The sequence below is a fragment of the Coregonus clupeaformis genome, chromosome 29 (genome assembly GCF_020615455.1).
Source record: "Coregonus clupeaformis isolate EN_2021a chromosome 29, ASM2061545v1, whole genome shotgun sequence".
NCBI classification, from domain to species: domain Eukaryota; kingdom Metazoa; phylum Chordata; class Actinopteri; order Salmoniformes; family Salmonidae; genus Coregonus; species Coregonus clupeaformis.
Window position 1 is genome coordinate 31,159,491 of NC_059220.1, and position 288,358 is coordinate 31,447,848.

At 43.5% G+C, this 288,358-nt stretch overlaps 3 protein-coding genes and 1 non-coding gene across 9 annotated transcripts in view; 1 reads left to right on the forward strand and 3 right to left on the reverse strand.

The window, feature by feature from the left end:
* LOC121545032 (rho guanine nucleotide exchange factor 10) overlaps positions 1-4,534 on the reverse strand; it is a 75,739-nt gene extending 71,205 nt beyond the window's left edge. For all 4 annotated transcript variants that reach the window (XM_041855379.1, XM_041855380.1, XM_041855377.1 and 1 more), the window contains exon 1: positions 4,406-4,534. The gene's annotated coding sequence lies outside the window, so the exon portion shown is untranslated. The remainder of the gene's footprint in view (positions 1-4,405) is intronic.
* Positions 4,535-7,677: 3,143 nt separating this feature from the next.
* On the reverse strand, positions 7,678-15,813 carry LOC121545034 (protein CLN8). Of its 3 annotated transcripts, none has more exons than XM_041855384.2 (4): positions 13,269-15,813; positions 12,296-12,465; positions 10,322-10,994; positions 7,678-9,874 (listed from the first exon to the last, which is right to left on the reverse strand). In XM_041855384.2, exons 3-4 carry the CDS (start codon positions 10,874-10,876, stop codon positions 9,560-9,562), a joined length of 870 nt encoding a protein of 289 aa, XP_041711318.1. In that variant the 5' UTR covers positions 10,877-10,994; positions 12,296-12,465; positions 13,269-15,813; the 3' UTR covers positions 7,678-9,559. The 3 variants fall into 3 exon arrangements, with proteins under 3 accessions (XP_041711318.1, XP_041711317.1, XP_041711315.1); XM_041855383.2 differs by having other exon boundaries at positions 12,296-12,504; XM_041855381.2 differs by having other exon boundaries at positions 12,296-15,813.
* Positions 15,814-19,592: 3,779 nt separating this feature from the next.
* Positions 19,593-219,926, reverse strand: LOC121545035 (disks large-associated protein 2-like). Its single transcript, XM_041855385.2, has 14 exons — positions 219,703-219,926; positions 139,116-139,148; positions 75,763-76,904; positions 55,089-55,300; positions 41,133-41,201; positions 39,354-39,534; positions 38,053-38,272; positions 29,845-29,904; positions 26,966-27,345; positions 23,626-23,711; positions 22,983-23,425; positions 22,784-22,875; positions 20,439-20,609; positions 19,593-20,066 (listed from the first exon to the last, which is right to left on the reverse strand). Exons 3-14 carry the CDS (start codon positions 76,831-76,833, stop codon positions 19,860-19,862), a joined length of 3,192 nt encoding a protein of 1,063 aa, XP_041711319.2. The 5' UTR covers positions 76,834-76,904; positions 139,116-139,148; positions 219,703-219,926; the 3' UTR covers positions 19,593-19,859.
* LOC121545224 lies at positions 53,722-53,774 on the forward strand. The gene has a single exon (XR_005996221.1). It is a non-coding gene; the product is annotated as a U7 small nuclear RNA (small nuclear RNA).
* Positions 219,927-288,358: the final 68,432 nt, after the last annotated feature.

The following is a 288,358-nucleotide window of genomic DNA, read 5'->3' on the forward strand; positions in this document are numbered from 1 at the left end:
CAGCTGTGCTATGTGCTGATCCATTCCACATTACACCTCAGTGGCTCCTCAGTAGTGGACGGGAGGATTTAAAGTGCATGATCGAACAGTCCTCTGAAAAATGGGAAGTATGCTCCTCTCTGCAGACTGCTATGTACACTCAGAGGCTTTCCCATAAGCCTCAACCCACTGGATGTACTTACAGACCCGACACACACACTTTGGGAAATTAGCGATTCTGTCCAGCTGCATCTGTGAGAGACAATAACAACCAGGAAAAGAACAGCAACAGAGCCTCCCCAATCTGAAAGTAACCCTCTGTTATGAAGCCGACAACAAAACTAGGTGGAATGCTAAAGGAAAGTAACATTTGTATCCTTAGCATGTAAGCCTAAGCCAGGAGCCAGAGCTGCATGAGCCAAGTCAAAGATAGACGTTTATGGTGAGATGGAGATGTACGTGTGATGTTTGGTCTGCAGGAGGAAGTGTCATGCATGGCGGAGCGTGCCATCTACAGGCCCAAGGCTTACCTGACTGCTCAGCAATAGAACCTCTTTATGTGGTCCTCTGTAGCTCAATTGGTAGAGCATGGCGCTTGTAACGCCAGGGTAGTGGGTTCGATCCCCGGGACCACCCATACGTAAAAATGTATGCGCACATGACTGTAAGTCGCTTTGGATAAAAGCGTCTGCTAAATGGCATATTATATTATATTACTATTATGCAGTAGACCTGGGCACAGCCAAGAGTCCTCGACACTCCCTAAATGTGACCCGTTTCAAGAAACTAAGCGTGGGACTAAGGCTTAAGAGGGTGTGAACAATGTTGAATGGGTGTAGACAAAGAAGAGCTCTCCAGTAGGTATACCAAAACTTTCACGGGCCATTTTCTTAAAAGTGGGGTTACATGTTTATCAACTTTCAAAGCAGAATTACTTTCTCATTGTTCCTCAACTGCATTTTAAGATATACAATTTTCTAGCTCAGTCTCTACTTTTATCCAATGTAAAAAACACAATTTCAAATGTTGCTACATAGGACCGAATCCAGGTGGTGGGTCACAAATACCAGTGACCCTTTTTTAGGAGTCATTATCGGGGGTGGAGGCATCTGTACTCACAGCAGCCAAGTGACGTGGCTATTTGCTAAGCAAATTACCGGTAGTGTGTGCAAATTTCGCAGGCTCCCAACTCTCTGATGCAAAGTGAACTAGACAAGCATGGAGCCAGACAATACAAGAGAAGATCAAAGCGCTCACCATATCTAAATCATCTTTTAGCAGCCTCGCCGAAGCGCATAGATTCCTGAAATACTCTTTGATCAGATGGGGTTCCAGGCTACTCTAACAACTTGGATCAACAGTTTGATTAAATTCTACTTTTCTGATTAATACAAGTGTTACCAAAGAAAGTTCCAGTTCATTAGAGTCATGTGGTCCTTTGTAGCTCAATTGGTAGAGCATGGCGCTTGTAACGCCAGGGTAGTGGGTTCGATCCCTGGGACCACCCATACGTAAAAATGTATGTGCACATGACTGTAAGTCGCTTTGGATAAAAGCGTCTGCTAAATGGCATATTATTATTTTGGGGTGAGTGCTCTGGAACACTTTCTAAAGACCCACTGTTTGAATCAAACTTTCTAAAGACTCACTGTTTGAATCAAACTTTATGATACACTGTACAAAGTTTGGCAATATTTGGTGAGATTTCAAATATTCCAATACTTTTTTGGATTAGGCTAAAATCTATCAAATCTATAAACTAAACTTAATCAGAAACTAAAGGTCAATTAATTATACAGTAATGCTACAGTAAATCTGCTTACTTATGATATAATACACTAGGGCAATTCCATGGTAACGGAATTACGCTGCGATTTATATTTTTCACTTCAAAATGTATATCAAATAAAACCATTGATTTTAAAGTTTAACAAACCATATAACTCTATGCCCAAGGACTACTTTTAAAAATTTACACTGAACATTTTGACAAAAACACATTTACAGGAAGAACTGTGCAGATACAACGTTTACTAACAGAGTAAAACTGAGGTCGATTTTACTGCAATTCTGTTACCTAACGTTGCATCTGCACAGTTTTTCCAGTAAATGTTTTTTGTTACTGTGTAAATTGTTAAAATCTAATCAAATCAAATTGTATTTGCCACATGCGCCGAATACAACAGGTGTAGCCATTACAGTGAAATGCTTACTTACAAGCCCTTAACCTTAACCTTATCTTAGCTCATTGGTCACCATAGCAACACCCACCCGTAGTCTGCGCTCCAGCGGGTATGTCTCACTGGTCATCCCCAAAGCCAACACCTCCTTTGGCCGCAATTCCTTCCAGTTCTCTGCTGCCAATGACTGGAACAAATTGCAAAAATCTCTGAAGCTGGAGACACTTATCTCCCTCACTAACTTTAAGCATCAGTTGTCAGAGCACCTTACCGATCACTGCACCTGTACACAGCCCATCTGAAATTAGCCCGCCCAACTACCTCATCCCTATATTGTTATCTATTTTGCTCATTTGTACCCCAGTATCTCTATTTGCACATCATCTCTTGCACATCTATCATTCCAGTGTTAATACTAATTGTAATTATTTTGCTAATACTAATTGTAATTATGTTGCACTATAGCCTATTTTATTGCCTTACCTCCATAACTTGCTAAATTTGCACACTGTATATTATATGTATTTCTGTTGTATTTTTGACTTTGTTTTGTTTTACCCCATATGTAACTCTGTGTTTGTTTTTATCGCACTGCTATGCTTTATCTTGGCCAGGTCGCAGTTGTAAATGAGAACTTGTTCTCAACTGGTTTACCTGGTTAAATAAAGGTGAAATAAATAAATAAAATAACCAACAATGCAGTTTAAAAAAAAAAGTGTTAAGTAAAAAAATAGATAAGTAAAAAATAAAAATAAAAAAATAATTAAAGAGCAGCAGTAAAATAAAACAACAGTAGGGAGGCTATATACAGGGGGTACCGGTACAGAATCAATGTGCGGGGGCACCGGTTAGTCAAGGTAATTGAGGTAATATGTACATGTGGGGTAGAGTTAAAGTGACTATGCATAAATAATAAACAGAGTAGCAGCAGTGTGAAAGAGGGGGTTGGGGTGGGGTGGGGGGGGCAATGCAAATAGTCCGGGTAGCCATGATTAGCTGTTCAGGAGTCTTATGGCTTGGGGGTAGAAGCTGTTAAGAAGCCTTTTGGATCTAGACTTGGCCCTCCGGTACCGCTTGCCGTGCGGTAGCAGAGAGAACAGTCTATGACTAGGGTGGCTGGAGTCTTCGATAATTTTTAGGGCCTTCATCTGACACCGCCTGGTATAGATCCGTATGGGTGGTCCTCTGTAGCTCAGCTGGTAGAGCACGGCGCTTGTAACGCCAAGGTAGTGGGTTCGATCCCCGGGACCACCCATACGTAAAAATGTATGCACGCATGACTGTAAGTCGCTTTGGATAAAAGCGTCTGCTAAATGGCATATTATTATTATATTATATTATAGAGGTCCTGGATGGCAGGAAGTAGTCATTGTGCATAGAGTTGTATGGTTTGTTAAACTTTGAAATCATTGGTTTTTCTTTGGCATATATTTTTTAAAATATATAGCGTAATTCCTCTATCCTTCACAAAGAGTTTATAAGTAGTAGCCTGGTTTATTTGTTTATTGACTAGTTTACAAATCAGTAATAAACAGTTATAACTGTTAGCCTGTAATAACTCTGGTGGAAAGTATTGTATCATAAAACACAAATAGAATACTGTCTTGGTCTGGAGTGGACAAAAATAATACAATTCAGGTTGCACTTCTTGGTACTCAATCCATGTCATGACTTTAAGAACATCTTGATATCATGCACCTGCACCCTTGAAAAAGAACACAGGGGCACCACACATTTCAGCCACTGAGTTTGTACAGAACATCTACCAATTCATCACAAGATTGGCATTTGCATGACAACCATGTCCCTTCCCTCCCTGGCCCTGCCAACTTCGGACATTGAAATCAGTGACAAAAGGCTGTGCATTATAAATATTAGAACATGAAAATGTTCTATCTTTGTCCCTTCATCTTTCCAAGCAAGGCAAAGGTTTACAATAATAGCAGCCGAACTAAAAAAGAACCAACCAGGACGATACATTGAAAGACAATACCATCCATGTTGGCAAAGACAACTCGCCACGTTATAACAGCGCAGCCGGGATCGACCACTCACTTTCTTGTTTGCAGAGAAAAAACTAATTGGACAATTTAAGTAGGATGTCTTCCATTCGCTGATACCTTCCACGTCCAAGTACAGCTAAACATAATGTGGTTACTAATGTATTGAAAAGTCTTCAAATTACATATAAGCCACTTTCAAACACTCTTGGAGTTCGGGAATATTTTCCACAACATAAAACTCACCATATTTAGACTCCTGATGAATAACGTTCTCCTAGTTCCACAGTAAAGATGTGTAAACAAATCTCTGTCAAAACACTGAGTATTAACTTCTGCTCCGGTAAGGGAATTTTCCCTTTATCCATTTTCCTAAGCTTTTGCAAATGCAAATTGACTCAATCCAAGACCTTGCCTCCTCCTCAGTCATTGGTGGAGACTTCGGGGTGCGAAGCCTTAATTGGCCGAAGAGGCACTCAATTACATTCCTGAGGTCCTGCCTAGGATGAAGTATATGCGTGACAATGTGCACCACGTGATCAGTGAGGTGGCTCCCTTGGAACAGCTGTGCATGCATTAGTCAGTCATCAGTGAATGCATTGCCATATTTGAGCTATTTTATGTCTATATAATTGCCCTATATTCCCACTTTATAATCTCATCATAATCTGACTTTGTCACGTCAAATTTGAAGTTGAAGAAACTAGCCTACTACACACACTCGTTTGTTAATTTCTGCACATATGAGTGAGTTCCTTAGGTCTGTGTTTCAGAGTCAACATTGCGTTGAAGTGAATAGTATTTATTCTGGTTTGAATAAATCAACAGTAAACAATTCCCAAAACGTTATTACACAAAAATGTGATGTCCCAGAGTATCTTTCCAAATCTGTAATATATGAGTTCATAGACTCAAAGTTTCCCCACACATCTGAAAAGCACCAGACATTAAGTGTGGCAGTTCACACTGTCCAGCGTTGAGATAATTGAGCGTCCACACAGGTATTACATTAAATCCTATCATGCCATCTAGTGGATAAATAACATACTGCATTGAATTCATGGAGCACACAGTAGTAACTCCTTCCTCATAGACATGTCTCTAATAAAGAACAAACATGCATTTCCCCTAAAACATAGAATAGAAAATACAAAGCGGATGTTAAAGGTTTTATTGACAGCTCATGTTAAAGTGAACAGATTTGAGTGGTAGTCTGAGAAAATGACAGTATCCATGTAAGAGTATGCATCACACAACTTCATACTGACAGACAATAGTAAAAATGAATGGCAAATCCAACACTGTTTCTTAACAAGCTTAGAACTAATTAGACTGTGTATCATAGTAGAAAACGTTTAAAGAAATAATTTTAAAAATCCCACAGGAAATACTAATAATCAAGTTTGGAACCCGTAAATAACTCCATTGTATTTGGTGAAAGCTGGGAGCAACCAATTCAAATAAAGCTACTGTGTACATTTTATTTATTGTATTCCTATATTCTGAATGCCTCTGTCAAACATTTTGACCAAACAACAAGTCTTAATTCATAAGCGTAATAAAAAACCCGAATTCAAAAAATATTAGTCAAACTAGTCAAGTGTAGGTTAATTATGGCTATGAAGGCCTTCAGTCGTGCATCTATTTGAATTCAATAATCTATTGTTCTAGGATATATGACTAATGTAATACTGATTGTGAAAATGTCTAATGAAATACATTAACATAATTAGACATAACATGAACCTATGATGCAAAGCAGAATGTACCTAACCATTTCCTAAAAAGCATCTAGATGAAAATGAAAACGTTTTAACCAGTGTAGGTCAAAGCCCTTAGATCGCAATATCTACTAAGCTAACATATGGAATTGTTTTAAAAGATGGTCATAAAATTGATCATTTAGCCATTTGATTTTGAATTTTAGGACCACTGTAGGTATAAATACTGTATGTATGTATATATATATACTACCAGTCAAAAGTTTGGACACACCTACTCATTCAAGGGTTTTTCTTTATTTTTACAATTTTTTACATTGTAGAATAATAGTGAAGACATCAAAACTATGAAATAACACATATGGAATCATGTAGTAACCAAAACAGTGTTAAACAAATCAAAATATATTTTATATTTGAGATTCTTCAAATATCCACCCTTTGCCTTGATGACAGCTTTGCACACTCTTGGCATTCTCTCAACCAGATTCACGAGGTAGTCACCTGGACTGCATTTCAATTAACAGGTGTGCCTTCTTAAAAGTTAATTTGTGAAATGTATTTCCTTCTTAATGAGTTTGAGCCAATCAGTTGTGTTGTGACAATGTATACAGAAGATAGCCCTATTTGGTAAAATACCAAGTCCATATTATGGCAAGAACAGCTCAAATAAGCAAATAGAAACAACAGTCCATCATTGCTTTAAGACATGAAGGTCAGTCAATACGGAACATGTCAAGAACTTTGAAAGTTTCTTCAAGTGCAGTTGCAAAAACCATCAAGCGCTATGATGAAACTGGCTCTCATGAGGACCGCCACAGGAATGGAAGACCCAGAGTTACCTCTGCTGCAGAGGATAAGTTCATTAGAGTTACCAGCCTCAGAAATTGCAGCCCAAATAAATGCTTCACAGAGTTCAAGTAACAGACACATCTCAACATCAACTGTTCAGAGGAGACTGTGTGAATAAGGCCATGGTCGAATTGCTGCAAAGAAACCACTACTAAAGGACACCAATAAGAAGAAGAGACCTGCTTGGGCCAAGAAACACGAGCAATGGACATTAGACCGGTGGAAATTTGTCCTTTGGTCTGGAGTCCAAATTTGAGATTTTTGGTTCCAACCGCCATGTCTTTGTGAGACGCGGTGTGGGTGAACGGATGATCTCCGCATGTGTAGTTCCCACCGTAAAGCATGGATGAGGAGGTGTTATGGTGCTTTGCTGGTGACACTGTCTGTGATTTATTTAGAATTCAAGGCAGTTAACCAGCATGGCTACCACAGCATTCTGCAGCGATACGCCATCCCATCTGGTTTGGGCTTAGTGGGACTATCATTTGTTTTTCAACAGGACAATGACCCAACACACCTCCAGGCTGTGTAAGGGCTATTTTACCAAGAAGGAGAGTGATGGAGTACTGCATCAGATGACCTGGCCTCCACAATCCCCCGACCTCAACCCAGTCAGATGGCAGAGTGAAGGAAAAGCAGCCAACAAGTGCTCAGCATATGTGGGAACTCCTTCAACTGTTGGAAAAGCATTCAAGGTGAAGCTGGTTGAGAGAATGCCAAGAGTGTGCAAAGCTGTCATCAAGGCAAAGGGTGGCTATTTGAAGAATCTCAAATATAAAATATATAAAACACTTTTTTGGTTTCTACATGATTCCATATGTGTTATTTCATAGTTTTGATGTCTTCACTATTATTCTACAATGTAAAAAATACTAAAAACAAAGAAAAACCCTTGAATGATTAGGTGTGTCCAAACTTTTGACTGGTACTGTGTGTGTGTGTGTGAGTGTGTGTGTGTGTATATATATATATATAGCCCATAAAAAAAAAACACATTGAATAACACATTTGTACATGGCAAAACACAGTCAAAAGGACTAAGGTTTTGAAGTGTTTGTCCTATCTCTTACATATAAAAAATAAAAATAAAAACAATTTGACCCATGTTTGGTCACTTTATTCGTGGAACTTTGGGCCATTTTTATAGGCCGGTCCTGGGTTACCTTCAGACGACTCTGCTGAAGCTTGTGTGCGTCAAAGAGCAAAACAAATGACACAGTCGTGTTGAAAATATTAAAGTATCATATTTTGATGGGGGGTGACTTATTAGTCTGTAGCTCAAACGGTTCGGGTTTTACAGATGATTTCGTGACTATTTTCTTGTCTGGATCCTTTGTGTAGAAAGATACCACTTTCACAAGCCCCATATTATGGAATAGGCGCAAGCTTTATAAAATCGGCAGAAAGAGAGGATTGAGCTGCAGCCACTGCAAGAAACGGTAAGTCTCTAGCATAAACACATGGGGAGCTATTCAATATTTAAAATGACATCACCATGATTTCTATTTCTGTTTTCCACGCCTCTCCTCAAGTCAAGTACAGTATGGCAGTCTGGATGTAGTTCAATGTGGGTGAGTAGTTTCCAAAGAGCTCTATGCTAGACTACAGGACTGAAATGCATCTTTGTCCACAAATGACCAGGTTAAGGGTTCAAATTGTCCACTTAAGACTAATTTGCAGGTGTACAGAAGGTCCAAGGAGATAGCAAACATAAAGGAGAGATTACACAAAGAATTCACCCCCAACTTAGTTTTCCGACAGATCAGCGGTAGAGAGTTGGTACGTTACAAAAGGAAGACAAGACCGTCCATTTGGCCTGCACCGTGGTGCTTGTTATCAGTCTATTCTACTCCCTTTGGTGACTCCCACTGAAAACAGCACTGCTTCTCACAGCTCTCTTAGCATCCACTGTCACATGTTTAGAGAGTCTACACGGAGTCTATACTATCAAGTTAACCCCACTATCAAAGATACGACTCGGACAGCCACAGAATACAGGAACCATTTCCTCAAGATGAAATTAGATTAATTGATAAAGATTCAACTAGAGCCCACAACACTACCGGTACACATTACAGTCTACTCTGAAGAAAGTCAGAAAGCATTTTTTACGATACAGAAAGAAGTGGCTTGCCTTCCAATTGCGTTTGAAAGCTGTGAGACCTTCCTCATCTGCCAGATCGTGACCCAGTCTCCAATCTCCAGTCTCAGTCTGTCACTGAGTTTGTTCTCAGCGAGTACATCTGCTACCTCATGGACCTGTCTGTGCTCAGCACATAGCGTTTGAGTGACCACACACTGTACCAGTAAATGCACTTCAAACCAGCCAACACCCCATTCCAGAGAGGTTAACTAACACATTCACACCTTGCTGCTGGAAGCTGAACTGAGTAGACAGAACAATAATATGCCTTTCTCCCTGTCCGTCTGCACTCCCTCTCAATAAAACAACTCTAACAAAAACTGCGAATAACCAACGGCATAGGGGTCAGGCCAACGCTTTTCTACTATAAAACGTTAAGTTCACCTATGACATTTATTGTCATCAAAGGCCCTTTCACCCACGTCTTGTAGAGACACAACAGACCTATACTGAGTACCTTAAAAACACAGTAGTTCAGTTTAACTTGAAATCCTCAAAACACTTCAAACACTAAAAGTCAGAGTTAGTAAGAAAATAGTCTTTAAAATGGCCTTTCCTCTCCGTTACAAACTTAAAAGCCAGAGTTAGTGAGAAATAGTATTTGAATCACACTTCCTCTCCTTTACAAGCATAGAAAAAGAAACACATAACTCCACAAAACAGGTTCACAGTCCTTGGCCCCATTTAGCTCTCATGAGGTTTCTCTTCCCGCTCCCCACTGGGGCCATTGGGTGGTGGCTTATTGCTGAAGTTCCAGTCGACAGGGTTGAGGAGCTGCATGGTCTTCTTGTGTGTCCAGATGGGGTTTATGAGCACTGTGAGCAGGGCCAGGCCGGTGCAGAAGAGGATGCGCTGGGGCAGGGCCACGTACATGTTCATCTCCCCCCAGTGGCTCCAGCTCACCCACCACATGTAGTAGGTAAGCACCATGCGGCAGTGGAACATGTGGATCATCACCCACTGGTTGGCCTTCCAGAAGAGGGTCCTTGCCCAGCCAGCCTGGACGGCAGAGAAGAGAGGGATATTTAGAGAAGGAAATGTACTGATTGGACAGAGGATAAAGACTGTCACAGTGTTTGGGGATATCTATAACAATGTATGGATTGCATATAACATCTTGGTACATAAAACAAAAGTGATGTGAAATCTCATGACTTGGTTCCATTTCTGCTTAGAAGTTCCCATTTCTCAGAATGGCCATCTGTTCATTTATCACTGTTGCATTTCATATCAATGTGCTGGTCTCAGTGTTGAGTATGTAAACAGAAAAGAGGAACTGAAATCTATCTGTGCTTTCTATTTCTAGCCCACCAGTAAAACAACTGAACTATAAAAAAAGGAATAAGCTTACAGTACAGCATCACAAATGGAGTCAATCAACAACTACAAAACAACAACATACTGTATAGAGATATGATGAAAGGCACCAGACAAACACTCCTCTACCTTTAGTAACATCCAGGAGATGCAGGTGAAAGGCGTGCTCATCTCCAGCAGCAGAATGACCATGGGCAGGTAATGTCCTAGTGAGTCCCAGACCACGGCCCCAGCGAACCCCGACAGGGCAAAGAAATGGTGGGTAGCCAGGGCGAGGTCGAAGGACCTGAACACCACACTGGTGAGATGCAGCGCCACATTCTCAAACAGGAAGAAGCCCGTGGCGGTGAGCACGGTGAACCACGACCAGTCCTCCTGACCTCTTATCCTGTCCCTTGACACGGCCGAGTCCTCGGTTAGCGCCCGTAAGCCCACCATCGTGCTCTGGAGGCCGAACACAGCCCGTGTGACTGCCAGATTCCAGAACACCTTCTCCTTGACCAGCAGAGAGTGGTAGGTCTGGGAGAGGGCCGTGGACACCAGCTGGGAGAGGAGGAAGATGGCAGTGTAGAAGGCAAAGCCCAGGCCGATGATCTGGAGGCGAAGGCCCCAGGAGAAGTAGTCCAGACTGGGGTCAGCGGGGTCCTTGAATGACAGCAAAGGGCTGGCCTGCTGGGAGGTCATGTTGATTTGTGTGGGTGGGATGGTGGATGATGTCTGTTGCTCTTACATCCGTGGAGTTCTCACAGAGTTGAGTAACCAGTAATCACTGAAGTGTCCCATGGGTTAGTTATCAACCACCCTGCAAAATAAATTAAAGCCAACACACATTGGTCAATGTTTATAAAATAGTTATGACATGTCAAAATGTGCTAGATGACCCATAGACCTTTGAACAGTACTTTCTATACCTAATATAAAACATGATCAGTTATTGACCCAATATAAGGTGATGTTGGTATGTTAACTTCTGGCTATGTTTGAAAGATTTCACATCTTTCGTTTGACAGACGATAACATAAGATATCAGGCGCCTGTTGATCTGAGGCAATCAGTCTGACCATGTGTCAATTGAACTTCCTTCTTATTAATGCAACAACATCGTCTGATTAATCAGGCTGTAATACACAATTAATTGGTATATACAGCCTGAAAATAATGCATGCAAAATTGTGTAAATGTTCCTTACAAGCCAGAATGTTTAATAAAATTACATTTAAACTTACTCTACCGGTTGTCTGTGCGGTTTTACTTCAGCTGCTGGAAATGTGAGACAAAATATCTACAGGAAAGTATTGTTAACCCAACTTCTTAGAGAGCCAGTAGGTGTATGGTTCTGTACCAAGTAAAATTCGTTTTATATTGGATATTCGGTTCTCTCTCCTCAAAAGCTATTGAACCAAGCATGCCATGATAATGAAAATGGTATATTCTGAATCAGAGGAGGATGAGCACAGACAACCGGTAGAGTATGTTCAAATGTAATTTTATTCAACATTCTGGCTTGTAAGGAACATTAACACGATTCTGCAGGCATTAGTATCAGGCTGTACCAATTAATTGTTTATTACAACCTGATTAATCAGACTAGCAACAACTTAGCTCAATCAGTTCGATAAATTGTTACAGAGTAAAGAAAAACAGAGGCCACTTTACTAAAATCTGTAACATTGTTAATGTTTCTGACTAAAAAAAAATCACTCTGGCACAATTGCGGTTAGACTGGTCTCATAGACTAGACAGACATAAATTAGTATGACATGTTACGTTTGATATGGTTACATAAGATAGGTTACTTAAAGCAAAAACCCAGCTAGCAATGAGGAACCGGCCCAGAAGCGGCCTTCTTCCAGGGGGCCGGAACTGATTGAATTGGCCTGGAATCGGGTGTCGGACTCGGCCCGGAATCAAAATGAATAACTGCCCAGAATCGGCCCAAGTACATCGGGCCGTTTCCGTCTACCGGAATTCAGCCGACTTTGCCGGCATCTTACCAGAATCCCCCCAGAGCGGGCCGATGCAAATTTAAATAAATGTATACAGAATTACCCGATGTACATTTTACATACAAATTATACCCATCCACAAAGTTAAATGTTTTACCTCCTTTTCGTCATACAGTCTTGTCCCATCGCTGCAACTCCTGTACGGCCTCGGGAAAGGCAAAGGCAGGCTGCGACACAGACGGGTACCGAACCAGCAACTACAGCAACAGCAGTTTGCACTGCGATGCAGCTTCTTAGACCGCTGCGCCACTCGGGAGACCCCATCCGCTAGGTTTTTAATGCTGATCAATTGCCTTGCACAAAGTACTAAAATACTACTTAAACATGAAAGACTCTTAAAGAATTTAATTGTAATGTTTCTTTTATTTTTTGATCACAGAAACAATGAGAAAATATGGGAAAATGATATAATGTTAATTATATAATGCAGCCCATGTATTGCCAGAGAGTAGCCACAATCGGCCCGAGCCCTAAGTAATACATTTGGACCAGATAACTCACACTGGAATTGGCCCGAGTCTCAGCCGAGTGCCCTGACTCTCAGCCTGAATTGGCCCAGATCCACTGTGTTAGCTGGGAATGAAAGGAGGGGGTTGGTCGGGCGTATAAGACGTCTAACAACCCAAAGGGTGGTTGGTCGGGGTGGATGGGAACGTCTCGCAACCCAAAGGTGTTGTGTGTTTGAATCTAATCACAGACAACTTTTGCATTTTAGCAACTTTTCAACTACTTAGTATGTTATCTAACCCTTCCCTAACCCTTTTACCTACCTAACTCATAGCCCCTAGAGCTAGCTAACGTTAGCCATAACAAATTGGAATTCATAACATATCAACTAAATGGTGGTTCTTGCATTGACGTACAGAATCATACGAAATGCTCTGAGACCACGTTGTTACGATACCTCAGTTGCAACATTGTTGCAGGTTATATTCTCAAATTTAACAGAACATAATGTATCGTTCCTGAAACAAAACAAATTGCTTTGGCTAATAAGCCAACAGTATATGCCGAGTCATCGCCATTGTAGCAAAACGTCATCTTTTGCCTTACAAATCTTAATAACTTACCTTATTCGTCCATTCTAGGCAAACAGAGTTGGTCTGTGAATTCAGCAGCGGGTTAGTTATCATATTAATCCAATTTGGCCATAAGACAAGAAAATAGGAAATCCCTCCCTGTGATAGTTTAATCTCATCTGTATGTCTTGAGGCTCTTTTTAGTGATTAATTGGGTATTGTCCTGTCTATATGCAGTATAATAGGCAGCAGAATAATATCACATAGTTCCGTCATTATTTAATTACACTACACGCAGTACCTACTAGTTTAAATGGAGGGAGGAAAGGCAAATGACGAGACACCACCCAGTCCCTCAAACTTTTAAATGTTTTTCATCAAAAAATTTAATTGCAGAAGTATTTACATCAGATGATATCAGCAATGATTAAACTACTTTTAAGAGGCAAAATCTTTAAAGAGTTAATTTGAAACATTTTGTAAAATACAGAAATACAGTGGTGATGTGTTTACAACAGAGATTTTAAAAAAAAATACAGTGAGAAAATCAGTAAACATTATAATATATAAAACATATATAAATGCATCTTTGATAAACAGATGAATAAATAAATATATAAATGTAACAGTGTCAATACTGTTAACTAAAAGACAATGAATAAACAAATTATACATTCAGTATCAGTATTTTGCATGCCATCATCACAGCTTATCAAAATAACCAGAACAAAGGAACAAATTGATAACAAAACATGAATAAAAGCAGAAAATAGTTGTTTCAATGAGGCATATATTATATATTAATATATTTATATATATTTATTTACAAATAATGAATATTTGGCATTATATTCATCCTCACTATAGATATATGATATACAAGAGATGAAAATAGTTTTAGCTAAACAACTACCTTTTTAATTTGTCTAGTAATTTAAGTCATTTCACATTCTGAGATCAGGGGAAGTGGTGTATAAGCCTATCTTGATGGTTCTCTACAATGTCAATATATTCAAGAAAAAGTCCTGTCAAAAGATTTCATAAATACTAAAAGCAGATAGACAAACAAATATGTAGTGTGGCCATCGATGAAGAGGAACTGTCCTGGACCCCAATCAATCATTTTTGGGAGAAACAGGGACATGTGATTGTTGCAAATGGTACGACTGAACAATAGACGTCACAGCGTGTGATTGAAGAGTGGCGAACTACAGAAGTAGGGAGTTCTACATTTGCCTAATCAAAGAACATAGCACTTATTTTTCTGCTGCCTTCACTAGAATGAAGCTAAACTAAATCCTATTTTTATCTGTGGTATCAGTTTCAGTCGGTTTTATGTGAAGCCAAAATGAAGACGATAAAACAAAATAAAAAGTAAAACAAACTACATCTACCAGAGACTTTGTTTTCCAGAAAGTTCATGCCCAATTAGTTGGCCTTTTATACGCAGCACAAAACACCTTCAACCACACAAGCTGACACAATGTCCCATAGACATTACAGCCCTGGAGAACACATGGTAGCATTGTTTGCCTGGTTTTAACTGACAGACTGGAACCGTCTGGTGTCTGTATATTCTGCAAGAGTTACTATCATGACACATTTGGACATACAGAAACAATATGTGGGCATGGAAAAGAGATGGGGTAACAAATCAAGTGGAAACAATATTAGAAATCCCATGTCATTTTTTTTTTTACACATAAAAAAGAAGTTGCGCGTCATCTAAAGGACTGAAATGGCAATGTGAGTCGTACTTACAAGCGAAGAGGCAGATAAACAGAAATACAACCCATTGATGACAGTTTTGTAATGGTGGGCTGGGCTCAGAAAGGGCAGCATACCCTGAAAGTATCTATTTTACCAACAGTGGAGAACCGATGGTTGTCTGTGGCAGGATAGATACTTTTTTTATGGCACAATTTGTTATTCTATAAATGGCACTGGTATGTATAAAATGGAACACTATAATGAGTAATTCAAATGCAGAGTACAGAATTGCTCTCATAAATGGTATGGTAGTAAAAAAAAAAAAAGCAGCCTGCTTTTCAATACTGAACATCCACTATAACTCCTCCGATCCTCCTTGTAAAATTGTGTATTCCACTTTTTAATTTCCCCTCGACCTTTCAAATATTCATCACACAGACACAAAAGCATTGAAAAAAAGCTAAGCTATGCATGAATATGCTACTAAAGCCATGGTGGATAGATTGAATCTGAGCTTTCAATCAGAGTTGCTGGCTCTCTACCTGGGCTACTTGCCATTCCTTAGGCCATCATGTCACCATTCATAATGCTGCTATGAGCATTGAGGGTTATCTGGATGGAATCCAATTGGAAATGGTACTGTAGAGGAGAAAATATGTCTGAAATATGAGCCAAAGTAGTGGACAGCTATCTCATTAAGGCAAACAATAGAGGAAGAGAAGGGAATTTAAAATATTTGGCACACACATAGAAGCAAACGCACACCCTTGCTCGCACGCACACACGCAAGCACACCAACCCTGACGAATTTGCATATAAGTACACACACACACATGCACGTGCATGCAGGCGCGCACACACACACACACACACACACACACACACACACACACACACACACACACACACACACACACACACACACACACACACACACACCTCTGTCATTTCAATGACACACAGTAAAAGAAGCAGAGAGAATGTCAGAGTGTATCCTTCAGGGATGCCAGGGCTGATATGGAGCCAAACTAGATCTATGTAACCCACATAGTGCTGTGATCACCATGTACTTTACCCTGTTATCCTCAACAGTAGAGGCAGTACAGTCCAACCATCAGCACTTTTGCTTTCAAGGGCCTTTGAGGCTGTCTGGTAGATCTTTCCAAGGACCTTTAAGGGATGACACTTAAGTAAGCCCCCTGTCTGTAACCAGCACACTGGGGTATACGAGAAAACCCCATCACAACCTCCATCACAGCTACCATCTCCATCCACCTACAGAACTACCTCGCAGCATGGAACAACACCAGTTACACCTCAAAGCAGAGATCCCAGCCTCCACTAAGTCAGCATGTGTCAGTGTGAGTCTTTCTCTGCCACTGCTGCAGGTCTGTCTCCGTACAACTGTAGGAAGTAGGAACAGCAGGGGAACATCGCTAACCTGCCAACACAGATCCTGGCTTCCTGCGCGACAGATAATGGTGCACTACAGCTACAGCACTCTGTCATTTTGGCTAGGTGGGTTCCCTCCCTCCAACAAAATTACATCACATCACTGAGATAGATGTATGTAGACAGCAGCCAGATCTTCACTCCCCAGGGAAGGGAATGTTTCTACACTCACACTCGCTTCATCTACACTAACTAGTCATGATACAAAATGAAGCCATGGAAGACATAAATAACTGAATAAAATATGAGGTAAATATAAAATGATCAAAAGAAAAAACATTTTCTGTATCCTGCAACCAACTGTGATATAAAAAATAAAAATATGCTGCAAAACATTTCAAAATGTCCTCTAAAATGTGTCTTGTTTATGTTGTTTCCAAACATCTATAATTGAACTGACCCCCAGGACAAGGCTATCAAAACATTATCTTCTAGTAATGTAAGGATGACATACAGATGACAGGGTGTGTGTGTCAGAGTCCCTGCTGAGCCACATTGTGACTTTTGGTCCACTGAGGAGGTGACGGTGGGGTCATGTCTCTGTGGCGTGATAGGCGAGTGGACTAGGAAGCACGGTGACCTTCCAGTCACCCTGTTTCTGAAGCTGTCAACAAAGTGCCACAACAAGACTGTTCCTCCAACACAAACAGGACACAAAGTGACTCCAGAATGCTGAAAGGTACAGTACTCTGACTGCAATATGACAAGTCTCTCTCTCTCTGCACCAGTTACAATAGAAGCCAGCCGTAGGCAGCCTACTAGCAAAAATAAACAATCATAATTTTCTGTCCCAAAAATAGTTATTTTAGAGCCGTATCAATTAGCTGAGAGTGCTACGGTAAGTGTTGCATTGATTGTTGACCCAGTACTGGATCGATTGAGCAAAAAGTAGCACCAGTGACTTGGTTCATTATCCCAAAATATAACCTATAAAATCAATTCCAGTGTATTAGTAAAACAGCCTAAAATAGACACCAGTCTGCAGCAGAATCAGCCTGTCCTGATGTCTGCGGTCTTAGAAACATTAGATAACTCTGCGTCAATAGGATTGGCAATATTGACACAGACTAGCCTCATGGCTATCAGTGTAATATGACCTTTTAACATATCCTACAGCAGCAGAGGGATTTTCAAGGTTTGTCAAGTATGTGATAGCCTGTCATCACGAGGAGTAATCAAGTTTCTAGACTCCACTACAGTGCACAGTATTAGACAGATTCAGCAGAGAAGAATTTACATAAGTGCCCCTCAAATCAACACATCTCATCCCTCACCCCAACAACTCTAGTCCCAGGCCTTTTCAGGCCTCCTCTAGCCTCTTATGGGAACTGATCCAAACCCTGGTCACTACCATTCATTATGTTACTGTGACCCAGGCACTATACAGTCCCCTCCACTTCTACATCACAGTAGGCCCCTGGAGTGCATGTCTGAGCTGTGTGAGGAAAAATAACCCCTGCAGTACCATCAATCTCTCCAACGTCACATTTTTCATGTCTTTGTTATCAGCCAAAAAAAAAGCTTCAAATTCTGGAGAGGTTTCTTCCCTCACATCTCTTCCCTCTGGGACTGTTTCACATTATTACCTTGTAGCGGTTCCTAGAAAAGGTAAAAATACTTTTCACACACTGCACTTGTCTGGTAGGTAATCAACAATAGAAATGTTTTCCAAGATTGTGCAAGCTGTGTTCTAATCAATGAAACAATTTAACTTATGTGTGTTGTTTGAACAGACACTGTTATTCCTGGGTTGGCAGCAAGGCTAGGAGAAGGGCTAGATGTTTGAAGAAATGACAGCACTATTTTGATACTACACGATATGTAGGAAGGCATGGAGAGATGAGGTGAAAAATCAACCATGTGATTAAGAATATTAATTTCCTCTCTTGCAATTCAAATACAACAATACTGTTGTGAACTTTGTTTGTACATTTCCCTTGGAAATACAGAGAATTATAAGTGCAAAAGCGCATTATTTTACGTATATTTGAACTAAAGAGCAACGCAAACCTTCCATAGCATTTTTTCCACAGCAATGAAATAATGTAAAGTATTTTTCAGAGAAAAAAAAGTATTGCATGTTGTCTGCTTCAAGTAAATGTCATTACATGTGAAATGTCAATATTATAGGAAACTGTAGGGTATAGTGTGGAAGGGAGAAAAGTAATGAGCATGATTTAGACATTTTTAAATCACATTTTCTACCATGAGGCTTGACCCCTTGACCTTTACCTGACTGGGTAGAAAGCTGCATTTTCCAACTTTTCCAACTTTAACAAAACCAGAGCTTACTGTGAGTGCATAAAACAGACATTTCAGAAGGGATGACCTACCTGCCTCTTGGTCAGAAGCTACAGTGCGGCATGCACAGTTGAGGTATTTCAAGCATTGTCACTTTCAAATAGTTTCACTTGAATCATTTTGTGATTGTTAGCTTGTGAACACAATTGGAAACAACAGTAGGATAATTGTAGGGGTTTCCACCAAGAGTTGGACTCATCATGGGGTCATGAATTCGTAACTGGGTTTTTATTCTCTCTGGTTGGTGGTAGGTTTCAAAGCTACACTTTTTAATTGCACTTTGCAAATGTTGAAAAATACAGACATACCCTTCCAGGATAATTTAAATGAGAGCTTTTGGAGTTGGCTATTCTATCATGTAACACTATTCCATTAACAAAAACCTTTTTCATGGGAAAACCAAGGAGAAGATGAACCAATTCTTAGATATACACTGAGTATACAAAACATGTACTTTCTATGACATAGACTGACCAGGTGAATCCAGGTAAAAGCTATGAGCTGTTATTGATATCACTTGTTAAATCTACTTTAAATCAGTGTAGATGAAGGGGGGAGACAGGTTAAAGAAGGATTTCTAAGCCTTGAGACAATTGAGACATGGATTGTGTATGTGTGCCATTCTGAGGGTGAATGGGCAAGACAAAACATTTAAGTGCCTTTGAACGGGGTATGGTAGTAAGTGCCAGGCGCACAGGTTTGTGTCAAGAACTGCAACGCTGCTGGGTTTTTCACGCTCAACAGCTTCCTGTGTGTATCAAAAATGTTCCACCACCCAAAGGGCATCCAGCCAACTGTGAGAAGCATTGGCGTCAACATGGGCCAGCATCCCTGTGGAACACTTTCGACACCTTGTAGAGGCCATGCCCCGACGAATTGAGACTGTTCTGAAGACAAAAGCGGGGGGGGGGGATGTTTGTTCCTGATGTTTGGTATACTCAGTGTATATCCACTAATACATATGTGTTAATGGAAGAGGACTTTTGTGATATCCTACTCAGTGAGGGCTGAGGTGGAGATGAACTCAGAAGATGATGACAGTGAAGTCATGAGGAGACAGATAAAGGAGGGAAGTGTACATTAGATAGTCTAGAAAAAGGCTAGTTAAAGGAGAGTCTAGTTGACGGGTAAGTCTGAGGGGGGAGACGCCCCTCACCCCTGACCCCTGTCCCAGTCCTCTCAAAGGCGAGTCTGAGCCTCAGGGATATAAATCTCGATGCTGTCTGCTCTCTCTGACACCGAGTTCTGACGGAAGGAAGCCGCCCGCTTGGCCTGCATCAGCCTCCTGCGTGCTTCCAGGCGGTGGCGGTCTGGAAGGTCAAGAGACTTCTCCCGTGTCACGCCTCTCTTCCCGATCATGGACTTCTTTGGTACGACAGGTGGTAACTGGACACAGGAAGAAAGAGATGAACTAGACCAAAATCTGATCCGTATCGAAAACTATTCTATAATTCAACTTGTATTGCCAGTAGTTGACATATCATCCATTTGAGAGGTTGGAAATAAATCGTCATAGTTAAGCACAATGTCAATGACACCCAGTGGTGCTTCACTAAGCATTTGACCTCACATACAGAACAGCACCACTCCACACCACTACTACGTGGCTCTGAGTCATCTCACATCTCTGTTTAATAAGGCTCTGACTGTGCTATATGTAGCTGAATCTGTCCATAGAAATATAATGATTCTGTCTCACCTGTCACTGAGACTACCCACCATGGACAACAGAACAATTCTAGATTGTATTCTGTATACCTTAGTGCTAGCCACCTTTTTCTCTGGGCTCTTCTCCACGGGCCTCCACTCGTTGTTCTTCATCTGCTGCAGCTCGTCAAACTTGGTGGTGACGTCATCAATGGACAGCTGCAGGAGGTCCCAGAATCCAGCCAGGTCCTGAGAGGTGGGGCGGGGCATGGCACTGGGGTCCTGCAAGGGGTGATAAAGGACCACATCAGTGTCTGAATTACAGATACTCAAATCCCAGTGTACATAAGGAGTTTTTGTTGCACTTCTACCAAAGCCCACTAGATGTCCTTATTAGAACTCAAACAGAGGAAAACCTCAATGATTTATGGTATTTTTTCTAATAATAAAACAAATGTTTCCAGCAAAGTCATGGGAGCAGGAAGGTCAAACTTCAGAAAAGACAATAACTGTATTCCCATCGTCATCTCATGGTTAGACTATAGGACTTGGAGGACAATCCATTGAAATGAGCCATAACAAAATGTGATCAGTAAGTAGCAATCCCTCCTAATCCCCCTGAGGATGGGGAAAAAATGAAGAGGGCTCACATTTCATTCACTGCCAGTAAGTCTTATTCATCACATCACATCGGCTAGAGTCACAATCAGTCACACTATTGAACCCACAGACAATACTAGTGAGACTATAGCCTAAATCAATATCTCCAACTCTGTTATGAAGTTAATCCATAGAGAAATAAGATCCACAGCATCCCATTGGACGCAGGTCACCATCTCCCCCCATTAATTCAGTGACTTTATGTGCTTCATATATTGGATGGCTGGAGGGCACAACAATATCACAGCCGACTGTCTGGTGGCATTTCAGACAGCTGCATTCTGGATGTAGATCGAAATATATAGGCTCTGAAGTAAAGGCCAGGGTCACTCTGAATTACAATGAATAGATTAACTATAGTGGAAGGTCTCGGAAATGAAAAATAGTAAGCAATACTTACTCAGTGTTAAGAACTGCATTTGCTGTATATGGTTAAAGGGTAACTGCACAAGTTAAAAACGCAATAGTTTAGGCCACTGCCACTATAAAGTGATGCTAAGAGTAGAAGCACTGAGGCACTATTCTGAAAGCACAGCACCAGATCAAGCCTGCTGGGTGACTCATAGCAGTGTGGAGAGGCTGTGACAGGCTGAGATCTCACCCGGTCACAGATCTACCTCATTCATCGCCTCGGTCTGAAACTTCACAGGGGAGATACACAGAGACCCAGAGGAGAAGTAGTGGAAGACACCGCGGGGCTCATCTCATCAACATGGACGGGGGTTCAAAAAGAAGGCTGTACACAAGCCAGCATAAGCAAACAAATAACAAAAACATAAACGTATACTGGGTGAGTGAATGAGGCTGACACATTAAAGGATTCTGGGAAATATAAGCCTTGCCTGTGTCAGTATGCCTTAATCCTGTAGCTCCTCCCACAATAAAACTTGCGCTACACTCTGCGCCTGTCTTTGAAAGCTTGTTTAACTCCGGCTTACGTTATCCAGGAGGAAAAAGGGTGGGGGAAGACGGCTCGATAAAGCGCAATTAGACATCTCCTTAAGCCTCTTATTTGCAGACGCCACTTCTTCAAATGGACTTAAATCCATGTTCTGAAAGTGTATGCAGTATTATTTGTAAACTGTCTTTGTCATATGGAGAGATGCAGCAGCTTGCGTAAGCTTTTATAACTGCTGTCCTCTCCCCTACAGTGAGGGAAATAGAAGCAGGAAAACTCTATATTAAAGACTAGTTTAAACTAAATAATCCCCATGCACATTTCAGCCTTTTCTGAATGCAGCAATTTCTGCTGTATATGGCAAAAAATAGCAACATGTTTTCATAACCAAAGACAGGCTTAATCTCAAATATTGGATATTTGGCTGATATCAATAAAGAGGGGTAAGATTAGAGGTAGGAAAGTATCAGCCAGATATTCCAGCCCTTCCAAGTGTTTTTTGATAGGATGAAGAGAGTGGACTGCGGCAATAGTTCTGAATTTAAAAGGCGGGCATCTTAGTGTTCTAGTCAGAGCTGTGAGTGCATCATTGGGAACATTCACAGTCTCTCATTGTTCTCCTCAAGATGTTCTCATTTCAGATAGAATTTCTTATTTTGTATTTCTTTCACACTCAATGGCGCATTTAAAAGCTTCTGACCTGTTGGGCTAAGCCATTCTATGTAAGACAGGAGAACAGTGCTGGTGGATACAGGAATGCAGCCGATATAACTGTATCCTTTCCTTTCACGGGCCCGAGTAGCGCAATAGTTTTTTAAACACACACGCACAAACACTCTCACACACTGTATGTACACAGACACACACAGGGTCATTGTTTCAGTGACGTGTTACTCACCAGGTTCTGCTGACACAGCCAGTAAAACTGCTGGAATTTCTGAGACATGAGGAGCTGAGCACTGCCCACCGCACTCCTGATTTTACCTAGGACTGAAAGACAGACAGTCAACTCATCATCTGTTACATGAAAGTCTTGAGTCTCTTTGGAAGAAAATGTCTGCCAGTTGACTGTACATTCTGACTCCTATCCCACTCACTGTCCTCAAAGAGGTCGTTCTCCTCCGCCTCTGCCTCCATGTCTTTACACCATCCCTCCATCCTCTTGGTCTCTGTGTGGAGCAGTTGCATGAACCAGCTTCCATCCCTCCGCAAGGCGGGGGACGTCCGGCCCGACTCGCCCGACGACTCTGCTGGCTCCCTGGGGGAGGGGGGCTCTAGCTGCCAGGTGGTCTCGCTGGAGGTCTGCTGGGTGCTGGGGGGCTCCGTGGGGGTCCGGTAGTCCTCCCGGTAGCTGAAGAGGCCCTGGGTGCGGACGGTGCGCACCCCATACTGGGTGGGCGTGCTGGGCTCAGAGTGCCCCCCTAGGAAGCCCCCTCCAAATTGTAGGCCCTTGTCCTCCATGGTGGGAAGCCCCTCCATCTCCATGTCAGCCTGAACGGAGGCTGTTACACTATTGGAGCGCTTCAACCTACCCTGCCCTCTGAGACACAGATTAGGGAAAGCAAACATTTAGACCATTACATTTACATTTTAGTCATTTAGCATCAAGGGATACTGTAAACAAACACACACGTAGAGAAAGAGGAAAGGTTGGGGACTTTAATAACACACTGTTGATGAGCACAAATCCAGAAATGGGAAAAGGAATCTATAAAAAAAGAACACCAAGAGTAATTTTACCGTTTGTCATCTTCCACTTGGATCCCCACAGAATGGTATTCCTTCGACCCTTTGCTTTCTGACTCCGAGTCGGTGGCTGCTTCCACCTAATGCAACATAATAACATAGCAACAGCATTCTCATTATTACCACTCCCAGATGTCCGTGGGGTTATTGGTTTGGGGCCAGTGCTGCGCCTCCTCAACTGTAAGAGGCCTGTCAGAACATAACCGCAGTGTGATTTATGGAGGCAGAGAACCCAACCAAACACAACTAGTTCTTCAACACCCTCAGCACAGTGATTTATACCAACAACAAGCAGCCATGGTGGACATACACAGTGGTGGTAGTTTTAAAAAATGAAACAAATTACAACACCTGATTAGGGAGTGGCGAGGTGTGATCACCTGGGGTGGTGTGTGATACAGACACACAGATCTTTGTTAGTGTTCATTGGTGCATGGTGCCAGAGATGATAGAGACTGATCCCTGTTTGTCCTGAGGGTTGCTGATCCTGATCGAATGTCCCCAGCAGCACAGATCCTTTTAATGTTATGGGACTATTTTGCTTCCACTGGTCCTGGGACCCTTGTTAAGGTCAACAGCATCATTAACTTTACCAAGTCCCAGGACATTTTAGCCAAAATCCTGGTTGCCTCTGCCAGGAGGCTGACACTTGGCCGCAAGTGGATCTTCCAGCAAGACAATAACCCCAATTGAGCAATTGCATTTGTATAAAATAATATAATTTCCCAATTTTTTGGAGGATAAAATATAGCTCAGCATTTGTATTATATATTTTATAGTCTTTTTTTAATCATCTTTATCAAAGGGTGCCAATCATTTGGACCTGACTGTATTTCACACAAAAACCATGCATCCTGTGTGACTGGCCCTTTATTAGAAGTATTGTCAACAAAAGTTTTATCCTGAAGTTGCAGATAGCCTACAGTCTGCATGGACTAGTTATATTTGGGAGGTAGTTGTGTGTGGTAGCTAGAATTAGTCCTTGAGATGCCCACTCCCAGGCTGTCTCTCTGATGAGTAATACAAGTGTGAAAACAGCAGACTTCTAATTTTACAATTTACTATTTGATTAGCAGGGTAATTTGAAAATCAATTCATCCACATTTTAATCCTCCTTCCCTCTGAGAGATCACACCTTCCCCCAGTTCTGAGTTAATGGGCTGACCCTGACATAGTGTTCCAGCCGACGCAGGCAGAATCCTGACTAGGGCCAGCTTGGAACGCCTGTCTGTCTGAGAGCCTTATGCCTTAAAAGCTCCAAATTCACATTAATAACTCTTTAGCTTTAAGTGGTTTGCAACGAACGAAGGAGTGTGTGTTCATGTCTAGCAGGCACAGATATATCCCTAGGGCTGCTGGAGCACCTGCCATTTAGCCCTCCTATGAACATTTCTTTTTATTAAATGTTTTGTCTATTTTCTCTATTGCAACTATAAATGCAACAAATTGCCTATCAAACTACATCATTTCTCATGAACTCATTAATCTTGAAAAAAAGTCCTTGCTGCACTCATCCTTGTCACGTGCTTCCCACACCCACCAGGCAGTGAGTTCGAAATAAATACCGCAAGTAGGTGTGCTTTGGAATTGCTATCATGTGTTGTCTCACAGACAGGGACAGGGAAGGAAGCAACAGCAGTTCGCATCTGTCAATAGCAGAACAAATTCAAATCAAGTAAAGACTAGTTAGCTTGTTTTGACAGCATAGCCTAGTTAACTAGCTGATGAATCTAGCGTACACTAGCGACGATCAGCTGATATAGCCCACCCCAGTAGTGGTTTGAGCAAAGAAGTAGTTATTCTTCTAACTCCCTTTCATCTGTGGTAAAATGTCAAGTCTGTTACATTGCAGAGCCTGGTACAAACAGCACAAGAAGTGACAGTGCTCTGAACCCCCCTTTTCTTTCCCAGAAAGAAAGTCAGCGGTGAGTTGCTGCTGGTTGAGGTGACATCTGTTACTTTCTGGCACAAAGCAAAGTCCACTTCAGAGAGACAGAATGGGCTGTTGCTTTATGGTGGATGAGGAGGGGAGAGATTTAGGAGAGCCTGGGCAATGTTCAAAGTGTGCTGGCAGAGACAGAAAAAAACAACAACAACACCTGGTTTGGTGAACACACACACACACACACACACACACACACACACACACACACACACACACACACACACACACACACACACACACACACACACACACACACACACACACACACACACACACACTATGCTACACAGACATATACTACACACACAGCACAGGTGTGAAAACTGTAGGCATCAGCATTTTACTCAGACATGGCTTAGTCTCATTGAGATGAAGGTAGGTAGTGAGGTAGGTAGGTAGTGAGAGTAAGGTCCTGCTACAGGATCCATTCTTACGCTGTCCTAATATGGACACTGTACACTTTAATGGCCCCCAGAACACTGTGCAGAAAGGGTCAAAGGCTAAGGATTAAGATTGTGGTCCTGCCGGAAGTAAGGGGTGAAAGGTCAAACTTTTGGGCCAATCAATAAGGCTACACTTCCAGAGGATAATTATACTGTACGGTATGTCCCCAGGAGGTCTGTGATGATGCAGGTGAATGTAGATTGATCTTACTACACTGGCCAAATACTAGTGGCACAGTTTAAAGATAAACTTTGTAGGAGGTTTTGGTGCATTTTTTGCGCTGCATGTGGCCCTTATGGTATGTTTCAGTAACTGTAGACCTTCACACTGCCAGCCATCACTAATCAATAGTGCTTCTGTATTTTACACACATCACTGGAGCCAATTTGAAAACCAATATAATTCAGGCCCACCACGATGAGCATAACAACGTTCAGCTCAGCCACTTAAAATCATCATCATTCATCCCCTAGGATAGGCTGCCTGATCATCTCTGAGTGACTGAGACTCACCTGTCTCCACAAACAAGCAGAACAACTCTAATATTCTCTATTGATGAAAGGCTGTATGCAGTCTGAAGGGATGTCTGTCTACCGGTCTGTCTGTTTTATTCAGGGGCACGGACAGACCTGACGTCTGCAGACTGCGTGTGTGATCAAGTCCATTATTCTCAGGGTCACAGAGGGAAGAGAGAATGAGAGGGAAAAGAGAGAGAGAGAGTGAAGAGAGAGAGGAAATGGAGTGAAGAGGGCGAGAGAGACCAATTCAGTAAAGCCCTATTCATGAGTTGGAAACAAATTAATGGATTGCAGTAAGATGACTCATTGGTGCCATTTATGGACCTCGAGGAGAGGAGGCTGTGCCTGAATGAGTGTGTGACTTTATGAATGTGTGGGTGTGTGTGTGCACAACGTGTAGGCCTGTGTGTGTGTGTGTGCCACTCACCTGTATCCCTATGGAAGAGCGTGGTGTTTTGAGGTACTCCTCAGCCTTGGACACCAGGATGGCTTTATCACAGGTCATCACTGAGCTGTGACGGTCTGTGGACGGGTGCCTCTTCCCAGACATCAGCCCAGCTGCCTCCATGGCTATAGTCACGGCCTTGGCACTGTCCAGGCTGTCTGTGGAGTTATACAGGGCCCTACCCAGGCTAAGGCCCAGCCCGTCCCCCCACCCTCGAGGGTGCCTGCCCTCGTGATACGCGTCCTGGGTGGACTCTGTACTGCTCTGGGCCGTGACAGAGATGAGGGGCTTGGAGCCTGAGGTGGAGCGGGGTGGGACTGGCGGAGGGGTCGTCTTCTTGTAGTTGTTCATGTACGTGACCGCTGAAAAATAGAAGAATAGAGGAGGTCAAAGTTCAAACTAATGCATATGATGTGGTAGTTCAAGTACTGTAGGGCTATGCTGTTGACGATAAGAGAGAGGAGAGACCACTGAGTACTATTCACTGTGGATTGTTGACAGCCCTTCTCCTTACATGTATTTGATGAGCAAGGGATTATAAGAGAATATGGTGTTAAATCTGTTGGACTGTTGGACTAATAAATGACTCTGGGTTTGATGTGTCCTCTTCTTTAAACCAGAGCTTTGAAGGAGTAGCCTAATACAAACAGCTTGTCCATTTAAAGAACATCTAATGATCAAAGCCCAGAGTGGTCTTGGCTCATCAGAACTCTCAGAGAGGGAATGAGGAACACCCTGAATTACACAGTAGGTCAGCACTTTGTTTCCCATTCACAAAATGATCTCAAAGAGGTCACCAAGATGAGTCAGTAGAGAGAGAGTGTAAAAAAGAAGAGATTAAAAAAAAGAGACAGAGGGAGAGTGAGAGAGCAAGAGAGATAGAAAGAAAGAAAGAGAGGGTGAGGAAGAGAGGGAAATAAAGACAGAGAGAAAGAGGGAGAGATGATTCAGCAGAAGGACCAAAATAGACACATTATTTCCAAGCGACTCATGCAATGGGGACTCATAACTCTTGCCCCGATCTTGGCAGTGTTACTTAGCATTTAGCCTGTCCCCTCACGTCCCAGAAAACAGCCCAACAGCACAGAGAGATAGGAACAATACACCAGGCACCGTTTGAGGCATGTACACAAATACAAAAAAAACATATTCGACAAGGACAAATTATTTCTAATGAATATTGAAATGCAGAAAAGCCTATAGGCTGCTTGTAAAAGGAAATAAACTGAACTACAATGGCAACCATACCAGGCAGACAGGTGGTTTTACTTTACCTTTAAATCACACAATAACTAACCAGACAGAAAACCTGATCTTTATCTCCATGACAACAATGTGGACACATTTACTTCACACTAAACAAGAACATCGTGTTGACAAGAATGCTGCCGAGTTAAGTGGTAAACTGTGCTTTCTGAATAGAACAATAACAGTTTTTTCTTAAATATTTTCGTAAAACTCAAGAGGATTTCTTATGGAAAACTTTAGCATTACAAATTCATCATGCTGAATCATTTTGTGCTCAAGCACCCCAAACACACACAGACACACACACACATCCAGTTTGATTAACTTGAGACACAATGAGCGGGATTCAAGTGCTCAGTCTCTGTTAGGGAATCTCAATTGATCAGGTCTGAATTGTATGCTAATAGTAGAGAGAGCAAGGGACTTGAGGGACGTGTCATTAAGAGCGTTTCTTCCAGATTAAATTGATCACTCTCATAAAACTGTGCTTCATTTTGCAGGCTTTTAAGGATATGTAAATGACCTGGGTGCATGGATGGAGAACTCTATTATCATCACTGTCAAGAGTGTCCCAGCCCAAAAAACTACAAAAATACAAAGATGAGAACTACCTCAGACACTTACTAAAACTACTTCAGAGAGAGGGGAGGGGGAGAGAAAGAGAGCACGGAGTGAGTGCCTAGAGAGAGAGTAGAGAGAGAGAGAGAGCATGGAGAGTGAGAGCACAGAGAGAGAGAAAGCACGGAGAGCATGGAGAGAGAGACAGAGCTCTAGTCGGACAAGACAGGACAGGAGAGAGAAGTGTGCCAGACACCAGTGACTTCCTCTCTGTTACTCCATAGCTGACAGCACAGCATCTGCCACAGTGACTGATGTAAATATCCTGGCCTGAACTCCATCCTTTAAAACAAAATGGCTTGACAAAGTGCTCTGCCCGCCAGATGGATCACTAAGGCCCAAGGAAATAAACATAGAAACCTTGGCCTGTACAGAGGAGAAGGCTGTGTGTGGGTTGCTGCTGTCCTGGCTGGACCTGGGTGGAGAGGGAGGGGGCATGAGGGGTGTCCGGTTGAAGGGAGGGGCGGAGGGAGGGAGGGAGGGAGGCAAGGGGGCTCATAACTGACGGACCATCAGTCATGTGGGCCAATGTCTGGAAAGCGTTCGTCATCGATAGAGCACTCACGACTTCTCTCACTCCCTCAGCCCGTTTCAGGAGGAGGAGCGCGAGAGGAGAACGGGGTAGAAGAGGAGTGGGTGCAGGACCATTTTACATTCCACTGTCGTTTTTCAATCTACCTTTGAGATAAAGGCTTGTGCCTGATGAATCAATAAGGTAGAGAGATGCTCAAGGAGAAAACAACCAGGAGTGACCAAACAGGAACACAGAGATAGAGATAGTCGCTGGGTCTTAGCAGTAAAACGAATGCTTGTTTTCAGGGATTATTAATAATGTGGTGGTGTTGCTGTGTTTATCATGATAAATTCGATAAGCCAGTGTGAGAGTGAGACTGCTCTCTCACAGCATTCTAACTGTATTTCATGAATAAATAATAATGATGCTGGTTCAAAACATGTTATTCATCACCACCTATTGGCTCGGACAGGAGGTTTACCTGGGTTTTCGTGGGTCGTCCGGTCAATGGTGCAGATAGAGGGAAGACGGAACTGGATCCCTGAAACAAGCCAGCCAATCACATTCAACATCCTGGTCACATCTGCCTAGTGCTCAGAACATGCACCAATCACAGTCCACTATACAGAAAAACAGCTACATACTGTAAGTGTCCACAGAGATAAGATGACAATGGCAGATAAATCAAGGATAATGTATCAATTCAAACACATCGGTTGGACTGTGAGGAAACAGCAGAATACTTTTTCCTTCAACAGTAACATACAGGTAACTGACAAAATAAAGGAAACACCAACATAAAGTGTCTTAATAGGGCGTTGGGCCACCACGAGCCGCCAGAGCAGCGTCAATGTGACTTGGCATGATTCTACAAGTGTTTAGAACTATTTTGGAGGGGTGCGACACCATTCTTCCACGAGAAATTCCATCATTTGGTGTTATGTTGATGGTGGTGGAAAACGCTGTCTCAGGCACCGCTCCAGAATCTCCCATTAGTGTTCAATTAGGTTGAGATCTGAGACACACACACACACAAACCGCCTCTGCTCCTTTGAGACCCCTCTTTCAAAGTCACTCGGATCTCTTCTTCTAGCCATGGTAGCCAAAATAATTGGCAACTGGGCATTTATATACATGACCCTAAGCATGATAGGATGCTAACTGCTTAATTAATTTAGGAACCACACCTGTGTGGAACCACCTGCTTTCAAAATACTTTGTATCCCTCATTTACTCAAGCGTTTCCTGTATTTTGGCAGTTACCTGTATATTCACACAGTGAAAAGGAAGCTAAGATTAGGTGACATTTGTGGCCATCTATCCATGGAAATATGCACTCAGAAGATAAGGCTCTTGCCTAATAGTTAGCTGATTAAAGTTTTGGTTCCTTGATGATTACATAGATTAATTTAGTTTTTAACTAGCAATCAGATTTACAGCACAATGCTACATTTCAAGTGATTTAAATTTTAAATGAAAGATATGTTCTTATACAAGATATGACCCTAGTTGACCCTGGAAACTGTAATAGGACCAGTAAGAGGTGAAGAGCTAATCTGACAGTTTAGCATGGCTAAACAGAAAATAATGAATGACAGATGGGCAGTTAGAGGTATGGGCATGGGCAAGCACGGCTCATCTTGCTGGGTGCGCTCTTTGAGCACTTTGGGGATTGCTAAGCAACGTTGGAGCACCATACTAGGCAATGAGGGTGGAAGAGGAATGTCTTTACGTTCCTAACTTGATAGTAAGAAATAGGTGATAGTAAAAAAAAATTTAACTAAAGGAGAGCATTTTAACTTCCAGTTATCAATGTTGGGTAAAATAGCCCACCCCAAAAAACTAAGAACATTCTAGGCTGATCACTCGCTGTGAGGTGAAGTTCTCTACAACAACACTCTCATTAAATCATATGCGTCAGAGGTGTGTTCATGTTGCATCAAATGTTGCTGTCCTAATATGAACACCGTACAATTGGTATGTCATAACATGTCTTGGCCCGCTTCTAGATGACACTGTCTCTAATGAAAAATCAAACAATGCAGCAACAGCGAGAGGAAGTGTGATGTATTATGCAGTGGAAAGGAAGTAAATGAATGTGACAATACAACCTAATTAACTTCTCTCCTGTGAAAACATTGTCAGATTCAGCCAATTTAGCAAACTTTCCTAAACTGCAGCACATGAAAATAAGGAATTAAGCACAGTTTTTGCTCAAAACAATAGGACAGAGTATCACTTCTTAGATAGTCACTGTTTAAAAGTGTACAACTCAAATACATTTCTTATCAAAGCTTTTTTTTCCCCCAGTGCACTTTATTAGGGCCCAGGATTTTATGGGCTATTTCATATACAGCTCCTTAATAAGGATAGCATAGAGGTCTCGTGTTTCATCTGGCTGGTGCCTTGCTGGTAGCAGAGCTGTCATTCTGTATTTTCACAAGAAAATACGACCCAGCACCAAACGCAGTACAGTAGGTGTCAAAATAATAAGTCTTCAGAATCATCATAACCATGCAGTTTAACATCATCACTATCTCGGATCTCCAGGTCAATAATGTCACCAATCATTCTTAGAAATAATCTGGTGATTTACATATTTTGTTGTATACAAAATGATGAACATTAACATTTGGATACACTTGAGTAGCAGCTGTTAGAATTCTCAGTTTTTGGTTCCTGAGCATGAGGATGATAAATGACAATAGAGACACAGCAACATCACTTCCCTGTGGCAGACAGACAGACAGGACCTCCATGCCATCGCTACCTGGGGATGGATGGAGTTGACATTGACAGGGAAACATCCCAACAGATGTCTTTGAAGCTTCTGTCAGATATATTTTGATCTATACAGTGTAGGTGTTGGACAAGACTGACTTAACTGACAAAAGCAAGGGATAGGCATAGTAACAGTGTGTGTGTGTGTGTGTGTGTGTGTGTGTGTGTGTGTGTGTGTGTGTGTGTGTGTGTGTGTGTGTGTGTGTGTGTATGTGTGTGTGTGTGCATGCGTGCTAGCACTCTGGTACCCTGTAAACCATGACCCATTTTGTATTCTAGTCAAGTCTGTTGCCCATGTTGTGAATGGTTGCTGTTCATACAAGGACCTGTACATTGCTAGACATTACCTCCTTGTCGACCTGATAGCCAGCGAGGTGAGACAGGTAGTCTCACCAACTGCATACATCCTTAAACATTCTTGTGTAAGAGGAAGTTAGTTGTTATCATGTTGATGATACTGTATTTTCCTGTGTACCAAATCCCCCAGATATTGTTGTTGTGGGGGAGGCCAGATGGAGGTGCTCACATGGAGCAGGCCTTTGGTGACAAGCTTCTTAAATACCAGCCCCTCGTATCACGCTTGGACAGCCTCGGATATAGGTGCAAGCTAGTAGCACTGATATTTGGCAGTCTTGGCCACGTACATAGGCTTACAGTACGTGGCCTCCAGATTGCAGGCCTGCCAAAGACTAAAGCATTTGGCTTGGTACTGCTCTGTTTCAGCTGTTATGGGCAGCCAAGCTGTTTGGAGAAGGAGGTGCTTTCTGTATCCTTAAGTGTCCATGCATACAAAAACCGTTGACATGTTTGAATCCTTCTTGAATGTAATGTGATTTGTGGATTCAAATAAAGTCTTTAAAATGTGCCTGTGTGTGCCTGTGTATCTGTGTGTGTGTTTCTGCATGTGTAAAAACACATAGTGAAAGTATTCCCAACAGTCCAAACAGCTACTGAGTATTTCTGTTCCATAATCTGATTTTATGAACAATGTAAATTCCCAAGGTTCCCGTTTGTTCCTATAGAGTAAATCCAATGGCTCATTTGATTTACAGCCAGTCTTTGAGATTTATAGTTATATGATAACTACCAAGATTTACTTTGCTCCATTCCGGAGTGACATTGAACAGAAAACTCAAGATATGTCATGAAAAACAATATATCCACAGAAAAACAATATATCCACAGAAAAACAATATATCCACAGTCAGAGTAAAGACTGTCAAGACCCATAAGCAAAGGGCAGTCTATTTAGTCTACCACAGAGCTCCACAGAGTCTTTGGTAAAACGTGGTAAATGTCATTTGTGACAGACGACAGACTCATCGATTAAAAAGTATACATTCATTACTAGTCCTCTTAAAGAACAGTAAGAACAGTTAATGTCAATGTTCACTAATGCTTACAGCAGTTCAGAATGCTTTGGTCCATCAGTTCAAGCCAAGTGCAATTGAAGTCTGATGTACATTCAAATTCTTTGATTGTTCATCACATTCTTATGGTACATTCCATCCAGCTATGCGGTTGCTGCCACTAATATAGTCCTTTAATGTCAAACCACATTAATGGTCAAGGGGTTATCCTACGCATTAGGAAACATTCATACAGTGCTTTACGTGGCCATGATACCCAGAAGACATCAATACTAAATGTTCCCATGTTGTAATCTGCTACTGATACATTCATCGCCACATTCTTCTTAGTGTTCAGAGTGTCAGAGACATGTATGTTATCTCCGCACTGTTGTACTCATATCTCCCACTCCATAGCTCTACACTAGAACTCCTCTTCATGGAGCGTGGTTCCCACTGGGGAGCCTTCTGCTGCCACCTGTCCTGGTCACAGTGAGACTTCCCTGGGTTGTCAGGGGCTGTGTCCCCCTCTTTATCTCCAGGGTCCTCACAGACATCCATGCCAGAGGGATCTGTGGCTTCCCCTGTGGCATCCTCTGGCTCCATGGGTGCCATCTCAAATGGGGACAAGCTAATGCTAGCTGGGTCTAGTAATAATAGTAGTGGATCTAGGTCTAGGATGACTGGTTCTGGGTGGCATATATAGTCCAGGTCTACTGAGTCTGGGGTGAATGGACTGCCCAGTCCGAAGGAGACCGGACCAGGTGAATGAACTGTAACTTGGTCCTGTGGTTCTGGATCTTCGGGGAACTCAGTAGGTAGGTATTCATGCATTTGATCTAATCGGTACTCCATAGCTGGGTCCACACACACTGATTCCATTCGGTATATAGAGGGTTGGTCCAGACTGGGGGGGCTCAGAGAAACTGGGTCTGGTGGTGTGTACATGGCGATTGGGCTGAGATCAGATGAACTCACACTAATGGTCTCCAGAGGTTCCGGCGGATCCAAGAAGACTGAGTTCAGATCTGATTCATCTGAGGAATTGAAGGTGGTTAAGTCCAAATGGACCACAAATGGATCAGATGGACAATCAGTGGCCTGGTCCACTGGTTCTGGACAAGGTGGCCATTCTGGCTCCAGAGACTCATCAAACTCATCAAAGGAGTCGATGGTGACTGGATATGCATGCACTACTATTTCCGATGAGAATATGTCTAAATCTAAGGGGATTGGATCTGGGAGGTCTGGAAAGCAGACGTTGGCTAGGTCCTGTGATTCTGAATCAGGTGGGATCAGACACACATCCAGTGGTTCTAAATCAGTTGGGCTCTTTGGTGTAACTATGACAGTTGGGAAAATGGTAACTGAGTATTGATCAAGTTTCTCTGATGAGCACACATTAGTAGGGGACAGTGGTTCTATCTCTGGCTCTGTTGAGACTATAGGGCCTGGGTCTAATGGTTCAGGATCTGAAAGACACACAGGAACTGGGTCTTGAGACACTGGATTTTGCTGGCACACAGTATCGTCTTCCACAGATTCTGAATCTGATGCGGACAAGTCAGAGTCTGACTCTTGTGGTGGGGACACAGTAACCACAGGTACTGGATATGGTAGGTGCATAATTCTTGGTTCTGGGACTAGGGGTTTCACATTAACTGAGTCAATTGATTCTGTATCTGAAGGGTTCAGATTAACTGGGTCCAGCTTGTCTGTTTCTTCAAGGTACACATTAGCTACGTCTGTGGGCACTGGATCTGGAGAGCACAAAGTCTTTGGGTTCAGCTGCTCTGAATCTAGGGGGTCCTCAATGGCTGGATCCACTGACTGTGCTTCTGAGGAGCTCATGCTGACTGGGTCAGGAGATACCAGTTCTGATAGCCTCTTAGTGTTCTGGTCCAGTGGTTCTGGGCGAACCACAGTGTTTGATGAGTCTACTGGCACTGGTTCTGTTTGGATCATGGTAACTGGATCCACAAGTACTGGATCTAGAGTGATCGGGATAGAACCCTCCACGAACAGCGATGCTGGACGCCTTAGAATGGCTGGGTCCATTGAGATCTGTTTAGGAAGATGGCGCATCACGACGGCCTGCTTCTCCTGCACCTCTCCCTCCTCAGGACAGTTGACGGCTGCATCCGCCGTGCTCTGTCTCACCAGCACCTTGCTCCTGGCCTGCGTCCCTACTGACAATTGAGCCACTTTAGGCCGTTTCCCAGCCGCCCCTGTTCCCCCAGACGCCCCAGGCTGTGGAGACCACGTGCTGTAGTGCTGCGTGAAGCTGTTGAAGTTACTATTGAAGGCCCTGAGCTCAGTGCACAGGTCCCTCCTGAGATCAGACAGCTCACGACGCATGGCCGACACTTCCTCCTTCCACTGCATGCTGATGGTTGCAGCCAATTGGGCCGACTCCTTGATACTGGCCTGGATTGCTTTGGGTGAGGGCCTCTCTGGGGCCTGGATGCTAGCTTTAGGGGGCCTGAACAGGCTGGGTGAAACAGGGGGCCCAGACTGGGGTTTGGCTGTAGCACTGATACTGTCTTGGCGGTACAGTATGTCTCTTCTGATAGGGCAGCCTAGATCATCATGGGCCAATGGGCCTGTGTCTGCCACGTCTCGATGTACACTGGCCTGGTACTCAGGTAAGCTAGTGGCTTCCTGTGTATATTTTCCCTCTGGAAGACAAACGTAAATATGTATAGTATGTCATCAGACCACAGGTGTGAGCAGCTGGAGAGAATGTGCTATCGGAGCCACAAAGCACAGAAATCAAGTCATGCAGTTTTTAGGTTAAGAAATGTATGAGTCAAAATAAGACTTGAAATTGTTAGTATCTAAAAATAATTATTACAGTATGTGCTTGAATCTATGATGCTACATAAGGAAACCTTTAGGAACATAAATAAACTAAATGTTCATAGTCCCATTTTGACTCATATTTATGATTATGGTTTACACTGCCTTCTCAATCTCAAATGAACCTGTATCATGCATGCGTCTCATCTTTTCACTGCATAAAGACAGCCCCAAAAACACATGAGAAAGAATAAGAAACTGTAAAAACCTACTGTATGCATGGTATTCAAAACCTCTGGAAGATTGACCACATATGATACAGGTGTAACTTGGTACACTGGAAAGAAGCAAAGATGAACAACGCATCCCCACCTCTATCAGGAAGTATAGTATGAACCCTATTGAACATCATGAGGTCCACTATAACCTATCTACCTGAGGTCAGAGGGGAGAACCAATCGCCCAAAGACTCCTGACATCAGACACAACCCACCCTCCACACCATAGATTACATGAAACTGGAATTACACATTTTAAGATGTTTAGTTTGTTGAGAAAGCAGTGTAAATAACTGGAAAAAATCTGTCAAAAGCACAATTCTCCAGATGGCCACACCTTCTCTGACCCTTCCCATATATCATTGGTATAACTCCACGGCAGAAAGAATGGGTACCACTGGAAAGATGTTGATCTTCTTTTTTTAAGACTTCACTTCTTTACAAGGGGAAGGTTGTTGTTTTTGTGCAGATCCAGGAATGGAAAACAATGTCATGGCTACTATTTTTCCCCTGGCGAAGCAGGCGACCTTACAGGACCATTTGCTGAAGTGCTTTTAGTCACTCAGTGTCACACTTGCAGTTTATTTTATTTCACATGAAAGAAAAACAACATTTTTGTGACCTCAATTTTGTTGACCAATGCAGTTCTTACCCACCACATCTGTAGGAACTGAACTGGAGAATCTGTGGGATAGAAAACTCAAAGCACAAGGTGTGTGTGCATCACTGTGTGGTTTGTAAGTACACGTAGATAAAGCTGTAGTAAACCCATTCAGTCATGAAGACTCTGGAGTTGAAGGACTGTTCATCTCAGCCCTTTTCCCCCTGCCCAGAGTGTCAGTCAAGCTGAGAACACACCCAAAGCACCTGTGGCTTATCATGAAATTAGGTTTAGACCCAGATTGTGCTCAAGGCGAGCAAATCCATCACGTAAAATAAAAACCTATGGTACAGAAACAGCAACGAGGGAGAATAAAATCCATAATTCCCTTAATCTGAAAAGGTCTCATGATATAACGTTCACTTCATGTGCCTGCAGAATGATTTCAATAGGGTTCATAACTTTTCTCTCTGATATGAATGATGAATGAGGATATTAATTACTGTATTGAAAATGCAATATGATGGATTGGCTCAAAGCAACTCATAAACTGTACTTGAATACTATTTTTATATCAACAATCAGGAAATATGTAAAAGTGATTCATGCAAACGTATGAAGCCATTTCATAAAGCATTTCAAGAGCAGAGCAACACAAGAAATATCATGTGCATGCTGTTAACTTCATCAATCTCACTTGATATAACATTTTGCTATTTACAAATGGTAACTGTCTTAACTGATGTATAAAGATTACTTGCATGGTTATTTCAACATATCATCGACTTTGGATACTAGATCAGCTGTCCTCTTAATCAATTGTTCATACACTACTGTGTCTGTTTATGTACTGCAGTCCCCTCCTTCCCTGTTGGTCTTACCTGTGGTGGACCTGATGGTGGAGGTGACGGTGGAGGAGGTCATGGAGGGGATGTAGTCATCATCCTGGGAGTAGCCAGCCTGGATGGCCCTCAGGTAGCTGTGGCTCCGTGTCCGGAAACAGCCGGGCAGGTCCAGAGCCTCCACAGCCTGGGATTCCACCTCACTGAACACCGACTCACACACTGACTCAAACTGACCGTTTATCTCTGTCTCACTCACCTGCAGGAGAGAACAACATTTTTCACTTTTCTTTTAGTTTTTGCCTTTGTGGGAAGAAATGAATTGGTTGTTTACAAAGTTTGCTTGAAATGGGTACCAGCTAATTGCCAGGAGAGCAAATGTTTGAAAAGGATAGAGTTTGCAGAGAGAGGTAAACAAAATTGTATTGTTCAAATTCTGGTTTAATTTGAGCATTTTCTTGAAACGCAATTACTTTGTGAATGTCAAGCCTATGAGTTGCTCACCAGGACAATGTTTTTTGGTTGTTGTTTTTGTTTTTCTCAGTTTCTTCAGTTTCTTCAGTTTCTTCAGTTTCTTCAGTTTGCCGCAGTAGCTCACATTATGCATTCTGAAAGCTAGATCTATGATGACATTTTTAAAGGATTGGAGGAATTCAAGGTCATATCCTGTAGTGGCATAGCATACTGTATGAGTGTTAGTTCCCTCTGAATCCCCTGAGAGAATGTGAGTCCTGACCTCGACAGAACCATTATTTGGCAATCTTAATATCCTCAGACAGATATGCATCTTGTGATTTAAAGATATCCATTTAGGGAAAATGAAATGGTATCTATCTCGCCATTGCTATTTGGCAATCTTTAAAATCGGAGATAAGGATCCTGTTCTATTGAAAGATATTATCTTGTAATAACCTCAGCAAGGTACCGTGGAGGCAGAGATAGACCCAGGGAATTAGGGGGGGGAGCGGTTGAGCTTTTAAGACTTGGGACAAATCAATACACCCCGACTTTAAGAGAGAGATTTAGATCTTAAATGAATATAAACCAGAGACATAACATACTCCATTTGGCTTTTACACATTAAAATGGTTTTAATGTCCATTCTAGAATGCCCTTCTAGCCAATCAGAAACGAGTATTCAACAATGCTGTGGTATAAGATAAAAGTACCTGAATCTAAGGGAGGTTAAAGACAGCATTGAATAAAAGAAGAGAGAAAGAACGCGAAATCCACTGACAGGAGCCAGAGTCAGGGCAGACGGCCGTCGTGACATCTGACGTAAGACAATGATAATATCCTGGACATATCATTGTTATAGGCCAGGGACTCACCTGGCTGACCTGGCTAACACAGCTGGCCTGGCTGAGAGTGCTGACTGCCCGCATGTAGCTCTGGTTCCTGGAGCGGAACTGTGCTGCTGGGAGAGGTGGCTGCTGGGAGTTGTAGTTGGTGGAGGGCTCCAGGGCCATGCTGGGGTGGTGGGGGTGCATGTCTCTGGAGGCCTGCAAGTGGTAGTTCTGACTGAACGGAGAGAGAGAGAGAGCGAGAGAGAGACGACAGAGAGAGAAAGATGACAGAGAGAGAGATGACAGAGAGAGAGAGCGACGACAGAGAGAGAGATGACAGAGAGAGAGAGAGACGACAGAGAGAGAGAGACGACATAGAGAGAGAGCGACGACAGAGAGAGAAAGATGACAGAGAGAGACGACAGAGAGAGAAAGATGACAGAGAGAGAGACGACAGAGAGAGAGAGACAACAGAGAGAGAAAGATGACAGAGGGAGAGATGACAGAGTGAGAAAGATGACAGAGAGAGAGATGACAGAGAGAGAGAGATGACAGAGAGAGACGACAGAGAGAGAAAGATGACAGAGAGAGAGAGACGACAGAGAGAGAGATAGAGACACACACAGGAGACATACACAGAGAGAAATAGAGACAATAGTCGTCAAGGTGCCGTAGAAATGAGCTTAATCATTTTAATTAAAGGTACTTTGACTAATAAACAAGTAATTTGACACATTGCCACAGTTGTTACAAAGGGGGAAAAAACTGTGAAGTCGTATTAACTTCACGGCAGGCATCCTCTGGGCGAGCTGAACTTCAGACTGAGACTGATTATGACATTGCATTCCACAGGGGAGGTGGCTCTTCCTCACCCCACTAAATCATTGCTGTGTTCAACAGTGTCCTCGAAATGGCAATTCGATTTGCTATTGTGCTGAAACATTCAATCAATGCTTGACGATGAGGGAAATGCTAATTAGGAGCTAGTTAGCGAGCAGAGCAAGCATTTCTGAGAGAGCAGGAGAGTCAGCCAGGTCAATTAAATGTGCTTCCCCAGAAGGGCAACACAGCCTTTACTCATGGAGTCACAGAGAGGTTGGACTAGAACTGCTAGCATTTTCAACCAAAACTGACATGTAAAGTGCAAAGAGATAGAGGGAGGAAGAGATGGAAAGAGAACAGGTAGGTGGAGAAAGCATAGGAATACAAAATAAGTATAACCTAATGCTAATGTCAGATAGGGATGAGTAAGCAGTTTTCTAGCATTTGTGTAGGAACAAAAATTGGTGTGATTATAACCCTGCCACTCCATCAAAAACGGTCAGATATGGACCTTTTGCATTTATACAGCATTCATAGACTATATCAATCATTCATACACTGTATAGCAAGTTATCCCTGGGAGAGATAACATCCAGAGATGAGCCTAGGAAAAAAGGGCATTGAGATGCAGAGGCTCAGTTAAAGTAACTAATATACTATTAAAAACAAAGATTAGTCACCGGTCAAGACCAGCTACCACTGTGATACATTCAATATCAGTTAAAGACGGAACCAACTCAGTGCTATCAATATAGCTAAGAGCCCATGTAGGTTAGACAGAGCCTTTATTGTGTTCAAGGGTGCTGTATGGCTAGGCGGCATGGCAAGAGAAATAGGAGTTTGGCCTGGCTGACTTGCCATTGACTAGCAGTGAGTGTTTGCTGTATGAGGTGTCCATATTGAGTCGGTCAGCAGGGCTCAGTGCCAGCTGGCTTTTCAGCCTGACCACTGCAACATGGCAGCACCAGAGAGTAGAGAGAGAGAGAGGGAGAACACGGTGCTTGTACTCACCTTAAGTCTGCAGCAAAATTGGTGATGTAGTTGCGCACGTCACTGTTCATTTTATCCACCCGGTAAGAGCTGTGGGGAGAGAGAAGAAGCAGTGTTACTAAGTCCACTGCTGTTGGGAGTCAATGGATGCGGGTGGGACTGAGATCACGATGCAACATCAAAGGATTCTGATTGATTTTGCATGTTTGTGGGGACATCAAATGTTTGCCTGTGATGTTCACCAAAGTGCCGCAAACATTAGGGTGAAACAAGTACATGTTTATGGACAAGCTGACCACCGCAACTGCAACTAATGGAATTAATGGTCATGAAATGGTGCTTAATGGCAGACAGTACCTCATGTTATTGCCCGGTGTCTGTCTGTATAATACACACACAGACAGACAGACAGACAGACAGACAGACTAGACATCATGGGGGTATTATCCGATTGTGATTACTTTTAGCACACAGTTGTACAATTATAAAACAAAATGAGTCTAAGGTGCACTTAAGAAGATCATCAGCAATTATAAGTAGGCCTATAGGTTACGGCTCATTTACCCATGAAGTGTACAACAATGTAAATGAAAATACAGAGGCTCTCATCATGAATAAAAAGTCATTTTCCAACGGCAGATTAGTTGTGCGTAACTGAGGAGTAAAATACAACTAAAAGTTCCATCCATGAACACTGAAAGCAGCTCCAGCTTTTAGCTGACAACATCAGATGAAAGCGCAGCACATTGACTGACGGAGATACTGTGCATTACTTCACCCATCCCCACAGCGTAGAGATGTCTAGTATAGTCGATAGAGCTTAGACAAGCTGCTTCACAAAAAGGCAACCCTTTATCATTTTTTACCCCAGCACATTTGGCGTTAATGTCTCTACCCGTTGCTAATGCACTTCCCATTGGTGGCAAATATGAAACTATGATACGATGTGAATCTCTGCCTCCCTTTCTCTTCCTGCCTTTCATGCTGGCTGTGAATGGAACCTAATGTATTCTTTCAGTGGTTAAACAAAGATGCTTTTGCCGAGACAAAGTCATTGTGCTGAGTTCTACCAAAACGGAGAGAGAGAGAGGGAAAAGTCATATGTAAGAGTACAAAGGAGAGGGAGAATGCTGCAGCTAGGAGAAAGAGAGTGTGTTATAAAGCCGGAGAATGAACTCCAGAGAGAGAGGGAGTAAGAGAAAAAGGAAGAGGGGGAGAGAGAGAGCGAGAGAGAGAGAGAGAGAGAGAGAGAGAGAGAGAGAGAGGGAGAAAGAGAGAGAGAGAGAGAGAGGGAGATAGAGAGTGCATTAAACCTTGAGAGTGAACAGATGAGGGCAATAGGAACACACTAGGCATTATAACTTCTGGGAAATGTGTCTGCTCTATAACAGGAAGGTCAGCAGATATATGGCCTACAGCAGCCCAGACAACCAGAACTAACAGCAAAGCCCAATAGAGAATAACCGTATTGTCTTAATGTTTACTGTCAGTGGGACTCAAGATAATGAGCAGTGCAGTTTAGCCTCATCCCGGAAGACAGGGATCAAGAGACAGTAAGGAAATCAGGAAGTCAGAGGGACCTACAAATGGGTTTAAGCCACATTATAAATCCATTATAATCATCAGTGTCTAATGATTAAAAGCCATTATCATCATCATCCGCACCATGAACATACAGTAGGAGATAGAAATAAATAGCAGGTACATGGCCAAAAAATATATAAGCCAATGTTTATATGAGCCCCTTTCAAACAGCCCCTTATTTACCACTTTCTTTCTCTTTTTTTTTTTTTTGGGGGGGGGGGCTGTTTGAAGTTCAAATTAGGGAGGCGTTAAACAATAAATGGAAGTGTTAATGAATTTACCTGCAAAAAAACTGAGAACCATTCACACAAACACGATACCTGTATTTTGGTTACAGGGTCTGTGAAAATGCAGGAATCATGACTAGGTCTTTAGGTGGGTTTTAATTGACTTTGTTTTTTACCCCCTACCCCTTTCAGATGTACCAAAACGCTGCTTTAAAAAAGTGGGATTTTGGTCTGTGTATTCACTGTAGACAGTGTTGGGCTACCTGGTTCAGGCCAGGCTGAAGAATGCCTGCTGTGGAGGCCGATAGCCTAGTGTTTAAGTAACTGAAAGGTCGCTGGTTCGAATCCCTGACCCGACTAGGTGAAAAATCTGTTCCTGTGCCCTTGATCAAGGCACTTAACCCTAGTTCCTGTAAGTGACTAAAATGTATGAAAGGGATATTACAGTTAATAATGACTGTACCCTTAAAGGCAACAAGGACTTTAACTATGAGTGAAAGTACCACACAGATCTACTGTATATAGTATAAGTCTTATGGGAACAGCTCAACAAACAACGAAGCAGTGTCTCAAACAGCAACTAATCAATGGAATGGGATTTCTCTCCGACATTGAGATGTGAGCAACAAGCGTTCATCTGATACGCAATCGCAATCTGAATGACTAATTGCCTTATTTCACATCAGGAACTAACGAATGCGTCACGCATGTTCATTTTGGTTCATTATGACTGCTACTCAACAGGCTAATCATAATTTGAAGAGAAAAAAACAGAGTTATTTTAAAACCTGCCTCAAATAGCTGGGGTTGATTGGTTTGGCTTTCGTAGATCTTGTCCCCCCCATTCCTAATGGGAAGGCAGCCATTAGAGAAAGTGTGCCTCTCTCCAATGAGGGGGAGTGCTCCTCTGCTCCTCTATCAAACGCTATGTGTACCATGCCTGATTGACTCATTAACTTATCCTGCTATGCAGTGATGCTTTATTTTGCCAAATGCCTTTCCAGTCCTTATCATCATCATTAACACATCCCTTAAACGAGTATGGCTAGTCCCTTGTATCGCTGCGTGAAATCCGATACAAATAACATTAATTCATCTTAGTCTACAACCTACAGCTTGGGACCCCAAGGCACCTTTTGGTGGGTGTAAATTATCATTAATTAAAATGACCATCAATGTCAGCCCCCTCTTGTGGTGGAGCGTTTCAGCTGAATGGGCCTAGAGACAGGCTTGGTGACGGTGATGTATTCTTTATTGGTGAGAAAGTGGATAGAGAACCACCCTGTCAGCCATGAGAGGGAGGTGACACAAACCAAAGGCTGTTCTCACTTTAACACAATTAGCTACAAGAACCTCTGCCGTCAAATTTACACCCACCGCGACCCCGAGGGAGAGGAAATTGCTTCAAATGGGAACAGAAATCCAACCTTGCTCACACACACGCCTCAAATCCAATCCAATTCAGTCCAAACAAGCAGTGAGCCATGATATTATGAGAGCTTTTATGTCAGGTGCCACTCAGATTAGCACTGCCACTCAAGCATGGAGCCCCACACTACAGCCAAATCTGGACCATTTTTGGAGCAATGGCAGAGATAATTCGTATGGCACAAGCCAGGGTCTAAAACAATTAAAATATAAAGTATCTTTTGAGTTCATAATTAGTCAAAATTAACATGTAAAATTAAAAGGGAAATTAGTAGGGCCAGGAGTTTTACTGACAATGTGACCTTACCAGGAAAAACTCTGGGCCTCAAGGTCAGCCAAAACTACTGGGCCTAGAGGTGAGGCTCAAACTTCAATAGCTACAATAGGAGCCACAGACAGGCAATACTGGAGCAGTCCTGAGGTGTCACAGGAAGACAAATGGTAAGACAAAGAGAATACTATTCAGCCCCTTCAGTCATTAATGAAAGGCCTCCACAGCAGGCATTCTTCAGCCTGGCCTGAACCAGGTAGCCCAACACTGCAACACTAACATGCTGAGGTAGCCCAACACTGTCTACAGTGAATACAGGAGAAACCTCATCAACTGTCTCCATACTTGTGTTGTTGTCAATGGACTCTGAGGCGGGCCGTGGGGCCGGGCAACATACAATTATCCATAAAGGTCAATATTCCTCTTTCACTGAGAACAGCAGGCTCCTGGACTAACTGCTGAGAGAGGCATTACCCAGAGAGACCCTCAGAGCATAATAAGTGCAATGGATATCTGCTGCTCCATCCTCTAAATCACTCCCTGTTTAGTGGCATTCTTAATGGAGTGTAATAGTTAGTACCCAAATCCAAAAACCATTTTGTTTTCATAGCTACTGGTTTTGGATCATAGGCTGATGAAGGGCATTAGCAAAGCCACTATCATCACATAATTAATATAATAATCTGCTGCATTGTGTAGTACTGTGTGTGTGTGTGTGTGTGTGTGTGTGTGTGCGTGTCCTATCGCACTGACGTGCATTCACACATTGCTTTCACACGTCAACGACATATACACTCACGGAGGACTTTTAAACCGTTCAAATTTAATTTCAACTTCTTATCAGACAAAATAATAATCCTTTGCAAAAAATAGCAGTGGAAATGAAATGTAATTAACACCCCAGAATCCTGGGTAACTCATTTTAATTGTGCGTGTGTCAGGCTGACAGCGGTGTGAGTATTAAGGGATTGTGTTTGCTTCACTTGCTGTGATGTCAGTATTTTCCAGGAAAAAGCCTTGCTGTCCCCTAACAGTAATTTAGCAACCTGTGTTGAATGGTAATGAGCAGAGCTGCTGCAGCATGCAGGGGTTGGGGAGGAGAGAAACTCACCACAGCCATACAGAGAGAGGTAGGATACTATCAAATTGTCACGGTTTACTAAGCCAGAACCCAGAAGCAGACCAGGACAAGGTGAGTTGAAACGAAGGTGAGTATTTATTTAACAGATTCCAAAAAACGATGTAGAATAATCCAGGGGACAGAGCGGACGGCGGAGATGAGTTGGTGGAGGTGCAGTGGTAGATCCAAGAATGGCTCGGCAGCCGCCGACAACCAGGCAGGGGTTGGGTGAAGGTTCCGGGAGATTGATGTTCATGGCTAACGATCCGGCAGGGAATGGATGTTAGGCCAGAGCCTAAGAAGGGTGATGATCAGGACCAGGTGTGCAGATTGCTGATGGGATGCAGGTGCGGAAATCAAGAGAGCTCCCCGGAGCGTTCCAGAACCCACGGGAAACTGGAGATCCCGAGCAGAAAAACTAGTCCACAGACAGGACCCGACTCAGACTGCCGGGATCGTTACAGTACCCCCTCCGACGAACGCCACCGGGCGGACTCCCGGAGCGCCAGGATGGAGGCGGTAGAAGTCACGGATGAGGTCAGCATCTAGGATCTGTCGCCGCGGAATCCAACTCCTCTCTTCAGGACCATACCCCTCCCAGTCCACGAGATACTGGAAACCCCGGCCCCGCCGTCTGGAATCCATGATGCGTCGCACCGTGTAGGCAGGACCACCTCCGATCATCCGAGGAGGAGGAGGAGGAGGCGGAGGAGGCAACAGAGGACTGAGGAAAACAGGCTTGAGGCAGGAGACATGAAAGGTGGGATGGACTCTGAGCGTCCTCGGGAGTTTGAGTCGAACTGCCACCGGATTGATCACCTTCTCCACCACAAACGGACCAATGAACTTCGGTAACAACTTCCTAGACTCAGTCCGTAAAGGAAGATCCCGTGTGGCCAACCAGACCCTATCTCCGATGGTGTAGGTGGGAGCGGGGATCCGGCGACGATTCGCCTGGAGCTGATACCGGTCCGAAACTCTAAGGAGTGCCTTTCTGGCCCGATGCCAGGTCCGGTGGCAACGACGAATATGGGCCTGAACAGAAGGCACTGAGAGCTCCTTCTCCTGAGAAGGGAACAAGGGAGGTTGGTAGCCATACAGGCACTGGAAGGGAGACATCCCAGTGGCAGATGTAGGGAGAGTATTGTGGGCATACTCAACCCAAGGCAACTGAGAGACCCAGGAGGTGGGGTTGGAAGAGGCCAGGCAGCGTAGCGTGGATTCCATCTTCTGGTTGGCTCTCTCCGCCTGACCATTAGATTGGGGGTGAAAACCAGATGTGAGACTGACTGTAGCTCCAATGGCCAAACAGAAGGACTTCCAGACAGCAGAGGTAAACTGAGGGCCACGGTCGGAAACGATATCACTGGGCAACCCGTGGACCCTGAAAACCTCCCTAACCAGGATCTCGGACGTCTCCGAGGCAGAGGGAAGCTTGGCAATTGGCACAAAGTGGGCGAACTTGCTGAATCTGTCCACGATAGTCAGAACGACCGTGTTCCCCTCAGAAGCGGGCAACCCAGTGACAAAGTCCAGGGCCAGATGCGACCATGGTCGCCGGGGAATAGGAAGGGGGTGAAGTAGTCCAGAGCTGGGCCGATTGGTACTCTTATTCTGCGCACACACTGGACAGGCAGCAACATAACCCCGAGTATCCTCGGCCATGGCAGGCCACCAAAAACGTCTGCGAAGAAACGCCATCGTCCGAGCCACGCCAGGGTGACAAGCCATCTTGCTGGCGTGGGACCATTTGAGGACCGCAGGACGAACCGACTCAGGCACAAACAACCGACCGGGTGGACCGTTACCGGGACCGGGCTGCGTCCGAAGAGCCGCCATCACCTCCTCCTCAATCTTCCACCTAACAGCTCCCACGACGCAGTTCCGGGGAGAATTGTCTCGGTCTTGGACCCACTCTCCTCCGTCTTGGAGAACATCCGAGACAAGGCGTCCGCCTTGCCGTTCTTAGATCCAGGTCGGAACGTCAGGGAAAAAATTGAATCGTCCGAAAAACAACGACCACCTGGCCTGACGGGAGTTGAGACGTCTAGCCGATTGCACGTAAGCAAGATTCTTGTGGTCAGTCCAGACAATAAACGGCTGCTCCGCCCCCTCCAACCAGTGGCGCCACTCCTCCAAGGCAAGTTTCACCGCGAGAAGCTCCCGGTTACCCACATCGTAATTCCTCTCCGCAGGCGAAAGGCGACGAGAGTAGTAGGCGCAGGGATGGAGTTTACTGTCCGTGGAGCATCGCTGCGACAGGATGGCGCCAACTCCCACATCAGACGCGTCCACTTCAACGACGAACTGACGGGCCGTGTCCGGTTGAGAGAGAATCGGTGCGTTGGTGAATCGCCTCTTCAAATCCAGAAACGCTCGATCCGCCTCCGGATTCCACTTGAAGCTCCTGATACTGGAAGTCAAGGCCGTTAACGGAGCGGCCACACGGCTGTAATCCCGGATGAATCTGCGGTAGAAATTCGCAAACCCCAAAAAATCTCTGGAGCTGCAATCTCGTACCGGGCTGGGCCCATTCCAGAACCGCTCTAACCTTCTCCTGGTCCATCCTAATCTCTCCCCTGGAGATGATGTACCCGAGAAAGGATGTCGTGTGGGCGTGAAACTCGCACTTCTCGGCCTTCACGAACAGGCGATTCTCCAACAATCGCTGCAGAACCTGCCGGACATGCTGGACGTGGTCGGAAGGTTCCTTCGAGAAGATCAGAATGTCATCCAGGTAAACAAACACAAAGAGACCGATCATATCTCTCAGGACGTCGTTCACCATACTCTGGAATACCGCTGGAGCATTGGTCAGTCCAAACGGCATCACCTGATACTCGAAGTGACCCATCGGTGTATTGAAACCCGTCAACCACTCGTCTCCCTCTCTGATCCGGACCATGTGATACGCATTGCGTAGGTCTAGCTTGGTGAACACCGTAGCACCCTGTAAGGAGTCGAAGGCAGAACTCATCAAGGGCAGGGGATACTTGTTCTTGACCGTGATGTCATTCAACCCCCGATAATCAATACACGGTCGAAGAGAGCCATCCTTCTTACCCACAAAGAAGAATCCTGCCCCCCAGGGGTGATGACGAGGGACGAACGAGACCAGCAGCTAGGGACTCCTTGATGTAGGTCTCCAAAGCCTCACGTTCAAGGCGGGAGATACTGTATAACCTTCCCTTGGGGTAGACAGCTCCAGGGAACAGGTTGATGGCACAATCATATGGTCGGTGGGGAGGGAGTGACAGAGCCTTCTGCTTACTGAACACTTCCCCAAATCGTGATATGTCTCGGGAACCAGGGACAAATCTGGGGGTTTAGCCTCAATCACCTGACTGGGAACCGAATGGGGACAGGCAGTCTTGAGACAGTTAGCATGACAATCAAGGCTCCAACTCGTTACCTTGCCCGTCACCCAATCGAACGTGGGATTGTGTTCCTTCAGCCAGGGGTATCCAAGGACCAGAGGAACATGGGAAGACGGCAGAATGAAGAATGAAATCATCTCCGAATGATTCCCCCGACAACAGCATCTTAACCGGTTCAGTCCTCATCGTGATACGTGCCAGACTACTGCCGTTCAGAGTGGTCGCTTCAATGGCTTCCGGCAATTGCTCCTTGGAAAGCCCCAGCTGTTCCACCAACTCGGCATCAAGAAAGCTTCCATCGGCACCTGAATCGATAAAAGCGTTAATCGCTAAGCTCTGATTCCTGTTCACAAGGGTAGCCGGGAAACGGGGTCTGACAGAGGTACTGAGAGGTTGAAACTGGCTCGCTAAAAGTCCTCCCAACTTTAGCGAGCCGGGCAGTTTGACGACCGCCGGGAACAAGTGGAGATGTAATGTCCCGAGCTACCACAGTAGAGGCAGCAGTTGGTCTTACGTCTATGTTGACGCTCCTCCTTGGTTAACCCGTGCCGCCCCACTTGCATGGGTTCAGAATCGGGAGAGAGGACCTCTCCACTAATCCTTTGTGGTGGAGAATGATCGACGTGTTCTGGTCCACCACCCGACCCGACTGGGAACTGAGAAGCTGATCGATTGGACGGACCCCATTGCTTCTCCCTCCTTCGCTCTCGGACTCGATTATCCACCCGAACAGACAAGGCTACCAAGCTGTCCAGGTCACTAGGCTCCGGATAGGAGATCAACTCATCCTTGAGCTGCTCCGACAGACCCTGGTAAAAGGCCGCTTGCAGAGACTCCTCATTCCACCCACTCTCCACAGCCAACGTCTTGAACTCGATCACGAAGTCGGCCACGCTGCGAGTTCCTTGGTGAATCGAAAACAGGCGCCTAGCTGCGTCCCTCCCTCGGACGGAATGGTCGAAGAGCTTCCTCATCTCGGCCGTGAACCCCTGGTATGAAGCCATGCAGGGGTCTTGTCGTTCCCAAACGGCTGAAGCCCACTCCAGCGCTCGACCACGCAGCAACTCAATCACAAAGGCTATCCTAGCCTTGTCTGTGGCATAAGAGTAGGGCTGTAGATCGAACACTAACCCACACTGCATAAGGAAAGAACGGCATCTTCCCAGCTCCCCCTCATATTTATCCGGCGTCGGAACCTTGGGCTCACGGAAGGACACAGCTCCAGACGCGGCAGGCGAGATGGGTGAAACCGGTAGTGGATCCTCCACCGGAAACGTGCGCTGGTTCTGGACCTCCGTCAGGTCGGTAGAAAGGTTCCGAACTGCCAACGCGATCTCCTGTAGCTCCGTGCTATGATGGCCCAACATCTTCTCCTGATGGGTAATGGCATGGCGAACAGAGTCCAGGTCCGCTGGGTTCATACTGGCCGGATCGTTCTGTCACGGTTTACTAAGCCAGAACCCAGAAGCAGACCAGGACAAGGTGAGTTGAAACGAAGGTGAGTATTTATTTAACAGATTCCAAAAAACGATGTAGAATAATCCAGGGGACAGAGCGGACGGCGGAGATGAGTTGGTGGAGGTGCAGTGGTAGATCCAAGAATGGCTCGGCAGCCGCCGACAACCAGGCAGGGGTTGGGTGAAGGTTCCGGGAGATTGATGTTCATGGCTAACGATCCGGCAGGGAATGGATGTTAGGCCAGAGCCTAAGAAGGGTGATGATCAGGACCAGGTGTGCAGATTGCTGATGGGATGCAGGTGCGGAAATCAAGAGAGCTCCCCGGAGCGTTCCAGAACCCACGGGAAACTGGAGATCCCGAGCAGAAAAACTAGTCCACAGACAGGACCCGACTCAGACTGCCGGGATCGTTACACAAATCAAATCACATTTTATTTGCCACAAGCGCCGAATACAACAGGTGCCGAATACAATACCTTACAGTGAAATGCTTACTTACAAGCCCTTAACCAACAATGCAGTTAAAAAAAAAAAACTTTAAAAAAAAGTGTGAAGTAAAAAATAGATTAATTAAAGAGCAGCAGTAAAATCAAATAACAGTATGGAAGCTATATACAGGGGGTACCAGTACAGAGTCAATGTGCGGGGGCACCGGTTAGTCGAGGTAATTGAGGTAACATGTACATGTAGGTAGAGTTACAGTGACCTTGCATAAATAATAAACAGAGTAGCAGCAGCGTAAAAGAGGGGGTTGGGGTGGGGTGGGGTGGGAGGGGCAATGCAAATAGTCCGGGTAGCCATGATTAGCTGTTCAGGAGTCTTATGGCTTGGGGGTAGAAGCTGTTAAGAAGCCTTTTGGACCTAGACTTGCCGTGCGGTAGCAGAGAGAACAGTCTATGACTAGGGTGGCTGGAGTCTTTGACCATTTTTGGTATAGAGGTCCTGGATGGCAGGAAGCTTGGCCCCAGTGATGTACTGGGCCGTACGCACTACCCTCTGTAGTGCCTTGCGGTCGGAGGCTGAGCAGTTGCCATACCAGGCGGTGATGCAACCAGTCAGGATGCTCTCAATGGTGCAGCTGTATAACTTTTTGAGGATCTGAGGACCCATGCCAAATCTTTTCAGTCTCCTGAGGGGGAATAGGCTTTGTCGTGCCCTCTTCACGACTGTCTTGGTGTGTTTGGACCATGATAGTTTGTTGGTGGACACCAAGGAACTTCAAGGTCTCAACCTGTTCTACTACAGCCCCGTCGATGAGAATGGGGGCGTGCTCAGTCCTCTTTTTTTCCTGTAGTCCACAATCATCTCCTTGGTCTTGATCACGTTGAGGGAGAGGTTGTTATCTTGGCACCACACGACCAGTTCTCTGACCTCTTCCCTATAGGCTGTCTCATCATTGTCGGTGATCAGGCCTACCACTGTTGTGTCGTCGGCAAACTTAATGATGGTGTTGGAGTCGTGCCTGGCCATGCAGTCATGGGTGAACAGGGAGTACAGGAGGGGACTGAGCACGCACCCCTGAGGGGCCCCCGTGTTGAGGATCAGCGTGGCAGATGTGTTGTTACCTACCCTTACCACCTGGGGGCGGCCTGTCAGGAAGTCCAGGATCCAGTTGCAGAGGGAGGTGTTTAGTCCCAGGGTCCTTAGCTTAGTGATGAGCTTTGAGGGCACTGTGGTGTTGATGACTGTCATAACTGGATCAAGACCAATATAGAGCTGATGCAGCAGTACAGCAGGGATACCACGAGCACCGTAGAAATGGATAGAGATACATAGGATCTCCATGACAAGAATTACAACAGGCACGTTGCATTTACCTATGGCAATAGGTTTCACACTGTATTAACAACACTAAATTAACATCATGTACCATCAATCTCCATATTGGCATTTTTGCTGTTAAATGTAATGGTGTCAATCAAATGACCAAGAAGAAATATAGAATTTTCGGTATGCCATAATAGCACCAACAAAACATTCCCCCTTTCCAAAATGAAGACTGTGCTAGAACAAAGTAGCCTGTTATGCGAGTGCCAAGAATAGAGTTCATCTAATAGAGACCTGTACATTGATAGAGTCCAGAACATGTCAGTCAATGTGTCTGGTCTGGGAGGAGGGTTTTACAATGGAACATTAATAAAATGGACTCCTGAACCCTCCTGTTATTACTGTTTCCATATTCAACCATGAACAAAGAGAGACAAGTGGCCTTTGAGGAAGAGTGAAAGTGTGCTTGCTCTGGCAGACAGTGGCGCTACATTAACAATTACATCAGGGAAAGATGGATTCGCCAAGTACAATTTAATGTATTTATGTCTGATATAATGCTTACATTAAAAACGCAATAAAGAATAAACTATAGCGGTGGCTCGGAGAATAGTAACTTTCTCATACCTGCACTGACACAATGAAGAACACATTTAATTCAAGACAAAACTCTAAAACCAGTTAGACTGAAAGTCGATGGGAGATGGATTTTACACTGAGATCCACCTTTGAACTACCACAGGAACTCATAAAATGACCACGTTTTTATTGCAATATAACTCTGCCACTGCTCTGCGACCTAAATTGACAAGGATATGAATGATATATGAGAGTGCCCCAGGGGTGAAGGTGAGGAAGTGAGGTAACAAGGAAATGGGAGAAACACTGGGCAAACACAGCAGCCATTGACAAGGACAATTAACAAACCATACAAGGACAAGGAACAGCCCACATGAAAAAACACTACAGTTTACTATAGAATACTACAGTACTTACTATAGAATTCTATATTAATTGTAGTATACTGTAGATTATTCTACTACATACTGTAGTATCTCTTGATCATGTGTAGTACTTACTATAGAATGTTGTAGTATACTGTAGAATACCAAAGTAAATACTGCAGTATGATCTACAAAAAAACACTGTAGTAAATACTACAGTAATGTCCGCAAAAACACTACACTTTTTGAACTATAGTAAATTATACAATATTTCATTTCCAAATACCCTGCACATTCCTCTCACCCATATCCCAATTTGTGCCACCCATAAGTGAGAAATCTACATGCCAAGTATAGACCATTGTGTCCATACAGGTTATAGAAAATATTATTATCCGTTCAGACCCCTGTCCTACCTACCTACAGGTTATGGAAAATGTGCTCTTTTAGTATTTCTCCAGTAGGTTTCCTGAAGGAGAAAGCCACCACTTCTATGTCAAAGATAATCAAACAAAAACACTATAGTAAATACTACAGTAATGTCTGCAAAAACACTATAGTAAATACTACAGTATACTACAATCTACAAAAACACTACAGTAAATACTACAGTATAGTACAGTCCGCAAAAACACTACAGTAAATACTACAGTATACTACAATCTACAAAAACACTATATTAATTACCCTAGTATATACTACAGTTTTCTTTTACTACAGTATTAATATTATAGTTAACAGTAAATACTACAGTAAATAGTACACTATTCACTGTAGTGTTCACTGTTCACTGTAGTTCGCAAAAACACTACAGTGAATACAACAGTAAAGTCCGCAAAAACATTTCAGTGAATACTATAGTATTTATACCATAGTATAATATAGTATTTTTTCATGTGGGAGTCGAAGTAGACACAGAGGAAATAACTAGTGTGCCCCTTTAAACACTCTGTGAAATTAATTAAAGGCTCTAAAACTATTCTGAAACCAAATTTGTAACGGTGAGACATTTCTATGGAAATAACATCATTGCATAATTTCGGTTAAAATTTTCCTCACTGACTTTAATGTAAAGAAAGGTAGATGACTACAATATGCAGTCTTATAATCCAATAACAACATTGCCTTCCAACAGAGTATGTAAAAAGGCAAACAGCATTATTGCCCCTCTTATTGAATCATCTATCCAGGATATGTTTTTGCTTGTGCCATTGTCGCTGTGTTAGAATTCTGCTCGTCTCATCCAATGGACAAGTATTGTAATCTAATTTCATGTTAATCTGCTGCATTTGTTCTAACGTCATGCCATTATTATCCTAACCTCGTTTCTGTTATTGTGTCTGCATCATGTCCTATCTAATCCTTTCCAGCATTCATTCATTTTATACCACAGTGTGCACACTTAACAATGCTTTATAAACAATTCAAAACTTTTCACTATAGATATCAAATCTGATTCATTTATTCATTAATTTGCTATTTCTACAAGTTCTAGAAGTTGCCCTTATTAACCACAGATCTAGGATCAAATCTTTGGCATTGCATGTGTAATGGGGGTCAGTGTGCTGCTAACAGCTTAGCTTCCTCCACTGTCTGACTGCCCCATACTGGGCTTGAACCAGTGATCCTCTGCTTCGCAACACACAACACCGCCCTCCTTAACAACGTTCCAACAGGTTGAGGCACCCAAAGGGTACCGATTGGATGGCTCCATCCATGATATTTCAAGCTAGCTGTGGAGTGAGCTTACGGCACATCCTTAACTCAGTTACACATGCTTGGATATTTTACATGGCCTAACCTCTGGGAGTCTAGGAGCGGTCTCTGCATGACAGACTTGACCAGGGCATCTGGCCGGACCGTCTTCATGGGGGAGGTCTTGGGGCTGGAGTCAGACTCTCCACTCTCCTCATCACCCATGGCTTTGACGTAACTGCTGCTCCTCATCCTCCGACAGGGGATCTCATCGTCCTTACCTCCCCCTGGGTAACCACTCCACTCATCCTGAGGTACCTGGGGGGGAGGGAGATAGAGAGAGGGTTAGAGAGAAGGGTTACTATATGCCATTTAGCTGATGGTTTTATCCAAAGGGACTTACAGTCATGCGTGCCAACTAAGCTACAGAGGACCACCGGGTTCAGGGGGGGTCTTTGGGTACTACTTTTTATGTGGTGTGAAGTGGCACTAAAGCTATGTAACAGAAGTAGTAAGATTGTAGAAGATACTGTAATGTAATTATAGTATGAGTACTACAGATACACAGGTTTACCTCAAAGTTTCTTTGGTCCCACTTGTGGTAGCATGTATTTACCTACAGTCGTGGTCAAAAGTTTTGAGAATGACACAAGTATTGGTCTTCACAAAGTTTGCTGCTTCAGTGTTTTTAGATATTTTTGTCAGATGTTACTATGGTATACTGAAGTATAATTACAAGCATTCCATGAGTGTCAAAGGCTTTTATTAAGTTTATGCAAAGAGTCAATATTTGCAGTGTTGACCCTTCTTTTTCAAGACCTCTGCAATCCGCCCTGGCATGCTGTCAATTAACTTCTGGGCCACATCCTAACTGATGGCAGCCCATTCTTGCATAATCAATGCTTGGAGTTTGTCAGAATTTGTGGGTTTTTGTTTGTCCACCCGCCTCTTGAGGATTGACCAAAAATGTTGATGGTTTGTTCCCCGAGCCACTTAGTTATCACTTTTGCTTATTGGCAAGGTGCTCCATCATGCTGGAAAAGGCATTGTTCGCCACCAAACTGTTCTTGGATGGTTGGGAGAAGTTGCTCTCGGAGAATGTGTTGGTACCCTTCTTTATTCATGGCTGTGTTCTTAGGCAAAATTGTGAGTGAGCCCACTCCCTTGGCTGAGAAGTAACCCCACACATGAATGGTCTCAGGATGCTTTACTGTTGGCATGACACAGGATTGATGGTAGTGCTCACCTTGTCTTCTCTGGACAAGCTTTTTTCCGGATGCCCCAAACAATCGGAAAGGGGATTCATCAGAGAAAATGACATTACCCCAGTCCTCAGCAGTCCAATCCCTGTACCTTTTGCAGAATATCAGTCTGTCCCTGATGTTTTTCTTGGAAAGAAGTGGCTTCCTCGCTGCCCATCTTGACACCAGGCCATCCTCCAAAAGTCTTCGCCTCACTGTGCGTGCAGATGCACTCACACCTACCTTCTGCCATTCCTGAGCAAGCACTGCACTGGTTCTGCCCCGGTCCCGCAGCTGAATCAACTTTAGGAGACGGTCCTGGCGCTTGCTGGACTTTCTTGGGCGCCCTGAAGCCTTTTTCACAACAATTGAAACTCTCTCCTTGAAGTTCTTGATGATCCGATAAATGGTTGATTTAGGTGCAATCTTACTAGCAGCAATATCCTTGCCTGTGAAGCCGTTTTTGTGCAAAGCAATGATGACAGCACGTGTTTCCTTGCAAGTAACCATGGTTAACAGAGGAAGAACAATGATTTCAAGCACCACCCTCCTTTTAAAGCTTCCAGTCTGTTATTCTAACTCAATCAGCATGACAGAGTGATATCCAGCCTTGTCCTCGTCAACACTCTCACCTGAGTTAACGAGAGAATCACTGACATGATGTCAGCTGGTCCTTTTGTGGCAGGGCTGAAATGCAGTGGAAATGTTTTTGGGGGATTAAGTTCATTTTCATCGCAAAGAGGGATTTTGCAATTCATTACAATTCATCTGATCACTCTTCATAACATTCTGGAGTATATGCAAATTGCCATCATAAAAACTGAGGCAGCAGACTTTGTGAAAATTAATATTTGTGTCATTCTCAAAACTTTTGACCACGACTGTACATTGTAGTTTCTATAAGTACGTACAGTTTATCTTTAAACTGTGGATATTGCTACATAGACCTAAAAACAGTTAGCCATTAGCTGTTTGGTTTTGGTATGTCAGGAGAGTTGTTGTTTTCTCAAGGTTGCCTGTGTACTCACAGAGGCTATTGGCTCAGCCGTAGTGGTAAAGCAGACTGTCCTCGATCATGTTTATTGGTAAAATGAAGGTAGTGAGAGTGGGATCACAGAGGATTAAACTGAATAGGATATTCATCCACTGTCACATTTAACCACAGCTCAGGCAAAGATAGGTACAGTCAGTGATTAATCTGAGCCAGATCCTGCCGGAACAGGATCCGGCACCTCTCAGATTTTGACCTTGTTTGTTTCGGCACCTATTTGCCCGACTCCGGTACCTCACACGGCAGTATTGATAAAATCTGTTCACTGTTTGCACTGCATTTAAAAAAAAAAATGTTACAGCGATCAGAGTTAAAGCAAGTTGTCTCCTGGTTATTTCTCCGGCGTCACAGAAAAACCATTATGTAAAAGCTTGGTGATCCTTCTGTGCAATCATCCTAATCCTTCCACACTGATTTCGAACTTACTCTCTTATTTGTACATGTAGGTCATGGGGCGGGCCGGCGAGGTAAGTAACTGATCTTGAAACAGGTCTTGGCAGTGGTGGTCAGCTAGTGAAGAGGTCCCTACGTAATCACGTCACGTAGCCTAGGCTAGTCGTCTCCCTACTGAATTTGAAACTGAGGGAAAGCCAAATTAAAAATTAATAAGAAAAGGCAAAGTTTTTCAAGTCCAAAAATCCTGAAAAGTATGGTGAATCGAACCCGAAATGAGCCAGGGAACTGTCAGTGTCGGATGAGAGGAGTGAGAAGAAAACTACTCCTGATGGTGATGCCTTAGCTAGCAGCGCTGCTTATCCCGCCAGTTCAGCATCACCACCGGTACCTCCACTAGCTAGTAGGCCTACTAGTGAGTCAGACTCGGCGGGAGAGGCAGACGGGGAGTGGGCAGTGCATCCACCTACGAAGTGCCCGGAGCAGGTGCAATTTGGACGGAGGTTCAGTTCAAGACCAGGCAAACTTAGAACCCCTGGCTTGTCAAGCAAAATTCAAAACTGGGCTGTACAAAATGCAAAAAGGTAGGGAGTTTGGGCCCAGAAAAGACTGGAGGGATGAAACTAGCAAAAGAGTGGGTGGAATGCCTCCGATATAAAAAGCAACAAAGAGCCCTCAGAAAAAAGGTTTTTGAACATGCCCTAACCAAGGCCTATTTAGCGGCAGCAAGCATTGTAGACAAGGCTAAAAAGGACACCTTAACACAGGTTGTAGTTGAAGCTCAAAATAAAAACATAGACACTACGGCCAGAGTCTTCCGAACAGCTTACAAGGAGGCTAAACGTCACAGACCGCTCATGGTTTTGAGCAAGAAATTGACTGTCAGGAGTTAAATGGACTTGACATGGGGGGAATTCTCCATTCCAATGTTGCTTGCGCCAACATAAAGCAACTTATCAGCCTAATGCTTGATGAGGCTACTAGTTTGAATAAAAATAGTTCCTTGATTGTATACATCAGACATCAGCTGGCAGATATGGACGTACCAGCAAGCATTTTTGTTGATCTTGTGAAACTGGAGGATTTATCTGCTGGGGGAATTGTCCGTAATCTGTTATCTGCATTAGAGGGTAAAGTTTACTGAGGACTTTCTCTCCAAAACCCTCATTGGAATTACATATGATGGTGCGTCTGTCATGCTGGGACGCAACAAGGCTCCAGGCCCTCTTCCCTAATATAACTGTTTGGCACTGCTCGGCACACAGGCTTGAGCTTGCAGTAGGCAATGTGATAAAAGAGATGGGAGCTATCAATAATTTAAAAATACTTATTGACAAGCTATATTCGCTTTATAGCGTATCCAACAACAAATGAATGGAGCTGAGGGAGTGCAGATAGTGTTTAGACTCTTATATGTTGAGCCAGGGTGTGGATTTTCTATGTTTTGTTTTCTATGTTTTTGGTTCTAGTTCGTTTTGATGTATGTTGGCCAGGGTGGTTCCCAATCAGAGGCAGCTGTAGCTCGTTGTCTCTGATTGGGGACCATACTTAGGTAGCCTGTTTTCACTAGTTGTTTGTGGGATCTTGTTCTGTAAGGTTTTGTGTATAACCTAGGACTTCACGTATCGTTTCGTTTGTTGTTTTGGTTCGTGTGTGTACTGAATAAAGAATGTACGCTTATCACGCTGCGCCTTGGTCCGCATCTGTCGACGTTCATGACATTTAGACATTCAGCTGTGCAAAATCGGCAGGATCTTGGACACTAGATGGGTGGCATCCAGTTTTAGAACTGTAGAGTCTGTGTGGAAAAATTACCCGGCTCTTCACAAGCATTTCACCACAGTAGCGGAGGATGCCTCCCGCAACGATGTGACCCATCAGAGCTATAGTGGCCTTGCCATGCGCATATCCTCGCATGCGTTTGTTAACAATCTAGGCCTTATGTGTGATGCACTTCAAGTACTATCTGAATTGTCACTCGAGCTCCAAAAGAGAGACTGCACAATTATTACGGCACACAGGGCAGTCACCAGGGAAGCGAGGGTGTTCAGTGCAATGGCAGAGCAGCCAGGCCGACAACTCAGCCAGAGAGGGATTCAGGAGAACTCTTTCCAAGGCGTCAAACTGAATGGTGGAAGACCCAGCGACAGAGCCCTTAATCAGAGGGAGTTTTTCGAGAGCTTGGCGAGGAACATGGAGGCTAGAATGTTCTCTCATGGAGGACGGGCGGTGGACAATACAGGATACAGCCAGTTCATTGAGGAGCTGAAGGTGCTTTATGCGCAATACTGGCCGGAGGACGCAGGAGCACTGTATGGAGAAACAGAGATACAATCTCTCTGCCAGCGGTTTGGCATTGACAGTCCATGTATGGTCATACGGGCCTACAGGCAGTACAGGGACACTAATGGTAATGATAAAGGAGACATTCCAGATGGACTTAAAGAGCTGTTGATGGCGGTCAGCACCATCCCCATCTCCAGTGCAGAATGCGAGCGGGGATTTTCTCAAATGAATCTGATTTGCACTTCAACCCGCGCCTCTCTGCATACCTCCACCATATCAGGGCTACTCTTTCTGAACCTTGTTGGCCCACCCCTGACCAAATTCAACCCAGTCCCCTATGTGAGGTCATGGATTGCTAAAGGACACAGATGTGTCACAGACACCAGGAGCAAAACAAGAAATAGGGAGGAGAAGATGCAGGGAGGAGAAGACGCATGAGGAAATGGCTGTGTTGTGGGAGGTTTTGGAAAACTAAGGTAGGAACATCTTTTTCCTTTACAAACTTGTTCTGTACTGTGAAGTTAATCTGAATATGCGCTTCATATTATCACATAGGCAGCAGGCCTATATATTATAAAATGTGTTCTGCTGTAGCCTACATTGATTTATTTTATTTGAAGTATATTCTGATATCAAATCAAATGATTGTGATATGTTTGTTCTACTGCTACATTGAAGTCTTGAAAAGTATATGAAATTCGGGTCTTGTAAGCCCCACAGCTGAGTACAGTGGGGAAAAAAAGTATTTAGTCAGCCACCAATTGTGCAAGTTCTCCCACTTAAAAAGATGAGAGGCCTGTAATTTTCATCATAGGTACACGTCAACTATGACAGACAAAATGAGAAAAAAATATCCAGAAAATCACATTGTAGGATTTTTTATGATTTTATTTGCAAATTATGGTGGAAAATAAGTATTTGGTCAATAACAAAAGTTTGTACTTTGATGTCTTGAAAATTAGGCTATAAGAAATTCAGACTTGTAAGCCCCACAGCTATACTAGAGTATGTGGGCATAGTATATGTTTGAGATACACGCATGGCCGTGGCTGTGTGAGAAGCGCGCCAGTGTCTCTCATATAACTAGAATGAGATTCACTTTCTATGATCGCTCTCCCTCTCTGCTCCGATAGACATGACCCTGAACTCTCATCACTCAAGCGTTGCACTTAATCATTTAATTAGACTCTATGCTGTATGCCACCAAAATATTTGATCAACTTCCAAATATTGTTTTACAACAGAGAGAGAGATCGGCTTTTGGCACGGGTGCATCGGCCATCACCAGTGGTTGAGCTGCGCATCATTGGGTGAGTCAGTGAAACTGGAAAGCATTTTTAGGACTATAATTTCCTCCTCATATTGTAGCCTACAATATGTGTCTCCACACACCTACGACTAGGCTATAGATGGATTCAAGACAAGGTCATTTTTATTGATCTCTGATTCTCAGGTTGTCAGCGTCAGAGTAGCCTGCCATTTCCATAATTTGTGAGGTATTAACAAAGATTCTGCCAAAGTCTCCAGTCATGTAAAATGACGTAGAATTGCATGAAATGCATTTATAAAAGGCCAACATTTTCCCGGACATTATGCCACTAAAGATGTTCCCCATGTGTGCAACTTCTGTACGTGCCTCTACTCTACAGCTCTATGCCACTATGCAAATGCAATTATATGAATGCAATGCTTTATTATAAAGGATTTTTTTTTTATGCATTCCTGTACCTCAGAACTTCCCAGGTCACCCCCCTCTCATGCTCACTGTTTGTTCCGGCACCTCTTGATTTACAAATTAAGCACTGGGTACAGTACATCACTTGTAATATTCTGTCATCATTCTCTCTCTACAGTTAGTAAGACATTTGCAGCTGAGACAAGGCTCTTGCATGGCATCATCCCCATTGGCAAGATGTTTCTGAGTCAGACTTGTTCCCTTGACTGCAATCTGTTCCCAGATTGAGACTCAAAGCGAGGTACGTGCAGTGTGATCGTGAGGTGTTTACCCAAGGTTACATTACACATCATAAGGCTCTTCAATATTGAATGTGAGAGCAGCATCAGAGAAAGGTGTTACATGGTGCATGATAAACAACAGCAGAGCACACTGTTTGACATTGCTGTTGGATGGTTTACACCCCCCCCCCCACCACACACACACACACACACACACACACACACACACACACACACACACACACACACACACACACACACACACACACACACACACACACACACACACACACACACACACACACACACACACACACACACACACACACACACACACACACACACACACACAGGGTTGGGTAGGTTACTTTGTAATCTGTTACAGTTACTAGTTACCTGTCTAAAATGTTATCAGTATATGGTTTGTATACAGTATCTAGTCTAGTGAGTGTGCATAGGGTCAGTGCAAGATAGAGTCAATGCAGATAGTTCGGGTACCATTAATTGACTATTTAGCAGTCTAGGCAATTTAGCAGTCTTATGGCTTGAGGATAGAAGCTGTGCCGGAGCCTGTTGGTCCAAGAGCCGATGCTCCAGTACCGTTTGCCGGACGGTAGCAGAGTGAACAGTCATTGGCGTGGGTGGCTGGAGTGTTTGGCAATTTTTTGGGCCTTCCTCTGACAAGGCCTGATATAGAGGTCCTGGATGGCAGGGAGCTCGGCCCCAGTGATGTACTGGGCTGTCCGAACCACCTTCTGTAAGGCTTTGCGGTGCATTAGCCATACCAAGTGGTGATGCAGCCAGTCAAGATGCTCTCAATGGTGCAGCTGTATAACTTTTTGAGGATCCGAGGGCCCATGCCAAATATTTTCAGCCTCCTTAGCGGGAAGAGGCGCTGCCGAGCGCTCTTCATGACTGCGCGGGTGTGTGTGGACCATGTTAAGTCCTTAGTGATGTGGACCCCAAGGAACTTGAAGCTCTCAACCCGCTCCACAACAGTCCCGTCGATGTGGATGGGCGCGTGCTCTCCCCTCTTTTTCCTATAGTCCATGATCAGCTCCTTGGTCTTACTGACGTTGAGGGAGAGGTTGTTGTCCTGGCACCACACTGCTAAGTCTCTGACCTCCTCCCTCTAGGCTGACTCATTGTCATCGGTGATCAGGCCTACCACCGTCGTGTCGTCAGCAAACTTGATGATAGTGTTGGGAGTCATGCGTGGTCACGCAGTCGTGGGTGAACAGGGAGTACAGGAGGGGAATAAGCACACACCCCTGAGGAGTCCCAGTGTTGAAGGTCAGCATGACGGAGGTGTTGTTGCCTACCCTTACCACCTGAGGCCGGCCCGTCAGGAAGTCCAGGATCCAGTTGCAGAGGGAGGGGTTCAGTCCCAGGGTCCCTAGCTTGGTGATGAGCTTGGCTTACCAATGATTTGACAGTAGAGAGTTGGCTGTAATTAATAGGGTTTGAGTGTTGGAAGTCACAAGGCCCGTGGGTCCACCGCTCTATGGCAGAAATTCATAATCTTATGATTCCAGAGTAAAGGGCTTGCAAAATATGCCATGATGATGCCACACAAATAAACAAAACTGTTCTCATAGGCCACACACACATACCAAGGGGGCTATCATTTTATACCCTTCAGAAGACACACACGCTTGCACGCACACACACATGCACACACACACACACAAACACACACACGTTTGTTGTACTATCCTTGTGGGGTCCAAACAATTGATTCCCATTTAAAATCCTATTTTCCCTAACCCCTAGCCCTTAACCTAAACTTAACCACTAACCCTAACTCCTAACCCTAACTCTAAACCTATTCCTAATTCTGACCCTAAACCTAAAATAGCCTTTTTCCTTGTGTGAACCGGCAAAATGTCCCCACTTGTCCGAATTGTTCTTGTTTTACTATCCTGGACGTCTGGTCCCCACAAGGATAGTAAAACCAAAAACACACACACTCACTGAACGCTCACCAGAGTCGATGGGTTAATTAAGTCTTCAAGGAGTTTGATATTTTTAGACGTCTAATTAAGGAAGGAGCGCCCGAGGACAGCCACAAACTGTGGTGAGATTTGTTTAATTTGGGATTTTCTAATAAACTAGATAGATTGGAGGATCCCCCCCCCCCGTGTAGAGACAACGAACCAGACATCTCTGTGTCTCCCATCCTAATGAATACACACAGCACAGGGCTGTTTGCATGGAGGAAGAGAACATACAAATCTACACGGTCATGGTCATGGTTCATGCTGCTTCCAACATGATAGAATATACTAGAATGTATACTCAGTTATCTATGGGCAGAATTTAATGAATTTACTCAAGTGAGGAGAACCACTACAAACTATTGTGATGTCACGAGAGGCTGTGTCCTGGAGGGACGTTACATCCCCCTGAGGTGGCTGCAAACCCAGACAGCTATGGCTCCATCTGCTGGTATGGTCGGGAACTCCACCCCTCTATGGCCAATCTTCCCACGCAGCTGAAACAAATGAGGAGCTGATGAGCTGAAGGTTTGGGAAGAGAAGAGACACACTGAGGGAGTGTGTGGGGGGTGAAGAGACACAGTCTCCAACCTGGGCTCTCTGGAGGACAAGAGTGCTGCACATCCACTTCCATGAGGAATCTAAGGATTTGGAGATACTTACCTTTGGGAAATACTCACCTTTGGATATATGCACCTGTGGAAATACGTGAGAGACATTTGGAAGGACTTTTTGCTGGGTTGGCCACTAGCTGCAACGTGGACCACAGTAAGGCTGGGGAAAAGTTATCTGAGCGAGTGAGAATTATGATTTTGGATGTGGAAGAGACATCCCTGAACTGTTAACCCTTAAAGAGCCACAAGAGAACAGAATTTTGTTATATTTTCGTTAATTTCCCAAGACCTATAATAAAATCCTTGTTTTGTTTGAACCTTGTCTCCTTGCACTACTTGAGCAATCCCGCTGAAAGCTGTGTAGCCTCTCGTGACGTCACACTATATTGACAGCAAAATATGAGAGGCAGATAAAGGCAACACATTCTGAGATATACAGTAGCTACAGTCCGTCTCCTCTCCCAGACTATGTTTGGGTGTTCACCTGTATGTACCCTCAGGCCTCAGCCCTGATCCTGTCCTAATAGGGATAGACTATACATTCTAGTCCAGTTCCCCAGGTGATGTGTGAATGACCTGTACTGTATGTGCATTTCCAGGCCTGCTCTCTCAGCCATGCTCCTGCCCCATAGGCCTCTCCAGGGGGATGGGCTGTAGGCTGTAGGCCCTGCTGATGCTCCTGCAGTGCATTTCATTGATTAACTCTGCAGCTCCGTTCCACTCAGGTCCTCTCCCGCTAGGAACGTAAGTCAGTGCCATTAAAACAGGACCCAGCCAGAGTAGAAAGGGGGATAGACCTGGCTTGCCTGGCCCGATGTCGCTAAACAACTCAATCGGTGATAATCCCTTCCCACTCCATCATTTCCTCAGAGAGGATTGTACGAAGAGAATGATTCAGTGTGTTTTAGCGAGGGGAGTTATTCTCTCTCTCTCTCTCTCTCTCTCTCTCTCTCTCTCTCTCTCTCAGACTACCTCGCTCTACCTCTCTCTTTCTGTGTTTCTTGGTCTGTTTTATGTATTGTATGGTCCTGGGTCTGGGTCTCACTGCCTGCCTGGTAGGCTGCAGGTGGCGGTGTTCTCTCCCATCACAAGGTTGTTGGGTTCCGTTGTCAGGGCGATGAAGGCTGGGGACGCTCTCTTCCTCACTGCCTCAGAAAAATACTCAGAGGGAAAAAAACGTAAATATTACACTTACATAAGTATTCAGACCCTTTACTCAGTACTTTGTTGAAGCACCGTTGGCAGCGATTTCAGCCTCGAATCTTCTTGGGTATGACGCTACAAGCTTGGCACACCTGTATTTGGGGAGTTTCTCCCATTGTTCTCTGCAGATCCTCTCAAACCATGTCGCTGCACAGCTATTTTCAGGTCTCTCCAGAGATGTTTGTTCAGGTTCAAGTCCGGGCTCTGGCTGGGCCACTCAAGGACATTCAGAGACTTGTCCCTGTGATGTCTTCGCTGCGTACTTAGGGTCGTTGTCCTGTTGGAAGGTGAACCTTTGCCCCAGTCTGAGGTCCTGAGCACTCTGGTGCAAGTTTTCATCAAGGATCTCTCTGTACTTTGCTTCGTTCATCTTTCCCTCGATCCTGACTAGTCTCCCTGCTGCTGAAAAGCATCCCCACAGCATGATGCTGCCACCACCATGCTTCACCGTAGGGATGGTGCCAGGTTTCCTCCAAACATGACGCTTGGCATTCAGGCCAAAGAGTTCAATCTTGGTTTCATCAGACCAGAGAATCTTGTTTCTCATGGTCTGAGTCCTTTAGGTGCCTTTTGGCAAACTCCAAGCGGGCTGTCATGTGCCTTTTTCTGAGGAGTGGCTTCCGTCTGGCCACTCTACCAGAAAGGCCTGATTGGTGGAGTGCTGCAGAGATGGTTGTCCTTCTGGAAGGTTCTCTCATCTCCACAGAGCAACTCTGTAGCTCTGTCAGAGTGACCATCGGGTTCTTGGTCACCTCCCTGAGCAAGGCCCTTCTCCCGCGATTGCTCAGTTTGGCTGGGCGGCCAGCTCTAGGAAGAGTCTTGGTGGTTCCAAACTTCTTCCATTTAAGAATGATGGAAGCCACTGTGTTCTTGGGGATCTTCAATGCTGCAGAATTTTTTTGGTACCCTTCCCCAGATCTGTGCCTCGACACAATCCTGTCACGGAGCTCTATGGACATTTCCTTCGACCTCATGGCTTGGATTTTGAAGGATTACTTCATCCTATCCCAGGTATTCCTTAAAGAGGTGGGGTTTCAAATGTCTCCGGAAGGTGGTGAGTGACTCCGCTGTCCTGGCGTCGTGAGGGAGCTTGTTCCACCATTGGGGTGGAATTATAAATTATGGTGGAAAATAAGTATTTGGTCACCTACAAACAAGCAAGATTTCTGGCTCTCACAGACCTGTAACTTCTTCTTTAAGAGGCTCCTCTGTCCTCCACTCGTTACCAGTATTAATGGCACCTGTTTGAACTTGTTATCAGTATAAAATACACCTGTCCACAACCTCAAACAGTCACACTCCAAACTCCACTATGGCCAAGACCAAAGAGCTGTCAAAGGACACCAGAAACAAAATTGTAGACCTGCACCAGGCTGGGAAGACTGAATCTGCAATAGGTAAGCAGCTTGGTTTGAAGAAATCAACTGTGGGAGCAATTATTAGGAAATGGAAGACATACAAGACCACTGATAATCTCCCTCGATCTGGGGCTCCATGCAAGATCTCACCCCGTGGGGTCAAAATGATCACAAGAACGGTGAGCAAAAATCCCAGAACCACACGGGGAGACCTAGTGAATGACCTGCAGAGAGCTGGGACCAAAGTAACAAAGCCTACCATCAGTAACACACTACGCCACCAGGGACTCAAATCCTGCAGTGCAGACGTGTCCCCCTGCTTAAGTCCAGGCCCGTCTGAAGTTTGCTAGAGTGCATTTGGATGATCCAGAAGAGGATTGGGAGAATGTCATATGGTCAGATGAAACCAAAATATAACTTTTTGGTCAAAACTCAACTCGTCGTGTTTGGAGGACAAAGAATGCTGAGTTCCATCCAAAGAACACCATACCTACTGTGAAGCATGGGGGTGGAAACATCATGCTTTGGGGCTGTTTTTCTGCAAAGGGACCAGGACGACTGATCCGTGTAAAGGAAAGAATGAATGGGGCCATGTATCATGAGATTTTGAGTGAAAACCTCCTTCCATCAGCAAGGGCATTGAAGATGAAACGTGGCTGGGTCTTTCAGCATGACAATGATCCCAAACACACCGCCCGGGCAACGAAGGAGTGGCTTCGTAAGAAGCATTTCAAGGTCCTGGAGTGGCCTAGCCAGTCTCCAGATCTCAACCCCATAGAAAATCTTTGGAGGGAGTTGAAAGTCCGTGTTGCCCAGCGACAGCCCCAAAACATCACTGCTCTAGAGGAGATCTGCATGGAGGAATGGGCCAAAATACCAGCAACAGTGTGTGAAAACCTTGTGAAGACTTACAGAAAAAGTTTGACCTGTGTCATTGCCAACAAAGGGTATATAACAAAGTATTGAGAAACTTTTTTTAATGACCAAATACTTATTTTCCACCATAATTTGCAAATAAATTAATAAAAAATCCTACAATGTGATTTTCTGGAATTTTTTTTCTCATTTTGTCTGTCATAGTTGACGTGTACCTATGATGAAAATTACAGGCCTCTCTCATCATTTTAAGTGGGAGAACTTGCACAATTGAAGTCTCAAGGTTTTGCTCGCCTGAGGTAGAGTATCTTATGATAAGCTGCAGACCACACTATTTACCAAGAGAGTTTTCATCTATATTTTTCATAGCTGTCTATTTACCACCACAAACCAATGCTGGCATTAAGATTGCACTGAATGAGTTGTACAAGGCCATTAATCAACAGGAAAACGCTCATCCAGATGCAGCGCTCCTAGTAGCAGGGGACTTTAATGCAGGGAAACTTAAATCCGTTCTACCTAATTTCTACCAGCATGTTAAATGTGCAACCAGAGGGGAAAAAACTCTAGACCACCTTTACTCCACACACAGAGACGCATACAAAGCTCTCCCTCGCCCTCCATTTGGCAAATCTGACCATAACTCTATCCTCCTGATTCCTGCTTATAAGCAAAAACTGAAGCAGGAAGCACCAGTGATTCGGCTAATAAAAAAGTGGTCAGATGACGCAGATGCTAAGCTACAGGACTGTTTTGCTAGCACAGACTGGAACATGTTCCGGGATTCTTCAGACAGCATTGAGGAGTACACCACATCAGTCACTGGCTTCATCAATAAGTGCATCGATGATGTCGTCCCCCACAGTGACCGTACGTACATACCCCAACCAGAAGCCATGGATTACAGGAAACATCCGCACTGAGCTAAAGGGTAGAGCTGCCGCTTTCAAGGAACGGGACTCTAACCCGGACGCTTATAAGAAATCCCGCTATGACCTCCGACGAACCATCAAACAGGCAAAGAGTCAATACAGGTCTAAGATTGAATCATACTACACTGGCTCTGACGCTCGTCGGATGTGGCAGGGCTTGAAAACTATTACAGACTACAAAGGGAAGCACAGCCGCGAGCTGCCCAGTGACACACGCCTACCAGACGAGCTAAACCACTTCTATGCTCGCTTCGAGGCAAGCAACACTGAAGCATGCATGAGAGCACCAGCTGTTCCGGACGACTATGTGATCACGCTCTCCGTAGCCGATGTGAGTAAGACTTTTAAGCAGGTCAACATTCACAAGGCCGCAGGGCCAGACGGATTACCAGGACGTGTACTCCGAGCATGTGCTGACCAACTGGCAAGTGTCTTCACTGACATTTTCAACATGTCCCTGACTGAGTCTGTAATACCAACATGTTTCAAGCAGACCACCATAGTCCCCGTGCCCAAGAACTCTAAGATAACCTGCCTAAATGACTACCGACCCGTGGCACTGACGTCTGTAGCCATGAAGTGCTTTGAAAGACTGGTCATGGCTCACATCAACAGCATAATCCCAGAAACCCTAGACCCACTCCAATTTGCATACCGCCCCAACAGATCCACAGATGATGCAATCTCTATCGCACTCCACACTGCCCTTTCCCACCTGGACAAGAGGAACACCTACGTGAGAATGCTATTCATTGACTACAGCTCAGCATTCAACACCATAGTGCCCTCAAAGCTCATCACTAAGCTAAGGATCCTGGGACTAAACACCTCCCTCTGCAACTGGATCCTGGACTTCCTGACGGGCCGCCCCCAGGTGGTAAGGGTAGGTAACAACACATCTGCCACACTGATCCTCAACACGGGGGCCCCTCAGGGGTGCGTGCTCAGTCCCCTCCTGTACTCTCTGTTCACCCATGACTGCATGGCCAGGCACGACTCCAACACCATCATTAAGTTTGCCGACGACACAACAGTGGTAGGCCTGATCACCGACAACGATGAGACAGCCTATAGGGAGGAGGTCAGAGATCTGGCCGTGTGGTGCCAGGACAACAACCTCTCCCTCAACGTGACCAAGACAAAGGAGATGATTGTGGACTACAGGAAAAAAAAGAGGACTGAGCACGCCCCCATTCTCATCGACGGGGCTGTAGTGGAACAGGTTGAGAGCTTCAAGTTCCTTGGTGTCCACATCACCAACGAACTATCATGGTCCAAACACACCAAGACAGTCGTGAAGAGGGCACGACAAAGCCTATTCCCCCTCAGGAGACTAAAAAGATTTGGCATGGGTCCTCAGATCCTCAAAAAATTCTACAGCTGCACCATCGAGAGCATCCTGACTGGTTGCATCACCGCCTGGTATGGCAACTGCTTGGCCTCTGACCGCAAGGCACTACAGAGGGTAGTGCGTACGGCCCAGTACATCACAGGGGCAAAGCTCCCTGCCATCCAGGACCTCTATACCAGGCGGTGTCAGAGGAAGGCCCTCAAAATTGTCAAAGACTCCAGTCACCCTAGTCATAGACTGTTCTCTCTGCTACCGCACGGCAAGCGGTACCGGAGTGCCAAGTCTAGGTCCAAAAGACTTCTCAACAGCTTCTACCCCCAAGCCATAAGACTCCTGAACAGCTAATCATGGCTACCCAGACTATTTGCACTGCCCCCCCACCCCATACTTTTTACGCTGCTGCTACTCTGTTAAGTATTTATGCATAGTCACTTTAACTCTACCCACATGTACATATTACCTCAACTACCTCAACTAGCCGGGTGCCCCCGCACATTGACTATGCAACGGTACCCCCCTGTATATATAGCCTCCCTACTGTCACTTTATTCTATTGTATATATAGCCTCCCTACTGTCACTTTATTTTTACTTCTGCTCTTTTTTTCTCAACACTTTTTTGTTGTTGTTTTATTCTTACTTTTTTTGTTTAAAATAAATGCACTGTTGGTTAAGGGCTGTAAGTAAGCATTTCACTGTAATGTCTGCACCTGTTGTATTCGGCGCATGTGACCAATAAAATTTGATTTGATTTGATTTGATTTGACTAAATACTTTTTTCCCCACTGTAGACAGGTGTGTGCCTTTCCAAATCATGTCCAATCAATTTAATTTACCACAGGTGGACTCCAATCAAGTTGTATAAACATCTCAAGGATGATCAATGGAAACAGGATGCACCTGAGCTCCATTTCGAGTCTCATAGCAAAGGGTCTGAATACTTATGTAAATAAGGTATTTCCGTTTAAATTTTTTATACATGTGCAAAAAAAATCTACAAACCTGTTTTCGCTTAGTCATTTTGGGTTATTGTGTGCAGATTGATGATTGAAAAAATTACAAAATGTAACAAAATGTGGAAAGGGGTCTGAATACTTTCCGAATGCACTGTACTATCCGGAACAAGTATAAAGAATGAAATTGATTTCGGAATGGTTAAGTGTACTGTACTTAAACTGAGTCTACTGTACATTTATCGTATGTGTACTCATCAGGGGTGGCCTGTAGCCTATATCTTAAAAAAAAATAAAAAAATTAACCTATGCCCTCCTTTGCATGTAAGGTGATGAGGGTTTCTGCAGTGCTGCAACTTCACTCTGCCTTTAATCACAGGCTTTCTCTCTCTGAACGATCCACCTTTGGCAAGTCAACATGGCAGTTCATTGGTTAATTAAATCCTGCCGCATTGCCTTATCAGCAAAACTATCAAAGCCTAATCCTCACTTTGTACTATTCTGGAAGGAAAAGAGAGTTGTGTTAAATGGTGAAAGTGAATTAATCAAGGCTAAGACAAACCGTAAAACAAAGTTATTGTGTTGTGGCATTTTGGCTGAGCAGTGTGCCAAGAGCAGCAGTCTGTAGTGAATCTGTATCTTGGCCAGGTGAGCTGGTCACGTCCAGTGCTTAATTGCATTGTCACTGTCACCTTACTGCATCTAAATCAAACCTGCTGTTCCTCCCCAACAGGTACTAACGAGGGCCTGAGTGTGTGTGTGTATGTGTGTGTATGGGTTCATGGCATGGTAATTGGGACTAATTTGTGCAATCAGTCTGCCAGAGAGAGAGAGAGCGATGGTCGATACCACATATGATTCCCAACATTTGTAATTTCAGAAAGAAACCAACTGTACTCCATCTCTGTCCTGTCCTATGGTCACTAACTCACCCCCTATTTCCATCACGCCAAACTCTCCCACTTTTGGTCTCTCACATAACTCTAAAATAACTCCCTCTCATTTCACTATGACTAGCTATCACTAGCTAACTAGTATCTCAAGCCAGGCTTACGATACTCCAAGCTCGGGTATATCCGTGACTACTAGCTAACAGGGAAGAAATCTGCTAGGTAGCTAGCCTAGCCAAAGGGCGAGGGCGGAGCAATTGTGGCAGCAAACCCTAAACCAACAACAGACTTTAGCAGTGTGCTTTAAACTTTGCTGAAAGCAGATAAACATTTTCTTCCCGGTACGGTATTATATTGTTTTACTATTTCCTTTTTGGATTTTTTTGCCTAATCTTTTCTTTTTAACTCTGCATTTGAGTTGATGTTCCTGTGTGTGAAAACAATGTATGGACCTAATAGTAAAGCCATGTCATTTAACTGTAAAAATGTATTATCTATTCATGTGGCATGAACACAACCAGGCATGATGTTTTCATTGATTGTTAAACCAATCACTTCAAAAAGTAGGCTACCTGCGCACGTTCATCCACTCTAAAATAATAAAACAGTGCACTGTGCACCCATCATTTGATGAATGGAAAGAGGCATCTATTAAAACACCAAAAAGTGTAATGACATTCGTCGATTGTCATTAGGCACACTTGTAGCTTGAATTGATTGTTGTATCCACTGGTGTCCACGCACGTCTCGGTCCCGGCACATCTCGGTCCAGACTAGTCATCGCTATCTTCTCAAAATGTTTGTGTTCACCTCAAACCACACCGCATTTTGGTATACACCGCATTTTGGTACACACCACATTTTGGAGTTCATACCATTCGCTCATTTCTCAAGCGGCTGCCAGGCAGAAATGATAAACTATTGTGTAAGAGCCTACAGTTTTCTTTCCATCTTTGTTTTAATGATATTGATAGGCTCATGTTTTACTGGTACAGCGTACCGGTACTATCTCTTTTGCCAGTAGGCCTACTCCGTACCGAACCGTACCGGCTTACTTTCACCCCTGGCTTTAAATGAGCAGAAACCTTCCTCATTCCAATGAGTATAAAAAAATAGAAGTAGCTTTGGTTCAGTTATTCATTGTCTCTGGCAAGTCCACAAGACTAGCCTCCCACGCATAAGCTACTTTCTGAAACTAAAACAAAATAAAATATAAATGTTTTATTAAACTAAAACTGAATAAAAACTAGTAAATCAAGTCTGAAAACTAACTAAAACTAAACAGAATTTCAATTAAAAGTTGAAAAACTAATAATAAAAAAAAGTATATGTCACGATCGTCATAATGAGCGGACCAAGGTGCAGCGTGATATGCGTACATCTTACTTTAATAGTGTACTATAAACACGATACAAATAACAAAACAACAAAACGATACGTGAAGTCCTCGGTATTACAATACAAACCAACACGGAACAAGATCCCACAAATGACAAGTGCACAAACGGCTGCCTAAGTATGGTTCCCAATCAGAGACAACAAGCAACAGCTGATTCACGTTGCCTCTGATTGGGAACCACCCCGGCCAACATAGAAAACACATGAACTAGAAACTGAACATAGAAAACGAAACATAGAAACTACACATATAAACTAACACCCTGGCTCAACATAAAAGAGTCCCCAGAGCCAGGGCGTGACAGTATATTAAAACACAAAACTAGAATACCCTTGCTGGCACATCAAACCATAAGGAGTGCCACAAATACCCCACCTCCAATAACAGCAAACAACAACAACTATCTTTATAGGGAAAGGAAAAGGGGAAACCTACTCAGTTGCACAACTGAATGCATTCAACTGAAATGTGTCTTCCGCATTTAACCCAACCCCTCTGAATCTATAGGATTGCACCCTTAAACCGAAATAGGAAAACAAAGCAGAACAGCAACAGGATGTTGCCTAATGACCCTGTTAGAGTAATGTTCTTGTCTAACAACTCAATCTGCCTGACTCACTGCTCCTGTTGATATGGAAAGGGAGAGAGATAGAGACAGACAGCCAGTCAGACAGCCAGTCAGACAGCCAGTCAGACAGCCAGAGACCAGAATAGTCTGTTTATTTTCCCCTGTCTCCTAAGTCCTTTGTGGACCCACAGTCCTCCCTGGTAGCTAGCTCACCTCTGACAGAGGGCACCAATCCCCAGGGGGAAATGCGTCACCTGTGGCCGATTGACAACCGAGACTCAAAATAGCCCTGCGGCAGAGAACCAACAGAACGGGCCGGGCAATTTATAGAACAACCAACGTGTTTATGGATGTTCAGACACCCCATTAAATGACCAGGCGAAGAATACATTACCGTCTCCTATCATCATTGTCTCAGAGAGAGCTTAGTACACTTAGAGAGATAAGAGATTAGAGGTTCTAAGGCCCCAACGTTGTCTGGAGGTCATCATTTTCATCCCCTTTAATTGTGTTTTATATACAGTTGCTTGGAATTACTCACAGACCTCATGCTCCGGTTTTCCTGTTTACATCAGCTAATAGTCAGACACAATGCCTGGACTCCCCAATACAATTGTGGGTGGGTTGAGTAATGTACTTCTTGTCCATTAAAGACAGCATCTAACAGTTACACCACATTCCACTTCATGGAGAGTCCCTGAGGAGTGTTGAGGAGTTCACATGGTTTTAGCTCCAGGCAGTAGTCCACTCAATGTTCCCTGAGATCATCAGCAGATCATACCTCATGGGTTGCATGTTAACTATAAAACATGTACTTTTCATTGTCAGTAAGAGCTTTGATATTGATTAATCATACACCAACACCATTGTTTGATATACATTGTTATTTTAGAGTGCAGTTGGTAAGGGACTTGCCATTCCCAAGCAAATGTCCTACCTTTAACTACAACAACCCCAACATAAAACCTCTGGACCATCACCTACAAAAATGCTGATTCACTTTGAATTGATCTTAATTCCATTTCCCACAATCCACCAGGGATTCCCACAAAGCGGATTCTGGCCATGAACTAAGTGCTCTCACACACCGATTCAGACCAACTGACAGCTTGGAGAAACATAGCACAACAACAAGCTCAAATCGGCATTGATCCTGAGTCTTTTCTTTGCCCTCCCGCCTCGTCCCTGGTGTCATTCATTGATACAGTAATTGATTCGCTCCCACTGTGCTGTCCCTTTCACTGCTACTACCCTGCTGATACCCTGACAGGTGACTCATATCCTGGACAGGGAAATACAAGTGATTATATCTCAGAACTATCAGAGGTCCAGCTGAGACAAACAATATCATAGTAACTCTGTCTGGATTCACTGTCTGTTGAATATAAGCTTCTGATAGAATGGAATGCCATGTTAACGGCAGGCTTAGTGAGATCAGTACTAATCAATGAGCCTCATCGTTTGCAGTGTTTCTGAGTGTTAGCATGGAGCCTAGCTGGTCTTTGGTTCTATAGTGACTGACAATGACAATAAATCCTCTCTTCAAAAGCTCCACTAAATCAGCCTACCAGTGGACCCATGCCTATCTGCATTGTACACATCTGTCTGCTTCTCTGTCAATCCCATCCATCTCTCTGCCTATCTATAACATTACTGTGGTTCCAGCAACATGGCTCCAGTAACGGGCATACTAGGATTATATGAGTGACTCACCTGTAGGTAGTGGCAGGGCCTGAGGTTGGGCTTGAGGTCTGTGGGTGTCATGGGTTTCTCCAGGTTGAGTGAGGACTTCCTGTAGGCTTCCTTGGCCTGGCTGACAGTCAGCGTTGACCAGGAGCTCCTCTTCATGAACTTCCCTTCAGGAGCCATGGCCACGCTCTCACACGCAGAACACTTCACATCGCTGTTGCTCTTGGAGGTCTTGAGCGACAGGTCCCCGTAGTGGCTGTGGTCGGGGTAGCAGTGGCTGATGTGGTCCACCTGTTGGCGTGACATGACGCTGGGCGTCCGGTACGTACTGTCACTGTCCAGGTTATCGTCCGAGCTCCACCAGCCCGCCACCCCGGAGCGCTGCTTACTGCTACTGTCTGATGACTTACGCTCTTTGCTCTTGCTGCGCTTGCTGTGTTTGTGGTGTCCATGGTGGTTGGGATGGTGGTGGTGGGAGCCTTCCCGGTGCGAGTCCCCCTTGGTGCCGTTCATCTTGGACGAGCCCTCCAAGGAGTGGGACTTGGTGAAGAGCTTCTGGACAGAGTGGACCAGGTGTCGAATCCTCCCGGGGCTCTCGTTGCGTTGCTCTGTGGTGGTGGTGTGCGTCCTCTGGTACTGCAGTGTGTGGAAGCCGTCGCGGTGTAACGGAAGTTGTTTCTCAAACTGGTCCAGCAGGTTGGCTGGAATTCTGTTCATCTTACCGTTGCCGCCATGCGACGAGCCACACTCGTCTCGATCCCGTGATCCACCACCAACACCTCCTCCGCCACCACCACCGTCCCGTGACCCGCTGCCGTCATGTTGGGAACTGTAGTGCATCCTGGGAAAGGTGCTGCTGGAGATGGAGTGGTCTGTGTTGGCTATTGAGACGGGCATCGCCGTGCACTCAGAGTGGATGGAGCTACGGGGGGAGCAGCGGTGGTGCTCCATGGGACAGCTCTCTGTGGGGCTGAGGAGGTAAGAGGGGGTGCGGGAGTCATGGTGGTCCAGGGAGTGTTCGCAGTCGGCCAGGCCGCAGGTGTGAGCCGAGGTGATCTGGAGCTGGCTGGGCCGCCCGCCCGATAGAGCCTTCATGTTCCTGGGTGGAGGAGGGGAGTTGCTTTCTTCATCGAAGTGCTGAGAGGGAGCCCATGAATACTGCTGGTCTGTGTGTGAGCGAGAGAGAGAGAGAGAGAGAGAGAGAGAGAGAGAAAGACCCATTATCAAATAAGCTTCTTATCAAATGTCATTGTCACTACAGCAGCACATTGTACTCAGTCACCCAGAACAACAAAGTGGAAAAAGAGAAAGTAAGATCACAAAATGGCACAGTCCCACAGAGCTCAGGCCTCTTATTTCCCACTCCCTCCCTCCCCTGTCTGTCTGCTGGTGCCAGGCTGCGAGGCAAGGCGAGAGGGACAGGTAGCAGCTAGCATTGTCATTTATCCAATGCAAAGTGAAATAATAGCCTATCATTCTGGAGCGGCGGTGTCATCTGTCAAAGCCCTGAGGAGAGCGCTTTGAGGTGCATCAGTGGACGGGCGGTGTTTGGCCCCCACCGCGGCCACATCGCTAGATTAAAACCACATTCTCTGTGATCTGTCACCAAGGGCGGACGTCCCAGCCCACCTCTCTACCGCATTTAACTTAATCAGAGGATAGCTTTTCTCTATTTAGACAACCCACCACCATTATTTCACTCTAATTGCACATGCCCTCCCCTTGAATAAAACAGAGACAAAAGTTTCACAAGACAAAGACTGCATAGAATACTAATGGAATAGTATCAGTGGACGCAGATTGACACAATGTCTTATTTTCATCTTTCTATAAAAAGGACTCTTCTGATTAACTGCTTATTGGATTTCTGTCCAAGAACGCAAGTTCAGTGCATTCAAACAACAACAATGAAATGTTACAACCCCTGACTGAGCGTTATTAGAAATTAACAACACTTTCCTAAACTCATCACACACAGAAATGACCATCAGGCCAAATATAACAATGGAACAAAAAGTTCCCAGCCATAAAGTATTGTGCGTTTGGTCATAAAGAGTTAGACCGGCCATATTTCATTTATTTGACAGTATACCCCTGTAAATACAGAAATAACAAAAGTAAGCATCTTCCAGGCAGCAACCCCCCAGTCAACTACACAGCCCATAAACTCCTGCACTTTCACTCAAACTGTAACCCCATAAAGTTTTTTTTTTAATTGGACGGGACACGTATGGAGGATTATATGAGAGAAGGGACCAAGCGGTAAGCATAGGATGATCTATGGCCAACAAGGGCCAGAGTTAACCAATACAGTACACTCTTAGAAAAAAGGGTTTAAAAAGGGTTATTTGGCTGTCCCCATAGGAGAACCGTTTTTGGTTCCAAGTAGAACCCTATTGGGACAGCTGAAGAACCGTTTTAGGTTCTAGATAGCATATTTTTGTCTAAGAGTGTAGTCCATACTCTGTCATTTATATCATATCATTCTATCATACTTTGAGGGGAATGTATGGTCTTAATTCTTAGTCTCTGCTATTGACACCCGGAGCAAGACAAGGAGCTGTGAGACCAGCAGCCGTGATGCTGTAAATATCCATCAGTATGAATGTAAAACATTCCTCATGTGGGACATGTTCCACTAGCCCTGGGTGAGCCTTGTCTACTTAGCAGAACCATGCTAAATCTATGTAGTGTAAGGAGAGCTAAAGGGAAACAGACAGTGGATAAGTGACTAAAATCTAAACTAGATACCTAGTCAGTTGTGTGACAGGTTAAAGGACATATTCATAGCCTGTTATACACTAAAAAGTATTAGTAAGTTCATGGTATGTAAGGATCTTAAAATATCTAAGGTTAAAAAGATAATGCATTCAGTACTAGTTCATAGAGATTGATAAAATTCATAATTGTGTTAAAAGGTTAAAATCGTAAGAGGAATGTATAAACGTTATATTGACTACTTTATTTTGTGGTGCCTAATTTAAGGGTAAAAGTGTTAATCTGTGATCTACTAAATGCTCTTAATCTATGAGCCTGAGATCGATTGCTCTGGTCTCCACCCAACTTCCCGGGGAAATCGCGGTCTTTTTCCTCATTATACTAAAGTTTTCATTGAGGAAACATAACTGCATCACTCCCCTTTTTCAGGGGCATAACAGTTGCACAACTGAATGTATTCATCCAAAATGTGTCTTCCGCAGCATTTAACCCAACGCCTCTGAATCAGAGGGGTGCAGGGGGCTGCTTTAATCAACGTCACTGGCGCCCGGGGAGCAGTTGTTGTTTGGGGTTAACTGCCTTGCTCAAGAGCAGAATAGATGATTTTTCCACCATGCCAGCTCAGAGATTCAAACCAGCGACCTTTTGGTTACTGGCTCAACGCTCTTAACCGCTAGGCTACCTGCCGCCCAGAGGACGACAACACGACCACTGCTGTGTGAAATGATGCAGTGATGTCTGAAGTTTACTATTCCACAAAGAATCTCTGAGAGACAAGTTGAATAAATTATCCGCCGGCAGAGTTTTGGCATTTCCCAGGATTATTCTCCCTCTCTCTCTCTCTCTCTCTCTCTCTCTCTCTCTCTCTCTCTCTCTCTCTCTCTCTCTCTCTCTCACTCTCTCTCTCTCCCTCTCTCTCTCTCTCTCTCTCTCTCTCTCTCTCTCTCTCTCTCTCTCTCTCTCTCTCTCTCTCTCTCTCTCTCTCTCTCTCTCTCTCTCTCCCTCTCTCTCTCTCTCTCTCTCTCTCTCTCTCTCTCTCTCTCTCTCTCTCTCTCTCTCTCTCTCTCTCTCTCTCTCTCTCTCTCTCTCTCTCTCTCTCTCTCTCTCTCTCTCTCTCTCTCTCTCCTCTCTCTCTCTCTCTCTCTCTCTCCCACTCTCTCTCTCTCTCTCTCTCTCTCTCTCTCTCTCTCTCTCTCTCACTCTCTCTCTCTCTCTCTCTCTCTCTCTCTCTCTCTCTCTCTCTCTCTCTCTCTCTCTCTCTCTCTCTCTCTCTCTCTCTCTCTCTCTCTCTCTCTCTCTCTCTCTCTCTCTCTCTCTCTCCTCTCTCTCTCTCTCTCTCTCTCTCTCTCTCTCTCTCTCTCTCTCTCTCTCTCCCCCTCTCTCTCTCTCTCTCTCTCCCCACTCTCTCTCTCTCTCTCTCTCTCTCTCTCTCTCTCTCCTTGCCCTCTCTCTTGCCCTCTCTCTCTCTCTCTCTCTCTCTCTCTCTCTCTCTCTCTCTCTCTCTCTCTCTCTCTCTCTCTCTCTCTCTCTCTCTCTCTAACTCTCTCTCTCTCTCTCTCTCTCTCTCTCTCTCTCTCTCTCTCTCTCTCTCTCTCTCTCTCTCCCTCTCTCTCTCTCTCTCTCTCTCTCTCTCTCTCTCTCTCTCTCTCTCTCTCTCTCTCACTCTCTCTTGCCCTCTCTCTTGCCCTCTCTCTTGCTCTCTCTCTCTCTCTCTCTCTCTCTCTCTCTCTCTCTCTCTCTCTCTCTCTCTCTCTCTCTCTCTCTCTCTCTCTCTCTCTCTCTCTCTCTCTCTCTCTCTCTCTCTCTCTCTCTCTCTCTCTCTCTCTCTCTCTCTCTCTCTCTCTCTCTCTCTCTCTCTCTCTCTCTCTCTCTCTCTCCTGCCAGTATAAAGATTTCCTCTTTCGCAGTATAGACATTTCCTGTTTCACATAATGGGAAAGAAAAGGAATAGAGGATTTTGAAAGTGACTCCTACGATAGCTCTCTATGAGCAAGCATCCATCCAGCAAGTGCTCTCCAAACACAGGCGAGTATCTATGACATCTGCTTCTGCCTCGGTCTCAGAGGCCGAATTATGAATCCTGCAGCAAAGCATGATGCTTTAGAGAAGCTAGAATGCTCTGAATTAAAATGGCCTATAGAATCGTAATAGTTTTAACAGAAAAACCTGGGTTGTGGTCATTAGTATGGCTTTATAAAATCAGTTTTCCCAAATTCAGTTTTGTTACACTTTCTTCATAGATAAATTGGGTGTGCTAAGTCCACAACAATGCTTAAACTACATCAGGAGACCACTTTCAAGTTCTGGGAAAAATCTAAGAGATTTTGATTTTGGGGTGTAGTTACCCTTTAATTAAACTGCCACCAGCTAGAGATCATGATTTGGTTAGCGATGTTTCTGTAGCACTTATGTGATTGCAGAGTTTGCAAAACATATGGCCACTGGATTGATGCAATAATCATGATATCATTCTGCCAGGTAGGCATAGGCTACTTTGTAGTTAACATTTAATTGAGAACGTTTTTGGGAACTTTTCCATCTACCAGAAGACTGTTGTCATGACATTAGCATCATCGCTAATGACTACACAAAGTGCGCACACAGACAGGGGCATTCCTGTTCCATTGCCTCTTCAGAAAGTTGAAAGAAAATACGAATCACTGATGCATTTTCTTATTGTCTTATGATAGAATTGGGCAAATTAATGCATTTTTGAATAAGTTCAATATATTTTGTTGATTTCCTACTACAGTGAACAAAAATATAAACGCAACATGTTTGTCCCATGTTTCATGAGCTGAAATAAAAATCCCAGAAATGTTCCATATGCAAGTTTTGCGCACAAATTAGTTTACATCCCTGTTAGTGAGTATTTCTCCTTTGCCAAGATAATCCATCCACCTGACAGGTGTGGCATATCAAGAAGCTGATTAAACAGCATGATCATTACCCAGATGCACCTTGTGCTGGGGAAAATAAAAGGCCACTCTAAAATGTGAATCTTTATCATACAACACAATGCCACAGATGTCTCAAGTTTTGATGGAGCGTGTAATTGGCATGCTGACTGCAGGAATGTCCACCAGAACTGTTGGCAGATAATTGAATGTTGATTTCTCTACCATAAGCAGCCTCCAACTACGTTTTAGAGAATTTGGCAGTATGTCCAACCGGTCTCACAACCGCAGACCACGTGTATGGCGTCGTGTGGGTGAGCAGTTTGCTGATGTCAATGTTATGAACAGAGTGCCCCATGGTGGCAGTGGGGTTATGGTATGGGTAGGCATAAACTACAGACAACAAACACAATTGCATTTTATCGATAGCAATTTTAATGCATAGAGGTACCGTTATGAGATCCTGAGGCCCATTGTCGTGCCATTCATCCGCCGCCATCACCTCATGGTTCAGCATGATAATGCACGGCCCCATGTCACAAGGATCTGTACACAATTCCTGGAAGCTGAAAATGTCCCTGTTCTTCCATGGCCTGCATACTCACCAGACATGTCACCCATTGTGCATGTTTGGGATGCTCTGGATCGACGTGTACAACAGAGTGTTCTAGTTCCCACCAATATCCAACAACTTCGCACAGCCATTGAAGAGGAGTGGGACAACATTTCACAGGCCACAATCAACAGCCTGATCAACTCTATGTGAAGGAGATGTGTTGAGCTGCATGAGGCAAATGGTGGTCACACTAGATACTGACTACTTTTTATTTTAAGGTATCTATTCCCAGTCATGTGAAATCCATAGATTAGGGCCTAATGAAATTATTTGAATTGACTGATTTCCTTATATGAACTGTAACTCAGTAAACTCTTTGAAATTGTTGCATGTTGCATTTGTATTTTTGTTCAGTATATGTATTTTAATAAGGCCTATGTTTTGTAACGTTCCCCAGGTCATTGCTGTAAACGAGACTGTATTCTCAGTCAACTCACCTGCTTAAATGAAGAATAAATACATTTAAAAAATCTACTGATCATGTCTGGCTCAACACTTGGTACAGAGCCATCAGTCCAATATTTTCAACACTCCAAGAACCCCGCCCAGTGATCTATGCTGGAACTCTGACATGCAGGAGGCTAGAGAGAGTCAGTCATATATTAAGGGCTCCAGTCCAGTACGTAGCCTGCGCTGTGCAGAGAGTATGAATAAAGGTTGTTTTGCTCCGCTCCTCTTATCACATTAGCATTTAAATAGCATTATATCTGCTCAGAGTAACTCTGACAAGCACACACCTCCGCTCATTTAGCCTGGAACAGGACTTGAAGTTAAAAAGAGAATAATGAAGCAAGGAGAATACTACAGAGCAAAAGGCCCTCGACCTTCAGAATTGGCAATATCATTTTACCTCAGTGTTACATAACGATGGAACAAACAGGGCCATAAAGGGGGCGCTAAGCATCAGAGTATTATATCATCACCAATAAATACAATAAACATTGGCTTACAAAGGAGGCTTTAGGTTGAGAGCAATTGACAATAACAGGAGCAACAGCAAGCTGAGAAAAGAGAATCCTCCACGCTCTCCCATCTCATCTAAAAAAATAAGCACCCTTTCTAAGCAAAGCAAATCGATAGAGCAGCTTGATTATCCATCTCCCAAAGGTTAAACGCCCTCTCCCCAGAATACTGGCCTTTCCTCACAAAATCAAAGGGGGGAAATTGTGTCCTTAACCCCGAGGGGATAAGCGATGGTCCAGGCTATTAGATTGGAGTGTGAGCCAATGGACAGCTGCAGGGCCAGGGCAGAAGAGCAGTGGTGGCCAGAGCCTGATTCTCTACACTCTCCCCTCCCTTCTCAGATGCTTAGGTCACACTCTGTCAGACAGCCAGGATCCGACAGACAATCTCTGTCACTGACATGGCTCGACCACCCTCTCCAGCCCATCCCAATGCCCCGTGCCAGCAAACATTATTGGGCTTTTCACAAGCACAAAGAGAGAGAGGTCTGGAAAGTATCGAGAGGAGAGAGCTAAAGGCTCTGGGAGAATATGTGGGGGTTTCACTTAATGTGCTGAGTCAGCGTGTCACAGATCATACAGACGATAGGTCTACTCTGAATGCAGCCCAGCAAGAGGGTATAAATCAAAATGGCCGTTCTCACACTGATCACTGGGATAATATAGGGCCACTGTCACATGGACCTCTGCTGCAGACATGACTGAGGTACTGTTAGTTACTTAAGTGATAATTTACTGCTCTGATTTAAGATAATTCCTTCAATTGTTCATGCTTAATAGAGTGCTGAATATTAAAACATAGCAACTATGCATGACAAATTCAGTCATTACCCACTGGCACACACTGGTTGAATCAACGTTGTTTCCACACCATGCAGTAATTCATACTTTAGCCAGGCTATTTCTGCACACTGAGTCAATGCTCACTGAGGAATCCAAAGAGGTCCTACAAGTCAAGTGTTTCAAATTCAGTCAGCTCTCCCCTCCTGCACAATGTGCAGGAGTGTAGGTGGTTCTGAGGCATTGGGAGAGGAGAGAGAGAGAGACAGAGAGAGAGAGAGAGACTATAGTCAAGAGCTTTGCTGGGTGGGTGTTGCATGGTGTTGGCTGAATGTGCCGGAGCCTGAGGTGCATCCTGTTGCTCTGCTCATTGTGTTGTGTTGGTCCACAGAGCTGGCAGCTCCGTGAGGATGTGAGTGAAGACAGATAGCCAGCCACTGCCTTCTGGGCCTGAACAGCGTGAGATGCAGCAATCAGAGCAGCAGCCCACCATCTCTGGCTCTGCATGAGGGTTAACAGCACTGAGACTAGAGCTAGATTAGACCAGAGGTACACAGCTGCTACTGCTGCAGTGGGTTTGTCTAGTGGGAAGAGAGGAGCTGCATAACAGAACGTCAATGAGTAGTGAGAGAGGGAAAGTGAGGGTGTGTGAGAGAAAAACGATGTGTGTGAGAGAGAGCGACAGAGAGAGAGAGGGAGAGAGAGAGAGAGAGAGAGAGAGAGAGAGAGAGAGAGAGAGAGAGAGAGAGAGAGAGAGAGAGAGAGAGAGAGAGAGAGAGAGAGAGAGACAGAGAAGATCAAAATGAGTGAGAGACTGACAGACAAGGGCAATGATTATAGAACCCAACTGTACCAATAGACAAAAGAAGATAACCTTTGTATAGCCAATGTGGCCCATAATCCAGAAGAACTCCACAGTCAGGAGCCAAGGGCACTCTTACTTTACTTTCCTACCATAAGATTAAGTTAGCCAGATAAGCGGGGCAGCACAATGCTTGAATACTTATCGGTGGCACAGTGAATTAGCAGCGTAATGATGAAGAAAGCGTCTTATCTGTGCTGTGCTCAGCGCTCTGCGGTATGGAACTGTCCCTCTGTCTGTCAGTCAAACCGGGAACAGAATGGAGGGGAACAAAATCTCTGAAGTGACAGAATCAGCGTTCCTCTTCAACTGCTCCTGGTACAGAATAGAGAATAGAGTCTCCATTTTGATTTCATTATTAACGCCTCAAAACCGCTCAATTGTAGCCATAAAAACTGGTATATTTTAATGAAAGAAAACATAGGATAACATCAGGCAAGTTTCTGTCTCTGAAAGCCCACTTCAGGATCAGGAGGTCCAGCTGAACACTCCAAGATGTGACAGACAATTCCATCACAGCAACACCCCTGTTCACCTGTTCCTCCATACCTCTCACACACACCAAATTGAAAATCCAGCTCTGTGATTCTTCTCTCTCTCTGTCTTCATCTCCCTATCTCTCTCTCTGTTTCTTTCTCTCTCCCTCTCCCCTTCTCTCTTTCTCTCTGTCTCTCTCTCTCTCCTGGCAGCAGCTCCAGCCCAGAACACAGAGGGGTGGGTGTAACAGTAATGACTTGAGAGATTGAGGTGATACAGGCAGTCAGGTTCAGATCCTTGTCTCCTTTTCAATGTAAACCAAAACATTAGAGGCACAAAGTCAATCAGTGTGTTAAGTGATTTGTTGTGATGTTAATCTGAGCTGCATCAGCTCTTGTGCTTATTATACCTAATAATAAATATAATATGCCATTTAGCAGACGCTTTTATCCAAAGCGACTTACAGTCATGCGTGCATACATTTTTTTTGTGTATGGGTGGTCCCGGGGATCGAACCCACTACCTTGGCGTTACAAGCGCCGTGCTCTACCAGCTGAGCTACAGAGGACCACAAGCACAAAGAGAGAGAGGTCTACCTGGTAGAATAGAGGCAATTGCCACATATCTCTGTAGATTATGTTCTGCATCTAAGGCATAAGAGGATAAAGAGAGTTCTACTTTTTTCTCCCTTTGAAATTCAATTCATAATTGAATTCATGATTGCGCGCGCACACACACACACACACACACACACACACACACACACGGTTGGGTAGGTTACTTTCTAAATGTATTCTGTTACTAGTTACCTGTCCAAAATGTTATCAGTAACGTCACTTTTGGATTACCCAAACTCAGTAATGTAATCTGATTACTTTCAGTTACTGGATTACTTGGTCCTCTGTAGCTCAATTGGTAGAGCATGGCGCTTGTAACGCCAGGGTAGTGGGTTCAATCCCCGGGACCACCCATACGTAAAAATGTATGCACACATGACTGTAAGTCGCTTTGGATAAAAGCGTCTGCTAAATGGCATATTATTATTATTATTACTTTCCCCTTAATCAAATCACATTTTATTCATCACATGCTTCGTAAACCACAGATGTAGACTAACAGTGAAATGCTTACTTACGGGCCCTTCCCAACAATGCAGAGAGAAAGAAAATAGAGAAATAATAGAAAAGTAAAACACGTAATAATAAAAGTCCTGGCCTCTCGGGGCCCTAGGGATCCGGAGGGATGTGGGTAGGATGCCGATCACTGGGATGACGGCTCAACTTGGGATGGGGAGGGGCTTTAGCGGGGGAATTAGTGGAGAACAATTGAAGGGATACTTAGTAGCAATGCAAATATCATGGTACAGCTATATGGACACTCAATCATTACGGTATTTTTTATTGGTAAATTTACAAACATATATAATGATGAATAGTGTCACGCCCTGGCTCTGGGGACTCTCGTATGTTGAGCCAGGGTGTTTATTTTGTTTAGGTTCTAGTCGTTGTCTATCTATGTTGGCCTGAGTGACTCCCAATCAGAGGCAACGAGTGTCAGCTGGTTGTCTCTGATTGGGAGCCATATTTACTGTCTGTCTTTCACTTTGTGTTTGTGGTTTCTTGTTCGTGTTGGTTTGTGTTTAAACCATAGACGTCACGTTTTTCGTTTGTTGTTTTGATCGTGTGATCATTAAATAAATATAAATATGTTCACCTGCAACGCTGCGCCTTGGTCTCTCCCTGACGATCGTGACAGAAGAAACCACCACAACTGGACCAAGCAGCGAGTCGAGGAGCCATCGCCAGGGAGATCCCTAGCAGATCTCCGTGGCAGCCTCGACTGGGTCAAGCCGAGGGAAGAGCAGAGAGAGTGGACTTGGGAACAATGGAGGAAGAGCCTCGACTGGGTCAAGCCCATTGAGGAGCTGAATAGCGGGAGTTGGAGACAGAGGAGCGAGAGTTGGGCGAGAACGATGGAGGCCTGGCCCATGGGGAGGAGAGACCCCCAGAAAATTTTTAGGGGGGGGCTCACGACGTCGGGGCAGCAGGAGGCCGCGATAGAGCGGTCCAGCGGGTTGGCAGAGGAGGCCGCCAGGTTACGGGAGTCACTGGTCACCAGGGGGAAGGAGGTGGTAGAGGCACGGCGAGAGGTACTGGCGTGTGTCGCCAGTCCGGTCCGGCCTGTTCCTGATCCCCACGTAGGGCCAGTGGTGTGTGTTCCCAGTACGGTCCGGCCTGTTCCTGCCACTCCCACCAAGTCAGTGGTGCGTTTCGTCAGCCCGGCGCGGCCCGTTCCTGCTCCCCGCACCAAGTCAGTGGTGCGCATCGTCAGCCCGGTCCGGCCCATTCCTGCTCCCCGCACCAAGTCAGTGGTGCGCGTCGTCAGCCCGGTCCGGCCCATTCCTGCTCCCCGCACCAAGTCAGGGGTGCGCTTCGTCAGCCCGGTCCGGCCTGTCCCTGCTCCACGCACCAAACCTACAGGTGTGCGTCGTCAGCCTGGTAAGGCCCATTCCTGCTCCCCGCACCAAGTCAGGGGTGCGCTTCGTCAGCCCAGTCCGGCCCGTTCCTCCTCCACGCACCAAGCCAGGGGTGCGCGTCGTCAGTCCAGCACAACCCGTGCCTGGGTCATGTCCGGAGCCGGATCCGCCGCCGAGGCGGAGTGCCCACCCGGTCCCTCCCCTGTTGTGGTTGGTTGGCGCGGTCGGAGTCCGCGCCTTTGGGGGGGGGTACTGTCACGCCATGGCTCTGGGGACTCTCGTATGTTGAGCCAGGGTGTTTATTTTGTTTAGGTTGTAGTCGTTGTCTATCTATGTTGGCCTGAGTGACTCCCAATCAGAGGCAACGAGTGTCAGCTGGTTGTCTCTGATTGGGAGCCATATTTACTGTCTGTCTTTCACTTTGTGTTTGTGGTTTCTTGTTCGTGTTGGTTTGTGTTTAAACCATAGACGTCACGTTTTTCGTTTGTTGTTTTGATCGTGTGATCATTAAATAAATATAAATATGTTCACCTGCAACGCTGCGCCTTGGTCTCTCCCTGACGATCGTGACAAATAGACTTGAAACTTGTATCTCATTATGGTATATGGTGAAATAAGTATAGCCAGTTATAATTGTAATGGCTTAGCTGATAATAACAAAAGAAGAACAATATTTACATGGCTCAAAGAGAAGGAATATAATATATATTGTTTACAGGAAACTCAATTCAACAATTCTAGATGAAGTTGCGTGGAAAAAGGAATGGGGGGGCGAAATATACTTCTCCCATGGGCAAAGAAATTCAAAAGGGGTGATGATATTAATTAATAGTAATTTCGATCCGAATGTGCAAATTGTCCAAATAGATACGCAAGGTAGATGGATTATTTTAAATATGTTATTGGACAATAAACAGATATGGCATATTAACATTTACGGACCAAATAATGATGATCCGCACTTCTTTGACAATATATATAATAAATTATCAACCCTGCAAGCAATTCAAGACAATATTATTATGGTGGGGGATTATAATACTGTTTTAAATAGCTCAATGGACCATAAAGGAAATCACACCACAAACAATCACCCACATGCTCTTAAGGAAATCGTGAATGTCATGGATACATTAGAACTAGTAGATATATGGAGGCTTAAATATCCTGATCTAGTGAGATATACAGTGGGGAAAAAAAGTATTTAGTCAGCCACCAATTGTGCAAGTTCTCCCACTTAAAAAGATGAGAGAGGCCTGTAATTTTCATCATAGGTACACGTCAACTATGACAGACAAAATGAGAAAAAAAAATCCAGAAAATCACATTGTAGGATTTTTAATGAATTTATTGGCATATGATGGTGGAAAATAAGTATTTGGTCAATAACAAAAGTTTCTCAATACTTTGTTATATACCCTTTGTTGGCAATGACACAGGTCAAACGTTTTCTGTAAGTCTTCACAAGGTTTTCACACACTGTTGCTGGTATTTTGGCCCATTCCTCCATGCAGATCTCCTCTAGAGCAGTGATGTTTTGGGGCTGTCGCTGGGCAACACAGACTTTCAACTCCCTCCAAAGATTTTCTATGGGGTTGGGATCTGGAGACTGGCTAGGCCACTCCAGGACCTTGGAATGCTTCTTACGAAGCCACTCCTTCGTTGCCCGGGCGGTGTGTTTGGGATCATTGTCATGCTGAAAGACCCAGCCACGTTTCATCTTCAATGCCCTTGCTGATGGAAGGAGGGTTTCACTCAAAATTTCACGATACATGGCCCCATTCATTCTTTCCTTTACACGGATCAGTCGTCCTGGTTCCTTTGCAGAAAAACAGCCCCAAAGCATGATGTTTCCAACCCCATGCTTCACAGTAGGTATGGTGTTCTTTGGATGCAACTCAGCATTCTTTGTCCTCCAAACATGACGAGTTGAGTTTTTACCAAAAAGTTATATTTTGGTTTCATCTGACCATATGACATTCTCCCAATCCTCTTCTGGATCATCCAAATGCACTTCAGACGGGCCTGGACATGTACTGGCTTAAGCAGGGGGACACGTCTCGCACTGCAGGATTTGAGTCCCTGGCGGCGTAGTGTGTTACTGATGGTTGGCTTTGTTACTTTGGTCCCAGCTCTCTGCAGGTCATTCACTAGGTCCCCCCGTGTGGTTCTGGGATTTTTTGCTCACCGTTCTTGTGATCATTTTGACCCCACGGGGTGAGATCTTGCGTGGAGCCCCAGATCGAGGGAGATTATCAGTGGTCTTGTATGTCTTCCATTTCCTAATAATTGCTCCCACAGTTGATTTCTTCAAACCAAGCTGCTTACCTATTGCAGATTCAGTCTTCCCAGCCTGGTGCAGGTCTACAATTTTGTTTTTGGTGTCCTTTGACAGCTCTTTGGTCTTGGCCATTGTGAAGTTTGGAGTGTGACTGTTTGAGGTTGTGGACAGGTGTATTTTATCTGATAACAAGTTCAAACAGGTGCCATTAATACAGGTAACGAGTGGAGGACAGAGGAGCCTCTGAAAGAAGAAGTTACAGGTCTGTGAGAGCCAGAAATCTTGCTTGTTTGTAGGTGACCAAATACTTATTTTCCACCATAATTTGCAAATAAATTCATTAAAAATCCTACAATGGGATTTTCTGAATTTTTTTTCCTCAATTTGTCTGTCATAGTTGACGTGTACCTATGATGAAAATTACAGGCCTCTCTCATCTTTTTAAGTGGGAGAACTTGCACAATTGGTGGATGACTAAATACTTTTTTTCCCCACTGTACATGGCGGAGACTCAATCAAGCTAGTCATCTTGACTTCTTTCTTATCTCATTCTTGTTGGCACCAAAAGTTTAAAAAGTGTTGATAGGGGACAGAATGCGGTCGGACCATCATATAATTGGCATATACATTACTCTTACTGAATTTCCACGTGGGCGAGGATATTGGAAATTTAATCAAAGCCTATTGGATGATAATTTATTTTTAACTAGGACAAAGGAATTTATAACTGACTTTTTCTGACATAACATAGGTACAGCAAATCCCCTTATTGTATGGGACACCTTTAAATGTGCCTTTAGAGGCCATGCAATTCAGTACTCATCTCGAAAACAAAAGCAATTTAGGTCAAAATAGTTTATATTAACAAAGGAAATAGAAAGTCTAACAGAACAGATAGATGGCAATAAAAACTGTAACATAGAGGCTCAGAATAAATTAGAGGAAAAACAAAAATAAATTGAGAAACTTATTCAAGAAATATCAAGTGTAATATATAATAAAAAATAAAGCAAACTGGATGGAATATGGGGAAAAATGCACCAAATTATTTAAAAAAAAATTGGAGGCCCCTTACACTTCAGTGTTGTGATGCAAAAATTCTAGCAAAATGTATAGCGCATAGAATTAAAAAGGTATTGTCGGATATTATTCATTCTAATCAGACAGGTTTTTTACATGGAAGATACATTGGAGAGACAGTGAGGGAAAAAAGTATTTGATCCCCTGCTGATTTTGTATGTTTGCCCACTGACAAAGAAATGATCAGTCTATAATTTTAATGGTAGGTTTATTTGAACAGTGAGAGACAGAATAACAACAACAAAATCCAGAAAAACGCATGTTAAAAATGTTATAAATTGATTTGCATTTTAATGAGGGAAATAAGTATTTGACCCCCTCTCAATCAGAAAGATTTCTGGCTCCCAGGTGTCTTTTATACAGGTAACGAGCTGAGATTAGGAGCACACTCTTAAAGGGATTGCTCCTAATCTCAGCTTGTTACCTGTATAAAAGACACCTGTCCACAGAAGCAAGCAATCAATCAATCAGATTCCAAACTCTCCACCATGGCCAAGACCAAAGAGCTCTCCAAGGATGTCAGCGACAAGATTGTAGACCTACACAAGGCTGGAATGGGCTACAAGACCATCGCCAAGCAGCTTGGTGAGAAGGTGACAACAGTTGGTGTGATTATTCACAAATGGAAGAAACACAAAATAACTGTCAATCTCCCTCGGCCTGGGGCACCATGCAAGATCTCACCTCGTGGAGCATCAATGATCATGAGAACGGTGAGGAATCAGCCCAGAACTACACGGGAGGATCTTGTCAATGATCTCAAGGCAGCTGGGACCATAGTCACCAAGAAAACAATTGGTAACACACTACGCCGTGAAGGACTGAAATCCTGCAGCGCCCGCAAGGTCCGCCTGCTCAAGAAAGCACATATACAGGCCCGTCTGAAGTTTGCCAATGAACATCTGAATGATTCAGAGGAGAACTGGGTGAAGGTAATGTGGTCAGATGAGACAAAAATATAGCTTTTTGGTCTAAACTCCACTCGCCGTGTTTGGAGGAAGAAGAAGGATGAGTACAACCCCAAGAACACCATCCCAACCGTGAAGCATGGAGGTGGAAACATCATTCTTTGGGGATGCTTTTCTGCAAAGGGGACAGGACGACTGCACCGTATTGAGGGGAGGATGGATGGGGCCATGTATCGCGAGATCTTGGCCAACAACCTCCTTCCCTCAGTAAGAGCATTGAAAATGGGTCGTGGCTGGGTCTTCCAGCATGACAACGACCCGAAACACACAGCCAGGGCAACTAAGGAGTGGCTCCGTAAGAAGCATCTCAAGGTCCTGGAGTGGCCTAGCCAGTCTCCAGACCTGAACCCAATAGAAAATATTTGGAGGGAGCTGAAAGTCCGTATTGCCCAGCGACAGCCCCGAAACCTGAAGGATCTGGAGAAGGTCTGTATGGAGGAGTGGGCCGAAATCCCTGCTGCAGTGTGTGCAAACCTGGTCAAGACCTACAGGAAATGTATGATCTCTGTAATTGCAAACAAAGGTTTCTGTACCAAATATTAAGTTCTGCTTTTCTGATGTATCAAATACTTATGTCATGCAATAAAATGCAAATTAATTACTTAAAAATCATACAATGTGATTTTCTGGATTTTTGTTTTAGATTCCGTCTCTCACAGTTGAATTGTACCTATGATAAAAATTACAGACCTCTACATGCTTTGTAAGTAGGAAAACCTGCAAAATTGGCAGTGTATCAAATACTTGTTCTCCCCACTGTATATGTATATGTGTATGTATGTGTGTATGTGTATGTGTGTGTATGTATATATTTATATGTATATATATATATATACAGTGCCCTCCACAATTATTGGCACCCCTGTTTAAGATGTGGTCGAGGACTTCCAAAAATGCTCCTTTTTTTTTTAAACAACATAGAACCCAAATGCAAAAAAAGAGAAAAATCCAACCTTTTATTTAAGTACATTACTTTGGTGGTAAAAAAAAAATCACACATTTAGAAAAATAAAAACTTGAAATAATGTGTCCCACAATTATTGGCACCCCTAACAATTCCGCTGAAAATTTTAATTGATTTTTTTTTAAATATATTTTTCTGTAGTTGCTAAAGTTGGTCAGGGTCTCTAGGAACTTTTAATTAGTAATTCATGACTTCCTGTTTCCCTGGGGTATAAATATGACGTGACACAGAGGCCTAATTCTCTTGGGTCTTTCAGCAGGATAATGATCCAAAACATGTGGCAAAATCTACACAAAAATGGTTCAGCAGTCACAAACTCAAGGTCCTCCCATGGCCATCTCAGTCCCCAGACCTCAACCCAATCGAAAACCTGTGGGGCGAGCTAAAGAGGAGAGTGCATAAGAGAGGACCCAGGACACTGGATGATCTAGAAAGATTGTGCAAAGAAGAATGGTCAAAGATCCCTCTCTCTGTGTTCTCCAATCTTGTGAAATGTTATAGGAGGAGATTAAGTGCTGTCTTGTTGGCAAAAGGGGGTTGTACAAAGTATTAACATCAGGGGTGCCAATAATTGTGGGACACATGATTTCAAGTATATTTTTTTCTAAATGTGTGATTATTTTTTTTACACCAAAGTAATGTACTTAAATAAAAGGTTGGATTTTTCTCTTTTTTTGCATTTGGGTTCTATGTTGTTTAAAAAAAAAAGGAGAATTTTTGGAAGTCCTCGACCACATCTTAAACAGGGGTGCCAATAATTGTGGAGGGCACTGTATATATATATATATATATATATATATGTATGTGTGTATATATGTATATATATGTATGTATATATATATATATATATATATATATATATATATATATATATATATATATATATATATATATATATATATATATATATATATATATATATATATATATATATACAAAACATGGGGGATTGGAAGTGATGCAGACAATTACATCGATGGAAGTTACAAACTATCTGCAATATTAAGCTGATCTACCCCCCAAAAAAAAAAAAAAATAATAATAATATAATTAAAAAAATAATAATAAATAAAAGTAATAATAGATACACAATGAGTACATCGGGTACCAGTACCGAGTCGATGTACAGGATTACGAGGTAATTGAGGTAGATATGTACATAGATATATATGTAGATAGATAGGTAGATATGTACTAGCGGTTAAGAGCGTTGGTCGCTGGTTAGAATCCCCAAAACGGCAAAGTTGAAAAATCTGATTTGAGTCCCTGGCGGCGTAGTGTGTTAGTGATAGTAGGCTTTGTTACTTTGGTCCCAGCTCTCTGCAGGTCATTCACTAGGTCCCCCCGTGTGGTTCTGGGATTTTTGCTCACCGTTCTTGTGATCATTTTGACCCCACGGGGTGAGATCTTGCGTGGAGCCCCAGATCGAGGGAGATTATCAGTGGTCTTGTATGTCTTCCATTTCCTAATAATTGCTCCCACAGTTGATTTCTTCAAACCAAGCTGCTTACCTATTGCAGATTCAGTCTTCCCAGCCTGGTGCAGGTCTACAATTTTGTTTCTGGTGTCCTTTGACAGCTCTTTGGTCTTGGCCATAGTGGAGTTTGGAGTGTGACTGTTTGAGGTTGTGTGGACAGGTGTCTTTTATACTGATAACAAGTTCAAACAGGTGCCATTAATACAGGTAAGGAGTGGAGGACAGAGGAGCCTCTTAAAGAAGAAGTTACAGGTCTGTGAGAGCCAGAAATCGTGCTTGTTTGTAGGTGACCAAATACTTATTTTCCACCATAATTTGCAAATAAATTCATTTTAAAAAATTTAAGTGGGAGAACTTGCACAATTGGTGGCTGACTAAATACTTTTTTTCCCCACTGTATATAGGCTACCGAAATATTTCCCCTAATGTTGTGCGACGTGCGTATTAGCATCTCTCTGTTGCTTTATTCCTTCCTCGCTTTCAACAGTTAAATGAAATATGTTTAGTTGTCCTTATTTTCATAATTGTAATGACATGCAGATGGCTATCACTTCTCTTCACAAAGATTGACTGAATAAATAACTGCTATAGCCAACCGCCATCGTGCATTCTTTCTTCTTTCAAACTCCCTCGAAGAGCTTGCATTCCTCTTCGAATAGTCTATTAGTAAAAGAAATGCTCATAAGAAAAATATCCAGCAAGCTATTCTAGTCTAGCTTTTCCTGGGACAGCAAGAGCTATGGGGCGTTTTTTTAAGGAGAGAGGCCAGCGGAGCTCAGGTGCATATTGCGCGAGAGATAGAGGCTATAACTTAGAAGCTTATGCATAACCCATCATTCATTAGCTAAATATAATAATATTGCATTGCATTTATTACCTGAAAGAGGTAGGCTAGGAAATCTATACTGAACAAAAATATAAATGCAATATGTAAAGTGTTGGTCCCATGTTTCATGAGCTGAAATAAAAGATCCCAGATATTTTCCATATGCACAATAAGCTTATTTCTCACTAATGTTGTGCACAAATTGGTTTACATCCCTGTTAAATCAAATCAAATCAAATTGTATTGGCCACATGCACCGAATACAACAGGTGCAGACATTACAGTGAAATGCTTACTTACAGCCCTTAACCAACAGTGCATTTATTTTTAATAAAAAATAAAATTAATAAAATAAAAAAAAAGTGTTGAGAAAAAAAGAGCAGAAGTAAAATAAAATAAGAGTAGGGAGGCTATATATACAGGGGGGTACCGGTGCAGAGTCAGTGTGCGGGGGCACCGGCTAGTTGAGGTAGTGACTATGCATAAATAATTAACAGAGAAGCAGCAGTGTAAAAATACGGGGTCGGGGGTGGGGATGGGGGGGCAGTGCAAATAGTCCGGGTAGCCATGATTAGCTATTCAGGAGTCTTATGGCTTGGGGGTAGAATCTGTTGAGAAGTCTTTTGGACCTAGACTTGGCACTCCGGTACCGCTTGCCGTGCGGTAGCAGAGAGAACAGTCTATGACTAGGGTGGCTGGAGTCTTTGACAATTTTGAGGGCCTTCCTCTGACACTGCCTGGTATAGAGGTCCTGGATGGCAGGAAGCTTGGCCCCAGTGATGTACTGGGCCGTACGCACTACCCTCTGTAGTGCCTTGCGGTCGGAGGCCAAGCAGTTGCCATACCAGGCAGTGATGCAACCAGTCAGGATGCTCTCGATGGTGCAGCTGTAGAATTTTTTGAGGATCTGAGGACCCATGCCAAATCTTTTCAGTCTCCTGAGGGGTAATAGGCTTTATCGTGCCCTCTTCACGACTGTCTTGGTGTGTTTTGACCATGATAGTTCGTTGGTGATGTGGACACCAAGAAACTTGAAGCTCTCAACCTGTTCCACTACAGCCCCGTCGATGAGAATGGGGGCGTGCTCAGTCCTCTTTTTTTTCCTGTAGTCCACAATCATCTCCTTTGTCTTGGTCACGTTGAGGGAGAGGTTGTTATCCTGGCACCACATGGCCAGGTCTCTGACCTCCTCCCTATAGGCTGTCTCATCGTTGTCAGTGATCAGGCCTACCACTGTTCTGTCGTCGGCAAACTTAATGATGGTGTTGGAGTCGTGCCTGGCCATGCAGTCATGGGTGAACAGGGAGTACAGGAGGGGACTGAGCACGCACCCCTGAGGGGCCCCCGTGTTGAGGATCAGTGTGGCAGATGTGTTGTTACCTACCCTTACCACCTGGGGGCGGCCCGTCAGGAAGTCCAGGATCCAGTTGCAGAGGGAGGTGTTTAGTCCCAGGATCCTTAGCTTAGTGATGAGCTTTGAGGGCACTATGGTGTTGAATGCTGAGCTGTAGTCAATGAATAGCATTCTCACGTAGGTGTTCCTCTTGTCCAGGTGGGAAAGGGCAGTGTGGAGTGCAATAGAGATTGCATCATCCGTGGATCTGTTGGGGCGGTATGCAAATTGGAGTGGGTCTAGGGTCTCTGGGATAATGGTGTTGATGTGAGCCATGACCAGCCTTTCAAAGCACTTCATGGCTACAGACGTCAGTGCTATGGGTCGGTAGTCATTTAGGCAGGTTATCTTAGTGTCCTTGGGAACGGGGACTGTGGTGGTCTGCTTGAAACATGTTGGTATTACAGACTCAGTCAGGGACATGTTGAAAATGTCAGTGAAGACACTTGCCAGTTGGTCAGCACATGCTCGGAGTACACGTCCTGGTAATCCGTCTGGCCCTGCGGCCTTGTGAATGTTGACCTGCTTAAAAGTCTTACTCACATCGGCTACGGAGAGCATGATCACATAGTCATCCGGAACAGCTGGTGCTCTCATGCATGCTTCAATGTTGCTTGCCTCGAAGCGAGCATAGAAGTGGTTTAGCTCGTCTGGAAGTCTTGTGTCACTGGGCAGCTCGCGGCTGTGCTTCCCTTTGTAGTCTGTAATAGTTTTGAAGCCTTGCCACATCCGACGAGCGTCAGAGCTGGTGTAGTACGATTCAATCTTAGTCCTGTATTGACTCTTTGCCTGTTTGATGGTTCGTCGGAGGGCATAGCGGGATTTCTTATAAGCGTTAGTGTTAGTGAGCATTCCTCCTTTGCCAAGATAATCCATCCACCTAACAGGTGTGGCATATCAAGAAGCTGATTAAACAGCATGATCATTACACAGGTGCACCTTGTGCTGGGGACACTAAAATGTACAGTTTTGTCACACAACACAATACCACAGATGTCTCAAGTTTTGAGGGAGCGTGCAATTGGCATGCTGACTGAAGGAATGTCCACCAGAGACTCTGTTGCCAGAGAATTTAATGTGAATTTCTCTACCGTCGTTTCAGAGAATTTGGCAGTACGTCCAACTGGCCTCACAACCGCAGACCATGTGTATGGCGTAGTGTGGACGAGCGGTTTTCTCACCCACTGAGCATGTTTGGGATGCTCTGGATCGACGTGTACAACAGCGGGTTCCAGTTCCCACCAATATCCAGCAACTTTGCACAGCCATTGAAGAGGAGTGGGACAACATTCCACAGGCCACAATCAACAGCCTGATCAACTCTATGCGAAGGAGATGTGTCGCGCTGCATGAGGCAAATGGTGGTCACTAGATACTGACTGGTTTTCTGATCCACGCCCCTACTTTTTATTTTAAGGTATCTGTGACCAACAGATGCATATCTGTATTCCCAGTCATGTTAAATCCATAGATTAGGGCCTAATTAATGTATTTAAATTGACTGATTTCCTTATATGAACTGTAACTCAGTAAAAATCTTTGAAATTGTTGCATGTTGCATTTATATTTTTGTATATATACACTGAGTATACAAAACATTAAGGAGACCTGCTCATTCCATGACATAGACTGACCAGGTGAATCCAGTTGAAAGCTATGATCCATTATTGATGTCACTTGTTAAATCCACTTGAATCAGTGTAGATGAAGGGGAGGATTTTTAAGCCTTGAGACAATTGAGACATGGATTGTGTATATGTGCCATTCAGAGGGTGAATGGGCAAGACAAAATATTTCAGTGCCTTTGAACGGGGTATGGTAGTACAGGGTTTCTCAAAGTCAGTCCTGGGGCCCCACTTCGGTACACATTTGGGTTTTTGCCCTAGCAATACGCAGCTGATTCTAATAACCAACTCATCATCAAGCTTTGATTTTGAATCAACTGCAACGCTGCTGGGTTTTTCACGCTCAACAGTTTCCTGTGTGTATCAAGAATGGTCCACCATCCAAAGGACATCCAGCCAACTTGACACAACTGTGGGAAGCATTGGAGTCAACATGGGCCAGCATCCCAGTGGAACTCAGTGTATATCAATCTTGAACAGTATTAGACCTATCTATTTTGGTTGCAATTTGAATGGAGTTGATGGTGAGAGAAAGACAGTGAGAGTGCTCGCGTGCGCACTGATTTAAAACAACGATATTCCAGTAATAGGCTGTTTTAAAACACTGCAGCTGCAATTAAAAAAATGCATCTTTACAATTAATAAATAAGGTGACCCCGAAAGCCAGATGGAGATGTGTAAATTAGACGTGCTTTCAGTCCTTATATTACTGTAGCATAGGAGTCCTACCTTTCATAAGAAAAAAGTTACCATGATGAGATAATACATCCATTGTGAACTACGCTCCATACTGAGATGGGCTGTCTGTCCCCACCCTGAGCGGTGATGATTGATCATGCAGATAGCAGACTATGCTGTGGCCCGTAGAGATTTAGACATCGCATATAATTTAACGTCATGCTGTTCATAGAAATAATGTATTATAATTTACCGGTTTCTCCCAGTTATTTATCCTGGGAAAAGGGAGTGGGTTTGGGCGGGAAATCTCGTTAAACCTGGTTCCTGCTATTCAACCCGAGTCTGGTGCTGCATTTATACTCCTGTTATCAGCAACAGTATGGAAAAAACTCTTCAGCCTTTATAATTTTTACTGTCCCTCCTCTCTCCCCATATCTATCAATGATTTATCTTCTGTCCGTTTCTACTCCCCTCTACTCCCTCTCGCCGCAGGAAGCGTTTCACAGGGGTAGTCTCAACAGGCTCAGCTTGAACCCTGGTGAGGTGAACACAAGAACTAACTACTCCATGTTAGACCACTTAGTGTGTGTGTGTCGCGTATGAGTGTGAGAGGAGAGATAAAGTGATTGACAGAGAGAGAGTAGGTGGGTGAGAGTGAGACTAACGAGAGATGGATAGTGAACGAGAGGGAGAGACATGAGGAAAGCAATAAAGACAGTCTGAGCCCCTGCCACAACAGCTAGCAACATCCACAAGACTGTAACTGAGCCTCTCAGAGAAAGTGACTGTGCTGCCATAACACCCGGTGGAGGAGCTGCCGTCATCCAGCTGTCATCCATCCCACGAGGCAGCCCTTCAGCGATGGCTCACACACTGTGATGTCACTCCTCACAGCCCTGAGTTAGGGGTTGCTTAGGAACATAAGGTTAAGCACAACATAGATCTCAGTGTTAGTCAGTGCCTGAGGCCACAGTGCAGGGAATTGTCACAATCCCAGTGTGGCCAGGTGAGGTGAGACACATAAGGATTCAGTGTGAGTTGTCTCAATGACAGGTGTGAGTTGTCTCAATGAATCTGTCAATGTTGGTGTTGCCTTCACATTATGGCTCTGCAATGGAGTTAGCTATATAACAGTAGACCACATTCTGGCTGGAGTTTTGAGTATTGTGTTTCTTGCAAGCTTGCCATAATAATCTGAATGAACAAGCTATATCAACCATAAGGCAGCAGACTATATTTTGCAAAGATACCTGCCAACAACATTTTGCATCTCTCAGAGTATCATGATAATTGACTAGGACTGACTCAGCCCAACGATAAACTACTCATCTGCTTAAGGACTTTTGCAATGTTCCGAGAAAACCTTTCATCGTAAATTGGGCGGGTATTAGATATTCTCGTATATTACGAGAGAAACAAACTGTTTAACAACCTCATATCAACAAAGTCAAAGAGTTCATTACAACAACACTCAAGGACTCATACAAAAGCAGTGGCCCCTTTAAAATACACAGCGTCATCCTACTTTGGCTTCAAAGTTAGCATAGGATCATATTCAAAGTTAGTATCACGTCGTATCTGTAGCCCAACGGCACTTTGACGACGTCCCAGACATTACCACTTAATGTATCTGTCCAATGACCACAGAGTCACAGAGCCATCATTCGCCACTGTGGATAACACTTCCTCAGACTGACACGCTACATGTCTGTACTGACAGTGACTGTGCACTATCATGATTCTGTTGTCTATTTGGGAGCAGCATCAGCGTTAGAGTTCATGGTTCTAATAGTGTGACATCTGCTGTTCTTCTATAGGAGTCAATTAAAGTATTTGTGATATCACTGGCAGCCTGATTAGCATATCCACCAGTATAGGTCCCCAGGGTAGCAGCTGCCTCATCACATCACACTGAATCACACAGCCTTGTTATTGCCTTCTAATGGGCGTCCTTCAGACGAAACCTTTGAAACGCCACTTTTATGTGTACACACCCATTAGGCTTCCAACTTTATTCCTTAATTCACCAAATCCTCATTAAAAACAACTGTTTAGATAATGCAGAGTGGAGCTTATTAATGTATTCCCCATATTCCTTATGAAGATTACATAATACGAAAACACAAGAAAATATAATATTCATAATTTGTAGGTGTGCATCTGTAAATCCCATAGAGAATTCCGTATGTGCGTATCGAAAAATCGAAATTTAAATCAGCATGAGTATGCAGAAAGTTGTTGTGAAGTGTGTGTGTGCGTGCGTCCTGATTGAAAACCTACTGGTACACCATCACAGATCGTCATCATCATCTCAGAGGAGAGGTAGATGAATTAGCGCAGGAGAATTAGCTCAGGATGAGAAGTGAGGCGAGGCATGATTATGATGGATTAATGTTGTTTTGCTTGAATTAACAGGGAATATATGAAACACACTGAGAATCTGTTTCACTCGCTGGTCAATTTAATACAATTTAATACCTAATTATGTTTCACTTGTCATTGTTTATGCTGCTTAGATTTTAACAATGTGAGGTGGTGATTTAATTGATTCCGGCCTCTTGCTTAGTGCTTAGAATATTAATACCTGTGTTTGATGTATTAGATAGCTGCTAGACAATAACTCATTAACTTTCCCCCCCTCCCCCCCACCAACAGTTGCATCACAGAATAATATCAGCAGCTTAAAGGCAAACCACTCATTGATCACACATTGACTATGCCTCGATTACATTTACAGGTGTTGAACAGGCCTGAGGATATGTGAGAATATAAAACACACAAATTAAAGTATTTATTGCCTCTCAGTCCCCTGATATTGATGACAGGTTATCTGAAGTCACCTGACTAGTGGCCCTCGGGGCTAAGGTCGATCCCAAAGGTCATAAAGGACTTGACCTCCTCCAGCACTTCACTAATTTATTCTCCTGACTCCCCAATTCACATAAGTTACATAACCGCCCTAAACACTCTGTAGGAGCAGCAGCTCGAACCTTACCTCCCCAGTCCTCAGGAGAAATATACAGAACGCTCTAATCGATCGCAGCGCTGCATCTGAGGGGAGGGGAGGAGAAGAGGGAGAGCCAAAGGGAGGGACAACTCCTACCCCCTCTGTTCTCAGTCGATCTGAGCACTACAACACTGATATGGGAAACATCCAGTCCCCCAGTGTTCCTCATTGAGTGCAGTGCCATAGCAATATGGAGGTGGAATCCCTAGTTAATTCATACAAGGCATTGTTAAACCCAATGAAGGAACTGAATGATGAAAACGCAATGACACAATATGAGACAGAAACATAGGGTGTAGGAGGGAGATTTTCCTTCCTTTATTAATTCCTGTGCTGCATTGATCAAAATAATCTAGCAGAGCAGCAGAGATGCAGTCTGAGCTCCCTTTTGATTCACCCTCCCACTCCTTCCCACGGCTGCTCTTGCTGGGCTAGACAACGGCAGGAGACTCAAAGCAAACACACTGTCTGAGTAAGAGCTGGTTTAGTAGAAATATGTTCCGCCATGCATTCACTGTGTAACTGCAGCCATTCATTGATCTATGTTTCTATATGGAAATGTGAAAGTACCTGTATGTAGTACATTTACATTCAGCCTTTGTCTTTTTTTGGATAACTACAGCCCTCTCTTGGAAACAGAAACACAAGTGCACCCACAGGGTCATTCATTAGCAAGTCTGCCTAGAGTTCAGATCAGCAGAAAGGGTTTTGAAACCTGTCAAAACTAATGGCAGCTAAGTTCCAACCTGGCGTATGTTAGCAGTGCAGGTGTGCCAACTATCTTGGGAAATAGGTGGAATATCCTGTGAAAGTGCCACTTCAAAAGACAGTGATGGATTGTTTGTTTATGTAAATCAACAGTAAATTGAGTGAGTGGGTGCTGTAGAGGAGAACTAAATGAGGTTGATCCTCAAAACACTTGACATTCTATGCATTCAATGAAACCAATGTAAGACTACCTCTCATACAGAGAACCATAGCAAACCTACTGTTTGCATCTCCAGCACGACACGTGTATTCTAAACAACCACTCCATTTACCCACATGGAGCTGCTATACCCCAGGCTTTTGGTTTATTGTGAATAAGATCTCTATTCACAGGTAATGTGCAGATTACATTAGAACAGGCCAGGCTGGGGGGAAGGAACCATACAGCCATCATACAGAGAGCCCTGGTGCCCCGGTCTACTGCCACACCACTGAACCCAGCACGACCTCCACCGTGAGCAGACCTGGAATCAGCATTTCTGGGGCCCAGAGGAGGACTGTGGAGGAACCGAGAGCCGGTGGGTGATGAGGCCCCTGTGGGGAGCGTGGTCCTCAGATCGGGGCCGAACGCATGCTATTAACCCCTCAAGTCTAGGATGGGATTACTGCCATGTCTACACTGCTGGGAGCTTTGCTTATTCAGGTTATACCCGTCTGGTTACACTGTGATGGCTGTCATATCTAAAGGTCAATGCCGAAGGACATAAAGTAGGTTGTGGGCAAAAACACACTTACTGAAAACATTAAGTAGGCCTACACAGTCACACATTCTCGTTGTGTAGAGAAAATAACAATGTGTTTGGAGGGAGAAAGATGGTAATACAAACAGTAAGGAGAGGAGATCATTCTTTACATATCACGTAGAAAAGACCTAGAGTAGGAAAGTGCAATGTGTGGGAAGGTAGACTTCTGCCATAGCTTGTGTGGGTGAGGAAATGAACACACTCTGTACACATACAATTGGAAGACACTTCACCCATGATTCAGGAGTGACTGGATGACTCAAACAAGTAATTGTGCATATTCAGGATAATGGGGATACCCTGAAGGGCTTCCTGTGAGCAACCTCATCCCTTCCTTGTTAACTTTATGCCTTTTACATCAGAAGCAAGCCAGTGTCTCCCTCCTGAAAATTGTGTATTGCTGTGTGTGAGCTGGATACTATTTTTAGGTATGAGAACCCTGTCTCCGGTTCTTTGGGTTTTACCTTAGAGGCATTCTCACTTCTCAGCCTTTCCTCATGAATAGGAATGAGTTGGAACATTAAGGCTTTTGTTTGGAGTACAACGTGGAATGTATAACATCTAATATTTAACAATGGGAATGGAGGGTGAATTAATGGAGCATTGTTGCGTAGTAGCTAGCATAACATAGCACACTGCTTGGGTGGATAAGTGGGAATAATTAATAGAATACCAGATGAAGTCATGTATGAAAAATGTATTGTTATGTAAGGTCATGCAAGGTAATATGCAGCTGGTTTTAACTTGCCAAAAGCGACTACTAACTTGTCTCACTCAACTAATTTTGTATTAACCTGAGTTAGACCTGGGTTAATAGTCAGCGAAGCTGCAGGTATACGCACGCACACGTGCACACGCACACAGTTCAGCATTAACCATGTGTGACATAGCCCATTGCCTAAAATGAAAACCAATATTTAAGTTTTAATGGGTTTTCAAATCAGCGGGGAGGACTGCTCACAGTTGGTAGGGGTGGCAGAATAAAGGGAAAGAAAACATGAGAATAATACCCCTCTTTTTTATGGACTCTGACATGTTTCCAGGAACTCTGCATTATTTGAATCCAATTAGTTTTTCATTTTTATTTATTTAACCTTTATTTAACAAGGCAAGTCAGTTAAGAACAAATTCTTATTTACAATGACGCCCTACTAAATGTTTCCTCCTGCTATTGAGTTGAGGCTCTGGCTAAATGATGGGTTTGCAGTGCATATTAATGGCCTTCTGGTGCCAGAGTAAACCCAACAAATCAAAACTGGTTCTGTGAAAGTTCCCAGAACATTTGTTAGGTCACAGCAAATGTTCTCATAACACAAATTTTTTTCCGTATAAAACATCCGCCTGATGTTGCAAGAAAACGTTCCTAGAACACATTTAATCTGTTCTTTAAAAGGTTCCCAGAATGTTTCATTCGGTTGTGGGAACAGTCTGGTGAGAACATTGTGGGGATATCACAAAAGATATGTTCCCAAAAACAGTTGTGCGTATGATTCTACAATGTTTCTTTTAGGGTGCAAAAAAACATCCACCTGATGCTGCAATCTGATCTAGGATCACTTTAGCTTTTCAGAGCATACAAAATAAGACAGGGGAGACCATATCAAGCGTCTCAAAGTAGGAATTAAATTTGGTGTGCGATTTAAAAAGTTGAACAGTGAATTTTTACACAATGTTTAATTTTTTTGCAGTTAGTCTAAATTCTGCATTTATATGACTGGATATATACATCTGGACGAAATAAAGACATCCCCTCTTTAAGTAGATTATATCTGAGCCTTCAATTCACAGTTTTATAAAAGAATATGTCAGCTTGAACCTGCAATCTTCAGCTCTGCAATCAGATCATTAACCCTCTGTGCCAACAGGGGATAGCTGTGGTATTGGAGTGTTTTTTCAGTCTAATATGGTCAATCAGGACAAAGAACACATTAAAATGTTCCCATCCTCTTCATATGCTGTGTAATTGTAACACTGAATTTTATGATTTTCTTTCTTCATCATGTGTTGAAAGTCGTATGAAATGTGATTTTAGTTGGATAGAGCTTCCATAAAATAACTTGTATTCTTGTGTATTCATATGCTTCTTAAATACAGGCTCAGAACCTTCAAAATAAATAAGAAAACAATTGTACCTTTTCTCAATTTCAATCAAAACACATGAATATACCAAACATTAGGCACACCTTCCTAATAATGAGACGCACCCCCCCTCAAAACAGCCTCAATTCGCCGGGGCATGGACTTACAAGGCGTCGAAAGCGTTCCACAGGGATGCTGGCCCATGTTGACTCCAATGCTTTCCACAGTTTTGTCAAGTTGACTGGGTGTCCTTTGGGTGGTGGACCATTCTTGATACACATGGAAAACTGTTGAGCGTGAAAAACCCAGCAGCGTTGCAGTTCTTGACACAACCCGGTGCGCCTGGCACCAACTACCATACCCCATTCAAAGGCACTTAAATATTTTGTCTTGCCCGTTCACACGTCTCAATTGCCTCAAGGCTTAAAAATACTTATTTAACCTGTCTCCTCCCCTTCATCTACACTGAATGAGGTGGATTTAACAAGTGACATTAATAAGGGATAATAGCTTTCACCTGGTTAGTCTATGTCATGGAAAGAGCAAGTGTTTTTAATGTTTTGTATACTCAGTGTACAAAATGCATGCAATACCCACTCTGAAAAATGATGATACATAATAAATATACGAAAACAAATTCAGGTTAATGCAATAATATTTTATTGACTTAAAGGTCCAATGCAGCCATTTTTATCACAATATCAAATCACTTCTGGATAACAATTAAGTACCTTACTGTGATTGTTTTCAATTAAAATGGTCAACAACAAAAAAGTGCAAGAGCAAAGATCTAAATCATAAAATACAGTGTTACAAGTACACAGCATATGAAAAATATGGGAACATTTGAATAACTTACATTTTGTTCTGTCTCCTGATTTGCCATATTAGACTGAAAAAAACCCACAACACCACAGATATCCCCTGTTGTCACAGAGGGTTAATGATCTGGCTGCAGATCCAGAGATTGCAAGTTCAATCCCACATACTCCTTAGCCATGTTTCTTTTGAAAAAGAACTGAAGTTGAAGCTCAGGTATACTCTACTAAAAGAGAGGATGCCTTTATTTCACTCAGATTTATAAATCCAGTCATAAATGCAGAATTTAGACTAACCCAAAAAATGTAACATTGTGTAGAAATTGACTTTTCAACTTTTTTTAAAAACTTAACTGATATAATTCCTACTTTGGGACACTTGATATGGTCCCCCCTGTCTTATTTTTCATGATCTGAAAAGCAAAAGTAATCACACACATAACCTTGGGCACCTTGTAAATTTGGGCCCAGAAGTATGCAGCATATAAAGAGGATGGGTGAAGTTATGGTGAATAACCTAGTTACTAGTATATCCCTGGGTTAGTTATGCCTAAGAAGGATAAAAAGGAAGTATGGAATTCCTGCTTGACCATACTGCCATGGCTATATACTCTAAAAAGATGTGAGAGAGCTTCCCTGGTGGCATAGAAGATAAAATACCTGGTTTGAGAACCAAACATCACCGGTTCAAACCCCACATGCATATTGTTGACATATAAAGTGTAGAAAATATGGTGTTTGCATGATTAAATGCTGTTCCAATGTCCTATGAATGTTAGGTAAAATATAACACGTTCTTCCATTCAGCCACAAGAGCATTAGTGAGGTCAGGCACTGATGTTGGGCGATTAGGCCTGGCTCGCAGTTGGTGTTCCAATTCATCCCAAAGGTGTTCGATGGGGTTGAGGTCAGGGCTCTGTGCAGGCCTGTCAAGTTCTCCCACACCGATTTCGACAAACAATTTCTGTATGGACCTTGCGTTGTGCACGGGGGCATCGTCATGCTGAAACAGGAAAGGGCCTTTCCCAAATTGTTGCCACAAAGTTGGAAGCACAGAATAGTCTAGAATGTCATTGCATACTGTAGTGTTAAGATTTCCCTTCACTGGAACTAAGGAGCTTAGCCCGAACCATGAAAAACAGCCCCAGACTATTATTCCTCCTCCACCAACCTTTACAGTTGGCACTACATATTGGGGCAGGTAGTGTTCTCCTGGCATCCGCCAAATCCAGATTCGTCCGTCGTACTGCCAGATGGGGAAAAGTGATTCATCACTGCAGAGAGTGCGTTTCCACTGTTCCAGAGTCCAATTGCAGCAAGCGTTACACCACTCCAGCCACCACTTGGCATTGCGCATGGTGATATTAGGCTAGTGTGCGGCTGCTAGGCCATGTAAACCCATTTCATGAAGCTTCCGACAGTTCTTGTGCTGACGTTGCTTCCAGAGGCAGTTTGGAACTCGGTAGTGAGTGTTGCAACTGAGGACAGATTATTTTTACGTGCTTCAGCACTCGGCGGTCTCGTTCTGTGAGCTTGTGTGGCCTACCACTTCGCGGCAGAGCCGTTGTTGCTCCAAGACATTTCCACTTCACAATAACAGCACTTACAGTTGACCGGAGCAGCTCTAGAAGGGCATAAATTTGATGAACTGACTTGTTGGAAAGGTCGCATCCTATGACGGTGCCATGTTGAAAGTCACTGAGCTCTTCAGTAAGGCCATTCTACTGCCAATGTTTGTCTATGGAGATTGCATGGCTGTGTGCTCGATTTTATACACCTGTCAGCAACGGGTGTGGCTGAAATAGCTGAATCCACTAATTTGAAGGCGTGTCCACATACTTTTGTATATACAGTGCATTCAGAAAGTATTCAGACCCCTTTGTTACATTACAGCGTTATTCTAAAATTGATAGTTTTTTAGTTTTTCTCATTCATCTACACACAATACCCCATAATGACAAAGTGAAAACAGGTTTTTAGAAATGTTAGCAAATGTATTAAACATAAAGAACAGAAATACCTTATTTACATAAGTATTTAGACCCTTTGATATGAGACTCGGAATTGAGCTCAGGTGCATCCTGTTTCTACAACTTGATTGGAGTCCACCTGTGGTAAATTCAATTGATTGGACATGATTTGGAAAGGCACACACCTGTCTATATAAGGTCCCACAGTTGACAGTGCATGTCAGGGCAAAAACCATGCCATGAGGTCAAAGTAGATCTCCGAGACAGGATTGTGTCAAGGCACAGATCTGGGGAAGGGTACCAAAAACGTTCTGCAGCATTGAAGGTCCCCAGGAACACAGTGGCCTCCATCATTCTTAAATGGAAGAAGTTTGGAACCACCAAGACTCTTCCTAGAGCTGGCCGCCCGGCCAAACTGAGCAATCGGGGGAGAAGGGCCTTGCTCAGGGAGGTGACCAAGAACCCGATGGTCACTCTGCCAGAGTTCCTCTGTGGAGATGGGAGAAACTTCCAGAAGGACAACCATCTCTGCAGCACTCCACCAATCAGGCCTTTATGGTAGAGTGGCCAGACAGAAGCCACTCCTCAGTAAAAGGCACAAGACAGCCCACTTGGAGTTTGCCAAAAGGCACCTAAAGGACTCTCAGACCATGAGAAATAAGATTCTCTGGTCTGATGAAACCAAGATTGAACTCTTTGGTCTGAATAACAAGCGTCACGTCTGGAGGAAACCTGGCACCATCCCTACGGTGAAGCATGGTGGTGGCAGCATCATGCTGTGGGGATGTTTTTCAGCGGCAGGGACTGGGAGACTAGTCAGGATCGAGGGAAAGATTAACAGAGCAAAGTACAGAGAGATGCTTGATGAAAACCTGCTCCAGAGCACTCAGGACCTCAGACTGGTGCGAAGGTTCACCTTCCAACAGGACAACGACCCTAGGCACACAGCCAAGACAATGCAGGACTGGCTTCGGGACAAGTCTCTGAATGTCCTTGAGTGGCCCAGCCAGAGCCCGGACTTGAACCTGATCTAACATCTCTGGAGGGACCTGAAAATAGCTGTGCAGCAATGCTCCCCATCCAACCTGACAGAGCTTGAGAGGATTTGCAGAGAAGAATGGGAGAAACTCCCCAAATACAGGAAATACAGGTGTGCCAAGCTTGTAGAGTCATACCCAAGAAGACCTCGAGGCTGTAATAGCTGTCAAAGGTGCTTCAACAAAGTATTGAGTAATGGGTCTGAATACTTATGGTGGTCCTCTGTAGCTCAATTGGTAGAGCATGGCGCTTGTAACGCCAGGGTAGTGGGTTCGATCCCCGGGACCACCCATACGTAAAAATGTATGCACACATGACTGTAAGTCCCTTTGGATAAAAGCGTCTGCTAAATGGCATATTATTATTATTATTATTATTATTATTACTTATGTAAATGTGATATTTAATAAATTTGCAGAAATTGATAAAAAACCTGTTTTTGCTTTGTCATTATGGGGTATTGTGTGTACATTGATGAGGGAAAAAAACAATTTAATCATTTTAGAATAATGCTGTAACATAACAAAATGTGGAAAAAGTCAAGGGGTCTGAATACTTTCCGAATGCACTGTATAGTGTATCTATTGTCATATCCCCACAATGTTCCCACAACCTATAGAAACATTCTGGGAACCTTTAAAGAACAGACAAAATGTGTTTTGGAAACGTTCCTGCAACATCAGGTGAATGCTTCATACAAACTTTGTATAATCATAAGCACGACTGGACAGTTTTGTGTTATGAGAACATTTGCCGCAACATGTTTCCCATTTGCTGGGAAATCCTAGGAAGTGTAGGGAGTGGAAGGGGTGAGTGCTGTTGTTTCTTGTTAACATCACCATCATACTGTACTATACACTAAAATTATGTATTCAAAAGGTACTATATTGAGAAAATCTGAACATCTGATGCCAGTGATGGGCCTTCTAAAGGAGTGGCTGTACTGAAAAAGACTGGAGATCACACTGGGCTCTCTGCCATGGAGGGGTTCATTTACCCACTGAGTCAGATTGGGGAGAGTATATCATACAGAGGAGGTGACACTGAAGTGACAGCAGCCAACCAGCACAGGTATACAAGCACAGAAAAGTATCAATATACTGTACACACAAAGATACTTAGTTGTACCCTATTGTCAATGAATTGCACACACATCTGACTTGGTAGTCTATAATAGATAGTCTATACTCCCTCTCCAAATACAGCACTGCAACAAACTGCACCTAGACAAACAGCTCCTGACTATTACACTACCACTGTAGCTAAATGTTGGCCATCAGGCTTATCCCCCAGTTTCCAATGATTGTGATGCATAGTAAGTGAATTCATCCCATATCTCCTATTCAGACCTGTCTGACGCTTGGCCAGCCAAGTACAGTGCTGATTTTGTACGTTTGCCCACTGACAAAGTAATGATCAGTCTATAATTTTAATGGTAGGTTTATTTGAACAGTGAGAGACAGAATAACAACAAAAGAATCCAGTAAAATGCATGTCATAAATGTTATGAATTGATTTGCATTTTAATGAGGGAAATAAGTATTTGACCCCTCTGCAAAACATGACTTAGTACTTGGTTGCAAAACCCTTGCTGGCAATCACAGAGGTCTTGTAGTTGGCCACCAGGTTTGCACACATCTCAGGAGGGATTTTGTCCCACTCCTCTTTGCAGATCTTCTCCAAGTCATTAAGGTTTCGAGGCTGACGTTTGGCAACTCGAACCTTCAGCTCCCTCCACAGATTTTCTATGGGATTAAGGTCTGGAGACTGGCTAGGCCACTCCAGAACCTTAATGTGGTTCTTCTTGAGCCACTCCTTTGTTGCCTTGGCCGTGTGTTTTGGGTCATTGTCATGCTGGAATACCCATCCACGACCCATTTTCAATGCCCTGGCTGAGGGAAGGAGGTTCTCACCCAAGATTTGACGGTACATGGCCCCGTCCATCGTCCCTTTGATGCGGTGAAGTTGTCCTGTCCCCTTAGCAGAAAAACACCCCCAAAGCATAATGTTTCCACCTCCATGTTTGACGGTGGGGATGGTGTTCTTGGGGTCATAGGCAGCATTCCTCCTCCTTCAAACACGCGAGTTGAGTTGATGCCAAAGAGCTCAATTTTGGTCTCATCTGACCACAACACTTTCACCCAGTTCTCCTCTTAATCATTCAGATGTTCATTGGCAAACTTCAGACGGGCATGTATATGTGCTTTCTTGAGCAGGGGGACCTTGCGGGCGCTGCAGGATTTCAGTCCTTCGCGGCATAGTGTGTTACCAATTGTTTTCTTGGTGACTATGGCCCCAGCTGCCTAGAGATCATTGACAAGATCCTCCCGTGTAGTTCTGGGTTGATTCCTCACCGTTCTCATGATCATTGCAACTCCACGAGGTGAGATCTTGCATGGAGGCCCAGGCCAAGGGAGATTTACACTTATTTTGTGTTTCTTCCATTTGCGAATAATCGCACCAACTGTTGTCACCTTCTCACCAAGCTGCTTGGCGATGGTCTTGTACCCCATTCCAGTCTTGTGTAGGTCTACAATCTTGTCCCTGACATCCTTGGAGAGCTCTTTTGTAACGATCCCGGCAGTCTGAGTCGGGTCCTGTCTGTGGTCTAGTTGTTCTGCTCGTGATCTCCAGTTTCCCGAGGGTGCTGGAACGCTCCGGGGAGCTCTCTTGATTTCCGCACCTGCATCCCATCAGCAATCTGCACACCTGGTCCTGATCATCACCCTTCTTAGGCTCTGGTCTAACATCCATTCCCTGCCGGATCGTTAGCCATTAACAGTATGTTTTGTCAGCGTATCAGCCTCTTAGTACTAGCGTTAGTTTTGTTGTTTTGCACCTTGTTGACCTGCCTTGTACTTACCTCAGTTTTTTTCTGTCTACAGTCATTCTCCCGAACCTTCACCCAACCCCTGCCGTGCCATCGTTTAATCTGCCACTTCACCTCCACCTACTCATCTCCGCCACCCGCTCCGTCTCCTGGATTATTCTGCACCTTTTGAATCTGTAATAAACACTCACCTTCGTTCAACTCTCCTTGTCCTGGTCTGCTTCTGGGTTCTGTCTTAGGGAACCGTGACATCTTTGGTCTTGGCCATGGTGGAGAGTTTGGAATCTGATTGATTGATTGCTTCTGTGGACAGGTGTCTTTTATACAGGTAACAAGCTGAGATTAGGAGCACTCCCTTTAAGAGTGTGCTCCTAATCTTAGCTCGTTACCTGTATAAAAGACACCTGGGAGCCAGAAATCTTTCTGATTGAGAGGGGGTCAAATACTTATTTCCCTCATTAAAATGCAAATCAATTTATAATATTTTTGACATGCGTTTTTCTGGATCTTGTTGTTGTTATTCTGTCTCTCACTGTTCAAATAAACCTACCATTAAAATTATAGACTGATCATTTCTTTGTCAGTGGGCAAACATACAAAATCAGCAGGGGATCAAATACTTTTTTCCCTCACTGTAGCTCAAACATATAGAGCGTTCATGAATAAAACTGCATCCATAAACTGTGATTATTATCAAAAATGTGCCCGATGCACAGCACACAGATGATGAGAGGTCTGCAGCACTGTGTACTCACTATGATCTAAGGGTGCATTCTTACAGACCGCTGTGATTCATGTATGTGTGGAGGCTCCGCACACGTGAGTCATTGATCATAAAGTAGCTCAGTATAGGATGGAAGGGCAGGAATGACTAGAGATGATAGCATTGTGGGTCCAGTGGAGAGAAGCCTTATTCTGAATTTCTAAAGAGTTCACGCCTGGTGATGAAACAAAGCAGAAAGCCCAGAGAGAGAGAGAGAGAGACAGAGAGAGAGAGAGAGAGAGAGAGAGAGAGAGAGAGAGAGAGAGAGAGAGATAGAGAGATGACTGGATATAGTGGATTAATGACTAGTCATTAGTGATAGTCTTTTTACCTATAACTACATGTTAATTACCAATTAGTGAAGCCACTTCATCCTTCAGGATCAACTACTGCGAGAAAATGTTTTATTCAACATGGAAATATTACACTGGCTTACAATCGGCACAAGTGCATTTTGCCATTTGTATAGTAGTCCATTTGTCTCTTTCCTCTATCTATCCAGCCATGGTTTAGAATGTAAATGAAACTGGCAGGCAGAATGGCATCGTTTAAACCCTCTCAGCTGGTGGCAGTAGACACATCCCTGGGCCTATTTACATACTGAAGGTCAATTGCTCATGTTTAAAGCCCATTTAGGTGTCCATCAAAATGCATGGCCTCCAGAGCCAGTGGCACAATCAGTGCTCAATCTCATTCCTTTACATGTTAACATTTCATTTTGGTTCCAAATGTGTAAAATAAACAAATGATGCTAATACTGTAGTCTCAAACTTTTTCATCAGTGAATCAGGTCATCCAAAACACAGACACACACACACACTAATCTCCTCTGCTCTACCTGCATCATGATTGGGAAGGGAATCCCTGGGCTGTCTCAGGCCATATTTAGAAAACATAGAAAAGTCTGTGTGTGTGTGTCCATTGTCCCACAAACAACTATTTCTCTATGATGGTCCCTGGCATAGTCTTGAGCTGTACCTGGTATCTGCAACTCAGCTACTTGATTTCTCAATCTACTGCACTGTCACAAAAAAAAGAAGATGTTGATTCAATGTACAATTAAAAGGCAACCAAGCTGCAATAGGATTGTGAGTTTGCTCAACATTTTGGCGTATAGCTTAACCAACATACTGTCACGACTTCCGCCGGTGCCCCCCCTCCTGGTTCGGGCAGGTTTCGGCGTTCGTCGTCACCGGAGTACTAGCTACTGCCGATCCCATTCTCATCACTCCACTTGTCATGTCTTGTCAATCACACACACCTGGTGCTCATTCCCCTAATGAGTATGTGTATAAGTGTTCCCTCTGTTCCCCTTGTCTTTGTGGGTGATTGTTTGTTGTGAGAGCGTGTAGCTCGGTTGAGCTACTATTCACTGTGTTTATGGCAAGGTGGATGTTTTCCCTTGTAATAGTTTCGTTTGACGCTTTGGGCGTTTGATTTATGTAAATGGAATAAACTCTGGACTACGGTATTTTACCTCCTGCGCCTGACTCCTTCATTCATACATCGTCATTCTCAAGTTAAATTGTATGTTTACTCCACTTAGAATTTTTGGTTGAGTGAACATATAATTCAACTTGAAAATGTATTCTTCCTTATTTGCATACAGTGGGGAAAAAAGGATTTAGTCAGCCACCAATTGTGCAACTTCTCCCACTTAAAAAGATGAGAGAGGCCTGTAATTTTCATCATAGGTACACGTCAACTATGACAGACAAAATGAGAGAAAAAAAATCCAGAAAATCACATTGTAGGATTTTTAATGAATTTATTTGCAAATTATGGTGGAAAATAAGTATTTGGTCAATAACAAAAGTTTCTCAATACTTTGTTATATACCCTTTGTTGGCAATGACACAGGTCAAACGTTTTCTTTAAGTCTTCACAAGGTTTTCACACACTGTTGCTGGTATTTTGGCCCATTCCTCCATGCAGATCTCCTCTAGAGCAGTGATGTTTTGGGGCTGTTTCTGGGCAACACAGACTTTCAATTCCCTCCAAAGATTTTCTATGGGGTTGAGATCTGGAGACTAGCTAGGCCACTCCAGGACCTTGAAATGCTTCTTACGAAGCCACTCCTTCGTTGCCCTGGCGGTGTGTTTGGGATCATTGTCTTGCTGAAAGACCCAGCCACATTTCATCTTCAATGCCCTTGCTGATGGAAGGAGGTTTTCACTCAAAATCTCACGAAACATGGCCCCATTCATTCTTTCCTTTACATGGATCAGTCGTCCTGGTCCCTTTGCAGAAAAACAGCCCCAAAGCATGATGTTTCCACCCCCATGCTTCACAGTAGGTATGGTGTTCTTTGGATGCAACTCAGCATTCTTTGTCCTCCAAACACGACGAGTTGAGTTTTTACCAAAAAGTTATATTTTGGTTTCATCTGACCATATGACATTCTCCCAATCCTCTTCTGGATCATCCAAATGCACTCTAGCAAACTTCAGACGGGCCTGGACATGTACTGGCTTAAGCAGGGGGACACGTCTGGCACTGCAGAATTTGAGTCCCTGGCGGCGTAGTGTGTTACTGATGGTAGGCTTTGTTACTTTGGTCCCAGCTCTCTGCAGGTCATTCACTAGGTCCCCCCGTGTGGTTCTGGGATTTTTGCTCACCGTTCTTGTGATCATTTTGACCCCACAGGGTGAGATCTTGCGTGGAGCCCCAGATCGAGGGAGATTATCAGTGGTCTTGTATGTCTTCCATTTCCTAATAATTGCTCCCACAGTTGATTCCTTGAAACCAAGCTGCTTACCTATTGCAGATTCAGTCTTCCCAGCCTGGTGCAGGTCTACAATTTTGTTTCTGGTGTCCTTTGACAGCTCTTTGGTCTTGGCCATAGTGGAGTTTGGAGTGTGACTGTTTGAGGTTGTGGACAGGTGTCTTTTATACTGATAACAAGTTCAAACAGGTGCCATTAATACAGGTAACGAGTGGAGGACAGAGGAGCCTCTTAAAGAAGAAGTTACAGGTCTGTGAGAGCCAGAAATCTTGCTTGTTTGTAGGTGACCAAATACTTATTTTCAACCATAATTTGCAAATAAATTCATAAAAAATCCTACAATATGATTTTCTGGAAAAAATGTTCTCAATTTGTCTGTCATAGTTGACGTGTACCTATGATGAAAATTACAGGCCTCTCTCATCTTTTTAAGTGGGAGAACTTGCACAATTGGTGGCTGACTAAATACTTTTTTTCCCCACTGTATTTTCCAGTGTTTATCTTTCAAATTAAACTTTTTATGACAATACATTACATATATCATAAGGCCTTTCTATGAGGGCCTAGTTCCACCCTAACACAGTGATCTGAAACTCCTGGTTTACAGGCCACATCAAGGCTGCAAGTCACATTATGCTGGCTTGCAAAGTGATATGTAATTCTTATTGAAATCTAGCCAGAGTGAGGATATCCAACAATTGACCCTTCGCTAAGCCCTGCCCCAGAAATTTGGGCAACCAATCGCAGCGCTCTAATGAGTCCGACACCTCGGACAAGCTCACGTTTGAAACACATGAAAGCCAGTGAGGGCCGTGGGAAAAATGTAGACTTTCTTCAAAAAATGAATTGCTTAAATTGCTAAATAATTTAACTTTGCACCAGGGGTTCTACCTACTGTGATTCCTGAAATGCAGAGCCTTTTGATGGAGTATTTTTAGAATCCGAAATTATGCTTTTTGTTACATTGTTTTCTAGCTCAGCTGGTTAGCTAGCTCTCAGTTTCATTGACCACCAAACGTTGCTAATGCTAGCTAGCTAGCCACTTGTTTTCTCGAAATGTATGTTAGCTAGCTAAGTTAGCCATGTTATTAATACAACTCCCATCTTCTGTCGACATCAGGATACGATTTGAGAGCACTAGTTAGCTCCAAAAGTGGTTAGTAGCGTTGACTGCATGTTGACAGTGAATTCAGAGCCACACTACGAACATAATTTTACCAGGTTCCCATGAAGCAATTGTAATGACAGTCCACCACAACATACCCAAGAGTCTCCTGATAGGCAAGGGGGAGTATGTGTTTAATTTAATTGTGTATTTAAAAAAGTTTGAGATCATTGTGAGGAGATTTTTCCAGTGTTTAGAATGGAGAATTGGGCTTCCCGGGAAAATGTTGTCCGAGGTTGCCACAATAACCAAGGGGGGCGGGGCTTAGCGAAGGGTCAATTGGAACTTTGAATCACCCGCAACCTGAATTGAGAATGACTGCCGGCATAGGGAAGATTGATTATTGACACTACCTAAATCATATAAGCTGGAATAGCCATCTCAGTAATGGGTGCAATAAGTCCAACAACTAACAGATTGGATTAGTTTAGAACAATTATATTATTTATGTTTGTGTAGCATAAGATTATTCAACCAATTAATGCACATGCAAAAACACAGGTATTGAAACAAACAATTACTAAAATCAACCTGCAATAGAGCATGCTGGGCATTATGATAATGATAGGGCTGCAGGTCGGCTGCAGGTAATATAGCAGTTAAGAGCGTTGGACCAGTAACCGAAAGGTCGGCGGTTCGAATCCCTGAGCCGACTACGTGAAAAATCTGTCGATGTGCCCTTGAGCAAGAAACGAAACCCTAATTGCTCTGGATAAGAGCGTCTGCTAAACAGTACAAATTATGGGCGTGATTTTGAGCAAGCATGAATTTGTGATTTTGAAGTTCACTCAACTCAGAATAAAGGTGATTAAGCAATTGGTTAAATTGGCTTTTTTACAGTGTGACCCTTTCATGTTAGAGAAAGACTGATGATCACAGCAGAGAGAGAGAGAGAGAGAGAGAGATGAGAGAGGGAGAGAGAGAGAAAAGACAGAAAATATACATACCACAAATTCAAACTGGCTATACTTAAAGGGAAACTAACACAATTTTTAAACTTCATATTCATCATCTCCAGCACCACCCCAACATCAACATACTGTATGTGAAAATGGTGCGTTTCTATGTTTTGTAGTAAAAAAGAAAGAGAAAGATAAGTGTTTCTAATGACATCATCGGTGTGCATCGTGTGATTTTGACCAACTGTGAGTAGGCATTGCCTACTAATTCTCTACTAATTGGCTGATGATGTCATTGGAAACGCTTATATTTCTCTATCTTTTTTACTACAAAACATAGAAACACGCCATAGAAACATGCCAATATATACAAAAGTATGAGGTGCCCCGGTCAACTGTAAGTGCTGTTATTGTGAAGTGGAAACGTCTAGGAGCAACAAAGGCTCAGCCGCGAAGTGGTAGGCCACACAAGCTCACAGAATGGGACTGCCAAGTGCTGAAGAGCGTAGCGCGTAAAAATGCAACGCTCACTACCGAGTTCCAAACTGCCTCTGGAAGCAACGTCAGCACAAGAACTGTTTGGCGGGAGCTTCATGAAATTGGTTTCCATGGCCGAGCAGCCGTACACAAGCCTAAGATTACCATGCGCAATGCCAAGAGGCGGCTGGAGTGACGTAAAGCTCGCCGCCATTGGACTCTGGAGCAGTGGAAAACCGTTCTCTGGAGTGATGAATCACGCTTCACCATCTGACAGTCTGACGGATTAATCAGTGTTTAGCGGATGCCAGGAGAACGATACCTGCCCCAATGCATAGTGCCAACTCTAAAGTTTGGTGGAGGAGGAATAATGGTCTGGGGCTGTTTTTCATGGTTCGGGCTAGGCCCCTTAGTTCCAGTGAAGGGAAATCTTAACGCTACAGCGTACAATGACATTCTAGACAATTCTGTGCTTCCAACTTTGTGGCAACAGTTTGGGGAAGGCCCTTTCCTGTTTGAGCATGACAATGCCCCTGTGCACAAAGAGAGGTCCATACAGAAATTGTTTGTTGAGATTGGTGTGGAAGAACTTGACTGGCCTGCACAGAGCCCTGACCTCAACCCCATCGAACACCTTTGGGATGAATTGGAACACTGACTGCGAGCCAGGCCTAATCGCCTAACATCAGTGCCCGACCTCACTAATGCTCTTGTGACTGAATGGAAGCAAGTCCCTGCAGCAATGTTCCAACATCTAGTGGAAAGCCTTCCCAGAAGAGTGGAGGCTGTTATAGCAGCAAAGGGGGGACCAACTCCATATTAATGCCCATGATTTTGGAGGCAGGTGTCCACATACATTTGGTCAATAACTACCATGAGAAATGTGTCAACAGCAACCTCTGGAAAATCCTCTGCATTATCATTAACAGACTACTACATTTCATCAGTGAAAACAATGTCAGAAAGTCAAATTGGCTTTTTACCAAATTACCGTACAACAGACCACGTATACATCCTGCCAGTATTGGGGTAAGGAATGCATTACAGTAATAATATTACTTTTTGCGGTATTGAGTAATTTAACAGAGTTACTGTTCCAATTTGAGTAATAATATTACAGTTACTGATCAAGAAATAGGTCGTTACTTTTGTCATCATTCCCTTCCTATTACAGTTATTGATCTAAATAAATATGTGTGATTATTATTTCCTATCTGTTGGTGCAATAAGATTCTAATTGTTTTCGTCCTCTCACCAAGTTCCTTTTCACGCACACACACACACACACACACACACACACACACACACACACACACACACACACACACACACACACACACACACACACACACACACACACACACACACACACTACTACAAACTGCTTTAGTGAGGGAGATGAAAAATGGCAAAACATTGACTTTCTCAGCATGGAAATACTCCCATTACTTTGATAGGGCAAAATTACAAGAATATAACTGTAAAATGTAAACTGTGCCCAGGTGAGAAACATCTCTTCACTGCTAGAAACACAACTTCCAATCTCTTAAAGCACCTGCAACACGTCAACACGAAACTCGTAGCAAAAGACCCCTGAGACCTGACCATTGCTGCTGAAGATGACTGTAGGCCTTCCTCATCCAAACAACTAAGGCTTGATTTTAATCGTTCAGGATGACAGACTGTAACCCAGGGAGATCTGAACAAGCTTGTAGCTGGGTATGTGCTGGGTATGTAGAAGAGGAAATGCTGCCCTTATCCATGGTAGAATCTGTCATTATTAGGCTACTTGTGTTGGTATATAGGCCTACATAATGTCACATTGAGATTGTTTACATTGAGTGCATTTTGGGGTGTAACGCCAAATTAATATAACGAGTAGTGTAACAAATTACTTTTCCCAGGGAGTAATAAGTACAGTAATTTGTTATTGTTGAAAGTAGTAACAAGTAATATGTAATATATTACTTTTTTTGAGTAACAAATACTGCACCCTGCACACCCTCATTGACAAACAAATGAAACAAAAGCAAAGTCTTCGCATGCTTTGTTGCTTTCCAAAAAAGCTTTTGACTCAATTTGGCATGAGGGCCTGCTATATAAATTGATGGAAAGTGGTGTTGGGGGAAAAAAACATGACATTATAAAGTCAATATACGCAAACAACAAGTGTGCGGTTCAAATTGGCAAAAAACACAGATTTCTTTCATCAGGGCAGTGGGGTGAGACAGGGATGCAGCTTGAGCCCCACCGTCTTCAACATAGTGCCTTGCAAAGTACTCAGACATTGAATATATCTTTAAGAATGGTAAAGTTAATAATTATGCTGTGGATTATATATTAAATCACCCAGACACATCAAAGATACAGTCGTCCTTCTGAACAGAGCTGCAGGACAGGAATTAAACTGCTCACGGAGGTTACCATGAGGCCATTGGTGATTTGAAAAAAGCTACAGAGTTCAATGTCTGTGATGGTAGAAAAGGAGGATGGATCAACAACATTGTAGTGACTCCACAATAATGACCTAAATGACAGAGTGAAAATAGGAATACAAATATACAGAATAAAAATATTCCTAAAATATTCCAAACTTAGGCCAAAACGTGCATCTTGTATGCACAAGGAACAAAAGTAATAGTGAAAAAAAAAACACAGCAAAGGAATAAACTTTTTGGCCTAAGTGCAAAGCCTTAAGCAGTGTATTCGGAAAGTATTCAGACCCATTGACTTTTTCCACATTTTGTTACATTACAGCCTTATTCTAAAATGGATTAAATTGTTTCAATCTACACACAATACCCCATAATGACAAAGCGAAAACAGAAATAACCTATTTACATAAGTATTCAGACCCTATGACACTCGAAATTGAGCTCAGGTGCATCCTGTTTGCATAGATCATCCTTGAGATGTTTTTTACAACTTGATTGGAGTCCACCTGTTGTAAATTCAATTGATTGGACATGATTTGGAAAGGCACACACCTGTCTATATAAGGTCCCACAGTTGGCAGTGCATGTCAGAGCAAAAACCAAGCCATGAGGTCGAAGGAATTGTCCGTAGAGCTCTGAGACAGGACTGTGTCGAGATACAGATCTAGGGAAGGGTACCAAAAAGTGTCTGCAGCATTGAAGGTCCCTAAGAACACAGTTGCCTCCATCATTCTTAAATGGAAGAAGTTTGGAACCACCAAGACTCTTCCTAGAGCTGGCCGCCTGGCCAAACTGAGCAATCGGGGGAGAAGGGCCTTGGTCATGGTGACCAAGAACCCGATGGGTTCCCTTCAAATAACAGCGCAAACTGGCTCTAACCAGAATAGAAAGAGGAGTGGGAGGCCCCGGAGCACAACTGAGCAAGAGGACAAATAAATTAGAGTGTCTGGTTTGAGGCACCTCACAGGTCCTCAACTGGCAGCTTCATTAAATAGTTCCCGCAAAACACCAGTCTCAACGTCAACAGTGAAGAGGCGACTCCGGGATGCTGACCTTCTAGGCAGAGTTGCAAAGAAAAAGCTATATCTCAGACTGGCCAATAAAAATAAAATATTAAGATGGGCAGTCTGAGATATGGCTTTTTCTTTGCAACTCTGCCTAGAAGGTCAGCATCCCGGAGTCGCCTCTTCACTGTTGAAAACAAGGACATTTCTAAGTGACCCCAAACTTTTGAACGGTAGTGTACATAAGTATTCAGACCCTTTGCTATGAGACTCAGAATTGAGCTCATCCTGTTTCCATTGATCATCCTTGAGATCTTTCTACAACTTGATTGGAGTCCACCTGTGGTAAATTTAATTGATTGGACATGATTTGGAAAGGCACACACCTTTCTATATAAGGTCCCACAGTTGACAGTGCATGTCAGAGCAAAAACCAAGCCATGAAGTCAAAGGAATCGACCGTAGAACTCAGAGACAGGATTGTGTCGAGGTACGGATCTGGGGAAGGGTACCAAAACATTTCTGCAGCATTGAAGGTCCCCAAGAAAACAGTGGCCTCCATCATTCTTAAATGGAAGAAGTTTGGAACCATCAAGACTCTTCCTAGAGCTGGCTTCCCGCCCAATCTGGGCAATCGTGGAAGAAGGGCCTTGGTCAGGGAGGTGACCAAGAACCCGATGGTCACTCTGACAGAGCTCCAGAGTTCCTCTGTGGAGATGGGAGAACCTTTCCAGAAGGACAACCATCTCTGCAGCACTCCACCAATCAGGCTTTTATGGTAGTGGCCAGAAGCCACTCCTCAGTAAAAGGCACATGACAGCCCGCTTGGAGTTTGCCAAAGCCACCTAAAGGACTCTCAGACCATGAGAAACAAGATTCTCTGGTCTGATGAAACCAAGATTGAACTCTTTGGTCTGAATGCCAAGTGTCACATCTGGATGAAACCGAGCACCATACCTACAGTGAAGCATGGTGGTGGCAGCATGCTGTGGGGATGCTTTTCAGCAGCAGGGACTGGGAGACTAGTCAGGATCGAGGGAAAGATGAATGGAGCAAAGTACAGAGAGATCCTTGATGAAAACCTGCTCCGGAGTGTTCAGGACCTCAGACTGGGGCGAAGGTTCACCTTCCAACAGGACAACGACCCTAAGCACACAGCCAAGACAATGCAGAAGTGGCTTCGGGACAAGTCTCTGAATGTCCTTGAGTGGCCCAGCCAGAGCCCGGTTTCTAACATGTACTGACTCAGGGAGATTTGCAACAACTATATTTTAGTTATTTAATTTCTAATCATCTTTTTTTTTTCATTCTTCCACTTTGACATTAGAGTATTTTGTTTGGATAGTCAACAACAAATTACAATTAAATACATTTTAATCCCACTTTGTAACACAATCAAATATTATGAAATCCAAGGGGTCTGAATTCTTTTGCAAGGCACTGTATATCAATGAATTGGCGAGGACACTAGAACAGTCTGCAGCACTGGGCCTCACCCTACTAGACTCTGAAGTCAAATGTTTACTGTTTGCGGATGATCTGGTGCTTCTGTCCCCAACCAAGGAGGGTCTACAGCAACACCTAGAGCTTCTGCACATATTCTTCCAGACCTGGGCCCTGACAGTGAATCTCAGTTAAACAAAAATAATGGTGTTCCAAAAAAGGTCCAGTTGCCAGGACCACAAATACAAATTCCATCTACACATAATTGCCCTAGAGCACACAAAGAACTATACCTACCTCGGCCTTAATATCAGCACCACAGGTACCTTCCACAAGGCTGAGAGACAAGGCAAGAAGGGCCTTCTACGCCATCAAAAGGAACATAAAATTTGACATACCAATTAGAATTTTGCAATAAATACTTGAATAGAACCCATTGTCAATTATTATGAGGTCTGGGGTCCACTCGTTAACCAAGAATTCACTTAATGGGAGAAACATCAAATTGAGACTCCGCATGCAGAATTCTGCAAAAACACCCTCAGTGTACAACATAAAATTCCAAATAATGCATGCAGAGCAGAATTAGGACGATACCCGCTAATTATAAAAATCCAGAAAAGAGCAATTCAATTCTACAACCACCTAAAAGGAAGCAATTCTCAAACCTTCCCTAACAAAGCCTACAAAGAGATGAACCTGGAGAAGAGTCCCCTCAGCCAGTTGGTTCTGGGGCACTGTTTACAAACACAAACAGACCACACAGAGCCCCAGGACAGCAACACAATTAGACCCAACCAAATCATTGCAAAACAAAAATATAATTATTTGACACATTGGATAGAATCAACCAAAAAACTGAGCAAACTGTAATGCTATCTGGCTCTAAACCTGACTGACCTAAAATTAAGAAAAGCCGTGACTATGTACAGACTTGCTATTGAGAGCGGCCACCATAGGCAGACCTGGCTCTTGAGAAAAGACAGGTTATGTGCCCACTTCTCACAAAACGAGGTGGAAACTGAGCTGCACTTCTTAACCTCCTTCCATTTGTACCATATTAGAGACACATCCTGTATTTCCCACAGATCACACAGACCCATGAAGAATTTGGGGAAAAAACAATATTGACAAACTCCCATATTTGTTAGGAGAAATACAACAGTGTGTGATCACAGAAGCTAGATTTGTGACTTTTTGCCATAAGAAAAGGGCAAAAAAGTATTTGATCCCCTGCTGATTTTGTATGTTTGCCCACTGACAAAGAAATGATCAGTCAATAATTTTAATGGTAGGTTTATTTGAACAGTGAGAGACAGAAAAACAAAACAAAAATCCAGAAAAATGCATGTCAAAAATTTTATAAATTGATTTGCATTTTAATGAGGGAAATAAGTATTTGACCCCCTCTCAATCAGAAAGATTTCTGGCTCCCAGGTGTCTTTTATACAGGTAACGAGCTGAGATTAGGAGCACACTCTTAAAGGGAGTGCTCCTAATCTCAGCTTGTTACCTGTATAAAAGACACCTGTCCACAGAAGCAATCAATCAATCAGATTCCAAACTCTCCACCATGGCCAAGACCAAAGAGCTCTCCAAGGATGCCAGGGACAAGATTGTAGACCTACACAAGGCTGGAATGGGCTACAAGACCATCGCCAAGCAGCTTGGTGAGAAGGTGACAACAGTTGGTGCGATTATTCGCAAATGGAAGAAACACAAAAGACTGTCAATCTCCCTCGGCCTGGGGCTCCATGCAAGATCTCACCTCGTGGAGTTGCAATGATCATGAGAACGGTGAGGAATCAGCCCAGAACTACACGGGAGGATCTTGTCAATGATCTCAAGGCAGCTGGGACCATAGTCACCAAGAAAACAATTGGTAACACACTACGCCGTGAAGGACTGAAAACCTGCAGCGCCCGCAAGGTCCCCCTGCTCAAGAAAGCACATATACATGCCCGTCTGAAGTTTGCCAATGAACATCTGAATGATTAAGAGGAGAACTGGGTGAAAGTGTTGTGGTCAGATGAGACCAAAATTGAGCTCTTTGGCATCAACTCAACTCGCGTGTTTGAAGGAGGAGGAATGCTGCCTATGACCCCAAGAACACCATCCCCACCGTCAAACATGGAGGTGGAAACATTATGCTTTGGGGGTGTTTTTCTGCTAAGGGGACAGGACAACTTCTCCGCATCAAAGGGACGATGGACGGGGGCATGTACCGTCAAATCTTGGGTGAGAACCTCCTTCCCTCAGCCAGGGCATTGAAAATGGGTCGTGGATGGGTATTCCAGCATGACAATGACCCAAAACACACGGCCAAGGCAACAAAGGAGTGGCTCAAGAAGAACCACATTAAGGTCCTGGAGTGGCCTAGCCAGTCTCCAGACCTTAATCCCATAGAAAATCTGTGGAGGGAGCTGAAGGTTCGAGTTGCCAAACGTCAGCCTCGAAACCTTAATGACTTGGAGAAGATCTGCAAAGAGGAGTGGGACAAAATCCCTCCTGAGATGTGTGCAAACCTGGTGGCCAACTACAAGAAACGTCTGACCTCTGCGATTGCCAACAAGGGTTTTGCAACCAAGTACTAAGTCATGTTTTGCAGAGGGGTCAAATACTTATTTCCCTCATTAAAATGCAAATCAATTCATAACATTTATGACATGCATTTTTCTGGATTTTTTTGTTGTTATTCTGTCTCTCACTGTTCAAATAAACCTACCATTAAAATTATAGACTGATCATGTCTTTGTCAGTGGGCAAACGTACAAAATCAGCAGGGGATCAAATACTTTTTTCCCTCACTGTATCTGTTTATTTTCTCTTGTCATGTTTACTGTTCATTTATTTTAATTTTTTTTCACTTTAGTTTGTTTTTCATTTGCTTTGGCAATGTCACAACTTCCGCCGAGGCTGCCTCCCCTCCTTGTTCAGGCAGGTTTCGGCGTTCGTCGTCACCGGCTTACTAGCTACTGCCGATCCAATTCTCATCACTCCACTTGTCATGTCTTGTCTTGTCAATCACACACACCTGGTGCTCATTCCCCTAATTAGTATGTGTATAAGTGTTCCCTCTGTTCCCCTTGTCTTTGTGAGTGATTGTTTCTTTGTGAGAGCGAGTAGCTCGGTTGAGCTACTCTTCCATTTGTTATTACCAAGGTGGAATATTTCCCTTGTGATAGTTTCGTTTTGACGCTTGGTGCGTTTTATTTATGTAAACGGAATAAACTCTGGACTTCGGTGTTTTACCTCCTACGCCTGACTCCTTCATTCACACCTCATCACAGAATCACTCACCCGCTGAATGGAGTCAGCAGGAGAAAACCGCATGCCTGGAGCTGTGGCAAGGATCCAGGAGCATTCCTCGATGCTGGCCAGCTTGGGGGAAGCGATGGATCGGGTTCTTCAGGTAATACAACGCCTGGAGAGGAGAGGACCCAGCTGGTCAACCGGATCCAGCCACCTACACCCCAGCCCCTGGGGGGATCCAGATATCCTGGCCACTGGCGTTTGATGGGATGGCAGCGCGATGTAAGGGATTTCTGCTCCATCTAGAGTTGTATTTCTCCAGCATCAGGCCAGCGCCACTGGAGCGGGAGAAGGTATCCGTCCTCGTTTCCTGCCTTTGTGGGAGAGCCCTGCAGTGGGCCAATGCAGTGTGGAACGAGGGAGGTGCCGCGTTGGAGGACTACGGGGAGTTTGCTCGCCTCTTTCGGGCTGTTTTCGATCACCCGCCTGAGGGAGCTAGCCTGCCGTGATGCCATGCTATCGTTCTCCCAACTGGTGGACATGGCCATCCGGCTGGACAATCTGCTAGCAGCCAGAGGACGTCCTGGTAGGGGTCTGCCCGTTCCCACTCCGGACGACTCTGACCCCAAGCAGATGGAGCTGGGGGGAGCCGCCGGTCAAGAGAGCGCAGAAGGACAGCGACAGTGCCACTCTGGTGGCACGAAGGGACAATCCACCTCACGTCGCAGTCAACGTTCCTTTGGGTCTGGAGGCGGTAGGCAGGGTACTCACGCATCACCCCAGGTAACAAACACCCAAACTTGTTCCGAGTCCTTTGCGGCGCACTGTACCTTATCTATCTCCTTTCCCGATCACCTGGTAGTTTCCCAGTGTAAGGCGCTAGTCGATTCAGGCGCAGCTGGGAACTTTATGGACAGGGCATTTGTATGCCGTCAAGGCATTTCATTGGTTCCCCTATCCATTCCACTCCCCATCAGAGCACTTGATAGTCGACCATTAGGGTCCGGGTTGGTTAAGGAGGTTACTGTACCAGTCACCATAATAACACAGGAGACGCATGTTGAGCAGATCACTTTTTTGATTATTGAGTCTCCTGCTTACCCTGTAGTCTTTTTTTTCATGGCCGCAGAGGGTTCTTACGGGGTGGTCGCGTGAGTGTTCGGGTAGGTGTTTAGGTGTTTCCGTTGGTGCGACGACGTTTGTTAAGTCCAGACGGTAACCCCACCGTGCGCATTCCGCCCGAATACCATGATCTGGCGCTCGCGTTTTCCAAGACGCAAGCGACTAAATTACCACCTCATCGGGAGGGGGATTGCGCGATAAACCTTCGGGTAGACGCTGTACCTCCCAAGAGTCATGTGTATCCCCTGTCGCAGGCAGAAACGGAGGCTATGGAAACATACGTCACCGAGTCCCTGCGCCAGGGGTATATATGTCCCTCCACTTCACCTGCTTCCTCGAGTTTCTTCTTTGTGAAGAAGAAAGATGGCAGTTTACGCCCGTGCATTGATTATCGACCACTGAATAAGGTGACGGTACGATTTAGTTATCCTTTTCCCCTCATTCCTTCAGTGATTGAGTCAATGCATGGGGCCTGCTTTTTCACCAAATTAGACCTCAGGAGTGCCTACAACCTGGTGCGTATTTGAAAGGGGATGAGTGGAAAACAGCATTCAGCACAACATCGGGGCATTATGAATACCTGGTGATGCCCTACGGTTTGATGAATGCTCCATCCGTTTTCCAGTCCTTTGTGAACGAGGTGTTTCGGGACATGTTTGGTCGCGGTGTGGTGGTCTACATCGATGACATCCTGGTGTATTCCTCTACGCGCGCCGAGCATGTGTCCCTGGTTCGCAAGGTACTGGTCCGACTGCTTGAAAATGATCTTTATGCCAAGGCAGAGAAGTGTGAGTTTTTCCAGCAGTCAATCTCCTTCCTCGGATACCGCATTACTACCACAGGTGTGGAGATGGAGGGAGATCGCATTTCAACCGTGCGTAATTGGCAGACTCCAACCATGGTGAAGGAGATGCAGCGCTTCCTTGGCTTTGACAACTACTATCGGAGGTTTATTCAGGGCTTTGGCAAGGTCGCAGCTCCCATTACCTCCTTGTTGAAGGGTGGGCCGTCCCGGCTCCGCTGGTCTGCTGAGGCTGATTTGGCCTTCAATAGATTGCGGGGTCTGTTCACCTCCGTCCCGGTACTGGCTCACCCCGATCCATCACTACCGTTCGTAGTGGAGGTGGATGCGTCCGAGGTAAGGATAGGCACTGTCTTATCCCAACGCTCGGGCACGCCACCCAAGCTCCGCCCCTGTGCCTTCTTTTCGAAGCAGCTCAGCTCGGCGGAGCAGAACTACAGCGTTGGTGATCGGGAGCTGCTGGCTGTTGTCTGAGCTTTGACGGTGTGGAGGCATTGGCTTGAAGGGGCGAAACACCCTTTCCTCGTCTGGACAGACCACCGTAACCTGGAGTACATTTGGGCAGTGAGGAGGCTGAATCCTCGCCAGGCCAGGTGGGCCCTCTTCTTCACCCAGTTTGATTTCACACTCTCATACTTTCCGGGTACGAAGAACGTGAAGGCAGAAGCACTGTCTCGGCTGTATGACACAGAGGAGAGGTCCAGAGACAACACCCCCATACTCCCGGCCTCATGCATTGTGGCGCCGGTAGTATGGGTGATGGACGCAGATATAGCGCAGGCATTACGCACAGATCCATCTCCACCGTAGTGTCCAGCTGGGCTCCAGTACGTGCATACGCTTATCCGTGATCGTCTGATCTACTGGGCACACACGTCACCCTCCTCTGGTCATCCAGGTATCGGTCGTACAATGCGCTGCCTGACAGAGAAGTACTGGTGGCCTACCTTGGCTAAGGACGTGAGGGTGTATGTTTCCTCCTGCTCAGTGTGCACCCAGAGTAAGGCACCTAGGCACCTCCCAGCGGGTAAGCTACAACGTTTACCAGTTCCACAACGACCATGGTCTCACCTTAGTATTGATTTTCTTACTGATCTTCCCCTCTCCCAGGGTAACACCACTATCCTGGTCGTTGTGGATCACTTTTCGAAGTCCTGCCGCCTCCTTCCTCTGCCCGGTGTCCCCACGGCACTACAAACTGCAGAGGCTCTGTTTACTCACGTCTTCCGGCACTACGGTGTACCAGAGGATATAGTGTCCGACCGAGGTCCCCAGTACACGTCTAGACTCTGGAAGGCGTTCATGGAACGTCTGGGGGTCTCGGTCAGCCTGACCTCTGGATTTCACCCCGAGAGTAATGGGCAGGTGGAAAGGGTGAATCAAGATGTGGGTAGGTTCCTGCGGACCTACTGTCAGGACCGGCCGGGGGAGTGGTCGGTGTTCCTGCCATGGGCAGAATACGCTCAGAACTCTCTCTGCCACTCCTCCACTAACCTAACACCCTTCCAATGTGTTTTGGGTTACCAACCAGTCCTGGCACCGTGGCACCAGAGCCAGACCGAGGCTCCTGCGGTGGATGACTGGTTTCGGCGTGCGGAGGAGACTTGGGACGTTACCCACGTTCGCCTCCAGCGCGCAGTGCGTCGTCAGAAGGCGAATGCTGACCGCCACCGCAGGGAGGCCCTGGTTTTCGTACCGGGGGATCGGGACTGGCTCTTGACCCGGAATCTACCCCTCCGCCTGCCCTGCCGGAAGCTGAGCCCGCGTTTGTGGGGTCGTTTAAAGTCCTGAGGAAGAAAACGAGGTTACATACAGGTTGTTACTCCCCCCTGATTACCGTATTAACCCCTCGTTTCATGTGTCTCTCCTCAGGCCGGTGGTAGCTGGTCTGCTCCAGGAGTCTGAGGTGCGGGAGGTTCCTCCACCTCCTCTGGACATCGAGGGGTCCCCGGCGTACTCGGTCCGTTCCATACTGGATTCGAGGCGTCGGGCCTTCAGTATCTCGTGGAGTGAGAGAGGTACGGTCTGGAGGAACGCTGCTGGGTCCCAAGGAGGAACATCCTCGATCCCTCCCTGTTGAGGGATTTCCACCGTCGCCATCCGACTCGCCCTGCTCCGCGTCCTCCTGGCCGTCCCCGTGGCCGGGGTCGGCGCACTGCTGGAGCCGCGCGTCGGGGGTACTGTCACGACTTCCGCCAAGGCTGCCTCCCCTCCTTGTTCGGGCAGGTTTCGGCGTTCGTCGTCACCGGCTTACTAGCTACTGCCGATCCCATTCTCATCACTCCACTTGTCTTGTCTTGTCAATCACACACACCTGGTGCTCATTCCCCTAATTAGTATGTGTATAAGTGTTCCCTCTGTTCCCCTTGTCTTTGTGAGTGATTGTTTCTTTGCGAGAGCGAGTAGCTCGGTTGAGCTACTCTTCCAGTTGTTATTGCCAGTGGAATATTTCCCTTGTGATTGTTTCGTTTTGACGCTTGGTGCGTTTTATTTATGTAAATGGAATAAACTCTGGACTTCGGTGTTTTACCTCCTGCGCCTGACTCCTTCATTCACACCTCATCACAGGCAATGTAAACATATGTTTCCCATAAATCCCCTTTGAATTGAACTGAGAGAAGGAGGGATTCTCTGTGTGTCCTCTGTGAGAGTGAAATTATTTATCCTCACACATTCATCATGCTGCGCTCAAATTGAACTTGGATTTCATGACATTATATTTTAGGCAATGTCAGCTATCGAGCCACAGCAATGACTTGCTGCTTGTGAACTCTCTTCTTACTGTGGGTACATTGGAGTACACAAGTTTGTTATACAAGTATTTGTTCAGACTCCATCAATTTTCTTTCATAACAAGAAAGAACTCAGAAATGAGGGGAAAAGTACAGCAGAAATTGCTGTGTTGGAGCAAACTGGGCTGAGAGCAGAGAGAGAAAGAGAGAGACGTTGCTTAGTTGACAATAAGGCTGGAGAGTGGGTCTGCCTGCCTGCGCCTGGTAAAAACTGCTTGCAGTTTTAATGGCATGTTTGCTTAATCCACTTCACTGGGCTGATGGAGGCAATCTTTAGATGTAACTTTTTTTCTAAGATTGCTGTTGGTGACACAAATCCCCTGCATTGCCATACTCAGAGATGCTAAGCCCCGGCAATATTGTGTTCTGCTCAGAGCTGTGAAATCCACAGAAATCCACTGGTGCTCTATCCACTGGACCTGTTTTATTACTACAGCTCAGATGTAGCCTTCATAGGGTATACTGAAACAGGGCATGTGTACAGTATTGTTATATTGGCTGTGCTGTTGTTGCTATCTACAGTCCCATCACATCATATCCTGGTCTATAATGGGCATTGACCTTCGGCTGCAGCCTGGCACGCGTCCTGCCCGTCTAGCCTCTAAACAATTTAAATGGCTTTTTGAGATAAAAAATCCATGCTGCCCGATTCAATATGGAACAATGTTTTCTGGGCTCAGGGGGAATATGCAATAGGGCTTAATTATATTACCAGGAGCTCCAGAGCCCCTGTAATGCCCAGTGGGGCAAGAGCATAGAGTAAAATGGTCTCCCAGAATGAAATTAGACCAATGGTATTTAAATATTTTCAGCAGGATCCTAATTCTTTCCTACATAATTTCTGGGGACCCCATTTTTTCCGCAATAATTTATTGCGACACCACCCCAACCCACATTTAATGACACAACCTTAAACATTGGTAAATTTAGATTTTTTCGTCAACAAATAACCTTCAATTCATTACATTTTCATCTCTTTTAAAATGAAAAGAAACCAATAAATACATTTACTCAATTAAATTATTATTATTATTGTCCCATAGAATAATCTGTACTCTTAATTTCTTGTTCCCAAAAAATTAATTATAATTATAACCCCACTGCAGTTCCCTCGCGAACCCGACTTTGAATACCAATGAATTAGACCAGTGGAATCTCCTCAGAGGAGGAAGGGGAGGACCATCCTCCTCAATGAATTTCATAAAAATTAAAATGGTAAAACATTAAAATAGTTATCCTTTTTAGATAAAACTATACTAAATATAATCACGTCACCAAATAATTGATTAAACACACTATTTTGCAAAGATGGTCTACAGTAGCCTCAACAGCACTCTGTAGGGTAGCACCATTGTGTAGCCGGAGGACAGCTACCTTCCGTCCTCCTCTGGGTACATTGACTTCAATACAAAACCTAGGAGGCTCATTGTTCTCACCCCCTTCCATAGACTTACACAGTAATTATAACAACTTCCGGAGGACGTCCTCCAGCCTATCAGAGCTCTTGCAGCATGAACTGACATGTTGTACACCCAATCAAAGGATCAGATAATTAATCTAGTACTGAAAGCATAAGCTACAGCTAGCTAGCACTGCAGTGTATAAAATGTGGTGAGTGGTTGGCTCAAAGAGAGAGAATGACAATTGTTGAACAGTTTTGAACAAATTAATTTCTTCCAAAATGAAGGAGAAGCAAGAGAGAAAGAGAGAGAGAGATTGTACTTTTTTTCAGTTTCACTTACTTAGCTAGCAAATGCAGCTAGCTAGTTTAGCCTACTGAAACACCCTGCTCAAACAGAGGGATGCTATGTTAGCTAGCTGGCTATGACTTTCCAACACAACACTGGAACTCTTCCAAGTCAAGGTAAGCTTTTGGTATTACTAATTTATTGCATGATTGTAGTGGGTTTACTAATGTGTTAGTTTTATTAGCTATACTGACTATGACGTTACTTTAGCTAATATGGTGACAACGATGTAGGCTGTGTGTAGCGGTTTGGCTTGAAAAATGTTTTTTGCCTGGTCACATACAGCTGATGTGTTGTGCATTGAAGTCCACAAGCGAAGGGAAGAGGTGAGAGGAGGAGAGCACATAGGTGCGAGAAAGAATACAACGTGGCTGCTATGAAAGTGAACTGTGTTTACACATGATCGGGGGTGTATTCATTCCGTCGATTCTGTTGAAAAACGTTTCTTAAACGGAAGAAAACTGAAGAAAACAGGGATAAACATAACTGAATTTGTCCAATAGAAACGCTTGTTTGCAACTGTTGGACTAATGATTACACCCTATATCAGCAAGAGGCAGGCAAGAGTGTGCAAGGCGGTATTGAATGTCACTGTCTGTCCATGTGTCACTGTCTGTCACCTCAAATTTGTCTCTCGACCTGTGTGCACCTACGTTGTAAACTTTCATTCATAGGCTAGGTTGCAGCAACCTCATGATGGGTACAGGGAAAATTTGATTATCATGTAGTAGCCTAAACCTATCGCTGTTACATTGAACTTTGTGAATGGAATATGAATGAGTCATCCAATATGCTGTAATACAAATAAGGCCATGCTCCTGAAAAAAAATGGTCCTCCCTCATCTTAAACGGCACTGACCGCCACTGATTTAGACAGTCTGGGGGGTAGACCCATAGAGCATGTAAATATGAGTTATATTTTGTTGTTTTGGGATGGAAAATGTTCCAACAATATAAATGTACTTTCTGAGATGGGAAAATGAATTGTAGTATATCGTATCGACATATGAAAATCTGAAGAGCCCACAGTAGGCTACGTTATATTGTCCCCCACCCCTTGGGAGCATGGATATTTAGAACATCCTGCTACCTTATTATTACAACATACATTTCACATCCCCTGCAATTACCCTTACATTGATTTTGGAACACATTTTTTAAATCTTTGCTGGATTAATACCATATCATTAATCCAGCAAAGACCTCGAGAAGTCACCTATAGGTAATGCACAACTCAAGCCCCTTAGAACAACAGCTTCCAAAACATGTATTCCTCTTATGCCAATTTCATTGGTAAACTTTTTTTTAGTACATACAAGCCTACTGTGGTTGTTGTTTCACACAATATTGTAGTAAATAGGACGTTATATTTGGAGGTGTACTAAAAGTGATGATCTCTTCAATATGAGGGATCTGTGCGTCATTGACTGTGTGGGCTGATACGTGTTGCTCTGAGGGCAGGTCAGGACGCTTCAAAGACTCCAAGCTCTGCTCATATCCCTCCTGGCATTTACACACAGTAACATGCTCATTTGGGTCTCGACATGAGGCTCCCTCTCTCTCTCTCTGTTTCTCTCTCTATCTGTTTCTATTTGTTTCTCTCTCCCTTTTCTTCTCCTTCTTTTTCTCTCTCTTTCTCACACTCCCTCGCTTTCTCTCGGTCTAATCCCCCTTCTCTCTCTCATCAGAGTGGCCTGCCTGCCTGCCTTAACAACCACTGTTTTCTTCCTGCTTCCCTGTGATGCCCACAGCATACCGTACCACATACCCACCCACACCACCAATCTCCTCCACTCAGTCAGTTAATAGCCTCAGAAGGTCAGGCCCTAAGTGAATGCCTTATTTATAATAAAACGCCTCCTGTTGACATGGATAAGATGAGAAACCAGGCAAAGATTGGAGTAATATTGAATAAACAATGGCGCCTGGGTTGAAGGATAGGAAACCTGCATCATTTTGCTGAGAGTACCATGAACATGCTAGATATTTTGTGTTTTAAAGTGCTTTTATCTTTTCTATGTGAATTTCTAAGTTCACTAACCTATTCAATATAAAAAGAGCATGTTGTATACTGACTCACCTCCAAAGCTGTAGTATAGGCTACACTCTATAAAGCCTATACCCATAGTGCTCTAGTATTTAATATTATCCCTTAGTTCTGGATGCCTTTTCTGTTAATACTCCTAGGTCTCCGTTTAAAAGCAAATTCAATTACTTACTTGCCCTACATTCCTGTTTTTGACAGCAGGAAAACAAGGTGGTCTCTCTGCTATGATGATTGTTTAAAATGACCCTTTCCTTTATGAGTGACAGCATGTTTACTAACTCATTATGGTCTCTAGGTCTGTAAAAGACCAATTTGAAGCTCATGTTTTCCTTTTCCCCCTCCACAAAACAAATCATATTCAGACAGCTGGGCCAGTAATGTATGTCCATTTATTCAGCGAACTACACGAGTGTGCACTATTATTGAAATGGTCCATCTTGTTTAGGTCATCTCATAGCTTTTTTAAATATACATTTATGTCACGGCACATTTCACCAGCCTAACTACCCCACAGAAGATGTAATTTGAGTTTTTGTGGATGGAAACACATAGCTAACAGTGGCTTTCCCGCACCTAAGGATATCCCCAATGGAAACAGCTGAGTATAAACACAACAACATTTTATTCAAATTTGCGGTAGTTTGCATCTCTTTATCTCTGCATCGCCACTTTTTTATAAAGCATAAACACTTCCAAACTGCACAGTTCCCTGTGTCAATCCCTGGTATTACCCTGTGAGTAACAGAGTAACATACAGTGATGATGAGCTCTCGAGAGACACAATCTTAGCTGTAAAACACTGGGCATGATAGGAGAGGGATGATAAAAAGCCCACAATCCCTCTGGCTCAAGGGGACAAAAGACAAGATATGGCCCCTCTCTGCTTAATCTATGCTGTGAACTATTGAATGTTTATTTATTTCAACCAGATAAAGCCTGCCAGCTTTCCCTTCCTGTCCAGGGGCTTTGGCTTTCGCCGATAGCGTTTTTGGATTACGTCACTGTTTATTGTGTGTGTGTGTGTGTGTGTGTTAGGGCTGTTGCTCATGGCTCAGCACTCGGTGCATAAGCATGGAGATAATATGTGCATGTTGTCAGTTCTTTCTACTTTATCTCAGCTGGGATTACCTGGAGGGAATCAAGCTCCCTCGCACATCCTCTAATGCTTTAAGCTCCCTCGCACATCCTCTAACACTTCCACTCTCTCACTCTTTCTCGCTCACTCTTTCTTTCTAGCTCGCTCGCTCGCTCACTCTCTCTCACTCTTTCTCTCTCACTCTTTTTCTCTCACTCTCACTCTGACTAACACGTTGTCAGTTAATTCTAGGTTTTGGTTCCTCCAGGCTGTGGGGGTCTAGGGGGGCATCAGTCTCTGTGTGGCCTTGTGGCACAGTGGCCCTCAGAGGCACTGAGCAGTGACATGAGCAGCCTGACTGTGGAGCATCAAGCCTGCTGGGAGCTCAAAATAAAGGCCCAGCTGATCTGTTCCCTTCTGCCCGGTCCGACCCCCCACTGTCCCCCCCGGCCCTTCTGGACGCTCTCTCCCCTGATGCTGTAGGAAGGTCTCACTATCCTCCTCCACTGGCTCACCACAAGGGTGTGTCCTTTCCCCTCTGTTGTTTGTACTGTACACTAATGACTGTCAGAGTAATCACGACTCTAGGCATATCATTTAGTTTGCAGATGACTCGGTTATCATGAGTCTTTCACAGGATGAAGAGGTGAGGAGTTTGTTGGATGGTGGCCCAGTGGTGAAGGAGTTTGTTGGAAGGTGTGACCACTCCTATTTAGAACGTATTACTTAATGTCAAGAAAACCAAGGATATGGCTATTGATTTCTGGATGAGCTCCCTGCCACCAATACAGACTCTGATTTATGGATAGCCAGTGGAGATTGTTGATCAATACAAATACCTGTAACTAGGCCAATCAGGAACATTCAATGTCATCTTGGTAAGCAACTCCAGTGTATATTTGGCCTTGTGTTTTAGGTTATTGTCCTGCTGAAAGGTGAATTTGTCTCCCAGTGTCTGTTAGAAAGCAGACTGAACCAGGTTTTCCTGTAGGATTTTGCCTGTGCTTAGCTCCATTCCATTTCTTTCTTTCCTAAAAAAACTACCTAGTCCTTGCCGATGACAAGCATACCCATATCAAGATGCAGCCACCACTATGCTTGAAAACATGAAGAGCGGTACTCAGTGATGTGTTGTGTTGGATTTGCCCCAAACATAAAGATTTGTATTCAGGTCATAAAATTAATTAATTTGCCACATTTCTTGCAGTTCTACTTTAGTGCCTCATTGCAAACAGGATGCATGTTTTGGAATATTTTGTTTCTGTACAGGCTTCCTTCTTTTCACTTTGTCATTTAGATTACTATTTTGTAGTAACTACAATGTTGTTGATCCATCCTCAGATTCCTCCTATCACACACATCAAACTCTGTAACTGTTGGTTTCTTGTTGAAATCCCTGAGTGGTCTCCTTCCTCTCCAGCAACTGAGTTCAGAAGGACGCCTGTATCTTTGTAGTGACTGGGTGTATTGATACACCATCCAAAGTGTAATTAATAACTTCACCATGCTAAAAGGGATATTCAATGTCTGCTTTTATGTTTTTTTACCCATCTACCATTAGGTGCCCTTCTTTACGAGGCATTGGAACACCTCCCTGGTCTTTGTGGTTGAATGTGTTTTTGAAATTCCCTTCTCGACTGAGGGACCTTACAGATAATTGTATGTGTGGGGTACAAAGATGAGGTAGTCATTCAAAATGTATGCTAAACACTATTATTGCACACAGAGTGAGTCCATGCAACTTATTATGTGACTTGTTAAGCAAATGTTTACTCCTATTTAGGCTTGACATAACAAAGGGGTTGAATACTTATTGACCAGTGACACAAAATCTCAATCTTAAAATTCTGGCTGTAACACAACAAAATGTGGAAAAAGTATAGGGGTGTGAATACTTGAAGGCACTGCACATTAAAATGTTTCTGCCATTTCTTGATTTCATATTTTTCAATCCCACAAGAGCAAAAGAGGTAAAAGCTTGTATGCCTAGTCAGATCTACTGTTTGAATGTTTTTGCTTTAGACATATCTTTGTAGGCCTACATGGTGTGCAGTTGTACAAGTAGGAAAACAGACAGACAGGTAGACAAAATGTGATACAGCAACATACAATTTCAGTGAGCTGGTTGGATGAAGCAATGGCAGGATAATGAATAGCACAAGCTCTCACATACAGTGATGAGAAAAAGGACACAAAAGCACTCCAGAAATCTAAGCCTAATGCATGCAGATCTTTCATAAAGACCATTAAAGGGGAAATCTGCAGTTTAAACAACAACAAAGCGACACCCCGTCACTGATTTGGTAAGCAGCTGAGGGATGTAACCACTCTCATAGACAGAGCTATGGATGCAAGGACTGACCATCCATGAGTCACTAATTTAAAAGTCAAAAAATTAATGTAGCACAGATTTCCCCTTTAAGATGAGGGATGACATCAGCTGTGCCTTGGTAAAGTAACTGCCCAATGTTTCCAGATTTCTATGAAATATAATTACTTACAATATGAGTGAAATAGTTTTAGTATCAAAATTAAGTATGTTTAAAGATAGCTTTTCTGTGTTGGAATGGTGTGGGCCAACCCCAACAACAAAATGGTGTGGCCTTCTACTGGTAATTAAAAATATTAATGAAAGTAGATTGCTGATTAGCCACCTCAACTTCATCTAGACCACTGAATACCCAGCCCATCCTCCTCAGGGAGATGACATCATGTTCCATGAGGAAATAGCAAGCATTTTTTAAATGGTCTGTTTGAGATAGAAGTTTGAGGTGGTGTTTTTGAAGTGTTTTTTCTCCAATATATGCTATGGCCACAAGTACAGGAGTATAGGACGAGTCAACAACATTATTTTAATATGAGTTAACAGAATATGAACTTTTAAAGTGAGATTTTCACTGGGGCAGTTACTTTAAGATAGTTTCCACTTCAAGAATGAGGATTTTTAAATGTCAGCCAATGAAAGGGGTACCGGTATATAAGCAGAAGAGGTTCAACGACTAAGAAGCTTTTAGCCATTCAGTAACATCTAATATTTCTGCTAACAAGACATTACATCAGCCCCCCAGCACATATCTCCCCAATGATTAGTTAGTGATGGAGAGCAGTTCTGACAGAATGGTTAATCTATCCTACTGGGTCAACTAATCACAGTTATTAGTCTGAACCAGCAGCTGAATCAAGTGTATTAGTGCTGGACTAGAACTGCTCCAGACCATGATCCCCTGCTCCCTCCCTTCCAACACTGAATAAACCTGGATTATGACAGAAGCTTTGAACGGCGAGGCACACTCACCTTCTGGCTCACCACACAGTGTGCACTGTGATTCTACAGACCAAGAGAGACAAGAGCACATTGTTACCATCAGATACTGTGCATGTGGTCAAGATGAGAAAGAACAGTGAGATGGCATTGATTTGAGTGGATGGTCAATTCATAACACATTGATCAAACAACGTTACTGCAAACAACAAAAGCACAACATACAAAGGACAGCATTTTCAAATGTTTTTTTTTTAACCAGTTTTGTTACCATAGAAACTCAGCAACCATGCATAATATGGACATAAGGAGAGATATGAGTACCTATATAGATAAAATGATGGTAGCATTGTAGAGACAGGAATCAAAGTAAAAAGCACAATGAGGAGATAAATCATCAATCGATTCATCACTGCCACTGCCATTAAATACAATGTCAAAACAACAGACAGGCAACCCAACGTTCATCTCAAAATAGAAACATAATAATGAATATCGATTTACATCCACGTCCTATCAATCATTTATAACCTTTGTATTAGGGGCCCTCTTTAGGAGTGTCAAAATGCCACCTTCCATTAGTTAAGCTACAATATGATTCTCATGCAAACATAAGCATACGTTTTAGTGTGTTTATAGCTTTACAAAAGCATGTAAATGAGTTTGACAGGGCAGTATTTTTAATTACAAGTGTTTATCTTTCTCCCCTTAAAGCATACAGTGGATAAGTACCCTACGGTGGCTGTGTGTGTGTGTGTGTGTGTGTGCGTATGTGTGTGTCTTCTATTTTGACACGGAGTCATGCGGAGACCAAGGTGTCTTTCACAGATGAACCCTGTATTTACATCAATACACATCAATACTGTACACACTACAAACATCAATACAGGAAAACCAAAACGTAATCACAGAAAATAAACACATTCTTCAGTTAAAAGGTCCTTAATCAGCCTTTTCAATTGCCCTAGAGGCACCAATTCATAAAATTTTAGAGAACTTTGCAGATTATTCCACAAATAAGGTGTAAAAAAACTAAAAGCAGATTTACCTAACTTAGTAGAGATCAAAGGGATCTCCAGAGTTAGTCACCCTGAGACCGGGTCTTGTATCTTGAACGTCTGTAAGTGTTTTCGTTTTTTTGTGTGTACTTTTTACCCCTTTTTCTCCCCAATTTCGTGATATCCAATTGGTACAGTCTTGTCCCATCGCTGCAACTCCCGTACGGACTCGGGAGAGGCGAAGGTCGAGAGCCATGTGTCCTCCGAAACACGACCCTGCCAAGCCGCACTGCTTCTTGACACACTGCTCGCTTAACCCGGAAGCCAGCTGCACCAATGTGTCGGAGGAAACACTGTACAACTGGCGACACAAGTCAGCGTGCATGTGCCCGGCCCACCACAAGGAGTCCTTAGAGCGCAATGGGACAATGACATGCTGGCTGGCCAAACCCTCCCCTAACCCGGACGACGCTGGGCCAATTGTGTGCCATCTCATGGGTCTCCCGGTCGCGGCCGGCTGCGACACAGCCTGGGATCGAACCCAGGTCTGTAGTGACGCGATGTAATGTCTTAGACCGCTGCGCCACTCGGGAAGCCCCCGTCTGTAAGTTAACAATGAAGTAAGGTACGGTGAAAATGTATGCAGGAGGGCTTTATATAGAAAAAGTGTGAAATGCATAGATCTTCAAGACTTCAAAGAGGGCCAGCCTACTTTCTGATACAGAATGCAGTGATGTGTACTGAACCTATCGCCCGTAATAAAGCGTAGTGCGCTGTGATAAACTGCGTCCAATGGCTTCATTACAGTGGCAGCTGCATTCATATAGACAATATCGCCATAGTCTATATCCGGTATGAATGTCGACTGAATGATTAGTTTTCTGCTATTAAATGAAAGGCATGTCCTACTCCTATAAAAGAAGGTCATTTTAATTTCAAATGTCTTAGCTAACTCATCAACATGCTTTTTGAAAGATAGCTTTTTTGTCAATACAGATATTTAGAAGTGGAGACACGATCGATGAGGGCACCATCCAATCTACATATGCATAAATCATCAGAAACATTTTTATGTGATTTGGAGAACAACATATACTTTGTTTTACCTGCATTAAGTACCAATTTCAGTTCAACAAAGGCTTTCTGCAAAGCAATGAAGGCAGATTGAAGCTCCAAAAGAGCCTGGTCAACCTTGGTGGCAATACCCAACAGACTCACCTGCATACATGTGTATGTAAAACAAAAAAAATATGCAGGTCAACCAACATTGCTTATATAGAGGGCAAAAAGTACAGGACCTAAAATTGATCACTGTGGGACAGCTTTTGTAATATCAAGGAAACCTGACTTAAAAAACACATTGTGTCCTGTCGGTCGAGTAATTTTACATTTACATTTTAGTCACTTAGCAGACGCTCTTATCCAGAGCGACTTACAGTTAGTGAGTGCATACATTATTTTTTCATACTGGCCCCCCGTGGGAATGGAACCCACAACCCTGGCGTTGCAAACGCCATGCTCTACCAACTGAGCTACATCCCTGCCGGCCATTCCCTCCCCTACCCTGGACCAATTGTGCGCCGCCCCATGGGTCTCCCGGTCGCGGCCGGCTACGACAGAGCCTGGATTCAAACCAGGATCTCTAGTGGCACAGCTAGCACTGCGATGCAGTGCCTTAGACCACTGCGCCACTCAATTTTCTAACCAATTACATGACGCCTGTTACATACCAATTGCAGACAATCTTTTAATCAATAAAGAGTGGTCAACAGTATTGAAAGCCTTCGATAAGTCGATAAAGAGGGCAGCTCAGTGTTTCCTCCTATCCATACCCTTAACCACATAATTTAACACCAAGGTTGCAGCAGTGGTGGTGCTATGACCCGGCCAGAAACCAGACTGGTGAACACTTAGAATATATCTCGTAGCCAGGAAGGATTTAAGCTGACAGTTGATTAAGGATTTTTTTTTAATTGCTAGGCAAGACAATTTCTAGATTGGGTGATCATTATTTAGGTCTGAGGGGTCACCCCCTTTGTGGAGAGGGAGCACATGGGCCGCCTCCCAAACCCTGGGGATAGCACCCAAGATAATAGTCAGATTCAAAATATGTGTAAATAACTCCGCAATTAGGGGAGCAGAAAGCTGCAGCAAGAAAGGATCAAGCAAATCAGCCCCAGTCGATTTTTTTCACAGAAATCTTAAGCAAGTTATCTAGCACACCACAAGCAGAGAGTTGTTGAAATGAAAACAAAGATTCACTAGAAGATGACTGATCTTCCATCGAGCCAACTGGAGGCTGGGAGAGGGTGGAGCAGTCGACTGACTGACCAAGGTCAATTAAACCACCATTTATTTTAAATAAAAAGCCTGCCGAGATAAAATGCTAAAAGCATCACTTATCACATATTTCTCAGTAATGATGCCAGAGTCTGACACAACTTCCTTAGTCAGTGAAGGAAAATAATTTCCACGCTTCAGTGTATGTGTGTGTGTGTGCGTTCAGCACACGGTATGTCTGTCTGCGTGTTTCCAATATGCAAGATTATCCATATTTGTTCCTGGAGTCAGACACACACTCCCATAATGATCTCAGGCAGAATTGTTGATGATGAGAATGATTCCCCCCCCCCCCCAGACTAACACGTCTGCTAGACTTGTTCTACTCCATGCCTCCTCTGAGGCCTATACACCAGCTGTGTGTGTCGTGCCCTTAAAGCGGCTCTCCTTCACCAGTTTACTGAAGGGGCCAGAGGAGCCTCTCTGTCGCTACACCAAGGCCCTCCTTCCTCTAATCGGATCAATTAGCTGCTAGATTAGATAAACAACAACCTTGTCCTCCCCAAGCTAAACATGAGAGATGTAGCTAAACCAGCAGCATAACTACAGCTTGTCCCTGCAACAGCTGGGAAGGTATACGCACATGCACACGCACGCACACGCACACACACACCACTTCACCAGCAACCTGAACTGCACTCCTCCACTTTCCCTCTATCCTCTGCCTGGGGTAATGGTAGTTTCCAGTGCTTGGCAGGAGCACAGCACAGGAGTGAAGGAGCACTTTTTAAGGTTCAAGGCAATGTGTCACTGCTCTGCTATACTCTCATCACATGGGCCACAGTCAAGAGCCTCTCCTATCCAGTGCCTGTTGTCCAGTTGGACACAGAACCAGAGTAATGACTGTTATTGACACAACAGTTCACCTGACACAAGACTGAATCCAAACATTATACTGTTGATTTTATGTGCATTTTACATTTACTGTACTTTTCGCCGCATTTGTTGATAAATTCAGTAGCATGACTAGAATATTCCTGGAAAATGTGGGGTAGGTTCAACATAAGACAAAAACATTACAAGGGGTTGCATGAGAGGACTAACTCGTGTCTCCAAGTGACCACACACCTCTCCAAAGTGTGCACAGTTCCTAAGTCATTTCAATGCACTTTTATGACTCAAAGAGTCTTCAACTATAAGGTGCTTTTTTGAGCTCTCCTAGCTCTGTCGTTGAGGAACTAGAGCAAACACACTTGTAGTTGTTTTGTTTGGAACACAGCCCTGCATCCCCGTCATCACACAATTACTGTTGTTGTTTACGCAATCCAAAACCGGTCCATTATAAATTGCAATCTGGGTCAGGTGGGCATAATTTGAAAGCCTATTCTATTGCCAACATTACTAACTAAGTTATAAAATACGATATTACAGTGTTAGGCTTTCACAATGCAATTCAGGGAAACAGATCCTAATTTTGGTGCGCATAGAAAGGATTCATGAGTGCATTCAGGTGTGTGTGCCACAGCAATCTTTCTTCACAATAGACAAACATAGGCTCATTCTGTTCAGAACAACCCAGCGTATGACGCCATGTCATCTTGTAACTGTACATCAAACATAGTGATCATAAACGCTGACACTGTATATGACATGAGTTTTATGATATGGAAATGTGAAGTGCACATTTGGACTCGCGGGTGTTTGGCTTGCTTGTATGACATCAAAGCGGTATTTAATATAATCCTCAACTACTCATTTTTCAAAATACATAGAGTCCTCTTAACTTACAGCATTTCCCTCACTCAGACAACAAAACATTTGAAAAAGTCAAATTTTATATCGGTTTGGGCTTCTTGCGGTCAATTTGCAGTCTACAAATTATTTGTAATTATGTTCCGGCCCACTAACCATCAACTCAATAAAAAAAATGGCCCCACGGCTGAATCTAGTTGATAATCCCTAATGTATAGCATGTTATACATACCATGGCTATTCCCCCATAGGATGACAATGCAACCATCCACAGGACACGAATGAACGCTTTGTGGTCCTCTGTAGATCAGCTGGTAGAGCACGGCGCTTGTAACGCCAAGGTAGTGGGTTCGATCCCCGGGACCACCCATACACAAACATGTATGCACGCATGACTGTAAGTCGCTTTGGATAAAAGCGTCTGCTAAATGACATATTATTATTATTATTATTATCACTGAATGGTTTGATGAGCATGAAAACGATGTAAACCATATGCCATGGCCATCTCAGTCACCAGATTCCAACCTAATTGAACACTTATGGAAGATTCTGGAATGTTGCCTGAGACAGAGGTTTCCACCACCAACCATCAACAAAACACCAAATTATGGAATTTCTCGTGGAAGAATGGTGTCGCATCCTTCAAATAGAGTTCCAGACACTTGTAGAATCTATGCCAAGGTGCATTGAAGCTGTTCTTGCTCGTGGTGGCCCAATTCCCTATTAAGACACTTTATGTTGGTGTTTGCTTTATTTTGGCAGTTACCTGTACATTCAAATAGGGATTATGGGTAGTGTTATAACACAGACATCAATATTCTGTAACAATCCAGAACTACTTAGAAGTAAGGAAAACAAAAGCTATGATTTATTTTGATTATGAGATGAGAACACTAAGCCCAAATTGAAGTTAAGCGTGCTGCAAGCGGTTGCCAAGCAACCAATGGGATTCACAATCAACTCATATCGGCAGAGAGAGAGAGAGAGAGAGAGAGAGAGAGAGAGAGAGAGAGAGAGAGAGAGAGAGAGAGAGAGGGGCAAGAGAGAGTGAGAGAGAGAGAGAGAGAGAGAGAGAGAGAGAGAGAGAGAGAGAGAGAGAGAGAGAGAGAGAGAGAGATGAGTGCATTCACCATAAAGTTCACAGTAATTTGAGATTTAGCTACAGGGCTTTGAGCATGAATGTTTTCCTGGATGCACACTACTGGAACCCCCTAGGCTATTGCACACTACTGGAACCCCCTAGGCTATGTGAAATGTGGATTAAAATCAAATCAAATCTACCATTTACAAGAGGTACATTTATTGATACAGAACACTGCTATGGAAGATGCTATTATGTAATACAGAAAGCACATTATTATGTATGAAGTCTCTTTTATAGTCAAGAGTTGTTGCCGTTTGCAATAAGACAATCTCTCTCGCTATGTATGGTCATTCAATGTAAATTGGCAGGATATAGCCATCATATATATTCATAAAACACAAACACAAACACTCACACTGCAGTGAGTAAACTCATTTCAATGACATCAAAAGACTTGGAGTATATCTTTAGAAAAACAATACAAAACTGACCTTTGACATCCCTATTAGCAATACATTATTTCCATCCATCTCCATACAAGAAAGCAAACAGTCCTGGTAGATCTGATAATATATTACACCGTAATTAACTGCCTCATTTGCATATCAGCAACAATGCTCACACCTCCAATGTCAGCTGAGGCATCTCATCTCCACCTCCAGAAATGTACTGAGTGAGATGTCGAGGTTCAGGTGCTAATTAGCTTTCTGCTCTTGTCTTTTCACAGGAATCTTCTGCACCTGTGAGTACAACACATAGGCCTACAGCTCTATGAGTGAAATTAGATAGTTTATGAAAACAGTGTATGGGGTGGTGACAGAAGTGATGTTTGGGGAATGTAAACTTTTCTCTGTGTTTTGAGAGTCTGTCAGTGATACTGTTTTCCTCCACTCCGCAGATACACTCTATGAGCTCTGTTTGGACAGTGCTGAAAGGTAGAGCCCTCAAACATCTAGGCGGTTTAGGACTGTGTCAATGGTAGGCAGTCAATAAAGCACAGCACACACACACACACACACACACATTTACATTTTAGTCATTTAGCAGACGCTCTTATCCAGAGCGACTTACAGTTAGTGAGTGCATACATTATTATTTTTTATTTTTTCATACTGGCCCCCCGTGGGAATCGAACCCACAACCCTTGTGTTGCAAACGCCATGCTCTACCAACTGAGCTACATCCCACACACACACACACACACACACACACACACAACCACCCACACAGATACACATCACTGACACACCCTCACACACAGACAGCTAGCGGAATGCCAGTGTTCCTTGGTTTGTGGCTAGCCATTGATTTCAGTTTACCTTCACCTGTCTGCCATCATCCTTCAAGGCCTTTTGACGCCTCCCTGTGGAGCTGAGCTGGCGGTTCTGAAGTAGCAGGGTGAGGAATCATCTCCTTCAATAAGGCCTGGCTGTTCTTAGGCTAATTGCACTGCACTACAGACACAGCCCCCTGCTGTCCCCATGGAACTTGTCGTAGTAAATATATATAATGTTATAGCTTGGTCTGACTAAAATCTTGTGCATGACCCATCTTGTGTTGGGCCTTTGGATTTAATACAATGCACAAAGACTTCTATCTTGTCGGCCTTATCAGCAGGTGGCTATGGACAACACCCACGCCATAGGTCTCTTAGTTCTCCCAACTCACAAGTTATTGCTCTGAGGACATACACACACACACCCCCACACACACACACATACACACACACACACACACACACATCATCATTGTTAAACATACACACATACACACACACACACATACACACACATACACACACACACACATACACACACACACACACACACACACACACACACATACACACACGCACACACACACACACACATCATCATTGTTAAGCACACACACACAAAAACCCCCTTCTCTTAGGCTGAACATCTGAAGACAGAGAACCCGACTCAGAGCCAATGCAATGGAAGTGACCTCGACCAACTCATCAGGACCAATCAGAAGATCAGAACTACTAGAATCAACCTACTTTATTTTATTGTATAAAATGTCAGCACACAATGTTTAGGGGCTCGCTCTCTCAGATATCTCCCTACGAGGTTGACGAACGGGTCCGTGCACGCTATTTACAGATATCTTTACCTCTGAATAAACTGCCTCATATTATACAATTATCCACCTTGTCCGAAAGTCTCTACTTGGTCTCCGTTCTCCAGTAAACTTGTTTTATCAACAAACTTGGTAGCAGAGGGTGGTTTTCTAACTCTGAATTCGGTCCATAAAAGTTGATAGAGACAGGAGACAAGTAAGAGACGGATCTGAAAGGACGGGTGACCTGTCCGCAGGAGCAGCCGGGAATCCAGCTCGCCTCAGGAAACTGATCTAGACGGCCGTCAATACAAAGGTAAGCAGAACCTGTTAAAACAAAATCTGCATATTGTATTGTAGGATAAACTAAATTATGATCAGTAAGTACTGGGCGTGAGTATGGATTACTGTAAAATTTATAACATATCTATTATGACTCAAAAGGCACATATGTAAAGATATCTGAATTCTTTAGGTTTTTACTGTTGAAATGTGACTCTAAGAGAAGAAGTCTAGTTACAGTGGTTTTATTTTCTGTTGAAATGCGGCTTTCTAGTGAGGAGCCTATTACAGAGGTTTTGGTCCACAAGCGATGGACCCCCTTTTATTTGATCCACAAGAGAAGGATCTGGTGACTTGATAAAAAGATTCAGATAGTCGGGTTGAGTTAATTCCGTGAGAATCCAAGTCCAGAAAAGGTTCTCCCGACTAGACGCCAGTTGAATGGTTTAAACGACTGGGAGTCTCCTTGAGGAGAATCAAAAAAAAAAAAAAAAAAATACAAGTTCAGATAGTCGGGCAATTGGTTGACGTGGCACTCAACTATATGTACTGTGAGGAACTTAAACTGAATTCGTGTGTTGATGCTGATATGTAATGAAAATGTAATTGTTGAAATGATAACCTGAATGTTGTGTAAGATTGGCCGTTTCATGAGACTAACTAGTGGATAACTTTTAAGAGGACCACCGAGTCCTATTTTGCCTGTTATGTAGCCGCTGCGCTAAAAGCTGACTTGAACTTTTTCCCTCTTGTGGTGTTGGTATTTTCATAATTCCTAAAATTAGATTGATAATTATTTTGGAAGCGCTCGAGTTTGTTAATATATTGTTCCAAAAGGGCGATTCTGATACCTTTTGGGAAAATATATAATAACTCGAATAACTGAAAAACAATAATAACTTTTGCTAAATAATTCCTAAAATTAAATTGATAATTATTTTGGGAGCGCTTGAGTTTGTTAATATATTGTTCCAAAAGGGCGGTTCTGATACCTTTTGGGAAAATATATAATAACTCGAATAACTGAAAAACAATAATAACTTTTGCTAAATAATTCCTAAAATTAAATTGATAATTATTTTGGGAGCGCTTGAGTTTGTTAATATATTGTTCCAAAAGGGCGGTTCTGATACCTTTTGGGAAAATATATAATAATTTGAATAATTGAAAAACAATAATACCTTTTGCAAAATAATTCCTAATAATAAAGTATTGAACATTTTTGTGTACGAGGGTGGGACATCAGAGATAAATCTCAGTCAGCGCCAAGAATACATTGCTGGATTCGGCCAGTGACGGGCTAAGAGCACCAAGATAGTCTAAAAAAAACTGCATAACCATGGCAACCACTACCGTCCCAAAACTCAAGTTTAATGAATATCTAGATCAAAAAAATACAGGATAGAGCGGGAGTGGTGCCGAATGGTTTTTTAATTCGATCTAAAAGTTGGTGCGAGAGGAAAAAGGCAAATCATCGATCTAAAAACAGACGGAAGAGTGACCTGAAAATCCTGGAGAAATCAACTATTCGTCTTGGCTCAGGAAACCTGATCAGAGCGCGCTCTTCTAAAAAGGTATGCAGAGCCTGTTAAAACGAAATCTTGCATATTGTATTATAGACCAATACCAAATTATGATCAGTAGTACTGAGCGTGAGTATGAATACTTGTTAAATAATTTTCCATCCTAATGAATTAAGGCATACATGAGATATCTGGTATTGTGTTTTATACTAAGGAATTAAGGAATAAGGAATAAGGAATAAGGAATAAAGATAAACGTATCCAGAATGTGTCGAACTACGGATTGACGCATTGGTGGATAAGATTTGACCCACAACTAGATTCCTAAAGGGACCCAGTTTGAACTGAAACCTTTTGCATAAATCCTATTAGGGGAGGTCCTACCCTATAGGTTGCGAGGAGGTAGAAGTTTAACTGTGGCAGAGTTCTAGACATTAGGTGGAGGGAGAGGTATGGTTTTGAGGGACGTCTGGACGCAGATAAACTCGAATCCATGCTTAAAACAGATACATAAGGTGTGTAAAGGAGAAATGAGCAGTGAGAGAGAAAGAGAGAGTTGCGAGGGAGGGGGCTGGAGAGAGCGAAAGTGTGGCTTTTGGAGCGAGGAAAGACTGGAGTTGGCTGGGAACACCACGGGGTGATTATTTGAGAGGTGCCTGTGGGTTTCTGACGAGGGATGAGATGGGTGAGAAAGTAGAGAATATTTACATTTGCATTTTTGGTGATTTGGCAGACGCTCTTGTCCAGAGCGACTTGCAGGAGCGATTGGGGTTGAGTGCCTTGCTCGAGGGCACATCGGCAGATTTTTCGCCTGGTCGGCTCGGGGATTGGAACTGGCGACCTCTCGGTTCTTGGCGCGGCGCTACTGATCACTAAGCTGCCTGCCGCCCCATATGAGTTTAAGGTTGTGGCGTTGTTTGATCATGTGATAAGGTTTAATTTGTAATCGGACCATAACTAAAGTGGTTGTAGAAGTAATGTATAGGTAGGGGAGAGCCAATAGGGGGCTCCATTGAACTATTATGGTTTATTTGGCATTTCAATGGCATAAGGTGAAATCTGTATGCATGAGGGGAATTCGATTATGTATTATTATAGTATTATGGACACTCCGTAATAAATAAACTGAACCAAACAAGACGTTACTACAGCAATAGAGAATAGTTAATGTTGTTACGTTAGTTCTTAAACCCGATGATAGAGGAAAATGCAGAACGCTGTTAGAGTGTGTTTTATTTAGGCTACTAGGGTGTTTGAGACGGAAGGGCTGGCTAGACGGGGGTGATGACGTGGCTGGATGTGCGACGTGAAAGTATTTACTTTGTGAGAATCGTAGATGGTGTGGAGTGACTGGCGATGTCCCTGGTTCGAACACAGGTAGGGACAGTAGACAAAGCTTTCGCAGTGGGGCTATATACCTAGATTACTATGTGGATGTGAAAGGTTGAATTAGATAGCTTAAATAGAAGTATTCTAGAAAAGTCTATGAAAATATGTTATAAGGTTACCATGCGCTCTCCCGAAGGAGCAAGGGGAGGGTGAGAGACAGTACAGTTCAGATGGTAGGAACATTATTAAATGTATGCTAATCAACGATAGCAAGTATTTGTTTTATTAATTAGGGCATAATCAGAGAGAACAGTTAAATAAATTGAATAGCGAACTGAAATGGTTTAGCGGGAAAATATAAATGTTTGGTACATGTAGCAGAGTTAGGGTAATCAATTAAATAATAATTGTATACGCGAGGAATTTTGAGTGGTTTTATAGATTAGTTATGAGGAATTAGATTGATACAAACAATTATTGATGGGTTAAGACTGGGGATAACCAGGAGAAAGAGATTAGCTCATCTCGTTGGAATGTTGCCAAGGGCTAGGGGGAGCAGTAGTGAAGTTAGGCCGTATTTAGGTCATGAAAGTGAGCTACCAAATTAAGGCCTGGCTATTTGTGGTTGTTTTTCAAATTGGGTTTTCAAATAAAAACAACACACCTAGTATGATGTTTATAAAGCCTTGTTTCAATTTTGGGGGGTTTTCAGCAGGTCAAGGGTTATAGGTCTTAAAGGTGCACACAGTGAATTTTATGGATTTTTTAGGTTTTGGCTGAGTTTGGGGTATATATGATTTCTTATGAGAATGAATGTCATGAGGACTTAATGAACACTTGGGATAACTAACATTTATGAAATATTTAGAATAATGGTAATTGTTTAGTATACTATGGGATTAAACAGTTCGTTAAATGATTTCAATGGCTTCTGAACTCTGTTTTAACATTCTGGTGTTAATTAATCATCCACACTAGTACATTCTACAGGCATGAGAGGAAGACTTTAAGATAGTAAAATAAACTAAGTTGAGGGTAATTTATAGTACTGTGAAAATTGTGAACAAGATTATAATTTGGTAATAATATATTTGATTTGAACCATAAATAACAGAAGAGAGAGTGGAGGAATGGCAATTGGATAATGAAATACCAATATTAACTAAAGTGATTGTTTAGGTAGGTGGTAATATTGACACATGGCCAAATCATGTGTCAAAGAGGGGGATGGTTGGATTAAATATTAAATATATACGAAGGAGAGGACAAAATACTTTATTAAATATATACGAAGGAGAGGACAAAATACTTAAAAAAAAAACAAACATGTATGATAGTTTATTAACCACACCTGTATGTCAGAGGTTTTGTGCCCCACAGGTGAACTAAAGGAGAAGGTGACCCACTCTATCTAACCAGGAGACTGAATCAGGCCTGGCGGGAAGGGCCCTACCAAGTACTGCCTTTGCCAGCAGAATAGCTGAGAGATCCATCTGGGTGCATGTCACACACTGTACAAAACCAGCTACACCTGACGAACAAACACAGAGTTAGGAGAAAGATCCGATCACCACTATGGTTCGGGGGTTGCCTCCTTAACGAAGATTCCCTTACCCTGTCTGATCATCCCTGTGTGAGTTCGATAGAAGGTAAAGCAATGGGTTGGCCTCTGGCATCTGACATGTTCTCAGGGCAAGGGTGGGGATTCACAGGTCTCCCGACGGTAGGTAGCTGTCTGATTGTGGGGGGCCATATTCCCTAACACACACGGACCCTCCTGTTTCAGCCAGAAGTGGTAGTTAACCTAACACAAGTTGAAAAGGCATAGGAGACAGCTAGACGTAGGGAAAGGGGAAATTCTAGAGTAAACCTCTCTGAGGGAGGTAGTGAGACCGGGGCTGTGATAAAGATAGTGCAAAACTATGGACCTGGAGGAAGTAGTACAGGTGGAAACGGGGTATAGAAATCTTAACCTGTGGTTGGAATGGATTCAGTATACGGGAAAAAAACTATGTCTAAAGAGGACTGTTTTGCCTGTAGGACAGCCAAACCAGGGATAACAACTACTCCGTTCCCCTTGACAGGCTTTAACTCTCTGTCAGGTTTTTCCTCCATGCAAGCCACCTGGGAATGTGGTGAAAGAGTCTTATGGTAACTTGCACTATCTGTTTCCCCGATAACAAAGTCATCCCGACCTGGGTTGCCTCAGTTTGAAGTCACAGGGGATTCTTATTATTGTTTTTCTAGGACTAGTAAGGATAGGATACAGGGTAGGGCATCTTAGCTCCTGCTCCCACACAGAGAATGTCACACCTAAAGAGACCATGACTAAATCTCTCCTCTTTGTTGCAGCAAGAGGATTATAGGAGCCAAAACCAGGCCCGTGCTGACATCTGATGGATGTGTGGTGATAACTGATTGTGAACTCACCTACATACGCAAACAATCAAACGTGTCAGAGATTGGTGAGTTGTCACATAGAAAGTAGGACCTCCTCCCGGGATCCTTTGATGAAAGTATATATATTGATGGGATCCACAATCAGATCGCAGCTGGGTTTGAATCAAGTATTTTCTGGTGGTCAAACAATTAATAAAAATGTAGATTGGATAAATTATATTTAATATAACCAGCAAAAGATTTATTAACCACACTCGTGATGCAATAAAGGGATTAGCTGAGCAGACAGCGGCAACTAGCTTAATGACATGGCAGAATAGAATAGCTTTAGATATGCTTTTGGCTGAGCGGGACGGGGTTTGTGTTCTGTTTGGATATATGTGCTGTACTTTCATCTCCAACAATATAGCACCGGACGGGCCCGTGACCAAAGCGCTTGAGTGACCATCACCACGCTGGCGAACGAACTGGTTGAGAACTCTGGTATTGATAGCTCCATAAACGGTTGGTTTGATAACGTATTTGGTAAATGGAAAACTATTGTTGTGACTATTCTGGGTGAAGTTATGGCCTCTATGGGTATACTTGTTCTTTGTGGATGTTGCCTTATTTCCTGGCTGAGTGACTGGTTTGGTGAGTACTCTTCTATGGTGGTTACTGGATTTCTGACCCTAGTAATTGTGTTTTTGCTGTTAATGTGTTGTGCTGCTTGCATCGTCCCCTGTCTCAGGAGGTCAGTGGTAGGAGTGGTGCAGGCGTCAGGTATGATGCTGTTGTTACCGGCCCAGGATGATGCAGGTGACTCTGCTACTGACTCTGAGACCAAGCTGGATGATCCATGTTTTGCCTAGTAAAATACATACACGCATTTATTTTCAGTTCTTGCTCATTTATTACCTTACGTTTTTTACTAACCACTGTGATTGTTTATTCTTCCTGATGTGAAGGTAAAGGATTCCTGGGTGGCTGGTAGCCAACTCAGTACATGTTAGGTGTAGGGGAGGAATAGAGGGTTAAAATTATTATTTTTATTTTCTATTAACATTAAATGTTGTGATTTAATTTCCATATCCTGTTATTCTTAAGGGTGATTATACTCTGTTTAGAGTGACACCATAAAATTGTTGGGTTTTATTTTTTGGATCTGTATGTGATGAATAGCTTGGAAGGAATGCATTAATGAGGAGCACTATACTGATATGGATTGTTTCACATAACAGGCTGATAAGAACACTCTCTCTTTGTTGTCTGTGAAACTGTCCTTGAACATGGGTACATGGAGTACAGTTTTTGGGGGGCTCGTCCTTTTGGGTGCTGACTGTTGTACTATTAATAAAAACGTCGATAGAATTAACTGCATACATTAATGTTAAAATTAGGCAATTGGACACAACAAGGTTTTGAGGCGGTGCATGGCCAGTTGGCTGCAACCTCTCTCATGGCTTTCCAAAATCGTATTGCTGTCGACATGCTCCTGGCTGAAAAAAGGAGGAGTATGTGCTATGTTTGGTGAACAATGTTGTACCTTTATTCCCAACAATACAGCCACAGATGGCAGTTTGATAATTGCCCTGGAAGGGTTACGAACTCTTAATGGTAAGATGAAGAGCCACTCAGGGGTGGACACTTCAATGTGGGACTCTTGGATGGATGCGTTTGGTAAATATAAAACGCTTGTTTCTTCTATACTTGTATCCATCTCAATTTTGCTGCAATTCTAGTGCTTTGTGGATGCTGTTGCATTCCATGCATACGGACGCTGACAACCAGGATTATAACCACCGCTATTGATCCACATCCTGCAGATAACGGTCGGATGTTTCCTTTGCTTGCTATTGACGATGCTGACCAAGGATATCTGGATGATGAATAGCATTTAAGCTTTTTGTCACGTCTCTTGTGAGACGTGAAGAGGGGGAATTAAAACTTTATCTTCTGATAAAGTTTTCCCTATTTTGCCAAATTGCAGCATTTCAGCTTTATGTCACGTCTCTTGTGAGACGTGAGGAGGGGGAATCAAAACTTTATCTTCTGATAAAGTTTTCCCTATTTTGCCAATTACACTGTTAGCTTGTGTCACGTCTTAAGTTTTCCTTCTTTACTGTTACTTGGTCACGTCTCTGGGGAGACGTGAAGAGAGGGATTTGTCGTAGTAAATATATATAATGTTATAGCTTGGTCTGACTAAAATCTTGTGCATGACCCATCTTGTGTTGGGACTTTGGATTTAATACAATGCACAAAGACTTCTATCTTGTCGGCCTTATCAGCAGGTGGCTATGGACAACACCCACGCCATAGGTCTCTCAGTTCTCCCAACTCACAAGTTATTGCTCTGAGGACATACACACACACACCCCCACACACACACACACATACACACACACACACACACACACATCATCATTGTTAAACATACACACATACACACACACACACATACACACACATACACACACACACACATACACACACACACACACACACACACACACACACACATACACACACGCACACACACACACACACACATCATCATTGTTAAGCACACACACACAAAAACCCCCTTCTCTTAGGCTGAACATCTGAAGACAGAGAACCCGACTCAGAGCCAATGCAATGGAAGTGACCTCGACCAACTCATCAGGACCAATCAGAAGATCAGAACTACTAGAATCAACCTACTTTATTTTATTGTATAAAATGTCAGCACACAATGTTTAGGGGCTCGCTCTCTCAGATATCTCCCTACGAGGTTGACGAACGGGTCCGTGCACGCTATTTACAGATATCTTTACCTCTGAATAAACTGCCTCATATTATACAATTATCCACCTTGTCCGAAAGTCTCTACTTGGTCTCCATTCTCCAGTAAACTTGTTTTATCAACAAACTGGAAACCACACAGTGTCAGCCACTATGAATCACAGAAGTGAATGAATACTGATACTGATGTGCTCATTATACAATCATATTGCATGTTGAGGTACAGAAACCTCAGGTTGGGTTGTGGCAGCTAGCGGCTGTTAGTGACTGATACTAGAGTGCTTATTGTACAGTCGTAATTGTATAGTATGGTGGTGTGTTTATACTCTTATCTGGGTGCAAGTGTTAGGCCTACATCAAAGCCAATTCAGTCTACTGTCGATGAATAGTACTTTCACAGACGAAAGTCCTTCACCGCTACTGCATTTGTCCTGGCTGAATTCACCTCTGGTCTAAGTCAGACAGAAAATAAAATACAAATAACTATTTCATGTTTTATATCTGCAGAGCCAAGTACAAGTGTTAAACAAATAACCATAAAAAACTATTTGGTTTGGTTGCACAGCTGTTTTTAGAGGACATCAGCCAGCCAATGGTTTTGTGTGACAGTGTGAGGTGTTGCTCAGTCCGAGTGTAGCCGGCTCGGTCTGTTCCTTGCCGACTACTGCGTTGTGTTCCGGTGCACTGAAGACAAGACACTGGCGTACTTGAAGGCACTTTATTGTGTACAACTCTCTCAATCTGTTCAACATCAAAGAGAGAAAATGTTCAAAACTCTACCCTCGACCAGAATCCGCCTCTCCCAGCCGAATACAATGCAGACTCAATATAATCACATTCAAAAATACAAGGAATAAAATACAACATCATTGGAAAATAAACATTGCATCTGGTGTATATCTTATGTATGTGTCATATTCATGTTATCTCTGCCAAAAACTCTGAGCTTTTAGCCTTTATATTAATACTGTGCAACATGACATAAACCATCTTTCAAATAGGTAATACATACAGTAATATGCACGAAGCAACATGTAATCCTTCACATTTGAGCTTTTCAGTGCCATTAAACACTAATCAATACATGAAAACATTTTAAATGAACACATATTTTTAACCTGATATAGGGAATACATACCTGTTCAACATCAAAGAGAGAAAAATGTTCAAAACTCTACCCTCGACCAGAATCCGCCTAACATAAAAAGAACAACGTGGGCTTCGTCACAAGAGGATAGAATGATGATTGCTAACTTACAGCTAAACAGAACACGAGGTTAGCTAAGTTAGCAATTTCTCAACTCTCAAAAATGTCTAAATTCACGACACAGCTTGATTAAATGTACGTACACTCATCATATAATATACATACAAGTTACTATGTGCACTGAAACGTTTTAGTTTTAACAGGTATATCAAGTTTATGTCACGCCGAAGTGAATACATACCTCTCCCAGCCGAGTACAATGCAGACTGAGAAAAGCATGACCTCCCTCCGCATATAACCAAACCAACTCTAGAGGGCGCACTTACACAATTAAACTCTCCCAATATCTGTAAACTACACAAAATGCTGAACAATACAATATTTTGGTGAAATCAACTCACAAAATAAAATAAAAAATAGAAAATGAACGGTTGCAAAAATCTGTAATTCGTTGACCTGTTACACGAGCTCGACAAAGCATCCTATCCAGAATGAATGTCTGTTGTCATCTTGCTTTAGCCTTGTGGGTTACAAAAGCTATCACACGTCAGCAAGCACTTCACAGCGTGCTGGCTCATTCACGCTACACCGGAAGACACATACCACAGGAATACCATTGTCACACCGCATCATCACACAAAGGTAGAGGACATCGAGGGTGGTAAGAGTGCTGCAGAATGACATAACAACGCCTGTTGGCTTTCAATGTTTCAATGAGAATGATGTAAGTGTGATCTGACACAAGGAGTGAGTGGGCTTTTATGTAGTAGCACTTTGTTTGTTAAGTTTGTTTTGTCACTTTTTGTTGGGGGTGTTACAGGTACATTATCCAGTCACATTTTTAAGTTTCTAAAACAAGTATCTGTTTAACATCGTTTTTGAATAACTACCTCATCTATGTACCCCACACATACAATTATCTGTAAGGTCCCTCAGTCGAGCAGTGAATCTCAAACACAGATTCAACCACAAAGACCAGGGAGGTTTTCCAATGCCTCACAAAGAAGGGCACCTATTGTTTAAAAAAGCAGACATTGAATATCAAATCAAATCCAATTGTATTGGTCACATACACATATTTAGCAGATGTTATTGCGGGTGTAGCGTAATGCTTGTGTTCCTAGCTCCAACAGTGCAGTAGTATCTAACAACTCATAACAATACACACAAATCTATGAGTAAAATAATGGAATTAAGAAATATATAAATATTAGAATGAGCAATGTCAAATTGGCATTGACAAAAATACAGTAGAATACAATATATACACATGAAGTGAGTTAAACATTATGTAAACATTATTAAAGTGACTAGTGTTCCATTATTAAAGTGACCAGTGATTCCATGTCTATTTGCATAGGGCAGCAGCCTCTAAGGTGAAGGGTTGAGTAACCGGGTGGTAGCCGGCTAATGATGACTATTTAACAGTCTGATGGCCTTGAGATAGAATATGTTTTTCACTCTCACGGACCCAGCTTTGATGCACCTGAACTGACCTTGCCTTTTGGATGATACAGGCCGTGGCTCGGGTAGTTGATGTCCTTGATTATCTTTTTGGCCTTTATCGTATCTGAAGATTATGCCTTTGTTAAATGTTTTGGAGGAACAAAGAATGTTGTTTTATGATCTTAGTTCAAATGTAGCGTTTGGAGGGTGATGCCCCAGGGGAGACTGGTGATTGGCCAGAAGAGGGAGTCACCCCTCTTTTTGCATTGTTTATAAATAGGGGTTAAACGATGAGACGTCAGAACGGCCATGGCAATCGGGGAGCCGTTCTCCGGACACCGCGGGTCTGTACCTATGCTGTAAATCTCGTGATTTTAATAAAAGCTTTGAACACGATGCAGCATAGCGGACTCTTTGTTGACGGCAATAATTGCCACCATTCATCATATACGACATAATGGCGCCCAACGTGGGGCTGGGTTGCGTCTCTTCTGTGTTTCAGTCAACCGCCAGGCTAACTCTCTCTGAGGCATGGCCGAAAAAAGGGTGAGTGTTCTTACCGCTTCGGAGTTTGTTAGATTGGATATGACTTGTGTACACTGAAGAGATGTTCCATTTCGACCTGGCCTCGGTGGCGTTGTTGCTGGTCGACTGGAGTCTGCTAAAATGTTATTTCATTGGTAACTATAGACAATGATAATTTAGAGTGATAAGTTTATATTTCATTGGTAACGGATGGCAATGAGGATTTAGAGCATAAATTTATATTTCATTGGTAACTATGGGCAATGACAAATTTAGGAAAACGGTAGGAGACATTTATATTTCATTGGTAACTATGGGCAATGATAAGGTTATATTTCATTGGTAACGGGTGACAATGGTTGGGAAATTCAGATATGTATACAATTTTAGAGCATTGCAGGTTTAGATAAGCCCTCGTGACGAGGCGACCGCATGGTGGGCCAAAATCCTGGAAGGGCGTTAGGACTTTCCAGGTCAGTCTTGGACTGGGGTTTGGTTGAACATTTCTTGGGGATGGCTTACTCAGTTTCTGTTCGACGGGATAGTTGCATTGGGGGGGATCGCTCGTAGAAGTAGCCTATACCCACGGCAGAATAAATTTAGGGCAAACGAAACAGTAATCAATTAAAGACGCAATGCGGGTTTCGTTACGTCGTAGGTCGCAGTTAGCAAATGCTAAAGGCTAAATGCTAAATGTGTTGCGTGCTACATGATAACTTCAACCTTGGAGGTCCACTGCGATGGATTCAAGCCTCTTAAACTTGTTTGTATGTAGGTGGAACTGAAAGTTCTACGCAAATGTGAGTTATGTTATGTGTTATTGTCTGGCTATAAGTGTAAAATAGAGAAACTGAGGTAGAACGCGGGCGTTCTATTATGTGGTAAGCATGGGCTTGAATGGCTATGCGCATGCGTTTAATTTTGCGACACTACACTACAGAAAGGGGAGTTTATGGCACGAGATTAGGGAACGTTTTGTTTTACGGCACTAAACGACACCACGAGGGGATGCTAAAACTCAAGCATGAGGTTAAAATGATATTTGCGCATGCGTGGGATTCTGCAAAACAACACATTGGTTAAACTGCAGGGGGAGACAGAGGAACACAGACGACGGAACAAATACGCATAAAGAGATTTTAACACGAATCTTATAAGTTTAAACGGCGGTGGGTTAAGATGAAACTTGTTTTGGGACCTATTGAATTTATAAATTAAATATATGATAACGGATTATAATAGATTGAATTAAATAATTAAATGACGGATTAAAATCAAAATGTTTGTGAGTGATCTATAATTAGTCCTGAGTTAAAGTCTTAGAACGAATGTAGAACGGACGAATATTGAATGTGGATAACTTGGTTAATTGCATTAACTACTAAAATGTGATTCTGTGTTTCTATGTTTTTTGAAATATGAGAGACACAGGGAGCGAGGTGAGACGACAGGAGGAGAGAGAGAGGAGGGGCTGACGTGTGCGTGGCGTGACGTGACGTCACATGACGTGACAAGGTGTGACGCAGGCAGAGGATCAGATATCAGGCTAGGTTACAACATTTTCCAATTTAAAGAAATGTGATAAAATGACAATTTTGCATAGGCTTGGCAAAAACTATTTTAATAAAGTTTACATTTTGGAGGCTATGTACATCACTGGGCTGGATTACAGTTCGATTGGAAATCAGGTACTGACATTATTTTGCAATGATGATACTTGGGGATTATATCATAGGAAGAAACAAGGGGTTATGGGGATTGTAGTGTTGTAGGGGTACAGGCTTTGTATTAGGATTATAGTCTGAAGTTTAATACTTGCATTTGATGGGTTATGGTGAGAGAGCCATTAATAGCTAAATTGATAAGATAGGGAAATAAAAATTGATTTTAATTATTCATTTTTTTAAATTAGATTTTTAATTGATTTTTAATTTTTATTGGAAGTGGGTTTTGAATAAAACATTGAATTGAATTTTTGATAGTCATATTTTCGTCCGTTTATTTATTTAAAAAATGTTTAGGTTATATTAAGAATTACAGGGGGGAAGCCTACATAAGTTATATAGTCCAAAATAGGATAGTTCACAATAAAGGAATAGAAAGGCTTGTTACAATGGGGAAAAAGATATCAGGACTATGAAAGTCATTACACGGGTTGAAATAGTGGTAATCCTTTAATTAAAGTGTTGCTAGGGTATCTGGCAAGTGAAACAAAAGTTGCCCTTCATTCTCAAACAGAAATTGATAAAATATGTCAGCAATAAGATAGGTTTAAAAAGTAGAGCTTAGGGAGGTTTATTCTCAGCTTACAGTCATCATCCAGGAGAGTGATTATGGCATCAGAGATGAAGACGAATACAAGCAGAAACGACGGTAAAGATGAATTCAAAACTCCAGAAGGAAGAAAAACCGAGATGTCTGGAAACGAAGAGAAGAATGAGGTTCAGAAAGATGAAGATAAAGATGAAGAGAAGAAAAACTGATGAAGAAAAGGATCCCAACAATAGGAGAATGTCTGGGAAAAAGAGGGAGGTTAAGGAGGATGGAACGTGAAGGAGATGAGGAGGATGAAGATGAGAGTGATTGATGAGAGGCCATGGGTGGAGGTGACTCTGTGATCAGAAGGAAGTGGCAAGAGAGGAAAGAAGGATACTGGAGACTTGATCTCTGATGAAGGTTGAAGAAAGAAGGGTACAAGAGCAAAGAAGAAATGGAGATATAGGCAGATTGCTTATCATGCCTGGATAAATCGAATAAGAAGTAACACGACTGGATGAAGAATTCAAGAATGGAAGGAGAAGAACACATTGAGGTCAAGAAGAGCCCACTAGTAAGAAGATGATGGAAGATGATATGTCGAGACGAGAACTTAGAAGAGAACTTTTGAAGAATACTGATATGTCAACGACGAGAAGAACAGGACGAAGAAAACTCAATCAAATACAACTTATAACTGGTGGTGGAGAAGAAGAAAATAAGTGTTGGTTATGAAGAATCAGAGTGAACCAAATCAACAATCACTGTTACAGCTTCAACTGAACAATATCAAATGCAATTGTACCAGCCAAAGGGGGGGTACCAGATGCTCCATATCCACAGCAACAAGTCAGGAGAAAACAACAGAGGAAGATGAAGGAGCAAGTGAAGATCACCTGTTCTTCAGGTGAACCCTAAATATTCTAGAGGGTCTAGAATATCCGGAAGGGGGGTGTTAGCTGATAGCACCGATTAGAGAAGAACAAAAATATCCAACAATTGAAGTAAAAACAGAGGACTGTGATAGTGAAGAGGGGAACATTTATGTGTTCAGCCTAAAGAGGTTAAACATATCACTCTGTAAAATAAACTAATTAGGTTAGGATAGGGATTTGAAGTAGTAAAACAGTTTAAATACTCTTAGGGAATCAATTGAGCTAGGAATTAAAATAGACATACCAATATTAGGACAATATACCAATGGCATTGTGGGAAGAGATGCATGGTGTAAATTGAAGTGTTCAATCAGAGGCACATTAGACGACTGACTGTTTGGTAGAATATTTTAAGAAGTAGGGTTTTTGGGAATCATTTGCTTAAAAGATAATATCATAGGAAGGATGATAATCTATTAGATTGCCTGTTAGACAATCTGTCTGAAAAATAAACTTAATAAGGGTGACTGTTATTCTGGGTTACATTCGTACACAAAGAGATGTGAGGTTAGGCTAAAGGTGTTTAGTCGGTTTTGCCAAGTCTGTGTGTAATGAGTCAGAAGCAGGTGGGGAACTTTCCCAATCACATATTCTAAAAATTTGGTGGTAAGGGATTTTGGGAAAATCAGGGGGAAAAGGTGTAAATGTTATGAGAGAAAAGATTAGATTAAAATAAGTTAGGAGAACTAGGGTTGAAGGAACTCTGAGACAGTAAGCTAAGTTTCAAAGTTAGTAGTAAGACAGAGAGAGAAGTGATGAATGACATTTTAGAGTTTAGTGGGAAGATATGGTAGGAGGTTAGATCTGTTAGGGGCAGATGCATTGAGAAAGTATGTGTTGCTGAATGATAAGAAAAGATTGAGGGTGATTGAGTATCTATAGTTACAGTTCCCAGCAGGGAGATCAAGGTAATTATAGGGGTATTTTGTAGTTTGAAAGTCAGGGATTTAGAGAAAGGACTGAGATTTGGGGAAAAAGTGACACTAGTGGTGATAGAGGGAAGTACAAGTAAAGAGTTCAAAGTCTTAGGGGAAAACTGGGGAAAATTAGGAGTAACTAAGGACATCAACACGTGAGTCTATTATAACAACAGGGAGAAGCAATTTAATTCTTTCAACATTGATAGTTATTAAAGCCATAAATATATCGCATTTGGTTAAAAGGGAACCAATACAGCACCAATGTTAGGGAAAGAATACTTATTAGGGATTAGGATGGGGACGTTCCTCCCATATGGAGAGATAATTATGGAGAATAAGTATGGTTATCAGGACCAGGACTAGAAGTTGTTGCACCTAGTCAAAGGAGGGATAGTTTGTACAACGATATGAAGTGGAAGATGTTAGGAGTGACTGTTCACTTATGTTGCGTAATGTTACAGAGAAGGGTCAGGGAGAATATATGTATACTTATCTAGTGCAAGCATTAGAAGTTGTTACGGTTAAGAATGATTGGTTAAAGGGCTATGTAATTCGTAAAGTGACACTTATAATGGAAGATTTGAAATCTGTAGAAGGTTCCACAGTCACAGAGGGAGTTAAGGATAAGTTTATTACAGTAGTCACTCAAACAGTAAATAATACACAGAGTATATTGGTAGCTTTTCCACTAGAAGGAATTAAGGGTTTTAATTCATCAACTAAATCAACAACGGTAATGGTAACTTTGGGAAGGGATTAATGATACGAGGGTAATAGCAAATGTAGGAAGGATGATACCGACAACAACTTTTCTGAAATTAGAGGTAGCAAGAGGGACTCAGGAGGTTATGGTACGAATGGGGTTAAAATAGGAGAGCAGATAGAAACAATATAGATTAATCTGAAATGGAGAATATAGATTCATCATGGAAGCTGCAGGATGGGGTCTTTTGATTTTGATGACAGAGGGGGGTATCTGATCAGTACTGCTCGTTCCTCTGTTGTGAAAATTAGAGATAGATTAACTCATTCTGTAAGAATCAGTGAGGAATCTTGAGGGTTGATGTCTGTTGGGGATGCCAGCCCAAGACATGTTGGACGGTCGCGCGCCCTCTATCAGGTATGGGTCAGTGTTATGCTTTGTCATAACTGTGGTATCAGCAACAGTCATTGACAGATAAAATAATGTCGTTGTCAGAACAGTGGTTTAAGCCTAGGGGTAGGTGGAATTGGGTTAAGTGAATTAATTTGGGTGCATTTGTTAGATGGAAAGGAAATCAGGTAACAACGGAACCCTGAAGTATTCAGGTGAAACATTGAGGGCTAAAAGTTGTTTTATAGAACATAGAATATAAGGGGTATGTTTATGGGAATATCAGATTGTGAGGTTATATGATAACTTTGGATAAGCATGACTTTAAGGGTAGTAATGACAAAGAATATGTTACTTAGGACTTTGATGGTTAAATGATTAGCTTTTGACTGACAATGTGACTATGGGGAATTTTAGAGATATTTGGTGGGTTTGTGATAAAGCATCTATATTCTTACATTAGGGATGGACAGGATTTGGTTACAGGTCAACGTTGAAGCTTCCATATGAGGCTTTTACTATTAAAAGAGGAGTAGCACCGAACACAGATCAATTTGAAACTAGAGTTCAAAATAGGATGAAGGGTGACATGTCATAGGCTTTAAGCCTATCATTGAAGGATAAGTCTAAGGGAGAAGGGGGGACTTTATTCATGGTATGGTGTAACATTTGGGAAGATCATATTGATAAATATTAGTTATACTTTGAGTCCAGATAGTTCAGATAATATCACTTGGGTTATAGATGCATTATAAGGGATGTGTTTGGGAGATCTGAGAGGATTTGGTTGCAAGATCAATTAGGCCAGTAGGGGCAGTGATGGGTCAGATTTTAGTTTCAGCTTTGATAACACTGTGTGATGTTTGTAATTTGTTACTGACCTTTGAGAAAGCTATGATATTGAGATAGGTTGGAGAGTGATGCCTGGAGACAACACTCAGATGCCGGTGGTGACTGTTCCTGTTCTGGATAAAGATGGACACGTGGAACTGATGGATAAATATCATTTTTGATTATTTGATGATTTTTAAAAATTGTTTTCAATATTAGTGTGATTTTTAGTATGATTTATGAATCAAAGGGGGGAATGGATAATGTGATTCATACATCATTTATATATCATTTTTTTTAAAAATTCTTAGGTGAAATTGAGGTTTAATTTGAAAGTGGTTGTTTTGCAAAAGATACTGTTTGGTCGTTTCTTTTCATTACAGAAGCATTTGGGGGAACATGTGACTCAAACAAAGACAATATGAAGGGACAATATGACTGGAGGAGATGAAACAAGGAGGGTGTGGCTGATTCCATCATCAACAAGTCCATTGGAAGAGGGGACTACATTCCAGTGTCTGCAATGAAATATAGACATGTGTAATACATAATTTGTGTAATAGCCTTAGGGATTAATTTTTGTAGAATGATGTTTATGTTATTGAATACATGTGAGGATCTTAGATGTTTTTGTTTATTTCGGTGATGCTTAGGGACAGGAATTTAGGCAGGGAGAGGTTCACTGTTAAGGTCCAATGGGTTGACCAGCCTTGCAATGAATATTTATTGGATAGGATTTTGTTTGCAGGGGCGTACCTGTGTAGTTAATGGCATCATAGTTTCAAATGCATTTACATGATTTATGAGGTTATCAGGAGTACCGAGGTGGTTGCCTGGGGCAGAGGGACCGTGAGAGAATTTTACTGTCTTGATTGATGGATGGATATCTGAAAAGATGGCTGCCGGACAGTTTTTCGCTCTTACACTCCATAGAGATTTCTTCATATTTCATAGTAATGTATTCACACTTCATAAAGATAGTAATGTATTCACACTTCATAAACAGGTATTTCATAGAAAGGTATTTACACTCTAGAGGAGAATGTGTTTGGTTTAAGGTTAAAGATACTCAATAAGATAAATTGTTACTAGTCATAATCCTATTCTGTTTGTTTTCGAGACGTTTATTTCGTCTCGAAGGGGGGAATATCGTATCTGAAGATTATGCCTTTGTTAAATGTTTTGGAGGAACAAAGAATGTTGTTTTATGATCTTAGTTCAAATGTAGCGTTTGGAGGGTGATGCCCCAGGGGAGACTGGTGATTGGCCAGAAGAGGGAGTCACCCCTCTTTTTGCATTGTTTATAAATAGGGGTTAAACGATGAGACGTCAGAACGGCCATGGCAATCGGGGAGCCGTTCTCCGGACACCGCGGGTCTGTACCTATGCTGTAAATCTCGTGATTTTAATAAAAGCTTTGAACACGATGCAGCATAGCGGACTCTTTGTTGACGGCAATAATTGCCACCATTCATCATATACGACACCTTCCTGTGACATCGGGTACTGTAGGTATCCTGGAGGGCAGGCAGTGTGCCCCCGGTGATGAGTTGGGCAGACCGCAGTTGCGGTGATACAGCCTGACAGGATGCTTTCAATTGTGCATCTGTAAAAGTTTGTGAGGGTCTTAGGGGCCAAGCTGAATTTCTTCACCACACTGTCTGTGTGGACCATTTCAGATTGTCAGTGATGTGTACTCCGAGGAACTTGAAGCTTTTCACCTTCTCTACTGCGGTCCCATCGATGTGGATAGGGGTGTACTCCCTCTGCTGTCTCCTGAAGTCCACGATCAGCTCCTTCGTTTTGTTGATGTTGAGGGAGAGGTTATTTTCCTGGCACCCTCCGCCAGGGCCCTCATATCCACATCAGGCTTACTACTGTTGTGTCTTCTGCAAACTTGATGATTGAGTTGGAGGCGTGTGTGGCCACGCAGTCATGGGTGAACCGAGAGTACAGGAGGGGGCTGAGCACGCACCCTTGTGGGGCCCCTGTGTTGAGGATCAGCGTAGTGGAGGTGTTGTTTCCTACCTTCACCACCTGGAGGCGGCCTATCAGGAAGTCCAGGACCCAGTTGCACAGGGCGGGGTTCAGACCCAGGGCCCTGAGCTTAATGATGAGTTTGGAGGGTACTATGGTGTTGAAGGCTGAGCTATAGTCAATGAACAGCATTCTTACATAGGTATTCCTCTTGTCCAGATGGGATAGGGCAGTGTGCAGTGCGATGGTGATTGCATCGTCTGTGGATCTATTGGGGCGGTATGCAAATTGAAGTGGGGTGTCAGGTAAGGTGGTGATATGATCCTTAACTAGCCTCTCAAAGCACTTCATGATGACAGAAGTGAGTGCTAAGGGGCGATAGTCATTTAGTTCTGTTACCTTTGCTTTCTTGGGTACAGGAACAACGGTGGACATCTTGAAGCAAGTGGGGACAGCAGACTGGGATAGGGCTATGTCCGTAAACACTCCAGCTAGCTTGTCTGCACATGCTCTGAGGACGCGGCTAGGGATGCCGTCTAGGCCGGCAGCCTTGCGAGGGTTAACACGCTTAAATGTCTTACTCACATCGGCCACGGAGTACGAGAGCCCACAGTCCTTGGCAGCGGACCGCGTCGGGGGCATTGTGTTATCCTCAAAGTGGGCTAACAATGTGTTTAGCTTTTCCGGGAGCAAGACGTCGGTGTCCGCGACGGGGCTGGTTTTCCCTTTGTAATCCGTGACTGTCTGTAGACCCTGCCACACCCATCTCGTCTGAGCCGTTTAATTGCGACTCCACTTTGTCTCTGTACTGACATTTTGCCTGTTTGATTGCCTTACGGAGGGAATAACTACACTGTTTGTATTCAACCATATTCCCAGTCACCTTGCCATGGTTAAATGCGGTGGATCGCGCTTTCGGTTTATCAAAACAATCTTGAAGCATGGATCCCGATTGGTCAGACCAGTGTTGAATAGACCTTAGCACGGGTACTTCCTATTTGAGTTTCTGCCTATAGGAAGGGAGGAGCAGGATGGAGTCGTGATCTGATTTGCAGAAGGAAGGGCGGGGGAGGGCCTTGTAGCCATCCCGGAAGGGGGAGTAACAATGGTTGAGAGTTTTTGATGGCAGGTACTACAGGCAATTTGTTGATAGAACTTCGGTAGCGTTTTCCTCAAATTTGCTTTGTTAAAATCCCAAGCTACAATAAATGCGGCCTCAGGATACGTTGTTTCCAGTTTCCACAAAGTCCAGTGTAGTTCCTTGAGGGCTGTCGTGGTATCGGCTTGAGGGAGAATATACACGGCTGTGACTATAACCGAAGAGAATTCTCTTGGGTCGGCATTTGATTGTGAGGTATTCTAGGTCGGGTGAACAAAATGACTTGAGTTCCTGTACGTCACAATCACACCATGAGTAGTTAACCTCTTAAGGATCGGACCCTTTATTTCAATTTTCGCCTAAAATGACATACCCAAATATAACTGCCTGTAGCTCAGGACCTGAAGCAAGGATATGCATATTCTTGATACCATTTGAAAGGAAACACTTTGAAGTTTATGGTAATGTGAAATTAATATAGGAGAATATAACACATTAGATCTAGTAAAAGATCATAAAAACAAAAAAAACATTTGTTTTCTTTCTTTTTTTTGTTCCATCATCTTTGAAATTGAATTGAAAGGCCACAATATAATATTGCAGTTTAGGCATAATTTAGATTTTGGCCACTAGATGGCAGCAGTGTGTGTGCAAAGTTTCAGATTGATCCCGTGAAGCATTGCAATACTGGGCTATTTTGTATCAAGTCTGCCCAAATGTGCTGAATTGGTCAATTGATACATTTTCAAGTACATAACTATAGAGAACATACAAAAATGATATGGTAATACAAAATGTAAGTTTACACACTCCCAGGATTGTCATACATGATGGATCATTAGCTTATACACTAACTTTCACACATCTAGATGGCCGGGCGGGGTGGGTGTGGAGCCAGAGACAGCCGGGGTTCAAACTGTAGAACCCAGTTCCAACATTTGAATATAAAAATTGATTTTATAAAACAAAACTATGCTACATTTTATCTCTGGGACCCTTAGGATAACAAATCAGAGCAAGATTACTGAATGTAAGTGTCACGATCGTCGGTAAGAGAGGAGGACCAAGGCGCAGCGTTGAATGCGAAAATATTTATTATAGGTGATACACGATCAAAACAACAAAACGATAACGTGACAGTCAACGGTCTAACACAAACCAACTAGAACAAGATCCCACAACTACTGTGGGAAAACAGCCTGTTTAAATGTGGTTCCCAATCAGAGACAACCAGCCACAGCTGACACTCGTTGCCTCTGATTGAGAACCACACTGGCAACATAGAAAAGAAACAACTAGACCTACAACACAGAAATCTACACACCCTGGCTCAACATAACAGTGTCCCCCAGAGCCAGGGCGTGACAGTACCCCCCTAAAGGCGCGGACTCCGACCGCGCCAACCAAATACCACAGGGGAGGGACCGGGTGGGCACTCCGCCTAGGCGGCGGATCCGGCTCGGGCCTGATCCCCGCTCCTCTCCAATCCCCCAAAGTACCCCTGGTCCGGTCTGGCCCCGCTGGCCGGAGCTGGACTGCACATTGGTGGAGCGGATTGCTCTAGCTCCGGCGTGAAGCATCTGACCGGTGCCGGACCAGGCACCGGTGGAACAGGCACGGGGCGTGCGGACTGACGACGCACACCACTGGCTTGGTGTGGGGAACAGGCACGGGCCGTGCCGGGCTGACGACGCACACCACTGGCTTGGTGTGGGGAACAGGCACGGCCGTGCCGGGCTGACGCCACGCACACCACTGGCTTGGTATGGGGAGCAGGAGCGGGCGGACCGGGCTGGCGATGCGCACCACTGGCTTGGTGTGGGGAACAGGCACGGGCCGTGCCGGGCTGACGACGCACACCACTGGCTTGGTGTGGGGAACAGGCACGGGCCGTGCCGGGCTGACGACGCACACCACTGGCTTGGTGTGGGGGCAGGAGCGGGCCGGGACCGGGCTGGCGATGCGCACCACTGGCTTGGTGTGGGGAACAGGCACGGGCCGTGCCGGGCTGACGACGCACACCACTGGCTTGGTGTGGGGAGCAGGAGCGGGCCGGACCGGGCTGGCGATGCGCACCACTGGCTTGGTGCGGGGAGCAGGAACAGGCCGGACCGTACTGGGGACACACACCACTGGCCCTACGCAGGGATCTGGAACGGGCCGGACCGGACTGGTAACACACCCCAGTACCCTTCGCCGTGCCTCTACACCTTCCATCCCCTCTTCGACCAGTGGCCCCCGTAACCTGGCGGCCTTCTCTGCCAACCCGCTGGGCCGCTCTGTCGCGGTCTCCTGCTGGCCCGTCGTCCACGGCGTTAGCCCCCCCCTAAACATTTTATGGGCTTCACTCCTACCCGTGGACCAGGTCTCCATACTTTTTGCCAGCCTTTCGCCCTTCTGCTTCCACGTCAAGCCCCTCTCTTCCTCACATGGCTTGACCCAGTCGAGGAGGCGAAGGAGATCCGCTAGAGATCTCCCAGGCGATGGCTCCTGGACTTGCTGCTTGGTCCAGTCTTGGTGGGATCTTCTGTCACGATCGTCGGTAAGAGAGGAGGACCAAGGCGCAACGTTGAATGCGAACATATTTATTATAGGTGATAAACGATCAAAACAACAAAACGATAACGTGACAGTCAACGGTCTAACACAAACCAACTAGAACAAGATCCCACAACTATTGTGGGAAAACAGCCTGTTTAAATGTGGTTCCCAATCAGAGACAACCAGCCACAGCTGACACTCGTTGCCTCTGATTGAGAACCACACTGGCAACATAGAAAATAAACAACTAGACCTACAACACAGAAATCTACACACCCTGGCTCAACATAACAGTGTCCCCAGAGCCAGGGCGTGACAGTAAGTATATTATTTACCTTCAGAAGTGAATGTATCAAACCAGTAGCTGTGATACATTTTTTGTTGTTGTGCAGTCTCCTCAAACAATAGCATGGTATTTTTTCACTGTAATAGCTACTGTAAATTGGACAGTGCAGTTAGATTAACAATAATTTAAGCTTTCTGCCCATATAAGACCTATGTCCTGGAAATGTTGCTGTTACTTACAACAGCCATGCTAATCACATTAGCACACGTTAGCTCAACCGTCCCGTATACGGGACACCGATCCCGTAGAGGTTAATCATAAAACATACACAACCGCCTTTCTTCTTCCCGGAGAGTTCTTTATTCCTGCCTGTGTGATGTACTGAGAACCCAACTGGCTGTATGGATGGGGACAGTATATCCGGAGAGAGCCATGAAACAGAGTAAGTTACAGTCCCTGATGTCTCTCTGGAAGGAGATCCTCGCCCTGAGCTCGTTTACTTTATTGTCCAGGGACTGAATATTAGTGAGTAATATACTCGGAAGCGGTGAATGGTGTGCATGCCTCCTGAGTCGGACTAGAAGTCTACTCCGAATACCTCTTCTCCGCCGGCAGTGTCTTGGAGATGAGTTCAATTGCCCTGGGGGGTACGAACAAAGGATCCAATTCGGGAAAGTTGTTTTTCTGGTCGTAATGCTGGTGAGTTATCGCGCTCTGATATCCAAAAATTTCCGGCTGTATGTAATAACACAAAAAACAAATTCCGGCTAATAATGTAAGAACTAACACACAAAAAAAGAAAATACTGCAAAGTAGCTTAGAGCTAAATTAGAAGCAGAGCTGCCATGTCTGTCGGCGCCATATTATATCCCTTTGAGCATGGTGAAGTTATTAATTACACTTTGGAAAGGTGTAGTATCACTACACACAGTCACTTAAAAGATACAGGCATCATTCCTAACACAGTTGACGGAGAGGAAGGAAACCGCTCAGGGATATCACCATGATGCCAATGGTGAGTTTATTGGCTGTGATAGGAGAAAACTGAGGATGGATCAACAACATTGTAGTTACTCCACAATACTAACCTAATTGAAAGAGTGTTTGTAACAAGGCACTAAACTAATACTGCAAAAAAATGGCAAAGCAATTAATGTTATGGGTATGCTGGTAATCATTAAGGACTGGGGAGTTTTTCAGGATAAAAAAGAAACAGAATAGAGCTAAGCACAGGCAAAATCCTAGAGGAAAACCTGGTTAGTCTGCTTTTCACCAGATATTGGGAGATAAATTCAACTTGCAGCAGAACAATAACCTAAAACACAAGTGTGTTCGGAAAGTATTCAGACCCCTTGGCTTTTTCCACATTTTGCTACGTTACAGCCTTATTCTAAAACTGATTAAAAATAATAATTATCATAAATCTACACACACTACCCCATAGTGACAAATCAAAAACAGGTTTTTAGAAATGTCTGCAAATTTATATATATATATATATATATATACCTTATTTACACTACCGTTCAAAAGTTTGGGGTCACTTAGAAACGTCCTTGTTTTCGAAAGAAAAGCAATTTTTTTGTCCATTAAAATAACATCAAATTGATCGGAAATACAGTGTAGACATTGTTAATGTTGTAAATGGCTATTGTAGCTGGAAACGGCTGATTTTTAAGGGAATATCTACATAGGCGTACAGAGGCCCATTATCAGCAACCATCAGCCCTGTGTTCCAATGGCAAGTTGTGTTTGCTAATCCAAGTTTATCATTTTAAAAGGCTAATTGATCATTAGAAAACTATTTTGCAATTATGTTAGCACAGCTGAAAACTATTGTGCTGATTAAAGAAGCAATAAAACTGGCCTTCTTGAGACTAGTTGAGTATCTGGAGCATCAGCAATTGTGGGTTCGATTACAGGCTCAAAATGGCCAGAAACAAATAACTTTCTTCTGAAACTCGTCAGTCTATTCCATGTGAGAAATTGCCAAGAAACTGAAAATCTCGTACAACGCTGTGTACTACTCCCTTCACATAACAGCGCAAACTGGCTCTAACCAGAATAGAAAGAGGAGTGGGAGGCCCCGGTGCACAACTGAGCAAGAGGACAAATAAATTAGAGTGTCTGGTTTGAGGCACCTCACAGGTCCTCAACTGGCAGCTTCATTAAATAGTACCCGCAAAACACCAGTCTCAACGTCAACAGTGAAGAGGCGACTCCGGGATGCTGACCTTCTAGGCAGAGTTGCAAAGAAGAAGCTATATCTCAGACTGGCCAATAAAAATAAAATATTAAGATGGGCAGTCTGAGATATGGCTTTTTCTTTGCAACTCTGCCTAAAAGGTCAGCATCCCGGAGTCGCCTCTTCACTGTTGAAAACAAGGACATTTCAAGTGACCCCAAACTTTTGAACGGTAGTGTACATAAGTATTCAGACCCTTTGCTATGAGACTCAGAATTGAGCTCATCCTGTTTCCATTGATCATCCTTGAGATCTTTCTACAACTTGATTGGAGTCCACCTGTGGTAAATGTAATTGATTGGACATGATTTGGAAAGGCACACACCTTTCTATATAAGGTCCCACAGTTGACAGTGCATGTCAGAGCAAAAACCAAGCCATGAAGTCAAATGAATCGACCGTAGAACTCAGAGACAGGATTGTGCCGAGGTACGGATCTGGGGAAGGGTACCAAAACATTTCTGCAGCATTGAAGGTCCCCAAGAACACAGTGGCCTCCATCATTCTTAAATGGAAGAAGTTTGGAACCATCAAGACTCTTCCTAGAGCTGGCTTCCCGCCCAATCTGGGCAATCGGGGAAGAAGGGCCTTTGTCAGGGAGGTGACCAAGAACCCGATGGTCACTCTGACAGAGCTCCAGAGTTCCTCTGGAGTTCCTCTCCCTTCCAGGAGGACAACCATCTCTGCAGCACTCCACCAATCAGGCCTTTATGGTAGAGTGGCCAGACGGAAGCCACTCCTCAGAAAAAGGCACATGACAGCCCGCTTGGAGTTTGCCAAAAGGCACCTAAAGGACTCTCAGACAATGAGAAACAAGATTCTCTGGTCTGATTAAACCAAGATTGAACTCTTTGGTATGAATGCCAAGCGTCATGTCTGGAGGAAACCTGTCACCATCCCAATAGTGAAGGAAGCATGGTGGTGGCAGCATCATGCTGTGGGATTGTTTTTCAGCTGCACGGACTGGGAGACTAGTCAGGATCGAGGGAACGATGAACGGAGCAAAGTACAGAGAGATCCTTGATGAAAACCTGCTCCAGAGTGCTCAGGACCTCAGACTGGGGCGAAGGTTCACCTTCCAACAGGACAATGATCCTAAGCACACAGCCAAGACAACGCAGGAGTGCCTTCGGGACAAGTCTCTGAATGTCCTTGAGTGGCCCAGTCAGAGCCCGGACTTGAACCCGATCGAACATTTCTGTAGAGACCTGAAAATAGCTGTGCCACTCAAGGAATATAGCTCCCCATCCAACCTGACAGAGCTTGAGAGGATCCGCAGAGAAGAATGGGAGTAACTCCCCAAATACAGGTGTGCCAAGATTGTAGCATCATATCCTAGAAGACTTGAGGCTGTAATTGCTGCCAAAGGTGCTTCAACAAAGTACTGAGTAAAGAGCCAGGGGAGAGTAGGCTAGGGTGGAGGAAGGAAGGAGAGATGGAGGGGTCTGATATTTGCCCTTTTGGCTGGTCCTGCTTTGGGGGAGGCAGGGTGCAAACTGCAGAGAGAGAGAGAGAGAGAGAGAGAGTGGGAGGGAGAGAGAGCGAGAGAGAGAGAGCGCGAGAGAGCGCGAGAGAGACAGAGAGAGAGAGAGAGAGAGAGAGTGGGAGAGAGAGAGTGGGAGAGAGAGAGTGGGAGAGTGGGAGAGAGAGAGTGGGAGAGAGAGAGAGAGAGAGAGAGAGAGAGAGAGAGAGAGAGAGAGAGAGAGAGAGAGAGAGAGAGAGAGAGAGAGAGAGAGAGTGGGAGAGAGAGAGAGAGAGAGTGGGAGAGAGAGAGAGAGAGAGAGAGAGAGAGAGAGAGAGAGAGAGAGAGAGAGAGAGAGAGAGAGAGAGAGAGAGAGAGAGAGAGAGAGAGAGAGAGAGAGAGAGAGAGAGAGAGAGAGAGAGAGAGAGAGAGAGAGAGAGAAAGAGAGAGTGGGAGAGAGAGAGAGAGGAGTGGAGAGAGAGAGAGTGGGAGAGAGAGAGAGTTAGAGAGAGAGAGAGAGAGAGAGAAGAGAGAGTGGGAGAGAGAGAGAGAGAGAGAGTGGGAGAGAGAGAGAGTTAGAGAGAGAGAGAGAGAGAGAGAGAGAGAGAGAGAGAGAGAGAGAGAGAGTGGGAGAGAGAGAGAGTGGGAGAGAGAGAGAGTGAGAGAGAGAGAGAGTGAGAGAGAGAGAGAGAGAGAGAGAGAGAGAGAGAGAGAGAGAGAGAGAGAGAGAGAGAGAGAGAGAGAGAGAGAGAGAGAGAGAGGGAGAGAGAGAGAGAGAGAGAGAGAGAGAGAGAGAGAGAGAGAGAGAGAGAGAGAGAGAGAGAGAGAGAGAGAGAGAGAGAGAGAGAGAGAGAGAGAGAGAGAGAGAGAGAGAGAGAGAGAGAGAGAGAGAGAGAGAGAGTGAGAGAGAGAGAGAGAGAGAGAGAGAGAGAGAGAGAGAGAGAGAGGGAGAGAGAGAGAGAGAGAGAGAGAGAGAGAGAGAGTGAGAGAGAGAGAGAGAGAGAGAGAGAGAGAGAGAGAGAGAGAGAGAGGAGAGAGAGAGAGAGAGAGGAGAGAGGAGAGAGAGAAAGAGAGAGAGTGGAGAGAGAGAGGGAGAGAGAGAGAGTGGAGAGAGAGAGAGAGAGAGAGAGTGGGAGAGAGAGAGAGAGAGAGTGGGAGAGAGAGAGAGGAGAGAGAGAGAGAGAGAGAGAGAGAGAGAGAGAGAGAGAGAGAGAGAGAGAGAGAGAGAGAGAGAGAGAGAGAGAGAGAGAGAGAGAGAGAGTGGGAGAGAGAGAGAGAGTGGGAGAGAGAGAGAGTGGGAGAGAGAGTGGGAGAGAGTGGGAGAGAGAGACTGGGAGAGAGAGTGGGAGAGAGAGTGGGAGACAGGGCTATGGTATTGATGGCCTCCTTCACACCCCAACACCCTTATGTCTTATTGGAACATCTGTCAGGAGCGTTTGCCCTGTGGATGGCCCTATCGACGGCCACTGACGCTGTGTTCTGACTGAGGGCACTCTACCCCTCCTCCCTCTCTTTTTCTCTCCCACCCCTACTCACACTATTTGTCGCGTCAAATAAGCTTTTAATTTGACACGTCAACATAATACAATTCCATAATAGAATGTTGTGTTTGCTGAATTTGCGTGTATTAGCCAAGCGCCACCACTAGGATCAGTAGCACTGTCAAAGCTGTACAAAAAAGTTTGCAAACAAGCACACACCGGCCACCAACGATGTGTTTACAATAGCACGTTGGTAATAATGCATTATTTGTTCGACTGAATGGGAAAACGTCCGTATGAGCATTTGAAATAAGATCAGGTTCAAACGAGCAGAATCAAAAATGTTTGCAAATATCTTTGATACAGATGTTATTAGCAACTTCTGGGGTAGCTAGCTAGCTTTAGCTTGGTAACGTTACCTAGCTATCACCAACGCAACTAACGTTAGCCTGAAAACAATGACCAATAAACTTTTTTTTATGACCAGCACTGTCCAGAGCTTGGGGAAGGGCAGGTGCGTGAGACAAAACTTTATGAGGATCATAGCATACGTATCGATGAGTCGTTGTGACATATGAAATACGAGTGATAGTGTAATCAATGTGTAATAACTCCATAAAAAAATTATGAACGTGTTAAATTGTTATGTGACGTGGAGTCATATTCAGGTCCTGATTGGTCAACAAGATAATTTGACATGTTAAATAGTGTTATTTGACGTGTATCTTTTTTGACATGCAAAGACCCAAACGGCGTTCCATAGAGAGGAGAGCTAGACACCAGACTCCTAATGGCTCTACATGCCACAGGTTAGCAGGCATCATTTAGGCCATTGAGTTGTTCCTGACCAAACACCCTGACCAGGAAAAACAGGCATTAGTAATAACTCACCAAAGACTAACCAGTTATAACTAGGGCAGATCCCACATTTTGGTATGTTGGTCGGGGTGTAGCTGGTTCAAAATCAAACTGCAGTTAGAGGGAATGTATGGGAGCTCAAACAGTGTGCTGTATTGTTGAGATGTACCCTGTAGGCCAATGTGTAATGTATGCTATAAGACCAGTCAAATCAGAGGGTTGATAACCGATATCTGTAACTTGTTACGTTACAACGTTACTTACTATGGAAAGTAACTCATTACATTACTTTTGCATCACCAAAAACAGAAAACCCTCCAAAGATGCCTTACGCGTGTTGGTCATTCATTCTTATGCCCATTACCTTCGAATGTTTTGCATAGCCTACCGTCCATAGCTTAATCTATTACTCTGGGCTATACCAACTAAAGTAATAATGACAGAGGTTGTGTCTCTCTCTGGCGGGAGGTAAGCTTGGCTCATATGGTGTCGAGTAAAGATTAAACCATGTATTTAGATTGTAGGTAGGTAGGTATTGTAGTTAGGTATTGTAGGTAGTTTATCTAGGTAGTTATTGTAGGTTATTGTAGGTAATTATTGTAGGTAAGTATTGTATTCGTCTGAGCCCGGTGAAGCACGAGGCTAGCTAACTCATTACCTGGACCAATAAAGCTAGCTAGCTAGCGGGTAGCTACTGGTAACTATTAGCAACGGTGGATAGTTGTTTCCAATGTTATTCCACGCTTAAGAGCACCTAAATAGGTGTTTGGCGTTTGGTAGTCTAAATTTAGTGTCCTTGTCCTTAACTGCCATTACCCGAAAGTCAGACTCTTTCCACACGCAAACACGTTTTTCTCAGCCTCAGAAGCATCAGTATTCACCAAATTGTGTGGTTATCCTTAGATACAGTGGGGGAAAAAGTATTTAGTCAGCCACCAATTGTGCAAGTTCTCCCACTTAAAAAGATGAGAGAGGCCTGTAATTTTCATCATAGGTACACGTCAACTATGACAGACAAATTGAAGAAAAAAAATCCAGAAAATCACATTGTAGGATTTTTTATGAATTTATTTGCAAATTATGGTGGAAAATAAGTATTTGGTCACCTACAAACAAGCAAGATTTCTGGCTCTCACAGACCTGTAACTTCTTCTTTAAGAGGCTCCTCTGTCCTCCACTCGTTACCTGTATTAATGGCACCTGTTTGAACTTGTTATCAGTATAAAAGACACATGTTGACAACCTCAAACAGTCACACTCCAAACTCCACTATGGCCAAGACCAAAGAGCTGGCAAAGGACACAAGAAACAAAATTGTAGACCTGCACCAGGCTGGGAAGACTGAATCTGCAATAGGTAAGCAGCTTGGTTTGAAGAAATCAACTGTGGGAGCAATTATTAGGAAATGGAAGACATACAAGACCACTGATAATCTCCCTCGATCTGGGGCTCCACGCAACATCTCACCCCGTGGGGTCAAAATGATCACAAGAACGGTGAGCAAAAATCCCAGAACCACACGGGGGGACCTAGTGAATGACCTGCAGAGAGCTGGGACCAAAGTAACAAAGCCTACCATCAGTAACACACTACGCCGCCAGGGACTCAAATCCTGCAGTGCGAGACGTGTCCCCCCTGCTTAAGCCAGTACATGTCCAAGCCCGTCTGAAGTTTGCTAGAGTGCATTTGAATGATCCAGAAGAGGATTGGGAGAATGTCATATGGTCAGATGAAACCAAAATAGAACTTTTTGGTAAAAACTCAACTCGTCGTGTTTGGATGACAAAGAATGCTGAGTTGCATCCAAAGAACACCATACCTACTGTGAAGCATGGGGGTGGAAACATCATGCTTTGGGGCTGTTTTTTTTGCAAAGGGACCAGGACGACTGATCCGTTAAAGGAAAGAATGAATGGGGCCATGTATCGTGAGATTTTGAGTGAAAACCTCCTTCCATCAGCAAGGGCATTGAAGATGAAACGTGGCTGGGTCTTTCAGCATGACAATGATCCCAAACACACCGCCCGGGCAACGAAGGAGTGGCTTCGTAAGAAGCATTTCAAGGTCCTGGAGTGGCCTAGCCAGTCTCCAGATCTCAACCCCATAGAAAATCTTTGGAGGGAGTTGAAAGTCCGTGTTGCCCAGCGACAGCCCCAAAACATCACTGCTCTAGAGGAGATCTGCATGGAGGAATGGGCCAAAATACCAGCATCAGTGTGTGAAAACCTTGTGAAGACTTACAGAAAACATTTGACCTGTGTCATTGCCAACAAAGGGTATATAACAAAGTATTGAGAAACTTTTGTTATTGACCAAATACTTATTTTCCACCATAATTTGCAAATAAATTCATAAAAAATCCTACAATGTGATTTTCAGGATTTTTTTTCTCATTTTGTCTGTCATAGTTGACGTGTACCTATGATGAAAATTACAGGCCTCTCTCATCTTTTTAAGTGGGAGAACTTGCACAATTGGTGGCTGACTAAATACTTTTTTTCCCCACTGTATATTATCCAGGCTTATACATAGTGAATTGTTGATATGTTGTCAGATTTTTATTCTAGATGACATTTTCTTCTGAATGTCACGGTTTCGGCCGAGGCGGCTCCTTCTCCTCGTTCGGGCAGGCTTCGGCGGTCGTCGTCTCCGGAGTACTAGCTGCCACCGTTCGATGTTTCATGTTTGATTGGTTTTGCCTGTTTGTTACACCTGTTCATTGTTAAGTGTTCATTAGGCACCCTATTTAGTTCTCTTGTGTTTGGTCAGGTGTTGTGTGTAATTGTTCTATGTCACGTGTAGATGTTGGTCCGCTGTTCTATGCTCTCTGTATTTCGTTTTGTGTGAGAGAGTCCTGCACGTTGTGCGTATGTACTTTGGACTGTTCCAGTGTACGCTTGTTTCGCCTGGGGCCTGTTGCCGTGTTGGCTTGTACTGTCGGACTTCACTAAAGACATTTGTTTTTGAATCTCTGTGTCCTGCGTGTGATTCCACGTTCCCTCTACACTCAACCCTGACACTGAAACATTTGCAGAAAATGATTTTTTCACATAAGTAAATAGAAAGATGAAAAAAGTATTTATCCACAATCATGTGTACGTCCGGTGCTGGAGTGTCTTAACAAAATGAAACTAAAATATTTAGGCTGGCTTCATCCAGTGTCCAGAAAATTAGATTTGTGTGATATGCAAAAATGTGCATATTTAATGAGATATCACCTAATTATCATATTGTAATACAATATTTCAACAACAACAAAAATATACAAAAAAGTATTATATGTGTGTCCACATTAAACTGGTAAAAGTTGATTGTGATATGATTAAGGGGGGGACCTATTAGGATGTGGTGCCTGGCCTTAAAATAAATTATTTTGTTGAATTATTTACACATAAGTAAATATATATATAAAACCAACTGGGCACAGTAAAAAGAGAGTATAAATATAAGGACAACTGGCTACCAATCTGTTTTACACACAGATACGAACTGGGCTGAGAGATTCTATGTAAAACTATATGATCACATTGTGTAATTGTAGTGCCCTTTCCTTTATGTTTATGGTGAAGACGGAGCTGGAGAATGTAAGAGAGGCGCTATACAGTATGATAACAAACTTTATTTGTTATCATATAAGGCAATTTTTTGGTCTAGACTGCATGAAATGGCAGTTACAGGTGTTCAAAAACACAAAAATCTCCCTCTAGGACTCCCCTCCGCCCTACTCAGCAGCCCCACCTTGTTAAAAAATCATAGGGAGAACCTTGAAATGTCAATTTTATCAACTGAGCCTAACTTGATCGCCTAGCTACATTGTTTACTTTATTACCAGATAATAAATGGGGCACTCGCCTGAACTCAATGATCCTGTTTTTATGTGTGAATCCTGCAAGTAGCGTCAGTCAAGATTTGAGGGGTAATATCTGTCCTTTTCGTCTACCAATTCAAAGTAATGTGAATACTTCCACGATAAAGGCTATTGTCTCTGCCATCTCGCTAGCTATCTAGCTACCAGCTACCATGCCAGCTACCCGCCACAACGTTCGTGCAGAAATAGGAAGAGCGTGACAAATGTAGCCTAGGGGGAGGGATTTAAATTTTTTATTTGCGCCAACAAAGAAAAAGGGAAATAATATTATAATACTTATTTGAAAAAGTAACTAAGTAACTGATTACTTAAATTTAAAAATTTAAAAACTTTAGGTTACTCCTTACCACAAACATTTAATCTGAGTACTCTAACGCGTTACTTTGTGACAGAGACAGAAAGTAGATACCTCAAGGACTGAGAGAAACAGACAAGTTCACTTAGAAAGCCCCCCTCTTTCTAAATTGTACATTTACGTCATTTAGCAGACGCTCTTATCCAGAGCGACTTACAAATAGGTGCATTCACCTTATAGCCAGTGGGATAACCACTTTACAATGTTTTTTTTGTTGTTTGTTTGTTTGTTTGGGGGGTTGGAGTAAAGGGGGGGGTAGAAGGATTACTTTATCCTATCCCAGGTATTCCTTAAAGAGGTGGGGTTTCAAATGTCTCCGGAAGGTGGTGAGTGACTCCGCTGTCCTGGCGTCGTGAGGGAGCTTGTTCCACCATTGGGGTGCCAGAGCAGCGAACAGTTTTGACTGGGCTGAGCGGGAACTATGCTTCCGCAGAGGTAGGGGAGCCAGAAGGCCAGAGGTGGATGAACGCAGTGCCCTCGTTTGGGTGTAGGGACTGATCAGAGCCTGAAGGTACGGAGGTGCCGTTCCCCTCAATTTTAAAATGTGATATGCAGTACTGTGCTAATAGTTCTGAACAATTACAGCAGAATAGAGAGAGAGTTGGAGCCATGGTGTGTAATTGACAGACACCTCACTCACCACCTCAGGAATGAGCTGGCTGGATCGCTTGGCTACTTCTGACTTTATTAGTCCACATCAGCCCTCTACTCTTAGCCAACTCACAACCTGGCTACAGGGACAGGAACATCTGATTCAGAAGCATCATTTCACACAGGTCACTTATCTAGCTAGCACTTTCTCCCAATGCTGATGATGTCACTGGCCCTGCCGCTGGTCTCATTATCTCCCATAGAGATTTATAGAAGCTCACCGCTCATATTTCACACTAGCAGAGAGACACTATGTCCCTACCCATAAATCACCTGGCCTGACTATGCACTTTTAAAGAAAACACCTCTGGCAATCAGCACACTCACAGGAGTGTGTGTGAGTGTATGTGTGAGCATGTGTGTGTATGGGCGGGAGTGTGTGTGTGTGTGTGTGTGTGTGTGTGTGTGTGTGTGTGTGTGCATGTGTGTGGGCAGAAGTGTGTGGGTGTGTGTGTGTGTGTGTGTGTGTGACTGTGTGTGTGTGCGTGCGTGCCAGTTTGTGTGTGTGTACAATCTGTGGCCGTCTACCAACCTCTCATCTCCACACATTCTGTTATTATGCACAGACACACAATTCATTAGCAAAAATAGCTGCTGAGAATATTCATCACTCGCACTGACATTTATGCCATTCGATATTGCAGTCTCACAAAAATTGGTGCTAAACCAAAATCACACACACAAGCCACCAACACCCACAGACAATGTGCTGCTCCAACCTCAACAACAGTCATCTGTTCAAACAAGTGAAAAACATGCTTCAGCAGCACAGTATTAACACTGTGGGTGAGCTAACACATTTTGCCGTGGATAACCCAATCTTCCTCCCCGTTGGCATTTAGCTTAGCATTGTTCCATGTGATCAGTCATGTCTGAAGAATAATTGGCGGTGGCTGTCTCTACAGCGTCCCACAGTCACACCTGCTGCTTTTGGCTGAGGAAAGGACCGTGGGGAGAGGAGGTAGCAGATGTAGCACTGTCAGTGCTGCCCAACGATATTGCATTATTTCATATCAACACAACTTCCTAGAAAATGGTTAATGTTCCATAATGGCCCAACCGACAAGCAGTGCGGAGGAGAGATGTACACCCCCGTCTAACATTTGGTCTCACCTTCCCTCAGCATCCATTTTGGATTGGGCAGCTTGTTTGTTTGCTCGTTGTTCTGCTCTATCGGGGTGGCAATGTTCCTACATTGGTATAGTTTTGTTTGTGGATTGCTTGTGTTATTATCCATACAAAAACAAATTGATGTGTGATTGTAACAGAAGAGACTGTTGTGTTTCTGCTATGGAAGCCAACTCCATATCATGCAGTGCATTAGCTGATAATAAAACCTCACTACTAGTCTTCATTGACTCTGCATGAGATGCAGGGTTAGAAACAGGTCTCACAATATGCTTACCAGGCAGGAGCCATACTTTGAAAAAGCTGATAGGGCTTTACTAAATTTTCTCTAAAAACACTGCTTCTACAGTGAACAAGGTTACCTCAATATTAGCATAAGTCAACTGCAACTTCATGCCTGTATCCCATTTGGCTAAGTGGGAAAAAGTCCTTGTTTATAGTTCTATTAGCTGTGTGGTGACAGAAAAGCATTCTGCGGTAGATTGACAGTTTATAACAGCCTATGTTAAGCACAGACCAGGGAATCTTTAGAGACACGGTCTCTGTACTCTGGTAGCATAGCAACCATCAGCTCATATACAGCTCATTCTACGCTGCTGTGCGCAGATTACGGGAGCACTTTGTGAGCACAAGTTGTGATGTGAAGAGAAAAAAGCTTCACTAACGGAGAGAGAGAGAGAGAGACGAGGGACATGGCTGATAAAAACAGCCAACATCCCCAAAACTCCTCAAATGTACAGCGAGATAGGCACAAACAGAATCTGCACATTCACACATTACCCACACACAGCTCATCTTCGTTTGAAGATATGTCGTTACCATGACAACGCTTGGGACCAGAGAGTTGTTCTGAGCAGTAGTCTGGTTTCAGTTCAGTACAGTGCTCTGCTCCCTCTGCGAGTGCTGTATGCATATGCATAATGGTAATCCACTAACACAAGTCGAGTTTCCTCCAGACTTGATTTAATGTAGCCCAGTTCCATTCTAGATTGGCTCATCATAACGGAGGGAAGATGGTAGACCTCTCCCCTCCCTCATCCCCCTGAGGTGTTGTCTAGGCTCAGTTGCTCATGCCTAAGATCTGCTGCCTAAGCCAAGGTTAGGCTAGCGTATGGGGACGGACCTATGAAAGAGCCAAGGACAGATGCTCCAATATGGAAGTATCTTCTAACACACAAAATATCACAATAGAACCAGAGTCATGCAATATGGTATAGAATGCTATAGTGGCGGTGTGGTTCAATCACAGCATGCTTTCATGGCAATGAGAGCAACAATTACACAGGAAGGCGACATTTACAAATATTGGATATGTGTTGCACCAACATGTTGATCCCAAGCCCATGTAGTCTGATCCCAAGCCCACTGCTTGTATTGATGTTCTACAGGCTCAGATCAGTAGGTCCCGTGGACTGAGAGCTAGTCATGTGCAATGAGCCATGGATTCCCCAGATGACCCCTACCCACCCACACATACAACACCACGCATAGACAAAAGCTCTCTCTCACACACACACACACAATCTGTAATATCTGTCACATTGAGCACGTTGCCTTTCTCTTCTAACCAATACTATTTAGTATGGTGGTCTGTTACTGAATGTTCTAAACATAATATATTTCTAAATCACTCCATGATACAGAGATGAGGTAGTCATTCAAAAATCATGTTATACACTATTATTGCACACAGAGTGAGTCCATGCAACTTATTATCTGACTTGTTAAGCAAATGTTTACTCCTGAAATTATTTAGGCTTGACATAACAAAGGGGTTGAACACTTATTGACTCAAGACATTTCAGCTTTTCATTTTTATATTTAGAAAAATATAATTCCACTTTGACATTATGGGTTATTGTTTATAGGCCTGTGACAGAAATCACCCACAGATTACGGCTAAAGACTGTTCTGTAGAGCTGACCTTGATTTTAAAGTGCTTTCACTAACATGCTTTTATTAACAGTTAGACTCAATCAAACCTGTCTTGAATAGCCATGGCTAAGTGCTAGCACTCCATGGCAAGATTCATGAATACATGTTTCTCTACTGAGCCTCTGTTATAACCTACAGCTAGCAACCCTTAAAAAGGCAGTCACATGGTAAACAGTTGAATATGGCAAACAAGTGGTAGTGTCAGATTTAATCAAAAACGTGTTATGATGAACATACAGTGCCTTCAGAAAGTATTCAGAACCTTTAACTTTTTCCACATTTTGTTGTGTTACAGCCTGAATTGAAAATTTATTAAATTCCGATTTTTCTGTCACAGGCCTATACACAATAACCCATAATGTCAAAGTGGAATTATATTTTTCTAAATATAAAAATGAAAAGCTGAAATGTCTTGAGTCAATAAGTGTTCAACCCCTTTGTTATGTCAAGCCTAAATAAGTTCAGGAGTAAACATTTGCTTAACAAGTCAGATAATAAGTTGCATGGACTCACTCTGTGTGCAATAATAGTGTTCAACATGATTTTTGAATGACTACCTCATCTCTGTATCCCAAACATACAATTATCTGTAAGGTCCCTCAGTCGAGCAGTGCATTTCAAACACATATTATACCACAAAGACCAGGGAGGTGTTCCAATGCCTCTCAAAGAAGGGTACCTATTGGTAGATGGGTAAAAAAAAAAAAACCTGACATTGAATATCCCTTTGAGCATGGTGAAGTTATTAATTACACTTTGGATGGTGTATCAATACACTCAGTCACTACAAAGATACAGGCGTCCTTCCTAACTCAGTTGCTGGAGAGGAAGGAAACCGCTCAGGGATTTCAGCATGAGGCCAATGGTAACTTTTAAAGCAGTTACAGAGTGTAATGGCTGTGATAGGAGAAAGCTGAGGATGGATCAATAACATTGTAGTTACTCCACAATACTAACCTAAATGAGAGAGAGAAAAGAAGGAAGGCTGTACAGAATACAAATATTCTAAAACATGCATCCTGTTTGCAACAAGGCACTTAAGTAATACTGCAAAAAATGTGGCAAAGCAATTAACTTTTTGTCCTGAATACAAAGTGTTATGTTTGTGGCAAATACAATACATTACTGAGTACCCCTCTCCATATTTTCAAGGATAGTGGTGACTGCATCATGTTATGGGTATGCTTGTAATCGTTAAGGACTGGGTCATTTTTAGGATAAAAAATAAACAGAATGGAGCTAGGCACAGGCAAAATCCTAGAGGAAAACCTGGTTCAGTCTGCTTTCCACCAGACACTGGGAGATTAATGCACCTTTCACCAGGACAATAACCTAAAACACAAGGCCAAATCTACACTGGAGTTGCTTACCAAGAAGACAGTGAATTTTCCTGAGAGGCCGAGTTACAGTTTCGACTTAAATCTCTATATATTTTTGTTGTTGTATTAAACCCCCTTTTTCGTGGTATCCAATTGGTAGTTACAGTCTTGTCCCATTGCTGCAACTCCTGTACGGACATAGGAGAGGCGAAGGTTGAGAGTCGTGCATCCTCCGAAACACAACCCAACCGAGCTACACAGTGCCTGCTTAACCCGGAAGCCAGGCACACCAATGTCCGTTGTCGGAGGAAACACCTGGCGACCGAGTCAGCATGCACTGCGCTCGGTTCGCCACAAGAGTCGCTAGAGCGCGATGGGACAAGAACATCCCTGCCGGCCAAACCCTCCCCTACCCTGGACGACGTTGGGCCAATTGTGCGCCGCCCCATGGGTCTCCCGGTCACGGCCGGCTGCGACAGAGCCTGGACTCGAACCAGGATCTCTAGTGGCACAGCTAGCACTGCGATGCAGTGCCTTAGACCACTGCGCCACTCGGGAGGCCATTTTTACTTAAATCTACTTGAAAATCTATGGCAAGACTTGAAAATGGTTGTCTAGCAATGATCAAATACCAATTTGACAGAGCTTGAAGAATTTTGAAAAGAATAATGGGCAAATGTTGCATAATCCAGGTGTGGAAAGCTCTCAGAGACTTACCTAGAAAGACTCACAGCTGTAATCGCTGCCAAAGGTGATTCTACAAAGTATTGACTCAGGGGTGTGAATACTTATGTAAATTAGATATTTCTGCATTTCATTTTCACTAAATTTGGTAAAATTTCTAAAAACATGTTTTCACGTTGTCATTATGGGGTCATTGTGTGTCATTATGGGGTCATTGTGTGTTGATGGGTGAGAAAAAAATATATTTAATCCATTTTGAATTCAGGCTGTAACACAACAAAATGTGGAATAAGTCAAGGAGTGTGAATACTTTCTGAAGGCACTGTAACTACTGTGAATAAATTGAGAAAATGTGCATCCATTAGGTTTCTACTTTCTAAACTGTAGCCTACGAGAGGCCATAATAATAATAATGATGCTGCAATAATAACAACTTAATTTATGCTGTAAAGCAATTTTCATACATTACAGTCAAACTGCTAATACTTCCACAGAACACCCATACCAGGACAAGTCTCCTACTGCCACCACTTGCATCAGCACCTGAATTCCTCTAGGCCTCCTCTGAATTTCTCCTTAGAATTCTCCTCAGTCTCCTCAGAGTTGCCCTCAACATTAGCATCGTCTGATTGTTAGTAATAATGACTGGAGGGGCCAACAGCTGTTCCTGCCTCACCCCGCCACAACCCCTCTGGAGAGATCCACTAGTGCAGTCTATGATGATTAAAGTTAACCAAAGCCATGTGCCAGATAAGAGGGCTGAGGCATCTGTGCAGTGTGCAGTACATACGGCTGCAACTGCAGCTGGAGGTTGGAGTGTGTGTCTTGGGTTTGTTTTCACTTACTGGTGTAGAGATACGAGGCCTGGATGTATGGTGGAGTGTGTGTTCCAGTACAGATGGAAAGAGTGCTTCAGAGATTAAAGCAAGGAAGAGAAGAGTAAGAAGGGAGTGGGAGAGACTGGCATGCAAGGACCTCTTCGAACCACTATTTGGTAAGCTGGATACAGACCAGAGTCAGCCAGTTGTGTCTTGTGTGTACTTAGACTCTTGGAGCTTCATTATAAGTTGATTTAGGAGCTCTTAAGAGGAGCGTGAATGGAATAATACATGGCTTTGCATCAGCGTCTCACAGATGGTTTGGTGTGGTTCAGGTTTAGTAGCTCTGACATTAATTTCTCAGTGAAAAGATAGAAATCGGAGCAGCGCATCCATTAGTTGTGAGGAGACAGAGGGGAGATGGTAGAGAGACGTAGGGAGAGACGGATGGGCTGGCTGGGATAAACAGCTGGAACTCATGGGAGCCATCTGTCTATGTCAGCCATACCTTGATAAGTTACCACAAGCAAAAGTGGTTAGCTCAAAAAGGTACAATGACTTCCAAGCGTTTTCTTTTGGGACAAAGAGAAGTCACTACTCTACTGTAGCCAGTGAGGGAGATGTTGGTGTCTGATGCTTAAAGCCTAGATCTAGGGTCCAGAGCTTTTCCTTAGCATGTGACCAGACATGCGTTAGTAATCTCTTGAAAGAATAGGTTGACTTTACGTAATGACAGAAGACCTAAGATATTCAAGTCACTAAGACTAAAAAGAGGAGGTGCAGTATTACTCTGCTACAGTACACAGATGTATCAAATCACCCAGTAGTCAAAAGAGCCGTACAGCACAACCCTATCTAATCAAAGCAAACACAGGGGACAGGCAGCCCAGCCTCTCTCTCCACAAGTCATCTGCATTTCCCCACACAGCCTGATTTACATCCCCCAAATAAAAGGTGTCATCCTCTGGCTCTATGGCACGGTGTGATTTCATTAAAACAAAACAAGTCCCATATGTAGTTTTGTATTTGTATTTATTAATGATCCCCTCTTCCTGGGTCCAGCAACAGTAAGGCAGTCATTGTCACGTTCGCTTAAGGAGGAGGACCAATGCGCAGCGTTGAATGCGTACATATTATTTATTAAACAGATCACCCGATCAAAACAACGAACGAAACGTGAAGTCCTTCGATACACACAAACCAAAAGGAACAAGAAACCACAACACAAAGTGAAAAGACCGATAGTTAAATATGGCTCCCAATCAGAGACAACCAGCTGACACTCGTTGCCTCTGATTGGGAGTCACTCAGGCCAACATAGATATACAAAACATAGACTTACACACCCTGGCTCAACATAACATAGTCCCCAGAGCCAGGGCGTGACAGTACCCCCCCCCAAAGGCGCGGGACTCCGGCCGCGCCAAACAACCACAACAGGGGAGGGACCGGGTGGGCACTCCGCCTCGGCGGCGGATCCGGCTCCGGACATGACCCAGGCACGGGTTGTGCTGGACTGACGACGCACACCCCTGGCTTGATGCGTGGAGGAGGAACGGGCCGGACCGGGCTGACGAAACGCACCCCCTGACTTGGTGCGGGGAGCAGGAATGAGCCGGACCGGGCTGACGACGCCGCACCACTGACCTGGTGCGGGGAGCTTGGACGGGCCGGACTGGGCTGGCGACGCGCACCACAGACTTGGTGCGGAGAGCAGGAACGGGCCGGACAGGGTTGACGAAACGCACCATAGACTTGGTGCGGAGAGCAGGCACGGGCCGTGCCGGACTGACGACGCACACCACTGGCTTGGTGCGGGAAGCTTGGATGGGCCGGACTGGGCTGGCGACGCGCACCACAGACTTGGTGCGGAGAGCAGGAATGGGCCGGACCGGGCTGGCGACGCGCACCACCGACTTGGTACGGAGAGCAGGAACGGGCCGGACAGGGCTGACGACGCGCACCACAGGCTCGGTGCGAGAGGCAGGAACAGGCCGAACCGTACTGGGGACACACGCCACTGGCCCTATGCAGGGATCAGGAACGGGCCGGACCGGACTGGTAATACACCCCAGTACCTCTCGCCGTGCCTCCACACTTTCCCTCTCCTCTGTGACCAGTGGCCCCCTTAACCTGGCGGCCTCCTCTTCACACCCGCTGGACCGCTCCATCGCGGCCTCCTGCTGCCCCGTCGTCCACGTCGTGAGCCCCCCCCTAAAAATTTTCTGGGGTTCTCTCCTCCCCCGTGGACCAGGCCTCCCTAGCTCTCGCCAGACTCTCGATCCATTGCTTCATAGACCAGCCTCTCTCCTCTTCACTTAGCGTGGCCCAGCCGAAACTCCTACTCCCCTGATCCCAGGTCCTTCCTCTCTCCTCTTCACGCTGCTTGGTCCATTCTTGGTGGTTTCTTCTGTCACGTTCGCTTAAGGAGGAGGACCAATGCGCAGCGTTGAATGCGTACATATTATTTATTAAACAGATCACCCGATCAAAACAACGAACGAAACGTGAAGTCCTTCGATACACACAAACCAAAAGGAACAAGAAACCACAACACAAAGTGAAAAGACCGATAGTTAAATATGGCTCCCAATCAGAGACAACCAGCTGACACTCGTTGCCTCTGATTGGGAGTCACTCAGGCCAACATAGATATACAAAACATAGACTTACACACCCTGGCTCAACATAACATAGTCCCCAGAGCCAGGGCGTGACAGTCATATAACATTTTAAACATTACATTTCATAACACTTTTCACAACACATTAAGTGTGTTCCCTCAGGCCACTACTCTACTATCACATACTATCACTATACTACAATACATGGAACATGCCGCCCTGCTACTTAATATGATTCCAATCAATGTTTTAATGGATTGAAGGCACTAAACCCATTCTGTTTGGCACAGAGAAGGGGAAGCAGCATGATTGATGAAGGTGTGTGTGTGTGTGTGTGTGTGTGTGTGTGTGTGTGTGTGTGTGTGTGTGTGTGTGTGTGTGTGTGTGTGTGTGTGTGTGTGTGTGTGTGTGTGTGTGTGTGTGTGTGTGTGTGCGTATGTGTGTGTGTGTGGTAAGGAGAATAATTTTTATACGTCTAGTCAGACCCATCCAATATTTGACCATTAGCTTAACATAGTAATTACATTTTATACATACTCATCCAGTTAAATACTCACATAATGAAATGTATTATTTGGCAGCGCTTTCAGTTTGAATACCTTTCTGATTGTTAGGAATGCAGAACTTGATTGCACCAAATTTGTACAGGAACATGTGTCATGTGATCAACAACACAAGTTAGAAAAGCACTGAAGAGAAAAAAGGCCTCCATTAGTGAGCCACAGGTACCAGTTAGTATATAAAATACCCTTCATCATTTGAATCCAACCAGCTGTGTGAGTGCTCCACAATTAGAGCGCTAAGAACATCTTCTTCCAATAAACACTTAGTATTACATTAGGGACTGGGAACCGATCACCATGCACAGGACTGACACAACACCCTGGTGATAAAGTTACATCCCCACAGACAGACAGACAGACTGCACAGAGAGGAATCCATCCAACAGGTGGACCACAACGAAATCAAATGATCTTTCCCTGTACAACTTTCAAAAAAAAGCTGGCACCTTAGTAAGGTACTTCTTCTGTAAAGTACTGTACATGTAGCCTACTGCCTGTATAGGGCCTGTAGTGACCATGTTAGCTGACAGCATGTTGTCGAGCCTCTCGGGTACAGTACCTGTCAATCTGAACTGTGGCACATCTGTTTCTGTGTGTCCTAAGAGGCTATTTTAAACTACTTCAAAAGCCCTATTAGACACACTGGATTCGTACCCAGACTCGAGTCCAAAAAGCTGTCCTATGAAAACAAAGTCCTTGATGGGAGTGGAAACAGGCACCACGGCCGTCACATTACCTCAGTGTCCAGTCCTGTCATTGACAGTCAGTGTTGCTGTACCAGCTACAGCCACAGCAGCTCTCTGGAGAGACCTCACCCACACTGCAGCCAGCTGGTGTCATACTGCAGCCAAAGTTGCTCTTATGTATAGGAGGCCCAGAGGTCCAGGGAGATCTTTAATGTTTATGAGAATGCTAAATAAGCTGCCGTTATAATAATGATGCGTGAGATAGGTGTCAGCATGTACCAACCTGTGTATCAGCTATGTACTACCTGTAGGTGGTAATGCAGACATATGCTACACAGTGTGCTCCTGCTGCTCCACACAGTCTTAATGATTCTGCCTCTTATTTCCCAGCATGCCTTTGGCACGGCCATCACAGATGAGCTCAGAGAGGAGGGACCCGTGGAGAGGCTGAGGAGACCTGGGCCTGGAGGTGTTAGTCTGCTGTTAAAACCAAAAGCTTGGTGCTGTAGGACACATGACTAACGTAAGAGTGTAATAGTATGGTCTCTATTAATCAATCCACGCGGTGAGTCCAGATGAACGTTTAGAATTATTTTGTTTAATTCCATCCATTCACATGAAGTGTATCAGTCTCTTCTATTCTTCCTTTAGAATTATAGAATGTTTCACATAAACAATGTTCATCCACTAGGCGCAGTGGTATAGTGTCGAGAGTATTGATAGTCAACACACCGAAACAAAAGCAACAGTATGGTGGCTCAATAGTCAATGTATACAATCTATCACTGTGATATAGCTTCAGACTGAAAACACTCAATTAAAATAATAAAGAGCAGTGGACTGATTTCTCTAACCATCAGCATTATACACTCAAAAATAAACAGTAGTTTCTCAAAACCACATACAGTATTTAATAAGGCTTGACAAAGTATTTATCACACTCAGTAACCCTCAATAACCAATACCAAAATAGTTTGACACCAGTTGGTGAAATGTCCTAACAGTCATCCAACCCATGACCTTGTAGGTAATCAACCTTTGATTATCAGATAACCTGAAAGTAAGTCGCAAATAAAATTGTCAATAAAATAAAATAATAAAGTCGATTTGGTTTCAACTCAGTCCCGTTTAACTAAATAAACCAGTGACTCTAGCACTAAACTGTCTTTCAGCTCCCTTCATGGAACTCCTTTCTCCCATGAGAGAATAATGTTATTTCTCTTAGTCACTTAGAGTCTGCTTCTCTCATATCCATTACCAAACAAATGATCTTCAGCTAGAATTAGTTAGTAATCTGCGTCTATAGTCAGAGCTAGCGATATGCTCCAGCTCATGAGTTTCCAGAGTTTCCAGAATAGCTGTATTTGCGTAAACTGCACTGTCTGCTACTGTGGCTAATTGTTATTGTTGCCAACTTCACACCGTCACTGTCCGTTCACACTGCTACTATCCCATTCTATGAATGACGTTAAGTCTAAGTCCTATAGTAACCATTTTTACATCCCTTTGCTGTAGTTCAATGTCTGCTTTCCTAGAGCTGCAACTTCCCGCGCTATTTAGTGTCCCGATCCTCAACTTTGCTGGTCCCGATCCCGTGCTGCTGCTAACTCGCCTCTCTGTAGCTGAAGTAGACTCACGTCCCAGCGCAATTTAGCCAATCTTCTGTGCCCCAGCAAAACGTTGGGTTTCTCTCGCTCCACTTACGGCACCAAAGAATGAAAATAGTATTACACATAAAGTCTCTCTTCCATAGACTCCACTGATTTCAGGTAAGTCACATTATTTATTATTATTTAACTGTTTTTTAAAAGTTTTTTTGTTGTATCTTTGTTCTGTAGGCTTTTTATCATGGCACTCTGTTCAGCAGCTGTTTACATCTCTCCCGACGTGATTGTTAGTTCTGCCTCTTCTGAATAACAAGGAGGTTTATTGTACCTTCCTTAGAATGTCTTGGTTCTGTTTACTGATTGACTGGTTCAGCGAAGAGGCAAGGATCCTAACCAATCAACTATCCCTTACACTAAGACAATGACATTAGTGTTCTAAAAAGTTTGTAATGCCATATAATTATTTTAAATGTTTCCATTATCACTGAACGTGGTAAGAAACGTGGGTAGATGGGAGGACAGTGATCCATCTACTGTAAACTAATCCTCCATTTGGTAACTCCAAAAAAAATGTATCTCTGAAGCTGGAGACTCTTATCTCCCTCACTAACTTTAAGCATCAGTTGTCAGAGCACCTTACCGATCACTGCACCTGTACACAGCCCATCTGAAATTAGCCCACCCAACTACCTCATCCCTATATTGTTATTTATTTTGCTCATTTGCACCCCAGTATCTCTATTTGCACATAATCTCTTGCACATCTATCATTCCAGTGTTAATACTAATTGTAATTATTTTGCACTATAGCCTATTTATTGCCTTACCTCCATAACTTGCTACATTTGCACACACTGTATATATATTTTCTGTTGTATTTTTTGACTTTGTTTTTTTTAACCCGATATGTAACTCTGTGTTGTTGTTTTTATCGCATTGCTTTGCTTTATCTTGGCCAGGTCGCAGTTGTAAATGAGAACTTGTTCTCAACTGGCTTACCTGGTTAAATAAAGGTGAAATAAAAAATTTAAAAAACTCAATTTGCAGTCCTCTGAAGATGCTCTTGTCATGTACCATTAATAGGACCTAGAGTTTTCCCTGACCATGTCAACAGACCACAGGAAAACCTCTGGAACCTAGTTGTATAGTCAGGTCAGGTGAGAACAGGTCTGAAATGGTCTTGAATAAAGGCCTTCTGAATGAGACTAGCTACCACACATATCCTGCATGTATTTTCTAGTGTGGAGCTGTGCAGGCAAGGGAGAAACACAAGGCACAACATCAGAGAGAATACATTAAACATTGCAGGGATCTGGACGGTTGTTTGTAGAAGTTGGCCTAAATTCATATTGCAGTAAATTCCCGGAAAATGTTCATAACAATACTGAGCTATGCTTGTGGTTATAGAGCAGAGAGAGCCATACTGTAGGCTACAGTAAACAACCAAGTCAAGTCCCAAGAGCCAACACAGAAATGAACTCAAGGAGACAGAGAGAACAGTCATCTCCACACAGAGAGCACATCTCTACAGTAAAGTCCCACTGGTCCTGTTAAACTCTCAGCTTCTCACCCATCCAACCCTACAGGCCTGCACCTCCCTCCTGTCTCCTACCACCAGCCACCCTCAGCCCACAGGTCACTGTCATCCTCCCCATTGAGCTATGACATAAGCACAGTCCTAAAGCCACACACACAATCCATGCCCTACAACCGGGGCTAATGAGTACATCTACACACTAAGCCTGTAGGTTCACCTCCTACCTCTCCCCACAGAACATTTGTATAGAACATTTTTATATTTGAGTAATTTAGCAGACACTCTTATACAGAGCAACTTACAGTAGTGAGTGCATACATTTTTCATATATATAATTTTTTTCACACTGGTCCCTCGTGCTCAAACCCTCAACCCTGGCATTACAAGTGCCATGCTCTACCAACTGAGCCACACGGGAACTGTGTAGAACATAACCGAGGTCAGAGCCATCTGTCACAGCTGCTCTACAAAATCACCTCTCTGTCTCTCTCGCTCTACTGTATCTATCTCTGCAACCAAAGAGCACAAACAGAAAAGCAGTCTCTGGAGAGAACAGTGAAAGAGCCAGAGCAAAGAGGAGACCAGGGTCAGGGTTCCTTCCTGTACAGAGCAGAGGGCAGGTGAGGGGAATGGTTGCTGCGAAGGTTAGCTAGACTATAACGGGCAAACGGAAAGCCTGCCGTCACTCATCTCACTGGCAGATACTCTTATTGAATTCTATTGGGTACTGTGCTATCTTACGGAGAGAATTCCCTGTGAAACGCATCTGATCTTTGGCATATGTTATATCCAGAGACCTCCCCTCTATCCACACTAGTTTTAAAGCTGGTTGAAGTGTTTGGGCGAACCTCAATTAACACCCTATTCCCACTACTTTAGGGTACTACTATTTGAGACACAGAAGTATATCTCTATCACTCTGTTCTGCTCAAATTGGTCTCAGTGACCTCGTCGTCATGAGTTGTTGAGCCAGCATCTAGTCCTGCAGCCTTACAGTGATGTAGATACAGCCAACAGATAGAATAACTGCAGTCTGGGGCATCTGAGGATGCTCGCTTAGCACTGCTGTATTACAAATTGACTCACTGATGGGAAAAACACTGCATCATGTCATAGCTCTTAAACACTAAACTAGAGAAAGAAAGTGAGCATAGTTGGAGACTGAATTGAATCATAAAATGAGGGTAAGGGGAACTGATGTTTGTGGACACTGTGTTTCCACTCTGGATTATACTGCAGTGCACAGTGGAGGTCTTCTGTCACGATCGTCTGAAGAAGCGGACCAATACGCAGCGCGTTGAGTGAACATGACTTTATTAGATAAAAGTCTAAACACGAAAACAACAAAACAATTGACGATAATGAAGTCCTCTGTGACACCGACAGAACATGGAACAAAAACCCACAAACACACAGTGAAACCACAACAGTTTAAATATGGCTCCCAATCAGAGATAACGAGCCGACAGCTGTCACTCGTTACCTCCGATTGGGAGTCACATGAATAATCAAGAACCACCACAAACATAGAAATGAACACCTAGAAAACCAACATAGAAATACACCCAAAAGAAAATGAACAACCCTGGCTCAATAATCAAAGTTCATGGAGCCAGAGTGTCACAGTACCCCCCCCTAAAGGTGCGAACTCCGGGCGCACCAGCATACAGTCTAGGGGAGGGTCTGGGTGGGCGTCTGTCCATGGTGGCGGCTCTGGCACTGGTCGTGGTCCCCACCCCACCATAGTCACTACCCGCCCACGTAGCCTCCTCCAAATGACCACCCTCCCATTCAACCCCACTGGATTAAGGGGCAGCACCGGACTAAGAGGCAGCACCGGACTAAGGGGCAGCACCGGACTAAGGGGCAGCACCGGACTAAGGGGCAGCACCGGACTAAGGGGCAGCACCAGGATAAGGGACAGCACCAGGATAAGGGGCAGCACCAGGATAAGGGACAGCACCGGGCTAAGGGGCAGTACCGGACTAAATGGCGGATCCTGGCTGGCTGGCTCTGGCGGATCCTGGCTGGCTGGCGGATCCAGGCTGGACGGCTCTAGCGGATCCTGGCTGGACGGCTCTGGCGGATCCTGGCTGGACGGCTCTGGCGGATCCTGGCTGGACGGCTCTGGCGGATCCTGGCTGGACGGCTCTGGCGGATCCTGGCTGGACGGCTCTGGCGGATCCTGGCTGGACGGCTCTGGCGGATCCTGGCTGGACGGCTCTGGCGGGTCCTGGCTGGACGGCTCATGGCTGGCTGACGGATCTGGCTGCTCATGGCTGGCTGACGGATCTGGCTGCTCATGGCTGGCTGAAGGATCTGGCTGCTCATGGCTGGCTGACGGATCTGGCTGCTCATGGCTGGCTGACGGATCTGGCTGCTCATGGCTGGCGGAAGGCTCTGGCTGATCCTGTCTGACGGAAGGCTCTGGCTGATCCTGTCTGGCGGAAGGCTCTGGCTGATCCTGTCTGGCGGAAGGCTCTGGCTGATCCTGTCTGGCGGAAGGCTCTGGCTCCTGTCTGGCGGAAGACCTCGGCTGCTCCTGTCTGGCGGAAGGCTCTAGCGGCTCCTGTCTGGCGGAAGGCTCTAGCGGCTCCGGTCTGGCGGACGGCTCTGAAGGCTCATGGCAGACGGGCGGCTTTGCAGGCTCAGTACAGACGGGCGGCTTTAGCGCCGTTGGGCAGACGGGCAGTTCAAGCGCCGTTGGGCAGACGGGCAGTTCAGGCGCCCCGTTGGGCAGACGGGCAGTTCAGGCGCCCGTTGGGCAGACGGCAGACTCTGGTCGGCTGAGGCGCACTGTAGGCCTGATGCGTGGTGCCGGAACTGGAGGTACCGGGCTGAGGACACGCATCTCAGGGCTAGTGCGGGGAGAAGGAACAGGGCATGCTGGGCCCTGGGGACGCACCATAGGCATGATGCGTGGTGCCGGAACTGGAGGTACCGGGCTGAGGACACGCATCTCAGGGCTAGTGCGGGGAGAAGGAACAGGGCATGCTGGGCCCTGGGGACGCACCGTAGGCCTGATGCGTGGTGCCGGAACTGGTGGTCCCAGGCTGAGGACACGCATCTCAGGGCTAGTGCGGGGAGCAGGAACAGGCCGGGCTGGGCTGGCGACGCGCACCGTATCCCTGGTGCGAGTGGCCGGAACAGGCCGGGCCGGGCTGGCGAAGCGCACCATATCCCTGGTGCGTGGAGCAGGAACAGGCCGGGCTGGGCTGGCGACGCGCACCGTATCCCTGGTGCGAGTGGCCGGAACAGGCCGGGCCAGGCTGGCGAAGCGCACCATATCCCTGGTGCGTGGAGCAGGAACAGGCCGGGCTGGACTGGCGACGCACACCGTATCCCTGGTGCGTGGAGCAGGAACAGGCCGGGCTGGGCTGGCGACGCACATCGTGGACCTGGTGCGTGGAGTAGGAACAGGCCGGTCCGTACCGGGAACACACACCACTGGCCTTAACTGGGGATCAGGAACGGGCCGGACCGGACTGGTAACACACTTCAGTCTCTCACGCCGTGCCACAACAACTTCCCTCCCTCTACTCGCCAATGGCTCCCGTAATCCGAAAGCCTTCTCTCCATATCTCCCTGTGGCAGCTTCCTGCTGCCCAGCCGCCCAAGCCATGTGCCCCCCCCAAAAAAATTTTTGGGGTTGCCTCCCGTCCTTCCGACGATAGCCCTGCCGACGCTGTTGCTCCTCTCGCCGTCGCCTCTCCACCGTTTCGCTCCATGGACGGCGATCCATCCCATCCAGGATCTCCTCCCACGTCCAGGACCCTTTTCCGTCCAACAGCTCCTCCCATGTCCAGACCCTTTGCTCCTGGACGCGCTGCTTGGTCCTTTTGTGGTGGGTTTTTCTGTCACGATCGTCTGAAGAAGCGGACCAATACGCAGCGCGTTGAGTGAACATGACTTTATTAGATAAAAGTCTAAACACGAAAACAACAAAACAATTGACGATAATGAAGTCCTCTGTGACACCGACAGAACATGGAACAAAAACCCACAAACACACAGTGAAACCACAACAGTTTAAATATGGCTCCCAATCAGAGATAACGAGCCGACAGCTGTCACTCGTTACCTCCGATTGGGAGTCACATGAATAATCAAGAACCACCACAAACATAGAAATGAACACCTAGAAAACCAACATAGAAATACACCCAAAAGAAAATGAACAACCCTGGCTCAATAATCAAAGTTCATGGAGCCAGAGTGTCACATCTTCACAGGCTCAAAATGTTGGACCCGTTCCTAAATGGATCAGTGGCTTTCCCACCTGACCTGATATTGCATAAATACATTTTCAAAAACAGAGACCTGTTCCGAAAAGGACCGTGGAAAACAGACCCAAACAGACCCGTGCTGGTTCGGATCCGAGAGAAGAAAGAGAGAGAGAGGCTTCCAACTGGGCGCTGCCTGCGCCATCAATAAACAAGCGATATTGGCCAAATGATCCACAGTTATGTGTCCTTAAAAACTGCCTACAGATGTAGGATCTTAATTTGATCACTATTTTCTTGCTGAGAATTTCCCTGCACAGCAGGAAATGCAAACTTGTAGTATATTTGAGTTTTAAAAAGGCTTCTAAAGTTTGAAATTTCCACTTATTTGCCCTAACGAAACATATATCAACCCCTACAAACATGTCAATTAATTATAATCCACATTATAATTCAAATGTTCTGTTGCTGAAGGATTGTTTTCCTGCTGTAGCAAACTGGCTCAAATTAAGATCCTAAATCTGTATAACAAATTACAAAAAAAAACTATTAGTTGTTTTTCGATGTGTAGCATATTCAAAACTTTAGTCTATTGTTTTATTGGTTTTTACTTTCCTAAAACAATAATTGTCTACCTCATGGTTCAGATGTCGGAGATTTGAGCACTAAATGCATCAAGCATTGCATGCATATAGGCCAATAGGCCTAGGTGTCCACTGTATGATATTCATATTTAAAAAATAAATATTAAGTGAGACAAGCTTAGGCCTAGCCCTAGAGAGACTGAGAGGAAGATAGAGATATGCCGGCGCCATGTTCCCGACACCGACATGGATTTATTTATACTTGTCAGACAGGCTACTACTGCTGTACAGATATAGGCGTACAGAAAGAGGCTACTTCGTAAATGTTCAATCAGAATATTTTTTATAAAGAATTATATTGTTAGACTAAAGGAGTAACTCCGGTAGGCCTAAAACATTCTTCCTCACCTCAAGTTCAACTGTCGGAGTCAGTTGGAGTGCCGGTGCGCACTGCCTTCAAAGGCCTGCAGAAGCCTAGCTAAGCCTAATAATATCCATACCACACCAAACCTTCACAAAAGTTGCTTGGCTTTATTAGGGTAATATCAAAAGTAAGTCAAGTCATTGTTTATATGAAAAATATGGACAGGTTATTATATTGCGGCATTAAATAAAGTTTTGCAACTTATCCTCTTTGGTTTTTCATTTTCATGGTTTGAGTGCAAGTAGCATATTAGGCCTACTGGTAATTCTATTATATTGCGGCAAACACAACATTACAGCTGAAACTTAATTTGGCCAACGGAAATGGCTCAACAGAATGAAGGCTTATATTGCAGCTATTACCAACAAAGGTGATTGCATACCGTAGGCCTACCCAACAAATGACAGCAATAGGCTAATGCTATATCTTTTACAACAGGCCTACTTTTAACCTTAAATTAAATACGGAGCACAAAATTGAAAAGACAGAACTTAATTTAGCCAACGAAAATTTATCAAAAAAAATGAAACAAAACAATATTGTTATGCATAGGCTATTTAAAGAACTGGTTTAGATTATTAAATAGGCCTACAATAATAATAATAATGATTTACAATAATAATAATAATGACTAAACAATTGATAATAAATATGAAAGAAAAAAAAATGAAAGGTCGAAAATTGCATCAAACCTGAATAGCGAGTTGCACACAGTCCATTTGGCCACGCCAACGTTTTTCTCATCTTTGTCCACTACAAATTTAAAACTTGTCCCCGAGGACATTCATTCCCCTTTTCGGCTTCTTTTCACTTTACTCTTTCTCCTCTAAGTTTTGTTTTACTTCAATGAAAAAATACTTAATCTTCGCAATCAACAGTAGCCTAGGCCAAGGCTTCTTTTACTCGCTTTCTCTCTCTCCTCAGCAGCAGGTGCACGTGAGATGAGCAGCCGGAACCAGTTTCAGCTGGACATAAGCTATACGTTTTATTGAGTTGCACACAGATAACAAGCTCACGCAGTTCTCACAAAATTAACAGAGGACAGGTCCAATCGGGTCCAGTCTGTAAATCTATTTTAATTGCACATACCCGAGACCTGTGGAAATTATATCAGACCCGACCATGATCCGAGACAAAAGTCAGAATTTAGGACCCCACTCGGGTCCCAGGTCGGATCTCTGAATTTTGGGTCTGTTGAAACCGTGAAGACTAGTGCACATTACTGACACATGGTAGTGGCAGTGCTATGCAAACCAAGTACTTCACCACTGATTTCACTAAGCTTGAGCACAGCATTAGTCATGAGCTTATTATTTACAGGTTACAGTGGGGGAAAAAAGTATTTAGTCAGCCACCAATTGTGCAAGTTCTCCCACTTAAAAAGATGAGAGAGGCCTGTAATTTTCATCATAGGTACACGTCAACTATGACAGACAAATTGAGATTTTCTTTCTCCAGAAAATCACATTGTAGGATTTTTAATGAATTGATTTGCAAATTATGGTGGATAATAAGTATTTGGTCATCTACAAACAAGCAAGATTTCTGGCTCTCACAGACCTGTAACTTCTTCTTTAAGAGGCTCCTCTGTCCTCCACTCGTTACCTGTATTAATGGCACCTGTTTGAACTTGTTATCAGTATAAAAGACACCTGTCCACACAACCTCAAACAGTCACACTCCAAACTCCACTATGGCCAAGACCAAAGAGCTGTCAAAGGACATAAGAAACAAAATTGTAGACCTGCACCAGGCTGGGAAGACTGAATCTGCAATAGGTAAGCAGCTTGGTTTGAAGAAATCAACTGTGGGAGCAATTATTAGGAAATGGAAGACATACAAGACCACTGATAATCTCCCTCGATCTGTGGCTCCACGCAAGATCTCACCCCGTGGGGTCAAAATGATCACAAGAACGGTGAGCAAAAATCCCAGAACCACACGGGGGGACCTAGTGAATGACCTGCAGAGAGCTGGGACCAAAGTAACAAAGCCTACAATCAGTAACACACTACGCCACCAGGGACTCAAATCCTGCAGTGCCAGACGTGTCCCCCTGCTTAAGCCAGTACATGTCCAGGACCGTCTGAAGTTTGCTAGAGTGCATGTGGTTGATCCAGAAGAGGATTGGGAGAATGCCATATGGTCAGATGAAACCAAAATATAACTTTTTGGTAAAAACTCAAATCGTCATGTTTGGAGGACAAAGAAAGCTGAGTTGCATCCAAAGAACACCATACCTACTGTGAAGCATGGGGGTGGAAACATCATGCTTTGGGGCTGTTTTTCTGCAACGGGACCAGGACGACTGATCCGTGTAAAGGAAAGAATGAATGGGGCCATGTATCGTGAGATTTTGAGTGAAAACCTCCTTCCATCAGCAAGGGCATTGAAGATGAAACGTGGCTGGGTCTTTCAGCATGACAATGATCCCAAACACACCGCCCGGGCAACGAAGAAGTGGCTTCGTAAGAAGCATTTCAAGGTCCTGCAGTGGCCTAGCCAGTCTCCAGATCTCAACCCCATAGAAAATCTTTGGAGGGAGTTGAAAGTCTGTGTTGCCCAGCGACAGCCCTAAAACATCACTGCTCTAGAGGAGATCTGCATGGAGGAATGGGCCAAAATACCAGCAACAGTGTGTGAAAACCTTGTGAAGACTTACAGAAAACGTTTGACCTGTGTCATTGCCAACAAAGGTTATATAACAAAGTATTGAGAAACGTTTGTTATTGACCAAATACTTATTTTCCACCATAATTTGCAAATAAATTCATTAAAAATCCTACAATGTGATTTTCTGGATTTTTTTTCCTCATTTTGTCTGTCATAGTTGACGTGTACCTATGATGAAAATTACAGGCCTCTCTCATCTTTTTAAGAGGGAGAACTTGCACAATTGGTGGCTGACTAAATACTTTTTTTCCCCACTGTATGTCCACACTAACGTGTACTGTACATGTGATGTATATTCTCCTTACAGTATAGCCCCAAGGCACTCAATAAGCTAGGAAGGATTTCCCTACCTACCTGTCATGTGTTAGTCAATAAAAATGCGTTATTCTATTACCCATAAGCTATACAAAGGTATGTTATGATGTCATGTTTGTATCTGGATTTGGCAGGAAAATACATGAATGGGCTCCATTTCAGGTTTGCAGTAATATAGGTTTATTGAAATGCCCTTGAGGGGGGCAAGGATCAAACTTGAGTGAAATAAACTGCACCATTGCAGCATGATCCCACCCACACAGACAGGCACACATACACCTCTTCCCCTTACACACTTTCCTCTTAGTAGGAGAGTGTGTGAGTCTGCCAAATCTCTCTCACATACACATACACGCACAAACACACACGCTCTCTCTCTAGCACACACTCTTTCTCTCTCTCTCTCTTTTTCCTATCTCTCTCCCTCTCCTTCTCCCTTTCACACACACAAACTAACACACACACAAACGCACCCGCCCCCCACCCAAGCACAGCCAGTTGGACCTGGTGAGTCCCAAGAAGTGCCATGGCTTGACGTGGTACTGTTTGCATAGAAATGCAAGAATCGCCACTGACGACACTGCCTGACGACATCTCCATGGCAACAGGGGGAGCAAAGCCCCGGGACGCAGCATCATAACGGAGGAATACATACAGTAGAAGAAAAACGTAATATATTACTGGTTAATTTCACCCAAAGTTGGTACTAAAGGAAAGGTTTCAGTATTCAGACCCCTTTACTTTTTCCACATTTTGTCAGCCTTATTCTAAAAAAAGTAAAAAAAAAAATCCTCATCAATCTACACACAATACCCCATAATGACAAAGCAAAAACAGGTTTTTAGACATTTTAGCAAATGTATTAAAAATAAAAAACAGAAATACATTAGTTACATAAGTATTCAGACCCTTTGCTATGAGACTCGAAATTGAGCTCAGGTGCATCCTGTTTCCATTGTTCATCCTTGATTGGAGTCCACCTGTGGTAAATTAAAGTTGATTGGACATGATTTGGAAAGGCACACACCTGTCTATATATGGTCCCACAGTTGACAGTGCATGTAAGAGCAAAAACCAAGCCACGAAGTCGAAGGAATTGTCCGTAGAGCTCTGAGACAGGATTGTGTCGAGGCACGGATCTGGGGAAGGGTACCAAAACATTTCTGTAGCATTGAAGGTCCCCAAGAACACAGTGGCCTCCATCATTCTTAAATGGAAGGAGTTTGGAACCGCCAAGACTCTTCTTAGAGCTGGCCGCCCGGCCAAACTGAGCAATCGGGGGAAAAGGGCCTTGGTCAGGGAGGTGACCAAGAACCCAATGGTCACTCTGACAGAGCTCCAGAGTTCCTCTGTGGAGATGGGAGAATCTTCCAGAAGGTCAACCATCTCTGCAGCACTCCACCAATCAGGCCTTTATGGTAGAGTTGCAAGACGGAAGCCACTCCTCAGTAAAAGGCTATGACAGCCCACTTGGAGTTTGTCAAAAGGCACCTAAAGACTCTCAAACCATGAGAAACAAGATTCTCTGCTCTGATGAAACCAAGATTGAACTCTTTGGCCTGAATGCCAAGCGTCATATCTGGAGGAAACCTGGCATGCTCTGGGGATGTTTTTCAGCAGCAAGGACTGGGAAACTAGTCAGGATCGAGGGAAAGATGAATGGAGGAAAGTACAGAGCGATCCTTGATGAAAACCTGCTCCAGAGTGCTCAGGACCTCAGACTGGGGCCAAGGTTCACCTTCCAACAGGACAACGACCCTAAGCACACAGCCAAGACAACGCAGGAGTGGCTTCGGGACAAGTCTCTGAATGTCCTTGAGTGGCCCAGCCAGAGCCCAGACTTTAACCCAAACGAACATCTCTGTAGGGACCTGAAAATAGCTGTGCAGTGACACTCCCCATCCAACCAGACAGAGCGTGAGAGGATCTGCAGAGAAGAATGGGAGAAACTCCCCAAATACAGGTGTGCCAAGCTTGTAGCGTCATACCCAAGAAGACTCAGGGCTGTAATCGCTGTCAAGGCGCTTCAACAAAGTACTGAGTAAAGGGTCTGAATACTTGTGATATTTCAGTTTTTTATTTTCAATACATTTTCAGAAATGTCTAAAAACCTGTTTTTGCTTCGCCGTTATGGGGTATTGTGTGTAGATAAGTAGGGAAAAAAACAATTTAATCAATTTTAGAATAAGGCTGTAACGTAACAAAATGTGGAAAAGGTCAAGGGGTCTGAATACTTTCCGAATGCACTGTATACTCTTAGAAAAAAAGGTGCTGTCTAGAACTTAAAAGGCTCTTCGGCTGTCCACATCAGAGAACCCTTTGAAGAACCCTTTTTGGTTCCAGGAAGAACCCTTGGTTCCATGTAGAACCCTTTCAGGGTACAGAGGGTTCTACATGGTACCAAAAAGGGTTATCCTATGGGGACAGCTATAGTCCAAGGGCCACCCACCAAAAAATGCTTCAGAAAAGGTGTTTGTGAACCAGAAAACGGAACCGCAAAATGTCGACATTAACTTGTAAAAGTTGCACATTAATTAAATAATAGAAAGGTAATTTTACATGAAGAAAAAACAGCTGTCTAAAAGTATGTTTATTAGGGATGTGCATCTTTCCCTTTCAAGACGATTCGATTCGTATCTAGATACATGGGCTCCGATACGACACATGAACGATACGTTTTAGTTTGAAACAATTCGGTGCGATTCGGTTTGATTAGAGAATGAATCGACGCGATTCGGTTCGATTCGATATGATTCGATGCACTAACGTGTTACATAAACACTTTATTTCTATTAGTTTTATTTGAAATTCAGTTTAGTGTCAGTTAGTTTTCAGACCTGATTTGCTCATTTTTATTTAGTTTAAGTTGTATAAAGATACAGTGCCTTCAGAAAGTATTCATACCCCTTGACTTGTTGCTCATTTTGTTGTGTTACAGCCTGAATTCAAAATGGATTTAATCAATTTAAGCTGCAACACAACAAATTGTGGAAAAAGTAAAGGGGTGTAAATACTATTTCTATTTTGTTTATATATTATTTCATTTCAGTTTTAGTGTTAGGAGCTAGGTTTCCATCCAATTGGTGACAGATGTTTATGCATACAGTGCCTTGCAAAAGTATTCATCCCCCTTGGCGTTTTTCCTATTTTGTTGCATTACAACCTATCATTTAAATTGATTTTATTTGGATTTCCAGTGAAATGAAAAAATAACTTGTTTCAAAAAATTCTAAAATATAAATAATGGAAAATGGTGCGTGCATATGTATTCACCCCGTTTGCAGTGAAGCCCCTAAATAAGATCTGGTGCAACCAATTACCTTCAGAAGTCACATAATTAGTTAAATAAAGTCCACCTGTGTGCAATCTAAGTGTCACATGATCTGTCACATGATCTCAGTATATACAGTGGGGAGAACAAGTATTTGATACACTGCCGATTTTGCAGGTTTTCCTACTTACAAAGCATGTAGAGGTCTGTATTTTATTTTTATTTTTTATCATACGTACACTTCAACTGTGAGAGACAGAATCTAAAACAAAAATCCAGAAAATCACATTGTATGATTTTTAAGTAATTCATTTGCATTTTATTGCATGACATAAGTATTTGATCACCTACCAACCAGTAAGAATTCCGTCTCTCACAGACCTGTTAGTTCTTCTTTTTTTACCAAAGACTAGTCAATATGAATCACAGAGTTCACACTTTTAGCAAACGTCTGACCTTGGACGAGACACAGGGCAGGGAACATGTCCACAATAATGACAGGGAAGTGTCATGGTTGCAGAGAGTTCCATTTCAATCCAGTCAACTCAGGAAATGGATTGACATTCCATTCATGAATTAAAAGTTTCCCAATATTTCGACTTTGGTGAATACTGAATTTCAACTCACTTCCTGAATTGACTTGAGTTGAAATAGGACTTGACCTAAGGTGAGTGTACAGGTGTGAGGGTCGGAGGCAGGGGGGACTAGTCCTTTCTAGGTGGTTTTGACCGGGTAGAGTTGTATTCTAGGTGGTTTTGACCAGATCGTAGACATGAATGTGGAAGACGTCGTCGTATTTGATGTAGTAGACAGAGGGTTTGGCTGGAACCTGGTAGATAAAAAGCCCGTCCTTTTCACGCCCTTATCTGTGACGTACTCCACCTGCTTACCCACAAGGCTCTCTGTCTCCTCGCCTGGCTTCCTGTCTGCAGGCAGTATAGATAGGTAGGCCATGGGTTAGCTATAGTAAGTGGGGTCACTATTGTAGTTTGGTTAATGAGTGTGGGGGGTTGCTATTATGGGTTAGTTTAGTGGGTTGGGGTGAGCTATGTGGCATTATCAGTCTTAAGTGCTTCTCCATTGCTATAATTTATTTGGTAGAATATATTTCTTTTCTGATTTTAGATTTGAAAAGCAGAAGTAGACCAAGATTTCATACATAATACGTTTTTGTCCAAGCTGTTGGGAAAGTGGTCTAAATGTAAGTAAAAGATTTGAGAAAGTGTAATTGATGCATTACTAAAACAGCTGTACCTCTTTATTAGTAGAAGTTATTTATGTTCTGATTTCAGATTTACATAGCAGTGAAGTAGATTAAGATTGCCTACCCACTAAGTTTTCATGTAGGTTGTTGGGAAAGTGGTCAATGTAGCTGAACTGCGTCAAAGGTTACATTGTTTCCAGTGAACAGAAGTGTGGCTGCTGAAGTAAAAATCAAAAGGTATGATTTTGAAATCATAGCACATTTTTATTTTTTTTATTATAAAAATGGTATATCCCCTAGCAACATTATGAGGTTGCCATGTTACATCTTGGTTACAATTGTTACAAACGCTCCATTGTCCATGCTTGCAGAAAGCAACACATGTACCGGACCGATGGAATCCCTAAATAATACGAGATAAGAAGCTGTTGAAACATGCTATATATACAGCACCACTCAAAAGTTTGGACACACCTACTCATGCCAGGGTTTTTCTTAGTTTTTCCTATTTTCTACACTGTAGAATAACAGTGAAGACATAAACACTATGAAACAACACATATGGAATCAAGTAGTAACCAACAAAGTGTTAAACAAATCAAAATATATTTTCTATTTGAGATTCTTCAAATAGCCACCCTTTGCCTTGATGACAACTTTGCATACTCTTGGCATTCTCTCAATCAGCTTCATGAGGTAGTCACCTGGAATGCATTTCAATTAACAGGTGTGCATTCTTAAAAGTTAATTTGTGGAATTTATTTCCTTCTTAATGCGTTTGAGCCATTCACTTGTGTTGTGACAAGGTAGGAGGGATATACAGAATATAGCCCTATTTGGTAAAATACCAAGTCCATCTTATGGCAAGAACAGCTCAAATCAGCAAAGAGAAACGACAGTCCATCATTACTTTAAGACATGAAGGTCAGTCAATATGGAACATTTCAAGAATTTTGAAAGTTTCTTCAAGTATAGTCGCAAAAACTATCAAGCGCTATGATGAAACTGGCTCTCATGAGGACCACCACAGGAATGGAAGACCCAGAGTTACCTCTGCTGCAAAGGATAAGTTCATTAGAATTACCAGCATCCGATAAGATAAGACGGTCACGGACAAGAGACGGCACGTACCACAGCCCAGCTGGGCACTGAGGTGGAGATGGCTCTGTGTGTACGCCCGCTCTATGTCCGCGTCCACCACCCACACTACCGGCGCCACAATGCAGGAGGCCGGGAGTATGGGGGTGTTGTCTATGGGCCTCTCCTCTGTGTTGTATAGCCGTGACACTGCGTCTGCCTTCACGTTCTTAGTACCTGGTATGTATGACAACGTGAAATCAAACCAGGTGAAGAACAAAGGCCAACCTGGCCTGGCGAGGGTTCAGCCTCCTCGCTGCCCGGATGTACTCCAGGTTACGGTGGTCAGTCCAAACGAGGAAAGGGTGTTTCGTCCCCTCGAGCCAGTGCCTCCACGCGGTCAGGGCTCTGACAACAGCCAACAGCTCCCGATCACCAACGTCATAGTTCTGCTCCGCCGGGCTGAGCTTCTTAGAGAAGAAGGCACAGGGGCAGAGCTTGGGTGGCGTGCCCGAGCGTTGGGATAGGACAGCACCTATCCCTACCTCGGACGCATCCATCTCCACTACGAACGGTAATGATGGATCGGGATGGGCCAGTACCGGGACTGAGGTGAACAGAGCCCTCAGGTTACTGAAAGCCCTGTCAGCCTCAGCAGACCAGCGGAGCCGGGACGGCCCACCCTTCAATAGCGAGGTGATGGGAGCTACGACCTTGCCAAAGCCCCGGATAAACCTCCGATAGTAATTGGCAAACCCAATAAAGCGCTGCACCTCCTTTACCGTGGTTGGAGTCGGCCAATTACGCATGGCTGAAATGCGGTCTCCCTCCATCTCTCCACCTGAGGTGGTGATGTGGTATCTGAGTAAGGAGACAGACTGTTGGAAGATCAGACACTTTTATGCCTTGGCATACAGGTCATGCTCCAACAGTCTGCGAACCAGGGACACATGCTCGGCGCACGTAGCGGAATACACCAGAATATCATCGATGTAGACCACCACACCGCGACCAAGCATGTCCCGAAAAGACCTCGTTCACAAAGGACTGGAAGACTAATGGAACATTCATCAACCCGTTCAACATCACCAGGTATTCGTAATGCCCGGTGGTTGTGCTGAATGCTGTCTTCCACTCGTCCCCTTCCCGGACACGCACCAGGTTGTACGCACTACGCAGATCTAATTTTGTGAAGAAGCGCGCCCCATGCATTGAGTCAATAACAGAGGAGATGAGGGGTAGAGGGTAACTATAGCGAATGGTAGTTTGATGAAGTGCCCAGTAATCAATGCAAGGGCGCAGACCTCCGTCTTTCTTCTTCACGAAAAAGAAACTCGAGGATGCAGGCGAAGTGGAGGGACATATGAACCCCTGGCGCAGGGACTCGGAGACGTATGTCTCCATAGCCTCCGTTTCAGCCTGCGACAGGTGATAGACATGACTCCTGGGAGGCACAGCGTCTAACCGTAGGTTTACTGCGCAATCCCCCGCCCGATGGGGTGGTAATTTGATCGCCTGCCTGTTTGGAACATGCGTGCGCCAAGTCGATGTATTCAGAGGGGAATGCGCACGGTGGAGGTAGTGTCTGGACTTTCCACCGTGGTTGCACCAACGGAAACAGCTAGACACCTACCCTGACACTCTCGCGACCACCCCGTGAGAACCCTCTGTGGCCATGAAAAGGTGGGGTCATGTAGTGCGAGCCAGGGAAGACCCAACACAACAGGGAAATCAGGGGACTCCCTATGGGTCTCCTGCATAATCATTGTGACTGGTGCTGTAACCTCCCTAACATAACCTGACCCTAATGGTCGACTTTGATGGGCAATGGAATGGGTAGGGGAACCAATGTAATACATAGACTATTAGCTAAAGACCTGTCCATGAAGTTCCCAGCTAAGCCTGAATCGACCAGCGTCTTACACTGCGGAACTACCGTGTAATCAGGGAAGGTGACGTGTATGGTGAAGTGCGCAGCAGAGGGCTCTGAACGAGTGTGGGTTTCCACTACCTGGGGTGACGCGAGAGTGCCCTGCCTGCCGCCTCCAGACCCGGAAGAACTCTGACGACAGCGTGCAGCAGAATGTCCTCTCTTGCCACAAGAGTGACACTGGAGCAGTCGTCCTTCGTTCTCCCGGATCGCTGCACCACCCAGCTCCATCGGAACGTAATCCGGGTTGAAGGGGGGTGAAACGGGCAGGCCCCTTCCAGGACGTCCTCTTGAAGCCAGCAGGTTGTCCAACCGGATGGCCATGTCCACCAGCTGGTTGAAAGTCAACATGGTATCCCGGAAGGCTAGCTACAGGAGGAATACCTGGCAGCGGGCAGCTGTCCCATCATACTCCCTCGGTCGGGATAGGTGAAGAATCCCTCTGGGTGCTGGGGTGTGGGTGGCTGGATCCGGTCGCTCAGCTGGTCCCGAAGGGTCGGGTCCTCTCCTCTCCAGGCGTTGGACGACCTGGAGAACCCGATCCATCGCTTCGCCCATGCTGGCTAGCATGTTGGAATGCTCCCGGACCCGCTCCATGACTCCAGGCATATTCCCATCTCTTGCTGACTCCATGCTGTTGGGTGTGATTCTGTGGCGGGTGATTTGGATAGAGTCAGGCACAGGAGGGTAAATCACAGAATAAATGGTTTATTCGGTAAGAAAGCGGTACGCAGCAATGCGTAAAACACTCCTGTGCAGTATTAACACTGGAGACAACAAGGCACACGGGTGAATATCCCGGCGATACAAAATACCATATAGCTCCACCGAGCTATAGTTACCTCCGCAATAAACAATCACACACAAAGACAAGGGGGGCAGAGGGAATACTTATACAGGTACTGATGAGGGGATATGAACCAGGTGTGTGTAATAAACTAGACAAAACAAATGGAATGATGAGATGAGGAGCGGCAGTGGCTAGAAGGCCGGTGACGACGAACGCCGAAGCCTGCCTGAACAAGGAGAGGAGGCAGCTTCGGAGGAAGTCGTGACAGTTTACTGCATGATTCCATATGTGGTATTTCATAGTTTTGATGTCTTCACTATTATTCCACAATGTAAAAAAGTAAAAATAAAGAAAAACCCTTGAATGAGTAGGTGTGTCCAAACTTTTGACTGGTAGTGTATACAGTGGGGGAAAAAAGTATTTAGTCAGCCACCAATTGTGCAAGTTCTCCCACTTAAAAAGATGAGAGAGACCTGTAATTTTCATCATAGGTACACGTCAACTATGACAGACAAAATGAGAGAAAAAAAATCCAGAAAATCACATTGTAGGATTTATAATGAATTTATTTGCAAATTATGGTGGAAAATAAGTATTTGGTCAATAACAAAAGTTTCTCAATACTTTGTTATATACGCTTTGTTGGCAATGACACAGGTCAAACGTTTTCTGTAAGTCTTCACAAGGTTTTCACACACTGTTGCTGGTATTTTGGCCCATTCCTCCATGCAGATCTCCTCTAGAGCAGTGATGTTTTGGGGCTGTCGCTGGGCAACACAGACTTTCAACTCCCTCCAAAGATTTTCTATGGTGTTGAGATCTGGAGACTGGCTAGGCCACTCCAGGACCTTGAAATGCTTCTTACGAAGCCACTCCTTCGTTGCCCGTGTGGTGTGTTTGGGATCATTGTCATCCTGAAAGACCCAGCCACGTTTCATCTTCAATGCCCTTGCTGATGGAAGGAGGTTTTCACTCAAAATCTCACGATACATGGCCCCATTCATTCTTTCCTTTACACGGATCAGTCGTCCTGGTCCCTTTGCAGAAAAACAGCCCCAAAGCATGATGTTTCCACCCCCATGCTTCACAGTAGGTATGGTGTTCTTTGGATGCAACTCAGCATTCTTTGTCCCCCAAACACGACGTGTTGAGTTTTTACCAAAAAGTTCTATTTTGGTTTCATCTGACCATATGACATTCTCCCAATCCTCTTCTGGATCATCCAAATGCACTCTAGCAAACTTCAGACGGGCCTGGACATGTACTGGCTTAAGCAGGGGGACACGTCTTGCACTGCAGGATTTGAGTCCCTGGCAGCGTAGTGTGTTACTGATGGTAGGCTTTGTTACTTTGGTCCCAGCTCTCTGCAGGTCATTCACTAGGTCCCCCCGTGTGGTTCTGGGATTTTTGCTCACCGTTCTTGTGATCCTTTTGACCCCACAGGGTGAGATCTTGTGTGGAGCCCCAGATCGAGGGAGATTATCAGTGGTCTTGTATGTCTTCCATTTCCTAATAATTGCTCCCACAGTTGATTTCTTCAAACCAAGCTGCTTACCTATTGCAGATTCAGTCTTCCCAGCCTGGTGCAGGTCTACAATTTTGTTTCTGGTGTCCTTTGACAGCTCTTTGGTCTTGGCCATAGTGGAGTTTGGAGTGTGACTGTTTGAGGTTGTGGACAGGTGTCTTTTATACTGATAACAAGTTCAAACAGGTGCCATTAATACAGGTAACGAGTGGAGGACAGAGGAGCCTCTTAAAGAAGAAGTTACAAGTCTGTGAGAGCCAGAAATCTTGCTTGTCTGTGTTGCCCAGCGACAGCCCCAAAACATCACTGCTCTAGAGGAGATCTGCATGGAGGAATGGGCCAAAATACCAGCAACAGTGTGTGAAAACCTTGTGAAGACTTACAGAAAACATTTGACCTGTGTCATTGCCAACAAAGCGTATATAACAAAGTATTGAGAAACTTTTGTTATTGACCAAATACTTATTTTCCACCATAATTTGCAAATAAATTCATTAAAAATCCTACAATGTGATTTTCTGGATTTTTTTTCTCAATTTGTCTGTCATAGTTGACGTGTACCTATGATGAAAATTACAGGCCTCTCTCATATTTTTAAGTGAGAGAACTTGCACAATTGGTGGCTGCACAATTGGTGGCTTTTTTTCCCCACTGTATATTTTTTTTTAGCTGTTGTACCTTGCTTGTCTTGAGATCTGTGTTAGCCAGCAAACGTGCTGTCTTTAGTTTGGCGAGCAGGCCTTAGGCTAAATACAGCTGCCGAAACATCTTATATTACTGAGAAAACCACTGTACATGGTTAAAACATATTTCCTTGTTTCGGGCTTCATCTGGATCAGTGAAGGTAACGTAAAGTTATCCTTTTTAGATAAAACTATACTAAATATAATCACGTCATCAAATAATAGAATAAAATACACTATTTTGCAAAGAAGGCCTACAGTAGACTCAACAGCACTCTGTAGGGTAGCACCATGGTGTAGCCGGATGACAGCTAGCTTCCGTCCTCTTCTGGGTACATTGACTTCAATACAAAACCTAGGAGGCTCATGGTTCTCATCCCCTTCCATAGACTTACACAGTAATTATAACAACTTCCGGCTAGGTTGTAGCAACCTCATGATGGGTATAGGGAAAATTTGAGTATCATGTAGTAGCCTAAACCTATCGCTGTTACATTGAACTGGGTGAATGGAATATGAATGAGAGTCATCCATTATGCTGTAATAGAAATAAGGCCATGCTCATGAAAAAAAAAAATGTCCTCCCTCATCATAAACGGCACTGACCGCCACTGTTGTGGATGGAGATGAGGTCTGGCATTGTCACAGGTTGCAGTATAGAGTTGTTAAGGCAAGAGAAGATAGTGTTTTCTTTCCCTCTTTTCCTTTTGGGCTGAATTGAGGTTTGCCATCCCCATCAGGAATGAGTGCTGCACTAAAGAGGGAGTGTGTTCAGAACCTTATTGATACTGTCTGGCAGTGCATGTGTGCCTTTGTGTGTGTTCGTCACAGATTGAGTCAACTGGACACTGATTGGAGTCAAAACCATTATCCCAGAAGACCACCCATAATCTGACAGCCATCGGCATCCAAATAATAATAGCTCCTGTCACAAAGGGCAAACTCACATTCCTAGTAATTCACATCCAACCATACGCCCCATTGATTGAAATGTTATTCAAAGCCTTGGCCAACATGTTTTCCTGAGTGTTGGTGTCCAGTATGTACATATAAATAGTACAGATTACAGTAATGCTTATGCTAATCAGGCATACTGTACAGAAATTATGACTTTACGTCCCCTAGGGTATTTGCTGCTTGTTGAGTAGCCTTGGCCTCTTTGATCTGTTAGTCAACTGGATGAGTCCAGTGTGTGTGTGTGTGCATGCGTGTGTGTGTGCGCGCGTATGTGTGTGTGTCATCAGTCCAATGGATGAGGCCAGTTGAACTGTGACAATCTGGCTCGTTAAACTGTGCAAATCAACACGAGAGCTGGAACCTTCAGGTCGTCTAAGCAAACACGATCATCCTTCTCCTCTCCCATCCCACAGCACAGACAGCAGCATGACTGAATGAGGGAAGCAATGCAAACAGAGCTAATTCAACACATTCAATAACTACTCAACCATCTGTAATCCAGGCACCTGCCAAACCAAGTGTGAAATTATGCGAGTGGAGACTTTTTAATCACGTCACCGATGAAGCTTCATTCTTTGATCCTAACCAAAGTAAGGATGATCAAACGTCTAATGGCCTCTCCACTGAAATGGACCAATTCAATGAGCAAATATATTATGGTATGGGATACATATGAATGACCCTAAACAGTGTCAATAATGGTGATAATTTATACATAAAGTCAATGAATTGTTGTCAATCTCCAAAAATGTATTTGAGGTATTTCTTCGCTTATGTACTATTTTCAGTAGGCTACTTACATTACTTCCCCAGAACTGTCAACCACAATTGTATTTTTTATTTTATACCCCCTTTTTCGTGGTATCCAATTGGTAGTTACCGTCTTGTCCCATCGCTGAAACTCCCGTACGGACACGGGAGAGGAGAAGGTTGAGAGTCGTGCGTCCTCTGAAACACAACCCAACCTAGCCGCACTGCTTCTTGACCGCTTAACCCGGAAGCCAGCCGCACCAACGTGCCGGAGGAAACACTGTACACCTGGCGACCGAGTCAGCATGCACTGCGCCCGGCCCGCCACAGGAGTCGCTAGTGCGCGATGGGACAAGAACATCCCTGCCGGCCAAACCCTCCCCTACCCTGGACGGTGCTGGGCTAATTGTGCGCCGCCCCATGGGTCTCCCGGTCACGGCCGGCTGCGACAGAGCCTGGAATCGAACAAGGATCTCTAGTGATGCAGCGCCTTAGACCAGTGCGCCACTCGGGAGGCCCACAATTGTAGCTTAGCATCAATAATATCTGATGTCAGTAAACGAAACACTGAAAATTTAATTTTTTTGTGTGTGTATTGATGTGTAAGTGTGTGTGAGTGCACAAGCGTTCAGCAAATGTCCATGTAATGTAGTGGGAGTACTATATAAGGGGACGGGGGCATTTGTCAATGTTCACAGTGCCATAGCCTAGTAGTTTATGTCTGAAAGGCATTCAAGATGCCGCATGAGAAATAAGGAACACGTTTATGGTCATGTGTGGTTCAACACACACACACACAGACTCACACACACACCCCCACACACACACCCACACACACATTTCTCGCATCTGAGGGCTCCAATAAATGATTCCTCTCAACCACATCAATCAATTCCAACTAACGCAATATGGAAACATGCTGTTTACAGATTCAAATTCACAAACGGCACTCAAGTCATCTGTCTTCTCTAAAAATTTAACTGACAGGATAATTTTCTATTTCAACAGGCTCAGGTTTATCCTGACATCCTGACAGGCCATTGAAAGGGACAACTTCAATAGAGATTTTCTGACAGACAATCCATTAGGTGATATTGTGGGCCTGATTAATATTCATACCTTCAGCCTCCAGCACAGGTAGAGAGAGGACTAATAGCCAGGTGACAGCACACACACAGACCCACATGCGTGCACACACACAGACCCACATGCGTGCACACACGCTCACACACCCACACGCGCGCACACACAAAAATGATTGATCCGCCTGTGGACTGACTGAGCTCCCACCCCTCGGCGGTCGGCCTGCATCTAAATCCATCAGGGACTGCAGTGCATTAGGGAGCCTAACAAGGATGGAAATTCAGACCCTAGAAACAGCCTTGGCATGCAGCACGATGGCTATATGTCACTTGTTTATGTGTTAGCTAGTACCTAAAGTCTAGTGTCATGCACATGGCATGTACAACACACACACACGATTGATTCCCATTCAAAATCCTATTTTCCCTAACCCTAAACCTTAACCTAACCCAACCTTAAACCTAACCCAGTGTTTCCCAAACTGGGTCCTGTGGACCCCAAGGGGTGCACGTTTTGGTTTTTGCCATAGCACTAAACAGCTGATTCAAATAATCAACTCATCATTAAGCTTTGATTATTTGAATCAGCTGTGTAGTGCTAGGGCAAAAACCAAAACATGTACCCCTTAGGGTCCACAGGATCTGAGTTTGGGAAACACTGTTCTAACCCTAACCTCACTGCTTTGATGTTTGCAGAGGGTGTTGTCCAGGGTCACGCCGAGGTTCTTTGCTCTCTGGGAGGGTGACACTGTGGAGTCAACCGTGATGGAGAGGTCTTTGAGCGGGCAGACCTTCCCCGGGAGGAAGAGCAGCTCTGTCTTGTCGAAGTTGAGCTTAAGGTGGTGGGCCGACATCCAAGTTCAGATATCTGCCAGGCACCCAGAGGTGTGTGTCACCACCTGAGAGTCAGAAGGAAGGAAGGAGAAAAGTAGTTGAGTGTCATCCGCATAGCAATGGAAGGAGAGACCATGTGAGGATATGACGGAGCCGAGTGACTTGGTGTATAGAGAGAAGAGGAGAGGGCCTAGAACCGAGCCCTGGGGGACACCAGTAGTGCGAGGACGTGGTGCAGACAAAGATCCTCTCCACGTCACCTGGTAGGAGCGGCCTGCCAGGTAGAATGCAATCCAAGAGTGTGCAGAGCCTGAGACGCCCAGCCCTGAGAGGGTGGAAAGGAGGATCTGATGGTTCACGCTGTCAGAGGCAGCGGATAGATCTAGGAGGATGAGAACAGAGGAGAGAGAGTCAACTTTGGCAGTGCGAAGAGCCTCCGTGACACAGAGAAGAGCAGTCTCGGTTGAGTGACCCGTCTTGAAGCCTGACTGATTAGGGTCAAGAAGATCACTCTGAGAGAGATAACAAGAAAGTTGATCAGAGAAAGTACGCTCAAGTGTTTGTAAAGAAAAGATAGAACGGATACATGTCTATAGTTTTTGACGTCAGATGAGTCGAGTGTTGGGTTCTTGAGGAGGGGAGCGACTCGGGCCATTTTGAAGTCAGAGGGGACGCAGCCAGTGGTCAGGGATGAATTGAGGAGGGAAGTGAGGAATGGGAGAAGGTCTACAGAGATGGTCTGGAGAAGGGAGGAGGGGATGGGGTCGAGCGGGCAGGTTGTTAGGCAGCCAGACCTCACTAGTCACAGGACGTCATCTGGAGAGAGAGGGGAGAAAGAGGTCAAGGCGTAGGGTAGTTCTGTGTGAGTGAGACCAGTGAACTCAATAGGCTGAGTGAATGAGTAGCGGTTGTCGTTAACCTTCTTTTCAAAGTGGTTGACAAAGGGAGGAGGTAGGGGGAGGTGGGGGTGTTGGTGGTGGTGGTGGGGGGTGTTGAGTAAGGAGGGAGCAGACCTAACCCCTAAGCCTAAAATAGCCTTTTTCCTTGTGGGGACTGGCGAAATGTCCCCACTTGTCCTAATTTTTCTTGTTTTACGATCCTGGACTTCTGGTCCCCACAAGGATAGTAAAACCAAACACACATACACACACACACACACATAGACACACACACAGCTTTAGCCCACAACAAGTGAAGGCTCCTTGCGCTGGGGGACTGTGGCAGCTATTCAGTAGGATTTAGTGCGGTAGGGAGATCCTAGATCTGTGCCTGGAGAGGTGGTCCTCTCCCTGGAGTAGGGTTGCAAAATTCCGGAAACTTTCAATCAATTCCCTGGTTTTCCCGAAATCCCAGTTGAAGGATTACCGGAATCAGGATGGAATAAACAGAAAATCCGTAATCCTCCATCCAGGATTTCTGGAAAACCTGGAAATGTATTGAACGTTTCACAACCCTACTCCAGGGAGAGGACCACCGCACCAGGCACAAATCTAGGATCTCCCTACCACACTAAATCCTAACCTTAACCATCAGGTAGGAAAAACTTAACACTGACCTTAAGCCAGTGTTTAGGGAAAACTCTCATGCTTTTGACTTTAGAGTTCCAAGAATACCGATCAGTGTTTTAGAAGTTGTGCACAGGAGCCCTAACCAGGGTGAGAGGCTCTGCACTGCAGCAGTGTTCTGTAGGCTCCATGTACTGTATGAATTGGATGGTACCCAGCTGCAGTGGCTCAATGCTCCAGGTGTAATTTACTGTGAGCCAGACCACAGGGACCTTATAAATCCTCAGAATGCCAGCAGGACCCAGAGAGAGCACACCTCCCCACACATGATGGAGTGGCAGTATACGGTTACTGTAAACACACAAATGCAAGCACACACACACAATCATTGAGAAATCCACTTATGCAACCTCAAAACACACATCAATCACAAACATGCAAAACACTCAAACACCCACCCGCACCTTACTGAAACACACACAGGCAACATCCGCCCACACACATACAAATCAGTGAGAGATTTAGCCTACTTTGTGAATTAAAATGCCCCCTAACCAGCACTGTCACAGAGTCTCTTCGTCATCAGCTTCTGAGCATTAGTCTACTGAGAATACTTGGGTTTCCCCCCCAGAAAAATACTATTCAGTGCTTTTAATTGACTGCACCCCAGGCCCCGTGTAGCTCAGTTGGTAGAGCATGGCGCTTGCAACGCCAGGGTTGTGGGTTCGATTCCCACGGGGGGCCAGTATGAAGAAAACAAATAAAAATGTATGCACTAACTGTAAAGTCGCTCTGGATAAGAGCATCTACTAAAATGTAAAATGTAAATCAGATCGTTATCAGGCAATCCTGTTCTCTTATCACTGCATTTTATCATTCCTGTCTCAACCACTGCCAAAATACTGCATGAGGATGTGGTGGGTATGATATGAGGATAACAAATGGAAGCAAATAAAATCCAACACATTCTGAGTGTGCCCAAGGACAACAACTAAAATGTGCTACACACAGATGTGAGATATTGCAGAGATCTCTGGTAGGATTACTGGTCTGTTGAAGGGAGCCCGTGGTTAGGCTAACTGTATATAGAACTGTAGGCTACATATGGCTTAGCCATCTCTCTAAATGATCACGCCTGCCTTGTCTTCTGCCAAAAGCTGAAGCAAGCGGCTGCTACTTCCAACATGAACCTGTTTAATAATCACGCCACCTTTGCATCAACACAACACTAACTTCACAACAATACCACCAGAACATCACAGACAATATTTATTTTTCTACCTCAAAAGGAAAAAGAACTCAACTCCACTCTTCGTTATATCTGAGGAGAAAGGAGAAGAGAAGAGAGGGAACTTACCTGGCAAGGTGTCTAGAGGCAGCAGACATCAGAGAGCACGGGCTTGTCTTTCACACGATGACAGCAGATGATCACACAGTCATGTGTGAGAGATGCTTTACTCTCACTCTGAAACAGTCTCACTGATGTCAGCTCTATTTTCTTTTCCTTCCTCTTCTTCCTTTTTTCACTTCCTTTCTTTGTCTTTTATCCGAACCCTCTGAAGAGGATGGCAAAAAAGGGGAAAGGGGAAACGGACAGCAAGATGCTCTGCTCTCCAGTGAGACTACTTCTAAGCTCGGCACGAGCCTCTCTACTGCAGCACAGCACAACACAGCAAGAGCGCAGAGGCAGGCACTATCACTACCCGTTCACACAGCCCGGTGACGCACAAATCCCGGAACTGGAGCCTGCATGGATACTGGACTGGAGTCTACGTGAATAACAGTACCTCCCTGAGAGATCGAAGAAGCTGTGCTATTGGCTGGTAGAGCATTGAGAGGGCTCCTTATCTCAATCTCATTATGGGTTTATCTCCCTTTCTCTTTCTCTCGCTCTCACTCTTTCTGTCTTTCTCTCATCTTCTCATTCAATGTGTACCTGGAGTGGAGAATGGTCCTCATTGAAACACTATTAGGATGACATCATATCATCCACTTTGTCCAAACATGGACTGTTTCACTGCTGTTATCACCGTCATCGCCATTGACAACAGACGTCTTTCTGGTGCGGAGTGCCATGTGGGCAGTGAGACTGATAGGCTGGCTGCTTTCTCTCTCTCTCCATCTCTCTCCCTCTGTGCATCAACATTAACTATTAACACATAAGGGCTGGGCAAACCGCAGAATAAAAATAGCAACAAACTTCCTACAAACGCTGTCATTCACTCTCTCTCACACACACTCAAACAAAATAGACCAACTACTAAATACAAACAAGCACAGCCAGCGTACAGCATACGTGTAAAATGCACATGTAGATTGGCTTCACTCAATGATTAGTACATTCTGATTGGGAGCACTGTGTGGTTGTTGCTGTTTTTATTGATGTAACACATCCTCTCATCAGAGTTATCACTTTCCTCTTCTAGAGTAGTGTGTGTCTGGAGTGAGCAGCAGGGGCAGAGGACTAGCTGTTATCAGAGCAGGGTTTAGTGGTGTCCTGCCATGGTGGCTCAAGGTCGGCCGACATGTCAATCCAGATCTATGGCCGGGCCAGGAGAGAGCCAGCCAGCCCCAGTGCATTCGAATGACCTGGAGAGACAGGATTTATGTCCCTATCAGAAATATTCATACTGCTTTCATACACAGGGTGGGTCGGTGGGAACACAGAGACTATTGATATCCATCAGCTTGTCATGTATAGATAAATGATAAAGGGATGAGGATGAAAAAAAGAAGAGGATGGGATGTCTGGCTATATCGGGGTCGTGACTTGAATTCCTTATATAGTTGACAGCTTAAAGCCCCCATGCAGTCTTTTTCATTCGATTTTTAAATCATCCCTGTGTGTCTAATAAATCACTGTGTATGTTTATTTCATGAAAATAACTCCAACACAAATGTCAATATATTTACATACACAGTCCTGATTGGCGGATAGGATTGCCTTGACTCTATAGCCTACCCCGCTTACCCCTTCATAGTAGGAGAATACATATGTGACCCGTTTCAGGAAACTAGGCGTATGTTGCGGGTCACTGCTTCCCAGGAGAGCCATATGAATGTAAACTTTTATTTATTTAATCGAAATGAGTTTTCTTGGCAGAAATGCCTTCTCGAACATGTGAACTTTCATGTGCCTTAATAACACACTTGTATGCCATCTGTAAATACAAATACAATTGTTAAATTACGAGCCTATTTGGTTAGCCAGAGAAAAAGAGAGCAACCTTCCTGCTAGCCATGATTGGCTAAGATAATGAGTGGGCTGGACATGCCGAGAGAAGAGTTTGGATTGGTCTGCCATATAGCACGCTTCTGTCTATTTGAGCTGGTCAGCATGTAGCTAATGTTATGTGTATGCTCTCCACTTTCTGGAGGACCGAGTTTTGAAATCACTGGAATTCGAGTATGATAGCTAATGGAGATGGAGAAAATACCTGTCCGGATTACATCTTCAAACTAAGGGCAACCATGGCATCCAACAGGAGACCAAACCAACCATGATGTATACGGGTAAGATAGTCTAGCTAGCTACATTTTCAGATATTACATGTTTCAAATTTTGACAGAAAGTGGTTTCATTTCAAGTTAAAGTGTACTGTTAGCTAGCTAACGTTAGCTGGCTGGCTGCGCTAGCTAACGTTATGTGTATGATCTTATTATTCGTATCTCAGACACATTTACTTGACTAGTTATAGCCAAATGTTAGCTAGCTAACATTGAACCTGGTTGGTTAGCTACCTGCAGATTCATGCAGGGTAGTAACGTCATCTGTTGTGATTATGGTTCATTGTTTTGCTAGCTGGCTAGCTACATGTCTTAACAAAAGACTCCACTATGCAAGTATCCATTTCAAAAGAATGTCACTTCAACTGTTGATAGACATACTAGCTGGTAGATTCGCTCAGGCTATCTACTAACGTTACGACATAAGTTGGGATTCATTGTTTACCTAGCTAGCTAGCTACATGTTTTAACAAAATACTCTCGTCTTAGTGTGCCAGAGCGCAGAATAACTGATGAATTTACAACGCTCAACACCTGTTGAATATGGCCGGTGTCAGTAAACGTTGGCAAAAAAGCGTAATTAAATTGTTGCCAGCAGCACAGTTTGTCACCAACGCTCTAGATAACATGAAAACAGCCTAACCAGCTCTGCTAGGGCGAGTAATGTTCAGTGAGCTGTTCTCTCTCACTTAGATGTCTGGAGTGTGGTGTTCTGTGTCTGGAAGTAGCTAGCCAATGTTAGCCAGTTAGCTTGGGTGCTTGACTGTCGTTGTGAGGTCAGAACGATTGGACCAACCCTACTCATTGGCCAGAGCGTCCAGTGTGCGCTCTGAACGCGAAACGCTCTGAATAGGCTCTATGCACGCATCCCTTCCGCATTGGCGTAAGGATGCTTGGGCATTTCCGGTTACCGGAAAAAAACATTAGACAGTGACAGTAGACCGTTATGATGGCAGAGATGAAGTTTACAAGGTGTTTGCTGGAGTTGTCTAAAGTATCTGCTAATGATATACGGAGGGTCATCCAGTACTACACCACGTAGCAAACTGGATAAAGGCTTCACATTTTACGTTTCTTCTTTTCTTTGCAACTTTGAAGGTAATATGCTAACGCTAGCTAGCCTGAGCTAGAAGCCTTGCTTTGGTGTTTTAAGTCATGACTCCGTCCTGCTTCAGGTTAATCATGCTTTAAATAAAGTTTAATCATGTGTATATAGCTCTCACTTCATGTGTTTGTACTTTTATGAAAGTATAAGGTAAAAACAGGGCTACAAATGAGATCTCTGTGAGAGCCCACTGCTACCGCTCAATGAAGAAACTAAAGCCACCACACCAGCTGAGAGTAGGACTAGATTAAGTGACACGTTAAATTTTCTGTTGAACTTGTTCAAGGTTCCGTTCAACACATGTTTTACTTGTTTAATGTTACCACAGCTTTGATTGCCATTGCTAAGAGAACACTTTAAAACTTTAGTGGTTTTCACGATAGCTGAACATTGGTAGCCTAATACAGACCAGGGTAGCTGAGTGGGAATTGCCATGCTTTGTTGTTGGGTCTTTTGTAAACAAATTGGAGTTTGGTTTGAAATGTAAACAATAATGAGATTACTACTTTTTCCTGACTCGATGACTGCAATGACAGTAACATATTCCACTCAGCTATTCTTCAAACTGCTGATGTTCTACTCAAAACTGTCCTGTCATCTTTACTTCTTTCTTTATAAACATATGGCCCAACTTGCTTGCTTTTGTACTTGATGTTTCTACTTTTCAAGAGGAATTAGGAGCAAAACCTTCACTCTACTGTTGTTATTGGTACTAGGCTACAATGTTGCACCACTCACCTACTGCTCTGCCAATACTGTTTGAAGGCAGGTAAATGGCACAAGACAATAGGTAAGTGGTGGGAGACAGTATAGCCAAGTGGTGCAAGACAGTAGGAAAGTTATGCAGAAAGCACAAAAGTGACACGAGACAGTAGATAAGTTGCTTACACCAGTAAAAAGTAGAAAGAACAAGTTTTGCTCCTACTCCTGCTGCTGTAGACCCTCGTCTTTCAAAACCCATTAAATTATGCTTCTGTGTATTTCAGATGACATTGCGTGATTCACAGCCAGTTGTGCTTGTTAAAAGCTACTGTTCCTGTGTGGCTGGGTGTGGGATATGCAATCATTTGGTTGCATTACTATATCAGACTGCCCATTACTCTGAATGTGGCATGTCTGTCGTCCCTCCTGTACTTTCTTGCACTGAAACAGAGCAGAAGTGGCATAAACCACGAACAATGGTTTGTATCATTTCAATACCAGACAGTTGTGTCACATGCATACTAGCATCTCTCCTAATACCATCTCATAAATAAATAGGGAGTGAAGCCAGGACCTGTGGATGCCATGGTTGTAGTGAAGCCCAAACCAGACGCTACTCCGGCAAGCAGAATTAGGTACAGTGAGGGAAAAAAGTATTTGATCCCCTGCTGATTTTGTACGTTTGTCCACTGACAAAGAAATGATCAGTCTATAATTTTAATGTTAGGTTTATTTGAACAGTGAGAGACAGAATAACAACAAAAAAATCCAGAAAAACGCATGTCAAAAATGTTATAAATTGATTTGCATTTTAATGAGGGAAATAAGTATTTGACCCCCTCTCAATCAGAAAGATTTCTGGCTCCCAGGTGTCTTTTATACAGGTAACGAGCTGAGATTAGGATCACAATCTTAAAGGGAGTGCTCCTAATCTCAGTTTGTTACCTGTATAAAAGACACCTGTCCACAGAAGCAATCAATCAATCAGATTCCAAACTCTCCACCATGGCCAAGACCAAAGAGCTCTCCAATGATGTCAGGGACAAGATTGTAGACCTACACAAGGCTTGAATGGGCTACAAGACCATCGCCAAGCAGCTTGGTGAGAAGGTGACAACAGTTGGAAGAAACACAAAAGACCTGTCAATCTCCCTTGGCCTGGGGCTCCATGCAAGATCTCACCTCATGGAGTTGCAATGATCATGAGAACGGTGAGGAATCAGCCCAGAACTACACGGGAGGATCTTGTCAATGATCTCAAGGCAGCTGGGACCATAGTCACCAAGAAAACAATTGGTAACACACTACGCCGTGAAGGACTGAAATCCTGCAGCGCCCGCAAGGTCCCCCTGCTCAAGAAAGCACATATACAGGGCCGTCTGAAGTTAGCCAATGAACATCTGAATGATTCAGAGGAGAACTGGATGAAAGTGTTGTGGTCAGATGAGACCAAAATCGAGCTCTTTGGCATAAACTAAACTCGCCGTGTTTGGAGGAGGAGGAATGCTGCCTATGACCCCAAGAACACCATCCCCACCGTCAAACATGGAGGTGGAAACATTATGCTTTGGGGGTGTTTTTCTGCTAAGGGGACAGGACAACTTCACCGCATCAAAGGAACGATGGACGGGGCCATGTACCGTCAAATCTTGGGTGAGAACCTCCTTCCCTCAGCCAGGGCATTGAAAATGGGTCGTGGATGGGTATTCCAGCATGACAATGACCCAAAACACACGGCCAAGGCAACAAAGGAGTGGCTCAAGAAGAAGCACATTAAGGTCCTGGAGTGGCCTAGCCAATCTCCAGACCTTAATCCCATAGAAAATCTGTGGAGGGTGCTGAAGGTTCGAGTTGCCAAACGTCAGCCTCGAAACCTTAATGACTTGGAGAAGATCTGCAAAGAGGAGTGGAACAAAATCCCTCCTGATATGTGTGCAAACCTGGTGGCCAACTACAAGAAACGTCTGACCTCTGTGATTGGAAACAAGGGTTTTGCCACCAAGTACTAAATCATATTTTGCAGAGGGGTCAAATACTTATTTCCCTCATTAAAATGCAAATCAATTCATAACATTTTTGACATGCATTTTTCTGGATTTTTTTGTTGTTATTCTGTCTCTCACTGTTCAAATAAACCTACCATTAAAATTATAGACTGATCATGTCTTTGTCAGTGGGCAAACGTACAAAATCAGCAGGGGATCAAATACTTTTTTCCCTCACTGTATGCAGAGCCAATTAAATAGGCAGACTACAATGTGTTGCGAAATAAATGTTATTAATCGCTGTTCGATTCTTGTGTATTTCCTAGTGAACCCTTTACTTTTCCTGATATTGTTATTCCAGATCTACACTTTGAAACCATCCATTGAAACAGCACTGGAACAGCTCCCTTCTTCAGACGTCTGCGCCCAGCTGGAGTTGGAGGCTCTATCACATCTTCACTTAGAAAGTGTCGGCTGCAGACTCGTGTGTTTGTTGTAAGAAAGTTGACTTGTCGAATGTTAATCAGCAGTGATGGCTGGAAGAGCTGTCATCCCGTTTTTGAAAGGACACTTTCGTACGTTTACACGTCATTGTGTTATAAGTCAAGACTAAGTATTACAAGTAAAAACATTGACATAAATATTAAGATAAACAACAACAACGACGAAAATTAACCGTTTCGGATGTTTTTGACGACAAGCATTCAATGCTAGCATACGGTAGCACAACATTCTACGATAACCAGAAGTTTACATCCATCCTGAGATTTAACCGGAAATACGTCATGCTCACCTGTGCATATCAGCTATTTACGAACTGACAATCTGACAGCACAGTGGCAGTCACCAACGCTCTGGATAACATAACAGCCTAACCAGCTCTGCTAGGGCGAGTGAGCAGTGAGCTGTTCTCTCTCACTTAGATGTCTGGAAGTAGCTAGCAAGTTGGTACAGAACGCTCGGATCAATCCTTAAAGAGATGGGTGGGGCTAAAGCTTAAGAGGGTGTGAACGATGCTGAATGGGTGTAGACAAAGAAGGGCTCGCCAGTAGTAGTACCAAAACATTCAAAGGCCATTTTCTCAAAAGTTAGTTTACAAGTTTGTCAACTTTCAAAGCAAAATTACTTTCCCATTGTTCCTCAACTGTAGTGTATGACATACCATTTTGTGGCTCTGAGTCTCTACTTTTATCCAATGTAAAAAACACAATTTCAAATTTTGCTACCTAAGACCGATTTGAGCAGGTTGGTCACATATGTAAATAAAAGATCAGATCAGATTGTGATGTCATGCTGTGTGCCAAAACCTCCATCCCACCTGAACAGGCTGAAATTCCAGGTGGTTTATTTTCGTCAAAAAGCTCTAAAAGGGCATTATCATAATTTTCACCATTTCAGAGTGATATTTCAACCTCATATTGTGGAAATATCATTTTTAAAAAACAGGAAATCATATATTTGACTGCACTGCCCCTTTAAATCCAACCAACATGACCCACTAATTGAGCATATAATAAAATACCACTTTAGCAATACTGTTATACTGCAAAATATTAGACACACTCGCTCCTTCATTTTGGATTGCAAATATGATTGAATGCAAACAGCAGTATCAATAAAGTCTTAGGCAGGGCATTCCTATGCACAGGAGCTCCCACTGCTACAGGGATAGCCTAAATCAATAGGGAACGACCTAGTGAAATGTATCACCCCATGTAGCTATTTTATTCTAGCAGGGAAAGCTCATTCACCCAGAACAAATGGGCTTTGGTAAAAATGTAAAAGACCTTGTGTAATCCTGGGTATCCCTCTCCTCCTCCTCACTCTCCTCCTCCTCGTCCACAACCACCCTCTCCTCCTCCTCCTTCTCCACAACCACCCTCTCCTTCTTTACCACGTTCTTCTCCTCCACCTCCACTCTCTCTCTCCAACTCCTCCTACTCCTTCATAACCACCATATTATCCTCAACCAACTCTCCTCCTCTCTCTTCCATCTCCCCCTCAGTATTCGGAACCACACTGTTCTATTGCTCCTCTGCTGGTTGCTGTGCTGGGACATCTCTAAATCAGGAGGAATGGCGGCCCCAGCCCTGTACTCTGTGCATAACAAATCTAATCTCGCACAAATATTCATTTCACGGGTCACACTCCAATGCGAGGCAATCTGTGCCCCAAGAGACGAAGGCATTACACATTATCGCCCTTCTATTCAAATTGCAAACAGAGGCAAAGGAACCCAACAGATATATCAGGCTCCTGTACGGATTTTGTCCTTGTAATGTGATTGCAGCACCAACTATTAATTCATAGAATTATATCCCCCATCCTCCTTATCATGACTCTCAAATTACTTTGCATAAATAACTTGCGGAGAGACACTCACCTGTCCTATTGAGTTGTTGCTAATATATTCAACATGTCGTGATAGGCTACATCAGTCCATGTTAACTACCTATTCAACAAATGTTGTGCGCCAGGCACAGTCGTTTCTTGAAAGCAGAATGGTAAAGCTAAATTCCAGCCAATGAAGTGAGTTTCATTCTACTCTTTGGGAGAAAATCCATGTCCAATCCCACTGACAGGATATGAAAGCAGGACACCAACTCTGATAGTAAGAATGTGCAGGATTCAGCACACATCTACATTAAATCCATGCACACTGTCCTGGAAGCTGCTATAGCACAGTGGAAGTCTGAGAGACAATGTCTGAGTCCATCAAAGACACAAAACACAGACTCTAATGTGATATATCTGTTTCCTTCCGGGCTTATGGCTCTCTGAGTTTATCATCCCCCTCTTATCTTATTTACTGCTGAGACGCAGACTGAGACTCACATGTGTTCTGGCTGCTTGGAGTGCCCTGGTTTTGGGGTAGAGGGTCTATGGTCCACTGTAGTGATAAAGCATGTTGTTGTTACAGGGTAAATACTGCAGTCACAAGGAAAACAGACCACATTACCAAGTATGCGTTTACTGTATGTAGTTTACTGCATCGATCCAGAATCTAATTGCCTTTCCCTACTAGCTAACACCAGAAGAGGGGAGCTGTGTTTTGAATACTTTACAGACTGCTTCAAAGAGCCAGGGGCTGCTTGGTGTTGAGGGGGCTGTGTGGTGTCATATTCAACACACCCTAAGGCTATGAAAACTGTGGGCCAGGTACTGTCCTGTACTGTCCTGTACTGTACTGTACTGTCCTGTCCTGTACTGTCCTGTACTGTCCTGTACTGTACTGTCCTGTACATCAAGTTAATATGTTGTTTCCCATTTATCCTCCTGTCATCTCTGTTCCCTCAAGCCTTCATCTTGACTGGATCGACACAGGGGAGATGGATGAAGTCAGATTTGCTTCAAGCAAAAGGCAACAATGTGCTGAATATGCTGAGCCATTGTGCTTGTGGTTTCACAACATAAGAAGATTACCTGACTGAATTAACCGCCATGATGGATTCTCCCTAAGGTAATAACGCATCTGCCTATGACAAACGTGAAAGTAAAAAGCCTTGAACAGCTACAGTGTAATGATACACAACCCATTCAATATTGGGGAAATCAGAGTGAGGGCCCTAAATGGTTGAGCAATTCAACAGAAGCGTTTTCATATTTATTTGTAGTGCTGCATTTCAACCTGACATCTCCTCCACAACGGCTTACTGAATCTGATTGCTACAACCACTAAGGTCTGGATTTTTTGTTGCAAAATTGTTGACGCCGCTCTCTCTCCTTTCACAACTGACAGTTGACAGTGATTGTAGTATTAGCTCCTGTTTCTGTGGAGAACAGTGTACATGTAAGACATTTGCAATTACATTTTACCCCTCCTGACACCCTCCATCTTTCTTCCTCTCTCCCTCTCTTTTTCCCCAAGCCAATTACATAGGAAGGGAATGATAAGCTATGTTGAATGATAAGCCATGTTGTCCCCTGCCTCAGTATCATTAGCTTCTGTAGGTTGTGTAGAAAATACTGGTGTTGGCACATGCAGCCATTGATGTTGATTTGGGGCCCTCTGCCTCCCGCCTGAGTAAATCTGGGGGAGACACTACATCAATTAGGGCCAGCAGCATACTGGACCATTTGATAGAGGCTCAACGTCCATCTCCAGCTCTCTAGATGCATCTCCAGAAACTGTTTTGATGAGGGTCCTAAATGAGTGTTTGTACATGAAAAGGCCTGACTCGGCATGCTCTGCAGTGGCACACATCCAAAATAAAAGAGACCTTCAGCAGTTTGCCTCTGATTTCCCTAAATCATTACCCAGCCTCTAAACCACAGTGGAAGGTGAACCTTTATGGATGTGTGACATTAAAGGTGTAAAAGTGTGGATGTGAGGAGGATGCCAATCCCTTGATGTGGCATCATCCCCAAAATATTGTCAGCGCACACAAAAACAAGTTCTGATCTGGCGAACAAAACGTGTATGGCCAAGGTCACCCCAATTAATTACTGTAATTGTCACAGGAAACGAGACAGTATTTTTGAGTGAACTGACAGCTGCTTTGTCCTCCTTATCCTCCTCCTTGAAACTATGTGGTTGAGCAGGAAATGCTCAGTGCTTATCATTGCTGATTCACAGATGGAAGTGGGCATGTTTGAAAACCTTGCTGCCCAATGGGTCACTACTGGGGAAATATGGAGGAACATGGAGGAACTGTTTCAGTTTCTGGGCTGAAAACAGAAGGCCTTCCCTTCTGCTCAATGGCACTTGCATTTGCCAAATGGCATCAACTGAGAATGGGAGCAATTATCATGAATAGAACATGTTGCCCAATAAGAAATTGCTATTGTTTGATACTGCATGGATTGCCTATTGTATTGGCTGGTTAACTTTAAGGGCATTCTAAATTAAACTAAACAAAGTACATTTCCATATTTTCATTAAAACACGAAAAGAATAGGCCTACCTCCAACTTTCCTCACCCAATTACACCTAGCCGGCTGTGAAATTCAATTGATCAAGTGCCCTTCATCTTTGAATGCACTTATTTTACAAATCATTGCATATTCAGCTAGATTTAGGCAGTTTCCCCAAAAATAACTACAATGCAATTTGAATCACCCCTCAATTCACCTTAAAGAAATTATGTGATAATCAACAATTATATAAAATGTGTTGTCTGATGGTTGTCCTCACATACATTTTATGTGAAATGCATATTATCTTTACCCCCTAGCTTAAGTATATACAATGCAAAAATGTATTTATTCTTAGTAAAAAAGTACCTGGAACTATAGGCACACAGTGACGTGGTGACCTATGTATTGCTGGTGAAACAGTGCCAGACTTGTGTCAGGCTTACAGTGCCTTTAGAAAGTATTCAAACCCTTGACTTTTTCCACATTTTGTTGTGTTACAGACTGAATTTAAAACAGGCCTACACTCACAATACCCCATAATGTCAAAGTGGAATTATGTTTTTAGAACATTTTAGAAATGAATTAAAAATGAAAAGCTGAAATGTCTAGAGTCAATAAGTATTCGTGGCAAGCCTAAATATGTTCAGGAGTACAAATTTGCTTTACAAGTCACATAATAAGTTGTGTGGACTCACTCTGTGTGCAACACAGATGGTTGGTGGCACCTTAATTGGGGAGAATGGGCTCAGGGTAATGGCTGGAGCGGAGTCAGTGGAATGGTATCAAATACATCAAACACATGGTTTCCATCTGTTTGATGCCATTCCATTGACTCCATACAAGCCATTATTATGTGCCGTTCTCCCCTCAGCAGCCTTCACTGGTGTGCAATAATAGTGTTTTAAAAAAATTGAATGACTACCTCATCTCTGTACCCCTCACATACAGTGGGGAGAACAAGTATTTGATACACTGCCGATTGTGCAGGTTTTCCTACTTACAAAGCATGTAGAGGTCTGTAATTTTTATCATAGGTACACTTCAACTGTGAAAATCACATTGTATGATTTTTAAGTAATTAATTTGAATTTTATTGCATGACATAAGTATTTGATACATCAGAAAAGCAGAACTTAATATTTGGTACAGAAACCTTATTTGCAATTACAGAGATCATACTTTTCCTGTAGGTCTTGACCAGGTTTGCACACACTGCAGCAGGGATTTTGGCCCACTCCTCCATACAGACCTTCTCCAGATCCTTCAGGTTTTGGGGCTGTCGCTGGGCAATACGGACTTTCAGCTCCCTCCAAAGATGTTCTATTGGGTTCAGGTCTGGAGACTGGCTCGGCCACTCCAGGACCTTGAGATGCTTCTTACGGAGCCACTCCTTAGTTGCACTGGCTGTGTGTTTCGGGTCGTTGTCATGCTGGAAGACCCAGCCACAACCCATCTTCAATGCTCTTACTAAGGGAAGGAGGTTGTTGGCCAAAATCTCGCGATACATGGCCCCATCCATCCTCCCCGCAATACGGTGCAGTCGTCCTGTCCCCTTTGCAGAAAAGCATCCCCAAAGAATGATGTTTCCACCTCCATGCTTCACGGTTGGGATGGTGTTCTTGGGGTTGTACTCATCCTTCTTCTTCCTCTAAACACGGCGAGTGGAGTTTAGACCAAAAAGCTATATTTTTGTCTCATCAGACCACATGACCTTCTCCCATTCCTCCTCGGGATCATCCAGATGGTCATTGGCAAACTTCAGACGGGCCTGGACGTGCGCTGGCTTGAGCAGGGGGACCTTGCGTAAGCTGCAGGATTTTAATCCATGACGGCGTAGTGTGTTACTAATGGTTTTCTTTGAGACTGTGGTCCCAGCGCTCTTCAGGTCATTGACCAGGTCCTGCCGTGTAGTTCTGGGATGATCCCTCACCTTCCTCATGATCATTGATGCCCCATGAGGTGAGATCTTGCATGGAGCCCCAGACCGAGGGTGATTGACCATCATCTTGAACTTCTTCCATTTTCTAATAATTGCGCCAACAGTTGTTGCCTTCTCACCAAGCTGCTTGCCTATTGTCCTGTAGCCCATCCCAGCCTTGTGCAGGTCTACAATTTTATCCCTGATGTCCTTACACAGCTCTCTGGTCTTGGCCATTGTGGAGAGGTTGGAGTCTGTTTGTTTGAGTGTGTGGACAGGTGTCTTTTATACAGGTAACGAGTTCAAATAGGTGCAGTTAATACAGGTAATGAGTGGAGAACAGGAGGGCTTCTTAAAGAAAAACTAACAGGTCTGTGAGAGCCGGAATTCTTACTGGTTGGTAGGTGATCAAATACTTATGTCATGCAATAAAATGCAAATGAATTACTTAAAAATCATACAATGTGATTTTCTGGATTTTCAGATTTTTTTAGATTCCGTCTCTCACAGTTGAAGTGTACCTATGATAAAAATTACAGACCTCTACATGCTTTGTAAGTAGGAAATCCTGCAAAATCGGCAGTGTATCAAATACTTGTTCTCCCCACTGTACCTCTGTAAGGTCCCTCAGTCGAACAGTGAATTTCAACCACAGATTTAACCACAAAGACCAGGGAGGTTTTCCAATAACCTCGTAAAGAAGGGCACCTATTGGTAGATGGGAAAAAAAATCAAAAATTCTGACACTGAATATCCCTTTAAGCATGGTGAAGTTATTAATTACACTTTGGATGGTGTATCAATACACCCAGTCACTACAAAGATACAGGTGTCCTTCCTAACTCGGAGCCGGAGAGGAAGGAAACTTTTTAGGGATTTCACCATGAGGCCAATGGTGACTTTAAAATAGTTTGTTTAATGGCTGTGATAGGAGAACTGAGGATGGATCAACAACATTGTAGTTACTCCACAATACTAACCTAATTGACAGAGTGAAAAGAAGGAAGCCTGTACAGAATACAAATATTCCAAAACATACATCCTGTATGTAACAAGGCACTAAAGTAATATTGCAAAATATTCACTTTTTGTCCTGAATACAAAGTGTTATGTTTGGGGCAAATCCAATACAACACATTAGTGAGTACCACGCTCCATATTTTCAAGCATAGTGGTGGCTGCATCATGTTATGGGTATGCTTGTAATCGTTAAGGACTGAGTAGTTTTCAGGATAAAAAATAAACGGAATGAAGCTAAGCACAGGCAAAATCCTAGAGAAAAATCTGCTTCAGTCTGCTTTCTACCAGATATTGGGAGATGAATTCACCTTTCAGCAGGACAATAACCTAAAACACAAGGCCAAATCTACACTGGAGTTGCTTACCAAGAAGACAGTGAATGTTCCTGAGTGGCCGAGTTACACCCTGAAAATGGTTGTCTAGCAATGATCAACAACCAATTGGACAGAGCTAGAAGAATTTTGAAAATAATAATGGGCTAATGTTGCATATTCCAGGTGTGGAAAGCTCTTAGAGATTTACCCAGAAGACTCACAGCTGTAATCTCTGCCAAAGGTGATTGTAACATGTATTGACTAAGGGGGGTTGAATACTTATCTAATCAAGACATTTCAGCTTTTCATTACAGAGTAGGCTATTTTGTGTAGATCATTGACAAAAAAATTACAATTAAATCAATTTTTAACCTATTTTGTAGCACAACAAAATGTGGAAAGGGGTGTGAATACATTTTGAAGGCACTGTACATAGTGTTCAGCATATCCTGCACAATCCCATTACCCAAGAGGCAGTGCAGTTCCTGCCTGAAATACTACCTTATCTGCAAGGTGTATGTTTTGCTATTAATAAAACACAGTTTTAGCTCCAGAAATACAGTCATCATTCAGGAGTCAACCTTCTGCAGAGAGATAGCTAACATTGGCTTACTGACAGCAGATATTTGTATAAACAATAGGCCTAGTGGACATGATAACTCTAGTCTATTTCAACATAGGCTGCAGTATCTGCAGATGATTTGTTATTGGCACGCGCGCCTGCCTACATGCATGTGCACACGCTAACACACCTCTACAAGTGAGTGACACTACAAGCCTTTCAGTCACTGATGCTCATTGCCATAAGCACCTTCACCACACATCCAAAGTTTGGGGATCACTTTGCCATCAGCAGATCAGCCAACCCTAGAGCGTGCTGCATGGTCAATGATTTTACAGAGCCAATTATTCCTTGGTAATCGGACACAAACCTTCGGAAAGGACATCGTAATGGTGACAAAAGTTTCTGCCAGAATGGCTTTTTATGAACGACTTGACACATTTCAGAGCATACAAAGTGGAGTGTGGAAGGAGAATGAGAGAAATTAGATAGTGAGCAATCAAATCAAATAAAAATTAAATACAATTTTATTGGTCGCATACACATATTTACACAATGGCAATTATTGAACTATTGTGAAATAATACTTTTTTCGTATTCTGACCTTTATAAACACAATCAAAGGATTATTTTCCCGATAGCATTATTAAAATGTATTTTATTAGCTCAAAGGGGGGTCCCTCTAGGCCAGTGTTAAGCTTCTCATTAGGTCATTACCTAACGTTTTCATAGGAAGGTTCCAGTGATGTGCAAGGACTGTTTCCAAGAGACCATTCCCTTAATGTCAAACAGATTTTACCCAGAACATATTAGGGTCTTTCTATAAATAATGTGGCCAATGTGTGACATTGGGATCAACATTTCAAAATGGTTTGAAAAAAAATTTAAAATGATTTTTATTCAGTACACATGTGTACTTAGAGGAATATATGCAAATGTACCTATAACTCCACCTATACAACAACATAGGCCTAGGACTATACACCCTTTAAGCAGGGTTCAATGGACCTCAAGCACGCAAAAAGTGTAAAAATAAATAAAAAATAAATAAATAGGCCATTCCCAATCTAAAAATAATGGGGGGAAAAATGGCCTTGCCAATGCATTGATATTCAAATTATTATTACATTCTAAAACAGGGATGGGCAACTTTAATAGGGATGGCGGCAACAAAAGATCTCATCATGAGAAAACTGTTGATGCACAACCAAACTACTATTCTACCTCGCAACAGTCAATTGAGACACCGACTGAGCCCCCCCACCCCCCAAAATGTTTTATAAATGTTTTTGTGGCAATTTATCCGATGGCGTTCGGCCCGTGGGCCTCCAGTTGTCCATTCCTGTTCTAAAATATGTGAAAATAATGTTGAACATGCCAGACTAAATCAATTGGATGCATGCATGGCAATTTTTCTGTAGCCTATGTGGCTGACGCAGGCACACATAATAAAGTCATGAATAGCGGTATATTAATCTCACTATTTGAATCTCACCATCGCTGTTTTTCAAATGAGAAAGCGACCAGGTTCCTTTTTTAAATGGTAGGATTTGTATGGAAAGCCAAGTTGAAGCCAGCATTATGTTGTCGTCCTCATAATAACCGCACGTGGTTTTAACCCACCAGTGTAGCGCAACACCCTTCAATTGAAGTGGCGGAAATCAAACGAAAGTGCCACACCTCTCACAAAAACGGATCAAAAATTAAATGTATAAATTGGCAAAAATTATTACAAGGAATTTTCAAGCACCAAATTGAGGAAATGTATTCTCAAGGTAGGCCAAACTAGTACTTGAATTTCTGAGCTCCAAATTCAAGTTCAAGTAGGCTACTTTAAGCCCCTTGTGTTGTTTAAAATTGCAGGTGTAACATGGAAACCAACATGTATTTGTCATGTTATTTCATTACCAGATCATACTGTGAAGAAGCCCACTAGGCTATAGCACAGTGCAATTAAACAGCTGGTCACCAAATGCGCATTCAACAAGAATTATGCACAATTATTGAAGAACCACGTTAATTACATTATTGACTTAGGTTTTAAGTATCAAGATAAGGTGACTCTTTCGGTTAAAAGCATTCGATTTTGCAATAACATAACTTTTTGGGGATTTGTGTGCCCAAGAAAACTGTTTTCACTCCGTAACATAAAGAGACACGAAATGTTACATAGTTACACTGTATTTCTGAGATCTCTATACAAAAAACTGTCTGACAGCTAGATCCAGGATTCTTACAGCGTTCAAGTTCAATGTCTAATTTAACTGATTAATGCTTAATATTTGATGTAATGACTATTTACACTGCCATAAATGCAAGGACATAAAAGTAATGTTTTATGTCACACGATTTTGGACAATTCCGTCAAGACCCCAACCATGAGAAAGGGTTAAACATAGGTTTTAAATCAACTCGTGAATTTTATTGAATATATCTTTGTTCCCCTCTTATATCTTAATATAATGACATGAAAACATTTGGCAGATTATAATCAATGATTTATCAACAGCTGTAACAAGTTGTCCAGCATAGGAAATCCTCACTGGTACCCTAGATTATAGAAAGACCCATTAATGTTCTAGAGTCTAGACACGTTTCATTTGAACGTTGCAAGAATATTACTGTGTCCAGTTTCATGAAGGTAAGGAGAATATTTCATCAACATCTGGACTGGGATGAGGCTTGAGGTTTTACACTGACAGAGACACTCTAGAGTGGGGAAATGACCATGGACCAGCCCCAGCCCCAGCCTAACTCAGAGGGTTATCACAGGCTGATAGGAAATTAAGTTAAAGGCCCAATGCAGCCATTTTAATATCAATATCAAATCATTTCTTGGTAACAATTAAGTACCTTGCTGTAATAGAGTTCCATTAAAATGGGCAAAAATAGATTTTTTGCAAAACTATTTCTCAAGCATGACTTTTGCTAGGACTGTCTGGGAGTGGTCTGAGTGGGAGGGGAAACTTAAAACAAGCTGTTATTGGTAGAGAGGTTTGGAACGCTCTTTGTTATGGTCTATTAACCAATTTACCGCATGGTTATGTCACCATGGAAAGCTGAAACTCCCTCCCAGGCAAACCTGCTGATTAGAAGGTCCTGTGTAGATTGTATTTTCAACCAGCAACTATAAGAAAATAACACTGATCAAATGTTTTCACACTTTTACTGTTAGTGTCATCAGCTGTTGTACAATATGATATAAAACACAGAAGAAAGTGAATTTTGACTGCACCGGGCCTTCAGTTAAAGTATACAAAATAACACTGCAGTGGTATCCTCTCAGATTGAGCTGGAAGTGAAAGCAATACTTGAAAATCTGAAATGTTTGTCACTTACTATCTGAACGGTATCATAAATTGATAATGAAGTGGGTTAGAGGTTACCCACCATAGAATTATTAATTTAATAGGATCTCTATGCTACCCACTCCACTATGTTCCTCCATATTGATAGAGGTAATGGATTTTATTGATAATGTTGCCATGGTAACAAGGGTCACAGTGGGTCCAGACTATACATTTACATTTAACATTTTAGTCATTTAGCAGACGCTCCCCGTGGGAAACGAACCCACAACCCTGGCATTGCAAACGCCATGCTCTACCAACTGAGCTACACAAGGCTATAGAATGATTCTAACTCTATGATCCTGACCTGGCCGTGGCCCGTGACATCACATTGGCAGTTGTCATAGTTACCATAGACCATAATCTTCCACTGTGGTTTGCAATAGGTGCAGTAAAGAGGTCAATCGAACTCGACCAAAACAATGGAATTGCCATGGAAACACATGGGGGGAAAGGGCATTGGGGAAAAGATCCAGAGTCTCCTCATTGACCCTCCAGCAAAATTAGCCTACATTTAAGCTATTGTTTATATGTGTATTTCACACTATGTTGAGGTAGAAATCGCAGTATAATGCTTGTATGGATGTCAACCCCAACACATGTTCATGTCATTGTTACCAATCAACTACATTACAGTTAAAAACGAATTTCACTACCACCACCGATTTCTGTATGCTGCTATGCTAACCAGCATATACACACGGGAGTTAGCATTTAGCAGTCACTTCTTCTAAACCTGAAAAGGGACAACTTCTATATGTTATACAGCGAAAACAGCCAAATACACTGAGTTGACAAAACATGCTCTTTCCATGACATAGACTGACCATGTGAACCAAGGTGAAAGCTATGATCCCTTATTGATGTCACTTGTTAAATCCACTTCAATCAGTACTGTCTAGGTGGGTGGACCATTTCAGTTTGTCGGTGATATGTACGCCAAGGAACTTGAAGCTTTCCACCTTCTCCACTGCGGTCCCGTTGATGTGGATAGGGGGGTGCACCCTCTGCTGTTAACCTCTCACTCAACATCAACAAAACAAAGGAGATGATCGTGGACTTCAGGAAACAGCAGAGGGTGCACCCCCCTATCCACATCGACAGGACCGCAGTGGAGAAGGTGGAAAGCTTCAAGTTCCTTGGCGTACACATCACAGACAAACTGAAATGGTCCACCCATGCAGACAGTGTGGTGAAGAAGGCGCAACAGAGCCTCTTCAACCTCAGGAGGCTGAAGAAATTCGGCTTCACACCTAAAACCCTCACAAACTTTTACAGATGCACAATTGAGAGCATCCTGACGGGCTGTATCACCGCCTGGTACGGCAACTGCACCGCCCACAACCGCAGGGCTCTCCAGAGGGTGGTGCGGTCTGCCGAACGCATTACCGGGAGCAAACTACCCGCCCTCCAAGACACATACAGCACCCGATGTCACAGGAAGGCTAAAAAGATCATCAAGGACATCAACCACCCGAGCCACTGCCTGTTCACCCCGCTATCATCCAGAAGGCGAGGTCAGTACAGGTGCATCAAAGCTGGTGTCGTATATGATGAATGGTGGTCGTCATGGCTGATGAACAAAAGGAGTCTGCTCATACTGAACATTGATCATAAGGTTTATTCAGACCACAAGCTTCAGCATGAGTAACAGACACGCGTGGTCCGGAGAGCAGTGTCCTCCCATTCTAATTTCTGCTCTGTTCTATCTTCTTCGTTCACCCCTATTTATAACCAATGCAACAAGATGGGCTCCCTCTGCTGGCCAGTTTACACTACACTTCCTGTCTACACCCCCCTGTCTGTGATATGTGGTATTACACCTAAAACATTCCCCCTTGATACTACCACAAACAACATTCTATATCTTCATGAAAAACATTTAACAAAGGCATAATCTTCAGATACCACATTGGGACCGAGAGAATGAAAAACAGCTTCTATCTCAAGGCCATCAGACTGTTAAATAGCCATCACTAGCACATTAGAGGCTGCTGCTGCCTATTGAAATCACTGGCCACTTTAAAAAATGGAGCACTAGTCACTTTAATAATGTTTACATATCTTGCACTACTCATCTCATATGTATATACTGCATTCTATTCTATAATATTCTACTGTATCTTAGTCCATGCCACTGTCATTGCTTGTCCATATATGTATATATTCTTAAATCCCATTCCTTACTAGTTTTGTTTGTATTGGGTATATGTTGTGTAATTGTTAGATATTACTTGTTAGATATTACTGCACTGTCGGAGCTAGAAGCACAAGCATTTCGCTACACCCGCTATAACATCTGCTAAACACGTGTATGTGACAAATAACATTTGATTTGATTTGGATGAAGAGGAGGAGACAAGTTAAATAAGGATTTCTAAGCATTGACAGTTGAGACATGGGTTGTGTATGTGTGCCATTCAGAGGGTGAATGGGCAAGACAAAATATTTAAGTGCCTTTGAACAGGGTTTAGTAGTAGGTGGCAGGCCGCAGGGGCACTGGTTTGTGACAAGAACTGCAACGATACTGGGTTTTTCACGCTCAACAGTTTCCCGTGTGCATCAAGAATGGTCCACCACCCAAAGGACATCCAGAAAACTTGACACAACTGTGGGAAGCATTGGAGTCAACATGGGCCAACATCCCTGTGGAACGCTTTCGACACCTAGGATGATGTTCCTAAGGTTTGGTATACTTAGTGTATATCCAAATCGAACTTAAGTAACCACATTGTAGGCCTGTTACAATACATAAATCATGACAGATTTGATGGATATCCACTTTGTTAGATCAGATTTGTTGAATGTGCGCCAATCTGGTCAATGGAACAGCTGCGTTCCATTGACTCCTTTACCGCATCTATGAGTTGACAGTCAATTTTGCTTTTCTCACACATAGTCGAAATAGTGGTTAGTTCTCATTCCAAGGTTTTTAAATGTCTGAAAAATAAAATAAATATTCTGACTGAGGCTCTGCTGGTGGAATACTTTCTTTCTAGGTGAGAATATACTTTTAAAAAATATATACAGTGGGGAGAACAAGTATTTGATACACTGCCGATTTTGCAGGTTTTCCTACTTACAAAGCATGTAGAGGTCTGCAATTTTTATCATAGGTACACTTCAACTGTGAGAGACGGAATCTAAAACAAAAATCCAGAAAATCACATTGTATGATTTTTAAGTAATTAATTAGCATTTTATTGCATGACATAAGTATTTGATTCTTCAGAAAAGCAGAACTTAATATTTGGTACAGAAACCTTTGTTTGCAATTACAGAGATCATACGTTTCCTGTAGGTCTTGAACAGGTTTGCACACACTGCAGCAGGGATTTTGGCCCACTCCTCCATACAGACCTTCTCCAGATCCTTCAGGATTCGGGGCTGTCGCTGGGCAATACAGACTTTCAGCTCCCTCCAAAGATTTTCTATTGGGTTCAGGTCTGGAGACTGGCTCGGCCACTCCAGGACCTTGAGATGCTTCTTACGGAGCCACTCCTTAGTTGCCCTGGCTGTGTGTTTCGGGTCGTTGTCATGCTGGAAGACCCAGCCACGACCCATCTTCAATGCTCTTACTGAGGGAAGGAGGTTGTTGTCCAAGATCAAGCGATACATGGCCCCATCCATCCTCCCCTCAATATGGTGCAGTCGTCCTGTCCCCTTTGCAGAAAAGCATCCTCAAAGAATGATGTTTCCACCTCCATGCTTCACGGTTGGGATGGTGTTCTTGGGGTTGTACTCATCCTTCTTCTTCCTCCAAACACGGCGAGTGGAGTTTAGACCAAAAAGCTATATTTTTGTCTCATCAGACCACATGACCTTATCCCATTCCTCCTCAGGATCATCCAGATGGTCATTGGCAAACTTCAGATGGGCCTGGACATGCGCTGGCTTGAGCAGGGGGACCTTGCGTGCGCTGCAGGATTTTAATCCATGATGGCGTAGTGTGTTACTAATGGTTTTCTTTGAGACTGTGGTCCCAGCTCTCTTCAGGTCATTGACCAGGTCCTGCCGTGTAGTTCTGGGCTGATCCCTCACCTTCCTCATGATCATTGATGCCCCACGAGGTGAGATCTTGCATGGAGCTCCAGACCGAGGATTATTGACCGTCATCTTGAACTTCTTCCATTTTCTAATAATTGCGCCAACAGTTGTTGCCTTCTCACCAAGCTGCTTGCCTATTGTCCTGTAGCCAATCCCAGCCTTGTGCAGGTCTACAATTTTATCCCTGATGTCCTTACACAGCTCTCTGGTCTTGGCCATTGTGGAGAGGTAGGAGTCTGTTTGATTGAGTGTGTGGACAGGTGTCTTTTATACAGGTAACGAGTTCAAACAGGTGCAGTTAATACAGGTAATGAGTGGAGAACAGGAGGGCTTCTTAAAGAAAAACTAACAGGTCTGTGAGAGACGGAATTCTTACTGGTTGGTAGGTGATCAAATACTTATGTCATGCAATAAAATGCAAATTAATTACTTAAAAATCATACAATGTGATTTTCTGGATTTTTGTAGGAAAACCTGCAAAATCGGCAGTGTATCAAATACTTGTTCTCCTCACTGTATACACTACTGGTCAAAAGTTTTAGGACACCTTCTCATTCAAGGGTTTATATTTACTTTTACTATAATCTACATTGCAGAAAAATATAGTGAAGACATCAAATCTATTAAATAACACATATGGAATTATGTAGTAACCAAATAAAGTGTTAAACAAATCAAAATATACTTTATATTTGAGATTCTTCAAATAGCCACCCTTTGCCTTGATGACAGCTTTGCACACTCTTGGCATTCTCTCAACCAGCTTCATGATAGTTCTTCCAGGTAGTTACCTGGAATGCATTTCAATTAACAGGTGTGCCTTCTTAAAAGTTAATTTGTGGAATTTATTTCCTTCTTAATGTGTTTGAGCCAATCAGTTGTGTTGTGACAAGGTGGGGGTGGGGGTGTGGAGAGGGCCCTCAAATTTTTTTATACAGAAGATAGCCCTATTTGGTAAAATACCAAGTCCATATTATGGCAAGAACAGCTCAAATAAGCAAAGAGAAACGACAGTCCATCATTACTTTAACACATGAAGGTCAGTCAATCCGGAAAATGTCAAGAACTTTGAAAGTTTCATGGTCGAATTTCTGCAAAGAACCACTACTAAAGGACACCAATAATAATAAGAAACACGAGCAATGGACATTAGACCGGTGGATATTTGACCTTTGGTCTGGAGTCCAAATTTGAGATTTTTGGTTCCAACCGCCGTGTCTTTGTGAGACGCGGTGTGGGTGAACGGATGATCTCTGCATGTGTAGTTTCCATCGTAAAGCATAGAGGAGGAGGTGTTATGGTGTGGGGGTGCTTTGCTGGTGACACTGTCTGTGATTTATTTAGAATTCAAGGCACACTTAACCAGCATCGCTACCACAGCATTCTGCAGCGATACGCCATCCCATCTGGTTTGGGCTTAGTGGGTCTATCATTTGTTTTTCAACAGGACAATGACCAAACACACCTCCAGGCTGTGTAAGGGCTATTTGACCAAGAAGGAGAGTGATGGAGTGCTGCATCAGATGACCTGGCCTCCACAATCTCCCGACTTAAACACAATTGAGAAGGTTTGGGATGAGTTGTACTGCAGAGTGAAGGAAAAGCAGCCAATAAGTGCTCAGCATATGTGGGAACTCCTTCAAGACTGTTGGAAAAGCATTCCTCATGAAGCTGGTTGAGAGAATGCCAAGAGTGTGCAAAGCTGTCATTAAGGCAAAGGGTGGCTACTTTGAAGAATCTAAAATCCAAAATATATTTTGATTCGTTTAACACTTTTTTGGTTACTACATGATTCCATATGTGTTATTTAATAGTTTTGATGTCTTCACTATTATTCTACAATGTAGAACATACTAAAAATAAAGAAGAACTCTTGAATGAGTAGGTGTGTCCAAACCTTTCACTGGTACTATCTATACAGTATATGCGCCCATCTCAGTGAACTAATCCGTTGCAGAGGCCTAGACTAAAAGCCGATTTATGCTTGATCCGAAATGTGGTCGGAGGCTCCATATGGAGGGTGTAACGCAATTGCGGAGCCTGCAGAGGCCAAATCGAGCTATGTACCGCATCGCCATATGCCTCCCAAAGTTTGTAACAATGCGGAGGGCTCTGTAAAGCTCTGCATTGACATGATTGTTTGACGGTAGGTGGGGGCGGTACATCCTGTATAAACACAAACGCTCTGCTCGGTGAAGCCAAGAAGTGTGAATTCCCTGACTTCTGCTGAGGCCATATCACGGTAATTGCTGCATGACCAATGCAGACGCCAGATTGACCGTGCACCCAGATGCACAATGCACTTCTCTCTCCAGCCAATCTGTGCACATTCATTGTTTCATATCTTAATTGTGTGAATTGTTTGCGTTTGATTATTAGTGTATACCAATTCCCCACTACATATCACCAGTAGTACATTTACCATTAATTCCTATAATTTCTAATCTACAATGTTTGTTACTTTGGTTAGGGTAATTATTTTAATGCATTCAATATTATTATTCCAGTCTTCCCGTTATCATTGTCTGAGTGGACACATTGTTTGTAGAGTGCACAACTTATGCTACACTTGTGAGAAACAAGTTTAGATTTATTTAATTCCATTTACGAGTTTTGTCAATTTAGTCATTGTCTTTTGTTTGGAGCGCTCCTGTCAATGCTGAGTAAGGACGCGCACACATAGAAGTAGGGCCTATCGGCTACCTGAAAAATCTTTCCAGCTCTCTGCCTTTTGATAACCACTCGCCGTGAAAGCGAAAAATGTCATGCTCTGGTCCAGCTGAAACGTCATAAAATAGGCCTACCTGATTACTTCTTATATCAGTGCTTGACTTGGACTGAAATAGGTTTCTGGTACTCATTTTGGGTGCTGGAACTGTTTATATTTAGGTGCAGGAGCTCCACAATACTTTTGAGCTAATATTCTATAAGAGGAACAGGAGCTCAAGCAGTAGAAAAGTTGAGGTGCCCGTACTCAGCTCCGGTGAGCTCCTGTGCTGTCACGCCCTGGCTCTGGGGACTCTAGTATGTTGAGCCAGGGTGTGAGTTTTCATTTGTTTATGTTCTAGTTGTTGTAATTCTATGTTGGCCAGGGTGGCTCCCAATCAGAGACGGCTGTAGCTCGTTGTCTCTGATTGGGAGTCATACTTAGGTAGCCGTTAGGCATGCATTATTTGTGGTTTCTTGTTCTTATTTGGTTTGTGTTCAACCGTAGACATCACGTTATCGTCTGTTGTTTTGATCGTGTGATCATTCGCTAAATAAATATGTTCACCTTCAACGCTGCGCATTGGTCCTCCTCCTTAGACGATCGTGACATGCGCAAGTCAAGTACAACGTCTTATACCTTGCGCAAATAGCCTACAGCTGTCTGTCCCGAGCTCACTGGCAGGGAAACTCTGAGGGCCCAGAATATTTTATGCAATGTTTTTATTTGTTGGCTTTATGTAGGCTATTTTTAGATAGTTGGCAATGGCAATAGAAGTTACTTTTTAGGTTTGTATCATTTTTATTTAGATTTGGATAGAATGTTGATTAACCACATGACAATGATTTTGAGATATTAAGACTTTATTATAAATTAAATTAAACTGTCTCACATAAATCTGCATATGAAAACCATAACTGGCGCGCAGATCGGTAGAAATGGTAAGATAAATTGGCATTCCACATGAGAAAGGTTGCCGACTACTTGTGTAGCCTATCACCGGCAACTTCAGGAGAGAAATGGCAGAATCTGCAAAAGCCAGCAGGAGCGGGAGGAGAATAGTTGGATCAGGTAAAGTTTTTTTTCTTCTGGGTATGTAGATCTCTGGCGCCCTCTTGAGGCATTTGTCTTATTTCATCAAACCGTACGCTTTAAGCATCAGACAAGCTCAATGCATGTAGTTGATTTTATTAAAACACATAGGGGGGCCAGTATGAAAAATGTATGCACTCACTAATTGTAAGTCGCTCTGGATAAGAGCGTCTGCTAAATGATTAAAATGTCAATTGGATCACTAAGAAAATGACATAGGGTGTGTCTATGTATGGAAAAATGCATGTTTAAACATTTCGATCAATCGACTTTCGGTCAACCAATATTTTTTGGGGGTCGGGGACAGCCCTAAAAGACAGGATAGTTCAGAGCAGGCCAGAGAACCAGGGACCAATTATGGAAGTCCAGAGCAGTCCAGAGAACCAGGGACCAATTATGGAAGTCCAGAGCAGGGCTCAGAACCAGGGACCAAATATAGAAATCCAGAGCAGGCCAGAGAACCAGGTACTAAGGATGGATGTTCAGAGCATACAGGAACCCTCTGTGGTAATTAACTCATAACAAATAACACTTCTCATTTACAGTAGTAGACCATATCAATTGTAAAAAAATAAAAAATAAAAAAAAAGTACATTCAATCTATGTGCTATGATGGCTGATTGCTGGGTATTAACACAATTTTGTAATCTATCGGTCTGGTTCAGAGCCAAGCTGAGAACCAGGCACCAAATATGAAAGTCCAGAGCAGGCAAGAGAACCAGGGACTGCGGATGAAGATTCAGAGCAGACCACAGAACCAGGTAGTAAGAATGGAAACTCAGAGTGAGAACCAGGGAGTGAAGCAGAGCACAGATCAAGGCAGACAGGAATCCTCTGTGGTAAGAGCAAAAACCTCTCATTTACAGTAGAAACTTACTGCTTGACCCTAGGCTCTGAAGATGGGTGGTTAAATGTAAAGTCAGCTTTACTTTGTTATTAAGGGATAGCAATGAGCAGGATACAAATGATAGGATCCTCTTACCTGTCTTTATGTGTGTTGTAGAGAGGGGAAGTGCTGTATGAGTTTGGCTTTTCAGACCAGTCAGGCCAACAGGAATATCTCATATCTCAAGGGTAAAAATCTAACATTCAATCTGCGGCTTGATGACTGATGAGTTGCATTGGAAGAGGAAAGGAAGAGTGAGAAGGCTGTGAGAGTAAAGAGAAATGAGTCCTCTGAGGAGGAGAGGGAAATAGAGATGGAGAAGAAGAGGAAGATGGAGGCTAAGCGAGTGATAGAGGAGGAGAATAAAAAGTCTGAGGATGAACAGAGTGAGAAAGAGACAAAAAATAAACAAAGCTGGAAGAGCAGACCACAACAGATGGTGAGACAGTGACTGGGACAAGACAGATGACAGTGAAGAGGAGGAGATAGTGGAGGAGAAATTGAAGGAGAAAGAGCTGGTGGCAAACAGTCTGAGGGAAAAGTCAGATGATACACAGAGTTACAAAGAGACAAAAGAGACGAAGAAGGAAGAGCAGACCACACAGAGACAGAACTGAGTGACTGGGATGAGGACAGTAAGGATGAAGAGATTGTGGCAGCGAAATTGAAGAAGGAGAAACAGAAAGAGCTGGAAGAGAGGAAGAAGGAGGAGAAATGGGTGAGAGAGGAGGAGAATAAGAAGGAGCTGGAGGCAGAACGCTGGAGGCACAGGAAAGACGAAAAGAGGAAAAAGAGGGAGAAGTTACTGCAGCAGGTAAGGCTTCCCCCCCTTTGTTTTCCACCAACACTATTTATATACACTGCTCAAAAAAATAAAGGGAACACTTAAACAACACATACTAGATCTGAATGAATGAAATAATCTTATTAAATACTTTTTTCTTTACATAGTTGAATGTGCTGACAACAAAATCACACAAAAATTATCAATGGAAATCAAATTTATCAACCCATGGAGGTCTGGATATGGAGTCACCCTCAAAATTAAAGTGGAAAACCACACTACAGGCTGATCCAACTTTGATGTAATGTCCTTAAAAAAGTCAAAATGAGGCTCAGTAGTGTGTGTGGCCTCCACGTGCCTGTATGACCTCCCTACAACGCCTGGGCATGCTCCTGATGAGGTGGCGGATGGTCTCCTGAGGGATCTCCTCCCAGACCTGGATTAAAGCATCCGCCAACTCCTGGACAGTCTGTGGTGCAACGTGGCGTTGGTGGATGGAGCGAGACATGATATCCCAGATGTGCTCAATTGGATTCAGGTCTGGGGAACGGGCGGTCCATAGCATCAATGCCTTCCTCTTGCAGGAACTGCTGACACACTCCAGCCACATGAGGTCTAGCATTGTCTTGCATTAGGAGGAACCCAGGGCCAACCGCACCAGCATATGGTCTCACAAGGGGTCTGAGGATCTCATCTCGGTACCTAATGGCAGTCAGGCTACCTCTGGCGAGCACATGGAGGGCTGTGCGGCCCCCAAAGAAATGCCACCCCACACCATGACTGACCCACCGCCAAACCGGTCATGCTGGAGGATGTTGCAGGCAGCAGAACGTTCTCCACGGCGTCTCCAGACTCTGTCACGTCTGTCACATGTGCTCAGTGTGAACCTGCTTTCATCTGTGAAGAGCACAGGGCGCCAGTGGCGAATTTGCCAATCTTGGTGTTCTCTGGCAAATGCCAAACGTCTTGCACGGTGTTGGGCTGTAAGCACAACCCCCCACCTGTGGACGTCGGGCCCTCATACCACCCTCATGGAGTCTGTTTCTGACCGTTTGAGCAGACATATGCACATTTGTGGCCTGCTGGAGGTCATTTTGCAGGGCTCTGGCAGTGCTCCTCCTGCTCCTCCTTGCACAAAGGCGGAGGTAGCGGTCCTGCTGCTGGGTTGTTGCCCTCCTACGGCCTCCTCCACGTCTCCTGATGTACTGGCCTGTCTCCTGGTAGCGCCTCCATGCTCTGGACACTACACTGACAGACACAGCAAACCTTCTTGCCACAGCACGCATTGATGTGCCATCCTGGATGAGCTGCACTACCTGAGCCACTTGTGTGGGTTGTAGACTCCGTCTCATGCTACCACTAGAGTGAAAGCACCGCCAGCATTCAAAAGTGACCAAAACATCAGCCAGGAAGCATAGGAACTGAGAAGTGGTCTGTGGTCACCACCTGCAGAACCACTTCTTTATTGGGGGTGTCTTGCTAATTGCCTATAATTTCCACCTGTTGTCTATTCCATTTGCACAACAGCATGTGTGCAAATCAATCAGTGTTGCTTCCTAAGTGGACAGTTTGATTTCACAGAAGTGTGATTGACTTGGAGTTACATTGTGTTGTTTAAGTGTTCCCTTTATTTTTTTGAGCAGTGTATATTTTATAAATAATTCCCACCTCTCCTACACTTAAGTTCATGTCAGTCCTTCCGTATGTGTGATTGCACTTCTTGCCCAATAGTCAAACATGTCAATCTAAAATACACTAGCCAAAGGTATGTGGACACCTGCTCGTCGAACATCTCATTCCAAAATCATGGGCATTAATATGGATTTTGTCCCCCCTTTGCTGCTATAACAGCCTCCACTCTTCTGGGAAGGCTTTCCACTAGATGTTGGAACATTACTGCGGGGACTTGCTTCTATTCACCCACAAGAGCATTAGTGAGGCCGGGCACTGATGTTGGGCGATTAGGCCTGGCTCGCAGTCGGTGTTCCAATTAATCCCAAAGGGGTTCAATGGGTTTGAGGTCAGGGCTCTGTGCAGGCCAGTCAAGATCTTCCACACCAATCAACAAACCATTTCTGTATGGACCTCGTTTGATGCACGGGGCATTGTCATTCAGAAAACGGGAAAGGACCTTCCCCAAACTGTTGCCACAAAGTTGGAAGCACAGAATCGTCTAGAATGTCATTGTATGCTATAGCGTTAAGATTTCCCTTCACTGGAACTAAGGAGCCTGAACCATGAAAAACAGCCCCAGACCATTATTCCTCCTCCACCAAACTTTACAGTTGGCACTATGCATTTGGGCAGGTAGCGTTCTCCTGGCATCCGCCAAACCCAGATTCGTCCGTCGGATTGCCAGATGGTGAAGCGTGATTCATCACTCCAGAGAACACATTTCCACTGCTCCAGAGCCCAATGGTGGCGAGCTTTACACTACTGTAGCAGCTGCTCGGCCATGGAAACCCATTTCATGAGGCTCCCAACGATGCTTCCAGAGGCAGTTTGGAACTTGGTAGTGAGTGCTGCAACTGATGACAGACGTTTTTACGGCTACGCGCTTCAACACTCAGCGTTCCAGTTCTGTGGCCTACCACTAAGTGGTTGAGCCGTTGTTGCTCCTAGACATTTCCACTTCACAATAACAGCACTTACAGTTGACCGGGGTAGCTCTAGCAGGGCAGACATTTTGATTTGTTGGAAAGGTGGCATCCTATGAAGGTGCCACGTTGAAAGTCACTGAGCTCTTCAGTACGGGCCATTCTAATGCCAATGTTTGTCTATGGGGATTACATGGCGGTGTGCTCGATTTTATACACCTGTCAGCAACGGATGTGACTGAAATACCCGAATCCACTAATTAGAAAGTGTGTCCATATATTACTCTGTCAATTTATTGTAAGTAAGGCTGAAAGCCCTGTAGGAATCCCAGAAGAAGGCAGAAAAGGAGGAGGTGGAAAGGAAGAGAGCTGAGGCAGCCAGAATGGATGCAGAAAATCCTAAGCAGTAGGCTGATTTCTTCAGTGTTTGAGGGAGGAGGAGGCGCAGGAGCAACTGAGGGAGTTGGAGGAAAATAGGAGGCAGGAGTACGCTTTTTCATAAACTAGTTGTCAAGAGGACAACACACAAGTCCCCAGGAAAAGAGTGGTGAGTTCAGATGAGGACATTGGCTCAAATAAAATAAAATAAAATTTTATTGGCCACATGCGCCGAATACAACAGGTGCAGACATTACAGTGAAATGCTTACTTACAGCCCTTAACCAACAGTGCATTTATTTTTAATAAAAAAGTAGAATAAAACAACAAAAAAGTGTTGAGAAAAAAAGAGCAGAAGTAAAATAAAATAACAGTAGGGAGGCTATATATACAGGGGGGTACCGGTGCAGAGTCAATGTGCGGGGGTACCGGCTAGTTGAGGTAGTTGAATTAATATGTACATGTGGGTAGAGTTAAAGTGACTATGCATAAATAATTAACAGAGTAGCAGCAGCGTAAAAGATGGGGGGGGGGCAGTGCAAATAGTCCGGGTAGCCATGATTAGTCTTATGGCTTGGGGGTAGAAGCTGTTGAGAAGTCTTTTGGACCTAGACTTGGCACTCCGGTACCGCTTGCCGTGCGGTAGCAGAGAGAACTGTCTATGACTAGGGTGGCTGGAGTCTTTGACAATTTTGAGGGCCTTCCTCTGACACCGCCTGGTATAGAGGTCCTGGATGGCAGGAAGCTTGGCCCCAGTGATGTACTGGGCCGTACGCACTACCCTCTGTAGTGCCTTGCGGTCGGAGGCCAAGCAGTTGCCATACCAGGCGGTGATGCAACCAGTCAGGATGCTCTCGATGGTGCAGCTGTAGAATTTTTTGAGGATCTGAGGACCCATGCCAAATCTTTTCAGTCTCCTGAGGGGGAATAGGCTTTGTCGTGCCCACTTCACAACTGTCTTGGTGTGTTTGGACCATGATAGTTCGTTGGTGATGTGGACACCAAGGAACTTGAAGCTCTCAACCTGTTCCACTACAGCCCCGTCGATGAGAATGGGGGCGTGCTCAGTCCTCTTTTTTTTCCTATAGTCCACAATCATCTCCTTTTGTCTTGGTCACGTTGAGGGAGAGGTTGTTATCCTGGCACCACACGGCCAGGTCTCTGACCTCCTCCCTATAGGCTGTCTCATCGTTGTCGGTGATCAGGCCTACCACTGTTGTGTCGTCGGCAAACTTAATGATGGTGTTGGAGTCGTGCCTGGCCATGCAGTCATGGGTGAACAGGGAGTACAGGAGGGGACTGAGCACGCACCCCTGAGAGGCCCCCGTGTTGAGGATCAGTGTGGCAGATGTGTTGTTACCTACCCTTACCACCTGGGGGCGGCCCGTCAGGATGTCCAGGATCCAGTTGCAGAGGGAGGTGTTTAGTCCCAGGATCCTTAGCTTAATGATGAGCTTTGAGGGCACTATGGTGTTGAATGCTGAGCTGTAGTCAATGAATAGCATTCTCACGTAGGTGTTCCTCTTGTCCAAGTGGGAAAGGGCAGCTAGGAGTGCAATAGAGATTGCATCATCTGTGGGTCTTTTGGGGCGGTATGCAAATTGAAGTGGGTCTAGGGTTTCTGTGATAATGGTGTTGATGTGAGCCATGACCAGCCTTTCAAAGCACTTCATGGCTACAGACGTCAGTGCTACGGGTCGGTAGTCATTTAGGCAGGTTATCTTAGAGTCCTTGGGCACGGGGACTATGGCGGTCTGCTTGAAACATGTTGGTATTACAGACTCAGTCAGGGACATGTTGAAAATGTCAGTGAAGACACTTGCCAGTTGGTCAGCGCATGCTCGTAGTACACGTCCTGGTAATCCGTCTGGCCCTGCGGCCTTGTGAATGTTGACCTGCTTAAAAGTCTTACTCACATCGGCTACGGAGAGCGTGATCACATAGTCATCCGGAACAGCTGGTGCTCTCATGCATGCTTCAGTGTTGCTTGCCTCGAAGCGAGCATAGAAGTGGTTTAGCTCATCTGGAAGTCTTGTGTCACTGGGCAGCTCGCGGCTGTGCTTCCCTTTGTAGTCTGTAATCGTTTTCAATCCCTGCCACATCCGACGAGCGTCAGAGCCGGTGTAGTACGACTCAATCTTAGTCCTGTATTGACTCTTTGCCTGTTTGATGGTTCGTTGGAGGGCATAGCGGGATTTCTTATAAGCGTCCGGGTTAGAGTCCCGCTCCTTGAAAGCGGCAGCTCTACCCTTTAGCTCAGTGCGGATGTTTCCTATAATCCATGGCTTCTGGTTGGGGTATGTACGTACGGTCACTGTGGGGACGACATCATTGATGCACTTATTGATGAAGCCAGTGACTGATGTGGTGTACTCCTCAATGCTATCTGAAGAATCCTGGAACATGTTCCAGTCTGTGCTAGCAAAACAGTCCTGTAGCTTAGCATCTGCGTTATCTGACCACTTTTTTATTAACAGAGTCACTGGTGCTTCCTGCTTTAGTTTTTGCTTATAAGCAGGAATCAGGAGGATAGAGTTATGGTCAGATTTTCCAAATGGAGGGCGAGGGAGAGCTTTGTATGCATCTCTGTGTGTGGATTAAAGGTGGTCTAGAATTTTTTTACCTCTGGTTGCACATTTAACATGCTGGTAGAAATGAGGTAGAACGGATTTAAGTTTCCCTGCATTAAAGTCCCTGGCCACTAGGAGCGCTGCCTCTGGATGAGCATTTTCCTGTTGACTTATGGCCTTATACAGCTCATTCAGTGCAATCTTAATGCCAGCATTGGTTTGTGGTGGTAAATAGACAGCTATGAAAAATATAGATGAAAACTCTCTTGGTAAATAGTGTGGTCTACAGCTTATCATAAGATACTTTACCTCAGGCGAGACTTCCTTAGTATTTGATTTTGTGCACCAGCTGTTGTTTACAAATATACACAGACCGCCACCCCTTGTCTTACCGGAGTCAGCCATTCTATCCTGCCGATGTAGCGTATAGCCCGCTAGCTGTATGTTGTCCATGTCGTCGTTCAGCCACGACTCGGTGAAACATAAGATATTACAGTTTTTAATGTCCCGTTGGTAGGATAACCATAATCTTAGGTCATCCAATTTACTCTCAAATTATTGAAGATTGGCTAATAGGATTGATGGGAGTGGCAGTTTACTCGCTCGCCGTCGGATCCTTACAAGGCACCCCGACCTATGTCCACGATATCTCCGTCTCTTCCTCATGCGAATGACAGGGATTTGGGCCTTGTCGGGTGTCTGTAGGATATCCTTCGCGGCCGCCTCGTTGAAGAAAAAATCTTCGTCCAATACGAGGTGAGTAATCGCTGTCCTGATATCCAGAAGCTCTTTTTGGTTATAAGAGATGATGGCAGAAACATTATGTACAAAATAAATTACAAATAACGCGGAAAAACACACATAATAGTACAATTGGTTAGAGGGCTGTAAAACGGAAACCATCTTCTCCGGCGCCATTATTATGAGAGTTCAGAGTGGGAGAAGTGGGAGAAGCAATGAGAAGAGGGAGAAGGAGAGGAAGGAGGAGGAAAAGAGGAAGAGAGTAGAGGAAGAGAGTGGAGGAAGAAAAGGGAGGAGATGGCAAAGATACAAGAGGGGCAGAAAAAGAGAGGTGGATTGAAGTCATTCTTCAACGTTTTCTACTAATATCCAACTCCCAGCCAGGGGACTTGGGAATGTGACATATAGCATAAAAATATATATATATACACTACCGGTCAAAAGTTTTAGAACACCTACTAATTCAAGGGTTTTTCTTTATTTTTTACTGTTAGTAGTGAAGACATCAAATGAAATAACAAATATGGAATCATGTAGTAACCAAAAAAATGTTAAACAAATAAAAATATATTTTAGATTTCAGATTCTTCAAATAGCCACCCTTTGCCTTGAAGACAGCTTTGCACATTCTTGGCATTTTCTCAACCAGCTTCACCTGGAATGCTTTTCCAACAGTCTTGAAGGAGTTCCCACATATGCTTAGCACTTGTTGGCTGCTTTTCCTTCACTTTGCCATCCGACTCATCCCAAACCATCTCAGTTGGTTTGAAGTTGGGGGATTGTGGAGGCCAGGTCATCTGATGCAGCATTCCATCACTCTCCTTCTTGGTAAAATAGCCCTTACACAACCTGGAGGTGTGTTGGGTCATTGTCCTGTTGAAAAACAAATGATAGTCCCACTAAGCCCAAACCAGATGGGATAGCGTATCGCTGCAGAATGCTGTGTTAGCCATGGTTGTTAAGTGTGCCTTGAATTCTAAATAAATCACAGAGAGTGTCACCAGCAAAGTACCCCCACACCATAACACCTCCTCCTCCATGCTTTACGGATGGAACTACACATGCAGAGATCATCCGTTCACCCACACCGCGTCTCATAAAGACACGCCGGTTGGAACCAAAAATCTCCAATTTGGACTCCAGATCAGGACACATTTCCACCGGTCTAATGTCCATTGCTCGTGTTTCTTGGCCCAAGCAGGTTTCTTATTCTAATTGGGGTCCTTTAGTAGTGGTAGTCTTTGCAGCAAATCGACCATGAAGGCCTGATTCACACAGTCCTCTCTGAACAGTTGATGTTGAGATGTGTCTGTGACTTGAACTCTGTGAAGCATTTATTTGGGCTGCAATTTCTGATGCTGGTAACTCTAATGAACTTATCCTCTGCAGCAGAGGTAGCTCTGGGTCTTCCATTCCTGTGGCGGTCCTCATGAGAGCCAGTTTCATCATAGCGCTTGATGGTTTTTGCGACTGCACTTGAAGAAACTTTCTAAGTTCTTGAAATTGTCCTTATTGACTGACCTTCAGGTCTTAAAGTAATGATGGACTGTCGTTTCTCTTTGCTTATTTGAGCTGTTCTTGCCATAATATGGACTTGGTCTTTTACCAAATAGGGCTATTTACTGTATACCACCCCTACCTTGTCACAACACAACTGATTGGCTCAAATGCATTAAGAAGGAAAGAAATTCCACAAATTACCTTTTAAGAAGACACACCTGTTAATTGCAACTCGCTGTTGGCTGGGCTCCCTGCCTGTGCCATTAAACCCCTACAACTCATCCAGAATGCCGCAGCCCGTCTGGTGTTCAACCTTCCCAAGTTCTCTCACGTCACCCCCCTCCTCCGCACACTCCACTGGCTTCCAGTTGAAGCTCGCATCCGTTACAAGACCATGGTGCTTGCCTATGGAGCAGTGAGGGGAACGGCACCTCCGTACCTTCAGGCTCTGATCAGTCCCTACACCCAGGCGAGGGCATTGCGTTCATCCACCTCTGGCCTGCTGGCTCCCCTTCCTCTGCGGAAGCATAGTTCCCGCTCAGCCCAGTCAAAGCTGTTCGCTGCTCTGGCACCCCAATGGTGGAACAAGCTCCCTTACGACGCCAGGACAGCGGAGTCACTCACCACCTTCCGGAGACATTTGAAACCCCACCTCTTTAAGGAACACCTGGGATAGGATAAAGTAATCCTTCTACCCCCCCCCCCCCCAAAAAAAAAGTATAATTGTAAAGTGGTTATCCCACTGGCTATAGGGTGAATGCACCAATTTGTAGTCGCTCTGGATAAGAGCGTCTGCTAAATGACGTAAATGTGCCCTTGAGCAAGGCACTTAACCCTAATTGCTCCTGTAAGTCGCTCTGGATAAGAGCGTCTGCTAAATGACTAAAATGTAAATGTAAATGTAATTGAAATTCATTCCAGGTGACTACCTCATGAAGCTGGTTGAGAGAATGACAAGAGTGTGCAAAGTTGTGGCTATTTGAAGAATCTCAAATATAAAATATATTATGATTTGTTTAACACTTTTTTGGTTACTATATGATTCCACATGTGTTATTTCATAGTTTTGATGTCTTCACAAATAAAGAAAAACCCTTGAATGAGTAGGTGTGTCCAAATTTGACTGTACTGTATATATGTTTTTTTACTGCTATATGTCATGTATATCAAGCATTTATAAAATGGAATAACAATATAATTTGTTATTCCAAAGGAAATGTTAATGTGTGTTTCTTTCTCCATATCAAAATTAATTTTAGTAATTGAATGACACAGGAAAGAACAACATAGCTGCAAGCAGCAATTCGGGGTCGTAGCATTAGAAACAGTACCACTTAGTCAGTCGCCTGTTGGGCACCGTGGGAATGAAATGAGCAAAAGCCACAGCTTTGAGCATGCCATCGAAGTTACATCATTCTATGTCAAATTGGTGTCTTATGTCTATTACATGTTTGCTATAGTGCCACCATGTGGCCTAGTGCTATCATGCTGACCTACAGATACTGTAGCCTATGTTGATATAGACAGCAGTTATCATGTCCACTAGGCCTATTGTTTATCTCTGCCGTTGTTTATCTTAATGTTTATGTTAATGTTTTTACTTGTAATACTTAGTCTTGACTTATAACACAATGACGTATAAACGTACGAAAGTGTCCTTTCAAAAACGGGATGACAGCTCTTCCAGCCATCACTGCTGTGTGCCGCAATGTACAGTGTCTGCCAGATGCAATTCTTCTGTTAGTTTTTTTACTTTTCCCAAAGACAGTGAATTACATAAACGGTGGGTGATTAACATTCAACGAGTCAACTTACTTACAACAAACACACGAGTCTGCAGCCGACACTTTCTAAGTGAAGATGTGATAGAGCCTCCGACTCCAGCTGGGCGCAGACGTCTGAAGAAGGGAGCTGTTCCAGTGCTGTTTCAATGGAACAATTTCAGTCTTCCAGCCCCATGGCCCAGAGTTTGGGAAAGGACCGAGCGTTCCAACACAGAAACCATGAATGATCCTAATTCCTAATTCCGCTTGCCGGAGTAGCATCTGGTTTGGGCTTCACTACAACCATGGCATCCACAGGTCCTGGCTTCACTCCCTATTTATTTATGAGATGGTATTAGGAGAGATTCTAGTATGCATGTGACACAACTGTCTGGTATTGAAATGATACAAACCATTGTTTGTGGTTTATGCCACTTCTGCTCTGTTTCAGTGCACAAAAGTACAGGAGGGACGACAGACATGCCACATTCAGAGTAATGGGCAGTCTGATATAGTAATGCAACCAAATGATTGCATATCCCACACCCAGCCACACAGGAACAGTAGCTTTTAACAAGCACAACTGGCTGTGAATCATGCAATGTTATCTGAAATACACAGAAGCATAATTTAATGGGTTTTGAAAGACGAGGGTCTACAGCAGCAGGAGTAGGAGCAAAACTTGTTCTTTCTATTTTTTACTGGTGTAAGCAACTTATCTACTGTCTCGTGTCACTTTTGTGCTGTCTGCATAACTTTCCTACTGTCTTGCACCACTTGGCTATACTGTCTCCCACCACTTACCTATTGTCTTGTGCCATTTACCTACCTTCAAACAGTATTGGCAGAGCAGTAGGTGAGTGGTGCAACATTGTAGCCTAGTACCAATAACAACAGTAGAGTGAAGGTTTTGCTCCTAATTCCTCTTGAAAAGTAGAAACATCAAGTACAAAAGCAAGCAAGTTGGGCCATATGTTTATAAAGAAAGAAGTAAAGATGACAGGACAGTTTTGAGTAGAACATCAGCAGTTTGAAGAATAGCTGAGTGGAATATGTTACTGTCATTGCAGTCATCAAGTCAGGAAAAAGTAGTAATCTCATTATTGTTTACATTTCAAACCAAACTCCAATTTGTTTACAACAGACCCAACAACAAAGCATGGCAATTCCCACTCAGCTACCCTGGTCTGTATTAGGCTACCAATGTTCAGCTATCGTGAAAACCACTAAAGTTCTAAAGTGTTCTCTTAGCAATGGCAATCAAAGCTGTGGTAGCATTAAATGAGTAAAATGTGTGTTGAACGGAACCTTGAACAAGTTCAAAGAGAATTTGAACGTGTTACTTAATCTAGTCCTACTCTCAGCTGGTGTGGTGGCTTTAGTTTCTTCATTGAGCGGTAGCAGTGGGCTCTCACAGAGATCTCATTTGTATCCCTGTTTTTACCTGATACTTTCATAAAAGTACAAACACATGAAGTGAGAGGTATATACACATGATTAAACTTTATTTAAAGCATGATTAACCTGAAGCAGGACGGAGTCACGACTTAAAACACCAAAGCAAGGCTTCTAGCTCAGGCTAGCTAGCGTTAGCATATTACCTTCAAAGTTGCAAAGAAAATAAGAAACGTAAAATTTGAAGCCTTTATCCAGTTTGCTACGTGGTGTCGTACTGGATGTCCGGACGACACTCCGTATATCATTAACAGATACTTTAGGCAACTCCAGCAAACACCTTGTAAACTTCATCTCTGCCATCATAACGGTCTACTGTCACTGTCTAATGTTTTTTTCCGGTAACCGGAAATGCCCAAGCATCCTTACGCCAATGAGGAAGTGATGCGTGCATAGAGCCTATTGCCGGAGTAAAGGACTTTGTGCATTTCAGGTAAAATAACAACCCAATGTTTATATCCCAGGACAAATTAGCTAGCAACAGCAAGCTAGCTAGCTAAATGGCCATGAATGTTTCATGCGTTTCGATTTGTCCCCAAATTAATATAGGTGGTTCAGAGTTCGTTTTGATATTTCAACCTGTGTGTCCTGATCGCGTCTGGTATGGATGGACAAAATCAACATGCGCGCGATGGCTTACGCACGTCCCCGGTCTAGTCAGCATGTAACCCTCAGAAAACTGGACACAGGAATATTCTTGCAATGTTTCAATGAAACATGTCTAAAACATTAATATGGGATATTCTGAGACCACTGTAACAATGTTCTGGGTAAGTTGTGCTTGACATTCAGGGAAGGGAATGTTCTAACTTTAACGCCCAAACATGCTAGATAGGTTCTCAGGAGTTTTTTGCTAACATACATAGAATGTTCCCAGGACTAATGGAAAAGTGGACACTCAAACATCAAGGGAACATTACAGATAACATTACGAAACTAATTGTTAGCTGGGAATGTTTGTAAAATGTCTTGAAGAAATGCATGTGGCTGTTGAGGGGATAGATTTCTTCAACTGCACTTCAGCTATTCACTATTTTAACATTAACATGATGTTCTTCTGTATAGCACTGCATAGTGGAAAGTGATGACAGAGAATTACAAAAAGGCATAATAATTCTATACTTTTTAGAGAGATATAAAGTCGTCCACCAGAGCTTTATGGGCTGTTCTGGCTCGGACAGGGCTTATTTGTTCAAGGCAGAACATTATATATCAAAGTAGTGAATGAACTATTAAAGCCTTCAAGTAAATCTCCAAGAGATATGAAGCATCCGAGATATTAATTTATACAGATGGTCAGTGCTTGACTTGGACTGAAAAAGGTGCCGGTACTCATTTTGGGTGCCGGTACTGTTTACATTTAGATGCAGGAGCTCCACAATACTTTTGAGCTAATATCTTATAAGAGAAACAGGAGCTCAATCAGTAGAACATTTGAGGTGCCAGTACTCGGCTCCGGTGAGCTTCTGCCCAAGTCAAGCGTTGCAGATGGTAGTGATTAGCTTGTGCTCTTTCTACAACTCTGCCCCATTTCACGGGCTCTCTTGCAGAAAACGCTACTCTGTGCTGTTCCAACATCTGGCACCATAACAACAAGATCCATTAAGGGTCATCCGTTGATGTTTACAAAAGAAGTCAAAACAAAGCTGTGTGTTAAAATCTCTTTACTTACTGCATGTGCCTCGTTCATGGTCTGATTCTCTTATGCAGATTACAATATTTAAAAAATACCAGCTGGTTCTAAGGCAACAGAAGGGTGTTTTCCCATGTGCTGTTTTTGTCATTCTCTATTATGTCTATTTCATTAATGTCTCACTATTAAGGAAGCACTTGACACATAATATGGTGTCCCAGCTAACAATTCTAGGGAGAGGGAACGTTTTTGTAATGTTACCCGTAATGTTACCCTAATGTTTGAGTGTCTAGTTTTCCGTTAGTTAGGGGAACATTCTATCTATTATAGCAAAAACCTTCTGAGAACCTTTTTAGCATGTTTTGGTGTTAGTTAGGAGAACGTTCACTTAATCTTCTAGCTTTGTCTCTCCTTAATGGGCTCGGTCACTAACAATGGGTGATGTGTAATGATGAAACAATAGATTTATGGGTGGAGAATGTTTCTGGGACCATATTTTATATTATCAGAACATGGCAACCATGTTCTGTGTATGTTTGGTTGAACATTGATGGAATATTCTCCTAACCCACAGAACTGGACACAGGAATGTTCTTGCAACGTTCCCATGAAACGTGTCTAGAACATTTAATATTGAATATTCTGAGAACATGGTAAAAGTTCTGTTTGACATGAAGGGAATGGTCTCTTGGAATCTGTCCTTGCACGTCACTGGTACATTCCTATGAATAAGTTAGGTAATGACCTAATGAGACTCTCAAGGGAACGTTCGCTAAAGTTGTGGGAACTTTTGTTGTTAGCTGGGGTTACTCGTATCGACCATGCTGGAAAACTATTTAATACATAACCTAACATAAAAAATAGCTAAATGCTAGCCTCTACTGTGAAATTATGACTCACAACACAGAGATTCCCCTCTCCCACGTTAAACCTTGTGTACATTAGACTATTTATTTAGTAATACCATCAGTGAGGTGCATGCTGACACAGAGATCAGTAGCTAGTGTAGAACTATATTTCACGTCTGTAACCAAGGCTGTACAAATACAGGGTGATAAGGCTTTCAAATATTTACTCACCGCCTCTCTTCAGCATCAGAAAATACATAAACACACAAACAAACATGTTTGCTGTCATGTGTAACTAGACTGGCAAAAGGCCATGATACCAGTTAAGAGCAAATATCAGTGATCTTACAATGAATGATCAAATGGAGGGATGAATACATTAATTGCTGAACTGAAGTCATAAATAAGTGAAGGAATAAACTCTGTGTAAACATATAGAATGAAGTCAATGTTCCTAACAAAAAAAAACGGCCTCACAACCGCAGACCACGTGTAACCACCACAGCCCAGGACCTCCATATCCGGCTTCTTAATCTGCGGGATTGTCTGAGACCAGTCACCCAGACAACTGATGAAACTGTGGGTTTGCACAACCAAAGGATTTCTGCACAAACTGTCAGAAACCATCTCAGGGAAGCTCATCTGCGTGCTCGTCGTCCTCACCAGGGTCTTGACCTGACTGCAGTTCGGCGGCGTAACCGACTTTAGTGGGCAAATGCTCACCTTCGATGGCCACTGGCATGCTGAAGAAGTGTGCTCTTCACGGATGAATCCCTGTTTCAACTGTACCAGGCAGATGACAGACAGCATGTACGGTGCCGTGTGGGTGAGTGGTTTGCTGATGTCAACGTTGTGAACAGAGTGGCGTTGGGGTTTCGGTATGGGCAAGCATAAGCTACGGACAACAAACACAATTGCATTTTATCATTGGCAATTTGAATGCACAAAAATACTGTGACAAGATCCTGAGGCCCATCATGTTTCAGCATGATGGGGCGGCAGGTAGCTTAGTGGGTAAGAGCGTTGTGCCAGTAACCGAAAGGTCGCTGGTTCTAATCCCCGAGCCGACTAGGTGAAAAATCTGTCGATGTGCCCTTAAGCAAGGCACTTAACCCTAATTGCTCCTGTAAGTCGCTCTGGATAAGAGCATCTGCTAAATTACTAAAATGTAAATGTAATAATGCAGCCCCATGTCGCAAGGATCTGTACACAATTCCTGGAAGCTGAAAATGTCCCAATTCTTCCATGGCCTGCATGTTTGGGATGCTCTGGATCGACGTGTATGACAGCGTGTTCCAGTTCCCGCCAATATCCAGCAACTTCGCACAGCCATTGAAGAGGAGTGGGACAACATTCCACAGGCCACAATCAACAGCCTGATCAACTCTATGCGAAGGAGGCAAATGGTGGTCACACCAGATACAGACTGGTTTTCTGATCCACGCCCCTACCTTTTTTTAAAGGTATATGTGACCAACAGATGCATATCTGTATTCCCAGTTATGTGAAATCCATAGTTTAGGGCCTAATGAATTTATTTCAATTAACTGATTTCCTTATATGAACTATAACTCCGTAAAATCTTTGAAATTGTTGCATGCTGCATTTATATTCTTCTTCAGTATAGTTGAGATTACATTAAAAGTACATAGAGCAAGTGATCAATGCTGTTCGAGATTTTGCACAGATATTTATATTGTGAAGATTTCCACAGACCTGCGACCTTTGGATGCTATCTTGAACATGCACACTTTCTATGACTATATAACAATATATAATAAGACTTATAGTTACAGTAACCTCAATGTGGTCTTATGTGAGTTACTAATTTTAAGGTTGAATAGAAACTGTTACATTAGTTTGTAAGAGCCTAAAGTTAAGGCTATTTACTGTATTACAAAAGTCATATCGAATTGTGTTAGGTTGACAATGCATCCAAATATCAACATTTAAAGGAGATGTAGCTAATGCTTGGATAGTTTCATCCGAGCCACTGGCTTACTCCTATTCTTTAACTTTTATTTTTGGTTTAATTGGAGATGTTAATCCATCATATTATTTGTTAATTTGTCGACAAGTAAATAGGCTATTTACTGTATTGCAAAAGTGATATTAAACCAAATATCAACATTTGAAGGAGATGTACATTACCGTTCAAAAGTTTGGGGTCACTTAGACGTTTCCTTTTTTTCAAAAGAAAAGCATTTTTTTTGTCCATTAAAATAACATAAAATTGATATACAGTGTAGACATTATTAATGTTATAAATGGCTATTGTAGCTGGAAACAGCTGATTTTTTATTGAATATCTACATAGGCGTACAGAGGCCCATTATCAGCAACTATCAGTCCTGTGTTCCAATGGCACGTTGTGTTTGGTAATCCAAGTTTATAATTTTAAAAGGCTAATTGATCATTAGAAAACCCTTTTGCAATTATGTTAGCACAGCTGAAAACTGTTGTACTGATTAAAGAAGCAATACAACTGGCCTTCTTGAGACTAGTTGAGTATCTGGAGCATCAGCAATTGTGGGTTCGATTACAGGCTCAAAATGGCCAGAAACAAATAACTTTCTTCTGAAACTCGTCAGTCTATTCCTGTTCTGAGAAAGGAAGGCTATTCCATGCGAGAAATTGCCAAGAAACTGAAGATCTCGTACAACGCTGTGTACTATTCCCTTCACAGAACAGCGCAAACTGGCTCTAACCAGAATAGAAAGAGGTGTGGGAGGCCCCGGTGCACAACTGAGCAAGAGGACATATACATTAGTGTCTAGTTTGAGAAACAGACGCCTCACAGGTCCTCAACTGGCAGCTTCATTAAATAGTACCCAGCAGTGACAGAAATAAATACATGGAATGTCCTCATCCTCCAAATCCTATGCAGCTCACAATATCAAACATTAACTAATTGTCACGCCCTGGCTCTGGGACTCTATTATGTTGAGCCAGGGTGGGTAGTTTCTATGTGTTTGTGTTCTATGTTAATTATCTAGTTCTTGTGTTTCTATGTTGGCCAGAGTGGTTCTCAATCAGAGGCAACGAGTGTCAGCTGTTGCTGGTTGTCTCTGATTGGGAACCATATTTAGACAGGCTGTTTTTCCACAGTGTTTTGTGGGATCTTGTTCCGTGTTGGTTTATGTGTGTTAACCAAGGACTTCACGTTATCGTTTGTTGTTTTGTTCATGTAATCCTTAAATTTAATAAATATGTTTGCAAAGAACGCTGCGCGTTGGTCCTCCTCCGACGATCGTGACACTAATCCTGTATAAAATATATAATATTAATCCCCCATTTTCATTCTTTAAATTCACATTACTTAAACCAAACAAACCAAACATACAAATGAACATACAGGTCCTCAACTGGCAGCTTCATTAAATAGTACCCGCAAAACACCAGACTCAACGTCAACAGTGAAGAGGCGACTCCGGGATGCTGACTTTCGAGGCAGAGTTGCAAAGAAAAAGCCATATCTCAGACGGCCCATCTGAATCTTTTCTTTTTATTGGTTATATTACGTATTTTATACAGGATAAGTTAATGTTTGATATTGTGAGTTGCATAGGATTTGGAGGATGAGGACATTCTATGTATTTATTTCTGTCACTGGTGGGTGCCAGAAGGTATGCGTGCCAAGATAGCTGGGGGGCCACTGGTGCTAATCTTAGAAGGAGTACGTGATGGAATATCCTGACTAGGGTACAAGACGATACCATATAGGGTGATGCTATTGTGGTTCTGCTTATCTGTGGTAAAGCTGAGCTGTAACGAACGTTTAAAATTCTATATTTTTTTGAGGGGAATAGATGAGTGGTTTTCAAGTATGTAAACATATGTAAGGAGAAATATCAAATTAGACAATGACATGGTGCAATGATTCAAAACAGGGTGTGGTCAGAGTAATGAGTAAGAACAACAGAGGAGAAGGAGAGTGGGTTTAACAAGATTGGGCAAAGGGTCTTTTAATGTGTACGACATTATAAAGATAGAGAGCTGTGAGATTTGAGTCCTTTAATGTGAAAAATCATTATAAAGTTGTTAGAGGTTTGAGTCCTGTGGTGTGTAAGAATCATCATAAAGTGTTAGTTTTGAGTAAAGTTTAGTGTCCTTTGGGAAGAGGTTCAAGTCCTCCACAAGATCTGTTAAGAGGTTCTTGTCCTCAACAAGATTTGTTAAAGGTTAGAGTCCTTTGTAAAAGCCCTATGAGAGAATTAGTCATTTTGTGAATTACTCAAAATGGTCAGAAGAGAAAGAGAACAATAACTCATACGGCATAAAGAATCGAGCAGATACAATTAAGCGTGTTGAATCATGGCATCAATGACAAAATTGGATAACAACATTTTAACAAAGATCAAGTTGGGGATTTGATTCAAATATTTAATTACTAACATTGCAATAATTAATATAAATAAGGGGGAGTTAACTTAGTAGACTTGAATCTGGCAAAACAATCACAATTGACGATGATAGTGATATATACACTGCTAAAAAAATAAAGGGAACACTTAAACAACACAATGTAACTCCAAGTCAATCACACTTCTGTGAAATCAAACTGTCCACTTAGGAAGCAACACTGATTGACAATAAATGTCACATGCTGTTGTGCAAATGGAATAGACAACAGGTGGAAATTATAGGCAATTAGCAAGACACCCCCAATAAAGAAGTGGTTCTGCAGGTGGTGACCACAGACCACTTCTCAGTTCCTATGCTTCCTGGCTGATGTTTTGGTCACTTTTGAATGCTGGCGGTGCTTTCACTCTAGTGGTAGCATGAGACGGAGTCTACAACCCACACAAGTGGCTCAGGTAGTGCAGCTCATCCAGGATGGCACATCAATGCGAGCTGTGGCAAGAAGGTTTGCTGTGTCTGTCAGCGTAGTGTCCAGAGCATGGAGGCGCTACCAGGAGACAGGCCAGTACATCAGGAGACGTGGAGGAGGCCGTAGGAGGGCAACAACCCAGCAGCAGGACCGCTACCTCCGCCTTTGTGCAAGGAGGAGCAGGAGGAGCACTGCCAGAGCCCTGCAAAATGACCTCCAGCAGGCCACAAATGTGCATGTGTCTGCTCAAACGGTCAGAAACAGACTCCATGAGGGTGGTATGAGGGCCCGACGTCCACAGGTGGGGGGTTGTGCTCACAGCCCAACACCGTGCAGGACGTTTGGCATTTGCCAGAGAACACCAAGATTGGCAAATTCGCCACTGGCGCCCTGTGCTCTTCACAGATGAAAGCAGGTTCACACTGAGCACATGTGACAGACGTGACAGAGTCTGGAGACGCCGTGGAGAACGTTCTGCTGCCTGCAACATCCTCTAGCATGACCGGTTTGGCGGTGGGTCAGTCATGGTGTGGGGTGGCATTTCTTTGGGGGGCCGCACAGCCCTCCATGTGCTTGCCAGAGGTAGCCTGACTGCCATTAGGTACCGAGATGAGATCCTCAGACCCCTTGTGAGACCATATGCTGGTGCGGTTGGCCCTGGGTTCCTCCTAATGCAAGACAATGCTAGACCTCATGTGGCTGGAGTGTGTCAGCAGTTCCTGCAAGAGGAAGGCATTGATGCTGTTTTGGACTGGCCCGCCCATTCCCCAGACCTGAATCCAATTGTGCACATCTGGGACATCATGTCTCGCTCCATCCACCAATGCCACGTTGCACCACAGACTGTCCAGGAGTTGGCGGATGCTTTAGTCCAGGTCTGGGAGGAGATCCCTCAGGAGACCATCCGCCACCTCATCAGGAGCATGCCCCGGCGTTGTAGGGAGGTCATACAGGCACGTGGAGGCCACACACACGACTGAGCCTCATTTTGACTTGTTTTAAGGACATTACATCAAAGTTGGATCAGCCTGTAGTGTGGTTTTCCACTTTAATTTTGAGGGTGACTCCAAATCCAGACCTCCATGGGTTGATACATTTGATTTCCATTGATAATTTTTGTGTGATTTTGTTGTCAGCACATTCAACTATGTAAAGAAAAAAGTATTTAATAAGATTATTTCATTCATTCAGATCTAGGATGTGTTATTTTAGTGTTCCCTTTATTTTTTTGAGCAGTGTATGATGGGTTATTTATAGAATTAATGGAAGTCAGGCTAATAAAATATGTAATCCTAAAATAAGTTATAGTAAAATGTTAATTTGATGGAAGTGACATTCCAAGTTTGGCCCTTTTTACAGAAGTAATAGTCCTGCAGTTTATACAAATATTGATTAAGTGTGTTTGGGAAATAGTATTGTGTGAATATGGACATACAGTGAGGGAAAAAAGTATTTGATCCCCTGCTGATTTTGTACGTTTGCCCACTGACAAAGACATGATCAGTCTATAATTTTAATGGTAGGTTTATTTGAACAGTGAGAGACAGAATAACAACAAAAATATCCAGAAAAACGCATGTCAAAAATGTTATAAATTGATTTGCATTTTAATGAGGGAAATAAGTATTTGCCTATGACAAATCTTTCTGATAGAGAGGGGGTCAAATACTTATTTCTCTCATTAAAATGCAAATCAATTTATAACATTTTTGACATGCGTTTTTCTGGAATTTTTTGTTGTTATTCTGTCACTCACTGTTCAAATAAACCTACCATTAAAATTATAGACTGATCATTTCTTTGTCAGTGGGCAAACGTACAAAATCAGCTGGGGATCAAATACTTTTTTTCCCTCACTGTATGTATTAATCTGAAGGTTGAATAATAAAATATATAAATATGTATGATAATTTGATATAAATTTGGATAATAAGCTTTGATATAATGTTATCTTGTGGTTCCGTACATCAATGCCCATCATAGTATATCACGAAGTGGTATGACAGGTATATGTCGTTTAGAAAGTAGAGACAAAAAGTCTATATTTTCTGGGAGGCTTGACTTTGACAGGGTTTCCGGAAGGTTAGAGAACCGGTAAGGATCCCATGACAGGAAGGTCAGTGTCCGGGAAGATAACGTTTTTTTTTTTTTTGGGTTCCGCTGGGAGTATGTTTGAAGAAGCTGATTTGTGTCGATTGAGCATCGTTAAAAAACACGAAGGGATTGTTTGATGTGAGTACCTAAGGAGTTCTAACATTCTATATGGATTATGTGAAGATATGAAAATATGATGAATTTTATGTGTGTAATCGATTACTAGGGATTTAATAAAGTAATAATTACAATAATATGTATAAATTAACTTGCTCACCCAAAGGTAGACTTAAGTAAGGGATAGGAAACAATAAATGAACTGTTACGGTTTCTGCCGAGGCTGCTCCTTCTCCTTGTTCGGGCAGGCTTCGGCGGTCGTCGTCCCCGGAGTACTAGCTGCCACCGTTCGTTGTTTCTGTGTTTGTTTGGTTTGGTCTGTTTTGGTACACCTGTTTCTCATTTTGTCTTGATTATGTGTCCTTTAAGTTCTCGTTGTTTCTGTCTTGTGGTTGTGTGTAGTTGTTCCGTGTCAGCAGGTGTTGCCAGTCTGTTTGTGCTCTATTTCTCGTTTGAGAGTCCGCACTGTTGTGCGTATGTTGTATTTTTTTCGCTGAGTGCGTTATTTTTCTTGTGCCTCCGGCTCTGTTGGTAGCCGTTCGTTCTGTGAACCTTATTAAAGTATTTTGGACCTGCATCTGCATCCTGCATTTGATTTCCCACACCACACCTACGCCCGTTGTGACATGAACGTTTTCGGAGTTGGTGCCATTGATGGATCATTTGAAATAGATAAGGTTTAAGAAATAACAAAGAGAATAAAAAGAGTTTTAAAAAACACCAGGGATAAAAAAAAGCAGTGTTGGAAAGAAGCAGAGTATGAAAGATACCATTAACTGAGGAATGTAGAAACTTTTAGCTGAGATCACTACAGAAATATTGCTGACCCAATATCGTAAGAGACACTGAACCAAAACATGAAGCTACAACAGTAATCTAGGATTGTGAAAGTTGTGAAGTTAGTGTTTTAACCCTACGATAGAGGTAAATGCAGAACGCTGTTTGAGAATGGGTTTTATTTTTGTCTACTAGTAAGAATAGAAGAGTTTCCAGGTTTTGGTATGCGGGTGTTAGCAACTGGGGCTCGCTGAACTCGAGCGAGCTGTAAGGGACATAATGGGTTAAGTTTGGTGTAGTGGGATCACTGGTTGCTGCGGAAAAGGAGGAAGTCAAAGGGGGGTGAGTGTTACCGGTGTGAAATGGCTAGCTACTTAGCGGTGCGAGCTAGTAGCGTTTCAATCAGTGACATCACTCGCTCCGAGACCTTGAAGTAGTTGTTTCCCTTGCTCTGCAATGGCCGCGGCTTTTGTGCAGCGACGGCTAACGGTGCTTCGGGCCTAGGATAACATAGTAATTAAAGTGGCTTCCCTGTGAATAGATGTTTTGTTTGTTTTGACTATAACTTAACAATAATTTGTCACCTGCTAAAGTAACGTTGGATGGAAAGACAGAGGTAGAAGATGGTAGAGATTGTAGAGGGTTTTCTGGGTTAAAAGGAAAGTAGGTCAATTGGGAAATGTCGAATTGGATTGTTTGATTAGACTGATATTAAAATAATGCCTTCTAGTAATGTGAATGCAAATATGTTATTAGGTATTGGTGGATTGTGGATAGAATTTACTAATGCCATGATTTAGTCCGCGGGTGAAAGAGAGTCGTGCTCGATGGGCTATTTCAGGATGTAAAGGACGCAGTGGGTAATTCGAAGCGGAGATCTGAATAGTTGAATTGGAAACGTCTTTGACAATTTTGTATTATTATTATTCAATTCTATAGTTTGCGTAACACCAGTGAGTTATGCAGACAGTTCATGAATTCTAAAACGATAATCTGTTTCTGGTACGTTGAACAGTGGATGGGAGGTAGTTTTGACTATTACGCTGATGGGGAAGTACCAATTTATTGTAGGTTCTGGATTTATTAAACAATAGGTTTATATTTTTGATAAATCAATGCAACAGGTTGCGATGATTACATTACCGGAAAGGGGCTATAGGTTTATATTAGGTGTAGTCAACTTAATGAAACGTCGTATTATCAGATGTGTTTTGAGTAGGATTATTTATTGTAGGATTGGTGGAAGTACCCTACAGTATAGTATGTATGTTAAGGAAGACGTAGGATCTCAAACAACTTGTTAATAGACGCCTGGGATCAAATATCACTGATTCTTTATGCGTAGTAATTGATTATATTTGCGAATGACTAAAATATTACATTTAGAGGGGTGACAGGAACAATCTAAGGGGAAACAGATATTACCTATGTCGCTGGACAGTGATCCAGTAACGATACCATGATAATTTGATATGGGATCAAATGGAGCCGATTTTGGGTTTGAATAATCATTGTGAGAATTACAGAAAATTAAGTCTAAAGGGTAATCAATTAAAAATACTCATTGTAAACTCAGAGAACCTTGATTGGTTTTCATCTTTTGAGAGAGTTTATGTCATCTTCTTCTGGAGTAGTCACGAGGAATTAAATTGAAATGAACGATTAATGATTTAAGGGAAGAAAGTGAAATTATCGTTGCCATGCTTGCTGATGATTAAGAGTAAATGTTAACTATTTGTAAACTTTATTTTCCAGGAGAAAAGGGCTTTCATTATCTTTTTCAGATGTTCCCGTGTATGTGGTCTTGGGAAGAGATGTTAGTTACATTCGGCAGTTTGATAAGTATGAAGATATCCGGATTAGGTCATGAGGGAGCTACCAAATTAAATAAGGCCATTTTTATTTGTTGTTTTCCAATATGGTTTTTCAAATAACCACACACAACCCACCTATTATGATGGTTATATAGGGTTTTTATTTTTATTTTAGGGGTCTTTCAATGGTTAGAGATGATAAGTCTTAAAGGGGCACACACACAGAATTTTCTGAAGTTTTCTGAGTGAGTTTTGGGTAAACACGTGATTTATTTTGAGAAGAAATGTAATGAGGACTTACTGTACACTTGGAATACAAAATGTATGAAATGTTTTGACTGTTGTTAATGATTAGTCTACTATAGAATGAAACACTTATTTGAAGGGTTTGAATGACCTCTGACCTCTGTCCTGACTTTCTAGTGTGATTTGATCACACACACTGGAAAACCGAGAGACATAGGATGAGGAATTTAAGGTAATTTATTATACCGAGTTGAGGGTCATTTATAATACTGATAATTATGAAGAAGTTTATAATTTTGCAATAGTCCTATATATGATTCGGACCATGACAAGGACAGAGTGAGAGCTAGTCCTGAATGAGGGACACCTATCGCTAGTCAATTTTACTATTCCTTGAATTACCTTTTGGGATACAATTAAGTTAAGGTATTATCAAAGGTTGTCATTTTAATTTCATTTATTATTTTGGTTTAACAGGCAATGTTGTTTTGTTTTTTGAACGCATGAATCACGATGTGAGTCATGTGTCCAAAGGGGGAAGTAAGAATATGAGCAGTAGTAATTAATGTGTTATGGGTTAGATTAAATGTTTTATGTGCAAGGGTATTTGTGGTAGGAGGCAGGGTGTAGAGGAGGCCAGTCTATGAAACTAGTGGACTGCAACAAGCTGCAAGAATGTGTACTTCCTATTCTCAAGGCTTCTCCTGACTGATAAGAAGACAGGGTATAGTAGCATACGGTGTCTCACCTAACAATGTTCTTAAAACTTTCTTCCCACGGGTGAAGGTTTCTCTGCCCAACCTAGCAGGAGAATCTGAGCATTGTCTGCACCCTGGAGACTGGCGGTAAAGGATTACAGAAGTAAGAGATGGACAAACCCTAGGTTGGGAGTTCAGTATTAGGTGTTGCTGGCTACCTCGATGGAGGGGAAAGTAGCAGAGAGAGATACCTGCATCCATGTGTCCCACTGTAGGAGTGTTCCAACCCCAGAGGAGGAAGATGGCATCGCCACTGCGGAGCATTGTTTTCTTTTGTCTGTCTGTGTGTCTTTGCAGCAGTGACTCTCAACTTCCCTATTGGTACGCTGCCAGAAGGACACACTCCACAGAACGATGTTGATAAATGGAGAAGGACTCTGCATGATCAGAGACCCAAGTGACGGAAGAAGGTTCAGAGCTAAAGGGACCATACATCATCACCCAGGCTACACCAACGGCTGTACGGATAGAGGGGAGATCGACCTGGTATCATCTAAACCACTGCAACAGAGTACATGAGGAAACCGACAACCTAGAGATGAGGGAGCTGAGGATGATGGAGCTGGCCAGAATACGATGGCAATGGGAATGCTACTGATGAGCTATGTGCTCTGGCTGATTCCCTCGGTGGAGGGACAGACCTCCAGGAACATCCAAGAACTTCAAGATCTTCCAGAAGTTCAAGAATCACCTGACTTTCACACTATTCATTTCTCTGTCTGTGGAGGGTTTCCCTAACAGAATTGAGGTCTAACTTCCCGATCCTGTGAATCTGCGGTGTAGTTGATAGTGTGATAAGGGGCAGTATATTAGAAATGTATATTAAGAATAACTGGTAAAACATAATAATTTGTCATATAATCAATGCTTATATGGATTTCTTGGATTAGAAATGAACTCAACTAAACTGTTATGTTCTGTCTTCTATCGAGGTTACGGCAGATGGTGTCGTGATACATGGCAGGGATAATTTGGCATAGAATGGTGTGAACCTAAAAAAAATAACTCTGAACCGGCTAAAGATGAGCAACAAAGGTGTTGAAGACGTTCCTGTCCAGCATCACTTCTACCCAGAGACCTGACTCAGAACCAGCATCCAATCGAAGCTATCAACTATATTTTCTCTCATGCTTTTCTCTCGGGAGTGGGACAGGAGTCCACAAGGAGTGAGAATGGAGAGAGATCCGTTCAAATACAAATGTCTCATATTGTTGGTATACTGATTGGCAAATGGACAAGACAGAATGGGGGGTAGAGATTGTGGTAACTCGGATGAGACATTGAGTTGGGACATTGTCATGGGCAATCCATTTTGAACTATGAAGCTGTCTGAAGAACATAAAGAAGAGACGCCAGAAGATTGAGTGCCGGGGAAGGAAGGGGTTGGTCAGCTGTGTCGATAATACATTTTGATTTATCTAAATTTGGTAATTTGGGTATGAGATTGAGGTAGGAGGTACAGTGGGGAGAACAAGTATTTGATACACTGCCGATTTTGCAGGTTTTCCTACTTTCAAAGCATGTAGAGGTCTGTAATTTTTATCATAGGTACACTTCAACTGTGAGAGCCGGAAAATCACATTGTATGATTTTTAAGTAATTAATTTTCATTTTATTGCATGACATAAGTATTTGATCACCTACCAACCAGTAAGAATTCCGGCTCTCACAGACCTGTTAGTTTTTCTTTAAGAAGCCCTCCTGTTCTCCACTCATTACCTGTATTAACTGCACCTGTTTGAACTCGTTACCTGTATAAAAGACACCTGTCCACACACTCAATCAAACAGACTCCAACCTCTCCACAATGGACAAGACCAGAGAGCTGTGTAAGGACATCAGGGATAAAATTGTAGACCTGCACAAGGCTGGGATGGGCTACAGGACAATAGGCAAGCAGCTTGGTGAGAAGGCAACAACTGTTGGCGCAATTATTAGAAAATGGAAGAAGTTCAAGATGACGGTCAATCACCCTCGGTCTGGGGCTCCATGCAAGATCTCACCTCGTGGGGCATCAATGATCATGAGGAAGGTGAGGGATCAGCCCAGAACTACACGGCAGGACCTGGTCAATGACCTGAAGAGAGCTGGGACCACAGTCTCAAAGAAAACCATTAGTAACACACTACGCCGTCATGGATAAAAATCCTGCAGCGCACGCAAAGTCCCCCTGCTCAAACCAGCGCATGTCCAGGCCCGTCTGAAGTTTGCCAATGACCATCTGGATGATCCAGAGGAGGAATGGGAGAAGGTCATGTGGTCTGATGAGACAAAAATAGAGCTTTTGGTCTAAACTCCACTCGCCGTGTTTGGAGGAAGAAGAAGGATGAGTACAACCCCAAGAACACCATCCCAACTGTGAAGCATGGAGGTGGAAACATCATTCTTTGGGGATGCTTTTCTGCAAAGGGGACAGGACGACTGCACCGTATTGAGGGGAGGATGGATGGGGCCATGTATCGCGAGATCTTGGCCAACAACCTCCTTCCCTCAGTAAGAGCATTGAAGATGGGTTGTGGCTGGGTCTTCCAGCATGACAACGACCCGAAACACACAGCCAGGGCAACTAAGGAGTGGCTCCGTAAGAAGCATCTCAAGGTCCTGGAGTGGCCGAGCCAGTCTCCAGACCTGAACCCAATAGAAAATCTTTGGAGGGAGCTGAAAGTCTGTATTGCCCAGCGACAGCCCCGAAACCTGAAGGATCTGGAGAAGGTCTGTATGGAGGAGTGGGCCAAAATCCCTGCTGCAGTGTGTGCAAACCTGGTCAAGACCTACAGGAAACGTATGATCTCTGTAATTGCAAACAAAGGTTTCTGTACCAAATATTAAGTTTTGCTTTTCTGATGTATCAAATACTTATGTCATGCAATAAAATGCAAATTAATTACTTAAAAATCATACAATGTGATTTTCTGGATTTTTGTTTTAGATTCCGTCTCTCACAGTTGAAGTGTACCTATGATAAAAATTACAGACCTCTACATGCTTTGTAAGTAGGAAAACCTGGAAAATCGGCAGTGTATCAAATACTTGTTCTCCCCACTGTATATACACTGCTAAATTTATAGTACTAAGAGTGCATTAAGATAATGATCTGTAGTTCGTCTCAGGATGAGGAAGGTCATACTAAAATTCTGGATATTTATACTGTATGTTAATATAAGTGTACATTCTGACAGTTGTAATGTGTTCTAAAGTTGAGGGTTTTAATTTTGAGTGATAGGACCAATGTGAATCACTAAGAATTGTCATTCTACATTTGGTTGAGATAAGTAATTTGGTTGTGGTTATGATTTATAAGATGACTGAGTGATTTAAGTAAATCATTAGTATATATTAGTAACTAAAAATGTTGAAACTATTTTCAGCATGCCTGGTATTGCTTGTACAATCGCGAGATAACTGTCTTAAATAGATATTATGGTTAAAACAGCGATACATTATTTTAATGTGTTGGGATACACTTATATGATTTATTTCGAGTAGAAACTTTTGAATCTTACTGGTTGAAACATATAAGGTTAATGCAAGGATTGTGCCTGATATCATGAACATGTTGATTATTAGGTTACCGTATTCACATATTAGTCACTATATACATTTGAAGTATTTGGAGGTATTGATATGGGACTATTAATTCCCAGAGGGGGGATTGATGTGGATTTTTACAGTGGTACCTATCTCTGTTGCTAGGCAAGAACTTAATTGGTTCCTATCATGGGGTTTGGTGTGTGTGACATAGGAATGTTTATGCTATTTTCATCTGATCTGACCTTGGGATGAATTCCTCAATCCTAACTAATCCAAGGCTGTACTGATTTATCAGTGAATGAAACCAGAGTGTTATCCTTTGCCTCTCTCTTAAGGCATATTATGGGAACGGATTTAGGGTTGAACAGAGTTCAGACTAAACCTGGAACCTACTAACAGTATTGGGTTTTCAAGCAATTGGGTCTGAAATGGCACTCATTAGACAATATGCAATTGATAATCACATAGCATTGGATGCTATTACAGCAGCTAAAGGGGGGAGTGTATGCGATTATAGGGGAAGATGCATGTTGTACATCCTTGCCATCAAAATAGGAAGGTTTTGGGAATTTAACTAAAGCTATGGGAAATATTAGAGAAATACAGGATGGGATTAGTGATTACAGCTAGAGATGTATCAGTCAATATTAATGCAAGGAGGGAAAGTACAAATTATTAATCTATATCATGTTATTCAAGTGTAGAGTCCATTGATAATGTTGATTGAGGAGTGGGGAATGTGATGTTGGAACTGTGTATAACGGTGGATATAAGGTTTACAGGATTGGAAATGTGGAAACAAGACTACTTCAGTCGATCAGATAGTGCCCCAAGTGATCAGAGAAAAGCTTGGGGTTCCTCTGAATGAAGAAATGGAGAATGTATTTGAAGTTATTTTTATTGGGATATATTCATCTACCTATATTGTAGTCTACATGTAACTTAGAATTGTCATGAATCAATGTATTTTCTGGGATGATGTCATGAGGTTAGGAATTCATTTGTATGTTTGGTTTGTTTGGTTTAAGTAATGTTATATCTGTGGAATTTGACTTACAACAGAAAAATAATGAAAATGGGGGATTGATATTACGTCTTTTATACAGGATTAGTTCATGTTTGATATTGTGAGCTGCATAGGATTTGGAGGATGAGGACATTCCATGTATTTGTTTCTGTCACTGGTGGGTGTGCCAAGATTGCTGGGGGGCCACTGGTGCTAATCTTAGAAGGAGTACGTGATGGAATATCCTGACTAGGGTGCAAGACAATACCATATAGGGTGATGCTATTGTGGTGAGGAGTGACACTCAATAATGGTTGGCAACTGTTGGATATAATTAGCTTGCAAACAAGTATATAAGCTAAGAGATTTCCTTTGTTGAGGACTTCAGATAACGAGGGGCAACTAACGTGCCGTTCGTTATGCTGAATCCGGTACCGTAATATTAAATACTTTGCATCAACTATCCATGTAAGTGTTTAAGTATCTTCTTGCATACTGAATTACTTGATGCCAGAGAAACTCATCATAACAATTGGCCAGTCTGAGATTTGGCTTTTTCTTTGCAACTCTGCCTAGAAGGTCAGCATCCCGGAGTCGCCTCTTCACTGTTGATGTTGAGACTGGTGTTTTGCGGGTACTATTTAATGAAGCTGCCAGTTGAGGACCTGTGAGGCGTCTGTTTCTCAAACTAGACACTCTAATGTATTTGTCCTCTTGCTCAGTTGTGCACCGGGGCCTCCCACTCCTCTTTCTATTCTGGTTAGAGCCAGTTTGCGCTGTTCTGTGAAGGGAGTAGTACACAGCGTTGTACGAGATCTTCAGTTTCTTGGCAATTTCTCGCATGGAATAGCCTTCTTTTCTCAGAACAAGAATAGACTGACGAGTTTCAGAAGAAAGTTATTTGTTTCTGGCCATTTTGAGCCTGTAATCGAACCCACAATTGCTGATGCTCCAGATACTCAACTAGTCTCAAGAAGGACAGTTTTATTGCTTCTTTAATCAGCACAACAGTTTTCAGCTGTGCTAACATAATTGCAAAAGGGTTTTCTAATGATCAACTTGGATTAGCAAACACAACGTGCCATTGGAACACAGGACTGATGGTTGCTGATAATGGGCCTCTGTACGACTATGTAGATATTCCATTACAAATCAGCCGTTTTCCAGCTACAATAGCCATTTACAACATTAACAATGTCTACACTGTATTTCTGATCAATTTGATGTTATTTTAATGGACAAAAAAAATGCTTTTCTTTTGAAAACAAGGACGTTTCTAAGTGACCCCAAACTTTTGAACGGTAGTGTATATTTTGTGCCACTGACTTAGTCTGACTAATTCCAGTTTGTCTACAATACGTTGACAAATTACGTTGAAACAACATTGATTCAACCAGTTTGTGCCCAGTGGGCTAGGTGTATGTCCTGTGCGTGGTTATGAATATGAATGCAGAGACTAAAGTACTTTTCTATAGAACTTCTCCAGGTAAAATGGAAGAACAATATCACTTCCACTGCTGATCAAATATTCATAGACAATCTGGCATACACCCAGATTTGACTGCTCATCCTGAAAATGTATATGATGTCTCCAAGCATTTATTCATTTGATTTAACTGTCACTCCACACTATGGGTGGATGGTGGATTCATCAATAAGAAGAGAAGCTGAAAGAAAGTGAGGCGTTATGTCAGGAGAGAAAGAGAGAGAGAGAGAAATATATTTGAGGTCCTGCAGCTACTTAGATAGAGAGAAAGTAACTGAACGTGGTAGAAGGAAAATTAGACTTGAGTCTCTCCAGATACTCAGCTGGGAAACATGAAAATAAGAAAAAAGAGAGATGATTTAAGTCATCCATCTACTTTGAGCATGCCCACATTTGCAACTGAGTAACACAGCTCTGATACCAATGTGACTTCAGAGAGACAGGGGTACTCTGGGTCCACATCACATAGTGAAGGAGGAGGGAAGAGGGGACTTAAAGTTGTTGTACTGGTAACTCCCTCAGCCAGCATCTGAAATTTGATGTGGAATCTTTTAATCTTGCAGCACTTTTATACAGCACTGCCATTGCTGACTGTTGTGGACTCATCATGTCAACATTGTATCTATCCCAATTAGGGCCTAGATAGAGTATCATACACATAAAACATCATGCGGGTCCTGTGCCGCCTCTGATTGCATCATTCCTCAACTGTTGTTATTATGCAGAGAGAGAACAGGCCCAAGGGTTTTACACCCATCAAAATGAGCCTGTTTGTGTTCCTCTGAGTGTCTTCTTCCTCTCTTCTCTGTGATGGTTCTACTCTGCTGTCACACTGAGCCCGCTGCTCATCTCACACCTACACAAAGCAACACTGCACGCAACCCATTCGTCCCGGGACGCCTTCAGCAACATTACACAATCACAAAGCATTTGTGACAGCCTAGAGTTTGGGCTCAGATGGTTAGGGTTTTATTTAGGGTATCACCAGTAACCCCCAAAGGATACATCAACAATGGAGTAGGTTAAGGTATGTATTGCCGAGACCTTGGGATACACGCATGTACAGTGAGGGGAAAAAGTATTTGATCCCCTGCTGATTTTGTACGTTTGCCCACTGACAAAGAAATGATCAGTCTATAATTTTAATAGTAGGTTTATTTGAACAGTGAGAGACAGAACAACAACAAAAAAATCCAGAAAAACGCATGTCAAAAATGTTATAAATTGATTTTCATTTTAATGAGGGAAATAAGCATTTGACCCCTCTGCAAAACATGACTTAGTACTTGGTGGCAAAACCCTTGTTGGCAATCACAGAGGTCAGACGTTTCTTGTAGTTGGCCACCAGGTTTGCATACATCTCAGGAGGGATTTTGCAGATCTTCTCCAAGTCATTAAGGTTTCGAGGCTGACGTTTGGCAACTCGAACCTTCAGCTCCCTCCACAGATTTTCTATGGGATTAAGGTCTGGAGACTGGATAGGCCACTCCAGGACCTTAATGTGCTTCTTCTTGAGCCACTCCTTTGTTGCCTTGGCCGTGTGTTTTGGGTCATTGTCATGCTGGAATACCCATCCACGACCCATTTTCAATGCCCTGGCTGAGGGAAGGAGATTTGACGGAACATGGCTCCGTCCATAGTCCCTTTGATGCGGTGAAGTTGTCCTGTCCCCTTTGCAGAAAAACACCCCCAAAGCATAATGTTTCCACCTCCATGTTTGACGGTGGGGATGGTGTTCTTGGGGTCATAGGCAGCATTCCTCCTCCTCCAAACATGGCGAGTTGAGTTGATGCCAAAGAGCTCAAAATAGTGTGACAGTCTAACCAGCCTCTTCCTTTGACCAGCTTGTGATGGCAGGTGAGGTCCCAGCAGCCAATTCTAAAATCATATACTCTGGCAAATGGTGCCTTACAAGTCATTCCCTGTGAGTTGACATAATTCCCTGACTCTTATCAAAAGTTTCTAGGGAGGTGAAATCCATGAAATAGCAGGTGTCAAGACCTCCATTCTGCTAGACTTACTGTAATCCTTCAAGTTCATATCTGAACCCCATTTGTTAGGAACAGCAGTCAATCTATCAGCTTCTATCAGAGTACAGTTATTAAAACAAAGACAGCCATTCAAGAGATTGTCCACCTGCAATTAAGCCTGTTACCTCTGAGGTCAAATTTAATGGGAGCGTATAAGATAAATGACAGCCATGTGAAATGTAACCAACCAGCTCTGAGCCTTCAGTTAGTGGTGCATCACAGCTCCCCCTAGAGGTGAAACCTGACATTACTAAGAAATACCTCGCCAATGATTAGGCTTTCAGTCAAATGACACTGCAGTTGGCACTTTGTTGTAAAATTCTGCATGAAATATAGATGAATTGTCACCACTCTCAGCACTACTTAAGAAATCCTGGATTCATATCAAATGAGTTTGTCCCTATATCAAAACACAGTGGGCCACATTACTTTACATATGATGTATTCCATACTACAGAGAAATTGCAGCAGGGTACAAGGTGAATGTGTAAAACCCTCGAGAGGAGGAGAGAGGAACGGGTAGAGTGAAAATAATGATAGATCATCATGATGTAGAGTGGAAGCGATACCAAAAACGGAATGGTTTTCCCTCTCAACACATTACTTACTGTATCACAGTGAGAACAGGTTTTTTTTTAGTCATTCCTCCAATCGAAAAGGATGTACAGGAACTGACCACTTTTTTCCAAAACACACGCTGCCAGCGCTTTTCATCCCTGTCTTCTCTCTTCCTCTCAGCCGCTGGGAAGGAATGATAAGTGACATGCGGCAGGCAGACACTAACAACCTCATGTTCTGCTGTAAGGGGAATTGTTCCATTACAGAGACTGTCAGGGGGAGGCGGGGTGTGTGTGTGATATGTGTGTGTTTGTCTGTGTGTACGCTCCTGTGTGTAGAGGAGCAATGGCTTGCCCAAAATCAACTCCCTCTGCACCTCAGCAGCTTCCCTCATAGGCAACATTGGCCAAATTCAGTGTGCGATTGGAACTGAAATGAGCCTGCGATATTAAGTCTGAACGTTCAATGTTTCATTTATCACAGAAGAAACAAAGGGTGCATTTTGTCTCAGGTATTTCCTCAGACAAACAACCCTGTCACCCAAGCAAGAGGATACAAGATATCTCGCTAGTCCTCACATTACCTCAGGTAGCCTGTGATATCATAACAGGTTGTCTGTTCTATTTGAAGAACCAGGCCTGTGGGGCTATGTGTAAAAACCTTTTTAATAATTCAGATATTCAAAGTGAGTTCTTAGTGGTACACTCACTCAGGTCACCCCCACCGTCACACCACAGTAATAAAGGGTGTCCTTCACTTGATTAATTGCTGCAATCTTGGGAGCCGTCCAGGTATTGAAAATGTTAATATGGTCAACAACACTATGAATATTAAAGAGGACAAGACTGTGGGACCCTTATATAGAAGTCCAATGATGCTGCATGTATTTTTTCAATGCAAATTAATGTTTAAATGCTTTCTTTCCCTAAAACTCATGTTCTTTTATACTGAAGAAGACCAATACTAGAATACTTCATTCAACTCTTCACAATAAACTAATCCACACCATGGCTAGATGAGCTACAGATGTTTTGGTCTTGGGCCGATCTTGCATCTCTCTAGGCCCATGGGGGCCTCATATTCCTCAGAAACATCACAGCAACTACCAGGCTGGTCAAACTCAACAGCCCTGTCCTCCCTTGACCTTTAGTTTCCAGGCAGGACGCTAACCTCTCCAAATAGCAGGCTGGGAGTGTGATGCATTCTGATGGCACACAGATTGAATGCTTCATGGGTGCTGCTGCTCTGTGCCACACCGTGCTGCTCAGTGCTGCTTCCATCATCACATTTCACCCTGAGAGGACGTGCTCAGAGGAACAGGTCCTGCTAACTGCAGTGTGAGATTCCCCAATAGCCAGTCTCATTTAGACAAAAGACTCAGGGGCTGAATGCTATGTACAGTGAGGGGGAATTGGGCTGTGCAGAAACAGTCCATGGTGCAGGTACTACAATGCCATCAGGAGCCACAGGAATACTGCTGTTAACATGTGAACTGGTTTGCATGTACAGGTCCCTGAACATGATCAATGACATCTACAATGACAAAAGTGGGGGCTGACTCCTGTGCTGCGCTGTGATGCAATCCTACCTAATTTAGGCACATAGCACCATCTCATGGTCTTCCTCTGAAATTCAACTTCTAATCAGACAGAAAGAATGAGGACCTGCAAAGTTTATACTGTATTCCAAATTGAATGAGATGTTGTCTATTTGCAACTGTACGACCTCACCTATACAAACAGGTATCTCACCTATACAAATCCCCCTGCTGGTAGCCTAGCGGTTAAGCGCGTTGGGCTAATAACCAAAAGGTAGCTGGTTCGGGTCCCAGAGCTGACTAGGTGAAAAAGCTGTTGATGTGCACTTAACCTTAATTGTATGTCACTCTGGATAAGAGTGTCTGCTAAATGAGTAATACTCAACATGTTACAGTGACCATTGATCTTGGGCTTGGGTTGTAGAGTACTGTACTTGCTTGTAAACAAGTGCTACAATACCAGTACAACCACTCAGTCTATTCTATTTACAGTAACAGAATAGGCAATAGAATACAAACACAAGCGAGCAGAACTGATGAATCAGTCCAAGGCTTAATAAATAGATTAGAGGAGAAACTACTAGACTATCGCATCTGACTGTTCCCTCTCTACAAAGTGGTTAAGCCTGACAAGTCACCGTGCCAGCTAGTCCCATCAGGCCTGATGCATATTTCCATGAGCCATACAGTGATGGAAAAAAGTATTTGATCCCCTGCTGATTTTGTACGTTTGCCCACTGACAAAGAAATTATGAGTCTATATAATTTTAATGGTAGGTTTATTTGAACAGTGAGAGACAGAATAACAACAACAAAAATCCAGAAAAACACATGTCAAAAATGTTATAAATTGATTTGCATTTTAATGAGAGAAATAAGTATTTGACCCCTCTGCAAAACATGACTTAGTACTTGGTGGCAAAACCCTTGTTGGCAATCACAGAGATCAGATGTTTCTTGTAGTTGGCCACCAGGTATGCACACATCTCAGGAGGGATTTTGTCCCACTCCTCTTTGCAGATCTTCTCCAAGTCATTAAGGATTCGAGGCTGACGTTTGGCAACTCGAACCTTCAGCTCCCTCCACAGATTTTCTATGGGATTAAGGTCTGGAGACTGGCTAGGCCACTCCAGGAACTTAATGTGCTTCTTCTTGAGCCACTCCTTTGTTGCCTTGGCCTTTGTTTTTTGGGTCACTGTCATGCTGGAATACCCATCCACAACCCATTTTCAATGCTCTGGTTGAGGGAAGGAGGTTCTCACCCAAGATTTGACGGTACATGGCCCTGTCCATCGTCCCTTTGATGCAGTGAAGTTGTCCTGTCCCCTTAGCAGAAAAACACCCCCAAAGTATAATGTTTCCACCTCCATGTTTGACGGTGGGGATGGTGTTCTTGGGGTCAACACAACACTTTCACACAGTTCTCCTCTGAATCATTCAGATGTTCATTGGCAAACTTCAGACGGGCATGTATATGTGCTTTCTTGAGCAGGGGGACCTTGCGGGCGCTGCAGGATTTCAGTCCTTCACGGCGTAGTGTGTTACCAATTGTTTTCTTGGTGACAATGGTCCCAGCTGCCTTGAGATCATTGACAAGATCCTCCCGTGTAGTTCTGGGTTGATTCCTCACCGTTCTCATGATCATTGCAACTCCACGAGGTGAGATCTTGCATGGAGCCCCAGGCCGAGGGAGATTGACAGTTATTTTGTGTTTCTTCCATTTGCGAATAATCGCACCAACTGTTGTCACCTTCTCACCAAGCTGCTTGGCGATGGTCTTGTAGCCCATTCCAGCCTTGTGTAGGTCTACAATCTTGTCCCTGACATCCTTGGAGAGGTCTTTGGTCTTGGCCATGGTGGGGAGTTTGAAATCTGATTGATTGATTGCTTCTGTGGACAGGTGTATTTTATACAGGTAACAAACTGAGATTAGGAGCACTCCCTTTAAGAGTGTGCTCCTAATCTCAGCTCGTTACCTGTATAAAATACACCTGGGAGCCAGAAATCTTTCTGATTGAGAGGGGGTCAAATACTTATTTCCCTCATTAAAATGCAAATCAATTTATAACATTTTTGACATGCGTTTTTCTGGATTTTGTTGTTGTTATTCTGTCGCTCACTGTTCAAATAAACCTACCATTAAAATTATAGACTGATCATTTCTTTGTCAGTGGGCAAACGTACAAAATCAGCAGGGGATCAAATACTATTTTCCCTCACTGTAGCTCCTCAGCTACAGATCCAGAAATATACAAAGTGTAAAACAACATGAATTATTCTATGTCCTGGCTCTCGTGCAAAGCCATTTCACGCTTGCCAGTTCTAACCTTTTTAAAGATGAGAATATGGCAGCGACTGGAATTATACATGAATTGCAAAGTGAAAGAATATATAGGCCACTTCTTGCCTTGATGATAGCATCAGACTGATGTATGGGTTGCTCTTGCAGAAAATAGATCTGATGTACAGTATGTCTAGGTTTAAAGTCAAACTGAACCCATGGATTGGGCACAAAGTAGGCTACATCTTTGGCTTCTGAAATACCTATATGTTTGTGTATGTGTGTGATGGAGGGTGTATTTGTGTGCACAAAAGTTGAACCATCTCTGCAGTATTCATTGATTGTGATGAGGGCCATATGCCAGGCAATGCAGCCTCCACGGCCCAAACAGAGATGAGCGCTAACATCAATCCCAGTTGCAGAATAATGCCTGTAATCTCCAGCTGTCCCTCCTCCCAGCACAGGACACTGTGTGATGCATGAGCCATTTAGCGGCCATCGCTAACAGGAAATGATTATTAGCAGCCTTTAAACAGCAGGTTTCTCAAAATGTCAGTCCACCACCACACTGAATACAGATGCCCAACTCCAGTCAGGAATGGGAAAATAGTTCATCTGGACCACCAGGGAAACAAACTTCAGGACATGTGGTCGGGGAAAACTCCTTGCCCTATTTATGAACTGAAACCTTTTAGCACATAGTCCATGTTACGGGTAACAACAGCAGATAAAAAAACAAAGTTCTGTTCAATAATTCAGCAACACATGACAGTAGATGTAAACAAACACAATGGAATCCTGTGGTATGTCTTTCATTAACCTTCCTTCCTTCCTTCCGTCCGTCCGTCCATCCGTCCATCCGGGGATAATAGCATGCTGAGGCAGGTGTACTTTCAGAAACACCATTATACCTCCAAATGAGAGTCCCAGTGAATCCCCCCGGTGGCCCCAGCCTTATCAGGCCCTGCATCGGACAGACCACGGAGATAACCTCCATCCATCTTCATGACTGTCTGCTTTATTGCCTTAGCAGAGTGCAGGACCACAGCCGTCCTCAGCAGAGAAAGACAATATTTGCTTTAGTCATTGCCAGGGCGATTGTTAGATTGTTACACAGTGGCTGGAAGGTGGCTTTTCCTAGGCCAGGTAGGTAAACACAGGATTCTCAAAATGATGAGGGAGATAGCCTGTGGTTAGAGCATGCACAGAAAAACAATAATAACATTTACACAAACAATCTCATCAGGAATTTCTCAGACAGTGCTACATTCCGTATGATATGGTCAAACACATATCAATTTATGTCCAAATCTATACTGTAACTCCTGACAGACAAGTAAGCAAATCTGTCCATCAGAATGCTACTGAAAACGTGATTCACCATACGCTTTAAAAGACAGCAAATAAGAGAGTTCCTACAGGTCACAGTGTGGGGATCACTCTGAAACAGCCCATACCATGGTTGTGCATTTTGATGTTGCTGTGACTCATCAGTCTTGACACAGAATTAACCCCTCTGAGCCCCCGTCCCAGCTTGTCCTACAATATCTGACCCTGTCTTTACCAATGATGTGTATAAACCCTGGATTGCTGATTATATTTAATGGCCAATGAGAGGCTTTGAAGTCACCACCCGCCATTTTGGCACTCCCTAAAAGGAGCAGTCCTCCATATGAATATATAGAATTTTACAGTATTTAAATAAAATGTTTCAAGGACAAAATTACATGTATTTAAGTATTTCTTTGTTGTAGTGGGGACAGTAACATTAGTACTCTCTATACTCTATATTTTTATTTAACATTTTCATGTTCAGTTCACTAAATATAAGTATGCATTAAGGTGTCTGTAATATAATATACTTGTCAACAGTGAATGTAGACATTTATAAATGCATTTCTATAGCTTCCAACATTTTTTTTACAATATAGGAGCACCAAAATGGCTGCATGGTGGCTTCAAAACAGCGGCCCCTGTCAGTCATCTAGGGTTAATACAGTGGCTTGCGAAAGTATTTATCCCCTTGGCATTTTTCCTATTTTGTTGCCTTACAACCTGGAATTTAAATGGATTTTTTGGGGGGTTGTATCATTTGATTTACACAACATGCCTACCACTTTGAAGATGCAAAATATTTTTTGTTGTTGAAACCAACAAGAAATAAGACTAAAAAACAGAAAACTTGAGCGTGCATAACTATTCACCCCCCAAAGTCAATACTTTGTAGAGCCACCTTTTGCAGCAATTATAGCTGCAAGTCTCTTGGGGTATGTCTCTATAAGCTTGGCACATTTAGCCACTGGGCTTTTTGCCCATTCTTCAAGGCAAAACTGCTCCAGCTCCTTCAAGTTGGATGGGTTCCGCTGGTGTACAGCAATCTTTAAGTCATACCACAGATTCTCAGTTGGATTGAGGTCTGGGCTTTGAGTAGGCCATTCCAAGACATTTCAATGTTTCCCCTTAAACCACCCGAGTGTTGCATTAGCAGTATGCTTAGGGTCATTGTCCTGCTGGAAGGTGAACCTCCGTCCCCAGTCTCAAATCTCTGGAAGACTGAAACAGGTTTCCCTCAATAATTTCCCTGTATTTATCCCATCCATCATTCCTTCAATTCTGACCAGTTTCCCAGTCCCTGCAGATGAAAAACATCCCCACAGCATGATGCTACCACCATGCTTCACTGTGGGGATGGTGTTCTCGGGGTGATGAGAGGTGTTGGGTTTGCGCCAGACATAGTGTTTTCCTTGATGGCCAAAAAGCTCAATTTTAGTCTCATCTGACCAGAGTACCTTCTTCCATATGTTTGGGGAGTCTCCCACATGCCTTTTGGCGAACACCAAACATTTGCTTATTTTTTTCTGTAAGCAATGGCTTTTTTCTGGCCACTCTTCCGTAAAGCCCAGCTCTGTGGAGTGTACAGCTTAAAGTGGTCCTATGGACAGATACTCCAATCTCCGCTGTGGAGCTTGCAGCTCCTTCAGGGTTATCTTTGGTCTCTTTGTTGCCCCTCTGATTAATGCCCTCCTTTCCTGGTCTGTGAGTTTTGGTGGGCGGCCCTCTCTTCGCAGGTTTGTTGTGGTGCCATATTCTTTCCATTTTTTAATAATGGATTGAATGGTGCTCCGTGGGATTTTCAAAGTTTCTGATATTTTTTTATAACCCAACCCTGATCTGTACTTCTCCACAACTTTGTCCCTGACCTGTTTGGAGAGCTCCTTGGTCTTCATGGTGCCGCTTGCTTGGTGGTGCCCCTTGCTTAGTGGTGTTGCAGACGCTGGGGCCTTTCAGAACAGGTGTATATATACTGAGATCATGTGACAGATCATGTGACACTTAGATTGCACACAGGTGGACTTTATTTAACTAATTATGTGACTTCTGAAGGTAAGTGGCACCAGATCTTATTTAGGGGCTTCATAGCAAAGGGGGTGAATACATATGCCCGCACCACTTTTCCATTATTTATTTTTTAGAATTTTTAGAAACAAGTAATTTTTTGTGTATGTCCATTACATGAAATCCAAATAAAAATCCATTTAAATTACAGGTTGTAATGCAACAAAATAGGAAAAACGCCAAGGGGGATGAATATTTTTGCAAGGCACTGTACATATCATTGGTCTTCATAATTAGGAATAAATGCAGCCTTGCACACACACAGTCTACCCGGTCACCCTGCCACACACAGTCATGCTGATGAGTTCTCAGATGAGGTCATGTTGCCCCTCTCATGAGGTCATTTCCTCCCCAGCCATTGCTGACAGAGGTCAGGGTTCAGACTATGTGAGGGAGATTACTCAGCAGGTCACTGACACCAACACCAGCAGCCACTCTACATTTCCCCTCTTATTAGCACTCCCACTGATAACATTCCTGTTTTTCTGTGTGTGTATGTGTGTGTGTTCCACTCTGTAAACGTCTTCTCGCCAATGAAACATAATTCATTCTTCCGCTTCTTCAAAAACAAAAACGCAACACACACACACAGTTTTCAGCCAGGATACAACATTCTAACATAATGGTATAATTGTACGTTGAGGTCTGAATAATGTATAGTACATAAAGTACATGCCAGATCATCTCTCCTCACACACGCCAAATTGTATGCTTGTCTCTTCCTCTCCTCATTACAGTCATTGGTAGTCTGTTCTCTGTTCTCAACATGCCTCAGAATTCCTGACTTGTCATCTGTTTCTCATCTCCGGAATTAAACACAGAATAATTGCCATGCAGCTTGAACCGCAACATTGATAAACGTATTTGAGGGACAAAATGATCTGTCGGAAGTTTACATACACTTAGGTTGGAGTCATTAAAACTTGTTTTTCAACCACTCCACAGATTTCTTGTTAACAAACTATAGTTTTGGAAAGTCGGTTAAGACATCTACTTTGTGCATGACACAAGTCATTTTTCCAACAATTGATTACAGACAGATTATTTCACTTATAATTCACTGTATCACAATTCCAGTGGGTCAGAAGTTTACATACACAAAGTTGACTGTGCCTTTAAACAGCTTGGAAAATTCCAGAAAATGATGTCATGGCTTTAGAAGCTTCTGATAGGCTAATTGACATCATTTGAGTCAATTGGAGGTGTACCTGTGGATGTATTTCAAGGCCT

Excerpts from the sequence above, each read along its gene's own strand:
- LOC121545034 (XM_041855384.2), bottom strand. The coding sequence starts at position 10,876 with ATGACCTCCCAGCAGGCCAGCCCTTTGCTGTCATTCAAGGACCCCGCT. Across the intron at positions 9,875-10,321 it reads TCTCCTGGATGTTACTAAAG|GCTGGCTGGGCAAGGACCCT; the intron begins GTAGAGGAGTGT and ends TCTGCCGTCCAG.
- LOC121545035 (XM_041855385.2), bottom strand. The coding sequence starts at position 76,833 with ATGAAGGCTCTATCGGGCGGGCGGCCCAGCCAGCTCCAGATCACCTCG. Across the intron at positions 39,535-41,132 it reads AATTTTGCTGCAGACTTAAG|TCAGAACTACCACTTGCAGG; the intron begins GTGAGTACAAGC and ends CTCTCCGTTCAG. Across the intron at positions 29,905-38,052 it reads CACCATCAGGTCCACCACAG|GGATCCAGTTCCGTCTTCCC; the intron begins GTAAGACCAACA and ends GGCTTGTTTCAG.